A 212,956-nucleotide genomic window follows, 5' to 3' on the forward strand; every position below is an offset into this window, starting at 1 on the left:
AATAGATACACCTCTTTGTTTGGAGTCATACAGTGCATCAAACAACAGGAATGGATTGTGACATATTTATTTTATAATGCTCAGATTTGGAAAGATGGCTTTTCTTTTTCACATATACCCACTTTAACATTAACTGATTTAAGATGACCAAGATTATACATGTCTAGCCTGAAATTTTAGTGTGCTGATAGATTTCATCTCGTCTCCCTAGGGTGTCATTAAGTCCATTATTAAGTGGCTTTTGCACAGAAAATGGAATTTGGGTGTCTTATGCCTTTTCCACATTAATGCTCAAACAAATGATGAGACATAGTGCAAGCTTGGATCTGTTTAAAAGCCAAAATAGATATCTAAAGACACACCAGCTCTGGCATTTCAGATGACCAACTTTTACAAGTATTTTATGTTTCTAGCAGTATAAATATGAATCTCTCAGCTTGATATATGTACAACAATATTAGAGTCCAGCTTTGTTGCAGTGTTGACAGTTGTCTCTGTGCATTGGTTATACTATGGGGCCTCTGTCCATTGCAACCACTCTAATGGTGAAGCACTGTATTATTTTTCAAACTCAGAGAACTTACAGTAACGCAAGTGCTTGATCCAGCTGATGTTGAAAGCACAGATCAGGGCAAAGTGGCCAAAGGAGGCGTTAACAAGTTTGTCTTCACTGAAAGGAAGTCAATGCTTGTGCCCATGACATGTAAATTGAACACAGAGGGGGCCGTCGTTGGCACGCAGCACCCACCCCCAAACATCTCTCCTCCGGCCCAATCACCCCAAGCCCCGCAATGTCAGCTGCTAGATGAATTACGGCCCATGAGGAGTTCAGAGGGACTGTTTAATTAGCTGTGAATTATCGACGTGGTAACTCTAGGACCGAGTATGGGAGATCCTGGCCTTGCCGGAGGAAATGAGGTGGCAGTGTCCTGATGGACGGAGCTGTAAATTCCAGACATAAGCAATGCTACTATGGACGGGATGGTCACCTTGGTGCATCATGGTGTTGATTCAGTAGTGCGCATCGTGCACCGCGGATTACAATCGCTCACCACCGTGATGTTTTATCTCTAGTGTTTCCAAGTATGCACGTATCCATAATTTTTATGTTGTCACTGTATTGTGACTTCATTACTGCGTATATCACACTGTGCAAATAGTTATGCGGACATACAGTATAATTATTCTTTTTCATTAGTATTCAGTATAAGAACATATCCCATGTGAGCCCACATCATTCACGTAGGAAATCTGTTTCCCCTATACTAGGTCATCTTTATATAGTCTATATAAAACATTATCTTAATACAGTTTAAAATGTCAAATGTTAAAGGTCATGAGTCTATGCATTTTGTGACAGATGCCAGGATCAGTCAGTACTTCTCTTCATTTATCTGAGTTAAATTCAATAAAATCTATCTTGATATTAATTACTCTTACAGCTTACAGTCCGGCTGACTGCCTGACCGAGTGGAAGAATGTAAGGTGAATCAGTTCATTACAGAAGCAGCCATTTAAACAGTAAAATCTTATTAGACATTATCATTGCAGGTATAGCAATGCTACTGTGTGCATCTAAAGTCTAATGGTGAATGGTGATGTAGCAGGCAAGATCAGTGTCAGAGAAACCCAGCTGGGCTCAGGAATATGCAGACCATGTGTGAGCTTAATTCATACACAAGTAACAACATGCAACTTAAAATGGTCTGGTACACAAAGGTCAAAGTCCCACTTCATTAATGTTCTCAGTGAGGCCACACTGAGCACTCCTGTCACACAAGCAGGGACCTGCAGGATAAGGGAGCAACATGTTTATTTTCCATCTGAAGTACACTTGGCCTTTGGCAAGCGCAGGGTGTTGAAACATTTTGTTTGGCAATTCACATGCCATTTTCCCCATGCGTAATTATGCCGACCATTTAAAATACACACATTAAACTAACATTATCAGGAGTAACTGCAACATTTGCTAGAAAAACACACTCACTACTAAGGTAGCAGAGTAACAGAGATACATCAAACATCAAAGTTGGATTTATAGAATCCTAGTTAAATGCAGCAACACAAAAGCAATGTTTTTGAAAGATATTGTACATTTTATTTCTCAATTTTTACACTTATCAAAAGCTTTGTCCACCAGTTTTTTTTTGTCGTTGTTGCTGCTGTTGTGTATACAAGAGGTCACCTAGGGGTTATTAGCTTCACCTGAGCTAATAACATAATGAAGATGGTTATCGGGCTCTTTCCCAAGGGGGAAGGGTCAGGGCACGTCAGCAAGGCCATGTTAAAAAACCAGTAATGAAGTGAGGAGGGGGGTGGGGTGAAACCTCCACTGGTTTTCCAGCCAGATATCTCCAAGGCTGACAGAAGAAGGCAGGGCACTTTAGACTGAACATTTGAACACCGTGTGGAAGGTACTCTTTCGAGCTAGTTCATATTGTTTAAACAGTAGCTCATAAAGTCTATTCCACAGCTCATTAAGCATCGGCCTGGGCTATTTATTATTATATATAAGCTCATAGATTTGTGTCAACAGAAGAAATATGAACACAGTTGAGCACAAGCCTTGTTGCAACTCATTTATCCTTTATCACACAAATTAAACTAAACCTATAGAAAATGAATGCTTTATTATTCTTTAATATTCTTTAACAGCTTACAGAATTGAATTGAATGAAATTTAATAGGACTTTAATTGGACAGTAGTATTCATACTGCTGTTGTCTTAATCAAGCAATCCAGTTTTGTAGATTAAAGTAAACAACAAAAAGCAAATGGAACAAATGTAGCAATTTGTAGTTTCAAAAGTCTGATAATGTCCTCCAGTCGTGATTCTAAGCTAGAAATAAACATATTTGAAACTCACCTCTGCATTTGTACAGGGGAGGAAATAATTATTTGATTCATTCCTGATTTTGTAAGTTTGCCCACTGACAAAGTCTATAATTTTAAGAGTAGGTTTATTTTAACATTGGGAGATAGAATATCTAAAAGAAAATCCAGAAAATTACATTGCATAAAATATATAAAGTTAAAAAGTTACAGTAGATTGATCATACATTTTTGTCTCTCAATACTATTGCACTAATAGTCCTAAGGGTCTGCTAACGGCTCAATAGTCTACATTAAGGGCCATTATTTAATGCCTTCCCATCCAGACTACAGTTCCTACTAGGGCTGTAGGTTTCCCCAGGGCTCAGCCTCTGAGAAACATGATGGTGCAACAGCTCCTCTAGCTGATATCTGAACAGTCCTCACCTCTGAGGGAGAGAACAAACAGGCGGTGTTGTCCAAGGTCCTGGAGACTGGCATTCCAGTGCCCATAAATTCATCACTTCCTCTCAGAGAGCCCAAGAGGAAGTAGTGTACAAATCAATATTTACTGTAAATTCAATGTTGAAACATGTTTATCCTTCTCTGTGGGGCAGTTAAATCAGATATGGATGGTTGGAGGATAAAATGAATCCAGTAAAAGTGTCCATATATGAAGTGCTTGAAGGCCACAGTAAAACCTAGTACTGGGTAAAATAGGGACACGCATATATCAACCACTATCCACTTCAATAAAATTATGCTGAAATGGAAAATATTGCTGAGCAAAGAAGTATAATAAATGAATCAATCATTTAATCAATAATTTTTGTGATATTAAAACCCACCTTATTGCAAATACATGTGTCAGAATTTGTAACATTGCACATGCTCTATTTAAAACACAACTGCTTTTGCATTTTGTAAAAAGCTGAGTTACTGTAATCAAGAGTGTAACTGAAAGTCTACACCCTGCTGTGGATTTCAAATAATTAAAAAAATAAGTAAAACCCTTTTGCCATCCAAAAGTTGGAACTATGGTCTTGAACTGTTGAAATGCCATGGCGTTAAATCAACAGTCACAAGAGCACTTGCAGTCATACCCAGAGGTTTGCATCCTTCAAACAGCATGGCTTCTCAGAAGAAGCATGTCACACTAAGGCAGAGAAATTAATCACTTGCATTGTCTTGGTTAAGCAACACACTGAACATTAGCAAAGGCATTTTTTTTGAGTAAGTTCTTCTGAAATACATAAAACCTTCTGATCTTGGATTTTCAGTGACATGCACATACTTTGGTTTAATATGTTATCAAATTGTATTCAAGATAAATATTATATCTAGTCGTCAAAACTAGAAAAGGCATTGACAGTTGGGCTGATGGATATTTTGATGGAAATATCTAATCTATAACCTCCTTGAGCCGATACTTAATAGAACTATACCAATTTTCACCTTCACATATGAATAATTTATATCTTGTCTGGGGCAGAAAATAGTCATTTAGATGAGCAAATAGCAGAAAACATTTCTTTACTTGATGTGCAACGTCAGTGAAGTGACATGTATGAGTTGAAATAGTCAGTATATAATTTATTGATTGGCAATGCTTAGTGGTCATAATGCTTTTTAAAATCTCTCATTACATTAAAATTACATTAACGTTTTATGTTTAAGTTAGTATAAATATTCTGACTGTGATATTCTGGCCTTTTTAAATGAGGTTCTCGGTCATGTCCTTGTGATTTGAGTGTATTGATGTTACATGGTGTAAAGTGGGAACCTTTTAGAGCAGCAACACCAGTTATGCAAATGTCTCCACATCGCTTCTTTCTGCCAACACAGTTTCAGTCTGGCCCTTGGTATGTCTTCCACATGTTTGTCCATACCCTGAGTCCACTTGTTGTACACACTTTTGTCAGATTAGCTCTTCAGAACAGCTATTTTGTTTTGTCTTCTCTGTGCACTAACACAGGCTTTCAAAAAACTGGATTCAGAACACGGCCTGGCCAATGTGAGCTGCTCACAAGCCAGTGACTAAGAATTCTGAGGAAGTATTTTGATGGCTCTTCTTTCTCTGACATTATATGGTTGTTTATCGTGTGCCACAACTGAGTTTATTTTACTGCCTTTTTTCATTAGTATATTATTGGACAAATAAATTATGCAGATGTAATTCTTGTTATTTACCACACAGCAATTTGTTATATTTATGATTACACTTGGACTGGTGACTCGTCTGATTACTGTAACTCACTGCTCTAGTGCCCAGCACAGTACAGTGTTAACACGTGTCTGGAAAACATAACCAAGCTGTTTGCCTGATTGCATCAATCCCAGCAATCCTACGGCAGTGGGTTGTCACGGCTGCTCCAGTGATCATGCTGAGAAAGGCCCCATGCAACTAGATGTTCAACAATTGTGCAGCTATGTTGGCTGTGTGGTTTAAGGTTTAAAGATGCAGAAGGCCCAGTTGTGTTGTGAGCAGTGAGGAATGGTTACCACTGCGCTGCAGAAATTGGGTTTATTTGTGTTGATGTAAACAAAATATGCTTCAAACTGGATATGAAAAGTGGAATCCACTCTTGGCATCACACTTGTCAAGTAGACTTACTTTGCTTGCCCATCTGATTGAGACTCATGATTCAGACTGTGCTTTCCCAGGAATTGGACAGATCTCTCTGTCTGCATTACTCTAGGAATCGATTTCATTGACCCACTGGACTATTAAAATTGGTGGAGTCTTGTGTCATTCATTAGACTCTGTCTAAGTCGGCCTGATTAACCTCTGAAGGAGTGTTCAATGCTAGGATAAATTTCATGGGCGACAGTTAGTGGCACTGCCAGTTCTATTGGAGATCCTGTTATTGTCATGGTGGAGCATGAAAAATGGACACGTGTGATAAGAATGAATGTGAACACTGCACACTGATGTTAATAGTGTCTTTAAGTTTCAGGTGTGGTACAAAGTAGATGGACACCAACATTGGCATTGCACCTGCTGGTAGAGGTGATAAAAACCTTTGTTGATCGAGTAGGCTAGTGGCAAAGTCGTGCCGTCAACCCTGCTCCGTTGTCCACAGCTGTGCTATTCCTAGGCCCATAATTCCTTGTGTGCTGCTCCAGGAAACAGGAATCGATCACCTTTAAGTTTAAAGTATTTCATTTAAGACCACGAGACCTGCAGAATTTGTACCTCTGGCTTCATGCTATTTCTACTGAGCTGCTGGGGAGGCAGAAAGTTCGCCTGCCTGAGGTTGATTAATGACCAGAGGCGTAACCTTCCTGGTTGTTCAGGTGAGAAAGCACAATCTTGTGTTATTAACTTAATCTACTGTTGTGAAAGCATCACACATTTGGCAAAAAATAAATAAATACTGTGGTTAATAGTTTGTAATTTGTAATGTGGTTATTAATTTGTACAGATTTTACAAATGAATGCAAGTGGTGTTAAATGTAGAATGAAAATTAAATTATATATATATAATTGTATTTATTTCTATATATTTTCCATAGCTAAGCAATACCCAGACCTTGTAATCTATACTGAAGATTCATCAGCTCTTCCAAATGAGTCATGTATGCTTTTTTTTTTTTTTTTTTTTTAATGGCCCACCTCCACCCCCCCATCTTTGGAGGACAACTTTGTTTTTATGTACAGTTCAAATGACAATTATAACAATTATAACAATATGCAAAGTGATAATTATTGGGGTTAGGTGGACCAAGAAAAGAGGGGGAGAGAAAGAATAAGTGAGTCATGTATGCTAAATCTATCAAGCGGTCCAACCCTTCAGTTAATGACCTTTCTGTTTAATTATTTCGGAGCACACTAATGACTTGTTTCTTAACTAGATTTCTAATAAACAAATCAAGTGTGAATATGGGACATATACAGTGTGGGAATATAAGATGTACACACTTGTGCCCGGAAGCCGGTCCACTGGCTTAACCAGGCCTGCTGGGCTTGATTGAGGTTTGATTAGATGACATTGACAGTCATTAGAGGACTAGGACACGCAGAGAACTCGGGGCGTGGAAGGATCATTCTGAATCAGCTTAATGAAAGTCTTAATCACTGGCCGAAGCTCATCAAATGCTGATTGGCCTTTTTTAACTTCTCAGAGCTCAGACAACATGAGGTACATTAATGAGGCGCATTAATAAATGATGATTTGTTATTGTGAAACAAGCATATCGGCAGGGCTATGACTTTAACAGGATATTTTAGCCAATGTCATTTCACAACTTCAAATACTAAGATTATTCACAACCCGCAAATATGAAAAGCTATGAATGCTTAAGACCTTACAAACAGTTGATCAATGAATGCCTGAGATATTTCTAAACACAGCTCAAATATATTTAGGGCTGCAAGGTTTAAATAAGGAAATAATAATGAGAGCGAGGACCCGACAGTGAGATGTAGTGCTTGGTGGAGAGCAGATGAGTTGTAATTACAAGCTTTCAGTTCTCAATTACTGTTCATGCACCAGGACTTTCAAAGGGTATTGAGATATTTCAAACCTTTTTTATACATTCCATCTAATTACCACATAAGGCTGATATATGGCTTTTCTATATCATACTGATTGAAATTCAACTTATTAGAGATAGTATCTAAATGCAAATGTGTTGCTAAAGAAGAATGTTGGTCGTAAGAACACTGCCCTGTCACCTGAGCAGGAAAAACACACCTTGGGGGCATTTGTTTGTTTGAAGTCTTGTTCATTGATTGACTTTGGGTCTGTGCACACTCTGTATACACATGGCAGTGATAATTTGACCTATGCGTTCTATTAGTCCTCATCAGAAAACACAGCCATTGCATTATGTTTTACACAAAATATGAAGCAACTAAGCAAGGCAACATGAGCATGCAGACGCTTCTCAAATCAAGTGAGTAGGTGGTAGAAAAAATATCCTCATACTCTACTTTGGTTCAGACCTGGCAGTGGGTTTCCTCTGTCATCACTCCAGCAGGTAGAGCTGATTTATACCTCCTCTGTGTCCCGAGTGTTTTGGAGCCAAAGCCCAGGAGTGCAGCGCTGTCCCCACTGCCAGAGGATGCGTGCACCATTAACTCCAGTGCTATTACAGTGCAAGCTTTCTCTGGTCTGATAATGGATGGTGGTTTTGACAGGTTTCTTTACTGGACTCTAAACACCAAGTGTACTAGACAACACTTAAGGAGGCAGAATGGTCACCATTCAGAGAAGTGAGTGCTGGGTAGGAGAAACTGAAGATGAAGCTCTTTATGGTTCCTGCAGACAAGCGTTCTGTAGAAGTTTTGTCAGGAAAACAGCTGAGCTGAGTTCAGTCTAAAGGCCCAACTCATCACATCGCTTACAGTGTAACCAAGTGTCAGCCAGATAACACCACAACCTCAAAACTAAATTTACGAAATTAATTTCCATCTGTATCTTAATAATTTTTTTTTAATGATGGCCCAGCAAAATGTAAAGTTAGTAATGCTAAAGCTAATTCTAATGCACAACAAAAACATTTCACAGAATTACTCAGCACTTATAATAATGTAAAGCTACTGTGAAATATGTTGAGTGTGTATGGAGTGTATATGTAGTACACAGTACACAGTACACACACACACACACACTATTATGGTCACAAATCAACTGCAGAATTAGTAAGGCACTGAGACTAAGGTGAGAAGAGGGAAGAGACTTTTTAAATAAAGAGCATGACTGCATTATATGGTCCACATTAATCTAAATGAATCTAAATCGTCTTTGTTATAGCTGCTTGTCAAAGGTCTTAACTTTGAATTGAAACAAACGTTATTACTTGGATCATTTGACATGTTATTGTCGATCAGTAGCTTCTCTGCTGTGGCACTGAAGAGTAAGCTTAGATGCACAGAGCAAAAGGCAAACCTGAAGACTTCACTATTTATTTATTTGTCTGATAAACTGAGTTAGTGCTCTGCCTGTAAAAGAGGATTAAATGTAGATAAACAAAGCTATAACACAATACAAGTTTTTATTTATTTAAATGATAAGGAAATCAAAGTCTTGTGATTAATTAAAAACTCAGATTGTTTCACACGCATATTGTAGCATTATTATTTTGCTTGCTGTGAAATAGTGATAATTGTTATTTTAATATATTTGTAATTTCTAGAAGCCCCAAAAGAAGCAAAAATATTTTTTCTGTTTCAAGTGAATACACAAAATTACGTATTAGGTCAAAGGACATGTCATTTTAAATATACCTAGAAAGACTGCTAAAAAATGCGTTTTACCCTGGAGTGCAGATGCTTATACATGTGATTTCATTTTACGCTGCATCTTTTTTTTATGTTGTTAAGATAGGATATGAGTGTTGACAGTACTGATGTCTGTGGGTGATATTTCACTCATCGAAAAAAAAGCGTTTAATCCAAAAGACCTTATGCTTAGTAAAAAACAGGGAACACATCTCTATACATTTTTTTGCCTAAAGGGCAGAGTACTTATATTGACTGCGTGTATGAAGAAAAATATGTTCAAAGCTTTCATTTTTAGCATGTGTATGATGAAATAAAATGACCCATTATTACTTTGTGATGCAATGCTTTTAGAGGGACCTAAAAGTGACATTGTATTCAGTCAACTGATATGTAGTGCACAGACTAAACGTACCGCTAATGCCACCATGTGGTATAACATCTGCCCAGTCATATTGATGTCATAAGGCTGTGTCATATATCTACTGATACGTCTCAGAAATAGCAGTGTGATATATTGTTTTGGACACTTCACATCCTTTTTGGACAGATAATGTTTTCTTTTTAATATCCACAGTATATTCATAATTTCATTCCTATGCTCAAAATAAGATCAAACAATGTTTTATGTTAACCTGAACAAGGTTGTTCTGTTAAGGATAAGAAAGATATAAAGCTTCTTTTTGCTGGTTTTGATTACAGCAGAAGAAATTTACACCTTTGCAGAATAGGTGTAAAGATTAGGTGCCATGATAATGACTTTTGGAGTGGGGCTGTTGGTTCACCCATCAGTAACGGTTAATAAAAAGGTATCAAATGTGAAAGCAAAATTAATCACACACTGTTGATGTGACCCAGGTGTATAATGACTGTGACTGACTATGCCACCCAGTGGCCAACGGGCACTCTACCAGCATAGAAGGCAGGACAGGTCCTATTAAATATGCATGGGGAAGCATGATAATGTTTTGATTGATACCTGCTAACTGTGCTACCCACATCAGTAGCACCCAGGTGGACAGTGAATAAATACACTACAGAGTTAGAATCTGTATACAAAATAGCTTTGGTGCCCATTAAACAGTCTTTAAATTTATCTCCAATGGTCCTTATTTAGAGTGAACAGCTCTAATTTAAAGGATCCATAGTTAGCATTGATTTTCCCACTAGGATGCCATCTCCTGCTATCACAGGCCACTACTTGCTCTTGAGCCTCTTGAATCTGTGCCAAAACAGCACCCAAGCAACATGGCTGGGATCAGTGTGTAGGGAAATGGGGCGTGAACGGTCAGAATAAGCCAACATGGGAGCTTCAGTAAGCACAGAGGTAATCCCTCAAAAGCAACCTTACACCCAACTTAAAAGCAGACAGTTACTTGTCCAATGGTTAGCAGGCACACTGCTAATTAGGTCAAATCCTCTAGAATACAAATTGCCTCAAGGGTGAGGTATAGGTGATCTTGAGTAGATCTCGATGATCAACCTCTAACTGCCAGTACACACTAGCTAAGAGTCCTGACTCAAAAATGTCAGAGTGTCATCACTGCACCATACTGGGAATGCATCCTTATAAGAGATTTCCCATCCCAGCAGTTCCAGTACCTCCGTTTGTGGCTGCAATGTCTCCTCAAAATGGCCACATCAGTAACTCTGACCTCTTGAGGAATTTATACTATGCTCATGCACATCAGCTCCATCCATTTTAAATGCATGTGCTGGTCTTTCATAATAACCAACCAATAAAATCATCAACAGAACCTTCATTTTGAATATGGAGAGAACATTTAACATGTTTACCACAACAACTACAGTCCTCACCACAGAAACGGTGTCCAGCCCTTGGAGTGCTTCACTTAAGCCAGTTAGCACACCTCCTGGGGCCCATATGGGCATGTATCCGTACTACTATATTACTGGCTGGGATACTGATATCTTGATGTCTAACTGGCCACACAAAACTTATACAGACATCCACTCCGTCCACATCTGCTGCTCGCCGAAAGACTGCAAATGTATCGCATCTTCTTGTCCTGGATAAATATACTTCAGGCCTTTCTGGGCATCTACACAAAGCACACCAACAGGCATAGGGACAATGATATAGTCCATATCAAAATCCATGATGTAGTATTTATAGAGTATTATTAAGCCATTTAGGACTTTGAGAGTCACTCACAGACATTTCATCAAAGTTACATCACAGCCTGCATCTAATGGTCCAAAAAGAGGGAAACCAGTGGTAAATTTCCTATAAGTACTGTCCATTGTTTCCTGTCTACGTATATACTTATTTTATGCATATACTTCCATATATCTGCCCTATTTGGTTCTCAGTGCCAAAGAAGGCAAACTGTGTTCATGCAAGACAAAATGTATAGATATGACCAGCTAGACCGCAATGACACATTAACCTTCAGCATACCAGACATTAGAGAAGTAGGATTGAACCAACTATCTACAGAGACTGTAGTGCACTCATATTAGATTCTCTTAGGCTAGGCTAATACTTCTGCACTAAATCTTGCCTCCACGTCTCCATCTGCCCCTCACTTCCTGTAGAATCTCCTCTCAGTAGGACTTCATTCCCTTACAGACTAATGTAGAAATTACACAGATGATTCATCCACAGCCTTCCAGGACCATTCAGGCCAAGAGATTGCCTGCTGCTCCTGTTCCAAAAGAAAAGCTTCTCCTCACACTGCATCAAAGTCTGTAACGGGTCATCTAGGTCTTCTCTGAGTACTGCATTTCTGCATTTCATACACCCAAAACTAATTGATTGCACAAGTGGCCCATATTTTCATAGTAAGATGTCCATCTGGCTCGTGCTGCCACAACTTGCAATACATTGGATGAAAAAATCTCGTTAGGGCTGTGTGTCCAGCTAAAAAACTGAAATTTCAACACAGCCAGTTATATCAGCTCCCCATAAAGTGGCACCAAGATCCAGAGAGTTTTGTGGTTTTGTATAAATACTTTCTGTGCCTCAGTGCATTCCTGCAGCTCCAAGAGCCCTTTATTTTGTAAATATTTATCTCTGAATCCCTTTAAATTTGGGGATCCAAGTTGAATTCACATAATATGGCATCATCATAATCATAATCATCATCACCATGGTTTGCTTCTTTATAATAAATAAATAAATACAATGGCTGGGCGAATCTCAGCACAAAATTCAAGTCCTGCTCACTTAAGCCGATATTTATGTGACTCGTGTATGATGAAGGTAACCAGCTAAGACATAGTGGCCAGTTCGGACTCCACTAGGCTAGTGGGACAGGTTCTTTAAGGGGTCGATCTCATAACTCTAATTGCTGCTTCCCCAATTTCTCCATCGTTCCTCCAGTCTGTGACCTGGAGTCTAATTCAGCCATCTTTAAAAATGTAGCAGTTTTCTAAATTATGCTTGGGGGAGTAATAGAAGAGAGCAGACTTTTAGAGCAGAAACACAGCTGCCTATGTTATAAATTCTCCATCTCCAGCCTTATCTGGTTAATTGTATTTAAAAGCCAGTGTGGGAATTGTTCATATACAGTATACAGTATTCACATTTGCAAAACCATAAATTTAGCATGTCCTTCAACTTCAACTTTGAACTTTAAGTTCAGCTTTGAACTTCAACTGTTTCATGAATGTGTTTTCAGACTAAATACACTGTCACTGCAGTGTATGTTTGCCAACAGAACTGTAGTGTGGGCATGTGCCTCTGGGATATCTGTGGATGAGTAATCAGAGGGCTGCATGAATGAAGGTACACATATTCCCACTTCATCAGCAGAACAGATCCTGAAAGAACTGTGACCTGAAACCATTGTGTTTCCAATTCAACACAAAAAATATTGATGGACAAACCTGTATAGCCGAAAACCCCCCAAAAATTCACTTAATTTAAATTTGACGGACATTTTTACTAACTATAGTTATTAAGGTCAGTGTAGTTAAATGGCACACCTGCCTTGAAGCTTCTGAGTCCATTCAGTTAATATGGGTCACAGCACCAGGAGATTCAGAGCTGGGTTTCCACAGTCCTAAGAAACATATCATGCAAACTCTGCCAGTACCAAACACACTGTCTGCCACCCCTAAATATACACATGCATACATGGGAGCATCTTTATACCTTATGATATCTCGTGTCTAAACTATTTACACTATAGTTCTGCTTAAAATTGTCTTCATGCAACACTCCAGCTTCTCCACAACCAAACACATGTGTGCTGGTACACTGAAGGCAGACTAGTCTCACCCTAGTACAGGTGTAGTGCCCTGGCAGCAGGAATATGGTGTCTGTAGATTCACAGAGAATCTACCAGCAGGAAGAGCTTTCATCCTCCCCCATTTCACTGCTCCTTAAAAATCATCAATTATCAGACGCAGGTAAATTGCTCACCAACACACACGTGCTGATGTTAATTTATAAAGGTAGAAATCCCTTATTACCCAGTCCAATCAATAGATCAATTTAGGTTTTAATCAATATTAATCTGTGCCAGCAAACCAAAACCCATACAAAGGCACACAAAACACATACATTCAAATAAATCACTCCATGCATCTCACAAAACACAAATAACTCCAAAACAAATTATACTTAAACAGCACCGGGCCTCCCATGCAACACGTTGAAAATTTAAAAACCACCAGAAACAGAGCACTTGATCTGAGATTCTTATCTTTGATAGGATTGTGAATATGTTATATGTTCATTACATTCCAAATGTTTCCATGGATACAGGAAGATGGATAGATCTGACACTGCATCTATTCACTCTATTCAGATTTTAGCACTTCCTCTTGAATCATCCACTTAATGTTTTATTCTCTTCTACTCTTCTAATCTCTTATTCAGGAATTAAAGCTCTCTTCCAAATCTGCCAGAAGCCAAGGTACATGAAAAGACTGCCAGAATCTGGTTTAAATATTCCGTCACCCAATGCAGAGTTCATTCAATGACTGCAGGTGCAAAGAATTTAAGGGTTTTGTGGTCCATCAAGTGATACCTAGTAGTATAAATCACTAACAGTGTTTAACTCAGCCCAGAGTATAGCGCTGGAATGAAATAGGAGAGGAGATCCTCTTGTACTCACACACCCCTACTGGGCATTAGATCATCTCACTCTGTCAGTTCCCTCATGAGTCTGCACATCAGGTCTGTCCAGGGTCATTTGCCTGTCATCCTTGACTGAAACTCTGGCTGACTGAAAAGGCCTTTTTTAATCTGAAGCTGCATGTGTGTTCCTTTGCTCTCTTACACTTCCACCCTATCGGTCCCATTTTATTTGTAGTTTACCTAATTGCAGGATGAGTTATGCTAAACAACATAAGGGAACACTAATGTAGCAGAATATAATGTTTGTAGCTTCACTAGGTAGAAACATGAGCTGTAGCCACTACAACGCTGGAAGAGTGCTACAGGGGGAGTGCTATAGGAGAAGTGCTACAGAGGGAGTGCTATAGGAGTGCTACAGGGGGAGTGCTATAGGAGTGCTACAGGGGGAGTGCTACAGGAGGCGTGCTACAGGGGGAGTGTTACAAAATGTATATAAAAATACAATGGCTGTTAATTATTACATGTTTTTTCATGAATTCTCTTAATTTAAATGTCTGCGTGTTTATTTTTTCATAAACATAATTTCATTGTATCTTATTTCATCCTAACACGTACATTATCATGAAATAGTACTTGTATTGTAGTTCAGTAATTTGAACTAATTATCAGATTTCACTCCATGTGATCCTACAGTGCAATCTTAGCACAACACATAATATCTGCAGATGGGATTATCTCTCACAATTTTCTTAAATGAGAAACAAATCCAGCAGTGGATATTTGTGTAACTGTTGTGTTGATCAAGACCAACAAAAGGTTTTCGTAAAGCGCTTCACCACTCATTTGAGCACGCATTTATTCACCATAAATCATTTCCAAGGAATGCACTAAAGACACAAAGCATTTCAAGGCCTTAACATGGGTGTGGTCATCCTTCACTGGCCATCAAACACAAAGAAAATGTAACCAACTGCTCATGAAAAGAGACAGACGATACTCTATTTACCTTTCTGCATGCTTGCTAACAGGTGGTCGCTACTCCACACAGGCTATTAATCCCCATGACATCTCTTATCCACTGCTGTTAAGGTCTGGCAGACCGTGCCAGGATGAACCTGGAAGAGATTCTCTCTAACATACTCACACAGGCAGAGCATGGCATTTTATTATAAGCTATAAATAAATGACCCTGTAAAAATATCAAAACTACACACCTAAATGGGCAAAGTTGCAGACATCTTGCAAAAATTTATCAGCCATTAATTCAATGTTTGGTTGCTAGTCTGTGACAGTAATCCTATTGTGGCTGTATAATTGTAGTGTTACAAATAAAATTCTGATTATTATGCACCCACACTCATTCGTGGCACGACACTTACAAGATGTTTTTAAGATGGAGAAGTGACTGTGTATAGTGCAGGTTTTGCCATTGGAACTGAATCCCAAATGAAAATCTTATCCTCATTATTTCAGTCTTATCCTCAAATGAAGTCACAAGCATATAGAACCTCTAAATTAAATTTCCATCTGCTGTCAAAACCACATTTGCATGCCATGGCATGTATATATATATTCCGGATTTAGTTTTTGCAGTTTCTCTTCAGGAGCACCAGGCATCTTTTGCCTGCAGGACATATGAAAACTCACACTCTCACACTTTATGGGATTTTCAAGATAACGCCACCTCATTATTCATCCTCTCAGAAAGCACAAAATTAACTGCATATTGGACTCTATCCTTGAAATTCAAATCATGTGTGGTACATAAATATATTAATATAAGACCAAAAACTGACGATTTCTTTCACCTTATTTCTCTTGTATCTCTATACACTCAGGAGAAAAAAAATCAAAAGTTCTTAGTTATTTTCTTTATTTTTTCAGTTTCTTGACCAATATGAGAAGTCAAACTGTAAAAAAAAAAAATGCTTCTAGGTAAGATGATTACATGCAAGCACCTACAAGCACCTAGGAGATGGTCTGGCTTGCCAGTGGATGTTGGATGTGCCATTGCCTCAAGAGGACGTGCAGATGCTAGCTCCTACCTGAGGCTCACCATCTATACTGAAGGGACTGTGACTACTTGGCTGGGGGACTAGAACCACAACTATAACTATAGAACTACGTTTTGACCACAAATACGGACTTGTGCTAATGGGCTGCCCAATGGAGGATGGGTTCCCTTTTGAGTCTTGGTCCTCCTGAGGTTTCTTCCTAATCCCCACCATCATAGAGAGTTTTTCCTTGCCACTGTCGCCTTTGGCTTGTTCATTTGGGATCTGGACCATATGATTGTAAAGCTGCTTTGTGACAACATGTGTTGTAAAAAGCACTATATAAATAAATTTGACTTTGACTTTAAAAGGTGACAAGCAGCAAAATCGACACAGCAATCAAAATCCATGTGTTTAGATAAAGCCTCACACAGAATTACATAGAAATGTTTCTGTTCCAGTCTCAAAAACATTGGGCCAATAAAAGATTATATGACAAGTCATAACACTAATTACAATAGTAAATTCAATTGATAGTAAAGCTAACATTACTAATAATTTTGCATAATATAAATACCTCCAAACGTAACCCTCAATGAAAGAAGCTGAATTTAAAAATATTGTGATTAATGTTTGTTTTCTTTTCTTTATAATCTAGCTCTCCTTGAGAAGGGAAATCTCTAACCCACAGTACCACCTCCCAACTGTTTTCCATCAAGCCATGTCGGCTCTTAGATTAAATACATTTAAATAAATGACTTGTTGTGACAACAGGCAGTCTGTGCTCTTGTTACTAATGTCTATTTGTCTCACATGTGTGAGAGAAAATATTGTTCTCACCATATAGGAGTAACTCACAAGGTTTTTAAAAAGCACTATCTCAGATGGATTTAGATCAGATATCTGCCTGTGTTTACATGTCAGCCTGCTAGATGAAATTCATTTCAGAAACTGACTGGGAGTCATGGGGGGTATTCCAAGAAGCGGCTTAAGCGAGAAAACCAGGTAAGTTAACTCAGAGTTCAGGGTTAAGTTTAGAGTTTGTTAAACCCGCTTTCTGGAATACCCCCCTGGATGTAAAAGATGTCAACAGGAAGTGCTACTGTGTTTTTAATTTAAAATGTAAATTCGGAATTAAGTTCTTCTTAAAATGGTAAGGTGTTCTGCATATTCAAGTCATGTTTTGTTCATATAGACTGCCAGATTCTGAGCTTAGCCGAGGTATGTTGCCATGAGAGCCGGTAGCATGTCACTAAAGGTGCAACGAAGATGTTTTTTTAATCTTGTGTATCTTAAAATGCACATCACCAAAAACAAATCACAGTTGCATGTTAATGCTGAATAGTATACATTCCACATATGCTCAAATTTATTTTGTGTATTAGTTGTTATTAAAGTGGAAAAATGAAACTATAAATAGCAGAAGTAGCATTTATAAATCATTATTATGTTGTCTTTTTAATTTAGAAAATCATTGACATAAGAAACCACAGTATGCCTTTTGTTTGAAAGAGAGATATTTTGTTTTTCTAAAACTGTCCTGAGGAATTGGATGAGTCCTAATAGTCAGATGTCTCTTGCGCTCTTGTTCTGTAAGCCACCACTAATGCCCATCCTGGACCTGTTCCTGACTCTGAGAGGATTACTGCGTGCTGGGTTTTGCAGGATAATGTGCCACAAAACAAAAAGGAAAAGCAGATTTTATGCTTTAACAAGCAGAAAAAGACATTTCTAACAGCTCTCTGAAGCTTGTGGTTTTCCACCAGTCAGGAAGCAAATGACAGACTTTTATTGTGCTCATATGAATTTAGTTTCTTTGGTTATGGATGTTTTTTAATGCACAAATATTTTACCCATTTCACATCCTTAGTCAGCGCAGGGGTCAGCATTTTTACCAAAGCTTCTCTCCATTTATTTTACTGCTATAAAAAAGATCCAGGACCTTTCCACAACAAAGGCCATTAAATATAATAGATTTTATTGATTTTGGATTCCCAATTAAAGATTACTTACTAAGCAAGACATAGATCCACATCATGTTGAGGTGTAAGAATGCCTAAAAATGTGCATACCAAGATGAAACTCTGTGCATCACATATTCTCAAAAGTGTACTGTGTTAAAATAAATATTAAGAAAATTATATCATATTTTTAAAGAACTGGGCACATTTCCTTGTGTGTAGAGTGTGTTGTGTGTGTGTTTAATGAGTTTAATCATCATGTAGTGAGAAATGTTGCATAGATATTGTCTTGTTTCTGGGTTTAAATAACTTTATAAAATATATATTTATGTAGATAAAATATGAATACCTAGAATAGCAAACAACTGCACACCTGCATGCAGTGATCACCCCTCTGCACACACCAATCACCAACCCTGATCACTTCCGTTATCCCAATCACCCACTTAGTTCATTATGTGCACCTGTTCCTTGTTTTCTTCTGAGTTTGTATTCCCGCACGTCCCATACACCCTCGTTCTGTATTATCCTCCCTGGGCGGCTGTGCCAGGCTTTTCTGAGTGCACCTTGCTTGTTTCCAAGCCTTTGTTTTGCCACTTGCATCAAGATTGCTTGGTGACCAGTGACAGTTCTTGGTGGTGGGGGTGGGGGGGGTGGTGGTGGGTGCCCCCAAGTATTGGCAACTAAGCAATTTTCAATTTTGTCGCTCTATTTAGAGAGTATTCAGACCTTTTCAATTAGTGACTTTCTGTCACCACCCCCCAACCCCCCAACAGACCAATCAGCCCCAGTCCGTATCCCCCCCCCCCCCCCCCCCCCCCACTGCTGGTTACCCCTTGTTTGTCTTCCTCTATCCCTGTGGGTGCAATATCATCCAGATCCAATGTTACCACATGGCTATGCCAGAGGTTTTCAAGGGTCATCTCTGACAATCTCCGACGAAGACTACTCAGTTGCTACCACGCAGGAGCATGAACTGTATAATAAGTCTGTTGAAGCAGGCCACTCCACCCCAGTGCTTGGTCTGTCTTTTCTCCCAAGAGGAGAATCAGGTCAAGAAGCAGTACATTCAGAAAGCCTGAACTCAGGGTTGCATTCTGATGTACTCACTCTTCCTGGACCAACATATCCATGACATGTGTGACACTCTCTTTCACAATAGGCTGTGTTGCAAGTTGGAGAGGTGGACCTGTGACAAGTCAGTTTCCAGGGCTGTGTCAGTGAGATCTCCATTTGTATGCTGTTCAACGATGTCAAGAGGGTAAGACTGTACCATGTGGTTTGGAGTGCTCCTGTCACTAGCCTCTGAGCTTGCCTGGTTACTGGTGTATCAACAATATATTGTATCACACAGGTAAAACAATGAAAATTATCCTATAAATTGTAAAATCATTATAACTTTCATAACTGTGAACACACGGTCAGAAGTGTCCTACAGGCCTTTGGGCAGCTTTGGTCAGGTGGTTGGTACGAAGGGGCCATATCAGGTCTGGCTGAGATTGATGAGATGGATCTGGCAGTGCACCAAGTGGGCTTGGGCTCAGATTGGCGGGACTAAAGTAGCGGAACAGTGCTTCTCTGGACACAGGCTTGATGGAAATCTCACTGGACCGCAGGCAGAGTCTCCCATCACCTTGACGACACAGTCAGTCTAGTGGGCCTGAAGGTAGATGTGCCACTGCTAAACAGCACTATGTTCCTGCTCAATTAGATGAGGTAGCCGTAAATGTAATGTACAAGAAATGTAATTCACATGAAGCATAAAGGAGTTGTCACCATAGGTTTGCATATGTATGTATCCCCTTATCTCTAGGGTTATATGATACTCTAGAACACAAACCACACTTCTCCACATAGACTGACAGAAACATCCCAGACTCCTAGAAAGTTTTCTGGCTTGTCCTGATCCGGATACACATTATGAATTAGTCTCCCACTGGAAGGCCCACACCTTTCTTACACTGTGCAGTGTATATGGAGAATATGGAGAAATATTTCCATGAAAACAAAGGTGTTAAGGAATAAAATATAAGAAGCACGGGCAGGTCTGTGAACAATTGATACGAGCTGTAAAGCTGGAGGAAAGATGGCTCTGAAATGAATATTCTTTGACTTAAAAAGGTTTGACAGCTGTGTGATCTTTCCTGCATACTAATACCACTGACCCTGTGAGAAATGCAGGAGTCACAAAGCAGAATCTGTACTGCCCCCTTCAGGAGAAAATGCCTATTTTAGTACATTTATTGCTTTTCAAATATGGAGCATAATAGCAATCACTGCTTTTAATTTGTAAGGGCTAAATATTTAACTGTACACATGCTTCCTCATCCCTTGATGTTTACTCAGAACTGTTTGCTGTCTTTGTTCAGTAACATCTCTAACCTGAGAGCTTTAGGATGGATCTCCATTCAATCCATTCAATACTTCCACGGAGATGTTGCATGTAAAAGCTACAGTTTGATTATTGACTCTCTCTGACTATTCTGTGTTTGTCTGTCCACAGCACACATTTACAGTTTAAGAAGACTGAGGTTGTTAGCACTTCAAATATTCAATTAGTATTAAATTATGTTTGTACTCCTGCCAGGGCAGATATTTTGAATAATAATTTAAGACACTTATGCATAGTGGCCCAATTACAGCACCTTTGAGCCAAGCAAAATGAGTCACAGTGGTGTGTATTTGACTGAATGCTAATTCAGTCCCACTCAACCAACCATCCACCTCCCCCAGGTCCTGTGTCATGAGTGTTGTTGTTGATAAGTCTGAGCCAATAATTTGCTCATTATGCCAATAGGACAGCTTTCCTTAATTTCCTTTTTTTGTCACTCTTCACTAATTTAATTTAGTGTATAAAAAGGACACTCTAGAACATGGTTGTGTTCTCAGGTTCTATGGAGACGGGAAATTCATAGAACCTGAGCAATATTCCATACTTTAATTCCATACTTTAATTAAGTACAATCTACTATAAATAATACTCTGGGAAACCTGTAAAATGCTGCACCGGTTTGGTCATATGTATTATGTGCTGAAACATATACATCTATATATGTATAGAGATATATTTTAGGCTTGGAGAAAATAGTGAGTGTCAATATTTATATTGGAAAAACACAGTACTGGGAAAAGACATCCAGAAGTTCTACCCCACAGTGCCAGTCTAGAGAACCCAAGAGCAAGTGATTAGGGGAGCAGTGGTCAACTCTTAGCAAACAATTGGTGCCTGCATGGAAGTGCCCTCATCTGACGAATGTGCTTCTCCAGGTTGACAGAGTAGATCAAGAGCTTCAGTATAAACTATGACACACTGGTGGAGCGGGTCACAGGGGATCTTTCTGACATAGACCTGAAGCAATTTATATAACACACAAAACACCACTAAATGCTCACTGGAGTCATGCATAATTTAGAAGCCTGTGTTCTACCCATCCCTGTCCCAGATGCATGCTAGATGGTGCACCCTGTGCAGGTCTTGCCTGCACACTTTATGCAGTTGCTTCAGTGCAGCTGAGATCACAGAGCAGGTAATGGAACTTCCCTATAAAGTCATCTGTGCTCAGTCACAGCATTACAGTACACCATCATTCATTCCTGTAAAGAAAGATCTAGCTGACTTGACACATGGAAGGGTGGATGAACCCGTCTATTCCATCATGGCAGCCATGTTTTTTGCAGGGCAGTTCAGTGACTTTGTTGCACGCTTCCATGAGACCTGTGAATTCTTTGGATGCTGTGTCCATCTCCTGTTTGACTGAGTTCACTTTAGTGGCAGGTGCACAACAGAGCTGCAAGCACGTGGGGAGGATGAAGGTGTGTGAGGGTTAAGGGTTGTGTTTTTATAAGTAGGGAGGACCAGGAAAACTGCTTACAAACTAGAACCAATGATGAATAAAGGGCCAGTGTTTGATGTAAGAATCACAAACTGGAAAGGGTATGGAGTGGGTTTGTTCCTAGATTTTCCCCAAGCCCAAGGGGTGACCATGAAAAAAATGGACTAATTGAATAAACATGCAGTTGGCATAGTTTTACAGGAATTTAGATCTATGAATCTATGATGTAGATCTATGAAGCGTCCATCAGCACCTGAACTAACTATATATATGATACAGTACAGTAGTTTACTGTTCCATAGATTCTGATTGAGTTTCCTTGGCTTCTGGATGAATCAAAAAGTCACACATATGGCCTGAGACACCACAGTACTGGAAAAGTCTCTCAGCCACATGACCTGAACTGGTCATTAATCGATCACAGGACCACATCTTCTGTCTGTGCTATTTCCAGACTGTAACTGACAAGGTTTCTGCTTTCCCAAACAAACGTGACACCAAGAATGTTACCACAGTTTGTATGGAAGAGAAACAAGACCAATGATGATTCATATAAATAAACCATTGTAACATAAACCTGCCAGTCTGTGAAGTTAGTTCCACACTCGTCAGGCCCGAAGAGTCTTGCGTTTTGTGAAACAACAGGATGGATTGGTCTCCCTCCCTGGACAAGGTGGATCTAGACGTGAGGACACCTGACAACAGACAATGAGTTACAGGCATGGTGTTGTTAAAGCTGGAACTGTTGCTGTAAGCCAATAGCCACCCCCCCCCTCCCCTCCACACACACACACCACCATGGTCTCTCTCTGTCTTTGGCTGAGGTGCAGTGTTCTTGGCAGTATCTGTTGTCTGTTGTAAAGCTTTCAGTAATGATTCACAGGAGATGGAAGAGACCTGGTGCACATTTATTAAACGCCAAAGCATAGAACAACAAACAGGCAGTAATTATTCTGAACTCAGGACACGCCCATCACCTGGGCACACAGAGCTATGACACTCAGAAAACGCTATGCATGCAGAATTGTTGAAAGTATTTTTTGTATGTTGAAGTTAATGGGAAAAGATGGAATATGTAGAATTGACTGGATTTTAAGTTTCACTTTGTTTGTTTTTCATTACTGTCCAACCAGAAAAATCTTGTTATTTCAGAAAACAGAGCTGTCACGTCTTCAAACTGCTCCTGTTTGTCCAGTCAATCATCACTAACAAGCAGACCACACCCACCCTGACCACCAGACCACACCCATCCTGACCACCAGACCACGGCCATCCTGACCACCAGACCACACCCACCCTGACCACACCCATCCTGACCACCAGACCACACCCATCCTGACCACCAGACCACACCCATCCTGACCACCAGACCACACCCATCCTGACCACCAGCTGTCATCTATCACCACTGCCATAGAAATAGTCCTCGTGTTCCCTGGTGTCTTTATGAAATATTGTTTGCCTCTGGGGTTTTTTGTTGTCTCTCCTGTTTTTTGTACTTCTGCCTTCTGTGTGTGTGTGTGTGTGTGTGTGTGTGTGTGTGTGTGTGTGTGTGTGTGTGTGTGTGTGTGTGTTTTGATCTCTGCACCTTGCGTTTGGATCCTCCTCTGTGCTTTTAGTGACGAGCTATAAGATGTCTTCATCTTCATCAGTCTTGATGAAGAGTGCATTGCTGGGCTTCACATGCTGGAAAAACAATTGTGCACAAACTCAGTTGTCATTAAGATGGTAATTGTGTCAACCTTAGTAGTACAGTTCAGTAATTATCCATTAATCCCAATGCTCCACAAGTCCAACCTCCTGACTGTGGTTTTCTCTAGCAGAGGGAACAAATATTTTATGGTTTTGGCAAATATGAAACATTTAGGCTTTATTTACTGTTCCACTAATAATCTATTGTCAACTATTTACAGTATTTAGATATGAATTATCTTTAAAATCTACAGTTTACAGTCATCACAATATATCATATTTATGTTATATTTAATATATACAGAGATAAAAGATTAGGTATTTTAAAAATATGGTGTTTCATTGCAATGGACAGAAGAAAAGACGTGTAAGAAATAGACTTTGATATGCCAACAGATTCAGCTCCATAAACATGAAGAAGGATGTGCATTCATTAGTCTTAGCTGACTCACACCACACAAAATCAATACACGACAAGATGTTGATATATAATCAAAGCAAGCTAACAGAGTACAGCGTATTTATCTCCTAAATTTTACTTAAAAGCCTTTTCTATTCTTCAGCATTACATTAGCCCCTCAGAAGAAACGCACCAGTCAACAAAAATATTTTAATTTGAAATGAATGTGCATTCAAGTTGTAATCATGCTTGTGTAGATCATTTTGGAGAAGCAAAATGGTTTGCCTTGAGTGGATAATGTGTCACCTTGTCAGTAAAATGCTCCAGCAAAATTCAAGCAATTTTTTAAATCCTTTTGGGTGTTTCAATAGGCCTACTTATCTCTTCAGAATGTTATATTTCATCATATCTCATGCATAGGAATAGCCTTATAACCATTCTAAAACCCCTAACTGGACATGGTTAATGTGGGCAAAAGGTCACTTATATATATTAATATGCACATCAATCCACTTTTGTTATAAGCCATTGATATAATGTATATTGGACATTAGGAGACAAATAACGAGAAGGGTGCAAAACAGCAGTATAGGCTACAGTGCTCTCAAAACGTTTTTGCATACTTTACACCTACATTTTACCTTCACTGGCCACTTTATTGGATACATGAATTAAGTGTTGAGTTGAAGACTACAGCCCATCTGTAAGAATGCACAGCCATCCTCGATTTCATTCATCAGTGGTCAGTTTCTCATCAGAGGACCACTGCTAATCAGATACAGGGGTACGGGTATATCTCTGGGTGCTCGGTTGGTACCAGCAATATTAGTGTTATTTTTTCTTCATATGTAGCCTTGTCAGTCCTAGGTTGAGAGTCGCCTTTCACTTAACAATGTCTAGCGATGTCTAATAGTGATGTGGTGGTCATAAACTAACCACTGCTGAAAAGCTACAGGATGACACAGAATGGTTACACACTAGGGCTTTCTAATAAATTTCTCTCGTGAGTGACATATCTTATTACAGCTTCGCCATTGCCTGTTAAAATTTACAGTGAATTTCGTCTTGAAGCAATTTCGTCTTGGGTGCTGAGCTGACACGTCTGCCCTAAATATCCTACAAAGTGATATTTACAAACCCAATCTTACTTGTAATCTAGTGCAAAGTACGCTCTTGGCACGTGTATGTTTTTAATGGAATGTTTTCGACAAGAGCACCACACGCCCCCTTGGTCGAAGCGGACCACAAACGCGCTCAGAGCTTTGGACCGAGGCGCTTCTCATTAGCAGGGAGAAGAGAGGGAGACGGGCTCACACATACAATATATACTGAGTGAGGGAGTGATATTACTGAAACCTAGACGCGGAGCGGGGGATCATCCCCGCTGCCACACACCTCTGCGATTCTTAAGATTCATTTCGGAAATAAAGCGAGAAGGCCCAGATTCCCTGGTGAGTGATTATTTTTAAGACTTAAGTTTTTCTAGGAATAATGCTTAAGACGTCTGTTATAGCTAATGAACGCTAGGTTATTAGTGTCATATTATGCCGACATTCCGTATTATTTTTTTGTGATATATTTTTACTGGATGGGTAACATGCAGAATACAAACAAGACTTGCTGTTCTTCTTCAGGATGATGTCATGAATTTGAATGTAATAGTATGTCGTATCGTTATTTTGGGATTAGGATGAGTTGTTTTCAGTGGCGCAAACTGATTGTGAGCCGTGTCTATCACTCTGTCCGCTGAATGTTTTAATAGAAATCGAGGTGTTAGAGTCCGTTACGATTATTTACTTCATCTCTATCGATACCAAACCTGTTTCATGTACACCTGTGTATATCTCATGGGTTACACTGCAATATTTATAGTTTTCTTAACTCCCATTATATTCCACAGTATTTATTTGTATCCGTATGCCATTTAAATTGTTTCTTTTAAGCTTTAATCACATTTGTTTCCCAGTCAAGAGCAATTAAAAATAGTGGGATTTGGATTAATTGTACATCGTTGTTTACATTACAGTAAGTGACCATTACAGTAAGTAACATTGTCTTATGTATTCCACAGAAATGAATCCAGCTTCAATGTTTGATATGCTGATCGGTGAAAAGCCACAAATCAGGACCATCGTGGTCAACCAAGTCCAGAGTGTCTACAGCAGTGGATCATACCAAAAGGGCTTAAAGACTCACAAATAAAAACTTACCAGAGTTTAAATGAGGAATGTGTGTATATGTATATATGTCGAGAGAAAGGACATAAGTCTCAGTGAAGCCCTCAATGCCAAGACGAACTAATATCTGCACAGTGACTAGCCTACACTCATCTGGCATACCTGGTGTCCTTCGGGGAGGCCATGGGGTGTGGAGGTTCTAGGACAGATGCCCTGGAGCCCCGGTACCTGGAGAGCTGGACTAAAGAGACCGAATCCACTTGGCTGACCAGCACAGATACAGACATACCTCTGTCGTCAATTCACAACATTCCCTCAGAGAATTCCTCCGAGGCTGGCTTCACATCAGAGAAAGCAGGCAACCCTGGTAAGTCTGGTAATAGGTGTATGACTGAAATGACTATGAGAAGGCATATATACATATGTAAATACAAAGATTGTATGTAAATAATTCTGCAACACACCGTGGTCCTTAGTTCATAATCAATAATATTGAGTTATTGACCAGTCCCATGTTTTTACCAGTACAGAAGAGCACCAAGACACCAGTATTGGTGAGCAAACGGTTCCGCCAGGCTTCTGTTGCCATGGCAATGGCTCCATCCCTTCCGTGGCTTCCCACATGAGGACGGTCTAGGCTTTACACAATAAGAGCGCCTTATCATCCAGAGCACAATTATTACAGTAGCTAGGCAGCCTACAAGGAAACAGACGGGTGAGCGGAGACTCGCAGGCACATGGAGCTGCTCAGGCACTGCCTTCCAGTCTCACTCTTCATCACTTCCTAAATGTGAGCTGATTTTCACTGAATTGGTGCGCTGATGTCAGTGTGCGTCTTCGTAGACCATGCACCAGGGCGGAGACTATGGCGCACTGTCTGTATAATCTGTGTTATTTTGGAGTTGAATACATGAATCATCCATCTCCCATGTGAACAGCAGGATCATCACACTCGCTATAAAGAAGCCCCGAGTATATATAACGAAATACATGTGAAAAAATCACCCCCATGTAATAGAACATCTATACCAGGTTCAGCTTTACTCTAAACATGCGATACTTGGCTCATCTAAGGTTTTGTTTTGTCATCTTTTGTTCATCTCTACCTGCACAGATATCTTTGACGATGGCCTGCCCGCCCCTGCCCAGGCGTACCTGAAGGTGTGCTCTACTGGGACGGACGCTGTCCTCGCTGATGGGACAGGGGACAGTCCTGCAGCATCAGCCTGCCATGAGGAACAGGACCTGTCCTGCCCCAGCACCACAGTGCAGAGGAGAAGCGTCCTATGTACTGAGGAGATTGTAAGAACCTTTCTAGTCAACGATGATTGTCCATATGAAGCTGTGCATTTGATCTCGATCTTGATTATTAGTTTGCCATCTAAACATTAAGCCACGAATTTAAAACCCTATAACCCAGATAGCCTTGGAACCACAAACGTAATGCACTGTGTTTCTAAGAATATTTTAAAGAGATGAGTTGAAAGTCCACATTAGGTGGTCTGGTAAATGAACACAGATTCATTCGCTGGGAAAGATCTCTGTTATGTACTGGACATTATTTGTCTGTGTCACACTCTTTAGACCAAATGGCAGGACAACAGGATGTCCACCAAGCAGGTGACCATCACTGTGACTCAGAGCATCCGTCAGGTAGACAAGGCTGGGAAGATCAAGGAAAAATCCCACACTACCTTTGAGGTCATGAAACCCCGGGACAGCTTGAAGGAAGCACCAGGAGACTCGGTAATAAAATAAAGATACCAAGAAGACAATTAACATGGACTGAAATGTATGCCTTGTGAAAACTCTTGACAAGACGTAGCCACCATGGACCAAAGAAGAACTGCGTGTAGGTCTGAACTGAGTTTTGTAGAAGCACACCAGGTCTATGATTGAAGTACTGTCTAATTTCCTTTATTAGAATACTTGGAGTTCTATGGTCTTAAGGTTTGTTTAATTTTTGTGATTTATTTTGCTGATTTATACCATATATATGTGCTTTTATGCATCATTAACCGGTCTTTCTTAACGATAATAACTTTAAAGACTATGCTATAGGTCTAAATCATGTTATACAGCAAGTAAAGTCTAATATTTGACAACATTTTAAAATGCAGGGCAGATGTGGGACAATCAAAAGACAAACACCACAGGGCCTCTACACTATTTTAATCTTGCGAAGAATTCTTTTGCTAAGGTTAAAAGATATCACATGGTTAAAATATATTACATGGAGAAAACATCTATTTTATGCTTAAAACATGGTGGGTAATATAAAGCCATTACCCACCAATAAGAGTGCCTCGAGGATCTGACAGGACATTTAATATAAAGGCAAAGGCCATCTTAAAAGCTGTCAAAATAATTAACAGAAAACTGGCCTTGCAGTTTTACTCTACTGGTATGATGTGTCAGATGAGGTTGGGCTAATCTTTCTACACATCTCTTCATTCATGAATGCCTTTTCACATTTAGAGAAGTGTTAATTTAAAGTTTAAGCTTTCCAAGTGACTCTATTAAAGCTGTATTTTAATGTGTAGTACATTTGTAGAAGCACACCAGCACACCATTATTGTTTATGTTACAAGTCAAATAATATGTGCTTTCGTCTGCTCAGAAAAAAACTGCCACTAAAATATTTAAATTAAAATGTTTAGTTTAAACTTTAAATACTCAGGAGTGTCACAATCGTCAGAAAAAGAATCAAAATCCAATCTAGTCTTTCCATTACTTTTCAGCTATCAAGTTTTAAAATACTATAGTTCAAATGAAGTTTCGTGACATGTAAAAACAGTCTAATCAAAAATAACAAATGACCCATTTTAAGTTTTTATTAAATGTTAAACTCTTAACGTGAGTGATCTTTCAAGAGATTCTTAATATCCAAGACCATTTTGTTATTGGGTCATTTTGTTTGGAATAATGAACAGAAAACACATTGTCCAGAGTTCTGCAATGACACTGTGAAAACTGTGTTCTTGTTGGTGTTGTTTGTTCATATTTCTTGTTTAGCTGAGGACAAACCTTCCAGTGGAAAGTCTACCTCAATAAAAGCAAAGATTCAAAGTACGCACAGTGCCAAATAATTTAAGAAGACAAATGACATAAAACCTCTGAAACTCAGGCACACGCTTGCACAACTGCAAAAGAATGAACCATACACACGTCTGAGTTCTGAGAGTCTGAGAGGGCGAGGGTAACACGTCAGTTCACATACTCCAGGCATACTCAGTGTCTCTAGCTCTTTCTGTTCATCCAGGACTTCATTAAGCGTCTGGATGGTCAGCTCTGTCTAGGTGCCGTCAATCCAGGACCTTATTAAGCATCTGGATGGTCAGCTCTGTCTGAGTGGAGTATGAATTTGCTTTTCTGGGTCATATTCCACATGTCCTGCTCTAAGGAACGGCTCCTCTTTCTCCAGCCACTGCTGAACACTGAATCCTGGAAAGAAGAAGGCAATCTCTCGCTTAGCTGATTCCTCCGAATCTGCAAGGGCACAAGAGATGATTTTAAATTAGCCAAACCAGAACCACAGAGGCAAGGAGAGGTAGAGCTGCCCACAGCATCATTCACAGGCAAGAACCTCAGGGCAGATTACAAAGGAAAATGTGGTCCACAAGTCATGGATGCATGCGTCATGAGCAGGTGTCTTTATTCAGCCTGCTCGGGTGGTGTGTGCGTCTGTGGGACAATGTTCACCGAACTGTGAAAAACTTTCTTTGTGGGAAATAAATGTATATTTTGTTGGGAGCAGCAGGACAAAAGACAGACCCAGTCCTGGACATTCAAGGAAAAAAATGCAGACAATCAAGGCAGACAGCAGACAGCTCTCAGTCCACTACAGTTTCTCATTTGGACTTCTCACCTGCTTTAGAGTTCTGCAGTGAAAAAGCAGTTTGTTTGTTCTTTTTTGCCAACAAAGAGTTTTTCTTCAGTAAGAAATAACAGGCAGGAAAAACAACAGGAACATTGGAGAAAAGGGTTCCTACCTGCACACTAATTTGAAGTGTGTTATGAAGAGCTGCTTTACAATGGACCCAACACTCACTGCTCAATACCAAATTACTTAAAATAAACTGCTTGCTACATGCTTAAATGTGAATAACAACAAAAGAACACTCTGCATTAATGGTCCCATGTGAAAGGGGCCAACAAAGAAAAGATTGTTGCTCAGTAATTTTGGCAGAAGGTTCTTAGGAAAAAAGCTTATTTATTTTTGCCAAATATGTTTGACATCCAAGCACATTTATTGGTTTCAATCAGAAATCAGAAGGTGTGAAAATAACAACATAATAGGGGCTACCTGAACCATGAGTGGTGTTCCTGGTATCAGTGAGCCCATACACAGCCCGGATGGACTTTGGAGAAGTGTATCGCGCCCGATACACTTTGGTGGGACCCATTAATTCTCGCCAGCGCACGACAGCATCCTCCCTAGCCAGGATGTAGGCTCTCATTGGACCACTGTAGTGTAAGCAAGGTGTGTTAATTCTTATCATTGGACTGCAGGGTGTACAATGAAAAGACATGGTGTCAGCATTTGCCTTGAAACTGAGGTTTCCAATTCAGTCCCTGTGCCAATTCGTCGTTTCATTTGCGCTCTGTTCTAAACACACCAGCCCAGAAAACTACCTTGTTCAACAAGGAGCTGAAACAAAAAAGGATCTACAATAGCTGAGAAGGCTCCTACCACTGAACACCTCTGGACTAACGCAACAAGATTCATATAGCTTCTGTGAATAAAGATCACACGTATGTATTCCTTAAAAAAAGTAAATGCCATTTGTAAAAGGCCCCTCACCCGAAAGTAGAGATCAGGTCTTAAAATCATCAAGGTCTAAACACAGCTCGTCAGAATATGGACTGAAATTATTTTCTCATAATATCATACTTATTACTTATTTACTCAAACCTTAGTCATAAATACTTTTGCCTTCACCAATACAAAAAGGATCTATATATCTATATACTAGAATATAAATACTACTAATATATATATATATATATATATATATATATATATATATATATATATATATATATATATATATATATATATATATATATATATATATAATTTTTTAATTTATATTATTATTATTTTTTTATTTTTTTATTTATTTATCAATCAAGGAATCTGGTGAGGAATCAGACAGATGGTATTTAGTAACTCGATGATGATCGTACTTACCTTGACATGAATTCAACAAGTCGTTGGTAGAAGAATCGTCCTGCAAAGCACAAACAACAGACTGGGTAAAACACAGTGGGAGGCCTGAGCTATTACCAGCTGGCATCCCCTGATATGGGCACTTAGACAGAAAACAATCTGCACTTCAAACAGGCTGCATCACAGCTTCTCCTAGAGATCTTCCCAGGCTGCTAACCCCCATTAGGCTGGTTCGGGAGTCTGCTGATCCACTGTGATATGACTCCTCGGATCATTCAGAACTACAGATTACACACACGTGAGCTCATTCCTCAGTCTGTCACAACTAAAGACAGCTGCTGTCAATCATTTCTCTGGGAGAAAAGGACGTGCTCCAGAAAGCAGAGAATAGCATGAACACCACTGGGTGGTGAGGACAAGCAGAGTGCTGTCACACTAATTAGCATAACAACCCAAATAATAGCATGCTGTAAGCCATCTGTAACCCAGGTCTTAAATGGGTCACAGACACTGATAAAGTAGATTAATGGAGAATGCAAATAATAATTATAATCTATATTTATTCTGAAATAGTATAAATAATTCACTAATAGATTAAAAACTCTTCCAGACAGGTTAAAATAAAAAAAAGAGAAACTGTTAATTTATTTCAGAAAAGAAATAAAATAGATTTTAAGGCGCTAAAAAGGAAAAAAAATGCAGCCAATCAGTTCTCAGAGGGTTCAAGGCGCTAAAAAAGTAGCCAACCAGTTTCCCAGAAAATGAAAGAGCGCTAAACAGCAGCCAATCATACTGCTCCGCGAGACGGAAGCGGGTTATGTTGAGGAGTGGGCAGTGCTCGGATACTCAGAACGACTTCTGTGTGAGAGATAGAGAGAGCACTTCTGAACCTAAGAGTATTAAACCTAGAAAATGCTAGGATTTAGCTTTTCTATTCATAGCTGGGTACGGTCGCTGAACCTAGTGAACCTAGGACGTCTCTAAAGTAGGGTAAACGGAGGAAGTTTATCCTTTTGCGAGCTTTCCAAACTTTCCAAGTTAGCCCTAGGTAATCTGCAGACGGAGGAGAACTTTGAACCAGGTTTCATCAAAATATACGGTGTAAGAACACCGGGGTGGATTCGGTGAGTGTTAAACACACTTTTATACGTGTTTTGATTGAAACTGTCACGTAAATAGAGCTATGAAATATCGCTAATTAGCTTAGCGGCTAGCGCTACTCGCTATGCTAAACTAATCCTATTGAATGTAACACAAGCAGCTAAGCTAAGCTAATCTTGCTAAGTGAACTGTAGAAATGATATGAGTTACTCAGACGCTGTTTTATGTAAACAGGTCAGTTTTTTTGGTTGGGATTGATTTATCTTCAAGAACTCTCTTCACATCGCTCAGCTGCACACGGCCGGTGCACTGAGTGGGTGTCAAGATGGCGAGCCAAGCCCGTATCGGACAACACGAGTAAACTTTGAGTATATTTTCTCTTTGGAATATTTTCTTGAGCAGTTTCCACTCACACGGACACTGGTAATTGAATGAACTGAAATTTGATTCAAAAGCATTTTTTTTCTGGAAGAAAAAAATATTAGACACTGAAACAAGAAGTTGGACATTTTAATTGTTTTGAACAGTTATTTTATTTCTGTAGATTTGAGAACTGTGGAAAGAAAACAAGAGGTTATTGGTTTTTTTTTGTTTTACTGTAACTGTTCATGGTTCTGTAAAACTCATGGTTTTTGGGTTAAATAATCTAAAGGTTAATCTAACATAGAACTAATCCTGAACTAACTTCTTAAACAGAGAATAAATTTCTAAACTCTAGCCTACCAAGATAATAAATATAATACTTACCGTAATACTTCTCCTAAATTAAAGGGAACCTAGAAGGATAAATTAATTAATTAGTTGATAAAATAGCTGTAAATATACCATAATAATAATAAGTACTTACAGAGGTTGAGTAAATACATCTAAAAGAAAGAAATATGTGTTAGACCTGATTAACACTTTAACTCAAAGTAAAAGGTGAAACTGAGTAAAGGTGCATATTTACCTGTGGGTTGATCATTCATATTCTTTTACTTTCTGTGAAAATTGTATTTTGTGAACACCTGTTTTGTTTAAAGATCGTTTGTTTTATTTCAAAGATCTTACAAAAAGAACTTTCAATACATTTTAAAATTTCAACAATCCCTGGTCTCATTTCTTCCATGTACTTGCTCCCCGAGCGAACCTAACTGGTCCATTGGTGTTATCCCTATTGTCAATTGAGGTAACCTTACTGTATGTTATCACCCATTCGTGTCTAAAGCGCTACATAAAACTTGGCGAGCCAGCCAGGAGCAATAAAAACTGAAAGCAGTGAGACCAAATAACTAGAACACGTACATATAAACTACAGAAATAAGCTAAGCAAAAGCTAGATCTAAATCAGTACTCAAAGTGTATACTCACCATGGAGATTGTAGAACAAGAAGCAGTTATAGTTGCTAACTCAGTTCTTGTTAGTGGTTTAACTGAGACAGAGATAGATACAGAACTATCTGACTATTTAGAGCAGCATGGCTACATTGGAAGGGTGCTTCATATTGATAACCCCACGTCAGCCTTTCACAAAAGTGCAATAATCGAGTTTAAAAGCTCTTTAGCTCTCGGAACTCTAAGACCTTTGCTGCCCCTTACTTACCGTAGTTCAAGGCAAAAAGATGTCTCCTACAAGATAACTGCTTTGGCAAGTGTATACATGCCTTCAGCCACAAAAACTGATGCAAACTGGTTCCTAGCAGAATTTCAAAAGCTAGCAGCACAGAGCAGAAAACCACTAGTAGAACTTTTACAAGAGCAACTCTCCCTATGCCGTGAAACAATGGAATCTCAAGAAGACAACCAAACTGACCGAATCCAAGATGATTCCAGCTTATGTGAGGCAGAACCTATGAATCAAGTGCCTTCAGCTTATCCACATTCACCAACGCATTCTCAGAGCTTCCCAGTGATGAACTCAGAAAGACGATCGGGACATAATATGGTGCTCACACCTGAGGAATTGAACCCACCTGCTATCCAACGAGTTGTTGTTGAACATGTTATAAGGAGTGGAGAAACCGCAGCATCTGCAAATGCCCCAGTAAGGCTCAGAGTCTTTTCAGGAAAGAAACCCCATCCTAACAATGAGGTAGATTATGAGACTTGGAGAAACAATGTTGAGCTACTTCTGCAAGACCCTGCAATGTCAGACTTGTGTCGATCTAGAAGAGTTCTTGATAGTCTTTTGCCTCCAGCAGCTAATCTAGTAAAGCATCTGGGACCACAGGCTTCCCCAAGAGCGTATCTTGATCTACTTGACTCAGCTTACGCCACTGTCGAAGACGGCGACGAGCTCTTTGCTAGGTTTTTGAATACTCTACAGGATGCTGGTGAAAAGCCATCTGAATACCTCCAAAGGCTCTACATTGTCTTAAGTAAAGTGATCAAACAAGGCAGTTTACCCACCAGCGAAATGAACAGGCACCTGTTACGCCAGTTCTGCCGTGGATGTTGGGATAATGCGTTACTTGCTGATCTCCAGCTGGAACAAAAGAGGAATAACCCACCTTCCTTTTCTGAGCTTTTGTTCCATCTTCGTATGGAAGAAGATAAACACATCGCCAAAGACGTGAGAATGAAGAAGCATCTTGGTAATGCAAAGTTTCGTGCCAGTTCCCATGCTGTCAGGGCTGAGACTTGTGACATAAGCCAAGAAGAAGAATCCCTTAGTACTGAGGTTAACAGCCTAAGGAAACAAATCAAAGACCTGCAAGGGCAACTTAAAGTGTCAAAGCCGAAGCCAAAATGCCCTGAGTACTCAGGCAGTGCTATTTTAGAGCTGAGACAACAAGTGGCCCAATTACAGAGTCAAGTTGCCAACATGGTTCCAGAGCCACAGAAACCCATTGCAATGCTGTCAGAGACGAGAAACAAGAAAAGAGACAGAGCAGTGACACAAGAAACACAGATAAGTGCACCCCGAGAGCCCAGTCAAAGGCCAAGACCATGGTACTGTTTCTGCTGTGGGGAAGACGGACATACTGCTGTATTTTGTTCAGCTGATTCCAATCCTTCCCTAGTAGCTACTAAAAAGAAGCAATTGATTGAGAAGCAGCATGCTTGGGACAGAGAACACAATCCAGTGAACCCGGCAATCTCACAGAGAACTAAGAACCCTAATGTTACCAGGGCTAGTGTAAATAACCAAACCACGCAGACCAAAACATATGGTAACTTACCAAGAGGTCTCGTAGGGACCAAGTGTACTTCTAAAGTGGTAATCAATGGACAGACATACAACTGCTTGCTTGACACAGGGTCACAGGTGACAACTGTTTCCCAATCCTTTCATGAGACACATCAGCCAACCCTGAGATGTAACCCTATTGGTGATCTTCTAGAAGTAGAAGCAGCTAATGGACAGCCTGTTCCTTATTCAGGTTATGTAGAATTGAATATCACTTTTCCAAAAGAATTTCTAGGTACAGCTGTGGAAGTTCCTACCCTAGCCTTAGTTGTCGCAGACATCAGCGAAGCCACACGACCCACCTTGCTGATAGGAACAAACACCTTGGATGTCCTGTATGAGAAGCATTTTGAGAGGAATCGGCTCAACCATCAGTCACCGCATCATGGCTATAAAATGGTCCTGAAAACACTGGAAATGAGACATAAACAAACTGAAAACTGCACAGTAGGCACCGTAAGGCTTCACAGTAATGTACCCGAGGTCATCCCAGCACGCCAGAGCTCTATTGTGGAGGGATCTGTAAACCACCGAGGTGCCGACCGCTGGGTTGTTCTGGAGTCACCCTCAACAGCTTCTTTTCCTGGTGGCCTCATTGTGACCAACAGCCTGATTACTCTGCCTGACAAGTTTCATGCTAAGCTGCCTGTTGTGCTGAGGAATGAGACAGACCATGATATCACTCTAACTCCTAACAGAGTTCTTGCTGAATTGCATGCACTGCAACAAATCCTGCCCAGTGATACCTTACCTATAACAGCCTCTGTCACAGATGCAAATATCAAGTTCGACTTTGATGATTCACCTATCCCAACTGAGTGGAGAGAAAGGATAGAGTGCAAACTGAGAGCTATGCCTGAAATCTTTGCTCACCATGACCTGGACTTTGGACACACAAACCAAGTGAAACATCGCATCAAGTTGTCTGATGAAACTCCTTTCAAACAGCGAGCTAGACCCATACATCCTCAGGACTTTGATGCAGTTAAAAGACATCTAGAAGAGTTATTAGAGTCTGGAGTAATCAGAGAGTCTGAGTCCTCCTTTTCATCCCCTATTGTTGTAGTCAGGAAGAAAAACGGTGAAGTAAGGCTCTGCGTAGATTACCGTAAACTCAATCTGCAGACGGTGAAAGATGCATATGCTCTACCTCATTTGGAGGAAACCTTTTCTGTGCTGACAGGGTCCAAGTGGTTCTCAGTTCTTGATCTGAAGTCAGGGTATTATCAGATAGAGCTAGAAGAAGCAGACAAACACAAAACAGCTTTTGTATGCCCATTAGGATTCTGGGAGTGGAACCGTATGCCGCAAGGGATCACCAATGCCCCAAGCACATTTCAAAGGCTCATGGAGAAGTGTATGTCAGACCTCAATCTGAGAGAAGTCATCGTCTTTCTGGACGATCTCATCATCTTCTCAGAAACCTTGGAAGAGCACGAGGAGCGCCTTTTCAAAGTTCTCCAACGCCTCAAGGAGTATGGTCTCAAGTTATCCCCTGAGAAGTGTAAATTCTTCCAAACATCTGTCAGATACCTTGGACACATTGTATCCCGTAATGGAGTCGAAACCGACCCAGAGAAAATTGCAGTCCTGAAGAACTGGCCGAGTCCCAAGAACCTCAAAGAACTCCGTTCCTTTTTAGGATTTGCAGGGTACTATCGAAGGTTCATCAGAGACTTCTCAAAGATAGTCAAACCCCTGAATGAGCTAACTGCAGGATATGCTCCTAAGAGAAAAGGGTGCCAACTGACCAAAAGTCAAAATCAGTACTACAAGCCAAAAGAACTGTTTGGAGACCGTTGGACAGAAAACTGTCAGGAAGCTTTTGACACAGTCATCGCTAAGCTTACTTCAGCCCCTGTCCTGGGATTTGCCAACCCCAGTCTGCCATACGTCTTACACACCGACGCCAGCACCATTGGTCTCGGAGCTGCCTTATACCAGGAGCAGGATGGGCACCAACGAGTAATAGCATATGCCAGTCGTGGTCTTTCAAAGAGTGAAGCGCGATACCCAGCGCATAAGCTTGAGTTCTTGGCCCTCAAGTGGGCTGTAACAGACAAATTTTCTGACTATTTATATGGAAATTCATTCACAGTGATTACTGACAGCAATCCGCTGACGTACATCCTCACTTCAGCGAAGTTGGACGCTGCAAGCTACAGGTGGTTGTCAGCTTTGTCAACGTTTTCCTTTAAGTTGCAATATAGACCTGGGAAACATAACCTAGATGCAGATGCTCTCTCACGCCATCCCATGAATACTAGGATAGATGATCCTACATCACAGAAAGAACAAGACAGAATCAGACAGTTTACACTGCAGCACTTACCAGAGCTTACCACTAATGCAGAAGTGAGCACAGAAGTGGTCCAAGCAATCTGTGAAGCTCGGTTAGTATGCCAGCCATCCTTGAATGCATCAGAAGTTGAATCCATTCCCTTAGTCGGATCCTTGGCCACTCATCCTGATTCCATACCTGACGCTTTCGTGTTGGGTGAACATGTTGAAGGGTTTCCTGTAATCCCGATGATAACTGAGGCTGAGTTACAACAGAAGCAGAGATCAGATCCTGTTATCAGGGAAGTAATCTCATCCTTTGAAAGGGGAGAGGTGCCACCCCCATCTGCGAGAAGAGAGATGCCAAAACTTTCCATGATGTGTCGAGAATGGAATCGATTACAACTGAAGGATGGAATTTTGTACAGGAAAAGACAAGTAGGACAAGATGTCAATTTCCAGTTAGTTCTACCAGAAGAGCTAAGAGAGATGGTAATGAAGAGCCTCCACGATGACATGGGCCATCTAGGGTTTGAGCGTACCCTAGATCTTTTAAGAGCACGCTTTTATTGGCCCCAAATGGCATTAGATGTAGAGAGGAAGCTTAAGACTTGTAGTCGCTGTGTACTCAGGAAAGCACCAGCTGAAAGAGCTGCTCCACTAGTTAACATCAGAGCAACCAGACCCCTAGAATTGGTGTGTATGGACTTCCTGTCATTAGAGCCAGATCGCAGTAACACCAAAGACATCTTGGTAATCACAGATTATTTCACCAAGTATGCTGTGGCAATACCTACTCCCAATCAGAAGGCCAGGACTGTAGCCAAGTGCCTATGGGAGAACTTCATAATCCACTATGGTGTTCCTGAAAAACTGCACAGTGACCAAGGTCCTGATTTTGAATCAAAAACGATCAAAGAGTTATGTGAAGTCATGGGAATCCGTAAAGTAAGGACTACACCATATCATCCACGTGGAAATCCAGTAGAACGATTCAATCGGACGCTACTGAGCATGATTGGGACTTTGCAAGAGAAAGAGAAGACATGTTGGCGAGATTTTGTAAAGCCATTAGTACATGCTTACAACTGTACAAAGCATGACAGTACAGGATTTACCCCTTATGAGCTTATGTTCGGAAGGAAACCAAGACTGCCAATTGACCTTGCTTTCAATGTTTCTGTCAACAAGCAACATGGAAGAACTCACTCTCAGTATGTGAGCCACCTGAGAAGTCAATTGGAAGAGAGCTATAGATTGGCTACAGAGAATGCTGCAAAATCTGCTGAAAGAAACAAGGCCAGATTTGACAGAAGAGTCACTGAATCAACCCTAGAGAAGGGTGATAGTGTATTAGTCAGGAATGTGAAACTGAGGGGCAAACACAAATTGTCAGATAAATGGGAATCTACTGTGTATGTTGTTGTAGACAGAGCAGGAGAACTCCCAGTGTACACGGTAAAGCCTGAGAACAAGGCTGGGCCCCTACGTACATTGCACCGAGATTTGCTCCGACCATGCAACTTCCTGTCACCAGAAGATGCTGACCTCCCTGTTACCAAGGTGAGGAGACCAAGAACACGACAGATGCCACCCAAAGAGAATTCAGAAGAGTCTGATTCCAACTCTGATCCAGATGACTACCCAGTCTACTATTCTTCAGTCCCTTTAAGACTTGAACCAGTAAAAATTGTTCAGATCCATGAGGATAAGAGAATACCAGTTGACTCTAATTTCAGAATCCGGCATGAACCAGCTGTAAAGAATCTGCCTGCTGAACCTAGAGCACCTGAAAGAGAGAACTTACCTGAGAACATCCCTGAAAGAGAGAACTTACCTGAGAACATCCCTGAAAGAGAAAACCTATTTGAAAGAGTTGCAGAAATAGAATACTTACCTACAGACCATGTAGATGATCCAGCTGTCAATTCTGAATTGTCACAATCTGCTACACCTGCTGAAGTGGAAGAAGAAAATGCAGAACACCTACAGCATTCCACAGAGGAATCTGATGATGAAGAAGTTCAAGCCTCAGTGAGACGCTCCACAAGACAAAGAGGAAAAGCAAAGAGACTAACCTACCCAGAGCTAGGAAACCCGCTGATTTCCATAGTCCAATCCCTGTTCCAAGGTATGACTACAGCCCTCACCCAGTCTCTTGTAGAAGCTGCCTCTATGGAATACGTCAAGCCTGCTGTGAAACACCCCATTAGTCCAATGCACAGGGACGTGCATGCAGTTAAAGGCGGGAGGGTGTAACCCAGGTCTTAAATGGGTCACAGACACTGATAAAGTAGATTAATGGAGAATGCAAATAATAATTATAATCTATATTTATTCTGAAATAGTATAAATAATTCACTAATAGATTAAAAACTCTTCCAGACAGGTTAAAATAAAAAAAAGAGAAACTGTTAATTTATTTCAGAAAAGAAATAAAATAGATTTTAAGGCGCTAAAAAGGAAAAAAAATGCAGCCAATCAGTTCTCAGAGGGTTCAAGGCGCTAAAAAAGTAGCCAACCAGTTTCCCAGAAAATGAAAGAGCGCTAAACAGCAGCCAATCATACTGCTCCGCGAGACGGAAGCGGGTTATGTTGAGGAGTGGGCAGTGCTCGGATACTCAGAACGACTTCTGTGTGAGAGATAGAGAGAGCACTTCTGAACCTAAGAGTATTAAACCTAGAAAATGCTAGGATTTAGCTTTTCTATTCATAGCTGGGTACGGTCGCTGAACCTAGTGAACCTAGGACGTCTCTAAAGTAGGGTAAACGGAGGAAGTTTATCCTTTTGCGAGCTTTCCAAACTTTCCAAGTTAGCCCTAGGTAATCTGCAGACGGAGGAGAACTTTGAACCAGGTTTCATCAAAATATACGGTGTAAGAACACCGGGGTGGATTCGGTGAGTGTTAAACACACTTTTATACGTGTTTTGATTGAAACTGTCACGTAAATAGAGCTATGAAATATCGCTAATTAGCTTAGCGGCTAGCGCTACTCGCTATGCTAAACTAATCCTATTGAATGTAACACAAGCAGCTAAGCTAAGCTAATCTTGCTAAGTGAACTGTAGAAATGATATGAGTTACTCAGACGCTGTTTTATGTAAACAGGTCAGTTTTTTTGGTTGGGATTGATTTATCTTCAAGAACTCTCTTCACATCGCTCAGCTGCACACGGCCGGTGCACTGAGTGGGTGTCAAGATGGCGAGCCAAGCCCGTATCGGACAACACGAGTAAACTTTGAGTATATTTTCTCTTTGGAATATTTTCTTGAGCAGTTTCCACTCACACGGACACTGGTAATTGAATGAACTGAAATTTGATTCAAAAGCATTTTTTTTCTGGAAGAAAAAAATATTAGACACTGAAACAAGAAGTTGGACATTTTAATTGTTTTGAACAGTTATTTTATTTCTGTAGATTTGAGAACTGTGGAAAGAAAACAAGAGGTTATTGGTTTTTTTTTGTTTTACTGTAACTGTTCATGGTTCTGTAAAACTCATGGTTTTTGGGTTAAATAATCTAAAGGTTAATCTAACATAGAACTAATCCTGAACTAACTTCTTAAACAGAGAATAAATTTCTAAACTCTAGCCTACCAAGATAATAAATATAATACTTACCGTAATACTTCTCCTAAATTAAAGGGAACCTAGAAGGATAAATTAATTAATTAGTTGATAAAATAGCTGTAAATATACCATAATAATAATAAGTACTTACAGAGGTTGAGTAAATACATCTAAAAGAAAGAAATATGTGTTAGACCTGATTAACACTTTAACTCAAAGTAAAAGGTGAAACTGAGTAAAGGTGCATATTTACCTGTGGGTTGATCATTCATATTCTTTTACTTTCTGTGAAAATTGTATTTTGTGAACACCTGTTTTGTTTAAAGATCGTTTGTTTTATTTCAAAGATCTTACAAAAAGAACTTTCAATACATTTTAAAATTTCAACAATCCCTGGTCTCATTTCTTCCATGTACTTGCTCCCCGAGCGAACCTAACTGGTCCATTGGTGTTATCCCTATTGTCAATTGAGGTAACCTTACTGTATGTTATCACCCATTCGTGTCTAAAGCGCTACACATCTCTATAGGAACTACTAATGGATAAACTAACGGTGTTGTACAACTGCTTCTAAAAATAGTCACTATAAATATAATAGTAAATGGGAGTAGTAATATATATATTTACATTTACGGCATTTAGCAGACGCTCTTATACAGAACGACTTACAAAGTGCTTTGCATCTGATCACAGAATTCATATATAGTGCAATTTTTTATCTTTAAGGACTGGTAATCTTCATCTTTTTTGTGATTTTGCTTCCTTGTAACCTGACCTTTAGAAAGGTCAATTAAGCCTTTTACACTACTTTAAATATCACATGCATAAATGTCTATTTGAACAATGATGACGGTGCCTTACCTTTGTGTTCTGCATAAAACCTTTCTGAATCATTTCTTCTCCACATGAGATCTTTCTTCCTGACAATGATGAAGTTGTTCTCCAAAATCTTCTGATGAAGAGCCTTAAATGTAAGTGACGAAAAATCTTTTGATTTAATTGTGAAATAAACACTTAAATTAATAATACAGGGTGAATACAAGGCAATTCTATTATTTCTATTGTTAAGGTCCAAAATCCTAGCTCAGAATGTTGATGATGTTAGGGCAGTTTAAAGAAGCCCAAAGCCTTTCAAGTATGGTGGTTACTACAGTGGGTAGTCATTATGTTCTGTAGGCTATAGCTGAAACGTCAAAGTTGCACTTTAGTGGACATTGTTCAAAAACACTATGAACACTGTTCAACTATGAGCAAGTCATTGTAAATGCTACAAAAGCTATAGGCTACTTGATGAATCCAGATCAGAAGGAATTTCTGCGGAGTCCTTTCGGTTATCATCTTTCAATAAAAAGGTATATTTTGATGAAAATGCTTATTGTTTGCTTATATTTGCTCCATATATTTTTTCTATGTTTCTATATTTTACAGTGTAGATCAGGAAAGTGGAGGAGATACGAAACGAATCAAGTGAAATGACAGAGTGACAGAGAGAGTGTTGATGAGGTGCAACAGGTGGAAAACGGATCTGTAGTGTTAGCAGCAGTAGTGCTAGCAGCAGGTATGCTGGAACTGAATATGAGCTCCTCGACAGGTTTGCAGACATGGACAAAATATAGGAACATCTGAACAATCAATCTGAGAGAGACCTGCTCTCTTTTTTAGGCCAGGAGAAAGTGAGTATTTAGGAAACAGAGCCTGTACATTTCTTTATGCGTCTGTGTCCTGATGCCCTGATAAATGGATTACACAAAAACTACATAATCCTAAAAAAGAAAAGAATATCAGGTTCTGAAAAATAAACAAGATGAAAAATTATCATGTCGTATTTGAGATATGCAAGATCAAGTATTACTGGCTATCAAAAGAAAGCCTTGATTTGATTTCATACATGTTTAGTATTTAGTACATATAGGTATTTGCACTTTGTCGACCACTTCTCTAAGGAACCAGGAAATTCTGATAAGGTCTTCAAAATCAGACCTGTATGAGATGCCCTTGAGAAAAAACTCTTCCAGCAACAGGTCCACAAGAAAGCCAGTAAATTGATGAGCATATTATACTCAACCTTCTGTCTGTTAAGCAATACATTCCAAAAAATGAACCAAAACCCCTTGGGCCTGAACATGTGCACACCAACCTCACAATACATGTATAGATTTCAGTAACACCAGGGTTCAGCTGACTATAGAGGGATCAGTGGACTGGACAGGTGTGCAGATGTAGTTATACGCCTTGTGATGACTCGATGAATACGATTCACAAGGTCTTCTCTGACCATTACTTTGTATCATTCTACTTCTGCAGGAATTGCCACTATAGGGGATCTGAGACACAGGCGCATGGAGAATAAACAGGCCTAACAGAGCACATCTGAAAATGAAGAATGAAACATAGATCAAAGAAGGAGAAAAAAGTACATCCTTTGATGAAAATATCTCCATTTCCTGATGGTTAGAAAACTCAGCGATATATGTTGCTCCATCATGCTCTGGTCAGATGCAGTAAGAAAGAAGCAAAGTGATGAACATCCTACGGGCACTTTCCATGAGGCTGTACAACAAACACATGAGAGGACCTCATGGATCACGCTGTCTCATTGTATCCTCACAGCTGCAAGAATCAAAGGTGGTACATCCAAGTATTCTTTCATGTTTTGGATGTGACCACTTTAATGCCTGATATCTACATACAATTCAGAATCGGAAATAAAGGATCTTCTGCATTTCAAAGCATTAGAGCCCAGGCATTAATTAATGCCAGTTTTATCATGTCAAGACAAACTAAAGAACTAGTGGGACCCCACATCCTTTGAAGCACAGTGTCCAAGACAGAGTCCACTAAGATCAGGGAGCAAGACAGTGTCCACTAAGATCAGGGTGCAAGACAGTTTCCACTAAGATCAGGGAGCAAGACAGTGTGATCAGGGTGCAAGACAGTGTCCACTAAGATCAGGGAGCAAGACAAAGGCCAGGTCTAACCCTAGAAAATCCTGGCCCTGGTATACTGAAGTAGAAAATGCAAAAATGTCATGATGCTGCAAGTACACACACACACACACACACACACACACACACACACACACACACACACACCTGCATGTGTCTTGAGGCTTTGTGTCCTGGGTGCTGAGGGTAAAAATGAACTCATTCAAGGCGACTCAAAAAAGACCTCCTGATTTCCATTTAGATAGTTTTCGGAGGACCATGGAGTGCATGTTTTTCTAGATTTTTTTCTTTTGGGGGGGGGGGGGATTACTACAAACATGCAACAGAATATAGCTGCTGTTTTTTGCAACAGACTGGTCTTAAAAGCAGGATAGGTTATATTTTACAGCATGTAAATGCTGTTTTCATCAGTATATTACATTTTGTTGAATTTGCAAATTTGCTGTCCACCTTAATGGACGCAATAATAACTTGTATTATCATTTATCTAAAATAACTAAACTAAAATATCTAAAATAAAAATAATTTTGCAATAATTCACAGAAAATTTTTATCATCCTTATTCAAGAATTAAAACATTTTGTCAGGTCAGGTGGACATACTTCATACATAAAAAGGCTAAAAGGAAGATATCAAAAATGTTTTCAAAGAACAGGTTAAATCTAATACAAATGTAAACGTAACTAAACTAGTATTTTTTTTTCATTTGCATCCACCCGTACAAATGAAAGCATGATACTTAACCGCCCCAAGCCCGCCCGGCTGAAGTAAACTTTTATAATAAAAGTCACTTTCATGTCTTTGAACCTGTGGAGGGCGGAAATTAAACGGAGGAGCCCGTGATGGTGGGTGTGAATAGCCCCCAGTGCACGGAAATAGACATCGCCTCACCTCCACTATCAGGGGATGAGCAGCAGCGTCCGGTTTGATGACCGCAAGGGTGAGCTGCAGCACTCCTGCACGGGGCAGTGCCGTCAATATCATAACCTCTGCTCGCGATAAAAACGGCAACGCGCTCCACGATAAACTCTCGTAAATTCTCGCGGGATTTTAGATTTAATGTTTGTGAAAAGAAAAGATAGCTAGCAGCTGTGCTGCTAAAGCTAAAACGAAACTTAGCTAATTAGCCAACATTTTACAAAGATAAAGCTTAAGCTCGCCAAACACTCAAACGCCTTTAATAATACACCCTGCCTCTCAGCATATTACCTTTAGGCATAATTGGGGTTTTTTGTTTGTTTGTTTGTTTATTCAAGGTGTCCTGGCTTTTAGCGAGTCACAACATGCAACTACGGGCGCCGCCATATTTATTATATCGAAAACAGGAACTGATGTCGTCCAATCGGCGTTCAGAAGGGGCGGGACACACGCGTAGCTGAAACGCCCTCCGTCTCGAGACACCATAGACGTCCGTGTCTTAACGCTCCATACCGGAAACTCACGGCAAGAAATTGGTATTGGTATTAGGCTAATTAATTTACTTCTTGAAAAGCTTTTCGGGTTTTTAAGATTAATACAAACAGTTAGAAAGTTAGCTTTCCCCGTTGAGACTGAGCGGTTCCTTTATACAGAGAATAGATTATTTGCAGTTAATTAAATTCTTGGATCTTGTAAAATACTATTTGTACTTTTTTGTCACTAGTTCTGAACCTGGATTTACTGTATTTAGATATCATATCCAAAGTATCAAAACACACAAAGATATGCTCACACAGCACTTTACAACACCCTTCAGTATAAAAATAAAACAGTCTACATTGTTAGTTACATTTACTGATTTTATTTTATTGTTGCATATTTGGACTAACAACAGTAACAACAGGGGGGGGGGAGCACACCTCTAATCCACACACATTTTTATCAGAAATATCATTGTGAAGTCTCCACCTCTCTCTCCGTAAGGAAATAAGCTTTATTTGCAGTTCACCAGCTCTGCTGGTAACACTCAGAGAAGCTGTGTGTAAAAACAGAGCAAATAATGTTTGAATACACTTTGGAAGATTAGAGGAACCTAAATGTTTGATGAGGTTGCTAAAGTAAACTGCCTGGTACATTTGTTGTATTTACAGCAGGGTTTCTGACACCAAATGAAGCCATACACATCCCATTTTGACACCCTGTGTGATTCATGTGCCTTTGTACCATTTGGTCACCTGCAGAATATCAGTGAATACCCTTTCTGTTGCAATTAAGGAGATTCTTTATAAGATATTTGTTAGCAATATTTTAAATATCCAGGAAACACTATACTCTTTGTATATCTTGCTTTTTAGGGAAACCATGCAGGGATAAACTACTACAGTTACTACAGTTTTCATTCTTATCATACATGCATATACATTTTTTTCCCACTCCAGTGCCATGTTATCATAATTTTCCTTTCTATGCATGCATGTGTTGTCCTCATGGGATAACACTGCCATCCCCTCTCCTTGACTAGCACCTGTTTTAACTTTTACAATCCTAAATACAGGTCTCCTTTGACCTTTTCTATTCTGATCCCTGCGGCCGTGGGCCTGGGCCTCTCAGAGACAGCTGTGTGGAGCTTACACTGAGCAACTGGCATCCCCAAGGAAGTAAATCAGCGTTAACTCTGGAGTAGCTGTGTGCCAGCAACAGGTTCACACTTTAATGTTAGCCCAGTCAGGATGCACTCCTGAGTCTATCAAACCATGGTGTTTACAAATGTGCTCAGGGTTGTTTCTTACACAAGTGAACCATGCAGGTTGCTACAAGATTTTCAAGTGGCTTGGTTCTGGCATTGTCTATATATATGATGCAAATAGTACATTAAATACACCACATCTTGCACAAATGTCTTTTTTTTTATGCAGTTGTTGCAAGTTGTTGGCCCCAATACAATATCCATACATGGAATGGTTAGGGCATTACCATATGGCCAGTCATTCATACATTATACAGACACACATCAGCCCACTGAGACAAGTAGTCTCATTTACAAAATACACATCTGCAAAATACACAATATACAAATTAACCATAAATTCTATTAAGAGAATAATAGTGCAATAACTGTTAAGAACAATTAAATATATTACATTTAATAGCAATTAAATGTAAAAAAAATAAATAAATACTATAAACAGTTCAAGCTAATAAGGTCAATTAAAAAATGAACAAATAACAATAAAACAAAGAGAAAAAAATTATTTAAAAAATGTTTTCTCTTAACTGGAAATTGTTCCACACTAATAGAGCATAGCCTGAAAACACTTTCTTACCAAAATCAGTAAAGGAAACTGGCACAGTACCAGTCAGTTGTATAGATTTCATTTGTTTTAACACAAAGCAGAGACAATATAAGGTGGAACCTGTTTCCAAAAAGCTTTATAAATAAAGACCAGTAAGTCCTCAGCACGTCACAGCTGTCCACAACTTGGAGAATCTGCTCTGAGGTCAGTCGTAGGGTTTCTTTGTTTCAGGAATGTCTCTGGAGTTTTGCACTGTGCCATCTCAGTGAAATTACATTTGAAGACGAGAGAGGAAGAGAGAGAGAGAGAGAGAGAGAGAGAGAGAGAGAGAGATAGAGGGAGAGAGAGAGAGAGAGAGAGAGAGAGAGAGAGAGAGAGAGAGAGAGAGAGAGAGAGAGAGAGAGAGAGAGAGTCATGACCTCTGAAAATACACAAGGATGCTGGATGACAAATCCATGTGACAGAGAGGAACAAAGTTATTAGCACACTGGGGCCCAGCCTATGTGCCTGGGTTAAAAATAAACCCACTAACCCAGCCTGGCTATGATGGCCCTCGATGAGAAGGCTTTTCTTTCGTTTTTTCTGCTATGGAGCCAAGGGAACAATTGTTGCCTGTTGTTTCCTTAATGCACTAATGCATGGAAGCAAGCAATTGTTTTACAGATTATCTTTTTGTGGCCCTTGGTGGATTTTTGTATATTCTTAAAAAGAAGCTTTGTCTGCAATCTACTGCAGTGCACAACCTATTGTGAATGTAGAATCACTGGAAACACTGGGTATTTCAGAAATCTTTCAGACTAGTTACAGATTTAAGGCCAGTGATAATATCAACATTACCAGATATCTTGCTAGAAAAATCAACTCATCAACATATGAGGTCCTTTTCCATGTGCACACAATGATTTCTACGAAGTATCATATTTTCACATAAATAGGTAAAGAACATTTAATTCATGCACATGATAGACCACAGGAAATAAATAATATATCTTGAGAGTGGTTAGTGTCATCCCTGTTGAGGTGAAATGCATCTGGGATGCTGTTAGTTGCTATATGTAGCGGCTATACACGTTAAAATAGTGCAGGGGCATTGGGTTTCAGAATAAGTCTCTTCTATATCCCTGGCTTTCTCTGAACAGGGCTGGGGCTCCTGTTGCTCAGGCCTGTTTTAGAACACAGGTGCTGACTTCAGGGTACTGGCAGGCATGTGCTAGGGAAAATGAACCCATAGCTATCCTAGTTCTCTTTTATAACTGAGCTGGGTCGACATGAAGTCATAAGGACAAGCAACAAACATGCCATGGAAAAATGAAGAAATTAATCATTAAATGTAAAACTCAAATGATGTTGAGCAAGACGTTAAGTAGAACGGCATGAATTTATGAAATTTAAAAATGAATTGCATTGCTTTCCTGATTATTGTTCAGGCAATGCTTCTGTGCTGTACTTCTGGCCCAAATGAGTTAAATAATCTTTTTAAAATACAGAAGTTGTCCTGCTGATCACAGATGTCTTTGGCCTTGAACTAAAGGATAAGGTCTTACCTGAACCTAGAAAGTAGTAACACTAGCTTGTTTCAGCTGTACACTACTGACTACTGACCTTACTGACTATACTATACAATATTTAAAGAAAATGCTCTCCATTGTTTCCTGGGCCCTGCCCTATAGCCTTCTACCCTCTTATTTCAGAAGCAATCATTGAAATTCAGTGTAAAAAGGGGTGCAGTGGGTGTAGGGTGTCTGAGGCCGAGTGTGAACAGGTGAGAGGTGTGATTTCACAGTCTCCCTCTCCCTTGTCATGGCCCTGATTGGGCTGGACAGCAGGCATAGGAGAGACCCAGGCTCTTAAAGGACACCAACAGGTGGGAGGCCCGCTGTGGGGGGCGGGGGGGGGTTGTGGCATGCGGGAGACAGAGAGATAGAAAAGGCCAGGAGACTGAGGCCATGTCTGGGCAGAATCCACAAGCCGGGCTCAGAGAAGGATGGGACACCCTTGGAGAGGGAGAAAGAGAGAGGTGTGGAGGGCATCGTCATCTACTGGCAGACGGACATTTTTAGACATAGCAAGACATGGCACAAATCTTTACAGGGGGCTGGTAAAGAGGGTTATGTTGGGGTTTGGGTCTATTGGGTTTTGTATGCCAGTGAGAATAGTGCTAATGAATAATTGTAATGAATTGTCTGGCTCTTGGAGGTAAATCTTCTATTTGTTATTTAATTTCTTATTCGTTGTCATTGTGTCTGTAGGGGTTTCTATGAAAGGTAGTAATATATTTTTCAAGCTCTCAAATGTAATCTTTATTCTAAAGAGGTAAATTATTTAGTCATGTAGTCCTTATATAGAGTTCAATATATGGGGGTGAAAAGAAGGTAGAGCATTTTAATTAAAAAGGCTTCAGAGAATATCAGTACCTTACATCATTCACTTTTGTCTGAAGTGAATTGGGTTTGATTTGGGGTGCTACCCCTTGAAGTGTCCCTACTTTATAAAGAAGTCGGCCAATGCAGGATATCACGCGTTTGGCAGCAGTGTGCCATGGGGGAGAGGTAGGAGTGTGTGTCACCAAGCTCTCACTTGAAGTGTCATTGCTCGCCTTTGATCTGCTTTTGATCTACTGTAGGCTATATTGGTTGTTTTACACACCTCTGTAAAGTCAAATGCAGTGGTACAATTCAAGCATGTCACTGGAGCTTTCTCTCGAGCTTTGACAGTCTTACCAGCCAAGCCTATGGCTAACGAAGGATTAGGGTTTTACATATAGCAGCCAACACTGGAGCTAACAGCGCTCTGCTGTTAAATATAACTGGCAAACTCCTCTAGTCTTTACCTTGATTCTTCTGATACTACTAAATGAAGCTTCTGCTGGTGACTTGAAACTCTGAGACCCTGGAAAAGCTGACATCCAATACAGGTAACATTCAGTTTCAAATAGCACAGGACACTAACAGCACACTTGAGTTTATTTTATGAACGATTTCTAGGTGCTTATGTACGTCACTTTTGCTCTCTTGCAAAAGGTTTATCTTTTCCTATTATTATTTTTTGCTAACTGTTGTTTGTTGTTGGACTAAGGCTGACAGTGGCATATGAAAGAGCACTGTGTCTACACGGTGGATCCAGTTGCTGCCCCCTGTGAAGACATGCTTCCTTATATCCCCATATGAGTAGTCCAGCTATGGAATGTGAGGAAGTGTGTGGTTTCAGGGGGACATTATCACCAAGTTTTTGTTTGAGTGTTTGTTTTTTCGCATGATCCTGTAAGATTATTGGCTTAGGACTGCATGAGTATTCATGTGCGTGTGTGTGTGTGTGTGTGTGTGTGTGTATGTGTGTGTGTGTGTGTGTGTGTGTGTGTGTGTGTGTGTGTGTGTGTGTGTGTGTGTGTGTGTGTGTGTGTGTGTGTGTGTGTGTGTGTGTGTGTGTGTGTGTGTGTGTGTGTGTGTGGTTTGTGACTGCGTTAAAGAAGTCAAATAAGAGTAAAGCTCATTTAGGTGTAATGAGCTCCATACAGTGGACAGTGGGTGAGGTGCTAATATTGCTGTATTGCTGCATGGTCATAGACACACATTCCTTGTGCTTCCACTCCCTGGACCCATCTCACTAAAGCAGCTAGAGCAGACAGACAGCACAGCTGTCCTGGTCCATAGTCACCCTGCCATGGCCTTCCAGCCATGCGTTTCCTCACTGTGGCACAGGACTCCTGCCACCACTGTCTCATTAGCTTTGTCAAACCACTCTTTGTGTCGGGCTACAAAACCGGCTCAACAGATTTACACTGGGTTAAGACCCACTGTCTATATAAAGTGATGTATGTATGATTGTGATGTGACTGATGTATTTTAACCTATGTCTTCTCCCTCATCTCTCTCTCTCTCTCTCTCTCTCTCTCTCTCTCTCTCTCTCTCATCAGGTTAGCATGAAGAGTCATGAAACACAAAGGCATACTGTTCCTAGTACCAGTACCTGCTTCCACACTGTGTCTCCTTGTGCCTTTACATTTCTTGTCATGAATTAACACACCTTGCTGTGGCTGGTCAAATGGAACCAAGTCAGGTGTTTCTGTGAGGTTTGGTCCCCTTCAACCAGCTATTGCTCAGTGAACTCAGCCAGCAACACACGACAATGACAAGCCAAGGACTGGCCATTGCGGACCTTGTCCTGGCCCTTTTAAATATTTTTCACTTGGGAATAATTAATTTTCTAATATATTATGTCTAATTATGAAAACAAATGTATACACTACTTCTGAAAAATATCCATAATGTTGATATTATGTAAATATTTTTGCACCAAATATAACTATTGCTAAATAAAAATGGTTGACTAAATTAATTGTGTGTTTGTTAAAAAAGGGGGTCAGTTTTTTCAGTATAAAAAATTATATATGTTAGACCTGAACAGACTAAATACAGTATACTAAATTAAAATATGCAATATGAAAACAAGCTGATAACAATGCTGGTGAAAAAGATATGAGTATATGTTGATATACCTTACACAAAATCCTTTACAAATGGGATAAAAACAACAACATACTACAAATGTTACAGAATAAGTTTACACTAATTTTATATGCTGCTCTAGGTCACTGTTACAGAATTTCCTGTTGAGATGAAGTATGAGAACAATAACTCCTAGCTTATTTATGGTAATTAGCTATTTAATATCATTTAACTCAATTAGCTAATTTAATTTAATTACACCAAGCCATTGCATTTGCTCTATACAACACTTTATTATTGTCAATTTTATTTATAAAGCACGTTTAACACAACAAATGTTGACCAAAGTGCTGTCCAATAATAAATATACAAAACATACATAAAACAAGACCATAACATTAACTCTCAAGTACATTTAAAAGCCAAAGAATAAAAATGATATTTGAGACGAGATGGGAAAAACTAACAATGTAGGAGCCAGTCTAACATGTAGTGGCAACTCATTCGAAAGTTTAGGGGCTATGACTGCAAAGGCACGATCACCTTTGTGCTTCAGCTGAAATTTAGGGACCACCAGAAGAAGCTGACCAGCAAATCTGAGTGACTGTGTTGGAACGTATGACTGCAAAAGCTCAGACATGTAATATGTTGGTGTCAGAACTTTCAGACTACACCTGAGATTACCAGAAATCACAAAGGAAACATTTCACATTTCTGTAAGTCATTCAACGCCTTGTTAACAACAACAACAACAATAATGGTGCCTAGTTTTATCAACATTATTTTATTACAGTTAATTGTGAGCTAAAGATTAAATGAAAGGTCCTGGTATAAAAGAAAGAAACTGTCGCTTGTCTTTTGTTAACTAGGTGTGGTTTGCCATTACAACCGCTAGGGGGCAGAGTTATTTTTTCCACTAGTTAGTTCTTCACAAGAAATCTCCAACGTGATGCCCCAAAACTCAAAACATGGCAGATTCAGAGGGCAAGGGGCTGTCTAATCAGACTGACAGTATTGCCCATGCTGCAGGTAAATGAATGCAGTGGTGTCCTCGTACTACAGAACATGTACCTCCGCTCGCCGAGTCACAGTAACAGTTTGTTGACTACTTAGCTCCGCTTATTCGTACATAAAATGCTAGCACGCTAAGATAGCATAGCAAGATGGCAGCTTGTAACGTCCTGTCGGTTTCTGTTGTCGTGTTAACTGTGTCCTTAATACTGTAAGTTTTGTTCCTGCGACATTCGGGTCGTTTCGAAACGTTTCAGGACTGGTTGGGCTTCGTACAGTCGTGTAAATCAAAGCCACCTCGGCTCGGTTCTGCCCAGCTAGTCACACAGCAGGCCAACCTGGCAGGCACGCAGCAGTAACGACGTCTGTTCTTCTGCCACAGGTGGAGAAGCGAAACTCCACGACATCGTACGAGCGAAGGTGAGTTACGACCGCCACGACGTCCATAAACACGTTATTAACGGGGCGTTGAGTGTTGCTGTCCTGTCACCCGTAGACTGAGGGGAAGGAGTTGACGAAAGAAGAGAAGCAGCGTCTACGGAAGGAGAAAAAACAGCACAAAAAGAGCAAGAAAGATGACATGGGTTCATCAGAAAAAGGGGCAGACAAGGAGAAGAAGGCAGTGCCGTCGGCTGCTCTGCAACAAAATCCAGCACAGAAAGGTAGACGGATCCAGTTAGACTTGGCGTTATTGACCACCACACTGCTCCAGGATCAGGCTTTTGTAAATACATAAAAACTTTATAAAGGCCTGATATGTTAGTGCTGGCTTTAAACTGTTCACCATTTCTCCTTTGTGTTTGAGGCTTACCCTGATCCAACAGGAGTTGTGTTCTGTCTTCAGTTTGTTCATACTTGCATTATTTGTCCTAGAATCTAAATTGGTATAGGTTAGAGTTCTGGTGTTTCACCGTTTCACTCCTCTGATCTGCTTCGACCTTCTAGCCCCGTCTGCGGTTCCTGTGTCTGTCAGTGCCCCCGTGGCCTCCGTGCCCGAGTCCACGGCTGTGGACAAGCCGTCTAAGAGCAAAGCAGAGCTGAAGGCGGAGCGAAGGGCACGCCAAGAAGCAGAACGTACGTCAAAGCAGGGCAAGAAGGAGCCGGGCGTGCAGGCCTCCTCCATCAAGCCCAAAGCTCCAGCCAGCGAGCTGCAGCCAGGTACCGTATTCACTCCATCATGGTGTCATGGACCGTTCCGCCCTTCACAGTCGGCAGTAGGGATGCGTAGCGTCTTTGTTAGCTAATTACAGGCTAAGTAGAATCTCAACTGACAATAGTACTGTATTTGTTTTTATGGCTGTTGTCTTTCTTTCTGTAGTGGTGAAGCGATTACCAGAACACATCCAAGCTGATGATCCTGCCATAGTGAAAAAGCTGGCTAAGAAGTTGGAGAGACAGCAGGTTGGAGTGGTTTAATATATTGAGCTTTTTGTTATATTTACTGTGTGATGACTACTATGTCTCCAGTTTGTCTAGTCACTTGATCCTTTATAAACCTGGTGCAGATATTACAGCCCACTTATATCAGATGCTTTACCTTCCATTTCTTTCAGAAGTCAGGGAAAGGAAATGTGTCTTTCTTCAAGGTCTGAGTCCACACTGTGTGTGCAGTGGAAGTTCTTTTTGCGTCTTGTTTGATGCTTCTTTTTTTCCTCCTATTCCCTTGGTTAAATGACCTAAAGCAAAAGCAGATGGGTTTACGTTTTTGGTGATCTGTGAACGTGTCGTTCATATTCAGTGTCCGTTGTGTGTTTTGTTGTTATCTGGGTTAGCTGAGTTCTGTTTTGGTTTCTTTTTGTGTAATATATTGGTGTTTCGGCCTAACCATGTGTTTAGAGTGCTGGATAGTCATGAGCTGTTTGCTATGTTTTTCATTATGTATCGTGCCTCCCACGTATTTAATTTTGGTTAGTGTTTGCGCAGTCTTTATTCTTCATATTTTATTGGACAGTATAACCATTGTACTATTTTCTAATGTCAGTGCTGACCCTGAAGGAAACTGCCATCTCCATTCACAGTTTGCTGTAGGTGGTTTCGATCACTGTTCGTATTCCTACAGATCCCCCTGAGGTCAGACTATGGCTTCAAAGTCAGCCTGTTTTCCCACCTCCATCAGTACAGCCGCAAAGCCCCCCTAACCCAGCAAATCAGGTACAGCTCTAATATGTTTATAGCCATAAACCAGAGCTTTAATGTGAGCTTTTTTACCCCTACACCAGATTTGAATAACAGCTTGTTTTGTTTTAGCATTCCTGCTACAGTGATTCACCCCTCCATAGTACGCCTGGGTCTGCAGTACTCCCAGGGCATCGTAGCCGGATCCAACGCCCGCTCTGTGGCCCTGTTACATGCCTTCAAACAGGTAAAGGCCCCCTTCTGTCGCCTTCTTATATAACCTTACTCTAGGATAACAAGAAAAAAATAGGCATGAGAATAATGGTTTATCAGTTATTTTTAAGTTCAATTTATGTATCAGGCTTTCCTCGTTTGAGCTCTGATTCTCAGATCCATTTGGCTTGAGGTGGAGCTTTTAGCACAACTTGCTAATCTTCATCATATTACTTCCTACAGGTGATTGGAGATTACAGTACTCCTCCAAATGAGGAGTTGTCCAGGGACCTAGTGAATAAACTGAAGCCATACATCAGGTAGCATTGCCTATAAAATGAATGCAGTTAACACAGATCGACTTCAGTATACATGTATACAATATACATCATTACTGTCAACTACATTATGAACTAGTTTATGGCTCTTAGGCTAAAAAAATCACAGAACATTAAAGTAATACTTGATTCATGTGTTTTGTTTCTAGTTTCCTCAATCAATGTCGCCCCCTGTCAGCAAGCATGGGCAATGCAATCAAGTACATCAAGAAAGAGATCTCTAATATTCCTAGCCAGTGCAAAGAGGAGGAGGTGAGAAATATTAAGAATAAAAATGAGTTGGACTCCCAATATAAACTAATAGGTAAACATAGAGAACACAAAATGCAGGATTTGTGAGGGAGATATTGTTATACATGCTGGTTTTGCCTCTTGGAATGTCTTTCATAATTAGTTTTGATAGTTATAATTATGAGGAAACCACGCAAAAGGTCTTACTGAAGGTGTCATATGAACGGAAAACACAAACACCCATCACGTTTTTCATATTTTTGCCCTACAGTATTTTAAAATATAGATATGTGTGTGTATATATATATAGTGTTTTATGTTTTCCTATGTATGTGCTTAAGTTGAATCTTTTTGTTGTACATAGGCTAAAAAGAAATTACTATCATGTATTGACAACTACGTGAATGAGAAGATCACTCTGGCTGCCAAAGCGATCTCTGAGTGTGCAATTAAGAAGATTTGTGACGGTGATGTCATCCTAGTGTACGGCTGGTAAGAGAGCTGATTGGTGCCTTTCTTCAGCTTCTAAAAACATTCTGCATGCTAACCTAAAGTTCTGTACCAATTTGTATTTCACGATCAGCTCTTCACTCGTCAATCACATCTTGTGTGACGCCTTGGAGAAGCAGAGGAAGTTCCGGGTCATCGTGGTGGACAGTCGGCCCAGGTTGGAGGGTAGGGAGGCACTGAGGCGTTTGGTGAAGAGAGGCATCCGCTGTACCTACGTGCTCATATCTGCCGTGTCATACATCCTGCCTGAGGTAACTTAGTGTCATTATTCTTGTTTTATATACATACATTGCAAAATTTTTATTTACTGAGTGATTCATTTCACACGCAGGCTGATGCACAGCGGTTCTAATTGCATTTTCACCCACAGGTGTCCAAAGTGTTCCTCGGAGCACATGCGCTTCTGGCCAATGGCTATGTGATGTCACGAGTGGGAACGTCCCAAATTGCCCTGGTGGCCAAGGCCTACAACGTGCCTGTGTTGGTCTGCTGTGAGACCTACAAATTCTGTGAACGAGTGCAGACCGATTCTTTCGTGTCTAATGAACTTGGTAACTCTTACTGACTCGAGGCAATTGTGTGCAGTATTTGTCATTTGTCAGGAATACCCAATGATGAGCAAAATTATTTAATGCTTCCAGATGACCCTGATGACCTGATAGTGACCCGGAAGGGGAAGACCCAGCTGGAGGACTGGCAGTGTGTGAAGTCCATGCGTCTCCTGAACTTAGTGTATGACGTTACACCTCCAGACTTTGTCGACCTGGTCATCACAGAACTAGGCATGATCCCCTGTACCTCCGTGCCTGTAGTGCTCCGAGTCAAGAGTGTGGATCAGTGAGCATGGGTCTCACCATGTGTATACACACACGTGCACACTCACCTGACTTTTGACAGAAATAAAGGTGTATCTAAAACAACGCACATACGTTCTTTTATTCAAAACTCCTCTATCTGACTTTTTTGCTCTCATTAAAATTATGCCATTTGAAGCACTTAAGTTCAGCAATTAAAAATAAAATACACCTTTTCAGGTTAAAAATATTTAAAGGTTAATTTTTAAAAGGAAGCACACTGACGTCTAGTTTAACAAATTAATCACAGGCAAAAGTTCTAGGTGCAGAAAGTTCTAAGGCCTCAACTTAAAGACCCACATTTTCACTCGTTAAAATTGATCCAAGCTTACAGCAGCGGAAGCACCAGGAATATCTCAAACACACTGAATCATTATATTCAATTATACATTATGTATTATTATATATACAATTATATTCTACTAAAGTGATGGATTGGTGTGAGGTTTAAATTCAAATAAATTAAAAATCTCCCATAAATATACACATTTGTCATGTAAAAATAACTTTTGTTAAGTATTAAAGGCAGATTAAACATGTACCATTAAAGCAGTAATGCATATACCGGCAGTTGAGCTGTAATTAAATCCAAGACTATTATAACTTGCCTCATAGGCTGAATGTGTTAAAGGTGTAATGCTGGATATTTCCTTTGAACAGGCTTAAAAACAATTGCATAAATTGAAATTATGTTTACAAGTGTGCTGAATAACAAAGCTACCTACATAGACAACATGTTTTAAAATTAAAATAGTACCACATAATTGTTAGTCATTTTTGACATTTATTTCCAGTTTAGCCTTCGAACATTTTTTACATTTCACTTGATTTCAGTGTGATATGGTGAAGAGCTACAAGCAGTGATGCCAAATTGCCTATTTTTTATATTTAAATATGTCAAATACATTCAAAACAGTCTATAAAAGCCACAAACACTGGCTGTCAGTTTATAATTTTGCTTAGTTCTACCACTACTCCATTTAAGAGTTCCATATGAATATTTTAAGATATCACTTATATACTTGTCATTGTATACTGTGTGAGATCTGTAAACATGTTGGGCAATAAAATAAAATGAGTACATGTATAAAAAATGTGTCATACAGGTTATTTGTATGCTGAGTTCAATACAAATGTCATGTGGACTATCTGCTCAGTCAAAAAAACAAATGTGACCACTTTTCTGTGCAAAAGTCTATGTAGGTATTAAAACCTTTGGCCAATACTGCAATCGCAAACATGATTAAAATTATAGTTCAAAATTGTGCTCCCTCAGTAGTTAGTGTAGTTTCATAAGCATGCAGCTATTTGTCAGCTATTTAAAAATTAATTACATCTGGGACATTCAACATTATCTGAATGATGCAGCCTCACTGTTTGATCAGTGCAAAGTCTAGCTTCTATGTCCAAAGGATGTCAAACATTAAGCACCCTTTGTAGCAGCTGGAGAGGACAGAAAACCACACACAACTAAAATGGTAAACAATGCACCTCTTTCCAGGACTTGTGTCATTTTGACACAGTGTAATGGTCAGATGAACCCAAAACTCAAGTGCTTTTGACCTTTCGCCTTTGAGTTAACCACAATAAAGTTGAAATGATGACTGTGGCCCCAGCCAGTATAGCCATGACCTCCAGCATTGGAAAATGTCCCTAGAAGTCAGCAAACAAATCTAGTAAAACCGTTCTTCCATAAATACCCTTCTGACAATTTTTGTGATCATTTTTAAGTGCAGATAAATGCTGTGTTGTCAGAACTTATAAAGTTGCCTTCTTATTTGAATAACTTCTTTGCCAGATAATTATAAGTTAGAATTCTTACCTGTCTTAGACATTTGTATCCATGGAAGTCGTGGAGACAGCTACACTCAAAAAATCCTGGGCCATAAGGCATGCAGTGAGAGTTCTCAGGGCAATTCCAAGCTAGAGTGTCAACAGTGAGTAAGAATAGTTTTCAAAGATAATGAACAGAGGCCTGGTAGAGAGAATGGTTTAAAACTAAAGAAGCCAATGCACTGATGACTTACACATCTGGCCTGTTTGATTGCAGGTGTTCCTCTGTCCTTCACAGAGCCGGGTGTTATGTTTAACCTCAACTGTGTCCCATGATGTATTTCCCCCTGGACACTCCAGCTTTATAGGCAGCATACTGAGAGAAAGCTGAAGTTATCTCAATATGTTTCATTTCCACCTGAAGTTTGATTACATTATTGTCTTACTTACAGATGGGTCAGATGTTTAAAACCTTGAAATGTGGAATCGCTCAGATTGACAATTGGGTTGTTGGAGAGATCTCTGCCAAAAACACAATTGAAATTAGGTGACGCATTTAATACGTACGCATTATGTCAAAATACTTAAAATTTCTCTGCAGAAGGAGACTTTATTTACATTATATTTGCTGCTAATGCATCATGAAGATCTTCCACGTGACTCAACGAACAATTTGACAAGTCCAACCTGAAGGTATAATCAAAGTAAAATATAGCTATCCAAATTTTACGTGACAGTGTTGAAAAACAAACATTTGCAGTGCATTAATACCCCACAATGCTGTCCTCATCGCCCACATTTCCTTGAAAGCAGCATCGGCCCTGAATCCGTCCTGCTGTAAGGCAAAATGTCCAGACAGAACTGCCATTCTGCACCTGTCCTTCGCACGTGCGACATAACTGGGGAATTATACATGAAGACGGAAGGTCAAGGTTAGTCATGTGCAAAAGCAGCAGGTTTCCTGCTGTGTCTTTTCACGGCAACATACAGCCTTTCTGCTTCTACGGAACCTAACCCTGTTAATTTCTCTCCCCCTTTAACCCCTCAAGGCGATAGATCGCAAACATAACTTCCATTGTCGACAGAAACATTGCTGTATTGCTGTATCTACACCACTGTAACAGGGTACTGCTGTTAGTGGAAACCTGTTTACATGTTTATTATGTTACCCGCCAGAGGTTACAGTGAATCTTTCGTGTTCATAGCATAGTCGTACCGGCGAATCGTTGTGCTGCAGGCCAAAGCATACAGCTGGAAAGAGTAATAAAATACACAAAATATACAAATCCAACGATGTAAAAAGGCAGACTTCAGCTCTCATTGTCTCATAATACTCAGGTCATATGACTGTGTGATGCACCATGTGACTGTCGGCTTCACGATCACCTTCACAATAATCCAATCGGCGTCACACTGTTGCATTTCTTATTCAATTTTAAGACCTACTAGAGCTTTAAAGTAACCGAAAATAGAATTTACACCTGCTAAAATGATAAACCTACACACTACAAAAGCCTGCAAAATTAAAAGGGCTCCCATAGGTTAATTATTTATCCATGTGTTAAACTAGATTTTCTAATTTAACGCTTAGATTCTTGGTGCGTGTTCTCTTAAAAGTGAGCACGATGTAAGGGTTAGAATAACATTTATAGTCTTTTGTGATAAAATTATTCTGAAATATATTAGTAAATTATACTATTTTTCAATCTAAAGCATTTTAGATTTTGTGTATTTATATCAATAAACTTAGCAACAATGCAAAAAATCGCATATTTAATTATGACATTTTATAATCACTTCACCCAAGTTTTAACTTGCGTCTTAACGAAACGCATGTTAATTTACCGTACAGACTAAGAAAATACCATTTAAGCAAATGGTTAGAAGAAAATGTTAAGAACTAAAACGATATTGTAGAGATTTAAATAAACATGTTACATTATTTTTAAAAGAGTGGGTTAATCAATGATCTTCCACATAACGCGTCATAATCTGTCTAAATATGTACAATGAACGTTTTGACGCAATTCCCCATCCATGCCCTCCCCCCTTCCAGTAATGGTATGAACCGAGGGACTGTTGCAATGCTTCCAGAACCAGTGGACACAGACTGGACACATTATAGCGACCTTTGATATTGGCGATCCTGGATGAAATATTAGCAAGCGAAAGGCTTTCTGTTTCGTGCTTGGTTCATTAATGAGACCGCATATGTAGACTTATATTTCGGTAGGCCAGCGTAAACACTTACTTGATTTGTTCCGCTTCTGTAGTCGTATGTACCAATGTAGGCTGAGACGGGGGTTGCAGACTGCACATTTCAGTGCGGACCAATTTAGCCAAAAGTTTATTTGGTTAGGGTCTGTATCGGAACATTTTCCAGTTTTAATCTCCAAAGTCGCGCGAATTGAAGCTTAAGTTGAATAAATGGATAAACACGGGCTGATAAATTGGCAACAATGAAGGTGTTATTACCTCAAATTGCAACATGGCTGCTGCTTCGCATACGTTTGTGGCAGAAGTTTAGAGCTTGACGTGAAATAAGTTTTCAGGTTTATCTTCAAGCCGAACGGAAGGACTTATCCTATTACAATCGGTCTTGTTTGGATTAGTAAGTTCAGCCCAACTGCAGAAACAGGGCCGAGGGAGACTCGGGACGGTCAGTCTGCGGGTTCGCTACCTGGTTCGGTACCTCGGTGAAAACGCAGGATTTGCGGTGTGGGTTTAGTCGGTTAGGGACCAGGTCGCTCATATCTGTGTCTCGGCCAGTTGGTACTGAGAAGAAAATGCATTTTTCTATTCCTGAAACGGAGGTTCGGTCCGGTGAAAATGGATCTCCGTACGTGGTGAGTGTCGAAAGGCGAAATGTCTCCCGCTAACTTCGTGAGTGAATGTTTGTGATAGACTACAACACGTAACTGCGTATCTTCATCTACACTGTACCTGAAACACAGACTAACATCTGGAGTGAATGGTTTATACTAGGCCATTTTGGCACAATTATTATCTATTATGTATATAAATATACAGGCTACAATTGTCCAGTTGGGAAATGAGGTTGGAATGATCGAAGCCGTTTAGTGTGGTACGTTTAGAAACTGTTCAACCAATGACCCGTTTGGTCGCTTCTAACGTGTGAATCTGAGGCAGAACCAACATGAGTTCTGTTTCTGACAGGACTGGTAACTTCTTATTACCGACCTGTTTCATCAGGCAGTCATCAGCAGAGTGAGAGGCACTTGCTCGTGCTGTGCCAGTGTTGGAGTGGATCTTGAAACCAATAACCTCAGCATTTTAAACCAAATGTAGTGTCCGCTTCCTTCAACAGTGTTCAAGACGTTGATCAAGAAGCGATGTAGATTCTGTTCAACCTTCCTGAACTAAAGTAACATGTTTTCTTTGCATTTGGAATTAACTAGCTGCTATTGTGGTCAGTCAGTTGCTTAACGTTCAAAGTCTATTCTATTGGACTCTAAAACATGTTCTGGTGTGTAGGCACAAGGCTGTGCTTTATACAGTAGTGCTTGCTGCTTTATGGCCGAATCTTTGTAAGGCTGGTAGCCTGAATACCTCCTTGTGATTGTTATGTCTGTACTGCAGTCTTGGATGGTGGAGGTTCTTGGCTATCTGTCAGGGTATCTAAATTAGGCTACTACCATCATTCAGAGGCTCAAGAGCACAATAAATAGCAGTTATTGGTGTTCTTTAAATAGTTCACTACACTCTGGACACTAAAGCCCTAAACACTATAAAATCTGTTAGTGGCCCCTTTGCTCACTAGATGACTCTGCTAAGTGCTTGGGTTTTGTCTTGCAGCCCACAGCAGTAATCTCTTTCACTGTAAGGTAATTGTAAGTCAGACTAGAATAGACGGGTCTTCCAAGGCCACATGGGAAAGGGAAAGAAGTCTGAAACCAGATGTCTGGATGCTCTCTGTAGGCCACCGGTGCCTTTCTTCCACTGTGTTCTTTTTTCATTCCAGTGCAGTATCTGTGGAATGTGTAGCTGAGAGGCAGCAGTGGCAAACCCAAGTATTGAACTGTTAAAGTAACATTGCTAATTTCTTTCTTGTCTAACTGTTTCTCTCTCTCTCTCTCTCTCTCTCTCTCTCTCTCTCTCTCTCTCTCTCAGTATTTAGGCATGACTGGTGTTATTTCTCTCCTCTGCAAAACATTTCCTTTTGAAATATTTGTGTTGTGGTGGTGGTGACTGCTCTCACTGGAGCAGTGTGTTTGTGTACTTTTCCAGGGCTGGGCAGTAGTGTAAAGTTGGCTTACTCTGGCCTCGGAGTGACTCTCTGGTGTGACTTGGAACCACAAAACTCGCAAAATGTGCATTACGTTGCAGTGGAGTCACCACAAAAAACAGAAAGTTTGCATTCTAAACAGCAGGCTTCCTGTGTGAGAAAAACCCTTTCTTTATGATGGCTTGCACTTCCTGGATACTCCAGGGCACACATTTCCTTCCTTTTGAATGGCTGGAATACTGTAGATCTTAAGAAGGGCTGATCAAGACTTTTTTTTCCCCCCCAGGAGCAAGTTGAGGCATGGTGAATTTATAGATGTTATTTGAAGTTTGATGTGTAGCAGTTTTCCATTTACAAATAATATAAACCTTTATGAAGAATTTCATGTTTTCATCCAAGATAATTAGTATCAAGGAACAAATCAAGTGTTGTTTCATAGGCTGTTTTTAGGAACATGAGTTATGTAGGGCACACAGGAGTAGGAAGTACTTGGAAGGAACAGTTTTGCTAGTAACATTTTGCATATTGTATAACATTTATTGTAATGAAATATGTTTTGTCTTATTCAGTTGCAAATGTTTCACTACCAAGTTACAGTGTTCATGTATTTTATAAATTCAGAAATGTGTTTTACTCACATTTAAGCTCACAAAGCAGTTGTTTCCAATGGAAAAATTAGCGTTTTGGGTAAGTAAAGGACCCACTGAGTAGTCACACAGGAAACTGGAGAAAAGCACGAGCCTCTTTTAGAACACAGTGCATCATCTTTATCCAACTAGGCCTATGTACAAATAGAACTCTGTTCAACTTGCATTTTGAACAAGTTTTATTATTTTTGCCTGTTGTGCAAACATGATCATGTTTTTTTTGGCAAGACGAAATAAATCCACTAGTGTTTTTTTTACAGAGCCATCTATGGGTCAAGTGTGAAAAGAAAATAATGGAAGAATTTTGGATAAAGATGTAATATTCTAATAACATGGTGAGCTATATAGGCCATAGAACCGAACACTTGGAGTATCCAGGAGAGATCTGAACATGTTGGTGTGCGTGCAGTGCGAGGGGTCTGTTGCTGTGCCCAGGCTCACTGAGGACGTGGAGGTGGGGCCAGTGAGGAGGTCATGGCCTTGTTCTCCAGCGATGGAGATGATGTCCAGGGATGTTCTCTTTGTGCTCCGCTTACTGGCTTTGTTTGCGGCTTCCTCGATGTGTGCTTGAATGGTCGCTGCCTTGTAACCTTGGATTGTGCATTTCTGGGTTTGGAGACATTCAGAGTTTCAGCACAGATTGTTTTTGTTGTTGTTTGTGACCTATTGAAACATCCTTTACATTGTCATGACAACAGGCTTCACGTTGTGAATATAAATTCATTTCCGAGCATATTGATGTTATGCTCCCCTTATTTGATACAAAAGGAAGCTTTGCAGACTGTTCCCCTGTAGATCACCGGCATGTAACGCTGGAACAGGCTCAGAGCCGTGATGCTGTAGCCGTGGTCACAATACCCTTTGACCTGCTGTGCCCCCCTCCTTTCACCATGATGGATTAGTGAATTATAAAAGTGTGAGTGCTGCTCTTAATAGTGCACTTGCTGTTAAATGGCTAGTGGCAAGAAAGCGCAGACCTAGGGACTCTTGGGGCTCAGTGATGTGGTTTAGTACCTGTCCTCTTCAGCGCTCTGCTGTAGCCGTTGCTGCGGTGACGGGAACTGGCTGTTGTTGTGTTAGAAACGCGCCTCTCCGCAGGGCACTTTGTTGATATTCTGCAAATGCCTCCAGTGTCTGACTTCATCTTCCTGTCTATAGGCCTACAACATCCATGTGAACGGGGTCCTGCACTGTCGTGTGCGCTACAGTCAGCTGCTCGGCCTACATGAACAGGTAACGGCCATTTTAAAGACCTTGATGAATGAGTCTGTGAACAGAGCACATTATTAATGCAGTTTGGGGGATGCATTTATGACTTGAGCAACTCCCATGTCTTGTGTCTGATCAGCAGTGAGTTAAAAGAACCAATGCCATTCAAGATGACTCCCTATTAAGATTATTTCGATTAAAAAGGATCTACTGTGACTCTTTTTTGATGAATGGAGAAAACTTTAGTGATTCTCCTAGCAAAGCCACATTTTCTGGTTTGGCAGCTGCTGTTGCTAGGTAACAGGGTACAGGAGGCCCAGTCAGATCAGGCACCCAGGCTACGGGTGTTGCCATGGTGAATGGATGCCAAACCACAGCCATCACAGTCTGATAAATCCATTTATCTCCACCTAATTAGAAGAGCTAACATTTCCCTTTGTAAAGAGGTGCTGTGAATACCAGCTGCTTTTTTTGTGGGGTTTGTTTTGTGTGCGTGTTTTTTAAGCCAAATAGTAAACTAACATTCTTTATTGCTTTTTCTTTAATTCTCTCTTTCTCTGTTTCTTTTCTTCCATTATTTCTTTCTTTCTCTCTTTTTAAATAGGTAATACATAAATGTATGTTATTTCTGTTTGGAACATATTGTGAAGCGTTATTAGTGGTGATGTATAACTTGCAACCTTGTTGATGAAATACACGTACCTTGTGTTATCTTGGTATAAAGTCCTGATGAAGCAGTGGGAGGCATTGCTGTGTAGTTCTCTGTACCATGAAACATTTGGCTTCACTAGGGGGATATTTCCCGCTAAGGCAATACTTTATGCTGGAACAGGGCAAAGCAGTGAGACTCAATGTAGTTCTTTTCAGAACTGGAAGCAAGCAACAATTTTTGGGTTGTAATGTTTTGGCACTGCTGGAGATGAATGAGACGGTGTATGTGAATATTTGTACGAGCCTCGAGCATACTCAGACTTTTTATTTATTTTAACCTTGATTTTGGACAGATTAAGAAGGAGTACGGGAACAACGTTGTTCCTGCCTTCCCCCCAAAGAAAATCTTCACGCTGACCCCAGTGGAGGTGGAGCACCGGCGCGAGCAGCTGGAGAAGTACATGCAGGCCTGTGAGTTTGACTTCCCTCGTGGGGCCCCGCGCCTCCTCGGACGGAGCCAGACTGCTTCTCTCCTGGACGTTCCAAAGTTCACTTTGACCGAAGGCAGCTGTCCTCGTGACCTAAAGTTCTCCTGGAGGAGGAGCAGGTCAGAGCTGGGCACTGCAGAGCTTCCCGACACGAGAGCTAACCGCTCACCTCCAGACTGGACGGCGGTTGTTGTCTTCACCGCCACACATGAGTCAACAAGCCTGAGCCCCTCTGACGACGACTTCTGTTTTTGAATAGCTTCTTTTCGTTTAAATTCACACAGCCATACGTCTCAGATTTCAAGCCAAGCGATTTAACACTTGATGTAACGGGTTGATGTAATATGGAGCAGGTTTGTGTCAACTGTCTGTCGGTTGCACACAAAGAAGAATCGGTGGAAATGGCGGCACCATGAGCTTCTTGTTCAAATCCAATCCTGGCACATTCCGGCACACAAGCTGAGCCTTGTTGAGCTGCGTGCTGGTGGTGAAATCTCACAGTTGCATCATGGCTTTAACGGTTATGGAAAATCAACCATCTAAAAAAAAAACCCAAAAACAACACCACAAGCTGCTCTGAATGAATAAATCTGTTTGTTTACTCAAATGCAGTGGGGGCTTATGGGGTCTGCTGATAGTCAACGTGCTGGAACGAGAACGTCAATAAACATTCAAGACATTCAGCTCTTGTGTTCCAGTGCTTTTCGTTTAAGCTCCAAAAAGAAGCTTTATTTATTGCGAAAGACCGAGGGATTAATTGAGGGAGACATGAATTAGAAAAAGCAAGCTTGAAGTCATAATAGGATACCAGTCAGCTTGCGTAATTTGAAGTTTGTGGGGTATTGATTCATTTAAAACGTGTTCAATTCAGGTAATAAATCACAGGCAAACACAGCAGACGTGACCTACTTAGTCTTTTATTTATGAGATGAAAGAACATTTTCATTCTGCTAATTACTTCACATGTTTTGCTCTGGGTTAAACTTGTTAATGAAATTGTGCTGTAGTTTGAAATGTTGCTGTCTTTCTGCCAAAACCTGACACTTTTTTCTGTTTCTCCTTGAAGTGCGTCAAGATCCCTTGATAGGGGCCAGTGAAATGTTCAACAGCTTTTTGAGAAAAGCTCAACAGGTGAGATCTGCTGTGTGCTGTCAGCTCTAATGTGTGCAACTTCCATAAATGAAAGTTTCTCTGGGGTCATTTTGAGTGTTGCCTATGATGCAGTTTCACTTCCTCCCAAAATATATCATGTCCGCTCAGTTTCTGCCACACCCTGGTGTCCATGTGAGATTGCTCTAGGTTCTCTCGGATCCAGTAAATGTGCCATTATGGGGTTTGTTGAGATCATCTGACCAACGAATCTACCACCACCTGATAGCAAGGCTCTCATCACGCAGTCAGATCCAGTCACTTCTCTGTGGTCACCGGTCACAGACGGAGCCGCAGCAGAATTCGATTAGTGGGGATTTGTTTTGTATTCCTGTCATTCTGCTGTCCCCTACACTCCTACAGTGAGAGAGAGAAACAGGGTAGCGGGGAAGAGATGATACATTAGCCCAGTGATGAAGAATGGTGAGAACCCAACGCAGTGATGCAGTGTGGATGGCATGGTCACAATGTCCTCCCTAGTGGCTCTGTGGTTCTCCCCATGAGCCACAGCATTTGTTGTGCTGATGGTTATCTGATGCGGGTCCCTCTCTGCTGACTGTAGCGCTCCCTGCACTCTGCTGTTTTCTCTTCATTTGAGAGATGTTGACTTTGGAGTCTTGGGAGGAACCAGCTGATTACATCAGAATTCAGTCTTTGGACTTGCTTTGTTTTGGCCATTTGATCCTTGCAAATATTCTTATGTTTGATTAGCAGTTTGGGGAAAAGTCTCAGCGTGTTTGTTACATTTAGCGTTTACATTTCTAGCAATTGACAAACACCGTATCTGTTTGGAACACTTATCTTTGTGTTGGTATCAGTGCATTCCTTAAAGTACAAATCTGCAAGAAAACAAGTGGGGCGTGGCCCGTGATCCTATTGGTACTACAGGACATTTTCAGAATGGCTGTGTGTTTCTGGTCTTTGTTTTCATCACAGGAGACTCAACAAATCCCCACCGAAAAGGTCCAGCTGGAGATCCACCTCTCCAACGGCCAGAAGGTCACGGTGAACATCCTGACGTCAGACCAGACCGAGGACGTGCTCGAGGTGTGGGAGGAGTGGCCAAGCCATCACATATACACTATATCCTCCAGTCTGGATAATGGTGGTGTGCCATTTTAACTGATAATCAAAGAAAGACACTGAGCAACTTTGACCAGTTGGTTTTTACCATGAAGTATCCAGGTAGTCCAGAAGCCATTGCTTTTATTTATGAATGTTGCATGCCTGGATAGAGTATGTTGGCTTCATCATGCTCTATTCCTGCCCACAATTGCTTGGAGCAAAAATAGTGTGTAAGCTTCCCATAGCGGTAAATTCCTCCCATCAGTTGGCATGCTGCAAAATAGTCATCGGGTAGCAAACAAGAGATTCCTGCCAAACCCTAAATCAAGGCAAGAGGGATTAATTTCCGGGCACTTCATGTTGTTCGCCTCCAGGGTGAACTGGAGTCGAGAGTCCAGAGCCCAGATGTCTGCTCTCTGGGGGGAAAATGCATCATACCTGTCTGCGTTCTCTGCAACACTTCCTTTGCCTTGTTTGTCCAGCCTTGTGGAAAACACTGCAGGCACAAAACACGTATTAGGAGTTTAGGAGTGTGGCCTGTGGTTTGCTGCGCGTGGAGGTGGAATTTACTTTCACTTACAGACATTATGTTCTGTACACAAGGAATGTCACCCACGTTGCTTCAGAAACGTTGTTTGTGTTTGATGGGTTTTATTTAAGAGGACATCAAAGGTTCTTTGTTGCCACAGAACACTTGGACAAGATGCCCAGCGTCTGCAACAAAGGGTTGTTTTTGCGCAGCGGAATTTGGATTCCTGCTGCTTTAGGGTTTGCTACATTCAGCTGATGTTTATTGAATTGTGTAATTTAGGGCATTTACAGTTCATCTGATGCCCAACTGTCGGGCGCTGTGCGTATGGGAGTCATGCAGTTGGCCTGTGTCCAGTTAATCTGGCCTTTGATTTAGCCAGGTGGCGCTTGCCAACACTCACAGACATCAGTAAATGGAAAAGGTGACTTTGTCTGTCCAGTTGAGGAGCGTTTGACTTCATGCAGAGTGTTTGTGATGCACTGCAGACCTGCAGGGAATATTCTGCAGTCCCGTCCCCCCCACGTCTCTGCCACGGGCCACGTTGGCTGGGAGTATTGAGTCACTGCTACTTCTGTCCCTCTCGGCCCTCCATTAGAGTGCCTCACCCTACAGGCCCACGTCATGTTCTCCATGGCCCTCCCCGAGGAGAAAGGCCTCGTGGCCAAACTCTGCTTTTAGATCCCCATGACACACAGCCAGGAGGCCTGTTGCAGTAACATGTTACTGATTGAATCAAACAAGAATCCCCCCCTTTTTTTGGGGGCGGGGGGGGGAGTTGACTTGGACAACGATTCTTGATTGGAAAACTAATTACTTTCTTTCCAAACTTAATCAGTCCAGTGAACACACGATCGCAATGGCCAGCAACTCTTCCAAGACTCTCATGACTTTCCATTTCCAAGTGAACTCCTAATGCTTCATGTTGGGGTTAAACAAGTTCTTGTTCATTCTCTGTATGTGTTTTTATTTATTTCTTTTCTCAACAGGCCGTTGCAACTAAACTAGACCTGCCGGATGAATTGGTGGGTTATTTCAGCCTCTTCCTGGTGCAGGAGTGGGAGGAGGGAGGCTGCACGTGTGAGTACAACACGTCTTCCGCTATGACGGCGAGTCTTTGACGCTGCACCTGTACCAGCAGGATGTGTTGTCAGTGTTTTTGTGAATGTGATCTTATCTCTGTGAATGTGAGGTTGTCGTGCCATATATATTACAGATGTGTGACGTATTTTGGTTATTTCGTCTTCAAAACAGTATTCTGTTGCAATAAATTCCAACATACAGTATGGTGTACAGTCAGGCAAATGGAAGAACTTCTGTACCATTACTGTTCAGTCTAGAAGTTGATCTTCAAAGAGAAGTGCATACAAATGCGATAGATTCCTCAGACAAGTGGCAAAGATACCCCCCCCCCAACCCCTCTGCATATGGTGTTGCAGCAAACTACAATCATCTCCACTGCCCAATGGTGTTCACTGGAGCACTGAACAGTAAATGGGCATGACAAAGGCTGGCTTTCTCGTCCAAGTGTCTTGTTGGCATGCAGTCATTGAGAGACAAATGAAATCTAGTCTGTGTGAATGAAGAGATACTACAGCTGAATGTCAGTGGGTGTGGCTGATCTAAAATGCTAATGAGACTGGAGCGTGCGGCCTGATGGGAACTCGGCAAGCGTAGATCAACAACATAGTCGCTGCAACAGAAGACGCGTTGTTTCCGAACAGGCCAAGTCTGAAGCAGCCTATTCAAGTCGGCTGTTGTATGTAAACTGGAACAGATTTACCAGAATCTACCAGAATAGCTCTGGTAACTCCAGAACAGCTACAAAACGCTCTTGGTTAAAGTTAGTGCTGATGAAAGAGCTAACCGCAGTTAAATTTATATGATTTTATATGAAATTTATATGAGTTTATATGATTCTCTAAGATTTGAACTAAAGTCACCTTTTGAGATCTGGAAATTGAGAAGACTAAAGCTATTTTTAGCTATTGCTATTGTGGCATTTAATAAACTTTTACCTGTCATTAATAATCGTACATATAATGTTACACACAGATGCTATTACACATGGGAACCTGTTCTATACACAGACTAGAGGAGCTGTATAGATGTTTGAGTAACCCTTCATCTTCTAGTGTTGGAATGATTCAGTTAATATGTTTAACATTTTGCGTTGTTTGTAGAATTAATGAATGTTTTCACTTTTGTTCAGCTAGCACTGAAAAGGTATGTTTGGTTCTCAAGGAGCTGGTTCAGGATGTGGCAGGAGCTGGTTCAGGATGTGGCAGGAGCTGGTTCAGGATGTGGCAGGAGCTGGTTCAGGATGTGGCAGGAGCTGGTTCAGGATGTGGCAGGAGCTGGTTCAGCATGTGGCAGGAGCTGGTTCAGCATGTGGCAGGAGCTGGTTCAGCATGTGGCAGGAGCTGGTTCAGCATGTGGCAGCAGTGCTCTTTAGATGGCTTGATGCTTGCATGAATGCAATCTCGGATTGGCAGTGTCTCTGATCTGATTCTCTGCAAGTGTGTGCGTCTCTCTCTCTCTGTCTGTCTTTCTGACTCTCTTTCTCTCTGTGTGGCAGGCAAAATTATCCCTCCATTATAACAGGGTCTTCAGGGTTTCATTAATAGCGTTAGGATGATGGCCAGCACACCGTCCTCTTCCTCAGGGAGTGTATCCTGCATTTCCTCAAGCTCTTTCTCTCGCACTTCCTTGCCCACTGAGCCACTTGCCAAACCCTTGGAAGCAGCGTCAAGATTTTGTCAGATCTGATTAAAAAACAAGAACATGTTTGCCAGGAGCTCTGACCAAGGCTGAGGTGATGGCGCCGTGCCCTCCGCCCCACTGGGCCCTGTGGCATGTGAATCGAAGGAAACTGAGGAGGCAGAATGCGAGGGGCTCCAAACACAAGCAGGTCTTTGGCAGACGGAGGGGGGGGTGGGGGGGTTTGTGGGGTTGGGGGGGTTCAACACTCCGCCTGTAAACAAACGAGAGACTCTGAGTTGGTGCAGGAAACACAAATTACGTCTCTTGGTTCCTGCTGTATGCTGTTGATAATTCTCTAGTTCTTATCATATTCCGCTTCAGTCTACTTGGCATGAGGAGAGAACGTGTCATGGACTCTGCTGTGTACCCTTTAGCAAATTCAAGTCTTCAGGCTTTAAAGTTCCTTGAAGCCACTGTTATTTTTTTATTTTTTTATTTTTTCTCGCCTTCTGTCGCCTCATCTCTAGGGAACAGAAAAATGAGTGTAAACAGCTGTGAACCCCCCCTCCCCCCAACACACACACACACACACGTTATCTTCAGTATGGCCACATTAGCGCTCCCTCCTGGGCTCTGTTCAGATGCGTCGTCTGCGTTCCGTCATTCGCTGTTGCCACTCCAGTGTCCTTGAACATGCTCACTCCTCTCTCTGTGTCTTGTCTCCATGGCACCCCCCCCCAGTTGTGAGGAAGCTCCAGGAATTCGAGTTGCCCTACGTGTCCGTCACCAGCCTGCACAACCCGGACTACCACATTGTCCTACGTAAAAGGTATGTCGCGACACTGCTGAGTCACCACTGTTGGTCTGATCACACCTCGCATGTATTAGAGGTGACCGTAACCTGGGCTTTGCAATGCAGCTCGTGTATGTTTTTAGTTTTTCCTTTTCAAAGTTATTTTAGAAGGAACTGAAAGAGCAGGACGTTCCTTCAGAAGCGTGGCCACGTCCTCCCTGACCTCTGAGGCGTTAACCTGCACCTTTATGACCTAAACCTGCTGTTTGAGGCGACTTTCTGGCTCCATTAGTCGGACCTGATTTTAAAAGCTCTTAGTAGCTTTTGAGAGGGATCTTCTGAGTCTCCTCATTTGACTCTCCAAAGGGGGTGGGTGGACTGCGAGTTCAAGGCTGCAGGACTTAGGCATTCCTTCTGAAACTTTAAACCAGCATCAGCACAGAAAAACTCAACTTAAAATGCAGTTCAAGGTCTGCTAAACTTCTTCCCTGTTCCCCGGAGGCCATGCATGCATAGCTGATGAATATTCATATTGGCCTAATGGTATTATGTTTCCCTTTGGCAAGTACGCTGTCGTACTTGCACGGTTTCCCAAAACTCTCCTTCCACCGTTCGTTTTCAACCCCCCCATGGAGCTCTTAAAGGGCTGGCGCCACTTAGTGATAGTGGACATGTGGTATGTCGTGTCCCCCCCCCCATCTGACCACGTCTCCCTGTCCGAGTGTCCCGGTCCTGCTGACCTACTTTTCAGTGGCATTTCCAAGACATTCAACCAGCAGGAGGGGGGAAAAAAACTCCTCGTCAGGAATCTGATCCAGATCACACAGCTCTGGACCCAGTTACCTAGTAGCACAGGACAAAAATACATCTAGACACACTTTTATAAAGAGACAAAACATCATCAGTGCCAGCATGGACTCTGATTTCTGCTTTGAGTAATACTGAAGGCACACACCAAATGGCATGTCTGCATGGCAGCTCATTTTCTCATAATCTTATGACTGCACATCCCTAATTTGAAATGCTTGTACATACAGTAAGTGTAGTTTGCCTGTAGGTAGGGCCATGTGAAATATCTCCAAAATTTTAAACTAACTTGATGTGGAGAAGTACAGCGGTGTTTATCGGTGAGTAGCAGGACACCAACAGTAATGAGAGATCAGATATTTTAAGAGAGACGGGCCGAAGTGTTTATATCGAATTTAGCAGAGGGCGTTGATGTTGGCAAAGAAAATGGCTGCACCTCATTTTTTAAATTTATTACATTGTTTTCCTCTATTGTTGTGGTGAGTGCAAAACAGTAAAAGGGGAGGTGGTTTTGGACTTTTTTGTTTTTCTAACTTGTGAGAGAAACGTCTGGGAGTCTGATTATATTGAATGTCGCATGTCCGGTGTGAGCAGTGTTAACGGTTAGCTATATGGAGGTAAATAAACTGAAAGGTGTGACGATATTGGGTACAATGGTGCACATTGTTTTAAACTGAAATTCAAGTGTCTCTTGCAAAACGTGTGGTAAGTGTGGTTTGTTTTCCTCCACTGTTTTAGCTACTGGGACTCTGCATATGACAGTGACGTCATGGAGAACAGAGTGGGACTAAACTTGTTATACGCTCAGGTAGACGCCCTTCCTCTCGCTTTACTCATTACCTCCCAGTGATGTCGCAGTCTTGCAAATGATCTGTAAGCATCCCTAAAATAGTTCCGTCATGACGTCTTTCGTTGGATGTGCGTCTCGCAGCCTCAGAACACGTTATGCTGACTTGGGTGATTCTGTCAAATAAATGGCCACGGAAATAAAATGCTGAGGTGTTTTAAAGCATCGGTCTGATGATTTTATAAGTACAGTAGTGACACGAACAAACTTCATATCTGCATTCTGGCAGAGGGAAACAAAGTGTATGTGTGCGCTTTGCTGTAGTGTTTGGATCGACTGTGAACTGAAGCTTTTCTTCTTCCATCAGACGGTGTCTGACATTGAGCGGGGCTGGATTCTAGTGAACAAAGACCAGCACCGACAGCTGAAATCCCTGCAGGAGAAGGGCTCAAAAAAAGAGGTAATGAAGTCTTGAAGGCATACTACTCTGATCTGGCGCGTACACAGGATTCAGGAGCTCACACCACTTCCCAGCAGCTGGAGTGTGTTGCATTCAGAAATGGCAACTAGCAGCATCCCAGACCGTCTGTCTGTCTCTCAGTCTCGGACGTCTTTCTTTTCAGTTCATCAGACTGGCCCAGACACTGAAGTACTTTGGCTACATCAAGTTTGACCCGTGCGTCACGGACTTCCCGGAGAAGGGGTGCCACGTGGTCGTCAGCGCCGGCAACAACGAGCTGAACTTCCACGTCAAGCTGCCCAATAACCAGATGAAGGAGGGCAGCTTCAAAGTCACCCGCATGAGATGCTGGCGGGTCACCTCGTCTGTACGTGACTGCACTGTGTGGCTGCTCTGGGTGGGAGGACTGGGGAATGAGTGTGTGTGTGTGTGTGTGTGTGTGTGTGTGTGTGTGTGTGTGTGTGTGTGTGTGTGTGTGCCTGCCTGCCTTTAGGCAACCCCAGTGTAAATATTTTGTTCCACAGAAATGCAGTGATGACGCAGGCGTCTGCCACACTAGACACGGCCCAATGGCGTCTGGCTGCAAAATCTCACTGAGAAGTGCGAGCGCCAACATGCCCCCCGCAGCCAGCCCGCTGCCAACTGCCCGTCCTACTTGCCCCCGGCATTCATGCACCCGCTTTAAGAGGCGCCGACTACCGCGCTGTTTTCAGCGGAGCGCCTCGGCCTCCCCAGCGCGCTGTAGCTGTAGCGCATTAACTCGCCAATGTGAATAACCTCACCCATCTGGCAAAGTCACCCCTCTGGCATAATCACATTTCAGACACTCGTGGGTCCTTCAGACTGTGGTTCATCCATTGTAAACCATTTTGTCCTGGTGCTATAGAACGGGACCGCGTTCCTCCTGCTTTATCAAGCATGTTGCTCACTGTTGAGAGAGACAGAGAGAGTTTATTTTCAAAGTGCCCCAGCAGATCCTCCCACACCGACAGCGTGGTCTCTTCCTGCTTCCTCGGGGACTTCAGGAGGGGGTGTGAAACGCTGTAACCGTTTTCTACTCAGTCATATCCCAGAATGTTCGCGGGTGTTCCATTCAAGGCATTTCATTCCATGTCCAAATGACGGCGTCCGTGGGGCAAGGCCGGCTACAAAGGTGCTAGTTTGCCTTATGAGGTCTCTGTAATGACACTTGCAGCTTACAAGGCCCAAGAGAAATGCAGCATTTATAAAAGCTTTTCACTTTTAAACGCGGTCCAAATGAGATCACCATGGACACTGCTGGAGAGAATGAGGATTGTGACGTTTCTGACCACTAATAATTGGGAACGTTTAAGGCTGCTGGTGATTGGGAACCTATTGGTGTCCAATGCTAATTGTGACTGATTGTAATGGTGTGTGAGGGAAGAGAGTTGATCCTGACTGCGTGTCCCACTCTGCAGCAAGTCCCCGTGGCTAACGGCACAGCCAACACCTGCAGCTCCAGCAAGTGTGACGTCAAACTGGAGCTGTCCTTCGAGTATCTGATGAGCAAAGATCGTCTGCAGTGGGTCACCATCACCAGTCCCCAGGTGAGCGCCGCCCTCGCTGACCGAAGACAAACGATGCCTGGACGTTTAACTCCAGTGACGCTGCGGTGCTGAGCCCACGTTGGTTGCTGTTCTTAGGCGATCATGATGAGCATCTGCCTCCAGTCCATGGTGGACGAGCTGATGGTGAAGAAGTCTGGTGGAAGCATCAAGAAAGTCAGTTTCTCTATTGCTTCCATTTGCTCTTGTGCAACTGCATGCTTGCATTGCTGCCAAATGTCTTTTGTGTGTGTGTGTGTGTGTTTCTGTTTCATTTTTGAGCGGGGCTTAATATCAACTGCTTCCAGCAGCTCTCTTGAAGCTTGTGTACAGCAGAGATTCCAGGACTCTTGAGGAGTTCCAGCTCCAGCGTGTACAGGAGGGACTCTGCGCTCCCTCGTTTGTGCAGATCCTCTTGGCTCTGAGCACTTGTGCCTGTTTATGCTTTAGCTTTGCTCTTTTATCACTCGTGTCGCTGGTGAATAAGCTCCATCTTGAGCGAGTGGCCTGTGAGCCCCGTGTGCTGCACACTCTCCCACTCTAACACCCAGACCGCATACGTTCAGCAGATACAGAAGAGGCGTCTCAATGGCTCCATCCACCGATGCAGCAGTCAGCAAGCTGTGAAGTCCCCTCAGTTACTGGTAAGGAGCCCGGGCCCATTTGAATTACTGCCTGTTTGTTTTTTGTTTTTTTTGACTGGCAAATGAGAGATGAGAAGTTGTTACATTTTCTTTCTCGAATGTCTCCAGGAATCCCCCGACGCAAGTCGTGAACAAGTACCCAAGCTCTCGGTGAGAACCAGGCCGCGTTTCTGTGTCCTGTAACACACCAGATGTGAATCCACTGAGTGTTTTCATATATCAGACGAGCATAAAGTTGTGAGCTGATGGACTTGATTTCCTTTGTGTTTCATTAGACCAAGCTCACTTCTGTCTCCCTGAAAGGCATTAGTGCTTCCAACTCGGCTAATGACCTCAGCGGTAATGATTTCCATGGAAACTATGCCTTCGAGGGCATCGGGGATGATGACCTGTGATGCCTCTGTAGGCCTGACCCACCAGGAGAGCTGAGCCAAGCCCAGACTGCATAGGCCTCTGGTCCTATTCTGCGAGATTTCAACCCAACCGAGCGCTCTGCTGCCTTGAGCTCTTCACCGTTCCTCCAGCAGTCCAAACACACACACACACACACACACACACACACACACACACACACATCAAACAAGGGTGTTACAAGTTATTATGTTACATGGATCTCACCAAACTAGAGTACTTGAAATATCCAAACCATGTTAAGCAAGTTTAAAAAAGCGATTTAAACAAAAGAAATCTGCTCTAAATATCTGACCTGTTTGTAGATGGTGGAACCACATGAGCAGTCAAGGGGGAACGTAAATGCTGGAGGCCGGTTTCCACATCCAGGAAGGAGACATGTTCTTGGCTGTGATCAAGGCTGCTGCTGTCACTGGCCTTTACGGAGTAGTAATGACTCAAAGCTGTTCTCTCTCATTCTCTTTGCTTCATTGCCAATGAGCAGCCATTCCACGAACCCTCTCGCGTATCTTGCGTCAAGCTGATGATTTTAGTGCAAGGTTTTGTTTGTTTGTTTGTTTGTTTGTTTTGTAGATATGTGTATAATGACCTGAACATACACAAACATGCTAATATTTTCTGCTTAATTTGCGTCAACCTTGTCGTCATGGCTGAAGTCTAAAATTGCCATGGCCTCAGACACAAGTCTTGCATTTCTTGGTCAAATTAGGGAAAGGAATAGTCAGTTAAAACCTTCAATATGTGCAGTGTACAAATCCAAACACTTTTCTGTTGATTCTTCATGTCAGCACTGACCATCTAACAGGGGTTTCCAGAACTGTTTCATAATCACATACAGTGCACAAGTCTTAATAGTTTCTGAATGGCAAGCTGCTTGTTAAATTTATTGCTAGAGAGTCCTATGGCTTCCTGTTTTTGCCTTACAGACGTCACCTTACATTCCTGAATCAGCTCATCAGTTTAGATCCAAACCCAGCGTTGAGTTCCGACTGACGTGCGATTGTTTCACTGCTGCGTCCGGGCCAGCAGAAGCTCTGGTGAGAAATCTTGCAGAATTTAGTGCCGTTCTGTTGGTGTGTTTGGAAGATCTCCTTGGGCATGCAGAACCCATGAGTGTTGCACAGTATTAACAAGGACAGATGGCTGGCTTGATATTTATTGAGAGATGAACCTTAGCAAACATTCAGACGTGCGAGGTGGTGTTGAAGATCGGTCATTAGACTTTATTCCCCTTTTTCCAGCCAATATTTTGTGAAAGGTTTCTCATAAATGCCAAAATCATAGTTTACTAAAGCATTTTGCACAGAAGAAACATTTAAAATCATGATAATGTCACTTTTATAAATGTACATGCAATTAAGAAAAAAGTATTCTGAACATTTTACTAATGTATTATCATTATAGTATAATCAAATACAGTAGATCAAATATAATCTAAGCTGTGTAAAATAAAATAGAAACTAACATATATGACTGTTTACAGATTTGTAGAAAATTGAGAGTAGAAAGAGAGAAGTGTTTACAAATTCCACATCTGAATATCAATGATTGTCTTTTTACTCATGATGCATTTTATTTTTTGAGAACATCACCTATTTTTTAAAATTCATTTTGTATTTAATGAAACACATTGTGGCAATCATCTCAGAGGAATGTGTGAACAATGGTGCTTGGAAAATGTTTTCATCATGCTGGTGTTCTGACTGCATCCTGTGACGTAGTTCTCGGTGTGACGTAGTCGTTGTGAGCAGAATCCCCACATCTGCCGGTCTGTGGCTGGTCTTGGTTCCAGCGGCACATTCTCCAGTGTAATTCCTACTTGCCAAATATAGTGAACAGAATACTGATTGACTCTTAGTTGTTGGAGAAACCTGGTCACACTGGTCACAGGTGTGTGTGTGTGTGTTACTGAAAGAATAGCATGTTCTTACTCCGGTCAGGTGTGAAGGGCGGTTGATCGTTTTAATGTTTGTGTTCTGTAATTGTCGATGTCACCACTGTATGTAGAAAGCAAACGGTTACTGATGTATCATCTTAATGCCAGAGCATCAGCTGAAGCTTTTATCTCCATCACCTTTTTTATATTTAGGAGCAATGAAATGGAAGAGGTGGAGACCCAGATTTCAATAAAATCAGGTGCCAAACTATTTCTGCTGCATTGTGTCCTTTTCTGCACACTTTGCTGTGTTGGGGGGAAATGATGACTAGATTTTGATATGACGGCAGAATGCAAAGCTGTGATTAAAGGGGGCGTGTCCTCCTGCTGCTCTAGTATGCTTCCTGCTGATTGGTGGGATTCCTGACGAGTAATGAGGTTGTGCCATGAGCTCCACCTAATTAAAAAGCGTGAGACGCACCAGCTTGTCTCGTCTAATCATGTGTACACGCACATCTCCCATGTACACGAAAAAAATGTTAACATATTTAACAGGTTTGTTTTGGGGGGAAAAGACGACAAAGGTCAAATTTACTGCCGCATCTGAATCACGACTGTGTTCCTGTTACCAGGGTGTAAATACACTTGCATTCTCTTCTTCAGTAGTGCTACTGAAGGTAATCTAGAGCATCACAGGATCAAAAAGAGCTTCATGCACCGATACCACCACAAAAGTTTTATTTCGGAATATTTAAGGCAAGTAGAAACAACTGCATAATTACAAGAGAACACTCAAGCACCTCACACTTAAGGGATTCCATCTCAAGGCCTGTTATATCCTTGGCAACCTGAAAGTTATAAACTGCATATAGAAGTTAAGGTCCCCTTTTGTTGACTTAATGCCACTGTTGGCAAATGCACATCAAACATTCCTTCGAAAAACACACAAAAATCACATGAAAATAAAAAGGTTTACATTAAGTATGACGGCGTGTTTACACTGCACCAATCTTAAAATAAACAACGTACAAAACGGTTTCATCACAGTTGGAACAGACGAGTGAAAAGCAACGGTGTCTCTGAACATTACTGCGCAACTGAACGCTGCAGTGTTGACAGTGATGTAAACAAGTGGTCTGTAAAGGGCTGTTGTGCAGTTTTAAAATTCCATTTGAGCAGCAAAAGTCCTCCGAGCGAGGTTCACTCGGCGAGAACGTACAGTTGGATGGTTCTATAGGCAGTGGTGCAGAATAATGGTGAACAGGCGTGCACGGTAAACAGTGAGGAATTGCATTTCATTCAAAGTATAAAGTACACTGTGTGTGTTTGGCACTGACACATGAAACAAGGGCAGTTCCCCCATAGGCCTCTGTGAAGTCCTGAATCCCCAATCCCATTCAGATGCATTTAAACCATCTGTTTAAGTCTTCAACCGTTTGCACAAAATCAACTTAGCAGCTTAGATGTTTTTTAAGAAACATGGGAGAAAAAAAAAAAAAAAAAAAAACACTGACAATGAAAGACGGAAAAAGCAAGCTTATGCTGGTGGAGTAACGCTCCGTCACCTGCTCTCCGCCACGCAATCTCAGGCTCAAACTCCCACCCTCGCTCGTCATAATACAATCGCCTCCGCTGTTGCCAGGCTACACCTCCTCCTCCTCCTCTTCCTCCTCCTCCTCTCCCTCCACCTCGTTGCCAGGCAGCCGTACCTTCACCCAGCCGTCCGTGGCTAGCCCGTGTTTCTTCTGGTGCCGTTTGTAGTTGTCCCAGTGGCCCGTGGTGTAGCCGCACTCCTGGCACTTGTGGGGCTTCTCGCCGGTGTGCCGCAGCATGTGTCTCTTCAGGTTCATGCTCTGGTTGCAGCTGTAGCTGCACACGGCGCACTGGAAGGGCTTGGCGCCCGAGTGGACCCGCTGGTGCCGCTTGAGGTTGGCCAGGTTCCCGCAGGCGTAGTCGCACAGGTGGCACTTGTAGGGCTTCTCGCCCGTGTGCACGCGGTGGTGCCGCTTGAGGTTGTCGAAGTGGGCGGAGGCGTAGTCGCACTGCGGGCACTTGTAGGGCTTCTCGCCGCTGTGCGTCTTCATGTGGCGGGCCAGGTGGTTGGGGTAGTGCGTGAGGAAGGGGCAGGCGGCGCACGTGTACACGCGGTCCCCACGCTCGCCCCCCGCCCCCGCCGCGTCCTTCGTCAGCATCTCCAGGGTGCACTTGGCGCAGATCTGGGCCGAGGAGCCGTCCTCGTCGTCCAGCGCCAGGCCGCACAGGCGGCAGGTGAAGGGGAAGAGGAGGGGGGGCAGCGGGGCGGGTGGGGCGGGTGGAGCCCCGGGACCGCGCGCCCTCGCCGGGGGGCGCTGCTCCGGCTTCTGGGCCGCGAACGGCTGCACGTAGCCGCCGTCGCTCACGTTCACTTCGGCCTGCACGACTTCTGAAGGCAAACGAAACTGGGTTTCGGTCAAACTCAACACAAAAAGGTGCCAGAGCGTGAAGAAAGAAAAGAAAGAGGGGGAAAAGAAGAGCTTACCTCCACTTGAGGCCACAGGAGCGTCTCCTCTGAGCCTCTGGCCCACAGCGGGATGCTGGTGGGCGTGGCCGCTCACCGGCCGCTGCATGCCGCGACTGGGGTTGGCGACCGTGTGCATGCGCTGGTGCCTCTTCAGGTTCCCCAAGGAACTGCAGGCAAAAGTACAGTGCTCACACTTATAGGGTTTCTCCCCGGTGTGGATGCGCAGGTGCCTCTGCAGGTTCACCAGCTGCGCGGAGGCGTACGAGCACAGCGGGCACCTGTACGGCTTCTCGCCGTTGTGGGTCTTCATGTGCCTCTTCACGTGGTTGGTGTAGCGCGACGAGAAGCCGCACAGCACGCACGAATGGAGCTTCAGGGAGCCGTCCTCGCCCGCCGCTCTGTCGGAACCGGCCCCTTCCAGCGCGGCCTGAGAGTCCGAGGCGGAGCCGGGACAGGCGCCGGACCGGTCCGCGCCCACCACGCCGCTCATGTCCCCTTTGAGGCAGTGCAGGCAGTAGGGTCCGGCCAGGTCCAGGCCGGGACCGGCGGGCTCGTCGAGGAGGCGGGAGCATCCCCGGCAGGAGAGGTACGGGGGGAAGGCGGTGTCGGACGAGCCCCCCTCGCGCTTGCTCTCAGAGGCGTGGACGTCATCCGTGTCGCTGTCCATGCTGAGGCGGGTGAAGGAGGCGCTTTCTTCGTCTCCCAGTGGGAAGCTAGGCAGAGTGAGATCAGCTGCACCCAGTCAGGGCAAAACAGCAGGACGTTAAAGTCAGACCGTGCAGCTGTGCGTGTGTTTAGTAAGCACCATTCACACGACAACATTATTACAGCAAAACCGAGAATGGTTTCTTTGCTAGCCTCTATCATAAAAAAAAGTGTTTTCTTCTACAAGCAAATTATTTCAAAATGTATGTTTCACACATTATACAAGATAATTCTGTTCTCCCGCACACAAGTCATCCTAAGATCAATGTCTCACCCAGAGCCAACAAAATAAACACACCTTTACATCACACAAATACAAATACTACCAATGCATTAGTGCTGAGAGCACAGACATCATCAGGAGAAAGCAAGCGCATTTTTAAAGAACCCTCTGCCCTCATACTCACACAGCTGGATCAGGTAAAAGATGCAGAATCCTCACAAGATAACAAGGGAAGCTGAATTCGGACAAAAAAGCACAATCTCATTCCACAATTCTGTGCGTGTCGTGCGCCTGTACAATGGCCCTCTCTCTCTGACTCTCGCACGCGAGCAGCTCCCTCCTCACACAAGGCAGGAGCGAGTGAAGACTGGAGCCTGAACCGGCCTTTATATTGGGCTTCTCAGAAACCCTCGGTGGATGATTACCTAGCCTAATGATAATGATGATGACTATAATGGCTCTGCAGCTGAGGGTGATGATGATGATGATGATGATAAAGACACCGAGAGGAGATGATGATGATGATGATGATGATGATGATGATGATGATGATGATGATGATGAATAAATGCCTTCCTGTAATGGTGTCCTTGATGATGATGGCTGTCTTGATGACCCTTATAATGGTGGCACGTTTTTCGGGTTTGCCATTTCCAGACTGTATGCTCTGACAGTACTCGCACAGGGCTGAGCACCATCTTTCAGCTCTGCATGAAAATAACTTTTTCCCCTCAACAGATATCGCCATTTCCAACCTTAACATTACGCACCCCTGTTTGCACTTGGAGCACAGTGGAAAAGAAATAATAAAGGAGAAGTCTGTGTGTAAGGAAAAACGTTCACTGTTCAGGTTCACCCTCACTCTCATATAACCACCATATCTTATATAACGTAGTGAAGAAACCATTTGAATACATTTCCCATACATCACAGGTCACCCTTTTTAATACATTCTCCATACATTACCACGTAATCATCTCTGGCTCATAGCAGTAATGGATACCTGACACATTAAGGGATTTTAAGACAAATTAATGTTACTTAACAGTAGCAATATTAAGAGGTTTTTTTATCCCCACACTATGGCTGGAGCAGCACTGGACTTCCTACTCAGACGCTATGACAAGGTGTGTGGTCAGGCGTGCGTACGTAAACACACAAACCTGCTACAAGATTGAATTCAAAAATACACATCCACATTTCTACTCTCAGTCAAGATCTTTTATGAAAAGATATAATACACACGTGTGTGTGCATGTGTGTTGACGCATCACATTTCTATGTTAGTAAGCATACACAGTATATACAAATACACAGTTTTGTTTTATATGTTGATCTGCTGTTTAGTTAAATTTTGTTGAGCAGTGGTTCAACCTTTGTGGCAACCTTCAACTGAGCATGCGGTAGATTCTTGAACACAGATGTTATCAAGTGTAATCCAGAGCTACCCAAGGTGATGGTGATATTCTGGAAGGGTTCAGTATTATGCCCTGTGTGTGATCTAAGCTGGGTGCCCACTTCTAGGGAGAGTAACTGCGGTGTAGAATTTCTTCTAACTTTCTGAATCATGTGCTTGATTCCCAGGTTCATTCTACAACCCTTTCTAGTCTCCCAAGATGCTTCTGCTTCTCTTAAATCTCCCAGGCTTATGAACAGCATTCGGTCCGATTTATTTATTTATTTTTGGTCAGGCACAGCAGGTCAAGCCCACACCCGACCCGACAGGAGCATGTGGCATTAATTAGCAAGAGGTCGTTATTTCAGAGGATTCAGGCTATTTTCTACTAATGGCCTTCATTTGTGTCAAACATTTGGTCCACAAAGACAGTGGAATGTAAAACGCTACATAAGAACGTAATATTTATGTATTATTCTGTCACCATTTATTATGACTTGAATGAAGATTGCAGCACATTAAATAAAGAATTCATGAGGACATTCAGAAAATGAATCCCAAAAGGTTCACAAACTTGTCCACCACTATAATTATGCATTGGTTCAAATAAAACATTTGAAACAAACTTTGCATGTTAGGCACTAAATGCAGTATCTTTGGCAACATATGTAATAAATTAAGACTAATAAAGCAAATGCATTCCAGGATAAATATACGTTTAGCTGGTAAAAGCAGAGCACCAGACCCAAAAAATCAAACCTCAAGTTATGGATGTAAAAGCTCACTGCTAAAATGTTTACTCCCAGAAAATATAAGTTGACCAGTGCTGTGTCCAAAAAGCTTGACAGACATTTCAGTATTTTTAAACATTGTTTTTGATGTTCAATATAAAACAGAACATTTCTCAACTCTTATCATACCTGGGATTGTTATTATTAATTAGTACTTATTAATTCCTCATTGATTAAATATTTAGTTCACTTTAAACATTAAGCACTTTTGATATTATAATTTAATCAGCCAAGATTGAGATCAAGATTGAATGATGGAGTATTTTAGAAACTCCAGTTTATAAACTTTATTATTTATAAACTGTATATTGCTAAATAGAAAAACATATTTTGTGTTGGTAGTATATATGTGTCAATAGTTTGTCATTGCTCAATTAAACTGCACAAACCTTTATAAAGCCTTAACACACACACACACACATACATATATATATATATATATATATATATATATATATATATTGCTCAAAAAAATAAAGGAAACACTAAAATAACACATCCTAGATCAATTAATAAAAATCTTTGAAATCAGTTGAAAATCTCTCATTTCTACCTGTTGTCTGTTCCATTTGCACAAGAGCAGATAAAATTGATTCACAATCAGTGTTGCTTCCTATCTGAACACGAAGTGTGGATGACTTGAAGTTACATTGTGTTGTTTAAGTGTTCCCTTTATTTTTTTGAGCAGTGTATTAGGGTTGCAGCGGTAACCGGTTTCACGGTATACCACGGTATTAAAATGCACGGTTATCATATCGTGTGCGTTTGCTTATTACCGGTAAAAAGCAAGCCAGCGGAGAAACTGACCCGCGCATGCACAACTCCGCTCCGGTTCAGCTACTCAGCACACAGCGGTGAGAATGGCAGAAAGTGCATCAGACTTAACAAATTTTTTAACAAAAAAAAAGCTAAACTAAAATCAGCGGCGAAAATGACGTAATCGCGGTGGCTCCGCCCGTGCGCGAGGGTCTCGCGCGCTGTCGATTCGCGAGGTCGTGCACCTCTCGAATTTTGTAACTTTGCGCGCGCTGCGCCTCAGCGCAATGAACAAAGTCATGTTTGCAGGGTTCATACACCTTTATAAGGGGGAATTAAAGTACTTGTACGTAACTTTAAAGGTCCGTTTCAATATTTCCCAGCACCTTAAACTTAATTAAGTTAAATATTTATACATATACTCGAAATAATTCGCTTTTTAAATCACATTATTTAATGGTTGTTTATTTCCAAAACGCCCAATCTTAACGTCTTCACGTTCTCTCATGTTTCGTCCTGGAATTACAAGAGGCTCGTATTTGTTAACGTAATACAAAAGAACTAGTAAAAGTATAAACCAGCTTTTTAAGGTCCTTGCTTTCACTGGATGTGAAAGACGCCATTAATTTACATGCGTTCATTTTCAAATTCTAACGTGCCTGTTTTTGATATGTTAAAACCAGACTCGGTGTGAAAGCCTTACAATAGAAATCTCTATTGTGAGGATCATGTCAGAAATAAATCCTCTCTTTCTGCAGTATCTGGTTATATTCTAACTTGGAAGTACAACGGATGTTTACAACAGTTGTTGATCAGACAGTGACCCTGGCTGAGTTTATCAGATATTAAATAATTTAAACTTAAATAATTGTACTGAAATCCATGATTTAGGTTTCTCTAATTTTGCAGTATTTATATAAACATGTGTACAGCTTATTTTTTTAAAGGACACATTTTGTATACAATAGTTCCAGGTTTCTACAATAAATAGTTAATTGAACAAAAATAACTTGTTGTAATTTCTTTAAGGGTCAGTGTATCTTTTAATAATATACAAACTAACTGTGATACCGTGATAACCGTGATACCGCGGTATTTTCTGAGACGGTTATCATACCGTGAAAATCTCATATCGTTGCAACCCTACAGTGTATATATGTTTAATGGTTAAGTCTTTTGCCTATTAAAAAGGACAAAGAAAATCCACTAAAACATTGTTAGAAATGTATAGTGTAATATATAATATACATTAATATGCATATAATATATATTACACACTGGAGAAGGCATGAGCCACTATGCAAGGGCATTTCTAACAGTCCAGGTAGGACATGTCAAAATAAAGGAAATAAAGACATTTTAAATGAAGAAGTGCTTTGGTGTCTTTTTCTTCTTCTTTTACATCATTGGATTTTTTCTTAAATGGCACCAAAAAGGATCCAATTCTAACTACACTCAAAACAAAGATTCTTTAATACAAAATGCATCATTGTGACCTTGACGTTTTTGATAAATTGACCCGACTTGTAATTTACTCACTCTGTCTTCTGCAGTAAGCGAACCAAGATTCCACATGAGGGCGCCATCGTCTCTCAAGTAATGATGTGCTATGAGACGCTTGGTACCACTGGCGCTGTATCTTTGTTTTCAGTTTTCCTTTTTTCTGACTTTTGTTGACCAAACGGGACGGGTATACAGTATACAGAATTCACCCAAGAAGGACTGGGAGTACTACTGCAAGTACTTCCAGAGTAGATATACCTAAGAAACTGCCATTCTTACTGTACAAGCACACCGTCTATGGCAACTTCAGAAGATTTATCCAAAATTTACTCATTTAGTTTATTATCATCATCTGAATCAATTTACAGCTCACGAGAACACACCCAAGGACATTAGGACATTTCTTTGTGTGATTGAAGAAATAATGCAACATGAAGAAATGCACTGAGGCTGCTATGTTGAAGTAAATCACGCACCTGAAAACTTCTCCAGACCTAAAATCTTCCTGTCATCCTCATGATCTGAGAAGTTAAGATCTTCACCCAGAAGAAAGTTGCCCTCAAATGTAAGGCTTGCTGGACCATTAACGTCTAGGGCATCTTCAGAATCCACTGAAAGGCAACAGAGGTGAGTTTAGAATTTTATACATAGGTTATACACAAACATATTAACAAATGTGGCATGAGACAGGTTTGGGAGTTTACTCAATGAATATTTGCATTCAGGATATATAATAAATGAATTATATTTAAATAAGAAACTGTATGCCAATTACATAACAGGAAGTTAAGGCCTAACTGTAAACCTTCAAAGTCTCTGAATGATCAAAAATACTTTAATTCCACTCACAAACCTTCAAACCTTCATTTTATGGTCCTTACATTTTGCTGCCATCTACTGGACATGGCATCAGACATTAATGCAGTTTGTGTGCGTGTGCGTGTGTGTGTGTGTGTAACAAAAAACATGTAATGTCCCAAATGCACCAGATGGAAATTCATTTTACACAAAAAAACAGCAACCTGTTTTGATGTGCAAAAGGACTCGATTAGCATGGCCTGAAATCCTGCAGTGTTCACATCCTTTATATTCCCTCTTTATCATAGGACAGTCGTCATTACATAGAGAGAGAGAGAGAGAGCTACAAAATACTTTATTCCCAATGGACATTTCTATAGTTGTAATGTACACAAATGACCAGACACAAGTAGAATACAAAAAAAACCCAGATATGATGTAATAGATCAATATAGATTCAAGTAAGATATAGGGCAAATAATGTAAAATGTGCAATACGCTAATTGATGTGACAAAACAACAAAAACAGTTATCTAAACAAATAAGTTACTTGTGATATATACATGTAGTAACTGAAATACTCAATTTAGAATCAATGTTAAAGGAATTACATTTAGCACCCACAGGGTAAATGTCAAAAGAACTTTAATCAGGTAAATCAAAATCACATTAACCATATTAACATAGTATGACTGTTTTAGATTGTGGCCATGGATATAAACTTATTTCTAGAGATATTAGATGTACAGATGTAAAGCAACCTCAGGATTCTTACACTTTACAGGCTGTGGATTCTGCTGTTTTCTTCTTGGCATCTTCCAGTCAGCCTTTCCTGATCTGCAACTTCTACCACGATCCCTGTAAGAATCAACTCATTCTTCCAAACACAAAACGTTGCAACACGTTGATGGAGCGCCGCAGTGAAACTGTGCAAACCAGACACTGCTGGTGTTCAGAGACACAGTTGAAATAGCGCATCCGTATTCACATCACTAGCTGTCAAGCTAATGTCAGAACAGAGCTAATGTCCATCATGGCTCAAATATAAGTCTTAATGCAAACACCTCGAAAGGCCAACTGAAATACTCAGATCGTACTTTAAATGTTAATGACACAGGCAGCACAGAGTTGTCTTACTGCTACATAACAAACTCCAGGCTGGCTACAAGCCTTCTGCAGGAGTAAGCTACACCAGGCATGCTAGCTGGCCATCTTAGCAACGTTAGCTAGCTAGCTAAGGATAACTAAACATGTAGTTGGTCGCTGCACATGCTAATCATCTAGCTAGCTGTATGGGGCTAAGAGTTTTTCACTAATATTATACCTCATGTTTCTGTCTTGGTCATCCTATAGCACTTCTTGTGTGGATAAAGGGGTGTCGTTTTAGAGGACACTAATGTTAGCTGTCCGCCATTCCATATCACGTCGACCACGAAGAAAGGCAATTAATGGTCTTTTTTTCATAAGTTAATTGATTTCCAGATTGCCATTGTATACATTTTCTTCCGCTATTTTACGTATTTCCGTTTCCTGGGCTCGCGCGTGCGTGGAAAAGTGCACGTCGTTGGGAATTGTAGTCATAGTGAATTTGTCGACATTTTGCTTTTCGGCGCTGCAATCCACTTTGCTACAAAGTGGAAATGTGTTACTAGTTTTATATTTTGGGTTTATTGTAAGTTAAACTGTTGTTCTTGTTTGGTGTTGTTGCTACTGTTGCTTATACTCCATACAGTATTTGGATTTATTGTAGTGTTTTAATGGAAACCTTTCTCTATTGTTAGTGTCGCTACTGCAGTTACTAATGCCCCAAACACAGACCAAACAGACATCCCAATACACACGTACCCTTAACTAAACTACAGCCCAGTGCGCGCGTTTTAATAGTGTTAGAGAACCCGGAGTACCGCCCTTCAATAAAAAATAACGGGATCCGCGTCTTGTGCGTCTCGGTGCAGCAGGACACCCCTATGTCGTTAGTACATCTCAAACGGGCGCTCATAGAAGGGGATCTCCGAGCTTAACGGGGATCTCAGAGGTTAACGGGGATCTCCGCGTCAACGTCACGCGACGGTTCTCGGACCGGGGACACGCGCGCTCCCGATGCTCTCCCGGCGCGCTCCCGGCCCGCCGGGCAAACGTGTTTTACAGCAGTGGGAGGAGCCGCGGACTTCGTGCCTTCTCGGCTTTTCAATGGGAGGAGCTTACTGATGGTTTCTGAACAGCAATAACGCCGAAAGAAAAGGTGAGGTACTGATTTAATTATTTTGCCTGCTCTTTTAGATATTATGGCATGCTTATATCTGTGTGGCCATTATGAACAGACTGCATTTAAACTACACGACATGATCGTATTTGACAGGACAGGGCTGCGGTACGGAGCCTAATAACCTTGCCACTCCCTGCAGTGCTGTAATGCCTGCTCAGACCTTCTGATTAATTATTGAAAAATCCGGTGGTGCTCTCATATTAAACTGAATATTGATATTCGGATGTAACGTAGCTGTCTTTCCAAGGTAACATGTCTTCTCGATTGTAGCCTAGTCTTTCCTTGCTGTAAGTGCTGAAGTAATACTCTGCGATTCGTGGCAAAAGGAAAGTCAATGGTCATTCAGTGGCACTGCATAATTACAGACGCCTAACTGCTGGGATGCCCCAAATGATGCGCCACATAAAGCAATAGATAACGGGAGGTGTGTCTACATAAACCTCTACATAAACCTACCGTATTGCCCAATCGCGCATTCTTGCGATGCTAAGTTGGTAGTGTACCAACGTGGTCCTCACCCCCCTCTAGGCTAGACTGATGCAATGTGTAGCCTGTAACGCTGGTATAATAATAACTCTACCCGGTCCTTAAAATATTTTTTTGCAAGCAAGTTCTTACCTTTTTGTTTCTTACTAATCTGAAATTACAATTAATCCATACAACTAGCCAAAGTACGATTCAGCCGAATTCAGTACAGTGTACGAAAAGAACCAGTGAAATTATTTGGACGTCCTGTGAAGTATTTGGATTTGTTTACTCTCTGTTGATTAGTGAGATGAATGAAAAAGATGCCAATGTACAATCATGACAATCATTTTGATTAGATGATTTCTCACAAACTCTGTACAACTCCCAATACACACCCACACCCATACACAAAGAGAGAAAAGTAGAGTGTTTCTATTTAAAAAAAAATTATTTCCCTTTTTCATGTTCTCTTCAGCTTTTTCAATTTCCCCTTGTCTTTTATGGAGCTTTCCATTCGGTTTAAGACAATATTGTCAGTTAATTTTTAGACAACTGTTTCTATATGCCATATCATGCCATTTTATATGCCATATGGTCCTTTTTAAAATCACAAATCAGCTTTTGGCTGAGAGAGAATGTGAGTGTTTAGGCAAGATAGTCCAAGGTACTGCTAATCCTAATTACTGTGTGAATGACCTAAGGCAAAGCAAACAACCACACACAAAAAAAACCTTTTATAGCTAGTATGTCTCACAATTATCTCATGAGGATAAAACTACAAGTTTGTAGTTCTACATAGGTAGGTAAAAAATTTTAATGTATTGGTCTTAAATACATAAAAGAGAAAGTTATTCCATAGTCTTCTCACATGCTGCGTGAAGAATTTTAGCTAGAGGTTATGAGCAAAGCAAGTATGTGAAATATAATATTTGTTTCCAAACTCATCCATGCAACAGTTGTTTTGAGCTGTATGGGATAACTGTTGCTTAGAGGAAAAGTCCCAATGGACCGGCATCTATTGTTGTGATCTCTCCTCCTAAAAATATGTGAGGGTCTCTGAATGCAGCCTACACTCCCCCACTTCACATGATTTCTTTGCAACATGGCAACATATCAGTGCTAAAAGGCTTTATTAAATTAGTGACTGTGTTGCAGTGGTAGCAAACGGGTAATCAAAATGGATTTTAAGTCCCATGTTTATGGTACCCCAAAGATAATAGGATATTTATTGCCTTTTCCAAGGGTGTAGTGTCACTGTGCACCTGTTTTGTGCACTTTCTGAATATATACATTTAATATACACATAGCCTATAGGTGCAAATGAAGACTTGACCCTTTCATTAGGGTTCAAGGTTGACTGAAAGTGCAGATTGAGAGTTATTTCCCTCAACTAAACAATATACGTGCTCTTTTATCTTTGTATTTCATCCATTGCTTAATGTTCAATTGATTTGGACATATTTCACATATAATGGCACGATATTGTTAATACTGTTAGATTACAAGTATGTCGAATATTGAAGCTGCTTCCGTGTACTTAAACGTCTCCCACAGGGATTTCAACAGATCTCTAGGCTACCTCTTTCTGGCTTTCCATTAGGGAGTTAAATGATGCAATGTCTGCCTGTAGCTCCTCTCTGTGTTTCTGGCTCAGGCACCCACCAGGAGTCCTCACTCTTTGCAGGAAATTAACAAAGGAGGCGAAATCAGGAGCAGACTAAATCCTTCCTCTTTTGGCAAAGCTTCTCAATACGAGAAAAAAAACATGCTGGCCACTCTGGGCTCTGGCTGAATTTTCTAAACATTTTATTGATAATAAGAATTTGCACAAATTCTTGCTAACATGATTTAATTTCTCAGTTTCTCTAAGCATTTTTGGAAACTGATTGTCCCAGCAAAATGTTCTTGGTGTGCCCTTGTCCTGGGACTTCAAAGGCTCTCTCTTCTGTATAATGAACCATGCCAGTGAGCAGGAGTAAACATGGGTGGAGGTGGTCCTCTGAGCTGTGGTGGAGCTGTCAGCATGGGTGGGGGTGGTCCTCTGAACTGTGGTGGAGTTGTCAGCATGGGTGGGGGTGGTCCTCTGAACTGTGGTGGAGTTGTCAGCATGGGTGGAGGTGGTCCTCTGAACTGTGGTGGAGTTGTCAGCATGGGTGGGGGTGGTCCTCTGAGCTGTGGTGGAGTTGTCAGCATGGGTGGAGGTGGTCCTCTGAGCTGTGGTGGAGTTGTCAGCATGGGTGGAGGTGGTCCTCTGAGCTGTGGTGGAGTTGTCAGCATGGGTGGAGGTGGTCCTCTGAACTGTGGTGGAGTTGTCATCATGGGTGGAGGTGGTCCTCTGAGCTGTGGTGGAGTTGTCAGCATGGGTGGAGGTGGTCCTCTGAACTGTGGTGGAGTTGTCATCATGGGTGGAGGTGGTCCTCTGAGCTGTGGTGGAGTTGTCAGCATGGGTGGAGGTGGTCCTCTGAACTGTGGTGGAGTTTTCAGCATGGGTGGAGGTGGTCCTCTGAACTGTGGTGGAGTTGTCAGCATGGGTGGAGGTGGTCCTCTGAACTGTGGTGGAGTTGTCAGCATGGGTGGAGGTGGTCCTCTGAACTGTGGTGGAGTTTTCAGCATGGGTGGAGGTGGTCCTCTGAGCTGTGGTGGAACTGTCAGTACGGGTGTTTCTGTCATTACCTTCATAGCCCACTGCACACATAAACTGCAGGCCGGACTCCCCCACTGTACTGTCCGCAGTCTGACTCCAGTATTGAGCGCTGGCCGTCTGGGTCCTGCCTGCTCCCTTCCACACAGGCCAAAGGGCTGCCCATCATTTAGACAGAGGTTTTCTTCACTCATCAGCCTTATTTGCCACTACCCAAAGAAAGCCAATAAGTGGGCTGTCATTAAGAGATTTTGAATGCCTGAAAAGCTGGTAGAGTTAATAATGACACTTTACAGTTCAGCACGAGCAGATGGTTTTTCTGAAATATTAAACATTCTCAGGCTCCGAATGAGCTAAAGGGTTTTGTATGGCAGACAGGCACAATCTGCTCTTTTCAGACAAATTAGGCCAATATTAGATAGTGACTTTCAAGGGCTCATTATGTGACTTTGTCCTTGTGAAGCTATGATTTTGTCTATGTTGAACCCACAAGGATGTGATTACAGAGAATCTGTAAGTGTGGGCAAAGACAGGATCAAGTAATGTGTTCATTACCACTTGCACTTCGATTGGCTGCTGAATCTGGGTAAATGACCAAAATTCTGATCTTTTACAGGATGTAAAATATGGAAACATATGAAAGGCTCGTATGAACCAAGTTTGACAGTTTGACTTTTCTGGAATTAGCCTATGAACCTATGTCAGCCTATGAACATTAAGTGGTGATTGCTATGTTTCACTTTGTTGCAATATTTGTTTTGTAAAAAAAAAAAAGATTTTTTTAAACAAAAAGACTCAGACGTAACAATAGATAAATAAATATATGTTCATGGGAATAATTTACTTGTTGCGGCTTTATCTGTCTTTTTCACATCATGTTTTTCATTTGTTTTCAGGGTGACATGTTTTCTGTGGATGAAGATGTTTGCTTTGATGTTTAAATGCTGAGCCCAGAAGATGTAGCAAGATAGACTTGCACCTCATTGCACCTTTGGTGATGATGACCTTCAGAAGGGATCACGTCCGTGAACGACCATCTCGCTCTCCCCTGATGCATGTCTTCCTGCAAACCCGCTAGTGAGCCAGAAGGAGCTGCCCACACGCCCACACAGACCCGACTTGCCCATGCTGGACTGGCTGGACTTCCCCACGTCCTATCATGAAGAGGCCGAAGCAGCAGTCTCAGCCCTTTAGCTTTCTCAGTTTCTTCAGTCGCAAACCCAAATCAGACCCCAAGAGTGAGAAGCCGTCTGCTACCCTGAGCCGAGAGGAGGTGGCCATTACACTCACACCCAAAGTGCAGAAGCCAACACAGAAAGTAAGAAAGTGCCATTATTTATGATGTGATGTGGTATTTATTTTCTCACACAGAATTCAAAGTCTTCTGAAACCATATCATCACTTCAATGACCATTTGAGCTTGAAAGGTGTGGGATATACAGTTGCCGAATGTAGTAGCGTAATGTAGTAAACGTGGATTATTGTAATTAGCCGTAAAGTCTGTAATGACATACCGAGGAAAGATCTTCTCATCTGCCAGCTGTCCCTGTATGCTGATCATTTATTTAATTAGTATTATTGTGTCTCCTTGCTGTTGCCAGGAAACAAGAGTTGTTTCACCATACGCTTTAGCTCTTCCATGAGAATGTACACATAGTCATGCACATACGTCTACATGGCTCTGTTTATATTGTGATTTGAGACATATTTATATATATATATATATATATATATATATATATATATATATATATATTAGTCCATCCTTACAACATCCTTACATCCTTTTTTCTTTAGGAGCCGAATGTCAGTGAGAAAGATGGCGTTGGCGAGGGCACTGACGGAGGCCCGATGGAGGGTGAGGGAGGTGGGGTCGAGCAGGTGGCGGAGTCCGGGAGCAGCGGCTCCACGGGGGTCCTCACCCTGTCCTCCTCCAGCCAGGAGCAGCTGCTCGAGCACCTGGTGGAGTGTCCCCTGTGCCTGCTGAGCCAGCCGCGGGGACACTTCCCCCGGCTGTCCTCGTGCCCGCACCGGGCCTGCACCGACTGCCTGCGCCAGTACCTGCGCATCGAGATCTCCGAGAGCCGCGTTGGCATCGCCTGCCCGCAGTGCCCCGAGACGCTGGCGCCCCCGGACGTGCGCGCCATCCTGGACGATGGAGCGCTGCTGGAACGCTTCGAGGAGTTCCTGTTACGCCGCATCCTGGCCACCGACCCCGACACGCGCTGGTGTCCGGCACCTGACTGCAGGTAAGCGCGGAAACATGCAGCTAACGACGGAAAAATCACCACGGCACGGCCTCGTGGAGTACAACCACCTACTCGCCCTGTCCAGGAGAACATTACAAACTGTACATTAATAATACATGAAATGTTGACCTAATGTTTGCTAGTAAAAACAAAAATGCTTTTCACATCTCCATTTGTTGCGTACGTGCGTACAGGACAGACCACGTGCCTGGCAGGCGGGGTCATGCAGTCCCCGCGTAATAGTGTGTTCATTGTCGTTGCATTATGCATAGCCCTAGAGGCCAGTTTTGGGTTTCCCAGCTGCAAGAAGAACCCACTGATGGGAAGCTGGTCATGATTGGTGGTACGAGAGCCGCCCCTATGCCAGCATGGGGGATTAGATGTCTTCTGCATTCTCTCCTCGTGAGACCAATACCTTCTACCTCCACCATTAAGGAATGCTGTAGTAGATCAGTAATGGACTGAGTGCCGGAGGAAATGCACTTGATTTTACGATTAGAAGTAACCGCAGATAAATCCTGTCCAGAAAACATTTATTTTAAAAAAGGTTCATTCATAATTTTTTTTACAGCTTTAGACTTGTACTGTGCTGTAACAGTACAATGTATTGCTCAATTCAGTACATATACATCACCTCTGAGCCCAAACTTTATATTTACCTGTCAAATATTTTTTTCTGAAATATTAAACTTATCAAGTATAAATGTGATATTGTTGTACTGTGGGCTGCTGGAGTCTGAAGACTGTTGTCTGCTCAGTTACGCAGTGATCGCCTACGGCTGTGCAGAGTGTCCAAAGCTGAGCTGCGGACGCAAGGGCTGTGAGACCGACTTCTGCTACCACTGTCGCCAGCTGTGGCATCCGGACCAGACGTGTGACCAGGCCAGACGCCAGCGCGCCCGCCACACGCTGGGGGCCAACGACACCTCCGCCCTCTACATCTTCAGCGAGGAGTCCAGCGGAGGTAACAACAGACCCCCTGGTGGCCTTCGTCCTGACCAGGTTCCTCACTCGTGCCTTTCCTGGCTGGACATGTCGGTTGTGTGTGCTGCAGATGCCGAGGAGATTAAAGCGTGTCCGCGGTGCGGCGCCTACATCATGAAGACCAACGACGGCAGCTGCAATCGTATGAACTGCACGGTGTGTGCCTGTCAGTTCTGTTGGCTGTGCATGCAGGAGATCACAGACGTGCACTACCTCAGGTACCTCACACACACACACACACACACACACACACAAACACACGCATGTGGACACACATGCACAGATACACACAGACATCTCCAGTTACTGCATCAGAATATGATGCACTTCATTATCAGAAACACCAGCATCAGTACAAGTGTAACCTGAGTTCATATGCTGCTGTTGGTATAACGTGATGCGGTCATGTGAAGATTCATCTTTAACTTACCTTGTAACTCCATGGCATTTGATGTTTAAATGTCATCACGATGTGGTCTGCAACACTGTGAAAAAATTATTCAACCTTATTAGTTTTATTAATGCAACCTACATATGGCTGCCGAAAGCTAATCTCAGCCACATTAAATGGCAACAGACCAAGAAGAGATTAAAAGTTTTCAGGGGCAACTTACAAATAAAATTACTAGTATTTCATATGATGAAGTGTTTAAACTACACTAGTTTTGATCATCTTCTTTCACAGTATAAAATAAATATGAACATTTTTGTTTTGATAACAGATGGAAAATGAAGTGTTTTGGAGAGCTGGATGTTTTCATTGATTCTTTATGAGGTGTTTTTCATTTACTGTCTGTGATGGCGTAGCAATGAAAGATGATCACAGTGTGTGTGTGTGTGTGTGTGTGTGTGTGTGTGTGTGTGTGTGTGTGTGTGTGTGTGTGTGTGTTATCATGGTGAATGATCTCTTCTCTTCGTATACTGCCATGTGTTCCTTCCTACCCCTGTGTGAATGTGTGAGTTGGGCCCTGCTTACCAAGTTTTCATTTACTGGAACTTTCTTCTGCCCCAAGCTTTCTTCTGTTGAGCTTTCAGTGGAAGATCAAGTATTGTAGAAATGTCAGCCATTTGTCACAGTGCCTTAAAGTGATCTCAGCATTTTGGCTGAGCTGCAGAGTCAAGCAAAAAGCCAAATTAAGTGCACACGGTCAGGATTCAGTGATTGAGGATGAGATCATAAAACTTTGATTGCGTGTGTGTGTGTGTGTGTGTGTGTGTGTGTGTGGTTGCGTGTGTGCGAGTATGTGCGTGTGTGTGGTGCAGTATTTGCCATCCCCAGCCTGTATGGACTGGTTCCATGGTTGTAAACAAGCATTCATATCCATCTAGTATCCACCCACAGACCTCAGTTCTGCAGTTCATGTGTTTAATCAAGCAGGCTTTAAAAAATAGTACATCCAAGACACAAACCAAATGATGATCATCAATCATTTAGTGTGAATTTTGTGTGAATCAGGCTTTAAGACCATGAGACAAGAGGCTGTGTGAGAAACTTGACCCGAGCATTCACACACAGCACTTATTTCCCCTCTGTGCTCTCCTCAGCCCGTCAGGCTGCACTTTCTGGGGGAAGAAGCCGTGGTCGCAAACCCGGAAGGTCCTGTGGCAGGTGGGGATGTTGCTGGGGGCTCCTGTAGTGATCTCCCTCATCGCCGGCATCGCCATACCCGTCATCATCGTGGGTATCCCAATTTACATGGGACGCAAGGTACGGAGCAGTGTGTGTTGTTGCATTTCTCTACACTGCAATTGCTATGTGTCGAAATGGCTCACCAGATATTTAAACAGCACTTATGATATGCCGTAAGGACATACATACGTGTTGGACATATTCTTCATATTAAGAAACCATGCAAAATAAATGTAAATGTATTCTGAAGTGTAACCTCTTAAATCCTTCAATGTACAGCACGTTGAGACTTCATATTCACAGATGAGTTTGGTGCAGATGGGCTTTTTCTGGAACAGTTTAGTGTTGGTGTATAGTGCAAAGGCCCATTAAGTAATCCAGCAATGCTGTGTGGTCTGAGAATATTGAATCTGTAATAAGAGAGCAGTATATATTGAGCTTCTAGATTCAAGACTGAAGCCCTAGTTTTCTCATTATTCTAATTTGCATCTGTTACTGTGGTCCTCAGGTTCACGGTCGCTGTAAGAAAAACAATATCTCAGGAAGTAAACATTATCTGACAGTGGCCAGTGGGGTCATGACATCAGTGTTTGTGTCTCCTGTCATAGCAGCCATCACTGTGGGTAAGAAACTTCTCTCTCTCTAGAATATTCTCTCTCTCTCTGTTTTTTTTTGTTTTGTTTTTTTTGTTTTTTTTTTCAGACTTCTTTGTGTCTATGACATTGGTTCCTTCGCTATAACCTTAGCCATAAGCGTGACTTAAATGTTCTAGAAAAACATCACCCTTTGTTACGAGGCTGTATTTAACGTTGTTAGCTCGTGGCATGAGGGAAAGTGATGACTAAGCATTCTGTATAATGGTGTCCATCCAAGCAAAAATCACAGCACTAGATCACTCTCAATGACAAAGTGCAGTCTCCTGCTGTAAGTAGCCATCCGGGAGAAATACAATCAGATGCATTTACATTGATGCTCAGAGGCACACACACTTTTTTCTATGTGCCAACCCACATGTATTTTTACTGCAGGCATTCTGATGCCATGTGTTACAATATACTCAGATAGACATTAGATTTGTGGAGTCTTGGTGATCATGCTTTTTTGTTTTTTTAAGCCCTGAGCCTTCTTCCTTCCTTGTAAACACTCATTCACCAAATAACTGACCCCCTCTATTCATGAGTGCTGTGTCCCCAGTGCTGGCACAGAGGAGAGACTTGACACCGCCACCAGAGCGATCTCCATGGTGTGGTGTGAATTCACATTCACGCTCTGCTGTGTTCTCCCTCCGATTCCTGTGCTCTCCCCCTCCCTGCCGTTGCCTGAGAACAGCAGCGTCTGATCTCCAGGGGTTGCCTGAGAACAGCAGCGTCTGATCTCCAGGGGTTGCCTGAGAACAGCAGTGTCTGATCTCCAGCCGTTGCCTGAGAACAGCAGCGTCTGATCTCCAGCGTTGCCTGAGAACAGCAGCGTCTGATCTCCAGGGGTTGCCTGAGAACAGCAGTGTCTGATCTCCAGCGTTGCCTGAGAACAGCAGCGTCTGATCTCCAGCGTTGCCTGAGAACAGCAGCGTCTGATCTCCAGCGGTTGCCTGAGAACAGCAGCGTCTGATCTCCAGCGGTTGCCTGAGAACAGCAGCGTCTGATCTCCAGGGGTTGCCTGAGAACAGCAGCGTCTGATCTCCAGCGTTGCCTGAGAACGGCAGAATCTGATCTCCAGCCTTGTCTCATAACAGCAGTCTGATCTCCAACGCTGCGCTGGCCTCTGCAGAAGCAGAGCAGGGCCCCGTCCTGTGAGCACGGCATTGTCTCCCACCTCAACAAGGCTGCTCTGTTTCACAACCCTGGAGAACGATGGTCCTTTGTCCTCTAGGTTTAGCAAACCAGCCTCAGAGTCTTTAGTGCCTGAATTATTTCCTTGTGCTGTAATTCCAATAGGTAAAAGTATTGCTCTGTGTTTCTCTGCCAATGTCAGTGAGTATAAAGTCAATGAGTGTTTGAGATATGTCTGACTGTTTCTGTTTCCTTCCATTTTTTCAACATATGAAGGGGCATTTCTTACCAATGAATCTCTCTGTGGTTGCAGCGGTCGGAGTGCCTCTGATGTTGACTTATGTTTACGGTGTGGTTCCGATGTCCCTGTGTCGGAATGGCTGGTGCAGGCCTCAAACTGAACCCCCCGAAATGCGCAAGATACAGCTGGAAGATCTGGCCACATGTAAGTCCTCCACCACAAAAACAGCATCTCAGCCCAGAGTGCCTCTTTTGGGCTGGTGCGAGACAAATATGGAAATATAAAATCTCAAAAAACAAAGCACCATCATACCATAATAAAATGTATAGTAAAAAATATACCAGCAGTATGCAACTGTTAATCCTGTATTTGCTTATGGTTACGTGCATGCTGTTGCAGATATTTAGTTTAAAGAGTCAAAAAATGTTAAATTCAATGCTTGACCTCCTTGTCTGATTAAGTTTCAACTTCTCTTGAAGATCTTTTGTTTTCTCATGTAGTCAGTGACAACTGGACTGCACAGCCCAAGCAAGCTCTGAATGACAGAAGTGTCCAGGAGGTGAGAGTGAGTGTGGAGGAGGTGGTGTCGTTGCCTAGTACCAGCGCTGTCCTGCCACCGCCTGAGGCCTCCCCGGACCCACCCGATAACAGACACACGGACGGAGCCGAGCAGGACGAGCAGGACGTCCAGTCCGACGACGCGGCTGAAGAGTACGCTTTCAGCATCGGTCAGGCATTTGCCTTGAGGTGTGTCCTGTTCCATCAAATGTCACCTCTGAAGACAATAACAAGCACAGTTCCCCAAGAGAAAATGTGTAAGAGCACCAGACTGTGCTGACTCATTTCTCCAGTGTGCCACTGCCTTCCTATTAAAAACCGTGCGGCGGTATTGCTGTCTTTTTTTTTTTTTTTTAACACTGCAGGGAAGGGACCAACATTGAGGTGCGCGTGGAGATCGAGGCGCAGCCGCGGGGATTGCGCCAGCCCAGCCTCAGCAGCGTGCTCTCCAGCAGGAGCCTGTCAGCGGAGTCCCTCCACCAGTCCCACGAACCTCCCTGTGCCTCACTGCAGCTGGTGGGCGGAGAGCCCCAGCCGCTCGCCGAGACGGACAACGTCTGAGCCTCGCCTGGACACACCTGCTTCCACCGCTCGCCGCCGCACCGCCCACCAGCCGCTTTGAGCCTGTGCACCCGAACAGAGTCGGCGACACGGACACCACTGCAGTGAGAGGGGGGGAGACAGACGGAGCTAACGAGGAACGGCTCGGCGTGATGAGAGGAGGCGTCGAGAAAACCCCAGGTTGACTGCCAAAATGTCATGACGAGAAGTGTCAACAGTGATACACACAAAAATGACCGAAGCATGTCTGTCAAGAAGTCTTATGGGCGTTAGCCTTTTTTTTTTAAAACTGTGTTACAATGGAGAGAATGTCTGAATTGTGTTCTCCTTTATTTATTTGTTTAGCCCTTCTAATATACCCCTATATTTAGCTGCAGCCCCATACATTGATGAAACAATGGCATGATTTCTTCTATAGAGTTATGTAGCCTAATTTGACATAAAACTGGAGACAACCACAGTGTGCACTGAAGAGGACCGCGCCATGCTAACGTGCCGAGTGTCTAGGGCTTCCCCAGTGTTGTTAGTTCACTTGAATTACTCAAGATTTTACATAACACCAGACACTGTGTCATTTTAAAGTAACCGACAGCGAAAACAACGGGACTTTAGATTCTCTACTGCCATAATTAGAAATGAAAGCTGCTTATATGTAGCAGCAAACTGCTGTAGATTTATCGGCACGCTTAAAAAACGGTCAGTATATTAGCCGAAATCAGCGAGTTTTTTTGTTGTTCTTTAACTGCACTGTTCCCTTGTGTGGAAGACCACAAACTTCTTACGGAATATCATTTGAACCTGTTATTTTATCTAGCGGGCCACCATGTCCTTTTCCCTGTAGACTGGCTGAACCAATGACCTGGACTGAATTTAGGTCACGCATCTGGACAGAATGTGTTTGACAAGCGTGGAGACGTTATATGCAGGAGTCGGTATTGCATTAGCACAGCTCTTGTGCACATGAGGAATCAAGTGTCTGAATCGCCATGACTGAAACGAAAGCAGTCTGCTAGGCTGTGGTAATATTACCGCATATATCTGTTTTCAACTGCATGAGTGTAACTCTTAGTTAAAAAGACGGCCCATTAAATCACAAGGACAGCTTAAAGAGACAACGCCATTGTGATGCCGTTTGCAGAAAACACCTAGATCTCTCTGCGAGTCAACAGTCGGCTGCAAAGAACAGTCTCCCAAACCAGTGCGAGGCCTGAAACAACTGATAAGAGTTCCGGAATGTAACGTTTCACAGCGACTATATTTTGTGGGTCAGAATCCCCGCGTATCGAAAATTACATGAACGTACTTGCAATGTAGACTTGGAATGTGGATAAATAGGATGGTGTGTGAATAAAAGGATTCGGAGTGAAAGATAAACCTCGTGTGAGTATCAAATTGTGTTAAGCTTTTGACTTTATTTGTTTCCTAATGATGAAACTACATACACAATCCCAGAAGCTTATTTGACTAGATACATTGTTTTTCCTAAAGTATTGCCATGACTGAGCTGTAATGTTGTAGTAAGTGTGCAACACACAAAGATGGAGCTGTTGGACAGCCTTTGAAGTGCGCGCGCCAGCACGCGCGAGATATCTCAGCCACGGCCATATAGACCCTGTAGTGCTGGTTTACCATGACACGGCTTATGCAAGAGTAAGTTACTTATTTAATTAGTGAACGTTTACATTGATTACGACTCAGATGTGTTATTTAATTATTTGTCCTCACTATAGTGAATAAATGTTAAATCAATGAAACATAATCTCTTAAAACAACAAAGTTGTAACCCTGAGGAAAAAAATCCGTTATTAAGGACATTGTTCTCAATTTTTTTTTATCAGTGACAAACTTAATACAGTTTTTAAAAATCCGAAAGACTACTACAGAATCGTTTTTGACTACATAGTCCATTTAAAAATAACGATAGGAATAACTGACAGAAAAACTATCGCCTTATAGCGCTTATGAAAGGTTAACCTATCAGAGATAAATGAGTTTCTTCCTTTAAATATACTTTCACTATTTAAGTGATTCGTCTGTGGGTAGACGCTATCCGCTCGGGTCAGCCCCCTTTTACGTTACTCCGGAAATGGGTGTGGCCACTGACCGAGCGCACACCTTTTTTATCCGCGTGCAAGCGGCCTCGTATCCTAAAGGGTTAATGGCGCTGTAGCGCACGCACGTCGTCATCCCGGTGAAGTGTTCGGGGACGCTGTTCAATAACAATTCTAAAGGCTTCCGTAGCGTTACGCTCTGTTGTCATTCGCACTACTATTTCTACCAGGCTGTGGCAGCGCCGTCAGCACCGAGGGGAGAACCCGCCACCTGCTAGGCGAACACCTTTGAGCTTTAAGCATGGATGCGTTAAAATCGGCCGGAAGAGCTATAATAAAAAGTCCAGGAGTTCCACGGCACACATGGGGAACCTCCAAGCACGAAAGTGAGTGTTTGTTTAAACTACTTGAAATTCATGATTATGTGGCATTCCGCGTCCGAATGTATGATGTATGATACAAACATGCTTATGCGATTGGGAGATAATTTCTTTTGACAATTGCACATGTTGTCCCTTTTATGACCGTATTTTAACTGTAAGTTATACTTTGATATTCTGATTTAGTGCTAATCTATTGTTAAATGTATCACAATGGATTCGTATACATGTTTGTCTTGCAGTGATTACCAACAGTGCATTCTTACCATTTTTTTTCACCTGACTTAATTCTATACATTTTGGTCAATATGCTAACCTGTATAGAGATTGAGAAGTTATGACATTTACTGGTTGTAGTCTTAAGAACTGATTTTTATTTTCTTTTGAAAAAAGAAACAAAAAAGTTTTTTTTTCTTGACTGGCATTCTAGCCAGAACATAAATCTTCACCTGATGACAGATTTTGCTGCGCATGTTGTATGTGTTCTGTCCGCTGCTGTGTGCATGGATGGAGCAGATGGGAGTTTGTCTTGTGTATGGGAGACAGTGGGCTCATTCTCACTGTGAAAGAGTCTGTGTTACCTGCAGAGTGTCGGGCAGTGAGTAGTTTGTAGCCAGCTATAACCTGCTGTCCAGGGTGCTGTCCAGGGTGCTGTCATAGCGTGAGACAACTTTCTCCTGGGACACACCAAAAACAGTTTATGCTCTGCATTTTAAGATAATGGGAATGTTTTCTAGAAATTTAGACATGAATTATTAAATTCAAGTGAGTGACAGTATAATTTTGATATGCTCTCGCTGGGATAAATTTGAATTATTGTCTTGCGCTAGCATGTCAATCAATGATCCCTTACATGTGTGAAGCAGAGCTAACGGGCAATGGTCGGGTCGGTCTGGGTCTGGGTCAAGTTGAACTGCAGTGGATAGAGGTTACTGAATAAGACGGAGAGTGAGATAAATTCCTCATTGCTCATTGGTCTCGAAGTATTCCTCTTTACGGCTCATGCAGCAGTGTGTAAGGGCCTTTTTACTGCAGTGTGTGGAGGTTCAGGCTGAAAAAGTGAACCGGGTCAGTAATTAGTATTAAAATATCACTGCATCCTCAATTTGCAAACAAAATTATGGAAATATTACTGTAGCTATAGTGTAAGAATGCATCATTGTATCATCATTGTATACATCATCTCTGGTGTCGGTCACACTGTTACTATTGCAAGATTGGCATCATGTGTTGGGGTATTGAGTTTCTTTATGTTTCTTTGCTGTTGTCTCCTTGAGGAAGTTGTCCTCATGTGTGCCATGATTGTCTCGTTGCACCATGGCATGACGGACCCTTTGCTCTGACTCCTCTGTGTGGGTGCAAGTGTCTAAATATGTATTTCTTTTCTTGGAGGTCTGCTGTGTACCTGTGTGCTTTAAACAAACAGAAAATGCTTTTAATTCAGTTGATGGTTAATATCCATGACAGGAAGCTGCTTCTGCAAATTGCTACTACTACAGGTCTAGCTGTCCCACCGTATAATCGCAAGTTAGTGCAAGACGGTGTGCTTGTGTATTTGCATCATCTCCAAGCCGTCACTCTTGACAGCTTGAGCGATCAAACCCAGGATACAGAGGGAATACTCCAAGAACCTGAGTCTAATAACTGTATAACACTTCTGCTCGCATGGAAATCATAAATATTCATGGCATGGGGGTTCTCCTGCTCTGGTTTTGATTCAGTACTGAAAGAGGACTGTGGTTGTTCCTTCTAAATAAATGCAGCCGCTGTGAATCCGATCCCACTGTTCTCGAATGCAGAGCTGAGGCGGCTGACGTCTGACGCTACACTTCCGCCCCAGGCGCCCCGGGAGGCAGAATGTGAAAGCGAAGGCATTTGGGCGAGGGCTCCTGGTGCATGGCGGTGCTTGTCGAGGTCACCGAGCTGGCTTTGCGGTGGAGCTGGCACGCATGCTCACGGAGAAGGCTCCTGTCCCATCTGATCGCACTGTGGAAATGTGAGCGACTCCTCCAAAGGTCACTGCGACTGCCACAAGGCAGCAGAACCACCTCCCTCCCTCTCCCGCTCGGCGATGCTAAGGCCGTCCTTTCTGAGTGGGATGCATCAAACTTTGTGTAGGTTATGCTATTAGAAACAAGACTATGTGTGGATGCTAAACTTTTGCATGAAACACAGGTTTGTTGTGCTGGTGTAGTATATTTACCTACCAATTCATTTATGCATTTAAAGCCAAAACAATAAAGTGCATAACTCTACTGGAAAGTGCTTTTAAACTTGCCAGAGGACAATAACCATTGTTATTCCCATATCCCAGTGATGCATGCAGCAGCACACTGAATAGCTTTAGCTAACATGTATTCAGCAGGGTGTACAGTGGAGTACCTGAGGAGTGCCAACAGATTTGGCAGGTTCCTGTATGTCAGAGGGAGGCAGACACTGGCACTGTGGCACTGTTGGAGGCTGAATGGGTGTAGTGGGTGAGAGATGAGCAGGGACCCAACATGCTTAAGAGCTTCTGAAGGACAGTTGGAGATATGCTGACAACGGAGGATTTTCACACTTCCAATTAACAGGAGCAGATAAGACACTCGCTCACTGGTCAGAAACCTCCACCGTAACACACACACACACACACACACACGAATGTGCACATGCACACAATCGTGCACACACACACTCACATGGTAGGATGTGCTGCTCGTTCACACAACTCATTCGCATGACTGTTCTGCAAGCGCTACGCTGCTGTGTAAAATGACTCATCTATTGTGGGAGTGGCCTGTGTGCACTCATGTTCACTTTACTCAGAGAGATACTTTAGCTGCATAGTCTTCTTTTACTTTCTCTACAGCTCATGTGAATGTGACTTGCTGACCCACAGGCACAGAAGGGAGTTAGTCTTAATTAAGGTGAGAGAGAGAGAGAGAGAGAGAGAGAGAGAGAGAGAGAGAGAGAGAGAGAGAGAGAGAGAGATATATATATATATATATATATATATATATATATATATATATATATATATATATATATATATATATATATATATATTGGGAGTATGGGATGCAAACAGTAATAATGACTACAGGTCATTGCCAGTCAGTATGCACAGGGAGTGCATGCAAGAGGCATGAGGGTAGCATGTGTGTGTGTGTGTGTGTGTGTGTTTGGTGTGTTCTCCTCATCCTTCCAATAAACTCAGTCTCCTCCTGTCCATTTGTATTCATGTAGCATTATACTGACGCTAAACGCGTATGGGAAGTTTGTAGTGTGGCTCTGCCCTCATGCTCACAGTAGTTTAAGTCTGGTTAGTAGGTTAAGTCTGGTTAAAATGTTTAAGGCTCTGGCAATTCATTAGATCAGTCATAAATTGACATGTATCTGAACCCATTTATACATCTAAAACAAATGTAAAACAATTCCACATTTACATTATAGCGAATCTATAGTACATTTACATGTACATGTGTGTAAAATTCTAGTGCTTTTCCAATGCTACTAAAATTGCCCAATGGTTTATTTTAAAAATCTATTTGAAACGCCTTGTAGGCAAACAGTATGAGTTATGTTATGCTATGCAGAAATTGTGTGTGCCATTCCTCAGTTGTTCATCAGTGCAAAGTGTGTGAGCTCAGATGTGCTGTGGGTTTGTTATTTTTGGGTGGCAGAGCGCTCTGTACCCAGCTGTGGCGTGTGGAGACACTCCAGTAACACTGCTGTGCCTGATACACTCACAACAACCACAGCCAACCGCAGCCTTGCCCAAATCCTGTCAGCATTGCTGCTGTACTGAGAAATGTCACATACCCAAACACTATCCAGTCAACAGAGGTTCTGAGCTCAGACGGTGGGTAGAGGTTGGATGGTGGTGTGCATGGCAAATGATGAGCTACAGTCTATAATTATATTAAATGAAACTGTGAGGGACTATAAGGTACATATTCATATAAAGTGTCCAGTGACTGTGTTTGTGAGGTACAGTTGTGATCAAATTTATTCAACCCCCAATGCTGCGAAGGGTTTTATGGAATTCAGTGCACATTTGTAATTGTGTTCATAATGAAATCTTACAAGGACTTGTTAAAGAACTAAATGCAACTAAGATAGCATCAATTTTTTTTGTCATAAAGTATTAAATGGCCTTTTTGTGATTTCTTCATTGACACAATTATTCAACCCCTTTACGACTACCACTCCTAAGAACAGAGGTTCATTCCAGTGTTTTCCATCAGGTATTGAAAACATCTGTGGATGTCAACGAGCAGCAATCAAGCATGATAAGCACCAATTAGGCAGATTTAAAAGGACTGTGATACTCAGCTCCTTCTAGACATCTACTGGTGTGTTTCCAAGCATGGTGAAGGCAAGAGAATGGTCCCAGAAGACAAGAGAAGAGGTTATTGCTCTTCACAAGAATGGCAATGGATATAAAAAGATTGCGAAGTTGTTAAATATTCCAAGAGACACTATCGGAAGTATCATTCGCAAGTTCAAGTTAAAGGGCACAGTGGAAACGTTACCTGGTCGTGGCAGAAAGAAGATCCTGACCGCGACTGCTGTGCGCTACCTGAAGCGTAATGTGGAGAAAAATCCCCGCGTGACTGCTAAGGAACTGAAAAAAGACCTGTCAGATGTGGGCACTGAAGTTTCAGCTCAGACAATAAGGCACGCACTGCATAACGAAGACCTCCATGCCAGAACGCCCAGACGCACCCCCTTGCTGACTCCAAAGAACAAGAAAAGTCGACTGCAGTATGCCAAAAGTCATGTGGACAAGCCACAAAGGTTTTGGAACAGTGTACTGTGGTCAGATGAAACTAAATTAGAACTGTTTGGGACAATGGACCAGCGCTATGTTTGGAGAAGGAAGAACCAGGCTTATGAACAAAAGAACACCTTGCCTACTGTGAAGCATGGCGGGGGGTCAATTATGCTTTGGGGCTGTTTTGCTTCTAATGGTACAGGAAAGCTTCAACGTGTGCAGGGTACCATGAATTCCCTTCAGTACCAGGAGATCTTGGAGGAAAATGTGATGGAGTCAGTCACAAACCTGCGGCTTGGGAGACGTTGGACCTTCCAACAGGACAATGATCCGAAGCACACATCCAAGTCCACTAGAGCATGGTTGAACATGAAAGGCTGGAACATTCTAGAGTGGCCATCGCAATCACCAGACTTAAATCCAATTGAGAACCTCTGGTGGGACCTAAAGAAGGCAGTTGCAGTGCGCAAGCCTAAGAATGTGACTGAACTGGAGGCTTTTGCCCATGAAGAATGGGCTAAGATACCCATAGGTCGCTGCAAGACACTTGTGTCAAGCTATGCTTCACGCTTGAAAGCTGTCATAACTGGAAAAGGATGTTGTACTAAGTACTAAAAAATAAACCCAATAGGGGGTTGAATAAAACTGATAATGATGTGAGCACAGTAAAGACATTTGTGGTTATTCCATCATAAATATTATGTTATGTTTGTCTAATTTATAAGTGCCTCTTTGATATAATTGTAAAAAAGATGACTGAAATGATCAAAATCAATGTCAAACTGGCCAAAACACTTTATTTCAGTGGGGGTTGAATAAATTTGATCACAACTGTAGGTGTTGCTATTTAAGTGAGTTGTGAGTGTGCGTAGTTTTACACTGCTCTTAAGATAAGGAAAGGCTTTAGTTTGTGGACGTTCCTCTGTGTGCCGTAGAGCTGTAACATGGAATGCTGCTTTCTACTCAGACCCTGACAGCACGTCCAACTGTTCAATCTTCTCAGAATAACAAACTCAAAGAAGCTGGAGGCCGGAAGAACCTGGTTCTGTCATTCATCCAAGAGACTCTCACTTCTCTTAACAACACTGCGTTCTCACAGTGTTAAGAGCCGTCGTGTTGAAAGTGGTGTTCTGAAAAAAAGTTTACCTTACAACCTTTACAACAGGGACCTTACCAAAGAAGGGGTTTGCATTCGCTCTCTTTGCCTTCCCTCCCCCCCTCTCTCTCCCTCTCCCTCTCTCCCTTTCTCCCTGTCTGCCTGTGTTATTGTGTGTCAGTGCACGGAGACTCCCTGCAGTGTATCCCTGCAGGTGGTGCCTGAAAGAAGAGTACAGGATTTTGGGTAGGGGGGCTGATAACAGCGGGATGAGTTCCTCTACCAGACGAGCAGACACTTAAACGCAGGCTGATCTGCTTAAAACAACTTGGTCTGGGGTGGTGGGGGTGAGGAAGGGGGGGGGGGGCACCTCAAATGGGTCCTAACTTGCTGCTGACAGTTGACATGCCGTCAGATCTTCGGCATGGTTGATGCATTGCACTGTACATACAAATCAGCATTGCAGAGGGCTGAGGGCCATGTATGACAGCTTCACTCTTATACCTCTCGTACCTGCTAACATCACCCATATTCGACAATGTGGATATGATGTTATTCTGTTACCTTGTTTTTGGAATGCTATAATTAATTGTCATTTATTGTAAAAATAATAATAATAATTCAATATGACATGCATTGGATTTTTGGCCAGAACAACATTTTGTACTATTGTGCTATTTTTAAATGTGAACATCCAGTATGTCCAGATCTCCATTCTGCTAGTGAGGGAGGTGTGTGGCAGTGCTGCGTAATGGAGATGCAGAGGCAGCAGGTTCAGAATAAAATCGAATAGAATATAATAATGGTGAAATGTGAGATGGCACGATACACTGAATTGTTTCCTAAAGAATTTTAATTAAACGGAAACATTGTCAGGTCAGAGATGCAGCCCCATACCATGGTTATCTCTGCTTGGCCAGACTCCCACAGCTTCCTCCCACTTCTCAGGGTTCAAATTCTTGCACCCAGAGCCAAAGATGATTTTTCATTTTAGTAAGCTGTGAGATTTATGATGGTGAGAGCAGAACTCCTTTGACTCCATAAGACTGGTAGGGCAAAGCCCTGCAGCGAGGAGCTGACTTCATAGTCCTTCGTAGTGGTACTGCACTTTGGGGTCGTCCTGTCACTGCTGGTGGACAAGTCTCTGTATCTGGAAAGACGCTGGTGAGTTGAAGGCGGCGATGAGTCTGTCCCTTTTCACCTCGTGTGTTTTTAACTCAGTGTGACGGGAACGTGAGGTAACCAATGCTGTCCCAACTGATGAGGGATGGGGGCCATGGCCCCACAGACAGGAGCTGTCCATAATATGAGTGGAGAGGGTGAGGTTTCAGGACCCTGGACAGCTGCTGGCAGTGCTGGAATGGGACTGAACAATGTGAGGACTTTTCTGAGAGGTTGTTAGTACTGTCTACCATGTGACAGTATTCTCTTCAATCTCCTGATCATGCCCATTAAATCATTTATCTGTGCTGGTTGACTGCCAGTTTAATAATGGGTCATTTCTTGTGCAGTCTATTTGTTTAGCATCAAAAGTGTCTCCCTGGTGTATTCTGTGTTGCTTGCTTGCTTTTTCTCTCTCTCTCTCTCTCTCTCTCACTCACTCACTCACTCACTCACTCACTCACTCACTCACTCACTCACTCACACACACACGTCCTGTCCCCATCTCAAACAGGCAGATCTAACAGCATCCATAAACTGAGGCCAGGTGGAGTCAAGTTAATTATGCAACTCTGAATGAAAAATTCAGACTGCAGGCTGAGTGACTGCCTCGTTCAAAGGGAGGAGAAATCCGTAACTTCAACCCCTCCTCGCTTCATCTTCTGGACAGCTGTCAGAGAAATAGGATCCCCCCCCCACTCCCCCCACTTCCAGCCCCTACCCCTCCAGCCACTACCCCGTCCTTCCTCACTGCATTTTCCACAGCAGGCTGTTATTCTCAGCTAGCAGAACCCCTCTCCCTTTGAAGATGCACCCACATTGCTGCACTAACCTTTTCATTTTTGACTTTGTTTCTCTTTTTACTTCTTTGTGAGGGGGAGCGTGCACATGTGATTTTCACCACATTTTCCTCCCTCCTTCACTCTCCTCTGCTCTCTGCAAACCACTTTAGTCTTATCAAGAGGAGCTTTCATCATGCCCAGGATAAGAGAAGCTGCTCAGTTTTGACGTCAAATGTCCTGGGTTGAGAGGCAAAGCAAAGCAGCAGGAGTAGGAAAAGCATTTGGCTTGTGTCTGAGATGCCCTGCCTGTCACGTAATGAAGCTATGTGTTTGTGACTGTGCAAAGTACATATGCATATTTTATCACAATTTACATAAATGCATGAATACTGAATTACTTGAATAATTAATGAATACCTTATGGGACTGATTCTCATAAAATGGGGCATGACACATGAGGCAGCTGTCATGTGTGAGATTCTGTGGAGGTTTAAAACTCTTAAAACTCTTCCAAGAAAGTCTCTGAGGAGCATGTTTGTTGGGGTTTCTTTTTGTTTAGATTGTCCTAAACCTTACTGATCTTTCCTAATTGCTGAATGTGCCTCTTTAATGAATATATACTCATGAGTCCCCTGTAATCAGTAAACATAAGAAGTCACACAGCTAATTTACTCAGAACCAACAGGCTGCGTGGCATCCTGCCATGACTCAGAGACACAGCGGGCCTCATGTGTTAACAAGTCATGTGACTGCTCCACCCACAATAAGAAACTCCACCCACATTATGAAACTGCACTTAAAATAAACCACTCATTTGAGAGTTCTGATGATAGTCACCGATCCACTACAGACTGGCATGAGAACTCCGATGTTCTGGGACATTCTGTAACATCATTTGTGCTTCTTTGACTTTGGTGTTCCTCAGTTGAGCTACCCTGTTTGATCACTGTGTTCTGCTTGATCGCTCCATTAGAGTCCTTCATCATCTCCTCAGGAGCTCTTTCCCTGTGTTGACATTTAACCAGAGCCATTACTGAGAGTGCTAGTGTGGGGGGTACCAGTGCTCACTAAACCAGTCACCAGTGCATTAGAGTGCATGTAGAATCCCCATGGGAAGCCCGTGATGCATCCCACGCCAGCTGAGCCCCTCCTGTACATGTGAGATAGCAGGTCTGGTAGATGGCAGCTGGTAACAGAGTGGATATGTCCAGGGCAATGGCAGTTCATGCTAAATGTGAGTGTTCACTTGTTGAAACGTTACCTTCAACCTTAGCCTCAAATGTACAGACAGTGGAAGGGACGATTTTCTGAAATCAGCTAAAAATATCTCTTGAGGCTTTTAGTCATGCTGGTGTATGTTGTAGGAGAAAATACTGAGGATAAATTCAGTGTTGTTGGACTTTTTTGAACGTTTTGGAAGATTGATTGTCACCAGCTTGCTCTCAGAATCTCAGTCAAATTGTACAGCATACGTAGTGGTTTCTGTGCTCAGATCTTGGAATTCATTCCACCAAAGCAATAATACTCCACTCAGAATTCACAGTCTATCAGTGCCAAGTCAAACTCTGATGTGCTTCATCTATTTCTGAATGAACATGTTATTAAAAGCTGATTTGCATCCTTGATTATCTAGCATTTCTTATCTAGACAAATGCCTGTAGCTTAGTAGGAGTTGTAGACAATAGGAGACTATTGTAGTCCTACCAGCAATACATGCTGTTGAAGAAGTGAATGTCAGTTCTTTCCAAACCCAGGAACAGAGAGGGCGTAGAGTCGCTAGCAGGGCGTAGAGTCGCTAGCAGGGCGTAGAGTCGCTAGCAGGGCGTAGAGTCGCTAGCAGGGCGTAGAGTCGCTAGCAGGGGCAGCCATGGACAGCAGTGCCTCAGCTTCCACATTCCATGGAGCAGTTTTTGGATCAGGCAGCTCCCCCTGGTGGTGGTTATTGGTTTCTTTGCCATGTCGGTCCATCCTGCTGTTTATTTTGGGCTTATTGAGAGCCTGGCTCACCCTATGGGATTATGATCAATACCTGCTTTGGAAATGCAGACAAAAAAATCCCCCAAAACAATGTAGTTCAGCCCTTGGGTATTGAATCGTGCATAGCAGTTCAGCACAGTCACAGGGTCGGTCAGTTTCTCATTGTACATTCATCATGCATCATGCATCAAACAACTGCATTGCTGTTAACCACTGTTATTTTGTTGTTGTTGTTATTTTGCCTGCTGTGCCATCATTTGGTCTCTAGGGCTCTAAATCTGGTCTGTGTTGTGATTTATTAATATTCATAAAGGTGAATGCTAGGTAAGATAAGACTGGAACTGAAAATATTTGATATTTAATTATGTAAACCATTCATTAGGGTCTAGTCACAAATAAAAATACTTTTGACATGAATAAAACAAAACTGGACCATGGAAGAAGGATGTCTGGTCTGCTGAATCACACTTTTCTTTGCATAATGTAAATGGCCAGGTGTGTGACTTCCCTGGGGAAGAGATGGTACCAAGATGCACTATGGGAAAAAGACAAGCCAACAGAGACAGCGTGACGCTCTGGGCAAATTTTGCATGTGGCATACCACCAGGACATACCACCAGGACATACCACCAGGACATACCACCAGGACATACCACCAGGACACACCACCAGGACACACCACCAGAACAAACGCTGTTGCAGACCAAGTATACACCTTCTTGGCAGCAGCTCTCCTTGATGGCAGTAGGACATTGTTCAGGAATGGCTGGAGGAACATGACCAAGACTTTAAGGTGCTGACTTGGATTCCAGTTTCCTTATATGTCACAATGGTCATCCCACCTCACAACTTACAGGATCTTCTGCTACCAGAGATGTTGTGGATTCCATGACGGCTTTGCCAGCACAACTGGGCCCTTTAAAATATTGGGCATGTGTTTATTTTTGAGTAATCAGTATAGATATGCAAGTCACAGATAAGAATATATAATATGTATACTGTTTTCACATTGTTTTTATGTGACCACTGTAAAGCACATTGTAATGTTGTTATATAGACTATGTATACTGTGTATACTCTTGTTTTTCTGTATATTGTGTGTAAGTTATATGTAAAATATCTGTAAGCTGTTAGTGTGCGGGAGACACGAACAGCCGGAAACAAATTCCTTGTGTGTGCGAACATACTTGGCCAATAAACCTGATTCTGATTCTGATATTGTCATTGGGGCATTTATATTCAGTTTAGCTTAGGCAACCGGCTATAATCTCTAACTGTACACCTACAAGATGTAACTAATGAATTAATATGTCTTGTAAAGTGAGAACTTTATGTATGAGGGGTGTATCTGAAAAATGAACAGAGACCTTTTAACAAAAACCTCCAAATTTAGCAAGATCGTGAGAAACGTCTCTTCCTGCCAGAGGCAGCGTGAGTTGCTTCTGTTCCAACTAATGGGGTAAACTTCTCTTTCTTTTTTGCTTTTTCTTCAGTCCATTTGCAGTCATGCATGTGGCTTTATAGTTTTTTTCATATTTACTGGCCTCCTGCAGCTGACTTGCAGAGAGAAAGGAAATGCATGGAATTTGAAACGAGTGAAGGATTATTTTAAAAAACAAATTCTTCACCCAAGTGCCCCTGTCTCCACTTATAATGTAATATTTTGAATTTCAAAATGAATTTGCATTTGGTCTCTGAAATGACTGCAGGCGGTTCTGTGAGATGGCATCGCTTACAGTGCAAGTAACCCTAAGGCAATTTTAGTTTGGATGAGAAGGGGAGGAAATTCAATCTGTTCTCCTGTGGAAGCCGAGGTTCACCCACGACGATGGATTCTGAGGGACACGGGCATCCATTGTGTTTAGCTAAGCTGCCGTGGTGAAGCCCCCCCCTCACTGTCGAGCAGAAAATGAGAGAATCGACATGGTGGAGAAATGGAAGAAATATGCTGGCTCCCTTTTTGGAACTTCTGAATAAAATGTGTGGTTTAAAATGTAGCGTGCCACAAAAATGAAAGATTTTGTTCGAATGAAATGAATGTCTGAGCAGTCAGTTACACTCGGAAGTGAAGTTCAGCTGTAAACACATACAAAGAGCTTCAGCTGTTGGCAAGAAAATGCGTGTCAATGAAATTCTGATCCCTTGTGTTGTAATGTTGCTTATCCAGCTTGTTGTCATGGTGTCAGAAGGACCACTGGTGCTCCTACATCATGTTTCTGCATATCTACATTTAAATGTTTGTTTTCCTTTGGACAGCAGAATCGAACAGACCCCCCCCCCCCCCCCCATTGAGGAACTGTCAACTCTCTCACATAATTATATTTGTTGCTAGGCAACGGAGCACGGTCCTACACACTTCCGTGGTCCCAAGCAAGTGGATCTGTGCGAACAGTGTGTGTAAGGCCAGTCTCCTCTGGTCCAGACTCGGGACGAGGATGTGAGGACAGGCCGGCTGGGGGGACACGCTCAGCTAGCCGTGGTTTGGCCTGAGTGGGCAGGAGTCTGGATTTCCTTCAAGGCTGAGTGAGATCACTCCCTGCACCCACTGCCCCCCCCCACCCTGTCATGGCCCCCACTTGCCCTAATTTCTTTCAAAGTAATGCCCTAGATTCCTCCCAAGACTCGTTATTTTGAGAATCTAAAAGCCAGGGGGATAGGGAGATGAGAGGCCCCTTCTACAGACATCAAATTGTAGATCGTCTATATTTGAGGGATTCTTTAAACTCGCGTTTCTTCACTTTAAAGCTTTGTTTCATTTCATTTTGAGTTGTGCTCGCGCACAGTCCACACTAAGTCATTCAGCAATGCAAATTCAGCCTTTGGCAATGATGCATGTACATGATTTGTTGGTTTCCAAGGGCAACTGCCTCATGTTCATGTGTAAACCTAAGTGTATGTTTTAATTAAATATCCCAGCATGGAAGAGACACCGTTAGCTGTTTGGTACGACACACCCTGGTGAGGGTTTTTGTCTGCAAACGAGAGTGCTGAGCTGGTCCTGGGCACACAACAGCTGCTGGGGACCGTCATATTTCCACCTCCCAGTACTGAGCTGCAGGCTCCTACTGGCCCAGTAAGCACAAGTTCTGTGACGGGTGAGGACCACTGGGTCAGCAGGAACCGCTTGTGTGAACTACAGTCCTGATGCTCCGATTTTAAGAAAATGTCTAGTTTTCATTGTTAATGTAATTGTATTCTTTTTAATGTTGAGCTTTTATGTGTTTTTTTTTTTTTGTCTTTTTGAGTTGGTAAAGGTTTCACCTTGTAAATGTGTTTACCATAACAGAATCAGCTTACAAAAATGTTACCAGAGCCTCTGTCTAATACAGAGAAATGTGGTTATAGTCTGTCTGTTTTCCTGGTAATCGTGTTGTGTGTTTCAGCAAATTAGATCACCCCATTGTACTCACACACACACACACACATACACACACACACACACACTCACACACACACACACACAAATCTATCCTGCTCCTCCCCTGCCCGTTCTCACCTGGCAGTCGGCCTGCATTAACTCTGTCATCACAAACTGAAGCAGTGGGAAGTTTATCAAGCTTTTATTGTGTAAAAAAAGAAACCGTTTTGTGGCCTTGATTTTTCCCTGTAATATTATTACGCACTGGCGTCTAACATAGCTGCTAGACGCCTGCTTTCCTGGTGACCAAGAAATATATACCGGTAGTAATTGGCTTTCATGGGTGGATGACCTCTTGCTTAAAGCTGTTTGTTCAATAGGATTATTCCTATCAGTGCAACAGCTTTTTAGAATGGGCCGTGAGTGAATAATTCACACCCCCAGAGCACTGAGGAGAGATGTGATTGGTGGCCTGTCCTTCATGACCCAAACAGCTGGTTTAGGGTGGGAGGTGCCAGATGACTAAGAGCACTGCTTCAGCACAGCAACACGCTCCACGCCGCCATCTTGGATGAGGGATCCTTTCTCACCGGCAGACTGTCTGGTCATTAAGGTGGAATGCCATCTGCGTGCAGGTCTCTGGGCTCAGGCATGTTGTGTCCTGAATTACAAAAACGGCATCTAGGGTTTAAATTCATGAGCACGGACAACCTTTGGAAGCCAAGCCCTAAACTGAAAAATCTAGACTGCATCATGAATAAAACAAGTTGACGCGGTGTTAGTAATCAGTACGAATTTAATATCAGTGTAGCGGTAAGACTTTCAGGATATATTCACGCAAAGTAATTTTCAAAAGCAAATTATGTACACATATTTCCCATGTTGCAGAAGAGCACCAGGACATGTCACCTCGATGAGGAATAAAACGGTTACCTGAGATAAAAGATCACTGGTTAAAATATTTACACATTTCTCAAATATTTCAGCTACACCATCTTGTGTTTGAGCTCAATTCCTGAATCACTGGAGCGCGGCAGTGACTGTCTCCTACACTTAGATTCAGTCCATTAGACCAGGATCTAGCTCTGCTGTCCTACAGGTTTTTGTCCTGTGCCCAAATGGGATTGGGGCCTATTTAAAGCTGGCTGTGTGGCACACATTTACACTACTGTAGAACCTGGGAACAAGCCCGTGTGTTTCTAGGAATGCTGAGATGTTGCACTCCCTACAAAGATTGTGCAGACGTGAGAATTATAGTGGCCCAAATTTTTGCTTACCGCTCATAAGTAGACCAGAACATTTGCACGTTCAGCTATGTGATTAGTGTTTATTTCATCAGGGAAACTGAGTTTGAGACCTCAAGCAGCGCTACTCCTCTTCTTCAGATACCGGCTGTTTGGTGTTTTGTTCGCTACTGGCACAGGCCTACATACCAGAGCTTTTGATCATTTCTGAAGTGTCTTACTTTCCTTTGCAGAGCTTCCCGAGAACTGGACGGACACCAAAGAGACGCTGCTGGAGGGAATGGTGTTCAACGTGAAGTACCTGGGCATGACATTGGTGGGCCAGCCCAAAGGAGAAGACATGGCGGCTGCCGCCATCCGCAGGATCGTCACCACGGTCGGTTACTGCGGTTGCAGGGAGCAGCATTGTGAAGGCCTGCTGCATGTACACTGGGTTGCTCTGCACTGATTTGGTAGAGGCCAAAACGTCGCCACACGTCTGCTGTAGCAGCAATTGGGGGTGCAATATGTCATAATACCAGAGGGGGGGGGGGGGGGGGGGGGGGGGAATCAAGCCATGGGGCATGTGATCGAACTACTTGTTACCTGTTATGCATAATAATGATGATGATTGATGATTATGAAGATGATATTAAAGAGAGAGAGATACAAATTACTTTATTAACCTAGCACAATTTTACAACCACACAAAGAAGTATAAAAAGAAAGAGCGAGTGAGTGAGTGAGTGAGTGAGTGAGTGAGTGAGTGTGTGAGTGAGTGAGTGAGTGAGTGAGTGTGTGAGTGTGTGAGTGTGTGAGTGAGTGTGAGTGTGTGTGTGTGTGTGTGTGTGTGTGTGTGTGTGTGTGTGTGTGTGTGTGTGTGTGTGTGAGAGTGTGTGAGTGAGTGAGTGTGTGTGAGAGAGAGAGAGAGGAGCTATAAATGTCTCCCTATTGTTACTGACATGGAGCCGCTGGAATTGGCCAAGGCTTCTGGAGTCATATTTATCCCGCGCTTAAGCACAAAGCTTCCTCAAGATTGTTTAAAGGATTTCAGGACAGTAGAATGTGTGATTGCGTCTGGCTTTCTCCTGGTGGCAGAGGAGAATATGTGCAAAAGGGAAAATGTTACTCCAGACAAACGAGTTTCAGAGATTTGACAGCCGCTCTGTTCCTGATCTCACTGAGGTTTCTCGCATCTGCACATTGACTTCTGTCTCCCAGGCACTGCAGACGCCCTCCAGATATGGTTTGCCTGATTTCCTTGTTTCCCTTTGTCCTTGAGAAGTCCTCTCACAGTCTTTGTTTCGCTCTCTACCTCTTTTTCATGTCTTTTTCCCCACTCTGCTTGTGAACTGTTCAGTATTCCCATTTCTCTAGGTTTGGCCATGTTTCTATATTGTCTGATTAAAGTTCAAGATCTCTTGAGTAAGCTGCCACACAGTGTTGCTTTCATTTGATATACATATTGCTATATTTAAATGTATGTCTCTGCCTGGACACGATGTAGATCAGGCGTACTCAACTAAATTTGTCCGCGGTCCAATTTTGGCAGATACCTGTGACCCGAGGTCCGGTGCGGGCGGGGGTGGCGAACGTAAGTTGTTGAGCGGGGGGTGGCGAACGTATCACTCGTGACGGAGTGTTTTTTCAATAGCCCTGAAATAAATGCTACGGTTTTGTTTTGGTCCGTATCCAGTTAATCAGGAATGAGATTGGGTCCGGACAGGACTGCGTTCGGGTCCGGATCCGGACCGCGGTCCGCCAGTTGAGTACCCCTGATGTAGATGTTTGCACACAGGTAATAATATGATAAGATTACAGATTGGTTTAAGCAGTGCGTTCCTTTTGTGCTCTTGCTGTTGGTTTGGAATAACTGAGCATACGGTGTGTGTGTTCAGTCTAGTGCTGTTTGGAGGTCATGTTTGTGTTTGTCATCTTATCAGGCTCGTGCTGGTGCAAAGAAGTTCCGGAAGGTCACACTCACAGTTTCTCCTAAAGGGATCATCGTTACGGACATGGAGACCAGTGACCTCATTGAGGATGTGTCTATTTACAGGTAGCAAATCACTGTTACACTTAATTGTACTTGGACTCAGATGTGTTTTGGTATCTGACAAATGGCAGCAGTGAAAGTTGTAGATGGCTTCAGCCAGACACACAGAGTCTGGACGTGTTGTAATGTATGTGCACCTGAACCGGAGCTGTGAAGGATATCGTTGCTCAAACTTCTTCCAAAGCTGTATCGAGATATTTATCTGAATTCTTTCATTTGGTTGAGTGTGCTATTTTTCAGCAAATTTATCAGTCTCACAAATCACATCAATATTTAATCAGTCTTTTTGTTGGCATAGTAGTCGTTTCGAATACGTTAACAATTTGCAGAAAGAAGCCATTACCTCTTTACTTTTTAACAATGCTCAGTAAAGGAGATTTTGCAAGTGTAGCTATTTTGTGTTTTGTGTGGAGATTTTGCAAAGTGATGCTGAACTGGTGCTTTTGTGTAGTGTGTGTGTGTGTGTGTGTGTGTGTGTGTGTGTGGGTGGGTGGTTGGGTGGGTGCAAGCATGTTTGTATGTTTGCATGTTTGTAAATGGTTGACTGAATGTGTGTCGGTCTGCGTGTGTGTGTCGATCTGCGTGTGTGTGTCGATCTGTGTGTGTGTGTCGATCTGTGTGTGTGTGTGTCGATCTGTGTGTGTGTGTGTGTGTGTGTGTGTCGATCTGCTTGTGTGTGTTTGTGTGTCGGTCTGCGTGTGTGTGTGTGTGTGTGTGTGTGTTGGTCTGTGTCTGTGTGTGTGTGTGTGTGTGTGTGTGTGCGCGCGCGTCTGTGTGTGTGTGTGTGTGTGTGTGTGTGTGTGTGTGTGTGTACATCTGTGTGTGTGTGTGTGTGTCCGTCTGTGTGTGTGTGAGTGCACAGACATGTGGGAGGGGCTGAGAGATACTTACTGGAGACTGTCTGCCCCCACCCATGCTAATGTTCCCTTATCAGCAACAGCAGAGACACACTCATTACAATCATGAATGTCTCTCATGTCTTTCATCGTCCAGCCCCAGGAGACGTTCCTCTCTCCCTCCCTCTAACTCTCTCTGTATGCTTCACTCGCTCCCAGCTTTCTATCTCTCTCTCTTTTTCTCTTTCCCCATCATTCCCTCTCTCTCTCCTCCTAGCTGTCTCAGCACACTGTTCCCGTGCTCACGTCTGGTACCTCACGTCTCCTTCTGTCTGTATTGTTTTACATTATTGGGCTGTTTGTGTAAGAGCACGGAGGACTTGGGTTAGGAGGGGACTCCAATGGCCCCTCTAGTTATTGCCTTCTCCTGAGGTCTCGGCCCAGGTGAACCATGTCCGGAGAGATCACGGCACCCCCCGAAGGAGTCCACACCTGGGCAGAACATGGTCTGTGCAGGCCTCAACTGAGGAGGGCTGGCCTGCATTAAAGAGTGTGCCAGTCAACATCGTGGTGCCAGCAGAGTTGCTTTCATCAGCTTGCATGGAGACTGGAGATTATAGTAGTAGATGAAGTCCCTCAAATAAGCAAAGGAAATGAATTGTATTTAAATGTAAATAGATGTGCAGCACATAAATAATTCAATACTTGTTGATTTACAGTCATGAGACTTTTAAGTTTGAAAGGAGTTGGAGTTTTAAGGAGAATGAATACAACATTGGATAATATTGATATTTGATATAACAATATTTTACACTTAATACATGAAAATGTAACTGAAAATTAAAACAAACCAGTCGTGAGAATGGACCAGCCCGGGCAGGGACTCGGAGGAATGCAGGCAACACTTGAACATGCTTGTGTGTCTTTTAAATCCCTGATAATTAATGTAATCTGACATGTGAGCAAGGGGAAAGCTGCAAATAATATTAGATATAGAAAATACAAGTGTAATACAAGTACAATACAAGTACTTAGTTTGAAGTTCAAGAGGTAGTGGGAATTCATAATTCATTTTCCCCAGGCAGTTCCTAAGTAAATAAGATGAAGTTCCTATTCATGTAAGTGAGGCTCAGCCTATTTCTCTGGTGGTGTTTTCGAACACAACAAATATATCTTTGTATTTTTAGTGGCTCTGTATGTAAGAGAGTGGTTGTGTTGTCTCAGGGGGAGATAGCGGTGGTCTTTTTGTCATTTATGCTCTAGATTTGTAGGTATAACCTGAGACCTGATTTACTTGTTGGCTTACATTTAAACATTTTCTTGCTGTGTACAATGTGTTTGTTGTTTGCTTTTAGAATATGCGTGTGAGTTTGTCATGGTAACTGGTCTGCATGGAGCCTGCCCTAAACCCTGCTGCGTAGTTCGAGTGCCGTGCAGGTTCACTCTGTGGGACAAGAGGCGGAGGTGAATGTGTAGTTCAGCACGGCATCCACTGAGACTCTGTGAGGAGCTGCTCTAATGTTCTCTGCTCCAGAGGGAAGCCTGCTGTGTATGACACAGAGTACACGCCGTGTCAAACGTGCTGCCTAAACTGTTTAACACTAGCCTGGTTTCATGTAAGTAATTTAAGAATATTTCCCAAAAGTCAAGATAGAAACCCATCAGAACACAGAGGAGTTACACTCAACAGCCCTGGATTACTGTCCCAGGGTCCGCCATGTCACGTCCAGAAGGACCTGCTAAGCTCAGTCCTTCAGTGGTTTATCATTGGTGCATGATGATTAATGCAGACAGCTTTGGCCCAAATGCACATGTGCAAACCTGCGCAGTGGTGTGCTGTCGTGTCTGAGTGGATGTGGCTTCTCTGCCTGAAGGTGGGGAATATGTAGCGCTTGCACACACTGCAGCCTCGAACGGCAGGAAGATTGTTCTCGGCTCACGTAAACTGCGGGGTAGTCTGCTCTCAGTTCACGTGAACTGCGGGGTAGTCTGCTCTTGTTTAATGCGAACTGCAGGAAGACTGTTCTCGGGTCACGTGAACTGCAGGAAGACTGTTCTCGGGTCACGTGAACTGCAGAAAGACTGTTCTCGGGTCACGTGAACTGCAGGAAGACTGTTCTCGGGTCACATGCCTGGCCACTGTGCTTACCAACTCACCTGGATTTTCCTGTACATTTGCTGTACTGTGAATCCCAGTACTATGCACCATAAAACCTGTGTGCTATATAACATGTAGAAATACGTGCATCACCGGTGTTCAAAGGCTTTGAATGATTTGAATGAAACCTCATCCTCTAACTCCTCATTTAGGGTGAGTAAGTTTGTTTTGAACCTCTCCTCTTTGTCCCCCAGATGTTCTGCTTTTGGGGCAACATCACTGAGGAAAATAAGCTGACTGACCATTCACAATGTTGCGAGACAGAAGGGGGGGGGGGGACCTTGGGCATTGCTATTCAGGTCATGTGTCAGAAGCAGCGCAGCAACAGTTGTACTCGGAGTGAGATCTAAGCCCTGTTTCCATCACACATCTGAAAGAGCTAATTATCCCACAAGCCCCTTTGAAGAAGAGCCTTACAAGTCCACAGTTCCACAGGCGTTTTCCACAGCTGAATGGGTGATATTGGGGAAAATTCACCTCTGTTTTTTACTGATGTGTTATGAGGTCCACTGTCTTTCCTATACCTGTAGGGTAAAATTCCCTTTGATGATCATATCATAACTCCTGAAACCTAAAAAAAGCACGTTTTTCAGTTGCATGTTGCAATTTTAAATTAGCATGAAGGCTTGAAAGTAGTTTTCAAATCACTGAAACTAACATACCAGCCCACATTAAAATTACCCATGTAATTATGCATTTTAAATAGTCTATGTGCCAGTCTAGGTACTCGTCTAAGAGTGCTTTCTGCATGCTAATTCAGCTAAGGTTGTGTGTTTAACCATATACTCAATATTCTGCTCTGTGGTGGCATCATGTTGATTTCACATCACACAGATCTCACAGCAAAAATCTGGAACAGGCTTTTCTCTGATTCAGTCATTAAATACATATGCTGGTATATAATCAGAAGGCAATGAAGTAAAAAGCATCAGGGAAAATCATCAATGATAGCATCAGCTATCATTGAATTTGGGCTAAAGATGACAACTTAACATTATTTTTGCATAAATATATAAATCTATTAGATTTATAAAGCACTTAGTATGACAGCAGTGTCAAACAGTGGCTTTATATCAAAGAGATTTAATTAAACCATGGCGATAAGGGGGATGTTAAAATCCTAGTTCATCTTGTAATCCGGTACACTGCACATGCCTTGTTTGCCTTTAATAGATCTGGTCAGTGCCTCATCAGACTCAGTGGTGAAGAGTCCTCACCTTTGAACTTGTGTCCACTAGGCATGATGGGTGGAAATGGTTCTGGTCCCTTTCTGCTCACTTTGCTCAATGATATTTTTAGAGCAGTCTTCTCAGCGGCTGTGTGGATTTTGTTTAGATTGCATTTTCTCTGAATTTCATGGCTCGCCAGCTACAATTTTGATCTACAGGCAAATTTGTCAATAAGTCATCTGTCATGACCAGTGGGGTGGGATGTAATCTCAGTTGAGTGGAGTGGCTTAGTTCAGTGGTGTATGCAATGACACACAAAGGATTGTGGAAAGAAGTACAAATATTATTAGATCTCACCTTACATTCTTGATTATTTAAACAATAGAAAATGAAAGATCATTTAAATTGTACGTGTAACCATATATTTTTTACAGCGGAGTGGCTGATTGCATTTCAGTTGTGAAGTATGGCAAAGCTGTGCCTGAAAACTCTGGCTTATTTACAGATGAAATTAAATCATGTTTCAGACCCCCCGGGTAGAGTAGATTTGACCACCGTAGTGTCAGCAGGTTATCATTTGTTTCGATTCAAAGGGTTCTCGCTCTGTTACGCTGAATCAGGCTGTACACACTGATAAATCTCTTGTTCCACTTCAAAGTGTTGTTTTTATTTCTGATCTTTTAACTATTCTGTTATATACGCCAGCTTAACAGAAGGAATTGATTTTCTCTGCAGAATCTCCTACTGCACAGCTGATAAAGCTCAGGATAAAGTGTTTGCCTACGTCTCACAGAGTCAGTTCAGTGAAACCCTGGAGTGTCATGCCTTCCTCTGCCAAAAGAAGAAAATAGTAAGTTAGAATATTCGCTGAAAATAAATCAAAATTAAAAGCACTGTTTGTTCTCCTGATTGCAAATGTTATAGGCTACAGAATTTGATCAAAATAGGTTTTTGGGGAAAACTAAGTAAATTCTTCTGTAGGAATTTTTTTAATTTGAAGTAGAAACAGTTCCACAGTCTTGTTGACAGATGGTATAAGTGTGCATAATCATACTGCCTTTTGTTTTAATTTTCCTCATTCCTCCTGCTTTGGAGCAACTGTGGCAGTGGGCTTTTGAATACGTATCGCCATCTGGTGGACACTACTATGTATTACCTTATTTCATTTGGCGTGATGTCCTTCTCTATGTTTGACATATTCAAAAGGGTGTCACCTACTTCTATCTTAGGCCCAGGCTGTCACACTCACGGTTGCACAGGCTTTCAAAGTGGCTCTCGACCTCTGGGAGGTTGCACAAGAAGGTGAGGACTTTCCATTTGAAATACTGACATTTGATATTTGGAATTCATTATTGATGTCATGGCCTCTGATGGTAAATTATCCCACTGAGATTCAATAATGCTAAGCATGCCTAGATGTATATGCACCCAAACCTTTTTGTTCAGAGGGGTTTTTGTGTGTATCTAATGAGTAGTAGCCTGTTTACTTCAGGCTAGTGTGTTAAAATGCCATACTCCTCTTATCCCGCCCAGATAAAATTAAAAAGGCTCCCACATGCTGCTCCTGTCCAGGCAGTGACCCTCGGGGGGAGACAGAACCTCACTGTGTCTCAGGTACAGAAGTGGATCGGGCAAGAGCTGCTCCAGTATTACTAAGGATCTCTGGGACTCTTCCTGTTCATTTCTTCCCTTATAATTAATATCAGACCTAATTATTTCCAGTGCTCTGTCAAAGCCAGTCAGTGGTTAATAAACAAGCAGTGTCATGTTAAAAATCTAGTTTTAAATGGAGTATTTTTAATTAAAAATTCTGTTTGTGCGTGAGACAGATGCTGAAAAGGCCCAAGTTTTGATGGAGCACAAGCTGAAGAAACCCTTCTTCCTGTCGTCCACCCCTTCTCCATCTCCGCATAGCAACCCTGCCAGGAGACGACCCCTCAAACACGACTCCTGGGTACGGAAGCTCTGCGCTCAGCACCGGCCACTTAACACGGAGTCTCACTGTAGAGAAGACGTTCTGTCCCACTGGTGACATGACCTCTATTTGCAAAGTGCTAATGGTGCAGCAGCAGATGTCACGTCAGACGTCGAGCTGACTGCACAGGCAATTGCAACACTTCAACTCCTATAATGAGACAATTATGAGACAATGAAACGACTCTAATAATGAGCGCGAGATTATGGTCTTAGAATTATGTTAATTAACAGCTCAACAGTATCTTGCAGATGACAATTTCTGTGTTTGAAAGGCTTTTCAGTTTCATTTGCAACAGTGGATATTTGTCAAAATATGCTACTTCACTTCTAGTAGTGTCTTTTATGTACACTATACAAATACTAGTGTATTTTATGTGGTATTTGTGGTCATTCTATTTGCATTTTATTGTTGTATTTTTTTCTTTCTTTCTAATTGTTTTCTTTTCCACTATATTTTAGAGCGCTTAGCAAAACAATAGGTTGACACATAAAGTGCAGTAGAAGGTCTTCTCCACTAGAGGGACTCTCGTGTCTATCTGAATTCTTTTGATGAAATATACATTTGAGCCACTAGGTGGAGATGTGCGCGTTTCATGTTATGCAGGACAGAGGGGACCTTGCCACTAAGCCCTTGGTATAATTATTCACCGGGGAGTCTTTTACTTAAGATTACATTCATCAGCTGATCCGCCTGTGCTCCCTGATACATACTGCTCTCGTTAATTGTATTTCTTTATGGTGATTGAATTCCTATCACCATGAAGGCAACTTCATGGAACTGTTTGAAACACCTCCAGTCTGCAGTTCTCAGAGGCTCTGGACAGTGTAAAGATAGCAGTGATTTTGTTCAGCATGGGAGAAGTGGTCTGTGCATAGAGCATGTGATTCATAACATTTTCACATTATATATCGCTTTCAGGCCCTGGATGTTGGGAGTGGGCAGTGATGCTCAGGATGCATTTTTGATTTGTACATTTTTCCTTTATTGCAGGACACAGAAGATGGCCTCGATGACACATTCTCAAGGTACGCTGCATTTCCAGTGCTGAAGTTCTGATTGTGTTTTGTTCGGTACTAAGAAGCCTTGGAATGTGCAATGCGTTGACCAGTGGTGCAATTACCATGGAGGTTGGGAGTTGCACTGGGACCTATGATGTGTGGTATCTCTATCTCCCCCCCCCCTCTCTCTCTCCCTCCCTCTCTCTCTCTCTCCCTCCCTCTCTCTCTCCCTCCCTCTCTCTCTCTCCCTCTCTCTCCCCCCCTCTCTCTCTCCCCCCCTCTCTCTCTCTCTCCCTCCCTCTCTCTCACATGTATATGAGAGAGACAACTTCACTACAACTTTTAATATCAGTCATGATCCTGTGGTAGGGAACTGGTCTTGTGACCGGAGGGTCGTGGGTTTGATTCCCAGACCTGAGGCCATGACTGAAGTGCCCTTGAGCACTAACCCAGGGAGCAGTTGGGGTTAGGTGCCTTACCTAACCCCAACTGCTCCCTGGGCACCGGGCTAGGGCTGCCCACCGCTCTGGGCATGTGTGCACCACAGCCCCCTAGTAATCACTAGTGTGTGTGAGTGTGTGTGTGTGTTCTAATTGCACAGATGGGTAAATGCGGAGGACAAATTTCGATTGGGGTGAAAAAAAAAACACAATTGACAAATATAGCACATTTCACATTCATTTCATTTCACATTTCACAATATCTCATATATAATAATATCTTGTATATAAGATGCTTAGTGATATTAAAAGTAAAATTGTAGTGAAGTATCCAACGTTTCACTGGTCCCACAAGATCCTGGTTATGTCACTGGCATTGCACATGCAGTCAAAACTCTTCCTGTGTTCAGAAATATTTTATAATCTTACAGTGGTCTTTAAATTCCTTTTTATTACAAACATACAAAAGAATGAGGAAACACTTATAACTTCCTGTGCTGTGCTTTTAAGTATTTTAATCTTAAACCTTCTTATTTCTGTTCCCTGCAGTGTGAAAGCAGGTGTTGAGCATATAGCATTTAATTTACAGAAGAACAGAAGAAGTCCCTTTACAAATATATGCTGCATTATTGTGAAATATAAAACATGCAAAGCAAACAACATTTGCTGCTTAGAGCGAGAGTTGTTCTTCTTTATCCCCAGCGACCCTGGTACGTCAGTGTTTCTTGTATATTGAGATGCATAGGCAGTCTTACCACTTAGCTTGTGCATGTGCAATTATTTCCTGCATATTAGCAGAAGATGGATGGGGCGTCACGGCTCTATATCAGTGTGATGTACAAACCAGGCTGCCTGAAAGTGTTTAGTCTCATCTAATTGTTACAGCCTCAGGTGAAACTCTCTTTCACCGTCACCCGGAGAGGGAAAAACATGCTGCATGCAGTAGAAATACAGAAAGGCATTAGTGGCGTTCAGCTTTTGTGCAAAGTGACTCTGAGAAGGACAGTCTCAGCACAGCAGTCTCAGCATTACAGTATTTGAGTAGTTGCCAAGGGGACCCACAGAAAGGGTTGCGTGTTGTGAATAAAGTTTAACAAGCATTAAATATAGCATAGTTAGGGAAGGTCTGGTGTCATGATGAGATGGAGAATGAAGGACCGTTTGTGGTGTCTGTCGAGGACTGCAGGGGTGTATGCTAATTAGTGGGTGGAGAGGACTGCAGGGCTGTAGGCCAATTATTGGGTGGAGAGGACTGCAGGGGTGTAGGCCAATTAGTGGGTGGAGAGGACTGCAGGGGTGTAGGCCAATATTTGGAAAGTGGAAAGGGATGCAGCAGTGAGACCTCCATGATACAGGCCTTCATTACAGGGTGGAGAGATGACACAGGCCTTCATACTACAGGCCTTCATTACAGGGTGGAGAGATGACACAGGCCTCCATGATACAGGCCTCCATGATGCAGGCCTTCATTACAGGGTGGAGAGATGACACAGGCCTCCATGATACAGGCCTCCATGATACAGGCCTTCATTACAGGGTGGAGAGATGACACAGGCCTCCATGATACAGGCCTTCATTACAGGGTGGAGAGATGACACAGACCTCCATGATACAGGCCTTCATTACAGGGTGGAGAGATGACACAGACCTCCATGATACAGGCCTTCATTACAGGGTGGAGAGATGACACAGGCCTCCATGATACAGGCCTTCATTACAGGGTGGAGAGATGACACAGGCCTCCATGATACAGGCCTTCGTTACAGGGTGGAGAGATGACACAGACCTCTATGATACAGGCCTTCATTACAGGGTGGAGAGATGACACAGACCTCCATGATACAGGCCTTCATTACAGGGTGGAGAGATGACACAGGCCTCCATGATACAGGCCTTCGTTACAGGGTGGAGAGATGACACAGACCTCTATGATACAGGCCTTCATTACAGGGTGGAGAGATGACACAGACCTCCATGATACAGGCCTTCATTACAGGGTGGAGAGATGACACAGGCCTCCATGATACAGGCCTTCATTACAGGGTGGAGAGATGACACAGGCCTCCATGATACAGGCCTTCATTACAGGGTGGAGAGATGACACAGACCTCCATGATACAGGCCTTCGTTACAGGGTGGAGAGATGACACAGGCCTCCATGATACAGGCCTTCATTACAGGGTGGAGAGATGACACAGGCCTCCATGATACAGGCCTTCATTACAGGGTGGAGAGATGACACAGACCTCCATGATACAGGCCTTCATTACATGGTGGAGAGATGACACAGACCTCCATGATACAGGCCTTCATTACAGGGTGGAGAGATGACACAAACCTCCATGATACAGGCCTTCATTACAGGGTGGAGAGATGACACAAACCTCCATGATACAGGCCTTCATTACAGGGTGGAGAGATGACACAGGCCTCCATGATACAGGCCTTCATTACAGGGTGGAGAGATGATACAGGCCTCCATGATACAGGCCTTCATTACAGGGTGGAGAGATGACACAGGCCTCCATGATGCAGGCCTTCATTATAGGGTGGAGAGATGATACAGGCCTTCATACTACAGGCCTTCGTTACAGGGTGGAGAGATGACACAGGCCTCCATGATGCAGGCCTTCGTTACAGGGTGGAGAGATGACACAAGCCTTCATACTACAGGCCTTCATTACAGGGTGGAGAGATGACACAGGCCTTCATACTACAGGCCTTCATTACAGGGTGGAGAGATGACACAGGCCTTCGTTAGAAGCGACATCTCTGTGAATCATTGTAAAGGGGTGAATGTTTGTGTTTCTGTCCGTTTAGCTCCACCCTCCCCATGATCCCTGTGTAGACTTGCTGAAGACTGCAGTGTGTCGTGTGTCTGTGTGTATGTTGTTTTCAGTAATTACCAGTCTATCAACCTTTTTTATTTATTTTTTTATTTTTGGTAAATAACGCTAAATATTGAACACACAGGATGTATATCCTAATGCATATTTCCATGCTATTGTTAGCTGTTCCTGGATGTGTATAATATGACTGGCAAAAAAATATGAATCACCACCGAGTTTGGGGATTGCAAGGTTTCCTTACACCATGTTTGTCCTCTAACAACGCCGTGGAGACAAACCAGATAGAAGGTGCTAGATTTATTGGCACTGAATATGGAAATTTGCATCAACACCTTCTCATTCAAAGTTACACACTGTTGAGGTGTTAAAGCTCTTGGGTGTTTAAAATTCCTGGCAGTATTCCTTTTTAAACAATACAGTATGACATATGGACATAATGCCCAGTTCGACCTAGAAGAAATGTGTACCTCCCCCACACCACAGACTTGCTGGCTCTAGAAGGCAGCACGTGCTCTCTTTAGTTCAGTCTACTTTGGACCTTGTTTACTTTTGTGCATTTCTCATGAGTGAACAGAACATAGCCAGAAGTTCTTTTCCAGACGGTTGTTAGTTACTGAATACCATGGCGGAAGGTCTTTTGCTGATGTACTGACTGGCTGAATTAACATGATAATACCACAACAGATTTTTTATACTTTTTTTTTTATTCACAAATTCTTAAGCAGACTCGTTAAAGGGCACCATGCATGCTGTAATTTAAATATGAGAAATCTTGAATGGTCCCTTAATCAGAGCTCGTTGTAGTCCAAGCGACTTTGCTAAATGCGTCAAAGCATGATTGAGACGGCATCTTCATCACCCGCGCCAGCATCATCACCCTTTCACGTCCCCGGGAGCTGCCTGCCCCCGGCTGTGCTGTCTGAATACTCCATTACCATTTTAACATGACGCTGTCATTTGGATTAAATGGAGATGACAGCTGTCCCATTGTGAATCATGTGACTTTTGAGATAAAATGGAGATATGGAATAACTAGCATGGGAGGAAGACCATGGCCAAAATTTGCCATCATTTCTACCTCATAATACACAAACGACCCTCCCCCATCCCCTCCCCCCCATCTCTGTAAGGTTCGATAGCAACTAACCTTATTCTGCAGGCCAGACATGCTCACCAGGGGCATGGAATGATAGTTCACCAACTCCTTGAACAGAATTTAATAATCCTCGCTTATCCAATGGCATGGGCTCGGTGCTGGACGGTATATTTTATCTTCTTTTAAACTACAGCGGATTTAGAGTTAATGGTGGCATTAGTGCTCCAAGTATCTGTATCTGTGCCTTATGCCATTAACGGCTGCTACAAAGAAAGAGGTCTTGGACTCTACTGGGACTGTTTGTCATTAGCAGGTGTAGCCACGGAGGTACTGGGCGCCACTGTGGGCTTCATCTCAGGAGAATCAACACAAACCTCCACTGTGTAACAACTAGGAGAGAGGGCTGAACGCAAGTGCGGACTGAACAATGAATTTAATGACAAAACTGATACAAATACACAAAGCACACAAAATATACACCAAGAATAATCAAACACCTAACATATGAACCAAACAACACTAACAGAAATAACTGGGTGGACAAGGCTAAATAAAAGCAAAGACATCAACAAGCAAAATCACTAGAGAAACCAAAGTCACACAAAGTACATCTAATAGGGAATACAAAATACAAGGAGTACATACAGACTAGTATCACATACACAAAAGACCAAGATACCAAATCGCATACGAACAAGAGGTACTTACAATAACCGACAACACAAGACTTAAATACACTAACCAACCAAGGGACTCAACAAGACGCAGCAGAAAGCAATAACGAGGGGGCAGGGGAGTGAAGACAGACACAACTAGGAAATTTCAAAATAAAAGACAAACAGAAGACATGACCGACAGGAGGGAGGCAGGCCTGACACACTGCGTTGGTTGGTCTGCACTCTTTAAAATGTAATCTCACTCCTGGCAGGTCATGAGCGTGGATGCTTTGGGTTGTGCGGCTTTTCAGTCAGCATTTAGTCAGCATCTTCTTATGCAAATCTTACATTTTGTTCATATAAGTGATGAGGGTGGTGACTCATATTCTGTTGTGTCCAGAGTGGCGGTCAGCACTGATCCCAGGCCAGCTGTAATGCAACTTCTTTAGTAACGTGGTTGGGGGGATTAAAACAAGCTAAATGATACTGGCAAGGTTAGCTATCAGTTATTACAGTAATGTAATTAAGAAAGGGTCCCCAATCAATTGAAGTTACTTTGAAGATGAATTCAAATACCCGTCTCTCAAATTTATTCTGGCACAAAGGGGCATGCGCACAGTTCTCTCAGTCGGAGAAGAGACGCAGAAGTTGAAGAACTTCTCTCCAGCATCCATGCTCCGTTCAGTGAGGAAGATGATGCACTCAAGTGTGCACAAAGCAGGAAGTGTGAAGCATCGGAAAGGGTCATTCTCTAAGAGAGAGACTTTTGCAGAATGTTTTGGCTAGAGTGCACTTTGCTGTGATGTTTTAATTATGGCTAACCATCTGCCTGCGTCAATCTGTGTCTTTGTCCTCTGCCATGCAGCAGTAAGGACGTGGAGGACATGGACACAAGTAAGTGAGGTAAGGGACGCCTTGTCTTCCTGCCACTGGTGCTTCTCTAGCATTTAGTGCACCATCAACCAGCCTCCATGAAACCTCAAGTTAAAATGCAGTCATTCTGAAACGACCACCGCCTGATACCATCACATTTCAGCAAAAGACAAACTCTATTGATTATTCTAGACTCCCGATCGATATTCGCCTCGTGTCCCGTTTTTATTATCAGTGATGTACCTGTCCTGTGTAACGAATGCAGAGCCATGTTTTCTCACCACAGTCTTTTAGGACTGCCGCTGTGTTTGCTGTTGCCATGCGCATTTAGTCCATTTCACACTGGACTCGCCTCACTTATCCAAGTGCGTATGGTGATCGTGCTGCTTGCACAGCCTGTCGGGCCTAATGGACCAGACCGCACCAGACCGGCTTATTTCAGCTGGCCTGGTCCCACCATGGACATTTTTGGTTTGCATGATTGTCTTAGACAAAGTTGATCTCTGTATTTGACACAGGCTCCCTAACTCTGTCTCACCATCACCCCCTGTCTCACCATCACCCCCCTGTCTCACCATCACCTCTCTGTCCACGTCAGACCTGCAGAGTCCAGATGGTGTTTGAGGATGCAGTGCAAGAGGATCTCATGTGTCGCACAGCAGTGAAGAGTCAAATTAAATGCACACACACACACACACACACACACACACACACACACACACATGCACACACGTATGCACACACGTATGCACAGACATTCACACATATGCACACACACACCCACAGACGAACTAGTACCCTACTGAGTTTTTCTCCACTAACAAAATCCTGGTGAAATATTTTTGGAACATGGGGACCAACACAGCATGTATCTCTTGACATAATGTAGAAGGTGCATCAGATCATTCAAGAACACAGATCACCAATCAGAGGGTTGCATCAGAAGCCTCCTACCTGCCAGCTCTCCTTGTTCACACAGCTAAAGCCAGGACTCATGCCCCATAGTGTCAATCCCCCCCGTCCCTCGTCCCCTCCGCATCACACGTACATCTCCCCAGCAGTGCTCCACGGCAGACTCCACCATTCTTCGGCTCCAACATTACCCAGAATCCCTTAATATCAAACACCCTTTTTGATAAGCCCATATTGATTCCGGAGAAACTGCAGAGGTCTTTTCAAAGCACAAAGATTAACAGACTGCAGAGCAGTTCTAAATCACAATGTTGGCAGTACAGTAAAATTAGATCATACTTGGTGTATTACCCATGCAGTCCTGCACTGGTTTTATTACCTGTTTAAAGGCTTATATAAACAGTTATATTCTGTACAGTAACTTTTGAAATTTGCTATTGGATTTTTGCTTTTGGACTTAACAGCATCTTTTGTATTTTGTAGAAACACAATCAGCCTAAACGCTTCACCTTGCATTTTCTTACAAATTGCACATGAATATTGTCAAAGATGCTACAGAGCTCATACAGATGCAGACTGCCCGTGGCATCTCTGTTGGCTAAAAGCTGCGCTAGATTTAGAGATGATGGTTAATAACACTGTGCCCATGGTAGTGTACAGGCTTGGTTTTGAAGCCATACGGGGTACGGGGTGTTGCGTTGTGCAGCACATCCCTGAGGGAGAGGACACGGAGACTGCTCTTCTTGGCACTAATCCAATAACAAAGTCTCAGGTGTGGCACGATGGAGTAATTCCTAAGGAAAACATTCAGAAGTCATTACCCTCGTGTTTGTAGCTGTTATATGTATATTGTATATGTAACTACAGTGAATCACATCAGGGTTTTGGAACACTCGTTTGTTCACTTTGTATTGTTTTGATCAACATGCTTGTCCTGAATTTAGTTGTATATAGATGTGAAATTTATTTAAAGCTTTATTTGGATTTTATTTGGAAATGTACAGTACATGCAACTCCCCATATGATTTACTAAGATGCTAGGAAGGGTTTTATCACCACTGACCAGAATGGTGTTTTTGGAGCAGGAAGACTGACAGGGTCTTCAGGTCTAGGGCAGCTCCTTCAGTTTCCACAGTAAAACAGGGCTTGTAAAGCCCAGCAGAGGCACCAGCACTAGAACAGAACTCCTCATTCTGCTTTCTGTCCTCTTAAAGTCCAAGGTTAAACCTAAATGGAAAGTGAACAATGGTGGCTCCTTTCCCTTTCTTCTGAATTCCACACACTGAAGCAGGCTGCTTCATCCCATACACACGCTGAAGCATGCTGCTTCACCCCGTACACATTTTCTTTGTCGGCCAGTAGATATGCTTGTTTGAAATGCCAAACAGAAATCATCCGTGTGCCACAGAGCTCTTCCTAAAGAAACAACAACCAAAAAATCCTTTTCCCTTCAACGTTTTTACATTGTATAGCTTTAATCTGATATTGAATGGTTTTTTTTTCTTTGCAAATAAATTTATATTGTAGCATGTGCTGTTGCTGTTTAATAATGTTGAATACATTGCATTCATGTTTGTATGACGGGTTGATTTTAATTTAATTTTTTAGCTTACTTTATCCATTATTGTGTGCAAATGTAGAATAATGTATTATCATGTAAATGCACCACTAAGGAAGCACATACTAAAGGCACATGGTGAAGGCACACTCCAACACGAGACACATGGTGAAGGCACACTCCAACACAGGTCTTTCTTCTGTTCTTTATTTAAAGGTGTTCTGGAATATCAAATAAGTAATCTGAGTTGTTTGCTAGAACTACTCCTTGTACATCTTGGAGGATAATCAGTTATTATTGATTATTATTTCTTTTCCCATTCATTTGTGTGGAATTTTGTTAAGAATGGTGCTTACTTTTCCAAAATCTATGCAAAATTTGAATTTGTAAAATATTACACATAAAATATTACATAACCATCAGCAATCTAATGTGTATGGACTTAACACTGTTGTACTATTAAAAATATTTATAAACAGAGATCCCATCTTTTGTAATAAAAATGTCTTCCATTCAAATAGAAATCTATTCAGTTCTAAAATGAGAACTATTCATTCAGAAAATGAGAAGGCTAAATGTTTAAGTGATACCTCCAAAGCACTTGCAGGGTAATCCCTCTTGATTATTTTTGTGAGATTTCCAACATATTCCCCAGATGGCTGGCGTGATAATTGGTGCTGAGATTTATGGTGGTGTCAGACCATATGATCTCTGTTGACTCATGTTGGTCACCTACAGTGTCTCTCTGCTTTCCAAGCGCTAAATCGATTCAACAGGCAAGTCTCCCACTGCGCTCTGCTTCTTTGGGGTTTTCAGCCCTTCTTATCTGATTACAGCTCAGTCGGTGCAGCAAGCTTGCAGTGTTTTGGTGCCAGGATTTCAGATGAAAGCGTCTGGGTTACAGGCCAATCAGTCTTTTTCTAATTAAAACCCACAGCATGTTTTGGATTGTGCCATAAACACAAAATTATTTAAAGGGGGGGGGGGGGGGGGTCATAAGTCCTGCTCAGCTGAAAGTAGCTGTGAGAGTGATCTCATTAGTGGATGAGAAGGAATTCCCTCTGCTGCATTTGCACTGATAGCTTTCAGCTTTGGGTAATGTGTCTGCATTTCTATTAACACTGGCTTTCATGTCATATCATTATATGGGTAACCAGTGGTATGTGGTGAGTGAGCTTATGTCAGTAAACAGATCCTCTCATCTTGACTTACAAAAGTGCTTAGTTGTTGCCTCATAAAAGTATCCTCAGATACTAATAGGTTGGAGTTTAAAAGAACCCTTAACCCAAGATGCTGCCAGAAAAAGGAGCCCATGCTGCAGCTGTGGAGTGTGGAATATGCACCCTGACGGCATTTATGAGATGGCTCACTCCGTGCACCGAGAAAGGCCATCGCCTGCATTTTATTGGGAAGGGCAGGATATCAACCAACGTCTTTACCTTCAACCATTAGCAGACAGGAGCATTGTTTGTCATTCCCCAAAGCGGAGATGCTTTGGTTTTCAATATATTATGCAGTCAGAATGTTGAGCTCTTTAAAAAAAAAATTGTTTTTTTTAAAAACATTCTTCAAAATGCCCTTTGCGAGGTCACTTATTACCTAGTTACATGTCGTGATGCTATTTAACTAGTTATTTTGTTTTAAAAGCTTCCAATTAACGATGTGCCTGCAGTAAACTCCTCACAAAGCATTTATTGATAATACTGTATGTATGATGTAATATTCAAATAACAGAACCAAGAACCAAGAAAGTGACATCATTCCATCATTTTATTATAAGAAAACCAAGCTATCATATTGGTTACAGGGTCTAAATCTAATACCAGTGAAACTGATTTCTGATGTTTGAAACATGATGATTGTGTACGAGTACTATCAACGGTCATTTGATCGGTCATACTGTTATGAAGCTAGGGCCATTATGCCAAAAAGCATCGCTGTATTTAAATCTTCATAATGTTACAGAACATTTTCAGTAATTTTATGAAGATCACTAAATGAAAGCTGTGAGAATGCAGACATTGTGTTTTCATTTTATTGCTGGAAAAAAGGATTTGACAGCACTATGTATTGGCTTACACAGATGCACTCTGAAGCTACAGAAAAGATGTTTCATGTTCCTCTTTATTTACAATTAATGATGCCTCACGCAGTCAATATTATTACACATTATATACAAGCAATGAACAGCATGCATCCTAATTGTTACTTCTGAGATTGTTCACCCTACATTTTCTAGTCATTTCTAGTCATGATTGTAGAACATTGAAACATTCACATCAAAAGTTCTACCAATTCTATCCAAGCATTGAGAAACTCCACTGAGTGTACAGAACTATGTAATTCTAATCATCTCCACAGCTCAGTCAAGATTTGGGTTCACTCGTACTGGCAAATTGTCATTTTCCGTGACGTGTCACTTATCCAATACACTTTTACTACTGTACCGATCTCCAGTGTTCAGGAAGTGTTTTCTGGATCCTTAAGGCAGCAATGTGCCTCAATGTTCTTTGTATTTCATATTCCATTCCATATATTCCATTCCATCTATTGTATTGTATTCCATTCCCTCTCTTCACCGACACGTGTGCCCAGTGCTTTGTTATTGGCCCATGCTGAGCAGACTGCTTGAATCAGAAGCCCGTGAACATGGTTGGCTACCTTCAGCTATCCCCACCCCTCTCTGCCCACCCACCCCCAATGTTACTGTGATGGGTGCCTGCGCAGACAGAAATTGAACCAAGTGGACAAAACAGCCTGCCTAAGTCTTACAGTACCATGTCAAAACCGTGCACAGGTTGTGTACGCGCAAACACAGGATCAAAACGACGACGCTAAAATGGAAAGACCTTATTGCGGCAAATCAACCGAATTCGAATGGAAAAGGGACTCCCAAAATAATTATTTCTAACTTTATATACAGTTACCCTACAAGAGTAGATTGCTTTTGACATACAGTATGTCTGTGTCTACGTATGTGCACGGGCGCTCGTGAGTTGTAAGTTCTGGTAGATGAGCTACAGAGGTATCCAGTGTAATGGCTGAGCTGAAGCTCCACATGAGATCCTGACTCTGTGGTGGAGAGGATGAAAACACCGGAACATCGTGGCAGCGGTGACGAAGGCAGACGTGACTCCTCTGTCGGCCCCGTTAGACCTCAATGATGTTAATAGATGGTACAGACTGATGAAACTGCAGCAGACAGGAGAAATAACAAAGAAACGTGACTGTAAACAGGCCAAATATAATTAAACTCATTTTGGCAGATGTCAGGGATGCGGTGCACTCTTGGGCTTCAACACAATAACAATGGCTGGATGTGCACCAGAGAACATATACCACACAGAACACACGGTTTGAATGTTTATAATAAAGGAATCTGTCTCCTGAAACAAACGACACATGAACAGGGAATCTTCACTCACCAATGTAAATGAAAAAGGTATTTATGCCCAAATTGTTTGTCTTACACCACATCTTTATATTGTCTGATAAAGATTTTATCCTGAGGCTAAATTGTCACCCAGAAAATGGAAGCAGACGGGAGAAATGAGAGAAAGATCAAAGGCTTTTATTGCTGGGTGTGGGTTCTCCTGGGTAGATGGTCTATTTTAAAAGTAGGTCACTGGCTTCTGTATCAGTGACATGGAAAATGCCAAGACATTTGAAATGCTAAAGCTGGCTCATTTTGTTGTTAGTGCCTCCCCCTCAAAGTCTGATGTAACCAGTGCGATTTCATGAGGTGAATGGACAACTTAACAAATGTGGAGTGGTTGGTAAGATGTTTCAGGCCATTTGTTACTGTTCTTTCCAAGATTAATTTGCAGTTCTGATTGGACAGTTAAACTGTCTATATCATCCCTCTGACTTGCGTTCATCACATGCTTCTTCCAAAAGTATACAGACAAATAAATAAGTAGATTACATCAATCAGGGACATTGGCAGATCCATGTCAGCTGACCTCTCTCTCTCTCTCTCTCTCTCTCTCCATCCTCTCTCTCTCTCTCTCTCTCTATCTCTCTCTCTCCATTCCTCTCTCAGACTGCCAGTTTCTGCTTACTGTCCATCTTGCTCTTTTGTTTGCTATAAATTAATTGAGTCTGCAGTGATTTCACAACTTCAGAGTTGTTTTGGCAGTGGAGACCCTCAAAGTTCATTTGAATGAACCTCTACTCGACAGACACACTCAGCCAACAGCTTGTTTCTTCACGATGAAGATCACTATAGATAGAGTTCGCAAATTGCACATGTCCACTATTGTAAAAGACCAACAGACATCTTCATGTACTTTTTTTCTCTTTTGTGTGAAGCTTCAACAGAAACACAAAGAAAAAAGTATCTAAATTGTCAGCATATGGAAAAACATTTGACTTTGTAACTAGTACTGAAGTACATAAACACATTAGTTCTAAATCCCTTAAGTCACAGGCAGAGTGTGTTATTCTTGAAATTAAAACTTTCGAATCTAAAGCGTTTTGCAATTATTTTGTGATGTTTACATGAGATGCTGCTAACATTGATTGTCGTGTTCATAAAACCAAATGGCCTTTTAGTGCAGCACCTATAAATCAGACCGTAGTACTCTACCTTTGCTGACACTCGTAACGGTGCCCTACCTTGCTTCTGAGCAGACCTCCGCTGTGGTGTTCGGGCGTGCTCCGCTCAGACGACGGCTTGACCTTCTCCTTGCTGTTACTGTTATCATTGTCCTTGATAATGTCGTATTGGCGGCAGAAGAGTGCGATGACCGCTATGAAAAGAGAAGCAGGTGATAGCCGCTCTTAGCTAGATGAGGTGTGAGGTCTGTTGGGTAGACTGCCATAGACCTCACATTCTCCTTTAAGACATGCAGCGTCCCTGCAGTGTGTCAGCTGTGGCTGATACCCATGCAAATAAAAATCCCAGAAAACACAACACATTCTATCATACAGGATGCTCCATATAGATACGGCATCTGTCATCTCAGTGCAGAATCTGGGGAAAATGGGTAGTGCACGTCCCTGAGAGGATGATTCAGTGGTCCCATGATGGCTGGCTCTAGTCTCGCCTTTGGCACCTACCTGCCCACATGAGAAGCACCACCACAATGATGATCATCTCTCCCGTCTGGAGGTTTCTGGACTTGTCCAGGCCTTGAACAGTTGGGTCATCTGTAATTATGAAACATTTATGTGTTCAGTTATGGTTTCCAAACACTCATCTAAAAGAATCCATGCACTTATATTTTAGACACACATATAAGAGCAGAGAAGACACGTGAAAGAGAAAAAGAAAAGAACGTAAGAAAAAAAGGACTCGTGTCCTTGTGAGGCTGATACAAAAGGTGATTAACAGTGGGTCAGCCTTTGGCTTGTTAAAAGGGGGAGGGTCGATTAAGGCTGTATTCTCGTCCCTTCCAATCAACCTGGAGCTGAAGAAGTGCTTGCCTAACCAGGCATCAGTCTACATCATTAATCCTGTATTAAAGGGATTGGCTTCAGCATCATTTCCTCTTCCTACCATCTTTTAACTTGCATGGATGTGAGCCAGAGCTCCACTCTTCCTAAGTGATCCCCTCCAGTGGATAAATGCTTATTTGGCTCACAGGCTGTCAAAAATGAGAAAAAAGGAGAAAAGCGATTCTGGGTGACGTTGGGTCTGTGCGTTAGGGGAGGGGTCTGGTGGGTCGGGGGTTGTGCCTGAGCAATTACTGGCCAGGGTCATTCACATCACCTCATTCTCCAATTACCAGGGAGAGGTATGGAGACATGGTCTCACTCTCCAATGATAATGAGTCAGAAAGAGTGACAGTGTAGCCGTCTCCTTCACTGAGTGCCTCAATGAATATTTATGGCTCTGAACACTGAGATTCCTCACGCACCTTTGGAAGCGTAAGGAATGAATGAATGAACCGGATCGAGTAGCTGTCTTTGCTCCAGTATTTTAAATGCTAAAAGATGTTCAATGCTCTGCTGCTCTTGGTCTCCTGGGAAATGGGGCCATGCTGACTGTGAGAGGCTGTGCTTTGCTTTTCTTTGTTTTTGAACTTGGCAGGGTAATGGGTTCCCATCCAATTAGGGTGCTCTCTTTTGGTGTTTAGATGATGCAAGGGTATGCCAGACAACAGGCTGGCTGCATGGTGGCATATTTTCAGATCCAAGCATCTGTTCATTAATTCCACTAGACTACTCTGTGTGTGTGTGTGTGTGTGTGTGTGTGTGTGTGTGTGTGTGTGTGTGTGTGTGTGAGGATTCTGTTGCATGCATACACACACATGGTGCTATGCTGTTGAAAAAAATAAAAGCGTACACACACACACACAGCGCTAATTAATGAAGCATTTAAAGGACATCAGCGTCATTTCATTTACATGGTTGCTTTTGGAGTGCATGGAGACTGAGGGTTTGGACAGCCAATGGGCTTCAGCCTATCAGCATCTGATGCTGCACATGTGATTCAGTTGCATTTGAAATGGATCCAGTAAGAAGGGAAAATGAGCCTGCCATCATAAGCACTTGTCAAAGGCAACGAGTTGCTTTACCCGTCATGACAGTTCTCTTCATCAGGAGGGGCTTCGTTTGTTACACTGCAAGAGCAGGTTTTTCTTACAGACCCAGTTTGCAAAGGCAGGCTCCAGCGTGGCTCTGGAGCCAACGGGGTAATTGTCTCTCAGGGGAGTCGTCTTGAGTACCACAAGGCAGCCGAGGTGTCAGCAGGCGGAGAGGCAGGCTGATCACCTCTACGGCGTCACTCTTCCTTAACTTGACCTTTCTGACTGAACACACGGGTCAAAAATGTCTTTGCGTTCCACAAAGATGTTATTATGTACAGTCCAGAGAAATGGGAGTGAAGCCAGTGGAGCCCTGGGTGTGCCCCTGTGTTGGCAGACGTTAGCAAGATACTGAAGATGGATGCTACTGAAGCAAAATAATGTCAAAAACCATGCATTATACATTAGAAGTGTGTACATATTTTAGGTGTATTAACAGCCTTATGTATGAATAAGTAATCTATATTTCATGACTTGATACATATTCAGAACTAAAAGAAATATGAGGTCCACATACTTCAGTTTGTGAAAAAAACACAACAAACTCATTTTGTTGCACAGATAAAGGTCAGATTTCCCCAGTGATTTCTGAAACAAGTTGTGATCGATGCTAAATGAAATCACAGCCATTTCTCTGCTGTATTTAAGTGCTGTATTTCTCTGTTGTATTTAACTGCTGTATTTAACTACTATGTTTCTCTGCTGTATTTCTCTTCTGTTTTTGACCAGGTGGGATCTCCCTGTCAGTAAGATAGCAATGACAATTGACTCTTGCCCTTTTTTGTATAACAAATGCATGATCATAGCAGACAGATGGGAACAGAAATATAATCTTCTGAATTTGCATGGAGATTTGACTTGAAAATAGTAATGGAAATCATTGTGTCAGGGATACATCTTTCTTATTGATTTCCAAACAAATTGAAACGCTTATGGACGTGTATGAGATCAATACTTCTGGAATGAGATCGGCCGACTCTAATTGAGACACTTTAGATGAGCTGTTAGATGTATCATCAGCAGGCATCTTCCTTCTTTCTGAAACATTACAGGACGCGTTGTGGCTGAGGGGCTCTTTGAAACTCCATCACACCTTGCAATCTTGTTCCTGAATTATTGCACTGTGGAGGCTGGCTTGGCTAATGTCCTTGTTGGAGACTCAATTTCACATATTATCTGTATGACAACAGCAGTGGTGAAAGACTACTAGGTACGTGGTTTTGTTATTCATTTAAAAATAGTACAGGAGCTTAGTTTTTTTTTTTTTTAGATTTTTTTCCCCAAAGACTCAATATGTGTCTCAGTTTTGATTGCGAATGTAAATGGGGGGAGGTCTAGTGAATGAAACAAACATATTTAGTTACTTCCTCTATGGCACATCTTCTTAATGTCATCTGCTTAACAGCAGAGTGTGTGTCATTGTCTTGGTGTGTGTAAGAGAGGCAGGAGTGTTTTCCAGCAATTTGAATGTCGCAAAACTATTTTAATCTTTTCCACAATAAAAAGCTGAGAAGTCTAAGCAGTCTGTATAAAGCTAACCTTGACTTGACTGCGATGCATTAAACAGTGCTGATCTCATTCTGGTTTATATATAGGAGCAACCCATGAATGCACTGTGAGGTGTCTCACTTTATATCGCTTTCACAATTGAATGTGACTTTCTGTTAATGTCAAAAGGCAATCCTAAAGACCCTATTTCCCAGAGAAATCTCAATAATAACTTTTCTTTTAAAGCACCATAGAAGATATTCTCTCTAGCATTTTGCGACCAGGTGCATGCTGGGTGTAAAATGTGGTCAATACCTGTTGTGTTATGTTGACGTCTATTCAGCTGTGCTGAATGCTGGCCTTGATGCTGGCCTGACTCCTACTCTGTGGCTTGTAAAAAGCCTTTATAGTGCTCAGAGAGCAGTTAGCACCAAGCAGGTGGCAGGGCAAAGCGCTACAGTGTCCACCAAAGGAAACGCTCTAGAGATGGAATTTAATTAAAGTACACCGAAACTCTACATTCTCAAAGGATGTGCTTCTTTTATTAAACTGCGTTGTCAGCAAGTATTAAGCTAAAATTAAACTGGTGCTTCCTGGTGTATTACATTTCAATTTTGCTAAAGCATTTTCACATGCACACGAACTGCTGTCATCATTAGCTCAAAGTAGTCACCTTCTCCCATGTTCATCACTTGAGTCAATGTATCTCTCAAGCAGTGCAGGGGTCAAGTGCCGACTAGAGACTAGGACTAGTTTAGTGTGACCTCACTTGTAACTCTTCCTAGCAACTTCAGCTACCTCTGTGACCCTTATGGGACCTTTAGAAATTATTTAACATATTTCCAGAGCTAGATTAAAAATTTATAAATGATCCATGCAAAAGGAGAAATATGGTTTGCAGCTAATTTAAGAAGTCTTGCTCTTTTTTCATTTTTCTGCACTTGCAGAATTTCATACAGGAAAGTAAATCTACTTCCTAAAACCTAATATACAGTCTGCACAGGGAAAGCTCTTGATAATGCAGACAGTTGTCTGGGCAGGGCCAATCAAAATGAGATGCAGTCATCTGCATTGCACAGTAGTGAATAGCAAGTATGTATGAGTGACACTCAGTGTCAGGGAGCTGACCAGAATATCCACCGGAAATGGAGCAGCTCCTGGCATGATGGCTCAGTTCAAAGCATTTGTACAGAGTGGCACAAATATTATTACACATTATGCTAGATCTAAGAACAGTTAAACAGCAAAAATGCCGACAGATGATTGAGTCAGTGTTTTGTTTTTATGTTTTTTATTCCGTATTGTAACATTTGTGATTCATGTTTGAAAAAGAAGCAAATAACGCAATTTAGAAATGTTCTGACTTAACGTGTGTGCACTGATAGGGCTTTCAGCCTATGAAGATCTTGAAAATTACCTGCTCCGCAGAATCAGCGATGCCAGAGCTGGGACGAATTACAGATTTTACAGCTCTGCGCAACTGTGGTCTGTCGGTTTACAGAATAAATGACCTAAAGTGACTGTCTGTAGAATTGTCACAGTGTGTTGAGAACTCACACACACACACACACTCACACACACACATACATATACACACCACAGCTGCCATGTTCCCAATCACCCACTTATTAGTTATTGCATACACCTGTTCTTTATTTGCCCTCTTTAGTTCCCCGTCACCGTGTAAGCCCACAGGTGCCAGGGCCGCGTGGAGTCGTGGCCTCGGCCCGCTACAGCTGCAGAGCACCTGCACTGGGCTGGTCCCTCGCTAAATGCTTCCAGCTTGGCCTGCTGTTCTATTCAGCCTGTTTTGTTTGCAGGTTCGCTCGAGCAATGAAGAGTAAAGATGCTGCCAACTTTCACCTCGTACTTGCAGCCAACATTACGGTCCCAGCCCACTCGTTTATGGAGAGTCTGAACTATAATTGGCATGCATGTGAAATGGGACACGTGGCGTATCCCACCAGTGTACTAAAAGAGTTTAATAATAAAGAACACAGACACTAGTCTACAATTAGAGTCAGTGAAATACATGAAAGGTTCAGTCTTTAATACCTTGGTTAGAGCTGTTGGAAGGGAAGCGGTCTGATTTCTTTAAGGTTCTGAAGTGGACCCGTTTGCTGGCCTGACTCTCCCCATACAGGCCAATTGACTGGACCTGGACAATGTAGTCCGTCTCCTCCTCCAAGTCCCAGAGCACACATGCCCTGCTGGTGGTGTTCACCTCCCGGATAAACCTCTGCACGTGGCCATCTTGCCTCTGTAAGAGTCATAAATCCCACATCCCTTAATCAGACACTCCTCTAAGCTGCTAACGCCTCACACTGTAAGAGAGAGTTGGCTTGCTGTCAGTGGGCTTGAAAATTTTACCGCCTGTGTGAAGAAAGTTCATTCAGTCAGAATCTGTCTCATAAAATCTTTAAGAGTATGAGTTCCTATTTTCTGACATTCTTCAGCCCATTCACTGGTGCTGAAAAAGGGTTAGAAAAAAACTCTGGTTTAGGTCCTGTTTGTCGATTTGGTAGGATAGAAGAGATAAATTAATGCCATTTTTCTTTTATGCTGGTTAGAAAATTGAATATATCAGTTTCACTGTAGTTTAGTGTAATTGCTTGTTTAGATGGTTGTGGTTGTGAGATCAATGCACATTGTTGCCTTGCTTCCATCATTTCAATTGTTATACATTTAAACAATTGATTTCTTACACAATGATTTCTTAATTCCTATTTCTTATTTCTTAATTATTATTACAATTAATTTTTTTATTTACTATTTAATTACAATTTACATTATCTAAATTCAACATAATAAAAAAAAACCACCAACCAAACATAAAATTCTGCTGAAAATAAATTCCATCACTTACTTGCTGCAGAATAGAGAAGCCAATGATGACATCACCCTCCGGGACCTCCCAGGACACGGTCGCTGAGTCGGCTCTGAGGTTCGTGACTGACACATTGACTGGAGCTGGAGGGCGGTCTAGAAACCGGGAGATTGGCACTTAGACATTTTTAATTAACTTCATCATCTAATCCATGCCATTATTACCCTCAAGGACATTGCATTGTGTATAAATATGTAACAGCATTGAGAAACCATGACCAAAATGTTGTTTCTGAATGGTGCTAACTATGATTAAGTGTCTTCAGGTCTGACGAGCTTCTTACTGTGTGACCTGCAGTGCAAATAGGTATCTAGCAGTATCAAAACCAGACACTGGTTCCATAAAGTAGGCTATGGACAAGCAAAGAACTGGCAGTCCTAATTAAACACAAGTCAGCTGTCTTAAAAACAGCTTCATGTACTTGGTACTATTTGCATTTTCCAGGACTATATTCAAGTCCTTTGTGCTAGTTTATGAAAGGCGTGAACTGTGCCACAACTGGAATTATTAGCATGGTGTAAAATTGAGTGAGGCAAAGCAGGATGAAAATGTTGAGCTGTTTATTTGGGGCAAAGCCAAGACAAACTTTACAAACTTTACAAACCTTACAAACTTTACAAACCTTATAAACCTTACAAACCTTACAACAACCCAACGTGAGGAAGCTGGGGGTGAAAGAAACGGAACCAGAGTGCAAGGACAGAAGGCGCCTTTGGAAGGGCATTCGATCTCTAACTGGCAGGAAGCACCTGTAACCACTGGAAACACCAGAGTGAGTTTATGAGGAGCCTGTCTACTTCCTATTCCTGTCTGTTTTATCAAAAATTGACTGCAAATCGCCAGAGGGCGTCAGCAGTAGTCCTCCGTGAATGGGGGTCAATGTCAGGGCTGGCTCGGATTCCACACCATCTACCTCCACTAGGGGCACCCGAGTCAGCCCTAGACTACATCCACGCAATCAGCAATGATCCGTCTCACCTGTTGCCATGGCTTTTTAAGGAAGCTTTTGGAGACGGATCATTGCTGATTCGTTTTGGTTATGCCGGTACGTTCTCAGCCCTTTCTCTGGTCTCATTCTCAAGTTAAAGGTGTCTCGCCACCTTATTCTTTCTCTCTCCCTCTCTCTTGTTCTTTCACTTATTCGAGTCTCTGTCTCCTGCGCTGCTTTCTAGCCAATCTCAAGTTTTCCTCCTTCTGTTTCTCTTCCTATCCGTTATTCATTTATTTTGGGAAGGTTTTGTTTTGTTGCGGCATTTTTGCCAGTAGCCAGATTCTTCTCCTGGTGTTCTTATTTCGGTTTTACGCGACGAGTTTTTTCCGCGTCCTTTTAGTTGCCTTTATCATTTTTTCCACCCTCTCGCTACGAGTGAGTTTTGCTTTTCATGCGTCAGTCTTCCGCGTTGTTTTTGTTTCCTTTTTCTACCGAGTATCTACGGTTTAGTTTCATTTTTGCGCGTTGTTTTTCCGCGTCGTTTTGTGTTGGTGTTTTTGCCACACTGTGTGTGTATGCATTAACTCCACATTTACTACTCTCGCATATTATTGTGCCAGACCGAGCCGGTGTAGTGCCGAATTCAGCACCCCCGCCGTGAAATGCATCCCCTTCTCGTGAACGCGCACAATACGGTCTGCTTTCGAAAACGGATACAATCCGCTTCGATATCGCTAAAATAGCGAGAGAAAAGTATCTTACGTTTCAGTTAACGTTGATGGAAATCACTCATTTACAGAAAAGAGCTCAATGTAGTTTTATACTATGATTACACGATAAATCATGCATAATGTACAAAAACGATGGTTTCAGCGATGTGATTACCAAAAGGTAGTGACTTTAAAATGATTTTACAAAACGTTGGCATATTAAAGAGTTTACGAAGTAATGTTTTCATTGATTGATAGCATCAACAACAGCTGCAATGAAGGCATGGATAGTTATGTCCTGTGTTCGACACATACTGTGTTGTATGTGAGTGCTGTGCTTGTTTCAGTCTGTTAGAAAAACCATGTACTGACGACGAGGCCTGACAGCAGTGCATCCTGTTATATTTAATACTGAGATATAATTATAAAATTAGTATTCTGTATTTTCTAACTGACTTGCATATACATTTTATATTAAAGTTATGGTGTTGCATCTGTAAAGCTGGTTGGTTGTGTCTATATGGCTACAATGATTTTGAGCTAGAATCAACAACATTCAAACAAAAAGTGAGAGCTATAAGGGGGTGCTTTTTACGGCAGGCTACCTGCCGTAAAATGCACCCCTCCCCTAATATTGGCTACACTGGTGCTACATGCATGAAACTCATAGAATCAACGTGATTTGGTCTCAACTGTGTAACTCTAAAGTGAATTTGACCTACCATCAACAGAGGCTGAGTTATAAGGGGGTGCATTTTACGGCAGGCTACCTGCCGAGAAACGCACCCCCTCCTAATATAGGCTACACTGGTCCTACATTAATGAAACTCATAGAATCAACATGAAATGGTCTCAATTGTGTGACTCTAAAGTGAATTTGACCTACCATCAACAGAGACCGAGTTACAAGGGGGTGCATTTTACGGCAGGCCACCTGCCGGAAAATGCACCCCCCTCTAATTTAGGCTACAGTGGTCCTACATTAATGAGACTCATACAATCAACATGATTTGGTCTCAACTATATCATTATAAAGTGAATTTGACCTACCATCATCAGAGACTGAGTTATAAGGGGGTGCATTTTACGGCAGGCCACCTGCCGGAAAATGCACCCCCCTCTAATTTAGGCTACAGTGGTCCTACATTAATGAGACTCATACAATCAACATGATTTGGTCTCAACTATATCATTATAAAGTGATTTTGACCTACCATCATCAGAGACTGAGTTATAAGGGGGTGCATTTTACGGCAGGCCACCAGCCGGAAAATGCACCCCCCTCTAATTTAGGCTACAGTGGTCCTACATTAATGAGACTCATACAATCAACATGATTTGGTCTCAACTATATCATTATAAAGTGAATTTGACCTACCATCATCAGAGACCGAGTTATAAGGGGGTGCATTTTACGGCAGGCCACCTGCCGGAAAATGCACCCCCCTCTAACTTAGGCTACAGTGGTCCTACATTAATGAGACTCATACAATCAACATGATTTGGTCTCAAATATATCATTATAAAGTGAATTTGACCTACCATCATCAGAGACTGAGTTATAAGGGGGTGCATTTTACGGCAGGCCACCTGCCGGAAAATGCACCCCCCTCTAATTTAGGCTACAGTGGTCCTACATTAATGAGACTCATACAATCAACATGATTTGGTCTCAACTATATCATTATAAAGTGAATTTGACCTACCATCATCAGAGACCGAGTTATAAGGGGGTGCATTTTACGGCAGGCCACCTGCCGGAAAATGCACCCCCCTCTAATTTAGGCTACAGTGGTCCTACATTAATGAGACTCATACAATCAACATGATTTGGTCTCAACTATATCATTATAAAGTGAATTTGACCTACCATCATCAGAGACCGAGTTATAAGGGGGTGCATTTTACGGCAGGCCACCTGCCGGAAAATGCACCCCCCTCTAACTTAGGCTACAGTGGTCCTACATTAATGAGACTCATACAATCAACATGATTTGGTCTCAACTATATCATTATAAAGTGAATTTGACCTACCATCATCAGAGACTGAGTTATAAGGGGGTGCATTTTACGGCAGGCCACCTGCCGGAAAATGCACCCCCCTCTAATTTAGGCTACAATGGTCCTACGTTCATGAAACTCATGGAATCAACATGAATTTGTCTCAACTATGTAATTCTAAAGTGAATTTGATCTACCATCATCAGAGACTGAGTTATAAGGGGGTGCTTTTTACGGCAGGCCACCTGCCGGAAAATGCACCCCCCTCTAATTTAGGCTACAATGGTCCTACGTTCATGAAACTCATGGAATCAACATGAATTTGTCTCAACTATGTAATTCTAAAGTGAATTTGATCTACCATCATCAGAGACTGAGTTATAAGGGGGTGCTTTTTACGGCAGGCCACCTGCCGGAAAATGCACCCCCCTCTAATTTAGGCTACAATGGTCCTACGTTCATGAAACTCGTGGAATCAACATGAATTTGTCTCAACTATGTAATTCTAAAGTGAATTTGATCTACCATCATCAGAGACTGAGTTATAAGGGGGTGCTTTTTACGGCAGGCTACCTGCCGGAAAATGCACCCCCCCTGCCGTAAAATGTACCCCCCCCTAATATTGGCTACACTGGTCCTATATTAATGAAACTCATAGAATCAACATGAAATGGTCTCCACTGTGTAACTCTAAAGTGAATTTGACCTACCATAAACAGAGATCGAGTTTCAAGGGGATGCATTTTACGGCAGGCCACCTGTCGTAAAATGCACCCCCCCCCCTAATTTAGGCTACATTGGTACTACATTAATGAGACTCATAGAATCAACATGAAATGGTCTCATCCATGTCATTTTAAAGTGAATTTGACCTACCATCAACAGAGACCGAGTTATAAGGGGGTGCATTTTACGGCAGGCTACCTGTAGAGAAACGCACCCTCCCTTATTAAATATATATCTGCTTATATTTAACATTTATATCTTTTAAATGTTAAATATAGGCAGATATACTTTATAAGAACATATGACTGGTTTGCTTTTCCTTAGGTGTTACCAAATTATTACAATTATTATTAAACTACATAATTTGGGCTTTCACCTTACAAAGCTTTAATAAATAGTGTAATATCCCTTTAACCCATCTAACTGAAAGTTTCATGTAACACTACACCTGACGCAGCACTTGTCATTCTTCGTCCGTATATGGTCTGTGTATGCGCGAACAGAATACACTTGTTTGATTTAGTTTGCCCTTTGTGGAACATAATATTCTGTTTGTAACACCCAAACCACTCAGGAGGCAGTCAATGAGCTGAGGCTGGGCATTGCCATGACTCTCCTCCAGGAATCTGGTGTGTTGGCTTTGTGGTTGGTCACTGTAAATGGCATAAAATTTATGTCCTCTGAAATGCATGTTCTTTATTAAAATAATATACGTTTTATGCTAGTTAATTAGTACCACATTCTGTATGGACATATGTTTGACATGTAAAAATGAGGAAATGTATTAATACTTTCATCTCAGACAATCTGAGCAACCTGTGCCACTACTGTGGAATGGAGGATAGTGAGCAAACAAACTGGGTAAGCGCAGCAACACATCTAAATACATTGATCTGCATGTACTATTGTTGAGATATTAGTACTACAAATATGAGATATTAGGCTATTAGTCGTACATAATGTCATAATATAGCATTTTCTCAGGGATCCTTTAAATCCTACAAACTACGAATTGTACTCATTTATAATTATGTTCAGTTATACTGTGAATTAGACCCATTTTCTCAAATTTCTGTCAGAGACCTTGGAACAGGAACAGGCTGTCTTTTCTCAGTTTTATTAGTATCTTGAGAGGAACAAATTTCTTTAAGTCAACCATCTGTGGTACAGACCAGGGTATTCACCAGATATTGCTGTCTTGTCAATAACAAAACCTCCCCACAAAGCCAGGAAGAGGTTGTCTTCTGTTCACATCCTACTAGATTGGTCTACTGTTTTTGATACTGTGAACTACTCCATGTGAATTTCATCACTTTCTTGTGATGCTTGGTTCTCATCCTATCTTCAGGGTTTATCTGGTCATGTAGCCTGGGATGGCTCACCCACAACCTCACACAACCTTCAAGTGTCATTGCTGGAGCTCCTCATGAGTTTGATCTTTTCTCTTGAAATGCTAAATCAATACGAGCAACATCAGTAAGCTCTAGTCATCTTTACACTTGACTACTGTAACTCACATTTTGCTGGCTTCTAGAAAGCATTCAAAATACTGCAGCTCATATTGTTTGTCAACATGTGATTCTTGTTGAAAACACCATGCTGGCTTCCTGTTCAAGTAAGGAAGGTCTAATTCTCACATTTTCATTTTCAAAAGGCTCATCCTTTCACTGCTTTGCATCTAGGCTTCTACCTCTGGGCCCTTGACATGTTTCTGTTTACGCATGCTCGTATGTCTAGGTCATGCTGCCTCAGTTTCCTCACCACGTAGTGATGGAACAAACCTCTCCCTAAACTCTACTCAGCTCAAGTCCTATAAACTCACTGTCACGTAGGGCTACGCCCCCTCTCCTAGCTGTCACTCTGGTTTCCCTGTTCCTCGTGTCTGTGTTGTTCCCTGCTCCTTGATCCCGCCCAGCTTGTCTGTTGCCCTGGTTTCCCCTCGTCTGCCACGCCCTTGTCATCAGTGTTGTCACCTGGTCCTAGTCTAGTTCTATGTATTTATAGTCCTTGTATTGCCCATGTCTGTATCGGTTGTTTTTTTTTTCTATGCCTCATTTCCCCCGCAATCTCCGTTTGTTCCTGCCTGGTCTGTGAGTCCACCTTGTTGTTATTCGTCATGTCTGTTTATATCTCTTGTCCTGATTGCCCTCCCGTTATGACCCGTGCCCGTGACTACGACTCTGTTTATGGAATCCCCTTGAATAAATCTCGCTCTTCTCAGCGTTTGTGTCCGCCTCCCTGCTCTGCGTCAAGCAGAATGTTACACTTACCTTTTAGGCAGTTTAATATGCTAACTCTGACATGCAAATGAGTGCAGTAAATTCTCAATCATTTATTTTGTAACATCTTTGCACTTAACTTATCAATAGAGCACTGCATCAAATCTTTGGACTAAAAATGTAAAGCATGATAGTAATTTATATTTTTTAAATGGGCACCTTTCAGTTAGACCTGCTTTTCATTTGTTCCAGATATGCTGTGACACCTGTGAGAGATGGTACCACCATGACTGTGTCCAGAAGCCTCCAGTTGAAAAAGAATATACGTGTCCAGCTTGCAAATAAAATGCATTAATGTGGCTGGTTATTATTAGGTATTATTATTGGTAATGTTTATTGTTTGTGATTTTAAATTATTGTTTTTACTGTTGTTGTTGTTCCTGTTATTATTGTTGTAAATACTTTGCCTAACCTTGCACTGTTGCTGTTTTTTTTTTCTTTTGTAAACGTCTTGCTTTAGGTTCTGATGTTATTTATTTAATTTATTTTATTTTTTTTAATAAAAAATAATATTACCAATTATTTCTATTATTTATATAAATGTGCAGTAAAAGTAAATGTATTCTATTCTTTTAACAACAAAAAAAAACAAGCAAACTAGGAACTCAAACTAAAAACTGTTATTTCAAAACTAAGAAATATAGTAATGGATGGAATTGACTACAAAACATGTGAATCTAAAGCAGTTTTTTTGTGAGAATATTTCATTTTAATCAGTTTGCCCCCTTTTATCACAGGTGTAACACCAGTGTAGCCAATATTAGGGGAGGGGTGCGTTTCTCTACAGGTAGCCTGCCGTAAAATGCACCCCCTTATAACTCGGTCTCTGTTGATGGTAGGTCAAATTCACTTTAAAATGACATGGATGAGACCATTTCATGTTGATTCTATGAGTCTCATTAATGTAGTACCAATGTAGCCTAAATTAGGGGGGGGGTGCATTTTACGACAGGTGGCCTGCCGTAAAATGCATCCCCTTGAAACTCGATCTCTGTTTATGGTAGGTCAAATTCACTTTAGAGTTACACAGTGGAGACCATTTCATGTTGATTCTATGAGTTTCATTAATATAGGACCAGTGTAGCCAATATTAGGGGGGGGTACATTTTACGGCAGGGGGGGTGCATTTTCCGGCAGGTAGCCTGCCGTAAAAAGCACCCCCTTATAACTCAGTCTCTGATGATGGTAGATCAAATTCACTTTAGAATTACATAGTTGAGACAAATTCATGTTGATTCCACGAGTTTCATGAACGTAGGACCATTGTAGCCTAAATTAGAGGGGGGTGCATTTTCCGGCAGGTGGCCTGCCGTAAAAAGCACCCCCTTATAACTCAGTCTCTGATGATGGTAGATCAAATTCACTTTAGAATTACATAGTTGAGACAAATTCATGTTGATTCCATGAGTTTCATGAACGTAGGACCATTGTAGCCTAAATTAGAGGGGGGTGCATTTTCCGGCAGGTGGCCTGCCGTAAAAAGCACCCCCTTATAACTCAGTCTCTGATGATGGTAGATCAAATTCACTTTAGAATTACATAGTTGAGACAAATTCATGTTGATTCCATGAGTTTCATGAACGTAGGACCATTGTAGCCTAAATTAGAGGGGGGTGCATTTTCCGGCAGGTGGCCTGCCGTAAAATGCACCCCCTTATAACTCAGTCTCTGATGATGGTAGGTCAAATTCACTTTATAATGATATAGTTGAGACCAAATCATGTTGATTGTATGAGTCTCATTAATGTAGGACCACTGTAGCCTAAGTTAGAGGGGGGTGCATTTTCCGGCAGGTGGCCTGCCGTAAAATGCACCCCCTTATAACTCAGTCTCTGATGATGGTAGGTCAAATTCACTTTATAATGATATAGTTGAGACCAAATCATGTTGATTGTATGAGTCTCATTAATGTAGGACCACTGTAGCCTAAGTTAGAGGGGGGTGCATTTTCCGGCAGGTGGCCTGCCGTAAAATGCACCCCCTTATAACTCGGTCTCTGATGATGGTAGGTCAAATTCACTTTATAATGATATAGTTGAGACCAAATCATGTTGATTGTATGAGTCTCATTAATGTAGGACCACTGTAGCCTAAATTAGAGGGGGGTGCATTTTCCGGCAGGTGGCCTGCCGTAAAATGCACCCCCTTATAACTCGGTCTCTGATGATGGTAGGTCAAATTCACTTTATAATGATATAGTTGAGACCAAATCATGTTGATTGTATGAGTCTCATTAATGTAGGACCACTGTAGCCTAAATTAGAGGGGGGTGCATTTTCCGGCAGGTGGCCTGCCGTAAAATGCACCCCCTTATAACTCAGTCTCTGATGATGGTAGGTCAAATTCACTTTATAATGATATAGTTGAGACCAAATCATGTTGATTGTATGAGTCTCATTAATGTAGGACCACTGTAGCCTAAATTAGAGGGGGGTGCATTTTCCGGCAGGTGGCCTGCCGTAAAATGCACCCCCTTGTAACTCGGTCTCTGTTGATGGTAGGTCAAATTCACTTTAGAGTCACACAATTGAGACCATTTCATGTTGATTCTATGAGTTTCATTAATGTAGGACCAGTGTAGCCTATATTAGGAGGGGGTGCGTTTCTCGGCAGGTAGCCTGCCGTAAAATGCACCCCCTTATAACTCAGCCTCTGTTGATGGTAGGTCAAATTCACTTTAGAGTTACACAGTTGAGACCAAATCACGTTGATTCTATGAGTTTCATGCATGTAGCACCAGTGTAGCCAATATTAGGGGAGGGGTGCATTTTACGGCAGGTAGCCTGCCGTAAAAAGCACCCCCTTATAGCTCTCACTTTTTGTTTGAATGTTGATTCTAGCTCAAAATCATTGTAGCCATATAGACACAACCAACCAGCTTTACAGATGCAACACCATAACTTTAATATAAAATGTATATGCAAGTCAGTTAGAAAATACAGAATACTAATTTTATAATTATATCTCAGTATTAAATATAACAGGATGCACTGCTGTCAGGCCTCGTCGTCAGTACATGGTTTTTCTAACAGACTGAAACAAGCACAGCACTCACATACAACACAGTATGTGTCGAACACAGGACATAACTATCCATGCCTTCATTGCAGCTGTTGTTGATGCTATCAATCAATGAAAACATTACTTCGTAAACTCTTTAATATGCCAACGTTTTGTAAAATCATTTTAAAGTCACTACCTTTTGGTAATCACATCGCTGAAACCATCGTTTTTGTACATTATGCATGATTTATCGTGTAATCATAGTATAAAACTACATTGAGCTCTTTTCTGTAAATGAGTGATTTCCATCAACGTTAACTGAAACGTAAGATACTTTTCTCTCGCTATTTTAGCGATATCGAAGCGGATTGTATCCGTTTTCGAAAGCAGACCGTATTGTGCGCGTTCACGAGAAGGGGATGCATTTCACGGCGGGGGTGCTGAATTCGGCACTACACCGGCACTTGGGTCCGCCTCTCAAGTATATTCACGCGGTGGTTACGTCACCATACCCGCCGCGTTACAGAACGAATCAGCCCACAAAAAAGAAGCCGGCTCCGGCAGGAGACGTGGAGGGTCTGATGAACCCTGCGGCCAGGGCCTCACGGATATACTCCTCCATGGCCTTACGTTCTGGGGCGGCTAAAGAAAAGAGACGGCCCCTGGGAGGGCTGGAACCGGGAAGCAGGTCGATGGCTATGTCGTATGATCTGTGAGGAGGGAGGAAGCTAGCCTTTTCTTTATTAAACACCTCTCCGAGGTCGTGGTATTCAGAGGGAACCTTGGTCAGATCCAACGGGTCAAGGGAGCGTTTGGTAGGGGACTCAAAGCGTCTCTGGAGACAGGTCTCCCTGCACACAGGGCCCCAACCCCGCACAGTACGGGAAAGCCAGTCTACCTCAGGATTGTGGCGTTGTAGCCAAGGGAACCCCAGTATGAGTCGCATGTGAGGGGCACAGATGACATAAAGCGTGATCTGTTCTTTGTGACCCCCTATGTCCATGTTGATGGGTATGGTTTGCCTAGCTACTTCTCCTGAGGCTATAATGCGTCCGTCCACTGCAGCCACAGTGAGGGGTTTTTCCAGATTGACCAGGGGTATGTCTAGCTCCTTCACTAGTGAGGCGTCGATAAAATTGGCGGTGGCACCAGAATCAATAAAAGCCAACAGGCGTTTTTCATCAGAACCGCGCCAGGTTAATGACACGTGGACGTAGAGTCCATTATTGGGAGGACTTGAAACTGGGCCCGCCAGAGCCTCCTTACTTACTGGCGGGCTGGTCCTTTTTCCCTGTAATTCAGGGCATCGGGTACGCTGATGCCCTTCACCCCCACAGTAGAGGCATCTGCCTCCTCGGAGACGAGACTGTCTCTCCTGACGTGACAGGCGGGTGTGACCTAGGTGCATGGGTTGTGGGTCATCGGTGGCTTCTCGTGGTTCGGCAGTGAGTTTACTCCCTATGGTAGGTGTACTGTTGCATCGATGCAGCCCTCTGGCCTGCTTTCGCTCACGACGGCGGTTATCAAGACGCACTGTGAACGCAATTAGAGCATCTAGGTCGGATGGTGGATCACGGAGCGCTATTCTGTAACGCGGCGGGTATGGTGACGTAACCACCGCGTGAATATACTTGAGAGGCGGACCCAAGTGCCGGCTCGGTCTGGCACAATAATATGCGAGAGTAGTAAATGTGGAGTTAATGCATACACACACAGTGTGGCAAAAACACCAACACAAAACGACGCGGAAAAACAACGCGCAAAAATGAAACTAAACCGTAGATACTCGGTAGAAAAAGGAAACAAAAACAACGCGGAAGACTGACGCATGAAAAGCAAAACTCACTCGTAGCGAGAGGGTGGAAAAAATGATAAAGGCAACTAAAAGGACGCGGAAAAAACTCGTCGCGTAAAACCGAAATAAGAACACCAGGAGAAGAATCTGGCTACTGGCAAAAATGCCGCAACAAAACAAAACCTTCCCAAAATAAATGAATAACGGATAGGAAGAGAAACAGAAGGAGGAAAACTTGAGATTGGCTAGAAAGCAGCGCAGGAGACAGAGACTCGAATAAGTGAAAGAACAAGAGAGAGGGAGAGAGAAAGAATAAGGTGGCGAGACACCTTTAACTTGAGAATGAGACAAGAGAAAGGGCTGAGAACGTACCGGCATAACCAAAACGAATCAGCAATGATCCGTCTCCAAAAGCTTCCTTAAAAAGCCATGGCAACAGGTGAGACGGATCATTGCTGATTGCGTGGATGTAGTCTAGGGCTGACTCGGGTGCCCCTAGTGGAGGTAGATGGTGTGGAATCCGAGCCAGCCCTGACAGTCAATAGAGATTGAGAGCTCACCAACCAATCAGCATTCAGTAGCGGAAATGCTAGCTGGTTTACTGTTTGGCTCTTGGTTTTAACATTCACCTTCAAAAGATGTAACATTTTGAATTTTTCAGACATAGAAAAGTCTCTTTCCATGGGAGAGCTAAACGCTAACCTGAGATCAAGACAAATACGTAAATTCAGTCAGGCGTCTGATAAAAGATGCCATGTTATTCCACTTGCAACCTAACTAGATTAAATTATATGTGACATTTTAGCTACCTGAGTGGTAACTTTACAGCTGCCTCATTAATGGTAAGCAATTCGATTAGTGAAAGATTATACATTTTAAATGGTGTTATTGTAGCATTGGAGCAAAAGGATGATTTTTCTGCACTAAATACACACTTTTTTGTTCCATAGCTTAGTCTTGGAAAACATGCACAGAAAAATGTGAAAAAGGAAACTGAAGTGAATGGGTGAATGGAGGTGTGATGCAAGGGATAAGGCAGGATGGCGAGACTGGTGTGTGTTCAGAAGCTTTATTACCTTGAATGCTGCGCAGTTTAGCGCTTAGCAGAAAGACATTTCAACACTCAAATGGAGACGCAACACGAAGTAGACTCAGCAAAGACGAGGATGGAATACAACCAAGATGCACATTAAATACCTGACACATAGCTAACCCAGAGTGTGACACATTAGGATAACAGGACGCGGGAACACATACACACACAACTACACCCACAGGAAGTACATATAAGGACCCGAACAGACACAACTACACATACACACGCCCGAAGGGAGTGGTCTGTACCGTGACAGGAGGGGTGTGTCTACGCAAACAACCTACACGGTGATGATGACGCATTTTAAATACACTGATTAAACTATACATATACAACTAGACTAAATAAAAAGCACACACCAAGTCAATCGTTTATAATTATTTACAACAATAAATCAAACTGAATACAGTCTGCATACGTCATTGTCGTCCCCTCTCCCCATGGCACGAGTTGTACAGCTAGAATTGTATTCCTGGCCACAGTAGCTGTTCCTGGCAGGGTGAGTCATATGTCTGGCACACCAGCTGGACTAGGGGCATGTGGTGCTCCCAGTCATGCAGGTGTTGCCTGGTCCTCAGCCAGAACCACTGATGCAACCTTGCGCCCCTGGACCCTGAGCTCTTGTGGAGCCCCAAACCACCAGAGAACACCATCTCCAGCCTCTCAGCCATTGTGGCTCAGACCACTTGGTGAAGCAATTGATAGCCACGAGGACATAAGGGTTCCTGGTGGGAAAGGGGCCAAGGACATCCAGGCACACCCGCATGGAGTGACCGGAGTGGGCAGAGCATGCTGCAAATCATCCCTTCTTCATCATGCACTCCTCACAGCAGCGCACGTACAGATCTATGGTGCTACATTCATGCAGCGGCCCAGTCAGTAGATCCAGTGCCTCAGTCTCTTCAGCATCTTGTCTGTGCTGAAGTGCCAGTCAGCCCATGAACCAAGACTAGTGGCCTCAAACAGTGAGGCACTAACAGCTGCTGGACTGGCAACCACCAGGATATATAGGACAGAGATGTTTCTGACTGGGTGAATTCACAGTATATCCAGTACATGGTGTTAATGGTCTTTGCTTTAGAATATGGTATTAGCTTGATTTATGGTGAGATGGAGACTATTGTGATGTATCTAATCTATCTAATGTAACATCTGCTGATTCTAACAAAAAATTATGTTTTATAAGCCATGTAAACTCTGAGACAGGTGAGATTTATTAAGGGAAAATCCATAATCACAGTTAAGACTGCGCAAAGTGCCGACAACAATTTCTTTTTGGGAACAAACTACAGTATACATTTATTTATAAATCTATTTATTTACTTTTATTTTATCTGAATGAATAGAATTCTATAGAATCAATTTAACAATTATTGTAGCCATTTGGCTGAATTAATAGAATTCTAGAATTATTTTGTAACTAGTCAATGAAGCTGGTGCCCGGCTGCGTCCAATAAGACACTGTCAATGATTTCTTGCACCTGTCAATCATGTAATGGAGATTCATTTTCAATCAGAGATTACACTGGCCAATAAAATGTGTGAAGTATTTTTCAGTCATTTTGGACTTAGCCAGTGGTTTTTGGACATATTGTCTCAGCACATGAAAATGTCACCTTAAATATTCTTTAATTTCTTATTTATGACTATGACAACATGATCAAAACTATTTTAAAAGTGATAGGTATATTTACATATTACTTTACACAAATTTGCTCAGGAATTTTGCATGCAAATTTACTCTTCTGCAGTTGGAGTGTAAAAATCATTAGATATATCTACTGAGAAACATTCTCGATGGATATATCTAATGATTTTTACATTCCAAATAAATGTAAAATGTAATAGCAAAATCATTACTAGATATAGCTGACAGAAAACAGCTCATCAACGTAACAGTGAAGGACTATCATTATGACAGCTAGAGATTTTTTTATTACAAGAACATGCATAAAATAACATTGACTTTTTAACATAAAATAACATTGACAAATATTTCATAAACATCTATATACATGTGAAACATGCTTTAAATCTTTCCAAATAATGACCTGTTTATATGTGACAAATCATTGTAAAACCTTAAAACCAACTGCACTTACAAATGCATTTCTTCTGGAGACACATACCATATATTAACAACCAATTAAGTAATTAATCATTTTTATAATGGTAAGTTTGTATTCTGATGATCCAGAATGATTAAGCAGCCTTTTATAAATTCTAATCAATAGATTGATAAACAGACAGACAGACAAATAGGCATAATCAGGCAGATCGACAGAACAAAGCCAAGAAACGCTAGGAAGGTATTAGGAAACGCTAGGAAGATATTAGGAAACGCTAGGAAGGTATTAGGAAATGCTAGGAAGGTATTAGGAAACGCTAGGAAGATATTAGGAAATACTAGGAATGTATTAGGAAGTACTGGGAAGATATTAGGAAACGCTAGGAAGGTATTAGGAAGTACTAGGAATGTATTAGGAAGTACTAGGAATGTATTAGGAAGTACTGGGAAGATATTAGGAAGTACTAGGAATGTATTAGGAAGTACTGGGAAGATATTACAACTATCGATAAACAACAGATGGAGACAAGAGGTCTGTATACAAAGCCTGGAACAAAAACAAAAAGGCAAATGGCTTTAAGTACCATGGTGATACCAAAGGAGGGAACCATAATACATGGCCTTCTTTGTAAACTGTTTTAGATGCTTGTTCTCAGAATAACTAGCTAGAAATAACACCCAGTATGCAAGACACAGTTTGCTCAGTTATCCTGTCTATAGCAAAGAGACGTCTGCATTTTCAATAGAATGAATCCCATGGAATAATATACGATAATTATCTTTAGAAAAAAGGCATTCAAGTTTTGAAATATGATGCTGTGCATTCATTTTTATGTGTTTTCTCTCTATATAGTACCCAGAATCCAATCTGGCCGGTTGGTTGTAGAATGTGTCTACTTTCCTTATGAGCTCCTGATTCACACTGAGAGATAAATCAGTGTATATCAATACATAAAATATATATATCAATATTTAATGTGACATTTTAAGGTGACATTTTTCATTTTTCATATATATATATATATATATATATATATATATATATATATATATATATATATATATATATATATATATATATATATGGTCTCTTAATCACTGCATTTAGCTAAAGGGCAGTGTATGATAGAGCTTGACTTGGCTCTGGATACTGTGTCCTGTGCTGTGCGTTGTTCTTTTTCGATTTTTGCTTTTTTCATCTCCACTGCTGGGTGCTCTATCATGATTTAGCAGGCAATAGACAAGCTAATTAGTCTCAGAAAAAGCAAACTCCCAGGCTGAGAGCTCACAGTGCCAGATTCAATACCAGGGAGCATGCCTCTATCACCAGGGCCAGGGAGAAAAGAGGAAGTTGGTGACCCAACCTCAAGCGGGATCTTTTAGTGGAGGCATTTTTCAAGAGCTCTTCCAAGCACAACTCTAATGGAGTTCATGTTTTTGAGTGGGTGAAATAAGCATTCTGTTCCTTTGCCTGAACAGATGTGTTTGTGTCAACCACTAGAAATGCTGACCACTGAATTATGCAACAACTTATTTTGAAATTCATTTTACTGCACTCACTGTACTCGTTGGAACTGTTCTTTTATCTGTTGTAATTTTCAATGGTTTATAAGACAATCAAACAAAGAATGATTGCAGTGTAGACAGTATCCTAGTTTTGTATTGCAATGATGTACACAAAAATAAACCTGCACTACCAACAATGGCCATGTTCATGAACAGGCAGAAGAGTCCAGAGGACTGCTAATCAATTCCCAATAACAGCAACAAAGGACTGCTAATCAATGCCCGATAACAGCAACACAGGAGATCAGCAGTGTGACAGTCAGATGTCAATATATGTTTCAGTCAATTAGGCACTACAGGAAACAGGGTCAGAGAAATCCTGGCTGTGGCAGTCAGGAAAGGCTGTATCAATGGAATGGCGAGAAAGGCTGAATGAATGGACAAGCTCAGCGCAGTGGGCAGCCATTAAAGTGAAAGGAAGAGGCCTCCTGTGACATCAGCAGGTCTGTGGGTCATGTCATCTGTTTTAATAAGGCTCTGCATTCACAGCAACTGTACACACACACACACACACACACACACAATCAGCTTTGGAGCTTTGGTGGTGGACATTTCAGATCATTAGATGCTGAAAAGAAGGGAAATCATAATTCATAATTCTGGCAATGCTGGTTTTGATCACTGACACTTGAACGTGTGGTTATATTTAATGCTTGAACAATAACAGACGTGACAGCTGTGCTTGTACACTGTGCTGCGCTGTTGCTAATACCCCAAGGGCAATTGTGTGTCATCAACAATTAAATGTTATAAATTGTTAATTAAATTGCTATAATGACTCAGAACTGTGAATGTCTGTGAACTGATATATTTAGACAATGCATGCAGCGGTCAAAACACACCTAGAGTGTCTAGTCCTATAGCAGGTCTCCTTCATCACTCTGTCTCAGTGCCCCTCTGTCTGGTCTGTGTCCTGCTCAGCTCACTTTCTTTCATGGAAAAGTTCATTGTTCCGCAAGTAATACGAATTGCAAGTTCCCAGAGGAGACTTGCAGCAAGCAGAGAAGAAACTGTGATGCATGACTGGGCATCAATTCTTCCCTGACACAGGAAATGACTGTTTGGAAGAAAGCACATAACTTGTAGCAGTCTTGTTAGTACAAGCCATTCAGAACACTACTGAGCTCTCATATGCACTGGGTGGGTAGAGGGAGGAAACTTGTGCTTATGGGAGATGGGGAACATGTCAATCCTGAATTACAACAATAAAACAAGGACTGATACTCTCTACATCTGTAAAGATCTTTTAGTGTGAACCATGTGCTATTTCCAGGCCTGATAGTTTTCAGGCGCCACGCCGGAATTCCGGCGTACCGACATATCCGCGAGAAAAAAAAAACACATTTTATAAATATTTTATATTTAAAATATTTATAAAATGTCTGTCAAATCATAATAATAAACCACACACATGCGCGTGCTGTCCGTTTTGAGGCTGAAATATGATCCTCTCACTGGATCATCAGCGCTGGATGGATGACGGCGGTGTCACTTGATTGACTTGCGGGTCATCCCGACTTCTGATTTTCGGACATTACGTAAAAAAGCTACCTCCCTCCAGCCTTAAGTCCAGTTTGTTCTGGTCAGTTAATGTTTTCAACTTGATTGGTCGTGCCGAAGACATTAATGCATAAACATCATACAGGCGGTCCAGGAGTTACGAGGTTCTTCTGCGTCGTAAACGGAACTTGGTGTTTGGTATGCGCGGCGTCAGGATTAGTTAAACGCAGTTATGGATAAAGGTATTTGCCAAAAGGCTAGCTTTAGGATAGGATAACTTCGTATAGTACGTTATTTACGTGCAGTATGTACGTATGTTCCGATTTACACCGAAAATCGATTTACGACGGATCAACGTCGTAACCCGGGGACCGCCTGTATTTCAGACATCGGAAGAGCTTCAGAGGTAGATACAAGATAAATTCAGCATTTTATCTTTATTCTGATTAAGTTAAATTTTTATCAGAAATATAAGAAAGTGTTTTTTTTTTGAGCCGGTACAGGTGGTCAGACGGTCTGGTTCATCCTGGCCGCCTTACGGCGTAAGGTGTAATACATGAACAAAAGCACAAAATGTATGTCCTAATAAACCAACACAAAATATTGATTAAATATTTTATATATTTAAGCTAACTATAATCATAATACTTGTAATTCTTTTAAACTTTATTTGCATAATTTCTTTGAGTTGTCTGGTAATTTACTAACAGTAATGAATAAATAATGAATCATGCCTGTTTTTAACATATTGTGTCTAATTGTGTTAACAATCTTTAGGTTACAGCATTTTCTCAGAATATTAATAGAAATTTGTTTTTTTATTTCACGATAATGATTACATGACATATTTATTATTAATTAATTTAAAGATTAATTATTAAATATTCTAAATATGGTACAATATGGTCCACTCCACCCCCCACCCCCCCCCCTCCCGGCGCTCATAAAAAGTTCAGGCTCAGGAAGTTTTCCCACTATCACCCCTGTATTTCATATTAAAGGCTTTGAACATGTTGTCTTTTAAACTGGTGTGTTTATAGAAACCACTGATCTTAAATCCTTTTCGTTCCACACACAGCATCTGTTCTCTGCTTCCTCCCGACCTGCTCTTCGTACGTGTGTGTTTGTAGCCAGCACAATGAGTCAGGCCTCACTCAAATCTCTTATGCAACAAACCTACACAGGTCACCATGGGCAAGGCATTGAGCATACAGCAAGAAGGCAGGAATTCACACAAGTATCAGACATCCTGTCAGACTGAGTCATGGAATAAAAGCTTCTTCACGTTATCTGCTCTTCGAGAACTGTACACAGGCAGCCCAGCACCAGACGTACCTCACCACGGACTTACACTCTACTACAGTTTGAATGATCAGTTTCAAAGGGCCAGAAAGAACGTGCTATTCTGGCAACCTTGTTTAGACTCATGTCTGTTTCGGATTTAAGTTCAGTGCAGTTTTTGGGTGGTGCAACTTTGCTCTCCATCTCTGTCTGCCCTGTTAAAAATATACAGCTTTCACAAACTAGACTTTCACAAACCACTCTGCATGGTCAAAATCAGCAGCCTTAGCAAAGCATTTTAAATGAACAAATAAATAAAAATATGCCTTGTGAAGTCATAATGGCATGCTGCTGTAACAGAGTCATGACTGCACCACGCTCAGAGTAGCCATGACTACACCACGCTCACAGAGTAGCCATGACTACACCACGCTCAGAGTAGCCATGACTACACCACGCTCACAGAGTAGCCATGACTACACCAAGCTCACAGAGTAGCCATGACTACATCACGCTCACAGAGTAGCCATGACTACACCATGCTCACAGAGTAGCCATGACTACACTACGCTCACAGAGTAGCCATGACTACACCCCGCTCACAGAGTAGCCATGACTACACCACACTCACAGAGTAGCGATGAATACACCACACTCACAAAGTAGCCATGACTACACTGTGCTCACAGAGTAGCCATGACTACACTATGCTCACAGAGTAGTCATGACTACACCACGCTCACAGAGTAGCCATGAATCCACCACGCTCACCGAATAGCCATGACTACACCACGCTCACAGAGTAGCCATGACTACACCACACTCACAGAGTAGTGATGAATACACCACACTCACAAAGTAGCCATGACTACACCATGCTCACAGAGTAGCCATGACTACACTATGCTCACAGAGTAGTCATGACTACACCACGCTCACAGAGTAGCCATGACTACAATACGCTCACAGAGTATCCATGAATACACCACGCTCACCGAATAGCCATGACTACACCACGCTTTCAGAGTAGCCATGACTACACCATGCTCACAGAGTAGTCATGACTACAGGACCTTTCATAGCACCCCTGTCCTACACCTTTCTGCTCTCATCGAACGACCTCGGCCCGTGCCAGAATAGATTCTGCATGGAGGATAACTCTGAGCCCCTTTGATTGTGTCTCCGTGGTGATGGAATTTGTATTTTGTGTCAGGTCACGGTATTTAATCCTGTCAGGGTTGAGGTTATTGCACAGATGGAGCTACAGACTGTTTCATTACCATAGGACTTTGACTGCTGAAATCACCCCTCTAGGGGGAAACAGCACCTGTCCCTCTGAAGCCAAGTATAACTGTTATACCGATACTACCCCTGTCCTTGAAAAACCAAGGCAGGTTTTGGTTTTTTAACTTATGAGTTAAAAATACACATAACACTGAGGGTACTGAGGAAACTGAAAAGGATTGATACCTATAGATAACAACAATTTTATACCTTTGACATTACAAAAACAACGTTAAATAAAAGTCACAATATTGATGATATAGAATATGTATGACTACAGTATGTATTTATGACAATAATTAAATCTAAATATACATTTTTTGTCCACGTAATTAAACTCATACAGAAAAAATCCACACAACAAAATCTTCAGTGTGGAACTAATACTCTTGTTGTGTGTGTAAAGGGGCTTCTATAACTCATTTGGATTTTGTTATGTATATGCATATCTTCCCAGTTCACTGTAGAAATGTCTTAATTGTACAGTGCAATGTGTACAAAGTACATGAAAAATCGTGTGAAAGATGTAGTCAGTAGCAGTACTGCGTAACACTGTTCTCATGTGAAAAGGTTACGTGTTTGGAAAAGTGCTTTACATGAGCTGTTATTGACCTCTAAAGCAGTGAACTAGTTGTTTACAAACCACAAACAAAAAATACGCATTAGCATTTTTATGTATAACATTCCCCAGTATGTGGGATTAGTGGTTACCATAGGCTGGTATGCTCTGTTGATTGTCATAGTAACACTGAGCAAACACCATGGATGCAGAATTACACCTGGCTCGAGTACTGAACCCAGTCGTGCAACTGTGACTAAGAGAAATGCATAAGTGTGATAATCCATAGGATTAACTGATCTTTATCAGCATTATAGTAATGTGTTGCATTTATGTTTATATATGTTTATGTTTATATAAGACATGTATATTAAAGTTGTCCCTCATAGCACCATGTGTGTGCACCATGTGTGTGTGTGTGTGTGTGTGTGTGTGTGTGTGTGTGTGTGTGTGTGTGTGTGTGTGTGTATTACTCTACCTGTGCATGCCTGGAAGGGATGAATGTCGGGCCAGATGCCAGTTTGAGGTTAACGCAAACACTGACCACAGACCTGTGTTAATCTCTCGTGCAACCCTCCCTCACCTCTCTCAGTTAGGGTTTTGCTTTGATTTGCCATGGATATGAAATGACAAAAAAAAATCTAATTTAATGGTTACATAATCTGACCTTCAATGTTATTCTTCCATCAACCCTTGGTATATTAATAGAGCAGATTAACTATGCACTTTAGCGCTGTTTCCAAAGTAACCTGTACGTAACTTTCAGCTGTGGGAGCGCAGTGACTTCACATGAAGGGGCTGCTAAGGTGGACACACCGTCATGCGACACAGATTGCTTCATCAAAGCTGTCGCCACGCCAAATCTCAGACGCCTCTTAAGGGGAAAGCTCGGCGATAGTTGACTCAAACGAGAAACTTCGATTTATTAAGAATTTCCTCTGCAGATAGCTCTAGACAAGGGCATAAATGATACTAAACAATTTAACGTTGCCAATGGTGCTAAAGAGGAAAAAACGATAGCTTTTGTGCATGATTATTAATGGTAGTAGCAGTAGTAATAGTAGTGAATGAATTATTTGATATAACATTTTTACCAATCGTCAAATCCTGGCCTGCCCTCGAATAATATTTGTTGCTATGACTCAACACTCATTTTAGAGTTATTTTTGTATTCGATATATTCAAGTTAGTAAGTCAAAATTCTACGCGATGTGCACATTTCTCTTTAGACGCCGCGTCGTTTGAACCTTATGTTCACGGCAATACTACAAATCCAGAAAAAATGAATCTTTATATAACAAAATATTACAATTACAGGCTTTCGCTGTTTCTTTGAAGGCAAGGTTCATTCACCTGTTGGGGATGCAGCCCAGGAGTAGCAATTTCTGCGTTGAAATATGAGCTTTGATATTTAGTAAATAGTGTTCAAAGCAGGTCACACATCGCCAAAGGAGCAATAAAAACATGGAAACCATGTTCAGCGACCATTTCAACACTCCTTGAATCTATAGTTCACTCGGAATCACATTTCCTTGGAGCTGCAATCAGATGTAATTAATAACTGAATTGTGTACATGACAGTAAGCGCCAGTCAGTAAAAGAAAACGTGAAATGTTACCGTAAATCATTCGATTTCACACTGAATGCTGGACGTTAACTTACTTGCTCCAACCAAAAACATGTCAGTACCAAAGAGCAACAGTGCGGCAGAGTTAAAGAGAACAAGGAGACGAGCCATTTCTCCTGATGCTGTAATGCTGTTTCTTCTTGTGAATGTCAAAGAATCCCAACAGCTTTAGATCACCATTTGGGGTTCTTTATCTCTTCATCCGCTCCATCTTCAGCAGAATGACTGAGTATTATTAATATTTTATCAAATAGCCATATGCTTTTAAACCAAGCCAGTTAACTTCGTTGGTATTTCACCAACAAAACCATTCTCACGGACAATTTACAAGCATATCCAGACACGTCCATGCCGTTTAATCTGTGTCAGGTGTCTTGGTCAGTTTCCTTCATCTTCGAACATTCAAATGTTTTTTTATGTAATCCAGATCAAATCTTCATTTGCTTTATTCGAATCACAAGCCTCTTAGCCCTTCGATGTTTCTTGCTAACATTTAAAGGTATGATGGCAGTCTTCAGTACCAGAGTTTCTCTTATCTCCCCGCTGGGCAGCGAACATGTGCTGAGAGGAGCTAATGAGAGACAGGACGACGTCCTAACGATAACTCCTCACCAGCTCAGCGCCTGAATGCTGGAAGAATCACGAAGCTCTATTAACGCAGCCTGTATGTGGCTTCACTGCATCTCTCTCCAGTGTAACAGTCTTTTAATTCGCGCTCAAACAAACTCGCCTTCCCGTTATTAGAAGATAAGCTTCCGTTACACCCGTACTCGCTCCTAACGCGATCGTGGCCGGGACGCAGACTGACTCTCTCACCGAGAAGAATGGATTGCTCTCACATTCACAGAGCACATGTACGCATTTGAAAGTAAACGGTTGCGAATGTTTTACGAAAATGTACATTTAAACACTGTTCAAAGTTTCCCTCCTTTTACAATTTGTTAACAAGGGCGACACATGAAGTTACTGTTTTTCTCCATAGCCTCATGTTCGATGTTACGTTAGGCTGTATTTCCAAACCTTAGTGACTAACAGGGAGCCCAGAAATATTGTTGCATAAGATGGTAAACGGCCAGTCTACCAGCTGTCCATCATGAGTCTTGATATCTTAATTACAATTAATTATTTGTACAAGGCTGATTATTCCTATTGTTCTACATTGCCATATTGTAGTGACCTATTTAAACCCGTACTTTTAAAGAGCAAAAAACTCAAATTCATTTATTTCTATAGTGTTGATTTCTTTATAGTACACAGCACTGCATTAGATAAATACACAAGAAAAGACATCAAAAAAGGCTTTGTGGGGAACTTGAGGACCACCTCATTATTTCTTATACTTAGGAGTCTCAGATGGAGTGATGCTGTTTAAATTGTCAACGTTTTGAAAACCAGTCATTTAGTCCATGCAGTTGAGGTTGCATGTCAAAGGTCATTTTAATACTCCGACACTCCTTTGCAGAGTGGGGAACACAGACGCATTTGGTGACACTCCAGTAGGACGTCCATCTATGGCACCCAGCGAGAAGACATGCTGGTCTTGATTAAATTAGTTGATCTGGGTGAATGCCAAGAACCGAGTTGTGCAGCAGGTTCTCTATAGGCTGGAGACGAGAGACAGTCATCCACATGATATTAAACATTATGAAGTAAGCAGTTAATTAGGTGCTTGTCATTTCCAGAAGATGATGAAGATGAAAGACTCTGGATGAGGTGGACGATAAGACTCCTAATAAAACCCTCAGCAGATCAGAAATGAACTGCAGCCCTTTTATTGAGGTGCAGATCAAACGTAGAGTAGATCAATCACATTTATAATCGTTTCAGCTTGTATTGTCATTATATCAGGACTGCTGGAAATCTTTCTCAATGCATTAATGGTGTTCATACATTAAGACAGTACTAAGGAGCACATGCATTGGAGTATTAAAATGCAGATAATGGCAGACCACATTACACAGTGACAACCAGAAGATACACATAGTGGTACAGGTCATTATGGCATGATAAGGCATCCTGAGGTACAAATTAGTGAGTTCACACAGCTGAGTTGCACATTAGTCATATGCATGAATAATATATTACATATTCATGATGGGTGTGTATTACAAACGTATATCATAGTATGTGTTATACCAGATGGAGGCTGATCCCAGGATGTAGGTTGAGAGGAGAAGTGTGGACTCATATTCCTGGACTTTTAGTGCCAGAAGGACGATTGTCGGTACACCTGGACGGCGCCGTATTTCATAAACGAGGAAGTAGTGGTGGAAAGCGCCTCCTAATTCCAGAAAAGCTCTGCAAGGATGTCAATCTGGGATAATAATCCCAAATCACATGAGCTGAACATCTGGGCATAGTGTATTAAAATGGCATAGTTAAACAGAGAAGTTTAATTAAGCATGTCTAATAGCTAAACAAATTGTTTGAATGTATATTTGCTTGGTGTTCAATTTTGTTTAGATAATCAAGGTTTGTACAAACTGGAAGCTCTTTGCATGCGATCTCTCTTTGCAAATTAACACATGTATTATCATCTCAATAACTATCATCTAGTTATTAAAACCAGAGCCATTTCATTAAATTACCACCATGTTGTTCTGCTGTTCAAACTCAGTACCACTCAGAGCCAAAGTTGCAAGGTACCACCTCCTCATTAAGCATGCGTGCTTGCGTGTGCTTGCATGTGCTTGCGCGTACTTGCATGCGCTAGCTCACATCTACACACACATTTACTTTTCTCTCTCCCCAACACACATAGACAAGCTACATATTCATTTAGATTGTTTCACTGTAAATATGCTGATTGTTGAGTCTGCTGTTTGCGACTTCGAGTATTTGTGTTAATTAAATATACCATTTATTCGTTCCCTTGATAACTTTTAGATTGTGGTTTTTGACAATTTCATGAAAGAAATCACGGTTTAAAATCCTTCAGAGATAAAAATGATTAATGTTACTTTACTTTATCTAACAGATTAGGATTGGGATTGTGATTTTATTTAAACATGGTTCTGATTAATAATTGAAGCATAGTAAATCAAATGTAAAGGATTAGTTGGTGACATCCCTATAGGAGTGTTGTCTATATATTTAATGATGGTGTGTAATGTTAGATGTGACAACATAGTTATGGGTGAACAGGAAGCACAGAGAGAGCACTAGGCACACTGAGTTATGGGGCCACAGTGTTCCAAATCCATGTGAAGGAGGTTAAGCCACTGGGGTGAAGCAGTCAGAAAGTTCAATACCCATTTGGGAAAGAAGTTGCGTAGTCCAAGTCTTTGAGCTTGTATATTTGGGGTTGGTAATGTGATGGCAGTTTCCTTTGGTACAGGTTTGATTGGAGTTGTCTTAAAACAGATGGGAAGTGTAGTGTAGTCCAGAAAACATCAATACAGACTTCAGCCACCCTTTGAGCACACACACTGTAGGCCAGAGATTCCATCAAGGCCAGCAGCCATCAATATGGTTACCTTTTCAGACAGCTCCTCAAACCATCCAGATAACAGTTATGGCTGTGCTGTGTTGCAGTGGGTCGTGGGTTTCAAAACATGCATAGATCATGTTGAAATCTTTCAGCAAAGAAACATCAGTGGTTGGCAAGCAGCTCTTTTTTGCTCATGATTGTAAGTCCAGATGTCAGATCTCAAATGTCGTGAGATTGAAGTCTAAAATCTGCAGACTATAGATTTTTTGGCAGATGTTATGGTTCATTTCAAGTTGTTTCTTGCCCCTCTGTCTTGCCTTTATTTGCTGCTGTGAATGTTTCATTGCAGACATTTCTGGTGGGTTAGCGTTCTTTTTTCATTTATGATATAATTCTTTCTCTATATTGCATGTTATATAATATAAAACCAAACAATTATCACTGCCTTACTGAATTAAATATGTGCTTAATGATGGGTATGATGTTAATTGCACCATTTTTTGTCTTAAAGAGACTAAAACAATCTGAATTGTTATCAGTCATGTTCTCAGTCCCATAAAAGTGCTTTTAAAGAGTTTAGAATATAGCCTTGTAGGACATGAAGCAATGTTTAAGTGTATACCGTATTTCAGAGCTTGAATAGCTGACGTTTTAAATACGGAAATGAAACTGTTCTTGTGGCAGCCTCTTCCCACTGTAATCCCATTTAAAAGCTGTTTCTCACTGAATTGATCATGAAATTGGCTTCCTTTGAGTCATGCTGGTTTGTAAGTCATTATGTTTGTTGGCGCATGTTTTGTAAGTCATTAGGTTTTTTGGCATGGATATCAGAACAAATGAATCATCATTAAGATGGATTTGATCAGGGTGCATTCAAGGACACAGCATGCGGCCTAGTAACCATAATGGCTGTAAATGTATCACATGGTTCAGCCTGGACACAGTCCTACAATCACAGATATTCACTGGATCAATTAAATACCATCTCTTATTTTAGGGTTGGCGTGTCCAGCTCCTGAGCATTTAGTTATGACTCTAACATCACTGGAGTTTAAGCTTGCATGTTCCTGAAGATCTTGGGATTAAAATCTAGAAATAAGAATGGGAAAGATCTCCAGAAACAGGGTAGTGAAAGATGATCAGATCTGATACTTTTGCTGGATATTGTTGAAGTAATGAGCACTTGCTGCTATTGATTTGAATAAGACAGATTTTGAGGTCAATTACGCATGTGAATACTGCAAGCACCCATGATCCCACAGACTCAGGCCTTCCACACAGACTCTCAACAGTGCTTTGACAGTGATGGCAATGACCTTTTAACTTGACAGGCAACCGACAGAGGTCAGAAACAGGTAGTTCACTCTGTGGTAGCTCATCTTGGCTCCATACATTAGCGGGTGATTTAATTAGGTGTAAATTGCCTTGTGCGGTGCAGTCATAAAGGTTATTTAGTTTCCAGTAATGTGCTTTAGGAGTGTTTTACATGCAGACAGGACCCACGACCGCTGTCTACTCATTTGCATTAGATGTTGGACTCTACAGGCTGTGATTCAGTTAAGGGAGCCTCTGAATGAAGAATCTCACAGTGCTGTCATTCTCAGTGGTATGTGGTGGCGTGTTGGTGATGACATGACTGACATTTTGATTATGTAAAAATCATAAGTTTACCCACCATTACAGTGATTTATTATATTATATCCCAATGGCACACATTTATCTATAGTCCGGTAGAAGGAGGCCCACGTGACATCATGAGCACTGATTAATTTGTCTTGGACTCTCAGCAGAACCTCAGAGCCAATGAGGCTCTGGCCTTTCCCACGATTTTTATTGGTATTACTGATGTAAGAATAAAAGTCCTTGGAGTGAAATGGGCCATGCGTTTCTCCTGGGAGATGTTTTTATTATTATTGTGTTCATTCAGCTTCGGCCGCTCTAATTCTCTCCTTGGTAATGATACCCATTACAAACATGACATCTGGCAACCATAAGACAAGTAGTTTGGGGAGGAACGAAAATGAGCCATGAGACATAGAAGCAAGTGATGAAATGGGAACGCGTGATCCTGCCAGCACTAATGTGTACTCATCTCAGCCTGGGGAGTGTGGAGGTGGATAGATGGTACTAGACAGGAGGGAGGGGGTGTGGCTGATTTTTTATGCTCAAAGCTGTGATTTCTCTGGAGGCAAACGCAGGAGAGGTTTGGCCTTTCTCGCCGTGCTGTAGCATTTCTCTCTAATGACCAGTTAGTCAGACGCTCTCTGGGGGAACCTGTTAATGAGTTCTACTAGTGAGGAACTGGTAAAGGCTTATATTTAAATAATCATTAAAAATCCTAAATCTTATGTCATTGTTATAAAGTACCTAAATTCAAACCTTTTATGACAATTAATATTTCACCTTATGTTGAAAAGATTTATAAAAATTACAGGCAAACTTCAGTTTTTACTGACAAATCAATCTGAATTGTCTCAAAGGGTTTTCAGTGTGCCACATTTATCATTGTTTGAAATCTTAGTTTTTGAATTGAAACGAAGTTCCGTGAACTTGTGTTTTACTGCCCTCTGCTGGAAATGAACAATAAAAACAACTACCTACTGAGCATCACAAAGAAGCGCCTCATTTTTCAGGTTTCTTGCACATGTATGAAATGCAAATGCAACTATAACCATAGACTGCCTAACACACATTAAATATATTAAACCAAACAGTGATTGTACCAGCAAGTAGCTCACTTAAAATATACATTACAAATCAAACGTTTGGACACAGCTGACTGAATGTATTTTCATATAGTCTTAAAGACATTTTTAGCTAATGGTTTATTCTTAAACCATTAGCTAAAATGGTTTGCTTCTAAGACAAATATAAATAGTGAATGGTGAGGGTCTATGTATTTTCCCCACAACAATGTATACAGTATATAATTAAAATAATAATAGTAATGACATTTTTTTTTTTAAGTTTTATTTTAATGAAGTTTAATTGCCTCCTCAAAAAAATAATAAATGCTGCCCCTCATCCTTAGCATACATGAGAATGTCTTCAGGGCATCATCGATAGTTTGTCTCTCTTCACAATTTATTAAACCATTTTTTAAACCATCTCTTTTGGTTTAACACAGCACAGTCCTGTGTCACTTCATTATTTTGATACCTCCAATGTTTTTCTAAAATGTAAAAAATATAAAAAATAAATAAATTAGGTGTGTCCAAACTGTTTACTGGCAGTGTACATAATATAATACATCAATAATTCCTCAAAGATAATATGAATTACACGTCACAATAAAAACAATATGTGCATGCTTAAAAAAACACTAGACATTTTTCAAACTTCTATGTGTTTCTATGTGTCAAACTTCTATGTGTCTATTATGTTTCTATGTAATCATTATAATTGGGGAGGTTTGTACAGATAAGCCCTTTCTGAAGGGGCTGTAGTGTAATTGCATTAGGCAGCGTGCAGCACATATCAGCCAAGGAATCAAGGAGGCAAATACAGCATGGTGAATTCACTCACTCCTCTATTTGTCTTATCTTGGAGAACAAGAATGTATACACACACACATACACACACATACACATGCTCACCTCACACACACACACATCGCACACCGCATACACACGCACACAAACAGAATGTGATGATACGCCTATCTAAGATGCATCTTATTTAGTCAGGAGGCACTGCTGTCTAAAGCTTCTGCCCTGAATTGACTTTGTTGGTAAAATTAAGTGGAACAGAATTAGTAGCATCATTAATAAGCATGACAGCGAAAGGATCTCTGGGAAATAACAAATTAGAGTGGCTCTTATGGCTGGTGAGCCTTTATCAACACTACTGTGCAGACGTCTAATGTTGGAAGCTCTCAAAAGCAAAGAAGCAATGATCAAAATAATAGCATGCCGCCTTGTCACACAAGCAGGCATTTTCATGCACTCAAACTGCATGCACTCAAACATTTTCACTGTACTCAAACTGTGAGTCCCATCAAAGACTGAACACTCATAAACTTTCAAATCCTTCCATCCAATCTTCCACTCAAATCCTATCCTGCCCTCCACTCAAACCCTATCCTATCCTACACTCAAATCCTTCCATCCTATACTCCACTCAAATCCTATAGCCATACATTGTTCTAAATGTCCATTGGCCGTTTGTTGTCCCAAGCCTGGTATCTCCTGATGAGCTTTCTCGTGAGCTGGTTTGTGAAGAATGCTTACTCACTGCTTCCTGTTACTGCTGAGCAGGAAACCTCACAATCGCCTCTAGGGTACTGGTGTCATTTTATCTGCAACCATGTCCCATAGGGCACCAGAGGGGTTCAGGGAGCCTCTAGGTGCACATATGCCATAATTAGACACTTTGCCTTAAATAGACACTTTCCTGCCATACAGATGAAATCTGAAACCAAATTTAGTTTCTTGGATCACTGATCACTGGTTGACTAAATATTTGCAAAGATTATCGTTAGAACATTTTTTATAAAGAAAAAATTTCAGGTGAATAGCAGTGGTATTTACGTCATAACACTTACAGGGGCTTTTCAAAACCACTGGCAGCTCAGCTGGAGGGAACTTGTCCCTTCGTGCAGGTCTGAGCTGCACCTCTTACACACTTGAGTTACATCCGCTGGCAGACTGCGAGAATGGCAGAATGGCTTCAGTGCTGAGTGAAGTTCTCCATTCATAGTTAGTTCAACAAAACTACTTCCCTTGTTGCTTTTTGTTGCTTTGATTGTGTGTGTATATGTGTATCTATAGATAGATAGATAGATAGATAGATAGATAGATAGATAGATAGATAGATAGATAGATAGATAGATAGATAGATAGATGAACTACAATTGTACAAAAATGTGATTGAATTAGCACAGGTGTAGCTATGGTGTAGCTAGATCTGTGTAGCCACATCATAGCTACACCATACACTTTACACTTTTCCCAAAATTGTGGCTGTGGAGTAAGCTGTGTCAGAGTGCTCCAACCGGTTCTCCATCTCCATTGGGGTTGTATATTAACAATGAATAACTGGCATATTTCATATTTTATGTGTTGCATCTGAATGGCATCTAGATAATTACAAAAGAAAAACATAATATGAATATAATTTGAAACCTATAGTTTATAGGGAGTCTACACTGAAAATACTGAATAATCAGTGGATGTTCTTCAAAAAAGCTTCATTCTATAAAAAAACTGCCATGTCTATTTCTTAATCCGAAAGACGTAATAAACTATTATCAGCTTTAAGAAACAGTAGACAAATTAGCTATTTATATTTATTTAATGAACACCAATACTATCAGTACAATGGGGGAGGGGCTTAATAATTAATAACATTTGGAATTCTACTTTAAAATCTGGTCAATACAAAAGTAACTGTGTCCTCTGATGGCGTCATCAGCTTACCAATAACATGGGGCAAGAGCATGTTTTTTGGAGACCCCAAATATTGTTAACTATTTGAGTTAGGCGCACTGCTGAGGTTTGAAATGACGGCACATATCCTGAACTCGTGTTGCACGCAGTACGTCAATTCGTCTCATAATCTCTGGGCTGAAGGTCATCTTGAGAAGGTCATCGTCTGTCCCTCGTTCTACTGGTCCAGAGGAAGAAGCCAGAGAACAGTGACCATGATGTCGAGTAATTAAGTATGGAGAACCAAGGCTGGGTGACCCAGGCAACCCAAATCACAAACCTGTGTTAAACGCAGCCAAATATGGAAGTGATGATCCATCCAGCGCGGTTTGCTGTGTGAAATATTGCCACAGCAAATTAAATACTTTAGTCATTCAAGGCTGCATTTTTCGCACACGGGATTTACTTATAATCAGTGTAATCAAGTATTTGCCTGGCAATTTGTAAAGCATTCTGTATGACAGATTAGATCCACTGATTGGTAATCCACTGATTGGTAATCCACTGATTGGTCCAGTTACAGGCAGCATATTCCATGTTATCATGACGCCTTTGTACACTGTGTCCATGCATCATCTCATCAGGCCGGACAGGTCTTCCCCCACTGCAGGTCGTCCCCCCAATGCAGGTCGTCCCGCACTGCAGGTTGTCCCCCACTGGGGTCATCCCTCCACTGCAGGTTGTCCCCCACTGGGGTCATCCCTCCACTGCGGGTCGTCCCTCCACTGGTCCTCCTGTTCCTGCTGCCTGTCTGTCCATTTTCTTGCCAGGATTCTTGAAGCCTAAGGCTGCATCTCATACTGGCCCTCAGTGGCAATGAAGAAGTCATTGAGTGTGTCCTGCAGGTAGTCGAATGTGGGTCTCTCCTCGGCACGTTCTCTCCAGCACAGAAGCATGATGGCGTATAGCTCTTCTGGGCAGCCATCTGGACACGGCATCCGGTACAACCGGTCCAGGTTCCGGATCACTTCTGGATTTGTCATGCCTTGAGCAAAACACAGGCAGAGGGATATACAAGAGAAGTAAGTTGTATAGCAGGGTGTGAGTTACGTTCAGTGAATAACATTTCAAACAAGGTGCATTTTCTAGAGAACAGAGTCAGGACAAGAACTTGGTGTTCATCAAGAAAAATGCATAATACTGGGAATAATGTAGGCAGCAATACATTGTGAAACGCCGTGGGCTACCTGGATAAGGCACTCTTCCATACGTGACTATCTCTGTGAGGAGAACACCGAAGGACCAGATGTCTGACTTGATGCTAAAGGTACCAAAGTTGATAGCTTCAGGAGCTGTCCACTTAATTGGGAACTTTGCACCTAATGATTAAATGAAGAAACATCATGTTTGTGTGTGTGTGTGTGTGTGTGTGTGTGTGTGTGTGTGTGTGTGTGTGTGTGTGTGTGTATGTGTGTGTGTAAAAATGCATTTCATGAAAATAAGGCTCTTGTGGTAAAAAGCTTCAGATGGTATGATAGTGATGATAAATATTCAGAAATCAAATGTCAAATCTCTACTCAAATGTTAGTGCTTAGTTTTTTCCCACAAAGCTCTGCTAGTTTGATGTTAGCATATAACATATAACATAATCACAGTAGCAGCATGCAGAAAGTGTCCTTACCTTCCTGTGCAGTGTATTCAGTCTCTATAATCCTGGCCAGACCAAAATCAGCTATTTTACAGTGCAAGGTCTCTGACACCAGTATGTTGGCAGCTCGGAGGTCTCTGTGAATGTAATTCTTCTTTTCAATATAGGCCATGCCTTCTGCAATCTGTTGCAAATAAGAATGGAGAGTATCTATAACTACATTTACACATACATTCACACTTAGACATAAGTTATCATTTTAACAATGAAAAAATAATTTGTAGGGTTAAATATTTGATAGACACATCATTCTATATTGTTACATTCTGTGAATGAAAAGTTCACACAGTCAGTGTACTGACTCTATCATGCTGTTTTTCATTAATTTCACTGCAGGCATTGACCAGTTGTGGCAGTGTCAACAGGGTGAGTTTTGTGCTCAAACTGCATTAGAGAGGAAGTGGGGTAGATGGAAAAAGTGACATCACTTCCTGTCCGGAAGTTAATAATCAAGTTCTGGAGACGTTAAAAGTAAACACTCATAGCCTGACCACAAACTGAGAACTGCACTTACAGTTTCCACTACATTCATCATACAAATTTATAGCAGTCACTTGCTCTTGAAATAGGACTTTAGAAAAAAGCACACAGTAGATATCTTTCCATAACAAGCTACATCTCTTTCCATAATAGTTAACACATCAAAGCTTGCAACTGTAGGTATTTTTACTCTTTTAAAAATAAATTCATGCATATTTCAAGGAAGTTGACCACAAGTTGTCATGAGAGGAGGTATACCTGAGCCGCCATGTCTATTAACTTGGGCAGTTTAAGTTTCCTGCCGTCTGTGGTTTTCAGGAAATCTAATAAGCTCCCTGAAATCAGTCCAAAAATAATAATCACTGACATGTAATGCATGGAATGGCCATCTCTCAGTCTCCCGCTGCTCGGCAGGTCGTGCTGACGGAGGCCCTCACCATTGGTCATGAACTCTGTGACTATGAGGATGGGTTCCTGTGTTACCACAGCATGGAGCTTCACCAGCCTGATGTGCTGCAGTTTCTTCATGAGGTTGGCCTCCTGGAGGAAGGCTGACGGCTCCATGGTTCCCTCTTTTAGCGTCTTAATAGCCACCTTCTGGTTGTCTTTATAGAAGCCTTGGAGCCCAGGAATACACAAGCATTTGTCCATTACACAGTGATGTACATTCCACGACAGAGAAATATAATTAATAAGATGATCAGAAGTGAAACCTGACTCAGCCCACAAATAAACCACAGAGGTGATAACGGTCAGCCCACTCTCTGATAACTGCTTGATGGAATACGCGTGGAAATGAATTTGCTCTCTATTTCAAAATTAAGTAACTGCAGCCAGAAAATGTCAGAGTGTCCCCATGATGATATAATTCTGCTTATTAATATCAATTCACCGCCACCACCTCCCACCTCCACGTTTATTTCAGATCTATCAGCAATCACCAAAAGGAACCACAGCTACAGTATGTTCTTGCTGTACCATATTTCTTACCCATCCAGACTTCTCCAAACTGCCCAGCACCGAGTTTCTTCACCATCTTCAGTGTCTGTCTGGGGATCTCCCATTCATCCTGTGCCCAGGGCCTTTGTGGTGCTACGGATTTACAGGGGCTTCCCAGCCTCTGACACAGCCCATCTGATGACCCTATAAACACGTGCAGAGCAAGAGAACATAAATGTTTCTAATTATCTGGGCTCTGGGATGTTCACTTATATTAGATGTTCCTTGTATATATAGTAAATAAGTACATCCGTCCTTATAGGACTTTGCGAGTGTACTTTAGAGGCATAGATGTTTAAGCTATAATAAAACAAGCAAAAACAAGAAGGTGCACCTACATGAGCAATATGGTAATTTGTAAACAACACACACACACAAAAAAAACCCCAACGCAAAGTATGATGCACATCTCACACCAGACTGCATCTACAGCGTTGACCTCCTTATCTGGTGGTTTAGCTTGAACACGAACAACACCAAGGCAGCACAGGAAGTGCCTACAGCAGCAGAGGTGAAGAGCCCTGCTGAAGCCCCTGTACACCAAACTCCCTCTCAGTCCAACAAACTGATTTGAACGTAATGGAAAGACGGTGTGCACACACACAGCCATCGACAGCCACACATGCGTCATTCCGTTCACGTAAGTGTACATTTCGTGCATGGACGTGCAAAGATTCTCATGTAGCTAAAAACTCCAGAACCTCAAGGAGGAATGTAATTCTGCACGACGCCGATAAAAGCCAAATGTTTTGCCAGCCGTACTGCAGTAGTGCTGAATCAGGTCCTGCAGGGAGTTGAAGGGGAAGCTGGGGGAGATGTAGTAGCCCCCGTTGTCGAGGGTGCGGATCTTATAGTGCTTCACCACGTCCCCTCCCTCTGGAGTCGAGTCCCTTATGGACAGGGAGAAAGAACCTGTCGAGAAGATTTGGAAAAAATGTCACTCAAAAGTGGAAGTGGATATCATAGAACTCCATATCAGAATATTATGATGATGCATTTATTGGCGAAACATGGTTGTGTACATGAATACATAGATTTCAGATGGTCACCACTGTCCTGCTGTCTTAAAGTGATGAGCACAGCCGAATTAATGGTTGATGAGAATATAGTGGCTCAGGGTAAAGCTCAGTACTCGAGCAGTCACTTTTTTTTACAAATGTGCGCACGCTTGATGAAACATTATACATTGGTTTTGTGGCTCCAGTGTATAGTGAAAAGAAATAAGTAATTGCCTATTATAACAGCACACTACATCCATCTGACTGATGGCAACAGGAGAACTGAGCTCTGGTCCTGACCTGGAGTTGTCTCACTCTCCCGCACAAGGAACGAACCGGGCTTGTTGCCTGGAGCCAAGAGAAGTCGCTCTGTGTCTCTGCGGGTCAGATCCTTGAAGAACCATCTGGAACACAGAAGACGACCTGTCAAACCTCATTTTCTTTAAATAAGGTAACCAGTGGACATGGATTTGGGGGAAATGGGCTTAAGAGTAAACGTACTTCTCAACCTCCAGTGAGTGTGCTCGGGCGACGTATGTATTTGGTATGTACCCCTCATCTCCAGAGATCAAGGATTTAGCCAACCACCAGTCCCCATTTCTGCCATATAACCAGAGATCAGTTAGTCAGATTTGGGGCAGAGTTGTGTGTAGTTAACATTTTATTGAGTGGAACTGTTATCCAGGGATCTTGGCACACAACCAAGAATTTCAGTCAGAGAAAATATTTTAACATCCTTAAGTTTGGCCTGGGCTTAAACACAGTTTTTGCATTTATTTTATATTTTAACTTCAAATCAAAAGTGAATATAATATAAATATTAAGAGATACATTCACTTACTGCTCAATTATTTTGAGTTTTTCTCCTTTCTTAAATGGAAGGTCGCTCTCATTGGTTGGAGCAAAGTCATACTGGGCGATGACAATATTTTCATCTACAAATAAAATTATACCAAAAATAAGAGAGAAATACTTTTGCTCCTTTACTTTGTGCTTCAACATTTTTTTATGAAGAAAATTGTTTGTAGAACGTAGCAAAGCAACTGTACGACTCTATATTTTTATATGGGAATATATATTTTTTGGCCAACGCTCACAACACTACGACTGATGTTTTACTGGTTAACACTGATTAAAAATCAATACTGTGAAAGGTTTTTACCAGCATTTGCGCCATGTTCTTCATATTGTATTGGCTGAAAATACAAAGTGAAAAAAAAGAGAAAAATCATTTGATTATTAAAAAAGACACAGCAACTGTGATGTAATGTATTTTATGTTTTTGAACAGCAACATGCATACGTGAGAGTTTTGAAGGGGTGCTGAAGCATTATTAACATGTCTGTCTTTTGGCTTCCTCTGATCACTGCAAATACAGCCCATTCTTAGAGAGAGAGAGGGAAATACATTTCTTCAATATCATACAAGTTTCTCAGTTCTCTCAACTGTAATGCTCAGTTTTCAAAAGCCATGACGCCCTGATATTTGATAGCTTTGATTACATATGTAGTTTTGAGTTTAAAATAGCTGACCATACCTGGTAGCAACATTGAGTCTTCAAGGTCTCAGTCTACTGCTGTCACCACAGAGTTCCATATTCCTCATTCACACTCTGAGGGCAACCAAGACAGTCCTCAGATCAGAAACGCTTCCACTGAAACACAGCACACACTGGAGATGTGGAATGCAACAGAAAGTCATGCAAGATGAGCAGAACAGACATGGTGGAACAGGGTGGTGGGGGAAGTGGGTTAATTAACAACCTTATGCGACCGCCCAGGTGAATTGTTTTACCATGACATATATGCCAATAAATGTTCTAGAAACACACAAAAATATGTAGCCCATTTACTTTGATGTTACTGTTCAATAGTGGTAACAATAGAAAAGTCTGTATTTAACATTAATTAAAAATTAACTGAATTATCTGTTAATCCTATATACTGTTGTTATAGACTTTGAAATAAAAATGTAAATATTTAAAATGTATATAATCTTGGAATCTGCGTATTACTTTTTTCTTAAGCATCAGAACTATTAAAAATAATGTTATGTTTGTTTACATAAAATTACTGACAAACTACAGGAAGAAAGAAACAATGATTTATTAAAAAACTATTTATTATTGTTATTTTATTTTAACTAAATACCACCAATTCAGCTACTGAATATTTAAATTAAATAAATAAATAGATTGTGCTCACTGTAGATTATCCGTGTCCAGTTCTGTGAAGAATTAAACCTTTATGCTCCTGTTTCCATCTTCTGTGGACTCAACATACCATAAGAGACCCAGTCTAAAACATCTGCATTTAGCTACCGGAGATCTTGAGGTCTTTCTTTTACACACCCTTACACCGCCTCAGAAAGTGGTGAGGCCCCGTGTGCGTGTGTGTGTGTGTGTGTGTGTGCCTCAGGAGACCACATTAGTCTAAATGGATAAACGCGCAACAGTTGTGCTTATGTCTTCTGCTTATCTCTTCCTCTCCTCTCTGCCAACGCTCAATTCACAAACTCTGCTGCTTTTTAGTACAGAATTCACACAGATGAAGAAAGATGAAAACTTTACAACAGGTCTTGTTTAGTTTTACTGTTCTGTACTGTCACACATGCACATTACAAAGTGTAGTTGTATGTATGTAGTTCATAGAATAAATACTGCTGTTCACTGGAAATACTTTTTCTTAGATTCTCGTTTTACTTTTATGCACATTGTACTCACTATATAAATTACATACATGAGAAATAAGACTAAGAAGGACTGTATGTAAGCTGTGATGAGTGAGACCACTTCAGCAAATTCTCAGCGCTGACTCTACAGGATGTTGTTTACTAGACCACACAGATGCATTTCCTGTTTGGGACATTGTGGTATTCAGGTTCATTACACGCACTGATCTATTCTGCTGTGAAATTACATTTTTACAGCATAAAATGCTATGACTGTCTCTCGCTCTCTGTGTGTGTGTGTGTGTGTGTGTGTGTGTGTGTGTGTGTGTGTGTGTGTGTGTGTGTGTGTGTGTGTGTGTATGATTCCTTATATGTTCTTTAGCAGAGGTGTCAATTCCAGGTTCAGAAAGTAAAAGTCCTCACCAGGATTTTGCTCAAGCTTGCTAGATTTTCTAATGCAATCCAGGTAAAATTAGTGGAATCAACACAATCCAGGAAGCCTGAGCAAAATCCTGGTAAGGACTTTTACTTTCTGAACCAGGAATTGACACCTCTGTTCTTTAGTCACTGGAAATTACTGTACAGATATGAATAGTCACTCCCCTAAAGTTCCCCTAACCCTAACCTAGCTCATAGCACATCAAAACAAAACTTATTTGAATAGCTGCTGGCTCCCTGAATCGTCTAACTAGCTGTTGATTTGCAGGAGTGCCCACCAGAGGGCAGCAAAGCTAACAAATCTCGATATTACAAAGCGAGTCAATAAAGCAATCTTGAATTCACGGAACATATTTACATAGAAAACGTTATTATACAGCACCTCGTCATGTTGGACTGATGGTGTCTTTACTGGAACGTCCCCTGATAAGACAATATATATCCATATTATTAAGCATATAATTATGCCACCGTTTATTTCTTTGTCCAAAAATATAATGTGATTTATTATTTTTTACACATATTTGATTATTTGCAATACTTAATTATATGATATGTTATTTTTATAATGGGTTTTGGAGTAACTTGTGAAGAGCTCAAAACAAGGCCCTGTAATATTAACCATGTCATATACATTAGTAATGACATCTATGGCAATGACAAAGTGAAATCATTCATTTTGATGTTTCATGTTTACACATTTTAGTGATTCTGTGTGTAACAAAGAGACGGAAATACAATAACCATGAAACAATGAGTCTTTGATTAATGTTGTCATCCTAAACAAATGTCCTTGTAGTTTTCCTTCATATCAGGAAGACATCTATCAGATTAATATGAAAACTTACATGAACAATATTATACCAAGGAGGAACAATTAATCTTACAGCACCACAGACTTGTTTCCTATGTGTTTGTTTCCTATGGGAATGATTTTTGGTTTGCACGTTCACACATAGATGTGCAGGACTTTCTAACCAGGCCGCCATGTGTTATGAGGTAGACCACCTGTGTTTGCAAGGCTCAGAAAGAGGCACCCCTGTTTTCCGACAGCGTTTGCTGCAGGTGTTTGATCGGAGTTTTGCTGAGGGTGTCCTGGTTATATTCTTTTTTTTCCAGTCTGATTTTCCCAGGGTCTGCGGATACAGTGTCCCTACAACCCAGGTCCCCAGACACTGCATCCTGTCCCCCAATATAACCCGAATAGCCCTGGGAAAGAGGGGAGAGAGCAAGAGGAGAGAAGAGCTCTGCCCATATTGTCAACCATGTGCTAACACAGCAGAATCTATACTTCTGCTCTCTTTCATTGTGTGTGTGTGTGTGTGTGTGTGTGTGTGTGTGTGTGTGTGTGTGTGTGTGTATGTGTGTGTGTGTGTGTGTGTGTGTGTGTGTGTGTGTGTGTGTGTGTGTGTGTGTGTGTGTGTGTATGCACGCGTGGGTGTGTGTGTGTGTGTGTGTGTGTGTGTGTGTGTGTGTGTGTGTGTGTGTGTGTATGCACGCGTGGGTGTGCACGTGTGCGAGTTCAGTGAGTGTGCATGCACACTCTGTGTGTGAGTCTCTAATATATCTGGCAGTGTTCAGGCCGTTCTGGTATAGTCACCTCTCAGTCCAGGTATATCTTTTATATGACTGATGCTGACTTTATGGTTGGTGCCACTGATGTTTGTGAATGGTAGACAGGAGACATAACCTTTCAAAGAACAATAAGAAAAACCATTGCAAAAATCCTCATCATCTTCTCATACTCACGCACCTAGTGTAAACTGTGCTAATCGCGCGATCCAAGGACAAAGGGACAGAAACCCCATTCACAACTGTGTGGGGTGCTTCCTAAATGGAGGGGGGGGGGGGGATAAACTCCATAGTGTGAGACCTTTTCACTCTTCCTCTTACCGTGTGGGAAAACTCCTCCGAACGTCTCACACATCAAACCGGACAAGGGCTCACTCATTCATACTCCTTTTATTATACAAGACGATGGACAAATCAACTCAGCAATAAACTGGACAATGCCCTGGAGAGCCAGTTGTTCAGAACGCCCTCACATGTGGCGCTTCCTCTATAGAGCTGATATTTGTAGCGCTGGTGGCTTGAGACGACATGGCCTTGGCACCGGGCCCACTGGACAGAAAGCGAACATACAGCCATGCCAGACCAGGCAGTATATTACATTCATTATACTTGCTGTTATACTATACTATATATGCTGTTCTCAAAAATATTAGCACGTAGGACACCTGAGTGGATGCAAAGGTCTGAGCTAGCTCAGGTATCTGCGCTGCTCCGTGTAAAACGCAGTGCAGCCGCCTGGCACTCGTTGCCATCATCCACCTGCGCGATGCATTAAGCCAAGAGAAGGAAGCTCTGGCACGCAGGGTCACATGTCTCCGCTCCTCATCAACAGGCTGGCACAGTTGTTTGTCTGAAACATCTGGAGGTCTGGGAGCTCTGAGCTGTGCGGGGCTGCTCTGTGCAGCTGGTCACTGGCACCGCACTTGTAGGTAAACATGGGAAACGGGGGAAGCCCCCAGTATTATCCACCGGAACAGAGCAACACGTCTCACAGCATTGAGGGTGGAAATAACTTCTCGTCAGCAAGCAGGTGCTTCCTCTAGCATTGCTTTTTATTTGTCTACATTTCCAGGTTTGGGCCAATGAGGATACCTGGTACCAAACACTTTATCCCCAACTACACTTTACTTTATGCATCGCAGGTCTTAGAAGTGGCACACTTTTGAAATGTGGAGTTAAAACTGAAAGAAATGCTAAGGTCATTCTGAAAGGCTGAGGAAAACTCTTGATGAGTGATTCATGGAATTTTCAGTGCTCTTCAAAAATAAATTGTCTATTAAATTAGACTTATTCTGATTTTTTTTTCATGCCACGGGCTTCTGGAGTTATTTATCATATACCAGTATATGATTTTATACCAGAAGGTATTTGAGCAGTTTGAACCATTCTAGTGCTAGGTTTTTTCCTATAAATAAAATAATATAATATTCTTTATTAAAATATTTAATGCTTCAAGTACCAAAATTCCTTTGAGGTTTTTTGTTCCTTAAGGTTTCAGAATATCCCATGTATACCATGTCTACAACCTAGAAATGAACCACTCACACTGCACTGTGCTTGTAATTATTTTTATAAAATTTTTTGTATAACATCAGATTTACTTATTGCATCAAACACAAACAAAAGCATAAACACTGAAAATCCTCAGGTAAATGGAAATTCTGTATCCACCAAGTAATTATAACTGCGTGTTCCTGTGTTGCCTGCTAGCCAGTATGGAGCGATGTTTCTGCTTGTACTCTGAAAGCTCTCTGAGCTGTAGTGAGGCACTGGGCTGGTGTGTTACGTGAGTTACTCCAGCCCCCTCTAGAAGTGTGGCACCCGGTCGATAGGAGTGACACCAATTATTTATGTCACATGCCCTCTGGAAGCAGTGGATGGAAACTCTCTGAGAGAGGACTATCCATCAACCCTGTCCAGTGGGGCTGCACACCTATGACTCCAACACAGAACATGCAGGGAATTAAGTCTCTTAGGACAGTTTCAAAAACTCTGCCACACACCATATCAGAGGTGGATGCTAATTAAAACTTTCAAAATGTACACAGGACTGATTCTGCTTAATGGAGATAAACCATGTAACGACGAGAAATGCGATCAGATGCGGTCTGGAGTTTTGCATGTTATTAACTGCTTTTAGCACTTGAGTTAAACTAATTTCAAACTAAATTCAAATCTATTCTAATGTGAATAAGACCATGACAGTTCTAGATGTTCCAAAGGTGAATAAAGACAGGTAAGAGGCCCGTCTATAAAATGTCCCATAGACTGTCCATTATTGTAGGAGACTCCTGATGTCCTCACAGTGCTGGGAACCCTGAGTAATTGCACTTGTCAGAATATTGGATCCTTGGGCTCTGCCCCTGTTCAGTGAACTGACCGGCCTCATAGAACAACCAAGTTAGGGAACAAAAACAAAAATGCAGTTTCAGGTGTCGCAGTGGCTGGGAATTGACTCTTAACTAGGGGCTGTGGCTGATGGATGAGGTGGGGCAAATTATTAATAGTTTCCTGATTTTCTGCTTCAATATTTTGGGGGGGGCATTTTTTATTTTGTCATGGATGTCACATTATGATCTATCGAAGGTTTAGAAATAAAATTCTGTTCTCTTGAAACAATTACCCTCTTATTTACAATTGGTAAAAGACACATAAGACAAACAGGGAGAGTGTGACATGAACAGGCATGAATGCTCAACCTGCAGAATATAAGGCAGAGATGGAGGCTCCTGATACAGGAAGCATCAGTAATGCATGTATTAAAATCACAATGTGCTGCAAGGTTTCCTGGAGTAAGGCAGTAAGTGCATAGTGATTTTTGTCCCACACAGGTGATTTATAATAATAATTTAAAAAATAATAATCATCATCATCATCATCATCTCGTTTCAGACCCCCACATGGGCATCTGACGTTCTATCATGGACAGCCACCCATCACATAAAGCTGAACCCCAGCAACACAGCAGTTATGTCTGATGGTCTGGTAACCCTATAGAGAGTTTTTCCTCGCCACTGTCGCCTTTGGCTTGCTCATTAGGGATATGGACCCATAGTATTGTTAACCATGTAAATCCTGTAAAGCTGCTTTGTGACAACATGTGTTGTGAAAAGTGCTATATAAATAAATTTGACTTTGACTTTTACATATATATATATATATATATATATATATATATATATATATATATATATATATATATATATATATATATATATATATATATATATATATATATATATAGTACAGCAGACTATAGTAGTGTGACCAATAATGGTCAACATAAATGTCACAAAACATAGTTTTTAGTTAGCTGAATTTGTAGAGTTCTTTTTAGAACACCGTTGCTTGTTAAAACTAGTCTGGCTGTGGCAAACTTCGTGTCAATCATTTCTTGTGATGCGATCCTTTGCTCCCTTCCACCAAAGGACACCTTTGATCCTTTATCACTGTTTTGTTACATATTGTCTCCTTATTCATAGCCTTATCCAGAGTGCCTGGTAAAGACCACGTAATGACAGACATTTGGCCTCCAAAGCCAATTTTTTTTATGTTTCATCATCAGTTTCCATCTTTTGCCCCCCATCTTCACTTATATTTTGTCATCAACTATTATCTCATCGGTTTTCTCCTCAACTTCTGCCAGTCCAGAGATCTCTCTGTCTCTGCCCATTTTATCCAGTGGTTGGCTATTTCTTCTGTTATTCCCACTTTAGGTCTTTCACCATCTTTTGATGTCGTTTGCTGACTCTTTGACCACCGATGATCCGTCATCATCAGCCTCTATACTTCCTTCTGTTTCATCAGCTCTCTGCATCCTGACATCATCAGCTATTTCTTCCTCTCCTGATCCAGCTGTAGTCAACTCTCCATCCTCTTCTGATTCATCAGCGTTTTTTCCTTTTCTTCTGCACTTGTGTTAACTCTCTCCATCTTCCATTATTCAATGCCCCATGGGATTAATATCCTTTGAAGACTCATCCTTAGCTGTGTCATTTGCAGTTTCAGTAATCGTTTCTTCATCCGCTGCACCATCCTTGGTAGATTCCTCATCTATGTTTTCTTCCTTAGCTGCTTCTTTTTCAACCAACGTATGTTCTCCAGTTCCTTCCTAACCTGTGGTTTCTTTAGCTCTCTTTGCCTTCATAGCTTCCTCTACTTGCTCTGATTCATCTTCTTGACAGGTTCTTCCCTCTTCTGGTTGAGGTTTATCTTCTGTCGTTTCACTTTCAGCTGTTTCTTTCACTGACTTCTCCCCCTCTGCTGTGTCCTCACCAGACTCCGCTGCCCCACTCTTCTCTGAAGCTTCAGGTTCCTCAAACATCTCCACATCATCAGATGTTTTCATTTTCAAAACCAGAGATTTCTGGTTCCAGAAATTTCTGGAAATAAAACCCTCTTTTATTTCTTTCATTTCTCCCTTATTCCTCATTTCTCCTATTTCTGTATCTGCAGTTTTAACATCAGGCATTTTTTCATATGCCAATTCCTCCTCACCTGTTTCCTCTTCTTTAAAGACAAGTCTCATGCTCATTATCTTCTGTGGTTGCATCCTCCACGTCCTGTTCATCTCGTTTCATCTTCAACAGAACCGTTTTCCTCTGTGTTAGCTTCCTCTGCTCACCTTCTACTACCATCTGAAGCCATTCTTTCCTCATCTGCCTGTCCCTTCTCAGTTAATTTCTCATTACTATATCTATGTCTTCATTTTAATCCTTTAACCCTGCTGTTGGGCTCTTCATCAGCTCTCCTCAATCCTATTTTATAGCAGATTCTTATTAAACTTCTCCTTGATTGCTTTATCAGTCCTTAGGTGTTCATATGTTACTGGTTACATATCAACATGATTCTCATGAGAAACTGGGCTCTGAATATTCCTATTTGTTGAGATGGCTTCATTGGGATCTTGTTCTAGGTTTTTGGTTTTTGAATCTCCAGATTGATTTTAACTAGCCCCTCCCCCTGTGTTCTCAAATACCCAAACACATATTTTCAGCCAGACCTTCAATCTCAGTTTTGTTCTTCATTTTTGGACTCATTGACAAAATGTTCTTCGTTTCAACTGTTAAAATCTTCTCAGATAAAAAAACGTCATATTTACTGCATTTATTTTAATGCATATGTCATATGGGCAGTATTCTTAATTGCTATAGCAATGATCACTAAAATAAACAGTGATTACTAAAATAAACAGTGATTACTAAAATCAGTCTCAGTCCCTGTGTGCCTGTAATCACTTTTGGGGTCTATGTACTGGTTGAGCATTACTTTCAGTGCCTGCACCTTTGATCTTTTTGTATAGCTGACTGGCGTGATATGGCTTCTTTTGGTGGTCTAGGCCTTCCTGCACTTAACTGAAGTTCTCTTTCTATGCTTGACCGTATCCTCTTACTAATGTCATCTCTTCATTCACATATCATGGCATCAAGCTGCTCACTGTCACTTGCTGGTTTTTCTAATTTATTCAGAAGATTTAACACCCAAACACAATCATGACTTTGTGAAACCTTTTTTCTTAAACAAGCCCTCAGGACTGATAAAGGAGTTGCTGAACTTGTCGTGTTTGGTACTATTGTCATTGCCAGATGTGACGATGCAAGTGTTTCTACAGGACACTCTGACACTCACTGCTTTTAACCATGTCATCAGAAGATCTCTACTCTATACATTCTACTGTACTCGATTTGCAATATCTGGTGCTACCAGATCAGGATTGGTCATCTCTACAACGTTCTCTCCTGTTATCAATATCTTATACCTTTGCCACCATTGTCTTGTGGCTTTCATACTTCATGCTGTTTCGATATTCCTGAGCCTGGTGCTGTTACCGCCAGTGCATTTTACGGAGCTGGTTGAGCCATTGCCAGTTTCTACCCCTAAAGATAACTTGGCCAATGGATTCACCATCCTTTGAACTTATGTTTGGGTTTACTTCTCTGTGTGTCCTAAGTCACAACGCCTAAAATACTGGAACTTATTCATGAGCTCACTGTATTTTCCAGCACTGTTGTTTATGTAACTGCGATCAAAATCAAATCTATTAACTGAAGGTTTATTTCTTGCTAAGGTTTTGACAATATGCTGAAGATACCTCTAGTAAACTATTACTTAGTTCTATAAGTCTGGGACTAAGTAAAACTTTGAATATCTGGACAAAAGCTCTCTCTCTTTCAGGATAAATGTATGATGGATTTTCAGTGAGTGCAAGGTCTTCAGTTATTTCATCCACGTATCAATTTCTGCAACTCCAAGATGCACTTTCTGCTCATTTCGTGGTTCAGTTATATCAATATCTTCACTTTGCTCATTTCTATTTTACACTGAGGGTTGTCATGCAGTGTTTTTACTGCCTCACGGTTTTTATAGAATTCATCAACAATATGGTACAAAGTACGATACAATAGAATTTTCTTTGACTATTCATTTACTACCTCATGTGGAGAGGCATTTGTTAGATGGAAGTAGTTCAGAGCCATCACCATATGTCATTTGTTAAATAACTGCTGTATTTTCTCTGGGTGTTATAGTCTGTAGCTTCACACATCAGATATCTTTGACCTAGAACTACCCCCAGCACAAATGTTTAACTGAACTTATAGATCTCTACACTAAGGATCATATTTTTCTGCCTTTTCACTTGTTACATCAGTTTATGTGCCTCGTCTTACATTTTATAGATAAATTTGATTTTGCACACATTACACAGAGTTCTCAGTACAGCCTGATCTTCAACTTCTGCAGCTTTGGCTTTGAGTGATATAGACTGTGGGCATTCTCTCTCGAGGTAGTCTGTGTGGAGACTGCTTGGACTTTTATAAGATATGAGATTCAGGAGACACAGCATTGGCCACACTGTCTTGTCCTTTCATGTCTGTCTGTTCAGCTTTCTTAAATACTGCTTTGATTCTTGTTTCAATCCAAAACATGTAATGTTTTTCACTTTTGTTGCTGAAGGCTTTATAGCCTGATTTCAAGATCACTTTTGGAAGTTTATCATCCAAACTTGTCTGGAAGCTGTCCAAAAAGAGTGGAAGGAGTGGCTCACCGCCCACACAAACCAAAATACAGTGGCCCTGTAACAGGCCCTGAAGGCTGTCAATCTGAAACACAGCACAGTTTTTGTACATAAAATTTACAGTTAATTATTTAAGACTAATTAATTTACGTGCTCTCATAATGTGTTTTGTATTTAAAAGGAGAGGAAGTAAATTAAACCAAGTTGTAGTGAAAAGCTACAACACCATGGTTTAAAAGCCATACAAATGGTTAATGGTGTCAGGAAGTGCAAACATGTGTGCTATTAATTTTCCCACACTGCCTGTTAATCATTCAAACAGCAGTCTTATATCAACAATGATATTTATATGAGCACAGACATGCAACAGAAGATGTTCTTGATTAATTAACCTAACATTGGGAGCAATAGTCTACATTATACCAAGAAATGTGTATTTACTAAGGAAAATCATAACAACATAAAACACATAAGAAAACTAATGCTGGCAAAATTCTGGTGTAACATTTTGCAATACAGTCTAGCATTATAATATGTAACAAGCATCTTTTGCTTCGTATTCTAGGTGTTTGTGAGTTAATTTTAGTGTTTGTGTGTTAATTTTAGTGTTTGTGTGTTCATGCACGTGTGTATATGTGTGTCCTCGAACAAGATTCTAGGTAACTGCAGTGTAGTTAGTAGTAAGATACAAAGTTTCCAGAGAAACAGGATGTTTCGGACAGAGGTCCTTCATCAGCTATGCAAGATATGTGTGTGTGCCCAAGTCCACAAAATCCAAGTTCATTGCTCCTACACAGCATATTAGCTATCGATTTCATAACAATATCTATTTGTCATAATTCCCATTTGGAAAGATGTAAGGGAAACAAGCATACATTGTGTATATTAAACTTAAACTTTGGATTTACTGGATTTACAGTACAATGGTATATTATGCATGTTATTGCCAGACATCCATTCAATCTATTATTCCTGTGTGAGCAGATTTTAAACTTTCCAGCACATGACAGCAATGTAGAAATGTCAAAAATGCCATTTCCCTCTTTAATACAATTGCTACTTTATATCAAATATGCTTGCTTTGCAGTTCTCCAAAACCTTTCATTTTCAGTGAGTCTCAAAATAATTAATGGGAACGGTTAAATATACAGTTCTGAGCATCTCAAACCGTGTGTTTTCAAGCCATTGACCTGTTTTTCTAGGTTCAAAATAGCTGTGATTTGAGCAAGATTAATAGTTATTCCCAAGGTGCTCGAGCATCACTACAGCATAAAAATACACGTGAAGGAGTATCCCAATAGCCTGAAGCATGAAATAACTGAAGCCAACAAACTTACGGCCTCTGTATTCTTTGGTCCCCCGAATAACACAGAAACCCTACATGTTTTGGAATTGTGTTTTAATTGCTGCTGTTGTTCTTCTCAGAAGTTCAACTTTTTAACTGCTGACAACAAAGTCCAGCCCTTGTAGGAGATGCTGCTTGTACTGTCACTGTGCCGTTCCCAGTGGCATCCGTGTATCACCAGGGCCCCCGTGGAGGCGGTGTGCCGCTGTACCGGCATGTTTTCTCTAGGAAGTACATGCCTGTGGCAGAACTACAAAGGATGTGTCTGCTCCAGACCCACAGAGGCCAGCGGTGCCAGGCCAAAGCAGCGGAGCCCAGTGATGCTCTGCGCTGATGAGCAGGAAAGGCCTGGATCTGATCCACACTTGTTCTGCACTCAAAGCCAAAAACAGTTCCTCTCCCACACTCTATTTACCAAAAGAGTCTCCATTACCTTCACCAAGCTGCTTATCTAATTGTTGTGTGTGATTTACTCGTGTTGGTAAATGGCTGCTTTGATATTATGGGATTTCTGCTTCTTCTCGCTGCTGTATGACCCTCCTGTTTCTCACCTTTATTCACAATGGCCACAGCGCAGTCCCACTGGGACGGCGTCTTGTAGCACTCAGGCCAGCCCTTTCCTCTTATCTGTCCAACTCACCTGCAAACTGCAGCTCTTTATTTTTTCCTCTTACATGGTCTTTGTCATTTGTTCTGAAGCTCAAGTGTGAGTAATAGTCCCCTCTGAACATTGTGGCAGCTGGCCAGGCCCTGCAGCACCCGCCCAAGTCATTACTGAACACAGCAAATGTGTTTCATCCTATTTTATAATGGTGAGCATAACAAGAATGCAACAGATCAGATGGAATAGACCACATTGCGGCCACATTATGAAATGTGCGGTCAGGTTTTTTGAGTACATTAGAAAATGCCACAGATCAAGTGTACACATTTTCCCAGTTTTCACCACAAGAGGCCTCTATCTTACAACGGTCCTTTAACTCCATGTACATTCGGACATATGTGAATTAGGACATTCACATAAACTACATGTGAGACCTTATAGATGTATTGTGTAAAAAAACAAACAAAAAAAACAGCTATGAAAATATGAAAACAAATGTAAACAAGAATTTCTGAAACGTACATTTAACTCCGCAAAAAAGCATTCCTGAAAGCTGCTGTTGTTAACATTTTTAACTTTTTGTAATTTTTTTTCCAGCACAAAAGGAAACTGTCACACCTGTTCCATTAACAAGCCTGATGGAGAGACTTACCTCGTGGCTGGGGTGTACAACGTCCCGATGAGACTCTGCATACATTCTGACATCATCCATCAAGACTCTGCGACTTCAAATCATCTGTCACCGTAGCACGACGGTCTTCTCAGAGGATGGATGACTGTCACAAATAGACGAGCTTGTCTTCATGCACCTGTGATGGTGGTGTGCAGCGCCCTCCGCAGGACCGTTGTATAGCTGCACAGGCCTCGTGTGTGTACTGGTAGTTCTGGTGTGGGTCTTGGTATAACTGACTAGACTGAGTTCATGAGGCCTCTGAGATTACTGTCTTGGTCTACAGGTATTCTGCACACAGACGGCATCTACAATCCTCCAGTTGCTCCAAGTGCACTGAGCCATATGGGCCAGCGTGGGATATCGCAAAGCAATGCCCAGAACTAAAAGAAAGCCTCTGTGTGTGTGTGTGTGTGTGTGTGTGTGTGTGTGTGTGTGTGTGTGTGTGTGTGTGTGTGTGTGTGTGTGTGTGTGTGTGTATGTGGACTGAAAGCCATGTTTGTGGAAGGGCATTTGTCTCAAAGGCCAAAGACAGCAGTCAGTCTGGTGGCCTGAGTCAGAGAGGAAAGGGCATCACGTCTGAACGGAGCAGGTTGTGAGCTCTCAGATGTAGTCACTGGTTTCCTCCAGTTTGTCTTGTAGAATGCAGACATTCTTCTGCTCTCCTTCAGTGAATCACTGTAACATGCAAATGTTGTTGATTAAGTACATTTACAGAATGATTATATTTTAAGACAATGTGTGTTCCCATAAATGAAATAGTAAATACACACACAGTAACCAGTACAGCTGTTTGTGTGTACTATAACAGTATGTGTGCACTGCAGTACGTACAAAGTGTGCAAATGTATCATAAAAATTTACGAGTGACTGGGTGTTCTGTACTTTGGGTGTGCCGTAAACATATATATATATCTCTCCTTCAGATCTTCTAAAACTATTTTTGGATAAACATTTTAATAACCGCAAATTAATGTTCTCCACCAATTTCCAAAGTCAGAATCAAATTGAAATGAACTAAGATGAATTCTACTGGCAAATAACATGAGAGTATTACCTGACATATTTGATTCAGAGCTACTGCCAAAGAAACCAGTGAACAGAAAAAGACATTATGTAAATGACAAAACTACTGAAGACGAGTTTGATCTCAGAATATCTTTAAGAAACATAGCAACATTTTATTGTTGTACTGATTAGTAAATAAAACATAAAAACATATGTAAAGATAAATTCTTGATCACTGATTTCTAGCAATGGCCTGTTCAACAGATAGCCTATAACATTTTTGTTTATTAAGTTGTATTTATTCGTTTTCTATACTTAACAAGATATTCCAAAAATACAAATAGCATTATTATTACCAAATGTAAGTATTAACCCAACTTGTATATTATTACTAGCATTATAATAGTTATTATATATACTAGTTATTATAACTAGAAATAGCATTTAGAGACTCACGTTGCAGTTTTAATCACTCCCAGACTTCCCTTAAATAATAGTGCATAGTGCACGTGCACCTTCAGCCCATCTTACTAACGTAAATATTTTTTTCTCAAAACATGAACACAAAGGTACAAGAAGCAATCGTGATAATATGTAACGCAAACATCTAAAAGTAATTAAAACCCTTATACAGCAAACTATGTCCTGTACAAGAAGTCATCTGTGCAAGTTTTGCCAGGCAAATGTTCCATGACAGTGTGCAGTCGTTAAGAAGAGCTGCAGCTAATCTGTTCTCTGTACCGTGTGTTCCTGTCTCCAGGTGCAGTGGCTGCCAAAAGGTGAAATACGGGAGTAAAACCACATCCTTCTTTCTGGCAAGGCTCAAGACGCCATATTCACACCCCAATTACCTGCAGGCATGTTCTGATTTCTGCCTTTAATGGAAGCGCTGAAATTGATGTGGTGTCAACAAAAAAATCTAACTCGTGAGAAAGCCAGTAAGTCTCCAAACTTGGCTGATGTCAACTATTTGTGTATGAAGATTAGATCACAATGGATATGCTGAAATGGGACATATATTCAAGTAAAACATTTCAAGTAAAACTGCTAGTTAAAAACGTTGAATAATAATGAATAATTATAAAATGTTGTGAAATAATAATAATAACACAATAATAAGCCTATAAGGTCTGGGGTTCAGGGATTTTTAAGGATGGAGGGGACATGATATGACTGATGGAATGAGGAAAGGGTGGAGGAAAAAATGATCTTTAAGAGTTAAAGGTGTTCCCTCCTTCCACTTTAAATGTACACACATCAGAGGTGCTCATAAAAACAGTGCTCTGACATTCAACTACTTACTAGTCCTGCTGTTCATGTGCTCCTCATAGAGAGATACAGAACTGCAGAATGTATTTTCTGCTGAAAAACATCTTATTCCACCCACCAGTTCAAATCAAACCTGATCTGAATTAGATGTGATGGTGCAGAATAAACTATTTGCTATAGTGCCCATATTAAGCAACAATATCACTAACTCCAAGATGTTGTGGAGAACAGTATTTTTAGCTGATGGGGTATCCCTACTAATACGCTTCCGTACCCAGCTACAGGTGAATTGACTAATCTCTCTGACTAGTCTTACTAAACCATTGCATTTTAAATGGCTGTCCTAGGAGAATAGTTCTTATTCTGAGACACTCTATAAAAAGCCTCAGCTCTGATATGGCCATATCCATTTGATGGTAAAAGAATGTAAAGATTTTATATATATATTTTTTTACAAAAAGTGCTCCATTCTCAGTTAATACTTTTTCAACTACTGAAATGCTTGTATGTTTCATCTGTGTTTCCTTCCATTGAACCCCACATACCAATGTTCAATAGTCTTTACTGTAAAAGTAAAATAAAGGAAAAGTACAGTATAATTTATTACACACTTTTCCCAATGACAGGGGAAAAAGAAAAGCTGGCTTGCTCTAAACAATAGACTGCACAAAGACCCAATTTAAAAGGCCAACCACCTTTCCTCAAAAATTATGCAGATCTTACTATTGGCAAAATAAAGGATAATGTATATATAATGTATATAGTGGCACATTTCTTTAATTTTCTTGCCTAACTGGTCATGATTAGTCATTGTAATGTCTCATGAGGTACAAGTACCCACATATATGAACATAGTCAAAATAGTAGGAAATGGCTTGTTGAACACGGGCTGTATGTAAATGTGAGTCAATGCCAGTGACATGTTGATGACTTTCTTATCAGTCATCTGCAGCTTGTAAGACCATTCCAAACAAACTAGTGCGCAGACCTTTCTGGTAACTGGGGGCTGGGGATGCTTATTCACCAATGAGATCCCCTTCCTACAACGAGCCTTACACACACCATGGGTGAACTCTTGTTCTGCCATCTGTCTGTATGACATAAGGGGCTTGGCTAGGCAAACAGTCTTGGCTAGGATGTGCTTTCTTGTGAGTCATACGTTGTGAGACCCTAGAGGGTCACCCCCTGAGTAACAGGAATAGCAGCTGATGTCCTGACACACACACACACACACACACACACACACACACACTCCCAATGGGATAAACCCTCTTCCTCTTGGGGCCTTCCTGAATTCCTTAATACTCATCTAGAATGCCAAATAAAATAATGGAATAATCACCAGTCCATGTGAGGTGCTGAAAATATTATCTCTACCAACTACAGTACTTCTAAGAAACATCAACCTACTAGAGTATCTAGTATTCTTAATCCTAAAACAAACTAAAATACCTAAACAATGAGGCTTTACAGACTCTTTAGTTGATCTCTGGAAACATTACATTTTTCGAACTTGGCAATGAAAATTACACAATGAAGCTATAAGAGGCTTATGTTCCGAGTGTATGTGAAAAAGATTTAGAAAATGAAAGTACAGTGTAAAGAAATGGTACTAAAATGCATTCCCTTTCAGATTTTGGACAAGGGTGGATATTATTGGTGTTACTTTTCTTGCTAATATTTGAATTCAGAATTTTCACTGTATTTTACATAACAAGCTTTTGTCGACTAAACATGAATGAAACATGCATTAACCATCACCTTGTTGTGTACACCATTGCTTTGATTTTCTAGAAGGACATTATTATTATTATTATTATTATTATTATTATTATTATTATTATTTCAGGAATTTCCCTCTGGGATCAATAAAGTATCTATCTATCTATCTATCTATCTATCTATCTATCTATCTATCTATTATCTGAAATGTTTATAGGAAACTCCCAACCCTGTCTCCATATTTCATTGTTGTAAAACCAGATTCACAGAGCAATCAGAAGCTGGACACAAATGCTGAAAAGAGAGAGATTTATCTGACAAAATCATTGTCAGTTAAAGTCCTGAGTCAGTTTACTTATATCTAGAACCAAGACATCATACACCCTGACAACAGACTCTTCACCAAAGAACTAATGACAAGGGACTGAGTTAGAAACGATATGGCATGACAACTGAAATGACAACACAAGCAAATGGAACATGAAATGACTGACTGATAAGATTCATTTACTGAAGTGAAAAGGATGTGCTTTGTCAGAAGTGGGATTCGAACCCACGCCTCCAGAGGAGACTGCGACCAGCTGTCGCCTGATAGTCCGTCAACATGTAAAATATTGTTACGGGATGTTTAGAGGCAAGCCTATCACAGCGGGAGAAATGTTAAGAAATGTTTAGAGGCACACCAATCACATCGGAGGAATATTAAGGAAACCGCTGGAAAGTTAAGGAATGGTAAGAGGTGCGCCAATCACAGCCAAGGGGGGGGGGAGGGTGGAGGAAGCTGGGAAGGGGGGCGGGGGGTGCGAAAAACCGCGTACTTTAAATCTCGCAAGACACAAACAGCGAAATGGTAAGTACTTTACGATTTTATTCGTTTTACACGACCGGAAAATTGTTTTATCTTATTTATTTATCTAATTTACCCTCGCCAGAACGCATCGTTAACTTTATTGCTAACGTTATAATTTATCGTAGCTGTTCGTGTCTTTCTCGTGCTGTATTTATTGTAATAGCACATTTATAAGTGAGTAGCTAACTAACACATTTATAAGTAGCTAACTATAATATAAGGCATTACCCCTACTTTTCATATTTTTTTTAAATGCTGCACCCTTTCAAACCATTTACAGTTAAATGTATGATGTATGTATGTATTTAAAGGAGTCATCTACACAAATAAAAAGCAAGTCTGCCAAGCCTCATGACAGATTCCGAATGGATTTCCAGGCTGAAAAGGTTTGCTAGCACCGGGGTCTGGCCTTCTGGTGAAGGTAACCGGCCTGCTCCAAAGCAAGCGGTCTAAGCGCCCTCGCTCGGCCATCCTGACTGCTGTGGGGCCGCCATGAAAAATAAATCACTATAAATCAGTCTTCTTTTGCAGGAAGTGATTATGTTTACTGAGTAGGAGATCCAATTACACCTATTTTTAATTACCTCAATACATAACGTAGGCTGACGCTCTGACTCTTAATGGTGTGGGGTGATTACCATAAGATCACTGTAGATTTTAACTTACGTAAAAATACGTATGGCAATGTTCAATAAATTCAATAAGACTTTATTGTCATTCACATCATAATGTGGTACATGAGGTGGAACGAAATTTAGAACCTAGGGTCCCAGTTTTTGTTCAGGCTGCTTTGTAGTACTTTTACTCCGATGGCATAAAATTAGGATACCTAATTGTATAGACAACATGTGAAGGTGATTTGCAAAAGAGAATGAAAAGGAAAAGATTTGTCAGAAGTGGGATTCGAACCCACGCCTCCAGAGGAGACTGCGACCTGAACGCAGCGCCTTAGACCGCTCGGCCATCCTGACTGCTAAACGATTACATACAAAAATAAATTACTATAAATCAGCCTGAATGTAAATTCTTGAACTTTGAAAACGAGTGATTATTAACCCGATATAGGCATGAAAGCTGGTCAACAATTATTTTGTTTATTTGCTACTTTTCTTGGTCATCTATCTAAACTAAGTGGGTTAGCTAGATAAGTGGGTTAACATAAAGTGTTACCTAGCTACAATTCTATCTAGCAAACTACTTAGCAACTAACGCTATATAAATACACACCAAGATGAGATGCATTTATCCTTCCCATATTTTCTTTGCTTTACTATCACTTTAATTGCTGTTATGGTGACCGGCGTTGGCCAGTGGAGTCTTGGTTCCTCTCAGGGTTTCTTCCTCATGCTCTTATGGAGTTTTTCCTTGGCTTGCTCACCGGGGGCTTGGACTCGGACACTGCTTTGTGTAAAAAGCGCTATATACATTTTGATTGATTTTTGATGGGTTTACTAGACCCATTGGCAATTATTTTAATTACTTACAGACAACATGTGAAGTTGATTTGCAAAAGGAAATGAAAAAGATTGCATTGTCAGAAGTGGGATTCGAACCCACGCCTCCAGGGGAGACTGCGACCTGAACGCAGCGCCTTAGACCGCTCGGCCATCCTGACTGCTGTGAACATCCCTGGAAAAAAAATCACTACTATCTTATGATATATTACTAAACGCGTGCGTACAAGCATGTAACTTGGTCAACAATTGTTTTGTTTACCTACTACTTTTCTTGCCCATCTAGCTAAGCGAGTTATTCGCTAAGTAATATAGAATTGCTATAATTTTTCAACCTAGAACACATGGGTGATTATTAACCCTATACACGCATGACAGTTGGTCAGCAATTGTTTTATTTGGTTTCGTCTTAGTTTTCTTAGCTATCTAGCTAAGCCAAGTGACTTAGCTAGCTAAGTGGCTAAGCTATATAAAATTGATAACTAGCTAAGCTAAGTGGGTTAGCAAGCTAAGTGGGTTAACATAAAGTGTTACCTAGCTACATTTCTATCTAGCAAACTACCCCTTGTTAGCTAATGTTTCATTATTTCAGTAAATAAGGTTAGGTAGCGTTAGATCAGAAACCTGTTCAAGAAGCATGACTGAAACATTGAGTGATTTCCCATTTCACAAAATAGTATCAATACTATCAGTCATTAGTCACAGCAAAAGCATTAGAAGGACCCCGAAAGCCACCAATTATACAAGGAATATAAACAATCTCCAATTCAGATCAAATGCATGCATCAGACATTGTAACCTTTTATCATCCCAACTGTTTGGCTGTCTGTATGTTTATCTCTGTATCGACTGACCTTGTTTTGCTATAAAATCATCTTTACAATCATTACACTGTGCAGCAGAAAGCATCCTTGTTAGAGACTTCCCTTCCAGGTGAAAAGGTCAGCTATACAGAAGCCACGTTCAGTGCAGTCTTTACCAAATAGGATAGATTATAAGGAAAGCAAGAGATGTCAGAGTATTAAAGACAGCTTCTTTGTCTTTAAAGTGTAAAAACGATGTTCTTAGACTATTAATACAAAGTGCTCAAATCGAAGATAAATGTCCTAGATTTGCTGAGTGAATGAAAAGGATGTGCATTGTCAGAAGTGGGATTCGAACCCACGCCTCCAGGGGAGACTGCGACCTGAACGCAGCGCCTTAGACCGCTCGGCCATCCTGACTGCTCTTAAGAAGCATTCGTTTAAAAAAAAGAAAAGCCGTATGAATCTACACGTGTATACGTTACTTTCAATAACTAGCCATGTAAAAGAGTTATAATTCTTCAACCTATAACAGAGGGGTGCCTACTAACCCCATACAGGCATGAAAGTTGGTCAGCAATTGTTTTATTTGTTTACTTGCTACTTTTATTAGCTATCTAGCTAAACTAAATGGGTTAGTTAGCTAAATGGGTTAACATAAACGCTTATTGCCACTTACTTACTTACCTAAGAAACCTGTGCAAGTGCACTGATTCTAAAACAACATTCTTTACTCAGTAGTTATCTCAAAATAAGTGAACTCTTGCTAGGAATGTTTCCCCTTGAACTGTTAGCTAATGTGGTATTACTTCAGTAAATTAGGTCCAGTGATGTCAGTAACGCGTTACTTAGTAACGCGTTACTCTAATCTTACCACTTTTTTCGGTAACGAGTAATATAACGCGCTACTATTTCCAGTCCAGTAATCAGATTAAAGTTACTTATCCAAATAACTGTGCGTTACTATTTATATTTTCCCTAGTAAAATATAAATTTTTGCTTTCTTCTTGGCTCAGTTCTACTTTTGGGTCTGACCGTAGCGCTCGACTCCGCACGCTGCGCGCGACCCTGTGAGAGCGCGAGCACGTTTAAGTCATTCTTTGCTGTGTCCTCCCGTAACGATATGTGGTAGTATAAAGAAACACTCCTCAAAAACAGGGGAAGGAACATTTACCTGATGAATTTTAATGTTGCTTTGTGTTCCACGTTTGAAAAGTGCTGGAATTTTGACTAACGTCGCCTACTTTAAAATGCTTGAAATTGTAATGGTATTTCGTTTCACAAGCTGTCTGACTGAACTAGGGTGGGTTTCCCGAAACGTTCGTAGCTTCATACGAGGTTACGAAGTACTTGGCGCTACGAACGTTTCGGGAAACCCACCCCAGTTCGCTTGTATTACGTTTACAAATAAATTTACAAATAATACCGCGCAGCTACACAAACGTAATGTCAGGAGATACTGTAGCGACTCCTACTCCTCACGGCGAGTCTTGCCCTTTAAGTGACACTGGGGGGCGGAGCCTGCGCGTGCCAGGGTTGCGTTATCAATAAAGTTTCCCTCCTCCGGATTTTTGGATTAAGCAGTTTCTGCCTCAGTTACCGAACCTGCTTCAATACATTGTTACTGTTAAAAATGCACTTCCAATAAAGTGAGTATTGGAAAAATTAATTTTGCTGCTGAATGTAACTACTAAAGTAACTTGTAATCTAACGTAGTTACTTTTAAAATCAAGTAATATGTAACGTAACTAAGTTACTTTTAAAAGGAGTAATCAGTAATCGGATTACTTTCTCAAGCTAACTTAGCCATCACTGATTAGGTCTGAGGGTTAGGTAGTGTTAGATCAGAAACCTGTTCAAGACATGACTGCAACATTGAGTGATTTCTCATTTCACAAAATAGTATCAGCATGTACTATTACAACATTTACATACTATTATATAAAAATATATATATTTGATTATTACAGAAAGCAAAATTCTTTTAACAAAATTGTATAATATTCAATTTTTTTAAATATACATTTGTGGTAATTATGAGTAATACATTTATTATATGTATGTAATGTTCCAGGAAGTGATACAGTTTACTGTTTACTAGACCCAATGGCAAATATTTTAATTACTTCAATAAATGCTGAACATTGAATAAGCATGAGGTGAATTATACATCAGTTGAATAGACTTCAGTTCAATTTCCTTTTAACATGAATAGGTATGTGCATTTGTTGACCCACAAGTCAAACAAAAATGTTTAATTTAATTATTTTCTTTTATAAATTTATACACAAATATTTTCACATTTCTTAGCTGTAGACACTAATAGCCTTGTGTTCTCCCATTTTCTGGTGTTCAGCCCATTAATACATTGGCTGTGTTCAAAATAGCCTACTACATACTACTGGCGTACTGATCGAGCCTCAAATCAGTATGTTGTATGCAGTATGTGACCAAAATGTAAATTTCCAGTACGCGAAACATACCCGGATGACCTACTACTTCCGCAAAATATTCCAGTACGCGAAAAATATCTTCGTGGTGTACTGCATCCCATCATGCAACGCTACATTCACGTGACCCCGTAGTATGCTTTGCTTTTGTCGCATATTGGAAACTGTACTGCATACTACTACGAGGACCAGTATGCAGTATCCATTATGTAGTAGTCTGTGTTCGAAATAGTTTACTACATACTATTGGCATACTGATCGAGGCCCAAATCAGTATGTCGTATGCAGTATGTGACCAAAATGAAAATTTCCAGTACGCGAAACATACCCGGATGACCTACTACTTCCGCAAAATATTCCAGTACGCGAACAGAGCTATCTTCGTGGTGTACTGCATCCCATCATGCAACGCTACGTTCACGTGACCCCATAGTGTGCTTTGCTTTTGTCGCATACTGGAAACTGTACTGCATACTACTACGAGGACCAGTATGCAGTATCCAGTATATACTGAGTCCAGTACGCAGTATCCAGTATGTAGTAGTCTATTTCGAACACAGCCCTAGTTTATTTACCTCCGATCCATATCTATGTCGCCCTCCATTGGCGATCGATCGTGATATACAAACCCCCACCCCGCTCAACAACTCACGTTTGCCACCCCCGTCAACAACTCTCACACTCTGACATGAATCCAAAACTTGAGAGCCCTGATTAAACTGATTAAAGTCGCTTCGCTGATGTCCCATAAAGAAAAACACGTTTTTCTTAAAATGTTCTTTCACCACGATGACATTGCACAAATTACCTTTTCCCTTTGGCAAAAAGTAAACCACTTGACAAAAACTAAATATGACAGAAATGCACATTGGGGTTATAGCTAGCGAACCATTAGCATAGTTGGCTAACATAGTGACAAATCAAATGACTAATTTTACTTAGTCGGCTCATTTACGTCCGGACATGTAGACATTTACCATAATATTACAACCAACAGATATAATTCCGTGCATTAGGCCTCCAGAGACGTGTTCGGTCTCCCCGCAAAGCGAATCACCTGATACTGGCTTATAAACTTGACCTGCAGCGCCGTTCTGGTGTGCTAACCACACCTAGCCTGTTAGCTAACTGTCATCTAGCAACGAAAATGGCTACTTAGGCAACCATTGGCATGGTAACTGTGCTAAGTTTGTTATTAACCTTGAAATCCGAATAAGCAGTTATTTACGCAATAATACACTCAAGGTTCGTGCTATAACGTGTAATATTGTAAGTAAGTAAGTAAAATACATTTATATAGCACTTTTCACAGGCACAAGCCACAAAGTGCTTTACAACGGAAAATAAAATAAAATAAATCAAAGACACAAAAACACACACTATAAAACAGAAATAAAATACAGTGTACAAGGTCAACGGCTGCAACCTCCACCACTAACTAAACGCCTGCGTAAAAAGGAAAGTCTTTAGCTGTTTTTTAAAAGTATCTACAGTGTCAGCTGATCTTAAATGTGGAGGAAGTGTGTTCCACAGTTTTGGAGCAACCACCTTAAATGCTCGGTCTCCACGAGTCTTTAGACATGAGCGTGGCACAGACAGTAAACTCAGGTTGTTTGACCTGAGTAATCGTGATGAAGTGTAGGGGCACTGCGGCCGAGTACCGTAGATCAGCACAACAATATTACACGTTGTAGCACGAACCTCGAGTGTATTATTGCGATTATACCACAGTTCCATTATCGCTGTTTATTGAAAGATTTTGAGTTAAAGAGGACGAGAAAATACGACCTGTTTGGTTAAAAACACCCAGCCGGTTAAAATAGTTCCATTCAATGGCTCGCTGCTAAACTTACACAACACTGGAACAGCCTTACCCAATAAATATTATAGATGTAAATGGAATCAGGCTGGTCATTTATAGCTTCATCCTCCAGTTTCAGATCGAAACAAGTGCTTTCGAAGCCAATAGATTTAACGAACTCCCTGTAATTCATTTTGATAATGTTGCTGCTTGTTTGTAGTTGCGCTGTTTACTAGGTTACCTGTATGTGGCGGAGTAATACATGGAGAGCTTCGGTTACAGCGCATTATCGGCTAATAATGGCACTCCTAGATCGCCTCTCAGCCAATCACATTGTAGGGTCGGAAGTAACTGTGGTATAATTTTGATTTAATAACTATTTATTAAAAAATAAATGCAGAAAGGAACTGACTGTAGTGACTGGGAGACACAGTGCTAATGCCGCTGTAACATTTTCAACGCATTCTGTTTAGGAGCGCGAGTAATAAGGAGTCACGCAGCGTGCGGTGCTCAAAAGAGTGACGATGGTGTGGCGTAATTACCATAGGACTACTGTAGCCTTTACCTCACACGGGAATACTACACATTTAAAATAGCTGTTGCACAACTATTACAACACATTCGTTTGTGTTTAATTGATTGACGTTACCATCTGTTTTAGGCTGCTTTATACTTTTGCTCCGCTGGCAGAAAATTAAAGTACGACCAAAAAGAGATCCATGTGGTTTTTAATGTTTCTTCAGTTAAAAGTCTCAGTTTGATTCTTTGATTATTGTACTAATTATACGTATCATTTGCCTAATGTTGTTATTTTATTGTATTTAACCAGACATATAGTCTCACTGAGATTTGCAATCTCATTTACAGAGGAGTCCTGGCCAAGACAAGATTTTTAGCACAATTATCTGTGACAAATAAAAACGAGATGTGAGATGTCTCCTGATCTGTCAAAGATCAATCTTTGAGCACTAAACCTTGCCAGTGGGAATATAATTAAGACCTGGGAGAAGGGAGAAGTCTGAGTATGATGACTTCAGGATGTAAGATACACGGTTGTCCTATTGATGGAATAGTGTTGTGGACAGTTGCTCATTTTAAGAGATTCACCAAAGCATTTCCACACCTTCCTTTTTCTTTGCCACACTTCAACATATGGGGTCGAGAAAATGTGTTAAAAAGTTAACATCCTGTTTTGCACCTGTCAAGATGCTGATGACCTAGTGTCAGGCTTTAGGGATATTATGAGTCATTTCCAGGATTCCATTTGATCTGAAGTCTTAGAGGAAACGAGGCAAAGCATCCACCAGGAAGAAATTCCTAACAGACATCAACAACATCCAGACATCAACAACATCCATACAAAATGTCTGCACACATGAGGGGAAGCGCCAACACTTTGTGTGCTGGCCAAGGTCAGCATGCTACTGTTTCTCCTGCTGTCATACATAAACACATAGGATCAAGGCACTGATTTTTTTTTGTCAGACTGACATATTTGGATCTGAACACTCATCTAGAAGTTTCATATTAAAGAAAGACCAATACGGGAATGAGTAAATGTTCTCAATATCTTGGTTTCATCCTTATTTTATTTGCACATAACATTTCATTGTTTCACATAACATTATGTCATTTCAACAGTGACATGCAATCCAAGAGGCAAAAATTCAAGACAGGTTTATTTCAAATGTGTACAAGAAAAGGCATGGCCCATGGGAGACAGAGAGCAGGAAGATATACTTTAAGACATCAATCACCCTGAGTGCTATTTTTGGTTCAGGAAATGAATTGAGTTAGCCATTTTGTATATTTTTGTTTTATTTTCATTTAAGTTGACTAAGGCAGCTTTAATGCTGTATTTCATAGCCAGCTTTGAGTGGGGAGAAACCGGATTAACAGCAATGGCAGTTGTTAGCACATTGCATATAATTATTTGAAGTGGGAACAGATTTATGAACTTATTTAACATTGTTATTATTTATTTTAGATTTTTTCTTATAAATATAGGCTATAAATATCCAGCATTAATAGGAACATTACCTATTAATAGGAAGTCTTACCTTACTTGAAAAACATTACAGAGATTTTTAGTTGTATTTTTTTCCTCATTACTATGGGTCACAGATTTATACCTTTCTTATTAGGGCTACATGCTGCTTGATGAATAAGAAAATGGCTAAAAAAGATTTGAAATTAATGCCTGATAAATTTGCAGTGCCATCATGTCAAAGGTGTTTGATTGCATTTGGGTTTTCATCAGGATTTCTTGCCAATGGTATAACAGGATGTGACGAGACTTTTTGCACAGTCTGAATGAAAGATCCACATTGCAATTAGGAAGCACAATAGGAACATCCTCCTCCACATTGGGGTTAAGAGTTATGGCACCCCGGGGAGCTCCTCTGATGCTCAAAAACAAACCTGCAGCCTGTGCTGCTTGCTCACACTGACCCTGGTAGGTGGTTTACAAATACTATTATCAGCAAGTCGCCATGTGTATGGCTCTGAGCCACTAATTACCAACACACGTCACTTTATCATGTGTGTTTCAGATCACAAGTGAGGAAGATCTTGGCAAGCATGTCACAGAGACTGAGGGACTATTTATGGCATTAGGTCACTGGTGTGTTGGTTTTGATTTCAGGTCAGTGGTGAGTTCAAATGATTTTGTTATAAACAGTTTGCTTGCAACATTCATTGCACTTCTCTGTTATCCTTGTTATGTATACACACTGGTCATTATTATGTACTTTCAAATGAGGTTTAATCCATGCCAGAATAATATTTAATTGGTGTACATAGCACAAGTAGGGGGGAAACAGAAGAAGACAATGTGTGCAGTGTTGATGTTAGAGTCATTTTGCTCTAAAAAAAAAGAGCAAATGAAGAGCTATATTCCCATTCCTGATGTTGGCAGACGAAAGCCAGCCTCATTTTCCCAGTTAATGGCACCCTTCGGTATCTGCAGAAAACAGGTGTCGTACTCTGTACTGCTGTTGTATTCATATGCAGGTACAGGTGGGTGGCCCCTGGCTGGCTGCAGCGTCCCTGAAGTATTGCAGGGGCCCCCATCTGTACCGGTGTGTTGGCTCCAGTACATGGCACAGGGCCCTGGGCCGGGTCTGGTCCATTCTTCCACCGGCCCTGTACCACGCCTGCACCACCACTGCTCGACGAGTCTGTTGTTCCACCACAATGAGCAGGAGAATAACTAGACCTATAATCCCCAGCCACCGGTAATCAATGCCAAGTGTGAATAGTAAGCAGGTTATTATTGCTCTGGATCCCAGCTGGATGAATATGCAGGTCTGTGGATTGACCAGTACAGACAGACTGCTGTTCAGTTTTAAAGGTTTAGACAAAAAGATATGTCCTGCTGGAGTAAATGAATTGAATGTCATTGTACTAATGAGGACCAAAGACTGCAATGATTCTTTGTGAAACAAAACTTTGAATTCTGTGATGTAATCTGGTCATACATACAGCATCTTGCTCTATATTTGATATTCAGATATTTTGTTTATGAGTCCAATAATTTTTATTTTTGATATATATATTTTGTTATTCATTGCACGATAGATACGATGCATGCGTTAGCCATGGTCTTCTAAAGGAATATGCACTGATCTTTACTCCAGTTTTCTGCAGTGATCCAAGAAGCTACAGTTATGGCACGTACCTCCTATAACTTGCTTTAAACTACAGACTTCCTTCAGGATCAGCACTACATGATGTTTATCGGGCACATTTTTTGCATGAGGTCTGACACAGTTGTGCTGTTTTTGTCTACACACGGGCAAACTTACTGACCCAAACCCAAGCCAATGCGTCTCCAGTCGGGATGTCATTAAGTTTGATCTCCTCTCCCTGAGGATGCTTAATATTTAACCCAGATGTGCTCATTGGTGCCGCCCAGTCACTGTCACTGTATCATATACCTGCCATGAGTGGGATAGTTCACATTGCAAAGGTTACCTTGTTTTGTTTATTTGCCCGGTGACATGACGTCACTACAGGGGAAACAGGAAATAGTTGAGACTACCTGACAGTCGCGTTCCACTGAGCTGACCTGAGACTGGACCCAATCCAGGGAGCAATCATGGAGAAAAAACAAGAAGAGGCCATTAAAAAAGGGAAATTTATTTACTCAGCCTGTTTCCTGCAGAGAGATTTCTTAAGGTTTACACCGAAAACAGCATGTATGTGAATATGAATATAAATGAAATACCGATCTTGACACACAGCTATTATATCTATCTATCTATCTATCTATCTATCTATCTATCTATCTATCTATCTATATATATATATATATATATATATATATATATAGTGAAATACAGGCTTCCAAATACAGAGCATGAAAACTAGAGGCATTAAAGGTAGTAAAACGTGTGAAAAGTATCTTTTGGTCTATTTAAAGAAAATGGAAATAGGTCCCACTCTTTCGGTGTCACTAAAAATGGTGCATTGTATTCTTAGCTCAGGCCAGATTGAGAATGATTCAAGTCTCACACAGGAAAGAAAGAAGCAGATGAGCTGCATGTTTGCCCTCATTTCCTGAGAGTGCGCAGGCTCCTCTATATCAGACACCACACAGCATCACTCACATGCTCAAAAGGGACAAACTGCAATACTATTGAGCATTGTCCTGAACATATGTGTGTGTGTGTGTGTGTGTGTGTGTGTGTGTGTGTGTGTGTGTGTGTGTGTGTGTGTGTGTGTGGCTGTGTGTCTGTGTGTATCTGTCTGTGTGTTTCAGAAGAATATGTGTTTTTTTTCCTATTATCTAATCAGTCTTTCTATAATCACAAGGAGCTTTGCAAAATAAGGTGATTCTGATCATTCAGCCAAGTTCTTGCTGAGTTCTTATTTATTGCTGAAATAAATTACTTATCAAATGAACCAGAAAACATACTTATTAAAAAACAAAACACTTCTATTTAATTAAGGAATATACCCAGACTACATTTATTACATAATAATCACAAATGAAAATCTGTCCAAAAAAAAAAAAGTTAATGGGCTGAGAAAATATTGTTTTAAATGTCACAGTGCCCTACCTCCAGGGCAGGACCAAGGTGGTGACTGCAGCCCAGACTCTGGAGATGTCTGGGTTGTAAAGCACAAGTGAGCCCAGGGCCTGGGGCTACCTGGCTCCATGGCCTCTATCCCAAACTCCATCCCCTTCCAACAAACGAGCACTACAGCCACAGGCATATGGGTAACGAGCTCACTCAGTGGGAACAGTTTGCTTTCACTGGCATATGATTAATGTTATCAAGTCATTCACTTTAATCAGACTGACCAAAGGAGAGCAAAGACATGTGACATAAAACCACGAGTGAAGCGTTTCAAGAAGTGATAATATCATTGAAGTGGCCACAGAAGGACTTGTGGCTTTAAGTGAGCACAAAGAGATTAGGAGAATCTGTGCTGAGCCCAATGTGTGTGG

General features: G+C 41.5%; 11 protein-coding genes, 2 long non-coding RNA genes and 3 other non-coding genes across 31 annotated transcripts; 8 read left to right on the forward strand and 8 right to left on the reverse strand.

The window, feature by feature from the left end:
- Positions 1-25,098: 25,098 nt before the first annotated feature.
- baalcb (BAALC binder of MAP3K1 and KLF4 b) lies at positions 25,099-29,287 on the forward strand. Its single transcript, XM_077016911.1, has 4 exons — positions 25,099-25,418; positions 26,039-26,511; positions 27,259-27,446; positions 27,729-29,287. Exons 2-4 carry the CDS (start codon positions 26,328-26,330, stop codon positions 27,900-27,902), a joined length of 546 nt encoding a protein of 181 aa, XP_076873026.1. The 5' UTR covers positions 25,099-25,418; positions 26,039-26,327; the 3' UTR covers positions 27,903-29,287.
- nme6 (NME/NM23 nucleoside diphosphate kinase 6) lies at positions 28,302-45,701 on the reverse strand. 2 transcript variants are annotated; one of them, XM_077016909.1, is made up of 6 exons: positions 45,276-45,701; positions 44,532-44,564; positions 42,301-42,403; positions 31,339-31,378; positions 30,451-30,611; positions 28,302-29,633 (listed from the first exon to the last, which is right to left on the reverse strand). In XM_077016909.1, the coding sequence occupies exons 1-6, from the start codon at positions 45,366-45,368 to the stop codon at positions 29,482-29,484; spliced, it is 582 nt and encodes a 193-aa protein (XP_076873024.1). In that variant the 5' UTR covers positions 45,369-45,701; the 3' UTR covers positions 28,302-29,481. The 2 variants fall into 2 exon arrangements, with proteins under 2 accessions (XP_076873024.1, XP_076873025.1); XM_077016910.1 differs by lacking the exon at positions 44,532-44,564.
- LOC143523600 (uncharacterized) lies at positions 34,181-41,303 on the forward strand. The gene is made up of 2 exons (XM_077018159.1): positions 34,181-40,770; positions 40,983-41,303. Exon 1 carries the CDS (start codon positions 34,181-34,183, stop codon positions 40,124-40,126), a length of 5,946 nt encoding a protein of 1,981 aa, XP_076874274.1. The 3' UTR covers positions 40,127-40,770; positions 40,983-41,303.
- A 3,863-nt stretch (positions 45,702-49,564) lies between the features above and the next one.
- Positions 49,565-51,927, forward strand: LOC143522472 (uncharacterized). The gene is made up of 2 exons (XR_013133007.1): positions 49,565-50,510; positions 51,510-51,927. It is a non-coding gene; the product is annotated as an uncharacterized LOC143522472 (long non-coding RNA).
- A 1,000-nt stretch (positions 51,928-52,927) lies between these two features.
- On the forward strand, positions 52,928-57,383 carry eif2b4 (eukaryotic translation initiation factor 2B, subunit 4 delta). Its single transcript, XM_077016921.1, has 13 exons — positions 52,928-53,070; positions 53,435-53,472; positions 53,549-53,714; positions 53,998-54,210; positions 54,371-54,453; positions 55,112-55,203; positions 55,300-55,414; positions 55,624-55,700; positions 55,868-55,970; positions 56,314-56,441; positions 56,533-56,710; positions 56,830-57,010; positions 57,101-57,383. The coding sequence occupies exons 1-13, from the start codon at positions 53,010-53,012 to the stop codon at positions 57,298-57,300; spliced, it is 1,635 nt and encodes a 544-aa protein (XP_076873036.1). The 5' UTR covers positions 52,928-53,009; the 3' UTR covers positions 57,301-57,383.
- Positions 57,384-58,156: 773 nt separating this feature from the next.
- On the reverse strand, positions 58,157-60,482 carry atraid (all-trans retinoic acid-induced differentiation factor). Its single transcript, XM_077016925.1, has 7 exons — positions 60,303-60,482; positions 59,858-59,985; positions 59,705-59,773; positions 59,537-59,608; positions 59,341-59,462; positions 59,136-59,236; positions 58,157-58,966 (listed from the first exon to the last, which is right to left on the reverse strand). Exons 1-7 carry the CDS (start codon positions 60,405-60,407, stop codon positions 58,862-58,864), a joined length of 702 nt encoding a protein of 233 aa, XP_076873040.1. The 5' UTR covers positions 60,408-60,482; the 3' UTR covers positions 58,157-58,861.
- Positions 60,483-61,132: 650 nt separating this feature from the next.
- On the forward strand, positions 61,133-79,387 carry snx17 (sorting nexin 17). Of its 2 annotated transcripts, none has more exons than XM_077016922.1 (15): positions 61,133-61,932; positions 65,138-65,212; positions 66,193-66,310; positions 67,394-67,458; positions 68,413-68,523; positions 70,060-70,150; positions 72,515-72,602; positions 74,112-74,181; positions 74,528-74,620; positions 74,784-74,987; positions 76,060-76,188; positions 76,285-76,362; positions 76,752-76,829; positions 76,938-76,979; positions 77,105-79,387. In XM_077016922.1, exons 1-15 carry the CDS (start codon positions 61,873-61,875, stop codon positions 77,222-77,224), a joined length of 1,422 nt encoding a protein of 473 aa, XP_076873037.1. In that variant the 5' UTR covers positions 61,133-61,872; the 3' UTR covers positions 77,225-79,387. The 2 variants fall into 2 exon arrangements, with proteins under 2 accessions (XP_076873037.1, XP_076873039.1); XM_077016924.1 differs by having other exon boundaries at positions 76,755-76,829.
- Positions 79,388-79,832: 445 nt separating this feature from the next.
- znf513a (zinc finger protein 513a) lies at positions 79,833-89,322 on the reverse strand. Of its 2 annotated transcripts, none has more exons than XM_077016920.1 (5): positions 89,113-89,322; positions 88,564-88,665; positions 87,467-87,601; positions 81,635-82,348; positions 79,833-81,535 (listed from the first exon to the last, which is right to left on the reverse strand). In XM_077016920.1, the coding sequence occupies exons 2-5, from the start codon at positions 88,601-88,603 to the stop codon at positions 80,760-80,762; spliced, it is 1,665 nt and encodes a 554-aa protein (XP_076873035.1). In that variant the 5' UTR covers positions 88,604-88,665; positions 89,113-89,322; the 3' UTR covers positions 79,833-80,759. The 2 variants fall into 2 exon arrangements, with proteins under 2 accessions (XP_076873035.1, XP_076873034.1); XM_077016919.1 differs by having other exon boundaries at positions 79,833-81,538; positions 89,113-89,321.
- Positions 89,323-89,481: 159 nt separating this feature from the next.
- LOC143522922 (E3 ubiquitin-protein ligase RNF19B) lies at positions 89,482-102,518 on the forward strand. 6 transcript variants are annotated; one of them, XM_077016916.1, is made up of 10 exons: positions 89,490-90,030; positions 94,060-94,481; positions 94,961-95,412; positions 96,171-96,376; positions 96,467-96,614; positions 97,942-98,104; positions 98,535-98,649; positions 100,109-100,240; positions 100,516-100,851; positions 100,960-102,518. In XM_077016916.1, exons 2-10 carry the CDS (start codon positions 94,323-94,325, stop codon positions 101,214-101,216), a joined length of 1,968 nt encoding a protein of 655 aa, XP_076873031.1. In that variant the 5' UTR covers positions 89,490-90,030; positions 94,060-94,322; the 3' UTR covers positions 101,217-102,518. The 6 variants fall into 6 exon arrangements, with proteins under 6 accessions (XP_076873030.1, XP_076873029.1, XP_076873027.1 ...); XM_077016918.1 differs by having other exon boundaries at positions 89,496-90,030; positions 100,516-100,783; XM_077016915.1 differs by having other exon boundaries at positions 89,482-90,030; positions 96,171-96,614; positions 100,537-100,851.
- Positions 102,519-103,302: 784 nt separating this feature from the next.
- Positions 103,303-135,987, forward strand: LOC143522927 (low density lipoprotein receptor adapter protein 1). 5 transcript variants are annotated; one of them, XM_077016928.1, is made up of 10 exons: positions 103,303-103,592; positions 118,197-118,339; positions 119,886-119,998; positions 124,894-125,008; positions 125,388-125,460; positions 125,692-125,772; positions 125,988-126,112; positions 127,127-127,161; positions 133,041-133,078; positions 133,647-135,987. In XM_077016928.1, the coding sequence occupies exons 1-9, from the start codon at positions 103,508-103,510 to the stop codon at positions 133,075-133,077; spliced, it is 807 nt and encodes a 268-aa protein (XP_076873043.1). In that variant the 5' UTR covers positions 103,303-103,507; the 3' UTR covers position 133,078; positions 133,647-135,987. The 5 variants fall into 5 exon arrangements, with proteins under 5 accessions (XP_076873043.1, XP_076873045.1, XP_076873044.1 ...); XM_077016930.1 differs by having other exon boundaries at positions 133,044-133,078; XM_077016929.1 differs by having other exon boundaries at positions 133,655-133,715.
- Positions 135,988-137,756: 1,769 nt separating this feature from the next.
- On the reverse strand, positions 137,757-169,817 carry fndc4a (fibronectin type III domain containing 4a). Its single transcript, XM_077016931.1, has 6 exons — positions 168,885-169,817; positions 146,403-146,518; positions 145,592-145,796; positions 140,580-140,669; positions 140,136-140,269; positions 137,757-138,710 (listed from the first exon to the last, which is right to left on the reverse strand). The coding sequence occupies exons 1-6, from the start codon at positions 168,958-168,960 to the stop codon at positions 138,669-138,671; spliced, it is 663 nt and encodes a 220-aa protein (XP_076873046.1). The 5' UTR covers positions 168,961-169,817; the 3' UTR covers positions 137,757-138,668.
- LOC143522473 (uncharacterized) lies at positions 151,352-153,871 on the forward strand. The gene is made up of 4 exons (XR_013133008.1): positions 151,352-151,420; positions 151,594-151,652; positions 152,140-152,267; positions 153,263-153,871. It is a non-coding gene; the product is annotated as an uncharacterized LOC143522473 (long non-coding RNA).
- A 5,464-nt stretch (positions 169,818-175,281) lies between the features above and the next one.
- On the reverse strand, positions 175,282-196,816 carry blk (BLK proto-oncogene, Src family tyrosine kinase). Of its 4 annotated transcripts, none has more exons than XM_077016936.1 (14): positions 196,127-196,816; positions 183,368-183,442; positions 183,133-183,214; positions 182,993-183,026; positions 182,672-182,765; positions 182,332-182,430; positions 182,131-182,234; positions 181,595-181,744; positions 180,824-180,976; positions 180,271-180,450; positions 180,092-180,168; positions 179,327-179,477; positions 178,893-179,024; positions 175,282-178,690 (listed from the first exon to the last, which is right to left on the reverse strand). In XM_077016936.1, exons 3-14 carry the CDS (start codon positions 183,211-183,213, stop codon positions 178,488-178,490), a joined length of 1,458 nt encoding a protein of 485 aa, XP_076873051.1. In that variant the 5' UTR covers position 183,214; positions 183,368-183,442; positions 196,127-196,816; the 3' UTR covers positions 175,282-178,487. The 4 variants fall into 4 exon arrangements, with proteins under 4 accessions (XP_076873051.1, XP_076873050.1, XP_076873048.1 ...); XM_077016935.1 differs by lacking the exon at positions 196,127-196,816 and adding an exon at positions 184,035-184,257; XM_077016933.1 differs by lacking the exon at positions 196,127-196,816 and adding an exon at positions 184,035-184,257 and having other exon boundaries at positions 183,368-183,484.
- Positions 196,817-201,881: 5,065 nt separating this feature from the next.
- Positions 201,882-201,964, reverse strand: trnal-cag (transfer RNA leucine (anticodon CAG)). The gene has a single exon. It is a non-coding gene; the product is annotated as a tRNA-Leu (tRNA).
- Positions 201,965-202,525: 561 nt separating this feature from the next.
- trnal-cag (transfer RNA leucine (anticodon CAG)) lies at positions 202,526-202,608 on the reverse strand. The gene has a single exon. It is a non-coding gene; the product is annotated as a tRNA-Leu (tRNA).
- Positions 202,609-203,587: 979 nt separating this feature from the next.
- On the reverse strand, positions 203,588-203,670 carry trnal-cag (transfer RNA leucine (anticodon CAG)). The gene has a single exon. It is a non-coding gene; the product is annotated as a tRNA-Leu (tRNA).
- Between the last annotated feature and the right edge of the window lie 9,286 nt (positions 203,671-212,956).

The sequence above is a fragment of the Brachyhypopomus gauderio genome, chromosome 9, assembly GCF_052324685.1.
Source record: "Brachyhypopomus gauderio isolate BG-103 chromosome 9, BGAUD_0.2, whole genome shotgun sequence".
In the NCBI taxonomy this organism is placed as follows: domain Eukaryota; kingdom Metazoa; phylum Chordata; class Actinopteri; order Gymnotiformes; family Hypopomidae; genus Brachyhypopomus; species Brachyhypopomus gauderio.

What these genes read in the sequence shown, in the direction of transcription:
- baalcb (XM_077016911.1), top strand. Translation starts at nt 26,328, where the DNA reads ATGGGGTGTGGAGGTTCTAGGACAGATGCCCTGGAGCCCCGGTACCTG. An exon ending in AGAGAAAGCAGGCAACCCTG is followed by an intron (nt 26,512 to 27,258) that starts GTAAGTCTGGTA and finishes CTACCTGCACAG; the next exon opens with ATATCTTTGACGATGGCCTG. An exon ending in TCCTATGTACTGAGGAGATT is followed by an intron (nt 27,447 to 27,728) that starts GTAAGAACCTTT and finishes CACACTCTTTAG; the next exon opens with ACCAAATGGCAGGACAACAG.
- LOC143523600 (XM_077018159.1), top strand. Translation starts at nt 34,181, where the DNA reads ATGGAATCTCAAGAAGACAACCAAACTGACCGAATCCAAGATGATTCC.
- nme6 (XM_077016909.1), bottom strand. Translation starts at nt 45,368, where the DNA reads ATGATATTGACGGCACTGCCCCGTGCAGGAGTGCTGCAGCTCACCCTT. An exon ending in CTCATCCCCTGATAGTGGAG is followed by an intron (nt 44,565 to 45,275) that starts GTGAGGCGATGT and finishes TTTTACCCTCAG; the next exon opens with CACCCAGGACACAAAGCCTC. An exon ending in GAACACCACTCATGGTTCAG is followed by an intron (nt 29,634 to 30,450) that starts GTAGCCCCTATT and finishes GTGCCCTTGCAG; the next exon opens with ATTCGGAGGAATCAGCTAAG.
- eif2b4 (XM_077016921.1), top strand. Translation starts at nt 53,010, where the DNA reads ATGGCAGATTCAGAGGGCAAGGGGCTGTCTAATCAGACTGACAGTATT. An exon ending in ACAAAATCCAGCACAGAAAG is followed by an intron (nt 53,715 to 53,997) that starts GTAGACGGATCC and finishes TCGACCTTCTAG; the next exon opens with CCCCGTCTGCGGTTCCTGTG. An exon ending in AAACTGAAGCCATACATCAG is followed by an intron (nt 55,701 to 55,867) that starts GTAGCATTGCCT and finishes TTTTGTTTCTAG; the next exon opens with TTTCCTCAATCAATGTCGCC.
- atraid (XM_077016925.1), bottom strand. Translation starts at nt 60,407, where the DNA reads ATGAGAGCTGAAGTCTGCCTTTTTACATCGTTGGATTTGTATATTTTG. An exon ending in GCATTAGCAGCAAATATAAT is followed by an intron (nt 59,609 to 59,704) that starts GTAAATAAAGTC and finishes TGTTTTTGGCAG; the next exon opens with AGATCTCTCCAACAACCCAA. An exon ending in GATACAAATGTCTAAGACAG is followed by an intron (nt 58,967 to 59,135) that starts GTAAGAATTCTA and finishes GCTGACTTCTAG; the next exon opens with GGACATTTTCCAATGCTGGA.
- snx17 (XM_077016922.1), top strand. Translation starts at nt 61,873, where the DNA reads ATGCATTTTTCTATTCCTGAAACGGAGGTTCGGTCCGGTGAAAATGGA. An exon ending in AAAATGGATCTCCGTACGTG is followed by an intron (nt 61,933 to 65,137) that starts GTGAGTGTCGAA and finishes TCCTGTCTATAG; the next exon opens with GCCTACAACATCCATGTGAA. An exon ending in AGAAGGGCTCAAAAAAAGAG is followed by an intron (nt 74,621 to 74,783) that starts GTAATGAAGTCT and finishes CTTTCTTTTCAG; the next exon opens with TTCATCAGACTGGCCCAGAC.
- znf513a (XM_077016919.1), bottom strand. Translation starts at nt 88,603, where the DNA reads ATGCCAAGAAGAAAACAGCAGAATCCACAGCCTGTAAAGT. An exon ending in GAATCCACAGCCTGTAAAGT is followed by an intron (nt 87,602 to 88,563) that starts GTAAGAATCCTG and finishes GTTGCCTTTCAG; the next exon opens with TGGATTCTGAAGATGCCCTA. An exon ending in TCCTGTGGCCTCAAGTGGAG is followed by an intron (nt 81,539 to 81,634) that starts GTAAGCTCTTCT and finishes GTTTGCCTTCAG; the next exon opens with AAGTCGTGCAGGCCGAAGTG.
- LOC143522922 (XM_077016914.1), top strand. Translation starts at nt 94,323, where the DNA reads ATGAAGAGGCCGAAGCAGCAGTCTCAGCCCTTTAGCTTTCTCAGTTTC. An exon ending in CAATTTACATGGGACGCAAG is followed by an intron (nt 98,105 to 98,534) that starts GTACGGAGCAGT and finishes TGTGGTCCTCAG; the next exon opens with GTTCACGGTCGCTGTAAGAA. An exon ending in AGTTCCCCAAGAGAAAATGT is followed by an intron (nt 100,852 to 100,959) that starts GTAAGAGCACCA and finishes TTAACACTGCAG; the next exon opens with GGAAGGGACCAACATTGAGG.
- LOC143522927 (XM_077016926.1), top strand. Translation starts at nt 103,508, where the DNA reads ATGGATGCGTTAAAATCGGCCGGAAGAGCTATAATAAAAAGTCCAGGA. An exon ending in GAGGATGTGTCTATTTACAG is followed by an intron (nt 119,999 to 124,893) that starts GTAGCAAATCAC and finishes TTTTCTCTGCAG; the next exon opens with AATCTCCTACTGCACAGCTG. An exon ending in CTGGGAGGTTGCACAAGAAG is followed by an intron (nt 125,461 to 125,691) that starts GTGAGGACTTTC and finishes TATCCCGCCCAG; the next exon opens with ATAAAATTAAAAAGGCTCCC.
- fndc4a (XM_077016931.1), bottom strand. Translation starts at nt 168,960, where the DNA reads ATGGCTCGTCTCCTTGTTCTCTTTAACTCTGCCGCACTGTTGCTCTTT. An exon ending in CATGTTTTTGGTTGGAGCAA is followed by an intron (nt 146,519 to 168,884) that starts GTAAGTTAACGT and finishes CCCGGTTTCTAG; the next exon opens with ACCGCCCTCCAGCTCCAGTC. An exon ending in TTCCAACAGCTCTAACCAAG is followed by an intron (nt 140,670 to 145,591) that starts GTATTAAAGACT and finishes TCATAATTACAG; the next exon opens with ATGACCCAACTGTTCAAGGC.
- blk (XM_077016936.1), bottom strand. Translation starts at nt 183,213, where the DNA reads ATGGGCTGTATTTGCAGTGATCAGAGGAAGCCAAAAGACAGACATGTT. An exon ending in AGAACATGGCGCAAATGCTG is followed by an intron (nt 182,766 to 182,992) that starts GTAAAAACCTTT and finishes TTTTATTTGTAG; the next exon opens with ATGAAAATATTGTCATCGCC. An exon ending in GTTTGGAGAAGTCTGGATGG is followed by an intron (nt 180,451 to 180,823) that starts GTAAGAAATATG and finishes CTGGGCTCCAAG; the next exon opens with GCTTCTATAAAGACAACCAG.